Source organism: Phascolarctos cinereus, unplaced genomic scaffold, assembly GCF_003287225.1.
Source record: "Phascolarctos cinereus isolate Bilbo 61053 unplaced genomic scaffold, phaCin_HiC Scaffold_1;HRSCAF=81, whole genome shotgun sequence".
Lineage (NCBI taxonomy): Eukaryota > Metazoa > Chordata > Mammalia > Diprotodontia > Phascolarctidae > Phascolarctos > Phascolarctos cinereus.
In genome coordinates, this window is record NW_027555514.1 from 199,361,174 (window position 1) to 199,649,531 (window position 288,358).

Here is a 288,358-nt window from a genome sequence, read left to right on the forward strand (position 1 = left end):
TGGTTGGAATTGTCTAAATTGCATATCATCTTATTAATTCAACACATATTAAATATTAACTGCAGTGCACAAGGTACATTATATACTAAGTGTTGGGGATACAGAATGAAAAAGGAAGGGGGCCTAGCAGTATCAGATTTCAGATTATGTTGTAAAGCAGTAATTTAAACTATTTGGTACCGGCTTAAAGAAATAGAAAAGTAGATCACTGAAACATACTAGATGAGCAAACCAATTTTACATTATAACCGGGGTTTACATTATAACCCTGGGAGAAAAGCCATTTATTTATTCATCCACTTATTTGTTCATCCACTTATTCATTCATGCATTTATTTATTTATTTATTGAGGGGAGGGGGATTAGGGTTAAGTGACTTGCTCAGGGTCACACAGCTAGTAAATGTGTGAGGTCGGATTTAAACTCAGGTCACCCTGACTTCAAGGGTGGTGTTCTGTGCCATCTAGCTGCTCCAGAACTACTGTTTAAAATAAGAATTGTTGAGAAAACTAGAACAACTGGCAGAAATTAGGCTTAGCTTAAAATGTCGCTAGATGGCACAGTGAATAGAGTGGAGGGCCTGGAGTTAGGAAGACCTCAATTCAAATCCAGTGTTAGACATTAGCTGTGTGACCCTTGGGCAAGTCACTTATCCCTGTTTGCCTCAGTTTTCTCATCTGCAAGTGGGCTGGAGAAGGAAATGGCAAACCATTCTAGTATCTGTGCCAAGAAAACCCCAAATGTCATGAAGAATTGGACAGACCAGAACAATAAGGCACAAATACTTTATACACATAGACAGCTCTTGCTTTGTGTAAATTTGCATTATACAAATTTGAGTTCATGTAAAGTATCGTGAAAGAAATCTGCTTTCCAAAAAACACCTGTGTTAACTTTGCAGTACTATACTCTCTTCTCTCTGTTCCCCCCCCCAAAAAAAAACCCCTAAAAATAACCCTTCCAAGTGAAAGCAGAGGAAAGGAAGTGGGGAGAGACCACCACAGCTGCTGCCAAGAGAAGAGATCTTTGCCTTGCTACTCCCACATGTCTAGCCCCCAAACCTGTCTTCCCCCCTTGGAGTCATCCATCCTCTCCTTTGTCCAGCCCCCATTTCTTCTCCCCCTATCCTCCCACCCCGTGTTTTTCTGCATGGTTATTGCCAGGCCCCAACGTGGCTGGCTCTGGCCCCCACATGTTTCTTGCTTCTCTGTCCCAGGTCCTCAGGTATGCATGAACCATGTACTGGCCTCTTACCTCCATGGACCTCCTTCCCCACACACATTACGTAAAGACTGTTTATAGTCTACAGAATGGTCCATTCGTGTAAAGCAAGAACTGTCTGTATTGAAATAAGGTTGAAATGTATAAGTGACCTTTACATAAATGGCTATGGCATATAAAAACTAGAAGAGTATGAAAGGAAGGACTTTATAGATCTGTGATTTGAGGAAAGCTTCCTAACCATATGTGGGATAGAGGTCACAAAAGACAAAAATAGAACATTTTTACTGTATAAAGCTAAAAAAAACTTATTCAGGAACAAATTCAATGTAAGAGGAGAACTATGGGGAAAAATTTTTTTATCAGATATCTCTGATATATACTTGATATTCAAAGTATGTATAGGGAATTAATATGACATGTAAGATATTCAAGACAAGAACTTTCCCTAGTAGATAAGTGGTCAAAGAAGATGGGGGGGGGGACTCAAGCAATTCTCACATGACTTTCAAATGATCAATGATCATATGGAAAAATGCTGTAAAATAGTAACAGAAATACAAATGAAAACAGCTCAGGTTTTCCTTTACACAAATCAAGTTGGCAGAGATGATAAAAGATGTAAATAATCAACACTGGAGGGGTTGTGATATCCTGTTGAAACTGTGAATTGGTTGAAACATTCTGGAAAACATTTTAGAACTATGTTGGAAAAGTGACTAAACTATTTATACCTTTTTGATCCAGCAGTGCCACTTGATTGCTCTTTGTACCTAAGTGAGAAGGGTTAGGGGTAGAGTCAAAGAAGAAAAGATCCCATATCTATCTATCTCTGGAATAGCAAGAAACTAGAAACAAAGTGTATCCTCATCAGTTGGGAATGACTGAACAAATTCTGATATGAATATGATGGAACATTACTTTGTCCTAAGAAACTAAAAATAAAATAAAGAATTCAGAGAAACTTAGAATTATTAGTCCCTGAACTGTAATTGGAAGGGATCTCAGAATGCCCTTTAACCCTGTCATTTTACTGATAAAGAAACAGCTCCTGGGAGGCCCACTGAATTGCTGAAAGCTACCCATAATAATTGGGAGTGACTCATCTGGAGCAAAATGTGCAGAAAACCAGTAGAACAATATTATACAATTGCTATGTAGTATGAAGAAAAAAAACACTCTAAGACATCAAAACTCAGATTAGTGCATCAAACAGTCCAGAGTACTGATGACAAACCATATGAGGAAAGGTAAGGTGGTGAATTACAGGTCTGAAGTGAGGTATAGGTTGTCCGGCATCCTCATTCTATCAGTTTGTTTTGTTTAATTATTTGTTATAAAAGAGGATCCTATGAAGAGAGGAACTGGGAAAGAATCATGATATTTAAAATTTTTTGATATTTTTAAAGAGCAAGATATTTTTTAAAATATCAGTAAAATGTTAAAAATGGGGAAACAGGTAAAACATTCTACACTGTTTAAAAAGTATTATACCAATGAATTTTTAGCAGAATAATCTAGAACATATAGTTTATATTTGGCAGAAACATACTCTGCACATGCTGTGACCTTCATGGATACGCTTGCGCTTCTGTCAAAACTTAAGAGAATTTTAGAGCTGCATCAGACAGCATCTGTTACCACAACACATCAATTGCCAAACCCAATGGCCTTTTCTCAGTCTTTTTCTCCTTGATTTCTCTGTAGTCTTGATGCTGTTAGTCACTGTCTCCTTGATACTTTATTCTCTGTGGGTTTTTGGGACACCACTCCCTCCTGGTTCTCCTGCTTATCTGGCCATTCCTTCTCTGTCTCCTTTCCTGGATCCTCTTCTAGAATAGGGCTTAAACTTTTTCCACTTGCAACCCCTTCAGTGCTCCTTAAACTTCTTAACCCTAGAACATGCCCTCTAACTATAGGTTTTCCACGAGGTTCTATCTTAGGCTTCCTTCTCTTTTTCCTCTATACTACTTCACTTGGGGATTTCATCAGTTCCCTTGGATTTAATTATCTCTTTGCTACTCTTTATGTTTCTGATTTTCAGATCTACTTATCTTACTTCTTTCCTGACCTCCAATCTATCTCCAGCTGCATCTTGAACCGGATATTCAGTAAGCATCTTTAACTCAGCAGAATGGAAACAGAATTCAACTTTCTCCCAAATCTTCCCCTGCCCCCTTCCCTATTGCTATGGAGCAGAGGTGTTAGGAAATTGCTGCTACAACCAGATTAAAATGTAATTGGGAAATGTTTAGCAAAAGAAATAAAAATATAATATAAATAATGTTAATTTGTTCTTTTCTAAATCAGTATAAGTCCAGCAGGGATCCTTTTCTATGTGAATTTGACATCACTGCTGTGGAGGGCAACACCATCTTCCCAGTTCCTCAAGGTCACAAGTCTAGGTATCATCCTTTTCAGTAGCTCTTACCACCCCCCCCCACTCCCAGGCCCCACATCCAGTTTGTTGCCAAGACCTGTAGATTTCACCTTTGCCTCTCAAATTTTCCCTCTTCTCTCCTGACACTGCCATCGTTCTAGGGTAGGCCCTCATCACCTCATGCCTGAACTGTTGTTGTTAGTGGGTTTGCCTGCCTCAGTTATCTCTCTACTCCAATCCGCTAATGAAGATTCAGCCACCAAAATGATTTTGCTAGAATACAGGTCTGATCATGTCGTCTTCATACTCAGTAAATTCCAGTGGCTCTTTATAACCTCCAGGATCAAAGACAAAATTCTGTTTGTTGTTCAACACACACACAGGTTTCTTATTCCTTATACCTCCTCCATGTGTTATTCAGTCCCATGATACCTCCTTGCTGTTCATCAGATAAGACACTTGATTTCTTAGCTTCTAGCATTTTCTCTTACTGCCCCCTCCATGCCTGGAATGCTTTCCCTCCTCGTCTCTGCCTCCTGGCTTCCTTTAATTCCCAACTAAAATCTCATCTTTTATTTGATACCTTCTCCAACCCAGTGCTTTCCCTCTGTTAATTATTTTCTGTTTGTCCTGTATAAAGCTTACTTTGTTGCATGTTGTTTTCCCCATTAGATAGTAAACTTCTAGAGGTCGTGGAATGTCCTACCTCTTTTTATATCCCCAATGCTTAGCACAGTGCCTGGCACATGTTAAGTGCTTAATAAATGTTTATTGTTTGAGAGAGAAAGGACTAGCATGAACAGGGGATTAGGAAGTGCTTTTTCTAGAATGAGAGATTTTAGCTTGAACTTGAAGGAAGCCAGGATGTCGGAAATGAAGAGGAACAACATGGAGGACAGCCAGTGAAAATGCTCATACTTAGGACATGGAGTGTCTTGTTTGAGGCGCAGCAAAGAGTCCAATGTCATTAGATCAAAGAATATTCTAGGGTAGGGTGGAGGTGCAGGGATGAGTAAGAAGTAAGAAGACTGGAAAGTTACAAGGGAGCCAGAATTATGAAAGGCTTTGAATGCCAAACAGGATTTTATCCTTGACCTGGAGATAATAAGGAGACGTTGGAGTTTGTTGCATAAGTGATCAGACCTGTCCTTTAGAAAGATCCATTTAACAGCTAATTCATTAAAAGGACTATAGTTGGGAAAAACTTCAGCCGAGGAGACCAGATGACAATGGCAGGATGAGAGGTGCTGAGGGCCTATACCAGGGTGGTGGCAGTGTCTAGAGAGAAGGAGATATGTACAAAAGATTTTCTTTTTCCTTTTTTTTTTTTGGTCTTCATTTTTTACTCTTGAAAAATAGAATGTCATTTTTTATAGCGGAGAGGCAGTTTACTCAGGATAAAATTTCTAGCAAGGGCAGGAATAAAGGTAATTGTGAATCAAATAAGAGCTGTTCCTTAGGCACTCAGTCTCCTGGAAGATGGTTAAGTGAACTATATTCTCTTTTAAAAAATATATTTTTTAAAATTTTGAGCTTAAACAGCAAAAAAAGCACCTTTTAAATATGAAAAATCCTCAGTAGTAAAAGGAAAGTTCATAAGATGGGAGAGTGTTTGAGAGAAATACGGTGGGTTCAGTTTTGGACGTGCTAACTTGAAGATAATCTGACAACCAGTCAAAATGTCCCATAAGCAGTAGGAAATAGGAGGTTTGAGATTGGAGAAATAGATTTTAAAATCATCAGCATAGAGATAATTGAATCATTGGGAGCTGATGAGATCACCCTTTGAAATAATATAGAGGGAAAAGAAAATGGCCCAGGACAGAACTTTTGAGGATTGCTGAAGTTAGCAAGCATGACCTGGATAATGGTTCAGCAAAGGAAACAAGTCAGATAGGAGGAAAATTAGGATATGTCATGTCATGGAAACTGTTAGGTAAGAGAGTATCAGGGAGAAAACGGTGACAAACAATATGGAAGACTATAAGAGGGGTTAAGAAAGATTAGCATTAAGAAAAGGCCATTATATTTGGCAGTTGAGAGATTATGGTATCTTTGTAGAAAATGGTTTTGGTTGAGTGATGAGTTCTAAAGCCAAACTACAGAGGATTTGGAAGAGGGCGAGAGTTAAAAAGTGGAGGAATGGATTGTAGACAGCCTTTTAAAGGAATTTAGTCACAAAAGGGAGAAGAGATATGAGACAGTAGCTAGTGGGGATGGATGTGAGGGGTTTTTGAAGTTGGGGAGACATGGGCATGTTTCTCAGCAGTAGGGAAGTAGTAAACAGATTGCAGATAGGATAGTGGGGGCAATCTGCTTAGAAGATAGAATAGAATGGATCATTTATACAGGTAAAGCGCTTTCTTGAGCCATCTCTTCATGTGAGACAGGAGTGAAGGAAGTGATAGTAGCGGAAGGCATCTGGATTATATGGGAGGAGGGGAAAGGAGAGAGTTTTTTTTGAATGGCTTCAATTTTTTCAGTCAAATAAGAGATGAAGTTCTCAGCTAAGAGTATAAGTGAAGGGGGAGCTATGGGAGGTTTGAAGAGGGATAAAAAGATTTGGAAAAGCCACTGTAGTAAGTAGGATAGTTAATTAGGGAAATGTCAAAGCATTGCCGTATCTCATTGAGGTTCCATTTGAGATTATGGAACAAATTTGTAGTGAACCCAATCTGCACAATTTTGTTATTTTCTCTCAAGTGAGTAGAACTGAAGGCACCAAATAGTGGGAGTAATTCAGTGCTGAAGGTTGGTTATGTTAGAACCAAGATACGCTAAGGAAGAAAGGGCCTAGACAGAAGAGGAAAATGTATACTTGAAATGGTTGAGAAATATGTATGCTATTTTTTATTCCTACTTAATCATCAGAGGACCTTCATATCTAACTTTATAAAAATTTTGTTCTAGTTCTTAGTTTTTAGTTTTTAGGTTTTTTTGGGTTAGATTTTTCTAATTCTGAGAGAGGTATATTGATATTCCCCACTATTATAGCTTTACTGTCTATTAATCCCTTTAACTCTTTTATTTTTTCCTTTAAGTTTTTAGATGCTAAAACCTGTAGCCTTGTGGTCACATGTGGCCCTCTAGGTTCTCAAGTGTGGCACTTTGAGTTCAAATTTTACAGAACAAATCCTTTTATTAAGGGGATTTGCTCTGTGAAGTTTGGATTCATTCAAAGGGCCCCACTTGAGGACCTAGAGGACCACATGTGGCCTCAGAAGCTGTAGGTTCTCCACCGCTGTGCTAAGCCATTTGATGCATGTGTTTAATATTGAGATTAATTCATTGTCCATACCTTCCTGCAAAAAAAAAAATTCCCTGTTTATATCTCTTAAATTTTTTTGGGATGTTGTCTTGTCTGAAACCATAATTGCTACTTCTACTTTTGTGAGTTTAGCTAATACATAATAGATTTTGCTGCAACCCCTTATTTTAACTCAGTGTAACTTTATATTTCAAGTGTCTCTTTTAAATTGTTTCTCATCTGTTCAGCTTTCGTCTTCCATTTTATGAGTGAGTTTATTCCATCCACATTCACAGTTATGATACTAAATTTCTTATTTCCCTCCGTTCTATTTTTTAAATTTTAAAATGAGTTTTATTTATGTATTTTGTTTTTTATATCACCATAGTTCCCTTACATCCTCCCCTTTCCCCCTTCCACAGAGGCATACCATGTAACAAGTCTTTTTGTTCTTTGCTTTTTAGGCAGTTGGGGTTAAGTGACTCACCCAGGGTCACATGGCTAGTAAGTGTCTAGTGTTTGGTCTGAGGCTGGTGCTTTATCCACTGCACTATCTAGCTGGCCCCAACAAGTTGTATTTTTAAAGACAAAAAGAAAAAAGGAAAAAATAAGTATAACTGATCAGTATATCAAAAAAAATCTGAAAAGAGTTTCAGTGTACAACACTTTGTGGGCTTTCCATATCTGCAAAGGAGTGAGATGGAAGTGTTTTCTATTATTTCTTCTTTAAGGACATGCTTATTATTTCTAATTTTGCAACATTCACTTTTGACTTTTATGTTTCTTTCTGTTTATATTGTTGTAGTAATTGTTTTCTTGGCTTTGTTTACTCCTTTCTGCACCAGTTCATGTAGATCTTTCCATATTTCTCAGTATCCATCATATTCATTATTTCTTGTTTTGTTTTGTTTTGGTTTTTTGGCTAGGCAGTGGGGTTAAGTGACTTGCCCAGGGTCACACAGCTAGTAAGTGTTATGTGTCTGAGGCCAGATTTGAACTCAGGTCCTTCTGAATTCAAGGCCGGTGCTCTATTCACTGCGCCACCTAGCTGCCCCTCATTATTTCTTAACATATGAATATATTTCTTTATATTCACGTACCACAATTTGTTTAGTCATGTCCCATTTATCAGGCATTTTCTTTGTTTCCAATTTTTTGCCATCACAGAAAATGCTGCTATAAATATTTTAGTGTTTATGAGAACTTTCTTCGTATCAGTTGCATCCTTAGGCTATAATATAAGCCCAGTAATGGAATTTCTGGTTCTGGAGTATGGACATTTAGTCACTTTATTTGCATAAATCCAAATTACTTTTCAGAATGCTTTTCTGATTCACAATTCTGCAACAATGCACCAGTGTTGCCTATCATCCCACAACCCTTCCAGTGTGTGATTAAAGCCATCTATTTTATATTTTTAATTTCCTTTCTCATCTTTTGTTACAAATACATCTCTATCCAAAACCATGAGAAGTATATGATCTGATTTTTTTCTTTTAAATGGTATGATTTAAAAAAACTTTTTATTAATTTATTTTGATTTATCAATAATCACTTCCATGTGATTTTGAGTTGAAAAATTTTCTCCCCCTTCCTCCCCACCACCCTTCCCAAGATGGTGCACAATCCTGATATAGGCTATACATTTACATTCCTGTTAAACATATTTTCACATTAATGGTGTTGTAAGTAAAAATTAAAACCAATAGGAGGAACCTTCAGAAAGAGGAAACAAAACTCAACAGAAGAGGAAAAAAAATAGCTATTCAACTTTCACAGTTCTTTCTTTGGATGTGGATAGCATTTTCCATCACAAGGCCTCTGGAGATCTCTTAGATCCTTGTATTGCTGGGAAGGGTTAAGTTTATCAATATTAGTCATTGCACAGTGTGGCAGTTACTGTGTACAACGTTCTCTTGGTTCTGCTCACTTCACTCAGCATCAGACCATACAAGTCTTTCCAGGTTTTTCTGAAGTCAGCCTGTTCATCATTTCTTATAGCTATAACAAGTTGATCACCCATTCCCCAATTGATGAACATTCCCTCAATTTCCAATTTTTACCACCACAAAAAGAGCTGCTATGAATATTTTTGTCCATGTGGGTCCTTTTCCTATTTGTATGTTGTCTTTGGAATATAGCCCTAGAAGTGCTATTGCTGGGTCAAAGGGTATGCATGCACATTAAATGGTATGATCTTTAACATTAAAGTCATGTATCTATTTAGAATGTATTTTTCAATATAGTATTAAGGTGTTGATCTAAGGCTAATTTTTGCCAGATTACTTCTTTTTAACTGTTGGGAAAACTGGAAAGCAAACAGGGAGTTTTTTCCTAAGTAATTTGTTTTCTGGTTTATTGGGTTCCATTGTTTCTGAGTTTCTTGTGTCCTGTTGATCTACCTCTCCTTTTTAACCAATAGAAGATAGTTGTGATGACTTTTGCTTTATAATCTAGTTAGAGATCTGGAAGTGCTATTCTTTCTTCTTTCATACCTTTTTTCATCATTTTCCTTATTATTTTAGATCTTTTATTTTTACAAATGAATTTTATTATTTTATCACTTTCTATAAAGTGTCCCTTTGATAATTAGATCAGCATAGTATTAAAAATGTAAATTAATTTTAGTGATCTTACCATTTTTATTATTTTGGCTTGGCTCAACCATGAGCACTAAATATTCCTCCAGCTATTTAAACTCTATTTCTTTTTTTTTTCCCTGTAGGCAGTGGGGTTAAGTGACTTGCCCAAGGTTACACAGCTAGTAAGTGTCAAGTGTCTGAGGCCGAATTTGAACTCAGTTCCTCCTGATTCCAGGGCAGGTGCTCTATCCACTGCGGCCACCCAGCTGCCCCTCTATTTCTTTAAAGAGCACTTTGTAATTGAATCAATACAAGTGTTTTCTGTACTTTGGTACATCCTCAGATACTTTGTAGTTACTTGGAATGTGATTTCCATTTTAATTATTGATTGCCTCATGGAGTTTGTTATATAGAAATGCATTCAATTTTTGAGGGCTTATTTTGTGACATGCAACTTTGCTTAGGCTATTAATTGTCTCAGGATCTTTTAAGATTTTCCAGGTAAACCACACATAGGTATACTTTTTTTACCTGTTTTTACACCTTTATTTTCTTTCTCTTCTCCTGTTACTATTGCTAGCGTTTCCAGAACTACCTCAAATCTTAATATGGAGATTGTGTATCTTGTATTACTCTTATGTTTATTGGGAAAAGATTCTAGTGTATCCTTGTTCCACATGATGCTTCCTTTAAATTATAAATAGTTTTTTATGATTTTAAAAAAGTTTCCTCTATGCTTATACTTTGTAGGGGTTTTTTGCATAAATAAATATTGTCCTTCATTACAGGTTTTTCTGCAATCTGTTGAAAGAACCATATAGTTTTGGACCTTTTTGTTTTTAACATGTTTAATTATGTTAATTTTCTATTGTTAAAGCTCTTTGTATCCCTAGTGTAATCCAACGTGGTCATAATGAATGATTTCTTAGCTGAATTATTGTGGTCTGGCAGGATTTTATTGAAGAATTTTAGATCAGTATTCATTAATGATATTGGTTTATAGTTCTGTGCTTTATCCTTCCCTCTTTCAGGTATAAGAAATACTTTGTTGCATAAAACAAATGTGGTGATGCTTGAATTATTAATTTTTGAGAATAATTTGTGTAGTATGTATACTACTACCAATTCTGTGAATCCATCAGGATGAGTTTTTTTGTGTGGGGCGCTCCCCCACCCCACCTTCCTGGAAGACACTTTACAGCTAGTTCTGTTTCTTTTTCTAAAATTGGGTTATTTAAGATCTCTATTTGGTTTTCATTTAGTTTGGGTATTTTATATTTTTGAAGGTAATCCTCTGTTTCTTTTGTGTTTTCTGTTTTGTTAGCATACAACTGTGAATAACAGGTTCTGGTTATTATTTTTATTTGTTTCAGTTTTGTTGTGATTTCACCTTGTTCATTTACTATTTTGTTGAGTTGATTGTCTGCCTTTTTAATCAGATTGGTTAAAGATTTGTTAATTTTATTGATCTTTCAAAGAACCAACTTTTATTTTTGTTATTTCCATAGTCTTTGTTTTCCACTTTTATCTATTTCTCTAATTTTCAGTGTCTTTTTATGCATGTTTTAGGTTTATTTGTTGACTTTAATTTTTAAAATAGGTATTCAGTTTATTAATCTTCTCTTTTTCTGTTTTGTTGATATATGTTTGTAGGGATATGATTTACCCCTGAAGACTGCTTTAGCTGCATCCCAGAAATTTTGGTATGTTGTTTCATCATTATCATTTTCATTTACGTAATTGTTGTTTATATGATTGTTCTTTGATTCAGCCATTATTTAGGATTTTATTGTTAAAGTCTTCATTTGGGTCTTTGTTTTTTGTTTGTTAACTCTAAACTGATTACTATTTCTATTGCATTATAGCCTGTAAAGAATGTATCTATTATTTCTGCCCTTTTTTACATTTGTTTGCAATATATGCCCTAATACATGCTCAATTTTTGCAAAAGTTCTGTGTGTTGAAAAATATGTGTATTTTCTTCAGCAGGCTTATTTAGAAGAAACCATAAATCTCTTAGTTCTAGTTTTTCCAGCAGTTTGTTCAGTTCTGTGTTTTTGCTTTATCTGTTTTAAATTTAAAAAGGGCATTGAAATCTTCTGCCACTGTTGTGTTACTATGTTATGTCTTATAATTCAGTTAATGTTTCCTTTATGTATTTATGTTGCTGGAGCATTTGGGGCATATAAGTTTAATATTGATGTTGGTTTGTTGTCTACAGCTCCTTTCAGCATAATTTAGTTTCCTTGTTTATTCTTTTAATGTTTGTTTTTGTTCTGTTGCATGATTGTACCTCCTGCTTTTAAAAAAAATTTACCTAGTGTATAGTAAATATTTTTCTAGCCCTTTTGCTTTATTTCCTCTATCTCTTTGTATTTAAAATGTTTTTAAAATCTTATAAGCAGCTGCTTGTAGGGTTTTTCCTTAATCATTCTGTCAGTCTTTTTCCATTTTATTGGATTATTTAATTTAAAGTTATGACAGGTTTATATTTTCCTCCATTTGTCTTTAATGGGTTTCCCTCCCCAAATTAATATTCCCCTCTTCCCCTTCTGTAAAAATGATACTGTGTCTCTTCAGTCTTTTTTTTTAAAAGACAGTCTTAGTTTCACTGATTCTCTTCCCCTCATTTGCAACTGATCCTTTCCTGTTTTTTGCCCCTTTCCCTAGTTTTGAAATTTTGTTTAGAGGAAGGGAAAGGAATAAGCATTTGTTAAGCACTTACTGTGTGCCGAGCCATTATGCTATATCTTTTTACAAATATCTTATTTGATCCTCACAACAACCCTGTGAGGTATTGTCCTAATTTTACAGTTGAAGAACCTGGGGCAGAAGTTGGCCTAAGTGTCTGAGTAAGTAAGTGTCTAAGGCTGGATTTGAACTGAAATTTTCCTCACTCCAGGCCCAATGCCCTGTCCATGGAACCAGGTGGCTGCCTAATTAGGCCTGCTTATTAATTCCTTTTTCTTTCTTGCTTTTATTATCTCCACCCCCATCCCTTAAGTACTCAAGAAAAATCTCTTTTTCTCTTTTTCAACTTATTTTGTTCATTAGAGTTTACATTTTCACTTTCTGTACCTTTTTTCTAAATTAAAAAAAATCATTTGCCTCATACTTTTCATTATTTATCTTCCCTTTCTGACCCTTCTATTTATTTAGTTCTTTTTTATTCTCTATATTCCTCATGGAATTAAAGGTTCTTTTGGTTTCCTTCTTCTACACAATTACTCTTATTCTCTTGTTGATCTTGCTTCTAACTCCCTTTTTCTTTTGTGCCAAAATCTTAGAAATATCATTTCCTTCAGGTGATGAAAGAGAATATTATCCTTTAGCAGGAATCATCTTATGTCTGTGATGTAGTTCATTACTGACCTTTTCCCTCCCCTTGGATCATTTCCATCTGTCCTAAAATCTTTTCCCTGGTTCCATACCCTCCTATTCTTGTAAGGATCAGATGCCCTCAAGAGCTCTGATTCCTCTTCTCCTGAAGGGTGAATACTCTCTCCAAATAACAGATCTCTGAAGATCATTCCCATTTTAAGGTCCCTATTTTCCTTTATAGAATATCTCCTTTCTTCCATTGGAGCACTTATCAGTGGTACTTTATCACCCAATCTTCTGTAGGCTCTTTTTTTCCTGAGGAACAGCTGGAATTATTTCCCCTTCAATTGTTATCATCTGACTTTTTTTTTTAATAGAATAAATCACATTCCCTTTTATCTTCTTCCCTTCTCCACTTCTATGCACCCTCCTATTCTGTAATTTAGTCTCACAAAAATATTGATTCCCTCCTAGATAGAGTGTTGTGAGATTTATTCTATGATGTTTCAGGCCTTTTTTTCCACTATCACTTTTCTTTGACATCTGCTTTTACCCTTGGCACTTTGTGTGCACCTAGAAATAAATCTCTCAGTGATCTCTGTTATTTTGTTACAGTTGTCCTTGGTTGTATATTTTCTTACCTTTCTTTGTATTTCTGTAGTCTAGGGTCTTTGAGAAGCAAATAATTTCATCATGACTGGTTTGTTTTTTTTGTTTTGGGTTTTTTGTTTTTTGTTTTTTTTTTGCTAGGCAATAGGGTTAAGTGACTTGCCCAGGGTCACACAGCTAGTAAGTTTCAAGTGCCTGAGGCCAGATTTTAATTCAAGTCCTCCTGATTGCAGGGCAGGTACTCTATCCACTATCCCTCTGGTTTTCTTTCAAAGAATGTTTTGAAATACATTCTTTCTAAGAATGTTTATTGAAGTCCATCTTTTTTCATTTATGGTTAGGTTTGGATTTGAAGTGTGTCAAGTCCTGAAATAAATCAAAGCCATTAGTTGAGGAATAAAGCCTCTTTAATTGAGATAACAGGATAGCAAACTTGCCACCCTGGGGGATGTTCTACCAGCCATCTCACAGGGAAAGGTTTTTCTACTTTAAGGGTGGGGGCAGGGAAGGTAGTATGAGTTAGCAAGGCCTGGTCATGAGACCCCAGTGGCCCTTCATGATCCAGGAAAGGAAAAACACGTCATTCAGATGGTTTTGTCCTTCATGCCATGAATCCCAACTGAAGGGGACAAGGGCATTAGAAGCCAAGATCCAGCTTAATTTTAAGCTAGATTCCTTTTACAAAATAAAATCGCTGGGTCGGGGAACTTAGGTGTAGTTCAGCTCAACTTAATCAAAAATAATTATCTTAAGAGTAGAGATGTAAAGACTTTACTGAAATTCTGACATTGCTAGGATCATTAGGGCAATGGCAAGTAACATTTGGTATTAACAATTTTCTGTCATCATATTAATTTTCTGTCAAGGGTGTGTCATCTTGGGCTGTTCTTGAGTTCCTTTGCTCTTTAGAGTTTCTGGTGAGTGTAGAATCGTTTTCTATTCTTGAATTTCAATTTTCCTTTTTTCTTTTTTGACTTTTCCTTATTTGAATTTTCTTTCCTTTATATTTGAAAGTATTATTCTGGTCATTTGCAGAATTTGTCAGTGGAATTGTTAAATTAGCCAATCATTCAATCGATCAACTAATTAAGCACCTGCTATGTACCATTGTGCTAAGCACTGAGGACACAAAAAGAGGCAGTCTCTGCTCCCAAGGAGCTAATAGTCTAATGGGGGAGACAACATACAAACAAATATATACAAAGCAAGCTGTATACAGGATAAATAGGAAATAATTCAAAGAAGGAAAGACTTGGAATTCAAATGAGTTAAGAAGGCATCCTATAGATGTTAGAATTTCAGTTAAGACTTAAAGGAAGCCAGGAATGTCTTTTTTCAGAGCAAAGGTGGGAGACCATATTTCTGGAAGTGACCTATGAATTCTTTCGTATGGCACTTTGTTTTCTGTGTTCAGAAATTCTGGGCAATGGTATTATTTCTTGCATTGTGATATTCAGATGTTTTGATTTGTTGTGTTCCTCTGGGAGCACTGTAATCATTAAGTTATCTATGAATCCTGCTTTCCAGATCAATAAATTTTGCGTGGAAATCATGCTTTCTTTTAACATGGTTGCCTTTTGCTTCTCTTCTACATTATCCTCCATTTCTGTGTATTTACATTTTCAGTCAGTTATTCTCTTTTATTTCTTTGTTGAGGCTTGCCACTTTTAATGAAAGTTTTTCTATTCTGGTTACTTCTGCTGTGCAGGCCATAAGTTTTGCTTTCAAAAGTCTTATTTCTATTTTAAACTATGCAATATCTTCCTACTTTCTAAGAATGGTTTGAATACATCTTTTTTTATTGAAGTCCATGTTTTTTCACTAATGGTTAGGTTTGGATTTGAAGTGTGTCAAATCCTGAAATAAATCTAATCCATGTGTTGAGGAATAAAGCCTTTTTAATTGAGATAACAGGATAGCAAACTTGTCACCCATGACAACCCACCAGCCACCTCACAGGGAAAGGTTTCTATACTTTTAGGAGAAGAAGGAGGGGGGAAGGTAGTATGAAGTAGCAAGGTCTGGTCATGAGGTAATGCTCTCTTCTCATTCTACAAGGTCTTCATCCTTATCAAGTGTTAATTCTTTTTCTTCTGTCTTGCAATATTTATTCATAGATGCCTGAACTCTTTTACCAGTTATAGAGGTCATATTCTCTTTTGTTATTAATGTCTTCTCTGTTGGTTTATCTGCTTATGCTCAAAGTCTTTAATTGAATTTTGTTCCTCCTGAAATCTTTGGTAATTTCATTCTTTTTTTTTCTTCCACCCTTATAGTTCCCTATTGCCCACTTTCTGACTCTTCTCCCTTTCAGTGTGGTTTGCCTGGGAGTTGGACTTCAGTACAGTCTCAGCTTCTTTTCATGATAGGCAGTTCACGTTTACACTGACCTAATTTCTTCCCCAAGTAACTTTTTGGGGAATAGAAATGACCTGATTTGCCTGCAGATCTCCATACAGTCTAACATGTCCTGCCCTAGTTCCCTCTGTTCCTCACTACTGTGACTGAGTTCTGTTGTGGCCCAGGGTGCTTCTGTGCTGCTTTTGTAACCTGAGCAAATTTCTGCTGTTTGGATCTTCAGGGCACTGGGAAGAGGTGGTATTTGTGTGTTGAGTTCAGTTCTGTTGCATGCAAGTGGGAGAGGGGACTAAGTAAGCACATTAAATGTTAGGGAATATTGTTAGTTCATTGGTTTTGTAACTCTTTTGAGTTGTAGACCCTGGGGACACCTGAGATAACTTTATCTCTTGTATATAATTCCCATTTTGGAGAAGTTTGAAAGTTGTGAGGATCTAAGAAAGCATTTAGTCTTCATCTTGTTGGTCATGTTGGTCCCATCCTGTTGTCTTGTGCTTTTTTCTTCTCTTTGCTCTTCTCTTCTTCATTGTAGGTACTTATTCTTTTCTTCCTTTTAACCCCCTTCCTCACCTCTACTTCCCACGTTCCTTGTCTAGCTCATAGTTTGTTTTGCTTGTGTCTAATCCCACTAGAAATCTACTCTGTTATTTACCCCTTTTCCCTGCTATATACCTATTGGGTCGAATATATTTTTATACCAAACTCTGTGTATATTTATGTGCTTGTATTCTGCCCTTGTTTTGAGTAGTTCAGATGAAAGTAAATTTTAGGTGATAACCTGTTCTCCAATACCACTTTCCCATTTATATAGACTTCTGCTTGTGCACTCCATGAGATAATGAATTTCCCCATTCTTTCTTCCCTTTTTCCCTAGTATATCTCCCCTCTGTCCTTCTGTTAATATCATCCAAATGTAACAAAGCCACTCCTAATTCCTCTGTCTCATTTGACTCCTTCTATGTCTCATGGTGTCAGAGTTCTCAGAGGATTCTTGTATTATCTTCCCTTACTCCCTATTAGAATGTAAATAATTCAGCCTTTAAAAAAAGTTCCATCTGATTATTCACTTGTATTTACCTATATGTTTTTCTCTTGACTCCTGTATTTGTATTTCAGAGTTCCTATTCAACTCCACTATTTTCATCAGGAATACTTGGAAGTCCTGTCTTTCATTGATGGTCTATTTCTTCACTTGTAGGATTATACTCAGTTTTTTCTGGGTAAGTTATTCTTGATTGTAGATCTATATCTTTTGTCTTTTGGAATATCCCATTCCATGCTTTCTACTTCTTAATGCTAGTTGCAAAATCTTGTGTGATCCTGATTGTGATTCCTGGGTATTTGAACTATTTCTTTCTGGCTGCCTGTATTAGTTTTTCTTTCCTCTGAAAGCTCTGGATTTTGGCGTTGACTTTCCTGAGAGTTTTCATTTTGATGTTTTAGGACAAAATCATTGTTCTTAATACTTTTCATTTTGTCCTCTTCTAATGTTTCTGGGTAATTTTCTTTTATAGTTTCTTGAAATCTATCTAGACCCTTTTTTTCTTTTTTTTTTTGGTCACGAATTTCAGGTAGCTCAATAATTTTTTTTTGGCTAGGCAGTGGAGTTAAGTGACTTGCCCAGGGTCACACAGCTAGTAAGTGCTATGTGTCTGAGGCCGTATTTGAACTCAGGTCCTCCTGACTCCAGGCCCAGTGCTCTATCCACTGCACCACCTACCTGCCCCCTAGTTCAATAATTCTTAAGTTCTCTTTCCATTAGTTTTCTAGGTCGGCTGTTTTTGTTATGAGATACTTATATTTTCTTCCATTTTTTTGTCTTTTTAACTTTGTTTTTAATGTTTCTTGTTATCTCTGGACTCTAAGTTCTGTTTAGTCTGTTCTAATTTTTAGAGAGTCTGTTACTTGGGTAACAGACCTCTTGTATTTGTATTTTACCTCTTGTATTTGTTTTTATTTCTCTTTCCAAGCCTTTCCCCTTAGCTATCATTTCTTTTCTAATTCTTACCCCTACAGCCAGGTAAAGATAATGCAAGTTCTAATAATGTACAATTTGATTCAGTACAAATTATACAGTGATACTAGGTGTCATTTAATGTGAGCCAAAATTCAGTTAATATGATCATGCTAGTTAGTCCAGGGTTTTAACATGCCACCATATTGTCAGTCTGTATATGCCTATCATTTTGTGTCATCATGGTACTCTGCTCTATACCATGTTACCAAAAGTTGTATTAATTTTTTAAAGCATCCTTAACAAAATAGACAAAAGGAAGAAACTGATAGTGTAAAGGAGACACTGCTAGTATGAAAAAGAAGAGACTCAAAACAAAAATTTGGTTGAACAGAATGAACATGGCCATAGTAACTATAAAGTAGATATTGAAATGCCTAAATCTACAGTATAGAATGTTATAAAACAGGTGAAATAAAAGAGAAGGGCAAAGTTGCAGCCGCTTTTTGTGTTTTGCAAACCGTTACAATGGATAGAAGTTTGCAGTGATAGAAATACAGTATCTTTTAGCTATATTGATTGACGATGATAATAAAAAATGCATTCCTCTTAGTAGAACAGTCATTTAAAAAGTTTGGGTTTACTTAATAAGGTCGTGAAAGAAAATGGAAATGAAATAAATAGTGAAGAAACTTACTGCAAATGTTGGTTAGATTTCTTATAAAAATGAATTTAGTTACATAATATTAAAATTATTGGAAAGGCAGCTAGTGCCATGGCAAGACTCAGCAGCTAAATACTTGCCAGCTACACTGATAAACAGATTTTTAATGTGGAAGAAACAAGTTTTTTCTGGAAAAGGATGCCTTTCAAAACTTAGAGTTCTGCAAAAGAAAAAAACATCTTGGATTTAAAGTATCTAAGCATTACCTAACACTTGTATTGGGAGGTAATGCGGAAGAGGGTTTGAAGTTAAAACCAGTTGTTGCTTATTAGTCTCAAAATCCTCAAGCTTCTGAGAGCCTACAATCATTGTTCACAGTTCTTTGATGGTCAAATAAGAAAGCGTGAGTGACTAAAGCTGGTTTTTAAGATTGGTTCTGGGGATAAAGTGAAGATGGTGGAGGGAGAATTAGCAATTTTGCTTTAACTCCTTTTATCCTCTTCTGTAATGACCTGTAAAGTATACCCCACCGAACTCTGAGAGCAAAAGCCAAGAAAAAGTCACATCAAGTCGTATTTCCAGGAAGAGAGTGAAGTCTGTAGACACTGATGTGAGGGCGTGGCAGTGGGCAGAAGCAGCAGCAGGCAGTTGTGGTGGCAGCAGCAGTGGGAAACAGCCCAGTGCCCAGAAATGGTAAGGGGACTGAACACTTGGGCAGAAGGAGCTTTCAGGGGACTCCTGTACTAGCGCTTGGAGCAGGAATGGGTGTAATTTGACAGCTGTTGCCATTACCCAGTTGGAGGGCAGAGAAGAGTGGGACTCTGCCTATGTAAGGAGCACAGAATAAATTCCAGAAACAGCTGTGATCCAAGCCCAAGACCAGAATGGGGACTCATCTTTTAGCCCCACACATAAACCTTGTTGTTTGTTTTTTGTTTTGAAGAGGACCAGTGACACCACAGGTGACACTTCTTACTTGTGTGTAAATTAGATTTAAGTGAGGCAGAGTTGCATAAAGTTATCAGCCTCACTCTTACTGAATCCTCAAAGTCTAGTGTCAAGACAGAAGTCAAGATGACTGGTGATGGCCCAGAATGTAGTGGATGACCCTGGTGTCTTCAATGCCTGACCAAGCTCCACAGTGCCTGCTTTAGCTGCCTTCATGGCAGTTGGAACAAATTGTTCTCATTCACCCATTCTGCCAGGGAAATTCTGCATGTGCTTGGGGTAGACATCCCCCAGTTCACCAACAGGTTTGAGGCCTCTTGGTTATCCTTAACCTGGTTTAGCCCTTATACTTGGACAGTATTATGAGGTTGTGGCCACTGTGCATACTATAGCTTTTGGAGCCACAGGTGAGAATTGGGTGAAGGTGGGCACCAAAGGTTGATGAGCAGCCTTGAAAAGGGTTTGGGAAGCCCTCACACATATAGTCTTTTCTGAACACCCCCGTACACCTGCATAAACCTATAGTGAAATAAACCAAGCAGAAACCTGCTGTTCAGTGGCTTGGAACCTACAGAACCTCCCAGTGGGCCAACTGTGACTGAGTCCAGCAGCAGTCTACCGAAATTCAACCACACACAAGCAAACAGTTCAAACTGGGTCAGGAGTTGCAGAACACAGACCAGAAGGGCAGTGAACAGATCACTCCTTAGATCATAGCACTTTGGAAGCACTGAAAACTTACAGCCTCTGGACTGAGCTGTGAAAGCATCAGAATGACATAAAAGATGGAAGCTCAGGCTGGATATCCTACCCATAGGTTAGCAAGGTGCCCACTACTAATATAAAATCCAAAATTAATTAGTAGACTGAAAAAATGAGTGAACACACACTGGGGGGAAAAGCCTGGACAGCTTATGACACAAATACAAAAGACAGTCACTTTTAAAAATGTCAAAGAAAAATGCAGATTAGATACAAGACCATCAAGAATTCCTAGAAGAGTTAAAGTGATTCTTAAGAAGAGTAAAAAAAAAATTTTTTTTTAATCAAGAGCAGTAGAGAAGAATTGATGCTTTTGAAGTGTAGTACTGGAGTAGAGTTTTGAAAATCCCTTTGACAACAAGGAGATCAAATCAGTCAGTACTTAAAGAAATTATTTCATACTATTCATTGGGAGGATAAATACAGAAACTGAAGCTTAAATACTTTGGTCACATAATGAGAAAACAGGACTTACTGGAAAAGACTCTGATGTTGAGAAAAATTGAAGGCAAAAGGAGAAAGGGGACAACAGAGGAGATGAGATGGATAGGTAATGTCATGGAAGGATGAATGTGAGCTTGGACAGACTTTGGGAAATGATGGAAGGTAGAAGGGCCTACCATGTCCATGAGTCACAAAAGAGTAGGATGTGACTGAATGATTGAACAACAACAACAAAGAGGATAAAGAGATGAGAGCTATGCAAGAAAATTATGAAAAGAAAGTTTAGTTAAAATGGTACAAAAAATATCGAAGAAAATAACTCCCCAAATTAGAATCGCCAATATAGTAAAAAAAAAAATGGTGCAAAAAAACCTGAAGAAAATAACACCATAAATGTTAGAATTGGCTAAATAGCAAAAAGGATATAGAACCTCACTGAAAAGTAGAAATGGGCCTAATTAAAGAGATAATCAGAGAAACTATATTTTGCTAAAAGATGCCATTGGCAATAAATTAATATTAATACTGAACATTGCCTGTGTACCAAATGGCATCAGATCCAAATTCTTGAGGGAAAAATTAATTATGGTAAGTTGACAGCAAAACTCTAATAGTGGGGACCTCAATTAGCCTATCTCAGACCTAGATAAATCTAACTGTAAAATAAACAAGAAAGAAGTTAAGGAGGTAGCAAGAATTTTATAATAGATCTTTTGAGAATGTTGAATAGGAATAGAAAGAAGTATGTCTTTTTTCATTTATGCATGGCACTTTCACAAAAATTGACCATGTATTAGTGCATTAAAACCCACAAACATGCAGAACAACAAATATTAAACTCAAAAAAAATTACATGCAGGGGCTAGTGGATAGAGCACTGGCCCTGGAGTAAGGAGGACCTGAGGAAAAAAAAAATTAGATTCAGTAGAGGACCTACGAAGCATAGAATAAAAATTAATTGGAAACTAAATAACCTACACCTAGAGAATGAATGGATTAAAAAGTATAGAGAGAAGTAATAATTATCATGAAAGATAATGACAACAATGAGACAACGTACCAAAATTTATGGAATGCAGCCAAAGCAGTACTTACAGGTGAAAATTCATATAATTTATATGTATTAAGATGAATATATCAATAAAAGAGCAAAACAAAGAGCCTATCAGCAAATTCAACATGCAGCTAAGAAAATTAGAAAAAACTGCAAATTAACCCCTCCCAGTTAAACACTAAAATGGAAATCCTGAATATCAAAGGAGATTAATAAAGTTGAATAAATATTGAATATAATAAAATTGCAGCAAACCCATTGAACTAATAAATAAAATTAGGAGCTGAGTTTTGAAAAACAAGTAAAATCGGTAAGCATTGGTTAATTTGTTTTTAAAAAGAAAACCAAATTGCTAGTATCAAAAATGAATATGGTGAATTCTCAATCGATGAAGATAAAGTAAAAACAATTATTTTATGTACCATTTTGCCAAATTATATGTTGATAAAACGGACAATCTAAATGAAGTAGATCAACGTTTACAAAAATATGAATTGCTTAATAAAACTGATAATCTGAATTAAATATAAATATTTCTGAAAACATAAATTGCCTAGAATCATAGAATAGGAAATAGAATCCTTAAATAACCCTATCTTAAGAGAAAAAAAAATTGAATATGCTACAAATGAGCTACAGAAGGGGAAAAAAAAAGAACCCAAGACCACTTGGATTTAGAAGTGAATTCTCTCAAACATTTAAAGAACAGTTAATTCCAATGCTATGTAAACTATTTGAAAAAAAAATAGATAAAGAAAAGGGATTCTACCAGATTCTTACTATGGAACAAATACAGTCTTGATACCTAAACCAGGGAGAGACAAAATATAAATCTGTAGACCAGTTTCCCTAATGACTATTGATGCAAAATTTTTTAATCAAACAGTAGTACGAGATTATAACAATATATCACAAAAATCATACACTGTGACCAGGCTAGAGTTATATCAGGAATTCAGGGTTGGTTCAGTATTAGGAAAACTGACTACACTAAGAACAAAGAAAGAAAAAAAAAAGATGATTTCATATGCAAAAAAACTTTTGACAAAATACAACATCCATTTTTAAAAAATTTTTAAATTTAATATACTTTATCAACATTTTCTCCATCACTTGCTTAAGTCTATGTCATTGGAAAATAATAATAAATAATAAAATAGTCAACCAATAGCATAATAATAATAATAAATTCTGGTGTGCAGTATTTTGCCAGTGTTTCAAGAAGAAATGCTCACATTCTCACAAACAAGTGAAAGGTAGCTCCAGTATACCCCTGAATAAAGGCACCAATAGATGGAAAGATAAGGGAAGGGCTCCTAGTAGAAGGAGTGAATCTTGAAGGAAGCTAGGGATTCTGAACTGTGTAGATGAGGAAAAGGAACATCTGGGGCATGGGGGTCAACCAGCATCAGGCAGGTAGGCCAGGATGGCCCACAGAGAGTGTGGAGGGGAGAAATGAGCAAAGAAGATAGGCAGGGCCTAAAAAATTAAAATACCTATTTCATTGAATGTCCATCTTCTCACCTGAAAGATTATTGTCAGTTTTACTGGGTAGTTGATCCTTGGTTGTAATCCAAGCTCCTTTGCCTTATGGAATATCATATTCTAAGCCCTCTAATCTTTTAATGTAGAAGGGTAATCTTTTTTTTTAATGTATTTTAAAAAATTAATTTATTTTGATTTATCAGCAATCACTTGCATAAGCTTTTGAATTTTAAATTTTCTCCCCCTTCCTCCCCACCACCGTCCCCAAGACGGTGCACAATCTGATATAAGCTATACATGTACATTCCTATTAAACATATTTTCACATTAGTGATGTTGTAAGTAAGAATTAGAACCAATAGGAGGAACCACCGGAAAGAGGAAACAAAACTCAGCAGAAGAGGGAAAAAAATAGCAAATAGTATGCTTCGATCTGCATTCAAATTCCATTGTTCTTTCTTTGGTTGTGAATAGCATTTTCCATCATGAGGCCTTTGTCTTAGATCCTTGTATTGCTGAGAAGGGTTAAGTTTGTCAATATTAGTCATCGCACAACATATTGTATACAACGTTCTCTTGGTTCTGCTCACTTCATTATAGCATCAGACCATACAAGTCTTTTCCAGGTTTTTCTGAAGTCAACCTGTTCATCATTTTTTATAGCACAATAGTATTCCATTACATTCATATACCACAACTTGCTCACCCATTCCCCAATTGATGGGCATCCCCTCAATTTCCAATTCTTTGCCACCACAAAAAGAGCTGCTGTGAATATTTTTGTACATGTGGGTCCTTTTCCCTTTTGTATGATGTCTTTGGGATATAGCCCTAGAAGTGCTGTTGCTGGGTCAAAACATCCATTCTTTTTAAAAGCATTAGGAAACATAGGAATAAATACAACTTTTCTTTCTTTTTTTTTTTTGTACAATTTTTCTTAAAATGGTAAGTAGTATCTATCCAAAATAAGACCAAGTATTATCCGTAGTGAAGATAAACTAAAAGCCTTTCAAGAAAGATCAGGGGTAAAGCAAGAATATCCATTATTATCATTATTATTCGTTATCTTTCATGTGTAAGAAATATTAGCTGTAGTAATGACAGGAAAAAGAAATATAAGCAATATGCCTAGATAGTAGGGAAGCAAAATTGTCACTTTTTGAAGATGATATGATGGTTTACTTAACCCTAGACAGTCAACTAGCTAGTCAAAACAATTTCAGCAAAGTTTCAGGATGTAAAATAATAAATCATCAGCATTTTGTATTACCAAAAAACCAGTAGGAAGAAATAGAGAAATTCCATTTATAATCAGTGTAAACTGTACTGGAAATTTCCCTGCTGAGATCCACAAAGGAACTATATGAACACAATTACAAAACACTCTTTACACAAATAAGACAGATCTAAATAATTGAAGAAATATTAATTACTCATGGATAGGCTGAGCCATTATAATAAAAATCAGGATACTACTTAAATTAATTTACTTATTCAGTGCTATGCTAAACTAATCAAATCACCAAGAAATTACTTTATAGAGCTAGAAAAAATAATAGAATTTATCTGGAGGTACAAAAGGTCATGAATATGAAGAGAATCTGTGAAAAAAAAATGGAAAGGAAAAGTATCTGGTAGTACCAGATCTCAAACGATACTACAGAACTGTAATCAGCAAAACAGTTTGGTGTATTGAATAAGAAATAGAGAAGTTAATCAGTGGAACAAATTAGGTATACAATGTACAGAAGCAAATGAGTGCGGAAACATAGTGGTCAATAGGCCTGAAAATCCCAGCTATTGGGGCAAGAACTCATTAAACAAAAACTTCTTGGAAAACTGGAAAGAAGAGTGGCAGAAACTGGTCATGGACCAGTATCTCATTCCATATACCAAGATAAGCTCAAAGTGGGTTCATGATTTAGACATAAAAAATATGAGCGATTTGATGGAACATAGAAAGAATTACCTCTCAGATCTATGGATAGCAGAGTTTATGACCAAAGGAGAGACAGAGGTTTATGGGAGGTAAAAGTGGATGATTTTGATCACAATTTTTTTTTTTACACAAACAAAACCAGTGCAGCCAAAATTAGAAGAAAAGCAGGAAACTGGGAAAAATCTTTGCAGCAGGTTTCTCTGATAAACGTCTCATTTCTCAAGTACATAGGGAACTGAGCCAAATTTATAAGAATAAGTGCCATTCAGGGCAGCTTAGGTGGCACAGTGGATAGAGTGACAGGCCTATAATCACAAAGACTCATCTTTTTGAGTTCAAATCTGGCCTCAGACACTAGCTTTGTGACCCTGGGCAAGTCACTTACCTCTGCTTGCCTTTGTTTCCTTATCTGTAAAATGAGCTGGAGAAGGAAATTTATCTCTTGGGCATCTCTGATTCCCTCCCTCCCTCCTTTCTTTCCCTCTGTCTTTTCATCCGTCCCTCTCTCCTCTCATTTTTTTCCTTTCTTACTCTTATTTTTGGTTCTCCTGGGGACCAAGTTTTCTTTTCTTTTCTTTTTTAGTTAATTTTTAGTTTTCAACGTTGACTTTTATAAGATTTTGAGTTTTAAATTTTCTTCCCTTCCCCAGAATGTAATGCAGTCTGATACTGGGTATACATGTGCAATCATATTAAACATATTTCCACATCAGTCATGTTGTAAAGAAGAATTAGAACCAAAAGGGAAAACTGTGAGAGACAGAAAAAAGCTGACAAAAAGGAAAGAAAGAAAAGAAAATAGTATGCAGTGCTCTGCATTCAGACTCCATAGTACTTTTATGTGGATATAATTTTCCATTATGAGTCTTTTGGTATTATTTTAAATCATTGCAGCTGAGGAGAGCTAAGTCTGTCAGAGTCAGTCATCACACAATGTTGCTGTTACTGTGTTATGATGATTTCTGGTTCTGCTGATTTCACTCAACCTCAGTTCATGCAAGTCTTTCCAGGTTTTTCTGAAATACGCCTACTCATCATTTCTTATGGAACAATATCATTCCATTATGTTCACATACCACAATTTGTTCAACCATTCCCCAATTAATGGGTATCCCCTCAATTTCAAATTCTTGGCTACCACAAGAAGAACCGAAATAAATATTTTTGTACGTTTTGGGGATCAAGTTTTCAATCAACCTTTCTGAGGTCCTTTACTTCACCTCAGGGATTGAATCTTGAGTCCCTTATTGTATCTAGTTTTCCTGTGTGTGTGTTTCTTCTTAGTTTAGCTATCAAGACCATATTTGTATCATAGCAGGAATATGGTAAGACCCTTCTACTTTTGTAATTTTTGTAATTTATTTATTGCAATGAGTTGTTCTTTGAATGCCTGATAGCATTCACTGGTAAATCTCTCTGATTCTGGGGGTTTTTCTTTATAAGTTCAGTTATGGTTTGGCCAATTTCTTCTTATGAGATTGAGTCATTTAAATTTACTATTTTTCTGTTTTCCATTTTTGTAAATATTTGTCTGTTTTATTTTTCAATGTTATTGGCACATAGTTGTGCAAAATACCTTCTCATAAACCTTTATTTCTTCTAATTTGTTGTGAATTCCCCTTTTTTGATACCTATAATTTTATTTTTCTTTTTAAAAATCAGATTAGCTAGTGGTTTATTATTTTCCCCCAACAAATACCTGCTTCCTAATTTTACTTAATTCAGTAGTTCTATGCTTTTCAGTTTAATCTCTGATTTTTTTTTTAAATTTCTCTTTTGGTTTTTTTTTATTTTAATTGGTAGTGAGGGAATTGTGGGAATTTAGTGAACCACACTAACTCCGTTTTGTGGCACAATTCTGGATCTAGCTCAGATCCTTTTCTGTTCAATTGTGGGTTTAGTCCAATTTCTGTCATGTGAGAAAACTTTATTCAGCTGTGGAATGTGAGAAAACTTTATTGTTTGAACCTAGCTGTGCATGACTGTGCGTGGTACAGCTGCCCAGAAATAACACTCAGAGATTTTCTAGGTATAAAGTGAAAGATTTATTATGTTCTCGTGAGAAGTGGGCGTCTGCTTCGTCTGGCAGTCCGAGCGAAGTGAGGCAAGGCACAAAGGCCAGGACAAAGGTTTATATAGCCCTAATGCAGAGATACCCACTCACCACTGGCTTTGAATTCCCATTAGACAGGAATTTCAGCCTTACAATCTAAAACACGAAAATCTAACCCAGAAACAAGAAACCACATTATGATACTACCAGTCCTAGCTATTTATCCTTATTTAGTAATCAGCCATTACCTAATGCTGATGTAACAATACAAATCATATGAACCTGAAACTTAGGCCTCTTCAGGTTAGTGTAACCAACCTCGAGTTTGCAACAGTCTAAGACATTGCTACACTCAGTCCATCTGAGAGATCTCACATTGTTTACATGGTTTTACTCAGTTAAAAACCAGAGTCTTGACAAAAGTTTGCAAAAAGGAGAGATCTCTTTATTGACTTTCCCGAGAAAGTATACCCCCGTGCTGCCTCAGCTGCCCTGAGAGTGCAGGTGCTTTTTTTAAGGCAAGATTATATAGACCCTAATGCAGCAGCCCACCCTAACCCGTTTCCCATCGGCTCATTGACTGAGCCTCAGGTATACAATCTGTTCGTGTAAAAACTACCCCAGTAACAGAGAGAACAAAGAGGTAAAGAAATTATGTTATTATGTTCCCCTTTTCAGGGCCTCACGGTTTCAGCAGCCTTTTACCCAAGGTCATATAACTAGCTAGAGGATGAGATAGACAAGATGCTCTTATGGCTCAGGAATTTCTGCTAACCCTATCTAAGAGTAGGGGAGGGGGTCTTGTATTCTGAGGGGTCTTCACTTAGTGTTGGTACACATGTACCACTCAAAAGCAACAATACCAGAACAAGAACTAATGACCCTTTGAGGAGGCTTCACTTCTGAGAGATCATCTCTCACAACTGGGAAACTGGACCACCTCTAGCTGTCACTTAAGAGACTCTTAACTAAAAATCTGGCTTATGCTGATCAGTAACACAGTCAGATCTGAAGATTGTTGCAAGGAGTTTACTCACAGTTATACATCTCAGGCAACTCATATGTCTTATCTGAACAGTAGCCCCATACTTGCCAGTCAGTTATTGTTTTCATGTTCTTTTGATTGAATACAGACACTCGAGGGGAGTGGGGCACCTCTTTTTCTGATTTCAGGGAATCATATCTGTTTGCTCTTCCTTTCCCAGCTTGGAAAGCCTCTGCTCTTTCTTCAATTAGAAATCAGATTACCTAATTTTGTATCTTGTTTAATTGTTTTCTTTTCATTAATTTGTTTTGATTAATCATTTTTAGTGCATAAAAATCTGTTTCCTTCTGTATTTGGGGTCCAGTGCCAAAGCTCAGGAAGCTTGGTCCCAGTTTGTTATGCATTTGGCATGCATTGTTTAATAAATCTTCATCCTCAGAAGTTTGAACCTTTGTTTCCTCAGTCAGTTCATCTTTCATCTGCCACAGTGGTTTTCTCATTTTTTTTTAGTTCATGCTTATTCATTCATGTGTTCTTGGTAAAAGAATTTAGAGAATAAACTTTCCCCTAAGGACTCTTTAGCTGCATGTCCAAATTTTTTGTATATTTTTTTCATTATTCCTGTTTTCTATTTCTGTGATTTTTTTCTTTGACTTACCAGTTCTTTATGATTAAGTTATTTAATTTCCAGTTTGTCATCATTCCTTCAGTAGTTCTTAATTGAATGTACTATTACATTATGATCTGATAAAGATGTTTAAAATTAAAATTTCTGCTTTTTTGCATTTTTTTTGTGTAGTTTTTATGCTCTAAAGCCTGGTTAGTTTTTGTAAAGCTACTATGTTTGGCTGTGAAGTATGTATACTACATTATGTTTCTATTCAGTAATTGCAATTTATCTATCAAATTTAATCTATCTGAACTTCTACTGAGCCATTTATCTTCTTTCTTGTGTTTTGTTCTTGTCAGATTTGTCTAGACATGAAAAGGATACATTGAGTAACCTCACTTTTATAATTTTGCTCTTCTCTCCCCACCAATTCTCTTCCCTTTCTGTTAAATATTTAGGTGAATGCTATTTATTGAATACTTAAATACTGAAATACATTTTCCATCATACTTTTCAGCATAATTTAGTTTTCCTTTTTTATCAGTTTTAATCAAGTTTTTGCTGTTGCCTTGTCTGAGATCATGATTGCTACCTCCTGCTCTTTTGGCTTTAGCTAAATCATGATATATTTTGCTCTACCACTTATTTAACTTGGTGAGTCTTTAAGTTTCAAGTGTGTTTTTGCATTGTGCTTTTTTAATCCATTCTGTTACCTATGGAATGGTAAGCATTTTATGGATGAGATCACGTCATTCACGTTCACCATTATGATCAGTAATTGTGTTATTACCCTCCATCCTGTTCTTTTACATTTTTTCTTCTTTGCTTATCACATCTGTTTTACAACAAAGAAGTTGGTGAGAGAAATGTGCTCAGCCACAGAGCTCTGTGTTCCCTTACCCCTTTTCTCTTTTTCTTGCCTGGACCCAATCATAGATTATTACTCTTTATTTTTTTTCTTTTAAAAATGCTCTTGATACTTTACTCTCTAAGGTTAGCCTTTGTTTTTGGTTATTACTGTTATCTTCCTGAATATACTTTCCTTACATTCTCTTTCCCCATTGTTCTTTGTTTCCCCATTGACTTTACTGTATTTTTGCACCACATTCTTTGTGTGTCTATTTGTTTAACAGACAGGTTCAAATGGAAATGAGGTTCAAATGATACCTGTCACTCTTACCTTTTCTTCTTTGTATAGTTTTCCTGAGCACTTGGATTGTATAAGATAATAAATTCTCCCTCTCTTCCTGTGTCTTTTTTTCCTAGTGTATTCCTTTTTCCTTCCTTTTCTTTTCTTCTGCTAACATCATAAGGTAACAGGGCTGATCCTCTGTCTTATTTAACTCCCTTTGTGACCTCTAATGACATTTACGGTCCTAAAAAGATCTGTGTATCATGTACCTTTACTAGAATGTAAATACTTTAACCTTGTATTTACTTTTTTATGTCTTTCTTGACTCCTGTATTTCAGAAGAATTGTTCTCAGTTCTGTTCTTTTCATTAGGAATTCTTGGAAGTCTGTTGTTTCATTAAAGATTCATTTTTTCTGTTCTAGGATTATACTTAATTTTGCTGAGCATGTCATCTTGGATTGTAAACCAATCTCTTTTGTCTCTTCAGATAGATTTCATGTTCTCTCCTACGTTATGATAGCCGCCAAGTCTCGTGTCGTCCTGGCTGTAGCTTCTTACTCCTGGGCGTTTTCATTGTTGCGTTTCTTTCAGGAAGTAATGGGTGAATTTGTTTCCTATTTCCACATAGTTCTCTGGATCTTGCTAGGTTGTTTCCATGATTGTTTGAAAAATAGTATCTAAGCTTTAAACAAAATTTTTTTGGAGAACCTAGTCCTGAGGCCAAGTCTATTTCCTGCTCCATGATCTGGGAAAATGGCTCACTGTTTTCTTCTTGAACTCCTGATGCTCTTCCTAGTAGATCATTGTTGAAGTAGTTACAGGGGACAGCTGGGCTATATACTGCTTTCTCTGACTCAGCCATTTTGGCCGGCGTCCCATGTTGCTGTCCTTGTATAAATTGTTCTACTTTTGCTCACTTCACCGTGAGTTCGTACTACCCAGGATTCTCTGAAATCTGGTCTTTTGTCGTTTCTTAACAGTGCAATAATATATTCCATTACATGCTTTTACCACCATTTGTTTGGTCATTCCACAATTATCTAAAAGCCCTTAAAAGATACTGCTTTTGATTCTGGTTCTTTTAATCCTCATCATTGTCATCACGAAGTTCCCTTTCCAGCGTTACCCTCCTATCTGAACTGCACCCCCACATTCCACTTCTGTTTAGTTTGATTTTTTCCACGCAAGTGTTTTGTATGTGTGTGAGTATGCAACCCCTCTTTGCCCATTTTATGAGTGTATTTCATCTGATATCTCCGGTCCTTTTTCTTCATGCTTGTATGCTCTTCTTCCCATGTACTCCAGTTATGAAAAATAAGTTTCCACCCTTTCTCTTCCCTTTTCTGCCAGTATATTCCTTTTATTCTCCCTTCTCTTTATCCTCTTAAAAAGCTCATGGAACAAATCTAATCAACTCCCCACCCCCAGGTCTTCTGGTTTTCTTTTCCTTCCTTTTTTTTTTAAATAAGTTAATACATTTTTAATTTAATCTTTTTATCCAAATTAAAAGAAAAATGTACCTACTTCAACAATTGAAAATAAGGAGAGTTTACTTCGTAGGCATTTTGGTCTATAGTAATTCTCTTCTCTGGCTCCTTAGGATATTTAAGTTGAAGCAGATACACCAACTGCTTAATCACTCATTTAACCAAATGCAAGATGTCCATATGAAAACAGAAACACCACAGTCACGTAGGAAGAAACTTGTATCATGAAGTCTAGTGCTCAATGGACAACACAGTTTGTGTTTTCTTATCATATATTTTTTCATTGAAACATTCTTGTTCTTGTTCACAGTAAAAAAAAAAAGCCAAAAAACACCTTGGATAAATGGGGAACGTTTGGCTAAGAAAGATCTGGCAAAAAGATCTTGTAATTGGCACTTTGAATGCCTTTATAACATGTAACAGTAAGATTCTTTCCACAATAAAACTTATTTGAAAAAAAACCTAAATCAAAAAATATTCACTGGAATTCTTTTACATGTAAATCAGCTAGGGGATTAACCCTGCCTGGAGCGCGCACTCTCTCTCTCTCTCTCTCTCTCTCTCTCTCTCTTCTCTCTCTCTCTCTCTCTCTCTCTCTCTCTCTCTCTCTCGCGCGCGCGCACACACACACACACACACACACACAAACACACACCCCCTCCCCTACATCCTCAGACAATGTATTCCTTCAACCAAGCTGTTCTGACAGGCTGGATGAAGTACAATTGGGCAACAAAGTTTAATGACTCCTTTCCAAAAGACCCCCAAACTCTTTGAAATTGCATTTGATTAGATGAGTGTTTATGTTGCTTATATGACCAAATTTAAAATCTCCCAGTCCACTTTAAGATTCCCAGTGAGTAATGAGGAGCTGCTTTAAGATGTGAGACTAATACATTTAGTTTTGAGGAAAGCACCATTGATTTCTTTGTTCGTGAAATTCTTTTTTAAAACAAAACATTAAGTTAGAGTTTTCCCCAAATGAATCAACAATAGTCTCTGGGAATGTGCTTGGTAAGAATTCCATGTAAATTAATATACTTCAAAATGTTGCCTGGCAAAAACCTGATAGGAATAGTACAGTCTTTTAGCATTTCAACATTTCATCGGAGAGACAATTATAGAAGTTCAAATATGGCCGTGAGTTAACAATCACTAGATCTTGCAGATAGCAAATTGAATGAGTCTTAATCTCTTAATCATGCAAATGAAGTAGCATGGTACTTTTTTCTAGGTGATTATGGGTGAAGAGCATCATCTCATGAAGATTTTTATGGAACACACGCAATAGAAGTGTGGTGTGAAAATGCCTATGGTAATTTAAGTGTAAAATATGAATGCAGAGTGAAAATAGGCCATCATGCACACAATACTCTTCATCCCAAAATGGGAAACGATATGGATTGGGCTAGGTGAGAAAATGAGAAATCTCCCTGGCCTATTCCATTACTACTTTTTTTTTTGTATTATCTCAGTGCTGCAAAGATTAAAAAAAAAAACACCAAATTTAAAATGTTTCAACTTAACCAATAATTCTAAACAGAGCTGCAGTATTTTGTTACTAGAATTCTGACCCAGTATTTAATGAAGATGTTTTAAACAGAATGAATTAAACTCTAGTTCCAACCTAGACACTTGCAAAAGACAGCTTTCACATTTTAACCTATATTGTTCAGAATTTAAAAATCCAGTTAGAGTGCAAGCTCCCTCAAGCTTATATTTGTAAAGAAGTGCAAGCCCAAAGCATCTTATTAAATAAAGAATGTTTAAATATTCCATGTATCACGCATGAGGTTTCAAGAGAAAGTGTAATGAATATCAGCATATAGTTCTTTGTGAGGCAGGGTAAGTCTCTGTGATAGTTCATCCTGTTCTGTTGAAGCAAATTTGTACCAGCAGAACTAATCTGACCCTTGTAAGCTCCATGTTGAGATCAAGGCCTGCTTTACTTGCCATTTCTTTTTTTTGTTTGTTTGGTTTTTTTGGTGGTTGGTTTTGTTTTGTTTTTTTAGTGAGGCAATTGGGGTTAAGTGACTTGCCCAGGATCACACAGCTAGTAACTGTCAAGTGTCTGAGGCCACATTAGAACTCAGGTCCTCCTGACTCCAAGGCTGGAGCTCTATCCACTGTGCTACCTAGCTGCCCCACACTTGCCATTTCTTGAAAGAAATTGGTTAGTGTTGTAACGCTGCTCATAACATCTTCCCTTTCTTGCATTTGAATGTTTAATCATGTTTCAGACTGGTCTTCAGATTTGTCCATTAAGGCAGATATCTTCTTATGGTTCAAGCGTGCTCTTCAGTGTAGCATCCATAGACTTGGACACTTGCTTATTGTCATGGCCGTTTGATTTCTAGCTGCCACACCTAGAGCACTCATTCTAAAAAATTAATTGTTTGGTTTTTCTGGCAGATTGCATTTTCAGCATATATTCATGCAGCCTCTATATTGCCCTTCTTAATGGCCTTTTTGATCTTTGTCTTTTCAGCTTTTTCTTCTTTATTATATATTTTTGGGCACTCTTATCAACCAAACTTGCAGCAAACTTGAGGTTAAATAGGTGTTTTTCCATGTTTGATATGGTCCAAACACTTCTCTGGGAATAGGGTGGGGGTGGAGGTAGGTGAATATGGAGCACTGGAGCTGCATGGGCTGTGGGCTGCAAGTAAGCAGAGCTGCTGCACTCCCATTTTCCCAGAGCCAGCTGTTCTGCTTTTTTCTTATTTAACTCCCTCAATTCCCTTTGAAGACAATGAAGTTCTGAAGGGAAATTTATTTCATATACATTCCTAGTGTTTTTGACATATAGTGTTTTATTTTTCATTCATTCACAAAATAATATCTTTTTCAGTCACTTCCCCAATTGCTCTTTGCCTTTGAACATTTCCTTATTGGAATATAGTTGTGTCTTTGGCTGTGTGACCATTCAAAATGACCAGAATTTGAAAGTTCAAACATTTAATGAAAATACTAGGTAGCAGTTTCCTATCCAGTTTTTTTTCCTATATACTGTTATTACTAACAACGACGTGGCAACGTGCCCCGAGTACTGGGTGGGCCTTGAGTCAGAAAAAACCCGAGTTCAAATTCAGCCTCAAACGCTTCCTAGCTGTGTAACCCTGGGCAAGTAATCTCTGTCTACTTTAATTTCCTTAACTGTAAAATGGGGGGAAATATTTTTTTTTCTTTGACTGGTAGTGTTTTTCTGAGTACCTTGGTGGTAATAACATTTATAGAGCACTTTAAGGCTTTTTCAGACCCAGCATCAGAATAACTCTATATTTTAAGTACTAACAGATTAGTTGTACATTTTCAGCCTTATATTTATCAAAGTCTTTAAATATTAACAGTAGGTGCAGAGACTTATGAGACTAATAGTCTCAGAGACTGTTTAATACTTCAGAGTGTTCTTCAGAGACTTATTAATACTGTTTTTTTCTAATTCTTCCTTTTTTATGTCTAATGCACTGGTAGAGATTTTTTGTTTATGAACCCTTTTTTCAGTCTAGTGACATCTATGAAACCTTTCTCAGAGTGGTTTTATTTCTCTAAGGGACACTTTGTAATTGAATTTATGTAAGTCTTGTGTGTTTTAGGAGGTAAAAAGTTTTAGTGTATCTCTGTTGTATATGATGATTGCTTTTGGTTTTAAATAGATGCTTTTTATGATATTAGAAAAGGTCCTTCTATACCTATACTTTGTAGGGTTTTTATCGTAAAAGAGTGTTGTAGCTTGTCAAAGGCAATGAGATGCTCATGTAATTTTGGATGTTTTGGTTTTTAATATGATTAATTATGTTGATTGTTTTCCTAATGTTGAACCATCTTGCATCACTTATAAATCCTGCTTGATCATAATGAATAATTTCTTGGATAAAATTACTGTAGTCTATTTGATAGGATTTTGTTTAAAGTTTTTGAGTCAGTGTTAATGATGTTCTGTAGTTTTCAAGGTATTTTTAAGTTTGTCAAATAAAATGTATATTATAAAGTGAACCAATTATATGGAAATACAGTTATCAAAATTATTTTTAAAAGTGCATGAACCTCAGGTTATTCCTCTTTTATTAGTATTTTCATTAGAAAATGAGCAAGATGGAAAATATCAGACTGGCAACAGGAAAACATCTGAGTATGTTCAATAAGAGACGATGAGTCCAAGATTATGTGAAAGATAAGCCAAATAAATAGACTGTCTGCAGTACTGGAAAACGTGTTTGTGTGAGGGTTGAACAGGGAGCTACAATGTTCAGTTATTTTGCAAAGAATATAACTACACTTACATAGTTATTTTTTTATTTTGAGTTTTATTATTTTGAGTAAAGTAGTATGTAAGGCACAAATAGAAGATTTACTGAAATAAGTTTTTCAGGGAAGCCAACTGTACTTAAGTTTAGTCATCACAGTGGGAGAACTGAGATATGTAATAACTTCAGGATTTAGAACACAGGTCCATCTTACCATCTGTTATTAGACTAGAATAAAAAACATAAGAATAAAAATGCATTTATTTTTTCTTATTCCCTCTATTGAAAGTTGTTTAGGTCTGGTAGTATCCAAATCCCATCAAGTTTCTGTGATAAGATGAGAATGGAAGAGAAGAGTATTGCAAAGTACAATGACTAGGACCTGGACAATGGAAAACAGTTGTGGATTCACAAACTATTAACTATTCAGGTGTGGATTCACAAACATCTCAGAGGTTATTGTTCAGTGTCTCAAACTAAATAGGAAATTACGGTAATTATTTTCCAGTAATTATTTGCCTTATTCTGAATTTTCTCCATAGTTATTCTGCCAGTCCCTAGAAAGTATTCTTTGAAAGCTATTCAGAGAAATTTTGATTAGTTAACAAAGCCTCTGTTATTGAAGTGAGTGATAATTTTACCTATTTCCCCATCCCATGTTATATTTTATATTTGCTTAGATAAGTCAAGCTACAGTCTACTTGGGAAATCTGTCAACTGAATCTTCAAAAAAAAATTGCCTTTTACTTTGTAAACATAAAGCCAGATAAATGAGTGGCTATTTCTTTGTGGGGCATCTGGGTGGTCCTAGGCCTGGAGTCAGGAAGACGTCTTCCTGAGTTCAAATCTGGCTTCAGACACTTAATAGCTGTGTGACCCTGGGCAAGTCACTTAATCCTGTTTGTCTCAGTTCCTTTTCTGTAAAACAGCTAGAGAAGAAAATGGCAAACCACTCCAATATCTTTGCCAAGAAAACCCAAATGGGGTCACAAAGAGTCAGGCGTGACTGAAAAACAACTGATCATAATTTCTCTTTGCAGATGACATTTATTGATTCTCCACATGGTCTTAGATACCATACTGCTGTCAGTGGGCTAGGATTCTATTATAGAAAAACGTCATAAAATTTTAGAGCTTGAATAGATTTTAGAGATCAGTTACTCCCACTCCCCTCATTTTAAAGATGAACTAGTTGAGTGCTCACCCTGAGAGGTTAGAATCTAGAATTAGGGGTTCTCAACCCAAGCATACCTTCAGAATGCGTGAGGAACTTGTCAAGAGGGTAGTTTTTCTTTAAGAAGTTAGGGGAAAGGGAAGGAAGGCAATAAAGAAATCAAGAAGCATTTGTATAGTGCCTCCTGTGTGGCACAAGAACTATGCCAGGTGCCATACAAATACTGTCTCATTGGATTCTCGCTACAGCCCTTCAAGTTAGGTGCTGTTGTCTCAGCTTTACAGTTGAGGAAACTGAAGCAAACAGGTTAAGGAATGGTCACACCGTTAGTAAGTGTCTGAGACTGGGTTTGAACTTAGACCTTCTTGACTCTGGGCCCAGTGCTCTATCCATGCTGCCACCTAGTTGCCTGAAAAATTCATCTCTTTATTTTATTTATTATGTGCATGTGCGTAATATAATTTATTTTGTATTAAATTGGGAATATGGGAAGATTTGTTAAAAACTAAGGAGTGTGTCAGTCAATAAATATTTATTAGGTGCCTGGCACCATGCTACATCCTGAGGATACAAAGAAAGGCAAAGAACGGTTCTTGCTCTCAGGGAGTTCACAGTCAAATGGGAGAGACAACATATAAATAACTGTTTACAAACAAGCTATATACAGGATAAAATGGAAATAATCAGAAGAAAAAAGACACTAGAATTAAGGAGGGGTTGGAAAAGGCTTCATGTAGAAGTTTTGACTTTATGTAGAAGTTGAAGGAAACCAGGGAAGACAGGAGAAGATGAGGAGGAGAGAGAACACTCTGGGTATGGGGGACAGCCATTAAAAATTCATGGAGTCAAGGGACAGCTAGGTGGCATAGTGGATAGAGTACTGGCTCTAGAGTCAGGAAGATCTGAGTTCAAATCAGATTCAGACACTAAGTAGCTGTGTGATCCTGGGCAAGTCACTTAAACCTGATTTTCTACCCCCCCATACATATGTGTGTGTGTGTGTGTGTGTGTGTGTATACACACACACACACACACACACACACACACACACACACACATTATTATTCATATATATGTAATCCAGGAGATGGAATGTCTTGTTCAAGGAACAGCAAGGAGGTCAGTGTCACTGGATTGCAGAGTATGTGGGGCTGTGTAGGGTATGGAAAGATTGGTGGAGGGAAGAGGTTAAGAAGGGCTTTTAATATTAAACAGAATATTTTATATTTGATCCTGGAAGTGATAGGGAAGCACTGCAGTTGTTCAGTGGGGGAGTGGAGGAAGGTGAGGTAACATGGTCAGACCTTCATTTTAAGATCACTGGCAGCTGAGTGAAGGATGAACAGAAGTGAGCAGAGACTTGTAGCATTGGAGACCAACCAGCAGGCTGTTGTTATATTCCAGGTATGTGAGGTGGTGGCGGCAGTGTTAGACCAGAGGAACAGAGGGTGCTTATGAGAGATGTTACGAAAGTAAAAATTGACAGACTTTGGTAACAGATTGGATATGAAGGTGTGGGGCGAGAGAATATGTCAAGGGATGACCCCTGAGTTCTGAACCTGGGTGACTAGAAGGATGGTTGTAATTAGGAAGTTTGGAACCCAAAAAAGGGTTTAGAACTCAGCCTAGACTGGTGAAGTGAATGTTAATACTAAGATAATGACATTCCATATAATGAATTTTCAGGCTGTTTGTCATTTCACATAATTTTCCTAAGAAGCACAAAGATTATGGGTATATATGTGGTACTGTTATTTTCTTCCTTGCTCTAATAAGTTGTTCCTCTCCCTTTCAACCTACCCCTCCCTCTGCTCTGCTGTAGTTTTACTAACAATCACTCATGAACAACAGTTAGGAAAATTATTAATTTTGCTGCTACCTCTCGGGCACATTGTTTTTCATTCACTCTGTATCCCAACCAAACTGGTCTATGTGGTGTTCCCCAAACACAACATTCCATCTCCTTTTTCTGTCACTTTGTACAAGCTGTCCCCCATGTTTGAAATGTACTCCTTCCTCACCTCCACCTTTTGGACGTACTAGTATCCTTCATGGCTATCCTCATGGATTGTCTTCTGAGGAAACCTCTTTTAATCCTTTTAATTATTAATGCTCCCTCTCATCTATTATTACATATATTTATGTTTACATGGTGTACCCTATGCTCCAGTAGACATAAACTCTGAGAGCTGGGATTGTTTTTGTTTCAACTTTGTATCCTCAGCACCTAGTAAAAATATCTTGTATATAGTAGACGTTAAACAAATGATTATTGGATTGGTTTGAGTTAGTTGCTCCAGGTATATGATATTTTGTTAGGTGTGCTTTATTTTTGACATCTTGAGGCAAAGGTACAGAGCCTACACTGAATGTATGGGTTCGTTACAACCTAGGGACTTTAGATGCATAATGAGGCTCCCTAGATCTCTAATTCTAACCATTTGATAACTGAGCTTCCATGGTTTCCAAGAGTGGAGCATAAAGGCTCTGATCAATTGGTTCTTTTCCTCCGTTCTATGCCTAGCAAACTCCCATATCTTGTTCTCCTTAACTCTGTGATTCAGAGTTGTCATCTGCTCAAATGAAAATTCTTTCTCCTCATAGTTCTTTCTATATTTTTATCCATCCACTTCAGTGATGCCCCTCCAGTTTTCTTCTGATCTCTTTTTTCTTTTTTTTTTTTAATTTTTGTTTTGTTTTGTTTTGGCTAGGCAACGGGGTTAAGTGACTTGCCCAGGGTCACCCAACTAGTAAGTGTTATGTATCTGAGGTCGGATTTGAACTCAGTTCCTCCTGACTCCAGGGACGGTGCTCTATCCACTGTGCCACCTAGCTGCCCCCTGATCTCCTATTTCGTTGTGTTTCTTGAAGCCCTGCTCTCCTGTCAAACTCTTTTACGTTCTAGACCTCCGTTTTATACTCTTTCCATCTTCTTGTGTTAAAAAAATCTGATTGGTCACATAAGACACTTCTTTGCCTTGTTCTCTTACACTTTTCCCATGTTTCCTAACACATTGGGCCAGGAAGAGGAGTTGCTGACACTCCTTGTTGCCCACTCTGGATTCTGGACTTTCCCTTGGCTTTCCTTACTCTACAACTTCTTCCTCCTTTGCAGTTGTCTTTATCTGTCTAATGTCCAGATTATCTTGTTGTATTATACCTGCCTCCAGCATATTACTATCCTTCTTAAAGAGTTTAGAAATTAGTTCAGTTTTCCTTTCCACCTCTGCCTTAATTCATACTTTATTTATTTCCTATTTATTTTAGTATACATGTAGTGACCCCTCAAACACCCTAGCTTCCTAAGTCGTTAGTCTCAACTTTCATGACCTTAGATAACCCACAGGATCAGGGACATACTTTCTCTTTCTGTTATCCATATGTTGTCTTTGTGATTTCAAACTCTGAAATTCCCCTTTCCGATTATAATCTCCTAGCCTTCCAGTTTACATCTATCCCAGTCTTGCTATACTTTTTCTTCATCTTTGTTATAAGCTCTGTTCTCTTTATCTCTTTGTGTTCTTTCAATCCATTACATTATTCTCTGGACTTACTTTCTTCTTTTCATGGTCCAAAAATCTAAAGTTGATCTGTTCATCTAGGCGATGTCCTTGAACTATCACATCTTGTAATCCTCATCCCTGGACCTCCTTCAGTCACCACCTTTGCACTTAGTTCTGTGTTGCTCAGTGCTAATGGGAGAATTCAGGCACACGTGTTAACCCATTATAAATTAATATTTTCTAATCTTAAGTGAGTCTTCATTGCTGATTGCAATTCTTTTTTTTCCTGATCTACTCTGTTAAGAGCAAAATCTATTCTATATAATCTAGACTAGAGTAGTTTTTCCCTAAAGAAAGCAAAGCTATCCTTTTTTAAGACTTAATGGTGTCAGAGGACTAAGGCTCAACTCTTCATTTAGCTTCCTGCTCAAATAGTGAAGGATGAAGACTTAAAAAAAATATTATCAGATTTGGCAAGCAAGAGAGAATATTCATAATTTTGGTGCAGGTAGTTGTTGTTGCAGTCGGAAGCCAGATTGCAGTGGGTAAAGTGAATGAGAGGAGAGAAAGTAAAGGGTTTTTTTTCCCTAGGAATTTGGTTGAGAAGGAGTGGAGGAATCTGTAGGAATATTACTTGAGGAGATGGTAGGGTCATGTGAAGATTTTTTAAAGAAGGGGGAGAATTGGGTATATATTTCAGCGCCAGGGAAGATTAGAGAGGGGATGATTGTTGAAGGCAATCTTCTGGAGAAGAGAGGATTCTGGTATGAAGGGCATATGTAGAAGAGTTGAATTTGACAAGGAGAAGGGCCTCATTAGAGAATAGGGAAAAGGAGAAGAGACTAGGGTATAAATATAGGGGTCTTTTAATGAAGAGAAAGAGACAGTAAAGTAAGAAATGAGATTTGCAGCTGAGGAAGTGGGGGGCAGGGAGTGTTCGAGCTTGGAAGATGGAAGAGAAGGTTTGGAATACTTTGTGTGCGGAGTGAAATAAGGAATCAGTTGGAAGGAATAAAAAGATTGCCTTGCTGTAGTGAATACCAAATGAGGTTAGCTAACATAAATTTGAAATGAACCCACTCAGCATAGCCTTGTTACTTCCTCCAGCTCTGTGCAGCAATATGTAAGTAGGAGCAGAGAAGGCAGGTTATGGGATTTAATGGACTAATTTAGGTGCAGTTTGACTCGGGATGATGATAGGATAAGGGGATGATAGCAGAAGACTGTGTAGTTGAATTGGTAAACTGTAGTTGTTGAGTTTGGGAAGGGAAAGTCTGAGACAGTAAAGTCAGAGCCTGGGAAAGTACTGAGGAGAGGAATGAGAATGTTTCTTCTCCCCATATTGGATGTTAGCACTACATCGTCATCATACAGCTCCTTCTAAATTTTAAACTTATTTTCTCTCATTGTCTGGACTTTTGTGTTTGTATTTCAAAGTTCAAAATACTTGCCAGTTCTGGTGTTTTCTTCAGAAATGGTTGAAAGTCCTCCTGTTTCATTTAAGGTCTGGTGTTTTTTTTGTAAAAACTTAACTTAGTTTTGCCGGTTAAGTTATTCTTGGTTGTTAAGTCTATATCTTTTTACTTTTGGAATGGTGTATTACAAAATCTCCTTTTATTTATAGTTGAAGCTGCTAGAGCCTGTGTGATCCTGACTGGTTTCTTGTTCATTGAGCTTTCTTCTGTATGCTTGCAGTATTGATATAGAGCTAAATTTTATCTGTAACGTTCCTGGGACTTTAACTCTTAAGGTTCCTTTCAGGAAATGACCAGTGGATTCTTTCTATCTTCATTTTGCCTTAAACTGTTTCTAATATGTATGGACCATTTTCACTTATTGTTTCTTGAAATATGGTGTCAGGCCTTCTTACAAAACAGTGACAATAGCATGATTTCAGAGTTTAGACATTATTAAATTCTCTCTCTTTGACTAGTTTTCCAGGTCACTTGGTTTTGATATTACGTATCTGATGTTTTCTTTAGTTTTTTCAGTCTTTTGGGTTTTGTTTTAATATTTTTTGCTGTTTCATGGAATCACTGATGTATTTGGTCTCTTGGTTTTCAGAATCTGTTTCTTGGGTAAACTTTACCACTTTCTCATCTCAGCTACTTATTTTGCTTCTATCTTTTCCTCCAAAACTTTTATCTCATTTTTAAAAAAATCTCTTAAATCTCTACTTCATACAGTCCTTGTGGAAAATTCATTTTTTCCTTTTGAGTCTCTGCTTGCCATTAGTATAGAGTTGCTTGCTCTTTCTTATGAGGGACCTTTAGAGCTGCAATTATTTTCATACTGGTTAATGTTTTTAAAAAATTTACTCATCTCTGCAGCTTTAGTTTCTGAGTTGGAACTTTGTCCCAGGGCCCAGCTTTGCCCCTCCTGTGCTTTTGGGTGGGGTGGTTTGTCTTGCCTGGTCTCCCCTTGGGTTCCCATATAAATCTCATAGTTAGGATTTCCTGAATCCTGAGGTTCAGAGTGCTGGATCTTTAGTGTTCTTTCTGGCATCTCAGGACAGTAAAAAGTACCTCAGATCCCTTGAGCCTGGAATATCTGAGTCTAAAGTTTGAATATCTACTCTACCCTATACTGGTCGCTGCCATTAACTGGGGCTTTTGGGGTCCCTTTTCTAGGAGTACCCTTGGCTTTTGCTGCCTCTGGGCACAGGGCATTGCAGGCAAAAGTTTCTCTGGCCCATCTATAGTTCCACTATCTTGTGCTAGAGCTGGCCTTGCTTGCAACACTTTCTTTTTGCCCTTGTCCTTTAGGCTGATCTCCTGTGCAGTTCTGGGGTTGAAGAAGTTCCTTACTGTAGTGTCTCAATAGATTTCATTCTGGTGGAAATGGCAGCATTTTTCTGGTGTGGGTAGGTGGGAGATGACTGCATTTAGGTAGTCATCTTTGCTCAGCCTACCTGTCAAGACTCATCCTATTTTGCAGCCAAACTGGCCTCCTCCCTGTTGCATTTCAACTCTGACTTCTGCTCTGACAATTCTTTATCGTTGTAGTGCTCTCCCTTCTCATCTTGTTTCTTTCAAGACTGAGGTTAAGTGCTGCTTCCTACTCCTGCCCTGTCCTCATCTCCACCTATTGCTAGGGCCCTCCATTCTCATACCTATATATATACCATAGGTATATGTATTTCCAAAGGTATATATCAAAACATTAGTAAATGTTTTGTATATGCTTTTTACATCTTTAACTCTCCCCCTCCAATAGAATATATTTTCCTTAAGGGGAGGAGTTGTTTTTGTGTTTATATCCTCAGTGCTAGCCTATTACCTAGCACAATAAGTTGAGTCTTTAACAAGTGTTTGTTTAATGTATGAATAAGTCCTCTTGCCCTCTCTTCAAGTAGATGTCCCTCTGTGCCCTGGCCTGCACTCTAATATCTCTCCAACCTCTTCCTTGGTGAGCTTATATGTTCTTATTGGTTCAACTCTTGTGTCTATGCCAAAGACAAGGAAATATGTATATTTTGGCCTATTCTCCCTCTTTAGTTCAGTTCCTAAATTGTCTGCTGGAAACCTCAGAGATGTTCTCTAGGGGTCTCAAACTTTGTGTGTTCAAAACAGAGTCCGTTGTGTACCTCAGTTTTATTTTCTGTAAAATATTGATGGTAATATAATAACTATCTTGCAGGTTGTTATAGGCAGCTAGGTGTTGTAGTGGACTTGGAATCAGGAAGACTTGAATTCAAATATTATTTCAGATTAGCTCAGAGCAACTCAATCTCAGGTTCCTCATGGGAAGATAATAACAGCATCTACCTTATAGGATTGTTCTGAGGATTAACTGAGGTAGTATTTGTAAAACACTTTGCAAGCCTTAAAGTGGCTGTATCAGTGTTGCTATTATTATCATTTTTGTGAGGCTCAAAATGTGATAATGTATATAATTAGAACCTTTGTAAACTTTTAACTGCTGTATATGACTGTCAGTAGTTGTTGCTTCTGAACCTCACCTTGTTTCAAAGAATTATGCTTTTTTTATGACTTCACCATATTTCTAGTCATCTAGGTTCACAAACTTGGAGTCATCCTTGACTTCCTTCCTCTCCTTTGTGTTCAGTCCGTTGCCAGGTCTCATTGATTTTACCTCTTTAACCTTTCTCATGTTCATGCTCTTCTCTCTACTCACAGTCACCACTCTAGTTCAGGTTCTCATTAACTCCTATCTGTCCTACTGTAACATCCTTCCTTTTTCCAGGCTCTTTCTTCTCTAGTCCATCTTTCTGGTTGCCAAAATAATCTTCCTAATAAGGTATAAGCCTGGCAGTGTTTATTCCTTTGCTTGTAGGCCATCAGTTGCTCCCCATCACATCTAGGATAAAATATAGACTCCTTTGCCTAGCATTTAAGTCCTTTCACAGTCCTGCTTTTATAGTTTCTTCATACTGTACTTCTTCATGGATTCTGTATTCCAGGCCAGCGGGGCTTAAATCCTATCTGCTCAACCCTTGGCTTTATTTATTACCTTCAGACATTCACCCAAGCCCTTCCATATCCTTGGAATGCATTCTCTCCTTATGTCTACCTCTTAGAATCCTTGTCTTCCTTCAAGATTCAACTTAAGAACAGCATTTATTTTATGTAGGCTGGAGTGGTTTCTCTTTAAGGAGAAAAGACTTAGAGCTTCATTGGTCAAGAGTACTAGAGAGGTAAGAAATCTAACTTATATGGAGTAAGTGAATTGGATATTTAGTGGAATTTCCACTGCTCTATGGAGATGCCTTTCTAGTTTAATTGTTGTCTTTGGTGGTAAATGCAGATGTAAAATGACATTTTATTTTATCAACTAGGAATTTTATCCTTTTTAACTCCTAAGTTGTGTTTATTGCATTTTGTGTTCCAAGACTGTTACATGGCATTCCGATCCCAAGCCTGAATCATTGGGCTAGCCTGAGCTAGGAATGGTTGAGAATCCACTTCCTCTGTGAATTTTCTAGTTGTTACCTCATTGTACTCATATGGGTGCATGCCATTGCCTCATGGGAGTATGTAAGCCCCTTCAAAGCGAGGACTATTTTATTTTTTCTTTGTATCTTCCTGCACTTTACCTATATTAAGTTTGTTGAATTGAATCATTTAATTTAATAGTTGTATGTGGGAAACTGGCTAAATATTAATATTTAGTGATATTTAGAGTCTGTTATCTCAGTCATTATGTTATCTATAACAATTGACTTTTCCTTGTGTATTTTACAGTTTTTCAGAAATTGTCAGTGACTTCAGATTCTGATTTCCAGAGAGCAATTTCAGTACTGCATACTTCTTACTTGAACTCTTCATCTGAGAAAGGTTTTCATTACAGTGAAGTGACTTTGGTGAAAAATGACTGTTTCTTAAAGGAGGTGAGGAAATTGGTTGATATTATGTGTAGATGTTTGGTTTTTTTTTGAAGAAATATACTAGCTCCTTTTTGTCATTTGAGCTTTAGCTTTTCAGTTTGAATAAGTATAAACCTAATCATCCTCATGGGTGTAGTTTATTAAAGTGTGTGTGTGTGTGTGTGTGTGTGTGTGTGTGTGTGTGTGTGTGAGAATACATATATTTTACAAGACCTATGATTTCATTGGCATAGAAAAGCTTCCAGGAATTTCTTCTACCAATGCAGATCAGCAGCTTCTCTGCAGATTAAAGTATTAAAGGTCACACATCCAGTGTGTGTCAGTCTTAAACCCCAGTCTTCTTGACTTTGAGTCAAAAAAGGGGAAAAAAGAGCAAATTTTATTTGTCTTTCAAGTCCTGTCTCTTAGGAGAAGGGTGGCTGGCAAATACTCTATATTTTTTTACCAACAAAATAGTACATTGATAGCTTTTAATGCTCACTCTCTTTTATGTAGTATAAAACTTTTTATCAACAAAAGAAAGCAAGCAACTACACTACAGAGGAGCTTCATGAAACTTGTGGTTTTCTTCTGTTTGACAACGAAAATCAGGTAAGGTAATTTATTGAATTTTAAAAATTAAAATTCATGTACAAAATGCATATTAATGTGCAGTTCTGCACATCTTTTAGATTGGCCTTCAAAGCTTATAGAATTCTTGGTTCTTCATTCTGTATAATGGCAGGGCAAATAAATTATTCAAAAATTATCTTCAAGAAAAACAATCTGAATGTAACCTCAATTTCTGCCCTCAAATACATTTATAAACAAAGCTTTGGGAAGCAGTGGGGAATGTGAGGGTGGGGGAAGGGAAGTGATGATGCTCAGTATTAGTATTGCATTTCAGTGAGGAGAAATTGTTTCATTTTTCCATGTTTTAATTTTATAGGTGTCTCTTGACACCTTTGAGAGATTTTTAAAGTGACTTTTTTCAGGATAGCATGTGCTTTCTAGAATTTAAGGTCTAACTTTGGAAACCTAAACTGTCATATTGTCTTTTAGAATTAGTATTTTAAAATGTATGAAAGTGTACTGCTGTATTCAGGTTATGTGCCTAGAGAAGTTTATGACTTTATAAATACATAATTTTTAGCACTATTCCCTTATTGGCAGTGATTAAAGACAATAAAGACAATGCTTTGGTCAGTCAGTAAACATTCATTAAGCACTTATTACATGCTAGGCAATATGCTAAGTACTATAGTTAAAAAGAAAGGCAAAAAAACAGGATCCTTGTCTGAAGAGCTCATATTCCAATTGAGGAAACTGTGCAGACTACTGTGTACATATAAGATATAAGCAGCATAAATGGAAGTTAATCAAATTTATTGTCATTGTCAAAGGCTGAAGAAAAGACAGAATGGATGAGGATTAGAAAAAACCTATTACATTTGGCAGTTAAGAAGTTATGGTAGCTTTGGAGAAATTTTGAGTTGCAGAGAGTTTAGAGAGTGAGAAAAGAGGAAGGGGAGACTCCTAATGGCCTTCTCAAATAGTTTAGCTTGAAGGTGAGCATAGATATAGGCTGATAGTTATTAGAGATAACTGGATTGGGAGAGTTTATTTTTTCTTTTCATTAGGAATGGAAGAAGCATGAATTGGGTGTGTTTGTTGACCAAGGGAAAGCAGTTAGTAGATGAGGGTATTTGAAGATTACAGAGAGTAAATAGTGGGGACAGTCTGCCCGAGAAGTCTGTGTCTTGGTTCAAGGGGAAAGGGTGGGTTAACATTAAAGTCATAAGGTCGCAGAATTGGAAAAGAAGTTAAAGAAAATTTAATACCATCTTCCTCATTTTACAAATGGGGAAATTGAACCCCAGGGAAGTTTGGTAACTTGTTCAGGGTCACTTAGGGAGTATTACCAGTAGAACTGGAAACTTTTCCCCATTCTCCTTGTTCTCAGTTAATGAATAATTATTTACTAAAGTACTAGTTTTAATAATATTTTGTATATTAGTATACATAACTGCTAGAATGAAATGATTTTCTCTCACTTGGTGATCTGAACCCGACTGTAATTTGTTTTGGGCTTTAGCCATTGGAAATATAGACATTTCTATGGCACATGCTCAAACCCTAGCCAAAAAAAAAAAAGCAGTGAGTTGTTGGTTTAAAATTTTATCTTTTCATGATATTTCCCATAGTGTTTGAATTTTAAGAAAATTTCATCTTGCTCTTGTTAGTGACTCATTTAATAGAGAAGGCAAAATTTTTGTCACTTTTCTAAAAATTGATAGTGAAGAAAACCTGGGGCTTGGGAAATTAGGATACTTGCATTCTCTTCCCACCCTACTAATTCTCTGCATCGATGACCACAGTTTTGCTCATCTGTAAAATCATAAGTGGATTAGATTATTTTAAAGACCTTTAATATTTTAATTTTAATATTTTAAAGACCTTAATAGCCTTAAAATCATGAGCTATTGATTATAACTCTTTTGTTTTATTTAAAGGCTAAACTGGTATGTCAACTTGGACTGTGTAGGCAACAGTACTGTCACTACCTTGGGTGATCCAACAAAAGGTAAGATTTTCAGGTATGTTTAACTGATCCACTGTGCTTTGCTAAGATGGCAAGTTTACAAAATTTATAATTGTAAGGGGAATCTATAGAGAAGTTTTATCTCTGTAACAGATTTAATAAGTATCGTGACTTTAAATATAGGAATGACTTTCTTGACTTTTAAAATTAAGTTTGGGCCTTGCTTCTCTGCTTTGGAGGGCAAAACTTTATAGGACGTAAGGAGCATTGACCAGGAAACTTAGTCCACCATTAAATTAGAAAATAGCAGGCAATATGGTGACTGCCTGGGAAAATAAAGGTAACAAATTGAAAGGCTTATGGAGTTTTTAAGAGAGCTCTAGGTTCTGATTAGATCCTTTGAGTCGAAGCTAGGGCTAGTTTGGATTGGTTTTTATAGGAAAAAATTTAATACTTAAATTTAGATATGGGGGAAATGGTTATTTTTCCTTTGTAATACTGTCGTTTATACCTGCGTTGTACCCAATACTGCCTATATTCTGATGTCTTGCTTCTTTATGTTGGGGTAGGGATAAGAAAATAGAACCGAAGGGTTTAGGTTTGCATAAAGATACATGTAGCATTGCCAGTTAGTTTTTAGCTGCCTCAGTTTTGGAGCATAAAAGTATTAATTTAGTATATAGTAGTGTATTTCTTGTGAAATAACCTGGGAATCAGATTACCAAATGTTTTCTGGTTGAGTGATTTTTCGAAAAGAATTAAAACATTTGAGTATTCTTAGATGTGTGAGTTTATTTAACTTTCTCATCCCTTTTCCTTGGTAAACCTAGCCACAAAATTGGTGATAAAGCAACCATATAGAATCTCAGCTTTGTTCTGATATCTCCTTCCTATTGAAAATAGGAGGTACCATGCTTAAGCTGTTAACCTACCATATTTAATTCTGTAGTAGTATGCTTTGCAAATTGAGTTACTAACTGTATCTTGTATCAGAATTAATGTGTGAAGACTAGCATAAAGATTATTTTAAGTGTTACTTTTTCTCTCTCCTTTTAGAAAATTATATATAACCACATTTGTGTCATGTTTTACATAATATCTTTAGAAATTTTGTGAATGAAATTGGCCGTCCTTTATGTTTTAAATAAATTGGTCTGCAAAGACTGTTAGTCTAATCAGATTTATGTTTATTCCAGAAAATTTTCTAATGTTAAGTATTATATTGTTTTATATAGCTATTTCAGAAAAGGGTATGTGCAGATTGATTGAAATATAGTTAATAGCATTTTGAACTTTCCTAGCACATTATTTATAAATATTTGAAATAACTGTTGTTAATAGTCATAATGAAGAAACTGTTATGGCAAATATTGCTATCCATTTACAGATGGAGATACTAAAGTGCAGATAATTTATTAAATGTATTTTATATACTAAATATGAATGAGAGGTACTTAGTGTGATTTAACAGGTTTTTATCAATTACTAGATTGTAATTCTTTCTTAATTTTTAAGCATAGTGATCATTCTGTAAACCAAGCCTAAATATATTCAATCTGCATTTTTAAATATAGACTGTTAAAGTGTTCCTGTTTTAATCAGTAGCATCTCTACTCTTGTTGCTTTTGAAAAAAGAGTATCACTGTCTAAAACAGTGTCATGATTTTCTCACACAAGTAAAGATGCATATAAGGTAGTTTGTTTCTTTTCTGTTTCTAGAATTTAGTTTTAAACTCTGTTCTCAATTTCTACCTTCAATTCTAGTAGTCCTACTCAAGTTTTGAATGTCCTGTATTATATTTCTTAGGCTTATAGAAAATCTCTTTAAAATCAGTTAATAGATTCTTATATTCATGTATATTTTTGTACACTTATAGGTGTATATATTTCTAAATATTCAGACTGCCTTCGTCCAAGACCCTGGTATCATGGAAAATCTGGCTACATTGTCATTTTTAATCTAATTAAGGTAAAGCATATGTGTAGTTATATAATTTTATTGCAAAAATTTATTAACATTTATTTCCCTATGTTTTGTGTAGAAGTATAGACCATAGTTACACATCATCACTAGAAAAATGCCATCTAAGTTAAGAAAAAATGTGGTGGCTATTTTATAGACATTAAAATAATAAAGTAGATATTTTATTTATAATCTGTTATTGATTACAGTTAACTCAGTGATTGCATAGGATCATAGAGCTTTAACATGGATCACAGACACAGAGCTTTAACTGTGGGACCTTGGTGGTCACCTAGTGCAGCTCTTTCATTTTACAAGGAACTTGCACACTAGAGAGGCTAGTTGATTTGGTCATATAGGTGGCAGAGCCAAGATTCAAATCCATGTCCCCTGGCCTTATCCCACACTCTTTACATGGCACCATGCTGTTTCCCCAAGTAAGACAAATGAGGTTTCAAAAAAGCATTTTTAGAGAGAATGGAATTCACTATCATAAATTAGTCACTTCAGCTTTAGGATTGTTAGAAAGAAAGTATGAATCAAATTGTCCCCTTACTAAGAAGGCAAGAATTTGTATATCTCTGGAGAGACAGAATGCACAGTTAATCTCCTTAGGATGTCATTACCTTGTGGGAATTTCTTTTTGTAATGGCTGTGAAAATACTGATTAATTTAGGAAATGAGATTCATAGCTCATTCATTGCTTTTATTCATTCAACACATAGTTGTTGAGCACCTAAGATATCAAGGCAGACTTGGGGGTGGCATTATCATAGTGGATACAAAAATGATTAAAACACAGCCCTTGCCTTTATTGTTCTTGTCAACTTAAATAACATTTTCTAAATTTGTGTCGTAATTCATTATGGAATTTTACTGAAATGCTTGATCTTTGTCTCTTGCTACGCACAAATTATTGTTGGTTCAGGTTAGATGTAGCCACTCGAAAAATTAATTCTGTTGGCTTTTATCTAGTTGGTGCCGATATCCATTACACTATTGCTTTTAATTCAGCAACATGAACAGTAGGATAATCTGCAATCTCTTTTTTCTCTTGAAAAGTAGTACGGTACATCTCCAAGTTTTCTTAAACCTGGAATATGAGAGAATCAGAATTTTAAAAAAGCCCGTAGTACTGATTCTCTTTTGGAAATGGGCCCTTTTTGGTAGTAGCCTATTAATGTTCAATAAGAGCAGGCAATTTGTTAAGTGCTCTTCCTCATGTTTTTTGCTGACTTCATGGCAACTTGCCCTAGTCTTGTTATTCTTGTGTCTTGCTTTATTTGCAATGATGACTTAGACTAAACTTTCCATTTTATGTTTTGTTTTGTTTTGTTTTGTTTGTTTGTTTGTTTATTTTGGTTGGGTTTTTTTTGCTAGGCAGTGGGATTAAGTGACTTGCCCAGGGTCACACAGTCAGTAAATGTTACGTGTCTGACGCTGAATTTGAACTCAGGTCCTCCTGACTCCAGGGCCAGCGCTCTATGCACCATGCCACCTAGCTGCCCCAAAACTTTCCATTTTAATATTTAAATGTTTGGATTTGGAAACCCTTTAGAAATTTTACGTATTTCAGGCTACTTGGCATCTTTTGTCATAGGCATGATTTGTATCTAATCTTTTTTTTGGCATGTAGGATCTTAGGGCCTTTGTTTTTCCTCTCAGGGCTCCTTAAACATTTTTTAAAACATAGTTTAAAAGTTTACCTCCTATATTTTGCTGCTTTGCTTTCTGTACTAACTGATTTTTAGATAATGAGTTATAACTATATTGTGGAATTATAGTGAAAATCTTAGCTTGAAATACATATGCATTAATCTTGCCAGTTTCATTACTAAGTGTTTTAATCCTGATGTAGGATTGAGTTCTTAATAAAACTTTTAAACTGTATTGTTAGTTTCAGTTTATTGTTTGAAGGCCTCTGATTAGCATTGTTGTGTTTATTGTAGGGAAAAGTCAAGGCTGTACCTGAGAATTACACAACTAGCTATACCAGTCCATCTTTTGGCTATGATTGCCACGTAGCTGCAAATATCAACAAACTTTCTCTCAAGACAAGCTACTTTCGAGCCTTTGAGCTGAGTCAGGTATAATCACTTAAAATGGACAATGAATAAATGTAACTATAATAAATATTTTTGCATATAATGTGGTAGATTTATGAGTGGCTTAAAGTTCAAATAAAATGTGCACATAATTAATTCAGCATTATTACCTTATAACATTTTTGTTTTCCTTTTTAGTATTACCTCTATGAATTTTTAGACAACAGTATTGTTGAACGACCCAGGCAAATCCTTCCTCACATAATTGTGGCTTTTCAGTACAGTGAACCTAACAAGATGTCAACTTTTGCTCATAAAAATACGTAAGTAATAATAGTTATTTTTCCTGGTTTGAATCCTATGTCTTTATAAAAATATTTTCTGATTTCTTTTTTTCCCTTCTTTTCCTATAGGATTGAATATGACGATGAAGGTAAGGGAATATTTAATTGACCCTTCATTTAGATTCTTAGAAATTATTATGAGTGTATTTATCAATTTTTCTTCTCCCACTTTTTCCTCACTCCTGAAGTTCTCATCTCCCCATGGAGAGGGCAGTTAATTATTCAGGGACAACTGATATGTGATTTAACACTCTGGTCCCCTCATGGTGCAGTGATTCCAGCCCAGTTGTAAGTTTTTACTTTCATTTTCTCCTGATAGTTGTATAATACTTAGAAGAATATGCATTTTGAAACTTGAGATTATCTTCGTATTAGATATGCGCCTAACTTGTAGAGAATTAGTACAGTGGTGTCTGAATCAGGACATTTGAAATTTTCATCCAGGTTTTGGTATTGGCTCCTCCACTAACTAGTTCTGTGACATTAAGCAAATCATTTTGAACATCTACATATAAATTCCTTGATCTATTAGATAATGCTTGCCCTGCCAACCTTATGTAATTGTTACAGTTAAAAACAAATAACAAAAGTGACTTTGAAATGCTAAAATTGTAGTAGAAATGTAAATTGTCATTGTTAAAGTTTTTTTAGCCTTACAAATAAAGATAAAATCTTATCCAGATCCTTGTATTTGACTTCTTACTTCCTTACCTTCCACGTAGGAAGTTAGGGTCTTCATAATGCATAGAAGAATGAGGGTCATCAACAGGCATAACATGATAGGGGAAAGATGTCTGATGGAAAACAGTACGTGTGTAAAATATGTAAAAGAGTCTTCTTTCCATCATAAGCATTATTTTAAACCCCGGAATAACAATATTGGAATAGGTTGTTGGAATCCTCTAAATGTATTGTTTGATTTACAGTATGTGATATCTCTAGTAGCAGCATGTGGTAACTTTGCAATCATATCTATATCATATGGAGGGAAGTCATCTTCCAGTAGATTTGTGTGGTTTCCCATTGATCTCTTAGTTTATATCCCAACTGTTGAAAGTGTAGGTTTAAATGTCAAGGTAATGGAAGGGACGGAGAGAAGTGATTATTAATAACCAATTAATACAGTGGGGGGAGGGGAGGGGATTCAGATTTTTCCTTTCTATTTCCTCATTTAAAGTCTAGCCTCACCATCCTGCCCAAAAAAAAATTCACCCCACTCAGACCATCTTAGCTATGTGGAATTCTTACCCCACCATTGTTCATTGACTAGGTGGAGATGGATTCCTTTTGTATAGGTTGCCCAGGCAGGAGAGGTTTGGCTTGAAATAAGTCTCTTTGTCCCAGAGTGACATGTCACTCATGTCTCTCAGCCCCTCATTAGAGTAAGCCCACCTCTTATAATATTCGTTCTCTTATTGTTAACCAATCAGAGTTGATTTCCACCTATCCTGGACAACTCCTTCTCAAGGGTATTTAAGCATTCTGGGGCCTCCAGGGTTCCTCTGGTTTATGAGAGAAGGCCACTGACCTCAATCTATTAATTATTTGCTAGCCATAAGTAATAACTGATTATTACCCAGAAGCTGTGTCTCTCCAACTTTTCATTCATCACAGGACAGTTCTGGTTTTTTTCCCTTCTGTTAGTGAAAGGCAGCCTGGGGTAGTGGATAGAATATTGGACACGGAAATAGAAAGATCTGTGTTCAAATCCTGCCTCAGACGCCTACTAGCTATGTGACCCTGAACAGATTACAATGTTGCTGAGCCTCAGTTTTTTCATTCGTAAAGCAGAGATACTAATAGCGCCTACTTTGCACAAATGAAAGCACTGTATAAACGTGAGCTTGTAGTAGAAGTAGCAGTAGGTGGTGGTTATAGTATTAGAAAGCCGTAAAAAGTTTTAAAATTGGGTTATTTTAATCTAGATAATCACTTTATAAAAAACTACTCTTAATTTGTTCGTATAGTGATAGTATTGACCTTTATTCTGGATAGATTACAGGGAAATTAAGTATTAAAAAAACTTCATATCTTGTTTTATGGCTCATTTCTAGTGGTTATCAGTCACAACCAAAGTTTTTGAAGAGAGCTTAAAAATCAGCCACAACTTTTCAAGATAGAGTTGGAGCAGGAAGAAGGATTTGGGCAGTACTTAGATGTTCATCATATTTTTAGATAATGTCTTAGAACCTGCATTAAATATCCATAATATTCTTAAAAGAAATTGTATGTCAAATTCTTTAGTAGACATTTCTTAATCCTCAAGTTACTCAGTCTGTAGATTATTGAATTCTAAGGGTTGTAGTTAATGGTAGAATTTTGTTTTTATCTGAGTTCAGATTTGAGATTTGAAAAGTATTTTTCATTAATTTTTATTACACTGGTTTTCTTTTGATAGACCCCGGCAACTAGATGCTAAATATGTTATGGAAGTATCTACCTTGAAGAAGAAGCTACCAGAATCTGCTTTTAGAAAAAGCAATTATTTGGAAAAAAAAGGTACCATTCAAATAATATCGGTATTTTCTCTCCTCCCACTCAGTCCCCCAAACTCTACTTGTATATTTACGTAGAAACTTGTCTCAGGACCTTGTATTGTTAAGTCTTCTCTGCAGGCCTAGTGAAATATGACTATGTTCAAGGTAGGAAATTTGAATACTCTCACTCTTACCTATTGGAGAGATTTGAGTTAGAACACAGAACTTCTGAAGATAAATGGGAATAAATTAGAAGCCTTAAGGGTAACATAGCTTCAGAAATACTCCTGATTCTTTATGAGGAAAACAATCTTTTCTAAAAACCAAACAAAAAGTATATAGAAACAAAACAGGAAGTTCTATGGTCATTTGTGTTGTCACAGAGAGCATTGATTTTTAAGAATTCTTTTCATTCCAGATCTGTCTTATTTAGTCATGATGCCAGAGTAAATTAATACCATAGTTCTATTTTATTTTGTAAAAAAAAGCTTTATTGATTCCTTTATTTTTTATACCTCAAACATTTCCCTGATAAACTTATCCAAAACAACCTAGGAAAATCAACAGAACTGTTCAACATAGGAACTGTTAGTACCTATCTATGGTCTCTACTTTTTTACCAAGAGGGGAAGGTTCATCATCTGTCTTCCAGAAACCAATTCTGATTCATGTTTGTAATTTCAGCAAGAAGAGATTCTACAAAGAGCCATTAAATAAAAATAAATATTTTTTTTCATATTTTTAATTAATTTATTTTTAGTTTTCAACATTCACTTCCATAAAATTTTGAATTCTAAATTCCCCCTCCTCCCTCCCCAAGATATAGGCTCTACATATACATTCCTATTAAACTTATTTTCACATTAGTCATGTTGTAAAGAAGAATTAGAACCAGTAGGAGGAACCACAAGAAAGAAGAAACAAAACAAAACAAAACAGAAGAGAGAAAAAAAAAGCAAATAGTATGCTTTGATCTTCTCTCTAATTCCATAGTTCTTTCTCTGGATGTGGAAAGCATTTTCCATCATGAGACTTTTGGAGATGTTTTAGATCCTTGCATTGCTAAAAAGAGCTAAGTCTATCAAAGTTAGTCATCACACAGCGTGGCTGTTACTGTGTACAACGTTTTCCTGGTTCTGCTTGCTTCACTCAACATCAGTCCATAATAAGTCTTTCAAGGTTTTTCTGAAGTCAGCTTGCTTGTCATTTCTTATAGCACAATAGTATTGCATTACATTCATATACCACAACTTGTTCAGCCATTCCCGAGTTGATGGGGATCCCCTCAATTTCCAATTCTTTGCCACCGCAGAAAGAGCTGCTATAAATTAAAAATAAATATTTTAAAAAATATTGAAGATTTAGAATATATCATTCAGGCTAAACAAAATAATTTTTATTATAAAGACATGGCATTATATTTGAAATAATAACATTTCTTTGTGCTCTTAATATCCTACTCTAAGGTCTCATCGTGGAGTGACGTGGCTTCTATTATAAGGCTTTTTCTGATGAGTGGAGACTTTGACAAGTTCTACTGTTTTTGACAGGTTTTAAGTACATTTCTAGCAAGACTGTTATCTACGGACCATACTTTGGTTTAGAAATTTATCACCAATAGACTAGCCTTAGTTGATAAATTCTTTGGCATGACAATCCACAAAGCAAAAATAGGAAGTGACCTCCAGTCTTTTGTAGCCTTTTGCATTTCTGTAATGAAAGTGAAAGAGAAATGGAAAAGGAAGCAGAGGGTAATCACACAGTTTTTATGTCATCTTTAAACATTCATTTTTAAGTATTGTTGCAATAAAAGTGAGATCCTTGTCCAGCAACTTAGAAGTTGGAATACTGTTGGAGAAACTGAATCATAGCAATATTGACATTTAAATTATAAATAAAATCAGAAGATAGAAGGATGCTAAAGCTAAATGGTTGAATGACTTACTAGATTATTTTTAAAGTGACAAATAAGGAATTGGCAGTTGCTTTCACCCTAGCTCCAAAGACAATAGGACGCATCATTTCATGAGACAAGTTCATGAGCTCTTGTCTCACAATGTCCATGTAGAACATAAGCTAAATAACACTCTCAGGAAAATAATTGAAGCTTATGCCCCAACATCAGCTCCAGAGGATCAACAAGTAGAGAAATTTATGAAGAAATTGACAAAGCCCTCACAATTAAACATTTAGAATACTTGTAGAATCAATAATAACAATATCTCATATTTGTAAATATATACATTAACTCATTTGATCTGTGCATAGGTAGACAGGGAAGATTGATGATAAATATGTTGGGAAATTTGACTTGGTCAAGAAACAAATGAGACAAGAAGGTTTATAGATTACACAGAAACCATATGCCTATATGTCATGAATACTTCCTTCAAAAAAGGACAGGAAATAACTGGTTACTGATGTGGGAGTCATTTCCCAATCAGTGATCTTTATAGTGACTATCAACTTTTCGTAGCAAAGATCAAAATACATATGAAAGCAGCAGGAATCAAAATGGGAAGATAAGTTCAAATAGCTCTTGTCTTATTTAAATAAATTCTTGACATAAAAAAAAGTGGGAAGTAGGTAAAGGAACAGTCATCAACATGAACTGTCACTAAGGAAATCTAATTGATGAGAGAACAAAAGGAACATAGACAGCAAATACTTGATCTTACCAAATAGAAGACATGACAGCCAAGGGTAATATTGGTTTAGAACGGGTAGAGAACCTGTGACCTGGAGGCCACATGTGGCCCTCTAGGTCCTCAAGTGCAGCCCTTTGATTGAATCTAAACTGAACAGAACAAATCCCCTTAATAAAAGGATTTGTTTTGTAAAACTTGGGCCGAAAGGGTTGTGCCGAAGGACCTAGAAGGCCACATATGGCCTTGAGGCCACAGGTCCGTCCGTCCCCTCCCCCCCAGTAGAATCTAAACTTGTTTGGAAATTACCAACGAGGATAGTAGTAAATTATGGACAATATTGCCTATTAAAATATGAAGATGTAGTTAAGGGAAAAATAAGTTTACAGAAAGCTTTTCATGAGGTGATCATGAGATCAATTAAGGGTAAAATGGGAAAACAACAGATGTAAAATGGAAGAAAATCTATCAACTTCTATACCAACGTTTTCTCCACTAATGGCAGTAACACTACCACAATTGAACTCTTAACATCACAGTTTCCAGCGTGCTATATGACAAAGTAGAACTGTCACTAAAGAAAGCAATGATGGAAAAAGCCACTGTACCAGAGAAAAAGTCTGTGTTGGAGGCTACATAATTTTGAGAGCCTTATAGAATCTCAAGATATCCAGTAAGTTACCAAATCTTACTGATTGTACTTCCACACCATCTCCCGTCTCCATCTCATTCTCTCTACTTGTACTACAACCTTCCTCGTTCAGGCCCTCATTGTCTCTTCATTGCAGCATTATACCTCTTAACTGGTCTCCTGTCCCATCTCTAATCCAGTTTTTCACATTGCTGCCAAATTGATTTTCCTAAAGCACAAGTTTGATGGTCACTCAAGACATTTTCAAAGGCTCTCTATTACTTCTAAGATAAAATACGGACTCCTCTGTCATTTAAAGCCCTATCTACAGACTAGCTGCAACCTATATTTCTAGTTTAATTGTATATTACTTTCCTTTGCACATTTGCTTTTCAGCCAAGCAGACATATTTGTTATCTGTATGCAGCATTTAGCACAATGCCTGAAATATAGTAGGTGCTATTTAAATGCTTGTTCCCTTTCTCTGCACAACATGTTTTTTAAGTTTTGTACTTTTTGCACACTTTTTGTACAATTGCTTTTACCTGAAATATTCCTCCTCATCTTAGAACCTCTAGCTTCCTCCACAGCTCAGCTCAAACAAGAGAACTTTCCTAATTTCTCCTGTTATTGGTACTCCCTTCCCCTGTAATTACTTTATATTTATTTTATATTTAATTATTTGTGAACATGTCATTTCCCTTAAGTATGATGTAGACTCCTTGAAGGCAGGGACTGTGTCATTTTTTTCCTTTGTTATCACCTAGCACTGTACCTTGAATTGCCCATCAGAAAAGAGGAGATATGTCAGATGATTTGGAACAATCACAGATATTATGAAAAATAATGATTGAGACATTGATCATTATTTGTATTTTCTACTCTCTACAAGACTTCTAGGATAATCCACATACATATAAGGACATCCTTAATGAAACTGAGAATGGATGAGATAGTTTGCATGAATGATATTCTACAGCACATCACATCTTGTGGTCACAGAACTGATTAAAAGGGTGCAAATAACATAAGATCTCACAGCACTTATTTTTTGTTGTTTATTTCAAAAAAGCGTTTAATCTGCTAAAGTAAAAGGTAGCATTAAATACTTCCTTTCCTACAACTTGTTTGTATACATATGTTAAACAAAGATTCTTTGAAAGATACAATGAAAAATGATGTTCATTTATTCTTAATGTCAAAGGAATCATAGCTACTATCATGGAGGAAGTCCAGTGCATGGTACAAATCAATGATTCTTTGTAGATGACAAGTTCTCCATATGCTCTGGATTACAGATGGTTTGTGCTAACTACATCAAGCCCTGGAATATTGCATAGCCTCCTAAATGAAATCAGCAGTCACTTAAGAGTTTGACCTAACAGTCCACAGAAGAAAAACCAAGTGGATTTAAAATGCCCATTGTACAGATGGATATATAGTCGGATGGACAGTCTACAAACCTGGAAAAATCTTGGAAAAATGTTGCAGATGAACAGTGAACAAAGACCAGAATTGAATAGCAAGAAGAGAGTAGGATGGGATTGCGTTTGGAAAATTTTCAGATATCAGTGACACAAAGCTTCTCCCTGAAATAAAACCTCACTTTTTAAACATAAATGTTGTTCTAGTGATCAGTCAATCAGTAGGCCTTTAAGTGCTTACTGTGTGCCAGGCATGGGACCAAGCGCTGGAGACACAAAAGCAAAAACTCGAGTCCCAGCCTTCAAGGAACTTGTATTCTAATGGACAAGTTTTCATGGCTATGAATCATGGAATATCACTATTTCCAAAGAATCAAAATTGTGGGCCACTGAAAGAGCACAACTGGACCATAGCACATTGCCAATGGTGAATTTTATGTAAGAAGCAGTATAGATGATATTAGATAATTTGGTGAGAGCAGGGAGCCCACATTCTGTACAGGTACCTCTGAAATGCTATGACACCTCACAGGAGCCCCGTAGCAAATTGAATAGAAACATGGGAGATAAGTGAGGTGTGGATGAGTTGCAGTCTGCATCATTGGAGGAATTACCTATATTCATGATATCTAAGGTCCATTGAAGCAAATACTTGAGCCTCCACTGAGATTCTACTCTATTGCCTTATGGAGATGACCCTCTGTTATCTGTATCAGCAGAGTATAAACTGTGGTAGGTTCTGCCAAGCTGGAAAAGCTTCAAGCACAGGCATCATGGTGGACTAGATATCTGTTGTCTGAGGACTGACCTAGCTAAATTTGGAGAAGTTTATCACCAAGTGCCTGTAGGTTGATGAATTGATTTGTTTTATAAAATTTTTTTTCTCGTGAAATTCAGAGCAAGGAAAGGTCTTTAAGAGTGTTTCTGTTATATGTTACTGTTTTCACACATCTTGTTTGTCCTCTTTACAGTCTGTCACCAAGGTTTATGCTTCAGCATGTATGAAGTGGAAATATCAAACAAACAAGGGAAGAAATTAGATCAACTAACAGAATACATAAAAACTAAAGAATTGGTAAGGATGTAGACTTAAGTATTGTTATTCCTTAAATAATTGAAAATTTAGCATCTCATTTTTAGCTAGATCTGCTTAGTAGAATAAATCATTTCAATGATGATTAGAGAATTTTCTTTCTTCCTCATTCTTTATTCAGCACTCTTAAGACAAATGTTCTCACCTCCTTTTGGTCTCAAATCTTACCAGTTGTAGGAAGAGACTTGTACTATCTAAATTCCCTGGAAGGTGTTTTATAAGGAATATAAGAATATAAAGCCTTTCCCAAAATCCTGTCAGAGAGGTAGATTCCCTTCCTAGAACATTTACTCTGTAGAATTTCCTGTAACATGTGGATCCCCAAAGTATTTGATGCAAATTGACTTTAACTTACAGCATCCAGATTAAACTACAAGGAGTTGAAAGAAATCCCAACTACTTTGCTTAGTTACAAAGACCAGGTTGTTTCTACTTAATGTGTGCAATTTCGAATGGTGGTAATGCTTGCATGTTAGCTAGAGTTTATTTGGGAGTGGAAGCTAAAGGAGGAAGAGGAGGGAGTGGTTCTCTGGCCTAGAGTTTTTGAAATTCTTGTGTCACTGTTACTTAATTACAGAGCTTGCAAGGGAAACTAAAATGTTCTTTTTTAACATGTTTAATCTGAAGGTAATTTATTGTACAAATTATAAGGGATATTTTATAGGATTGGTAGGGTTCATGTGGTAATTGGATACAAAACAGGAATTAAATTTTCAGATTATTTTCAGGAAGCATACCAATGGATCCTGAACTGCTTTTAAGTTCTTAAGGAAATTAAAGTTAATAGAAAACTAATTGAAAGCCAAATGTGTTTCTTTTGGATTTAAGTCTGAATTGCACGTCATCATTTGATGCTTGAACCTTCATCATGAGTTTATGGGTGGTACTATATATTTTATATTCCTTGCTATGAATCTTGTTGAGTTGAAGCTATAATTATTGAAACATTTAATGAAATGAATTGAATTTGCCTTGAAAACCCCAAGGTGGATATATTTTATTAGACTTCATTTGTTATGCTGGAACACCCTATATTAACAGTGAATGGGTAGAATACTGTCTGGTCTATGCTATAACAATAAATTCCTCTTTTGTTAGAAATGGTTAAATTAGTCCTAATATTTAAAAGATCCTAATGATATTTCCCTTTAGAGTATAAGTTTATAGAAGGCATTTCCACTCTTTAGAAAGGGCATTGTATTTGGACCCGAGTTCATATTCTGGTTTTGTTATTAATGTGAGTCATTTACCCTCTCTGGACCTCAGTATCCTCACCTGTATAAATAGGGAATTGGAGTAGATGATTTTTAAGGTCCCTTCCAGCTCTACTACGATCTGTGACTTTCAGTTCACTGATAACATAGCAAACATTTCTGCTTGCTTTGCCTTTTTTTTTTTTTAGGAAGATTTTGTGGGGGTGTGTGGGGTGTTTAATTGGTAGTCTAAAGAATTTTACTTTCACTTTTGTATTCAGGGTTGAAAAGGTAAACAGTGAAAGGCCTAATCGTTTTTACTTTCATTTTCCTCTGACATATGAAATAAACAGTAAAAGTCATTTTTGGTTTAGAAACCAAAGTGTCACTGCTGCTGTAAATAACCTCTAACACCAAGTCAGCAAATAGAAAAAAGATCTTGCGGTTTCACATTTTCATTGTGATACTTTTATTACATTGTTATGTTTTGGTTCATTCCCTTCTTTTTAAAAAACCTTTTGGTCGTTTTGTTCTAGCTATAATGTGCAGTCTCAGATAGCAAAACACAGTTTAGCTATCCTTAAAATTTTTTTTTAGGGTAAGTTTTTATTCATAACTCCTGTTTCTTACATCATCACAGTTATTCCCTGTATGCCTTTCCCTCTGCCAGGTAGCCATCCCAAATAACAAATACTGGTTTTTTTTCAAGAGGGAAAAAAATCAGCACAACTGATTGATTAAAAAGTATAAAAACATGTGGAATGGCTAACACATTGGCTGCCTCTAACACAATGTCTATCTCCACAGAAAGGTGGGTTAGGGCTTTCCTGTCATGTCTCTTCATTCTAGCCATACTTGATCTTTATAATTTTGTTACATTCACTTGATTTTGGTGGGGGGTCTTTCCATTTACATCCTTATAGTTACCATACATATTGTTTTCTTGGCTCTGCTTTATTATCGATTTGTTTAGATCTTTCCATTCTTCTTTGTATTAATAATCACACATTATTTCTTACAGTACAGTAATAGTCCATTACATTCATCTGCCACAATTTGTTTATCCATTCCTCAATTTGTGGGCGTTTACTTTCTTTCCAATTTTTTACTGTCATGAAAGGTATTGCTATAAATATTTTGGCGGAAGCTTGGTTTCACAGTGGCTAGAGTGACGGGCTTGGTGTCTAGAAGACTGCTCTTCCTGAGTTCACATCTGGCTTCAGACACTTACTAGCTGTGTGACCCTGGGCAAGTCATTTAACTTTGCCTCAGTTTCCTCATCTGTACAATGAGTTGGAAAAGAAAATGGCAAACCACCCCAGTATTTTTCCCAAGAAAACCTCAAAAATGAGATCTTGAAGAGTCAGACACAACTGACAAATGACTAAACAAAATAAATATTTTGGAGTATATAAGAACTTTCTTCTTATCGATGACCTTTTTTGGGTTTAAGCCCAGTAGTGAAGTGTCTGATTCAGAGAGTATGGGTAGCTTAGTTACTTTTATTTGTATGATTCTAAACTGCGTTCCAAAATGGTTATACCGTTATTTACAGTTCCACCAACAATGTATTGGCATTTTCCCACAACCATGCCGACAGTGACTATTGCCATTTTTGTCATATTTGCCAAAAGTAGGGTGTGAGGTGAAATGTCAGGGTTGTTTTAACTTGCATTTCTTTCATTAGTGATTCGGAGCATTCTTTCATTTGGTTGTGAATACTTCGAAGTTCTTTTGAGAATTCTTTGTTTGTAACCTTTGAATGCTTATCTATTGGGAAATGACTGTTGGTCTTATATACATTTATTGTTTATGTGTCTTGAATACCAAACCTTTATCAAAACAGTTTTGATGCAGATTTTTTTCCCATTCAGCCATTTTCCTTCTTTTGTACTAGATGCTTTACTTTTGTCCATGCAGAAACGTTTCAGTTTCATGTAGTTAGTTATCTGTTTTATCTTTCGAAATTGTGTCTTATTCTTGTTTAGTTAGGAATAGAACTTCTCCCCATAGTTGTGAGAGGTTTATGATTTGCTTCTTTAATAACTTTTGTAGTACGATCTTTTAATTTATGGAATAAAACATTTCCATAACAGTATAGTTTTTTAAAAAGTTAATTGCACGTGAAACTGCAAATCTGTTATGTATAACTTGGTATTTCTTTAAATGTATAATAAAGTTGCCATGTAAATTTCTTTTTTCTCTCCTCCCCACCCCATGATTTTCATTAGAGCAAATATGTATACATATGTAAAATCATTCTATACACACTTCTACTTAACAGTTCTTTCTCTGGCTGCAGATAGCGTCTTTATCTGTCCTTTATAGTTAATTTCAGTATTTATGTAATAGTCAAAATACTTAGTTACTCAGAGTTGTTCTTAAAAAATTGATATTATTGTGTATAACATTCTTTTGGTTCTGCTCATTTTGTTCTTTGTTATTTCCTGCACATCTGTCCATGTTTTTGTAAGATCATCGAGCTCATCATTTCTTATAAGCACAGGAGTGTTCCATCACAATCATATACCACAGCTTGTTGAACCATTCCCCAGTTGACTGGCATCTCTGTAATTTCCGGTTCTTTGCTACTTCAAAGAGAGCTATTGCTATAAATATTTTAGAACATAGCATGATCTTTTAAGATTAAGGTTGCATATTTGTTTAGAATGTGTTGTGGAAGGGGGAGCTAGGTGGCGCAGTGAACATAGCTCTGGCCTTGGAGTCAGGAGGACCAGAGTTCAAATCTAGCCTCAGACACTTAACACTTACTGGCTGTATGACCCTGGGCAAATCACTTAACCCTGACTGCCTCACCAAAAAAAAAAAGAAAGAAAAGAAAAAAAGAATATATTGTGGAATATAAGTGTTGCTCTAATTCTGATTTTGGCCAAGTTGCTTTCTAGTCTTATCAGCAGTTTTTAACAAATAAGAAGGTTTTTTTCCTAGCTAATTTATCTTTTCTAATTTGTGAAACACTAGGCTATTGAGTTCCATTATTTCTGATTCTTCTTTATCTCCTCTATTTCATTGATCTATTTATTTTTAAATCAATAGCAGATGGTTTTGATGACTGCTGCTATATAATTAATATAATTTCAGATCTGGAAGTGCTATTCCACTGTGGTCCTTATTTTTATAATTAATTTCCCTTCATGTTTTAGATTTTTTGTTTTTTTAAATTAATTTTGTTAATTATTGCATCAAGTTCTATAAAATATACACTTGGCAATTTGATTGGTCTAGCCTTAAAAGTGTAAATTATACAGATAGTTTTATCACCACTTTACCTATCTTTATGCGTTTAATATCTTTCTCTTATTGATGTTGCCAGCATTTTCAGAACTATATTAAATAATAGTAGGGAGAATGGATGTGGACATCCTTGATTTACTCCCATATTTATTGGAAAAACATTCTAGTGCATCCCCATTGCATATGATGCTTACTTTTGGTTTTAAACAGATGCTTTTTATATTTAAAAAGATCCTACAGTGCCTATATTTTTAGGTTGTTAGCATAAAAAAGTGCTGCCCTTTGTAAAAGGCTTTTTCTTCATCAATTGAGATCATATGGTTTTAGATGTTTTAGTTTTTAATATAATTAATTTTGTTGATTTTTTTCGTAATGTTGAACCATCCTTGAACCCTTGATGTAAACCCCATAATAATAATAATAATATCATAATAATAATGCTTTCTTGGATAATTCAATGTTGTCTGTTAGACAAAATTTTGTTTAAAAATTTCCAGTAGTTTTCCTTTTGTGTTTAGCTGGTTTAGGTATTAGGACAATATTTGTCGCATAAGAAGTTTTTGGTAGGGTGCTTTTCTTTCTCAGTTTTTGAGAATAATCTGCAAAGTGTTGGTACTAATTATTGTTTAAAAGTTTGATAGAATTTTCCTGTCTGTTCAACAGGACCCATAGATTTTTTTTTTCCAGCTTTCCTTTACACCTAGATCTTTTTCCTTCTCTCATCTGGCCTTCTTATCATTTGGATATTTCATATTAGCTGTCCTTAAAATATGACAAATTGGTGTTTAAACATTTAATTGCATTCTTTGTTAGACAGTATTTATTTTGGCAAACAGTCCAGGTAGATGAGAGAGAGATCAAATAAATGCTTAATTTTATCATTGCATATGAGACCTATAGCATATGTGGAATGTTCCACTTAACTTTTTTAGGTATAGTGTTTTTATTTCACATGTGAAGTTATTAGCTTTTGTTAATGTGATTATGTGTGAATGTGTGATTAATGTGTTCCTTATTAAAATAGTTAGTGACTAGATCCCAAATTAAGTGAATATACTACTGTACTTAGTAGAAGTAGGACCAGTGGGTAGAATTTTAAGGAAAAATGCAGATGTGGGCTCAAAATAAGAGAACTTAATAAAAATGTAGAGCTATCTTGATAATAGACTAGGCTCTTGTATAGAAAGGGGGCATCCTATCCTTGGAGGTATTCAAGTGACTGCTATGTGTTCAGGTCAGTGATACTATTAATGGTATTGTTATACTGGATGGAAAATTAGATTAGGTGACCACTAAGGTTCTTTCCTACATTAACATTCCATAATTTGACTAATGTAAAGCATGACTTTAAATACAAGGTCGTTGTTCTAATTATCCTTAAATTTTGTAATATTTAAAAAGGGAGAAGTAAATAATTGCTCTGCTCTAATCTAGAGATCTCCATTTAGTTTCTTCTTGGCAGGTAACCAGTTATCCTTAGCACTGCTGTGCAACTTTTTTTTTTTTGGTTGCAGTGGGGTTAAGTGACTTGCCCAGGGTCACACAGCTAGTAAGTGTTATGTGTCTGAGGCCATATTTGAACTCAGGTCCTCTTGACTTCAGGGCTGGTGCTCTATCTACTGTGCCACCTAGCTGCCAAGACAGAATACTTTCCAAAAGACCCCAGCAAGTCCCCCTAGAAAATACCTCCCTGAAGACAGTTAAGCAAAACTAATAGTAACTGTAACTAATGGTACACTTTTACTTTGGTAGTTTTATAATTAGCAATAAAGAAGGATATTTACGCAGTTTTACCAGGGCCACAAGGAAAGAAATGTTGGAACTTTTTTACTTCATGGGAAGGAGGAAAATTCCTATTGATTGCATATATATACTTAGTTCTTTCTAGAACTATCATTTTCCTGAGTAGAAATGTCAATTTAAAGTGTGGCGTGTGAGGAGAGAGAGAGATTTTCTTACTTTTTTTTTTTTTTGGTATATGTTTTAGGCAATTATCAAATGTTTAGAAGATCAAGGGTTTCTTATTTTGCTTACGTCATCTGCCTTACTGTGGGACACAGGTAAGGAGGAACTGTTTTGAAAGAAATATTTTTAATTTGTTTTCGTAGTATGCCGCAGCATTTAATATTTTCTGTCTTTCATTTTTTACAGATTTTGGTGATGAACATATGAACCTATATGCCATGTTTTTATTCCCTTCATCATTGTCAACAGGTATAGAAAATTAAGGGATATGCCTAGGATTCACTGCAGAGATGAAGTTGAATATTCCGTTGTTTTTATTTAGCCTAAAAGAAATAAACTTTTCTCTTAAACAGTATTAGAACACCTCCATATCTAGTTATATATGATATAATTCTTAATATATAATATAATAATGTATTATTTATGCATAATTTTTATGTGTAATTTGAACATGGCATTATCCTATGCAGCTATACATAATGAGACTTTTTCCATGTTCTTGATGATAGACCATCCTAATATTCCTATTTTTGGCATAAATAGGAAAATTAAGGTATTTTTTTTCTTGAATATCCCCAGCTTAGTTCAATTTCTAGAGATTCATTAGTCAGCCAATCAAGTATTTGTTAAGTGCCTACTGGGTGTCAGTCACAGTGTTAGACATTGGGGATATAAAATCAAAATGAAACAGTTAAGTCCTTGCCTTTAACGTTCTGTTGTAGAAGGAGGAAACTTATGCTTCTGTAAATTTGCACAAAACTCATACACATATATTCAGAGTATAGTATATACAAAGTAAATACCAGCTTTGGGGAGAGGGCATTAGCAAGCAGAGGGCACCAGTAATAGCTTTGTGTAGAAGGTAGCAGTTGAATTGAGTTTTGAAGGAAACAAAGAATTCCAAGAAGTAAGATGAGAAGTGAGTGTGCTCCAGGCATGAAGGACAACCAGTGCAAAGGTGGAAACCATTTTTCTCAGTTCTCTCATTTAGTTCTATATTAGAAAAACACCAATAACTTAGAAAATACATTAGGCCACAAACTGATTTTCATGAATATATCATGTCTATTTCAGGCACATATTAACTGTTTACAAAATGCCGTTTAAGTATCATTATTAGCTACTGTCAGTGTAGCATTGTTCTTTCTCCTAGTTCTGTACAGTTAATTTTCAAAAGAGATTGAAGAGGGAGTTGGAAGGTGAAAGAAACTACAAAGGAAATAATTTTTAAATAACTTACATTTTTCTTTTTATGCATCTGGTTTCTCCTATTTTATACTGTGTACTTAATGTCACTTAAGAAAACAACAATGTTCTATATTAAGGAATTTTTTATCTTTACTTAGTCTTTTCTCAGTGGACATGTAAATTTCATTTCTGTTAATAGCTTTGTGTGTTATTGAATTTGATAAGCCTGAACCTCCTTGGGGTTTTATTGATTGATGGAAATTCAGTATTATTGGCAGTTCTAAACATGGTATTCCTAGAAGCTCATTATCTAGTTCACAAATTGCCTGTCTTATGATTATAGGCTGTAGAGCTTGAAGGGACTATCAGTACTTCTCATCTTTCTTGAATGTTCTTGTTTACCTTCAGGCTGTTTCCCTTTAAATTAATACTTCTATCAAAGAGAGCAGGATGAGGTGGACAACAAAATGGTCTTTTTGAGTCCTTTTTGCTTCTGTTTTGTTAAGTGATTATTGTCTAGGGCTGACTTATTTGGCCTACCACCCCCTTTTTTAAAAGAAATTAATCAGCACCTCCACGGAAATCTACTCTTTAATCCTTTAACAGTGTCTTTAAAATTTGCATCATATTTTTAAAAATGATGTAGCTTTAATTTAATAATTTATTGTAAATTTGTATTTTTTTTCCCCTGCATTGAAATTTTGGTGACAGAGTATTGCGTCATGTAGCCATATAGTATTGTGTTGTAAACAAATCATTACTCTCACATATTCCTGCTGATGCATGCTGGACTTCCCAACAATGCGCAACATGCTCACCTGCCAACACTTGCTTGTTAAGATCGATTGGCAGACTTGACTACTGATCAGTTATAACTTGGCATTTAACTCTGTTACACAGCAGATGAAACATGTACAAATGATTTTTTAAAATGTTCTTATCTTCTCTTGCTGTCCCCTTCTCAGTTGTACCTGAGGCTACTACTGCCTCCCACCCCCCATTGGTGTAGTGTCCCCTGGGGGCATTATTGCCTACTTTGGGAATATCTGGCTAGAGATTTTAGTTATCCCTTAGAGAGGCAGTGTGACACAGAGTGCTGATGAAGAATAGAGAGTTGGACTTAGAGCCTGCAAGATCTTAAACTAAGTTCCATCCCTGACAAATACTAGCTTTGTGATTGAGCAAATTACCTTGCCACTTGGTGTATCAACTTGAATTAATGAGAAAGTAGCCAGTATAGAAAAAATTATGATTTTTAGTTGGGTCAAGGAGTTGAAACTGGGGTTCTACGAAGCAGCAAATGAGCAGAGGGAGAGGGGCTGCAGGTGCAAGAAGGTTGGGACAGTCTGTGGTTTTGCAACGTAAGTTGTTTTGCATGACTACTGAAAGTCCATAGAGAAAGATTAGGAAGAATTTAGGACATTTACAAAATAGAGGCTATATGTGATAATATCTGGCTAGTCTCAGGCAATTCATGGCTCTGGGAATGGGGACAAGGTCAGCTTTAGTTAGCTGCATTTGACAGTGTTATTGGCACCTATTCGTTGCAGATAAGATGTTGACCTTTATTAGTAGAGAGACTTTGCTTAACTGGGATTTCCATATACAAATGAAGTCACTGCCCCAGTCTCTATCTCTATGCCAGTCCCTCCCTCTTAACCTATTTAATGGGGAGTTCACTGAAAGTTTGTTTTTACTTACTCATTTTCCTTCCTTTCTACCATTATTTAGACACCACTAGTAGGTATAAATGTACGTAATACTATCACTGTTTAGATTATCATTTTGAATTTGCTATAGTCATTTTTTTCACTATTTCAAGAATATGTAAAATCTAAAGCATTTTTTTAATTGTAGATTTAATGTAACTATACATTGTGTGTGTGTGTGTGTGTGTGTGTGTGTATATATATATATATATATTATATATGTTTTTAGGTAGGAAAGAATCAAAATGTGAAGAAGACATTTCTGTGAGAGTTGTACCCATTTTGCCTACCCTTCATTACGCTCTACTGGAAGCAAAGAAATTTTTGTCTGAGGAAGAAATCCATCCAAATGTGTTAGTGAAGCATCATTTCCAAGAATTTGCCAAGCTGAACAAAAATTCTTCATTGTCTTCCCAAAATTCATTTGGAGAACCAGATTTTTTCCCATTTGACACACTGTCCAGTGAATTCAAGTCTGGTCACCATTCTGAAAAGTGTACTCAGAAGACTTTAACTCGTCTGAAGTCTTACTTTTCGGATCCTAGTGGTTATGCTTTGGAAATAACCACAGCCTTGGATTTACTAGCAGGGCATTCTCCATCACCTTTTTCTGTTTCTGATGGAATCTGTGATGTTGACTTCTCTCTCTTTATGCCTCCGGATCCTGAACTTGTTGACTCAGAGGCTCAGATGAAAAATGAAACTGAAAAAAATAAATACTCTGAGGGGACAGGTAAGGCTAATGAGAATACTCCACAGTTGTGTCCAGCATCAAATCTTAGAATCCAACCAAAAAGAAAAGCAAGTATGTCAGTTGTGATGCAGAATAAAAAGGTGAACTTATGCCGCCCTTTCTCCAAAAAAACAGGACCTGTAACTACCATTGAAACCACGGTTAAGCTAGCGAAAGGCCAATTTCCTCAGAAAAGGAAAAGAGGTAAGTTCCATTTTCATGTAATTTAAAAATATCAGTGAATATCAATAGATACCTTATTTAACCCACTTGAGCAATTTTACGTATGTATAGTACAGTTAAGAATCATTTAAGTCAAGAAGCATTTATTAAGTATCTACGACATGCCTGGTACTTGCTGAGCTCTGGGGATACAAAAAAACAGCCCAAAAAACCAATCCTTACTTTAAAGAAACTCAGAGTCTAATGGAGGAGAAACATGCAAACAACTATGTATGTATACTGAGATATATGCGGGATAAACTGGGATAAAAATTTCAGAATTTGGAAGGCACTAAGGTTGAGTTGGGAAAGGCTTCTTGTAAAAGGTTGAACTTTAGTTAAGATGTGAACAAAGTGAAGGCAGCCAGGAGATAGAAATGAGGAGGGGGAAGTTTGAGGCATGAGAGACAGCCTGTGAATATGCCTGGAAGTTGGGAGATATTGTGTTCAAGGAACAAAGGGAACAGAAAGGAATCACTAGATTCCAGATTATGTGGAAGGGAATAAGGATGTAAGCCAAAGGGATGTTAAATCATTAATATACCCCAATTATAACCATGCTTTTAAAGGGATATAAGAGGTATAAAGATGAGGGCACAGGATTTTTGTTTCAAAAATGTTTCTCAAAAAGTCTATTGATCTTGAAGATTCATTAATTTGAGCATATTTATGCATATAGGCAGAGATTGTTTCACACCCAGATTCTCACTTAGTGAGAATGTATATATACACAGAATTGTAGGAACAGATTCTAGTAACCTCTTAGAGAAGTATAGGACTGGCAGCATACCCAAGCACTTCTTGTATGTATATTATAGAGTTCTCAAGAACTTCATTTTGGTGAATTCTTTTGTAGTTAAAAGGTTTTTGTCACACTGATGTCACTTCTCATTGATTCTGTGAGTTGTTCTCAAATATTCGTCCATGGTTCTTAGCCTGAGTGATTATCAGATTGTAGGTTGTTTTTCTTGCTGCCTTTTAAGTTGAGCTTGGCACATAGTAGGTGCTTATAAATGTCTTGTTTCTTCCTTCCTTAATTTCTAGGTGAATTTCAACATTTTGTTGTTGTTGTTCAGTTGTTTCAGTAGTGTCCAACTCTTTATAACCTCATTTTTTGGGTTTTCTTGGCAAGGATACAGGAGTAGTTTGCCATTTCCTTCTCCAGCTCATTTTACAGATGAGGAAACTGAGACAAACAGGATTAAATAACTTGCCTGGGCTGGATTTAAACTCAGGAAGATGAGTATTCCCTCCTTTAGGCCTGGCTCTCTATCTGCTGTGCCACCTAGCTGCCCCACAAATTAAATTTTTCTTCTCTTTACTTCAGTGTTCTGTGCCAGACTAATGTTTCTCAGACTGGTGTTTATTTAGAAGGCTGCAGTGAATTGTTGTGCCTTGCCATTTTTATAGTTGTACCTTTATGTTTCTCTTCATTTGGCTTACAGAATGAAGTTTAACACATTTTAAAATATCTAATTTCATTAAGAACTTTAAGTTAAGTTTTTAAGTTGCTTTGATAATCTCAAAATTTTAAATTTTGCTCATCATTATTGAGCTTATTTTTAAAAAGAAAACCAAAGAGAATTAAATTAGCATTTCCTTTGAAGCACTAATATAGTTATGTAAATAAATTTTTTGTCATTTAAAAAATGGTAAAACCATGCTGATGGTGATTTCAATCTGAATCTTCCTTTAAGAGAAAAAAAATGTCATTTCTTTTGAGGTGCTGAAGTGCTGACAGCACAGTTTATCCAGACAACAAAATTGGATCAGAAAAGCCAAGAGACTTCTGTTTCTGCAAGTGTGCCAGTGGTAACTAATGCTAAAAAGATAAAGAAACCAGAGACATCTCCAATCAAAACTGTGCCAAGAATTAACCAAGCCATGAAAAAACCTCCACAAAAACAGAGAGTAAATATAGTAAAAAGCAACCAAAATCCAAGAATGAGAAAGCAACTACAACCTGGTAAGACAAGATTCATATCCACATGAATTACAATTCCATAGTACAGACTAAATAAAAATTGCAAGGTAGCAAGTGGAATTAATGAATTTTAGAGATACTTGATGGTAATATCATCATCTAATATTTATTTATATAGCCCTTTAAAGTTCATAGTGTTCTTTACATATATTATGTAATTTGATTTTCACAAGAATTCTATGAGCTTGGTACTCTTATTGTCCCCATTTGACAGATGAGGAAACTGAGATTGATAGAAGTTAAGTGACTGTCTACTCCTACGTCTACTGATGCTCCTCCCTTGCTCAAAAAACATGTGTGTTTCTCAAAGCTCTGACTTAAGCTGTCTTTTCTCTCTATCTTTTGGAGATTTCATCTGTTCCTATCACTGGTGATCTTATCACCTCTATACAGCTGATGCCTAAATTCACATGTATGACCCAGATCTCTTCCTGAACTCTGAGATAGGCATAGGGAACAGTGAAAGCAGAGTCGAGGGAGTGGGAAAGCGTAAGATATCAAGCAAGTAGTCCAAGTATGGCTAGAGTACAATATATTGAAAGGAAAAGTAAGACTTGGAAAAATCGATAACACTATGTTATGGAGTGATTCAGTGACAGAGAAAGAATTCTGGGCTTAAGTCATTAGATGGTGGGGTTTTGAGCAAGCGGATCCATAAAACAGATCAGCACATAAGATTAGGACCTGTGATTTCACTAGTGTCAGGAATTTCCTCGTGGAGCACTTCCTCCACTGGGGCAGGCCAGCACATTCATTGCAAGTCATAGTATAGGAAGTTTCCTAGGGCACTGAAAGCTTCAGTGACTTGCCTATGGCCGTATAGCCAAGTTTGATTCTGAGGCCAGCTTTCTAATCCATCATGCCATAATGCTGCCATGTAGAAGGAAGACATCATTATTACTATTAGTTATCTCATTCTTCTCTTCTTTTTCTATGGTGTTCTGATAGTAACAGTCTTGGGACAAATAGCTCTCTTGATATTATTTTTTTATACTTAATATTATGCAGACTATTGCACAATTAGATGAAATAATTGCTTTTTTATAACTGAATAAAGGTACTGGGATATAAGCTTATCTTTTGTATGTTCATTAAAAGCATCTTTGGGACAATTCCAGTTATTATTATAGCAATAGCAACAATAGTTGATGCACACATTAGAGTTTGCAAAGCATACTATTTTATATAAGCCTCATAGCATCTCACAGCAATGCTATGAGGTAAATAACATATGTTGTCCCCATTTTTTAGATGGAAACTAAGGAAGAGAGATTAAGTTATTTGCTCATATTCACACAGCTAACGTCAGAGGCGAAATTCAAACTCAAGCCTTCTTTACTTCAAATCTAGCATTCTATACACTACATAATTATGTCATTAGTTTACAGCAAAAGAGAACGAGAGTTAGAAGACCTGATAGGAGGTTCTTGCAAACTCCAGGTGGTAGTCTTGAAGGACTATTCAAGGATGACATAGTGGGAATGGAGAGGAAGAAATGGATTTAAGAGATATGGGGAGTGTAGGATAGGTAGGACTTGGAGACATATTGGCTATGATAAGTGAGAATCGTGGTGCCACTGATAGCAACAAAGGAGGCAGAAGAAAGAACAGATTCTAAAGCAAAAATAAAAAGTATCATTTGGATATGTTGAGATTTAAGTTTTAGAATGACGCCTGAATAGAGACATGAATCAGGGCTAGAGCTCTGGATATGAAAATTTTCAGTTTAAAGGGAATAGTTGAAATCATAGGAATGAATGAAATTGTCAAACGAGAGAATAATAAAATGCGTCCTAATTTTTAATACTGTTGAACTGAGGTCAAAGAAGCTGATTATATAAGCAAGCTGATTAGATCTACTGCAGAGTTATGTTACCTAACCTCAACTGGACCCTCAACGGTAGCAAGGCAATTCTTTTACTGCTGTCCTAATTGATTTTCTATCCTGTTCCCCACAGAGGCAATTCTAAATGTTCTCTAATTTTAAACTTCTCATACCTTCTCTTCCTCTACCTTCTTAGCTTAGGAGCTCATTTCATACTTTACTAAGAAAATATAGGCCATTCTCCATGAGCTTCCTTTTCTCTACATCTCTTCATTTTAAAACCCCTTTACGTCATCAATTACCCTCTCATCTTTTAGTCTAATAAGAGCTGGATCTTTTCCTTGTCAAGGCCAACTCCTGTACTTGTACCCTAAATCCCATCCTCCTCCTATCAGCTCCAGCATATTGCCCTCACAATACATCTCTTCTCTTTCTAATCTTTAATCTCTCCCCATCTACTAGTTCTTTCCATTCAGTCTGTAAACACACTCCAGTCCCTCCCAACCTTAAAAAAACCTTCCCTAAATCCTGTTTCCCTCAAGTTGTTGTCCCATATCTTTCTCCTCTCTTTTTTACTCAAATTGTATAAAAAACTCTCTACCCTTATTGCTTCTGCTCTTTCTCACTTTTAAGCCCTTCACAACTTAGCCTACAACTTCATCATTTAATAAAAACTGTTTTCTCCAAAGTTATCAGAGATCTCTTAATTACCAAATTTTTTTCTCATCTTTCTTGGCCTCTCTTTAGCATTTGACATTGTTGTTGACTCTTCTCGTTTCATGATACTATTCTTTACTGATTCTTTCTTACTGTTCCTTCTCAGTCAGATTATCATCACACCCCTAATCGTGGGTGTACCCCAAGGCTCTGTACTGGGTCCTGTTCTCTTTTTTTCCTATTCTGTCTTTTGATGACCTCATCAACTCCCATGGGTTTTAATAATATTTCTATGGAGATGACTCCCAGATCTACATATCTAATCCCAGTTTCTCTCTAGAGCTATACTAGCTCCTTTTTGGATGTTTCAAATTGTCTGTCCCATAGACATCTCAAAATCTACACATATTGAATGCAGCTTACCTTCTTTCTCTGCCCTACCCCCAAATCCGTCCTTCTTCTGAACTTCCCTACTTCTTTTAAGGATACCCTTATCCTTCCAGTTTCCCGGGTCCATAACCTCTTATTGTGGAATCCTTATTTCCTCGAACACCACATACCTAGCCAGTTGCCAAATCTTTTCCATTTCTACTTCTGCAACGTCTTTGTCCTCACTACTCACACAATTACCACCTCTCTTTTAGACAGTACACTTGTCTCCAAATTGTACTCCCTTCCCACTCTAATCTTAATCTTCTTAGCTGCCAAAGTTTTGGTTTCCTTAAACGGAAGTCTGACCATGTTATTTTCCTATTTGGTAAACTCCAGTGTTCCCCTGTTACTTCTAGGATAAAATATAAACTTCGTTTTTTAAAGCCCTTCACAACCCAGCACCAATTCTGGTGCTTCATTATACGCTATTTCTCTTGTTGAACTCTGTAGTTTAGTGAAACATGCCTTCTTGTCACTCCTCACATGTGCCACTCCATCTCTCATCTCCAAGGCTTTGCACTGGCCATTCCACAAGTCTTTTTAATGCACTGTCTCTTCAGCTTTGTCTCAGAATCCCTCACTTCCTTCAGTACTCAGTTCAGGCATCTCCTTCTGCATGACAACTTTCCTGAGTCCTCCAACTAGTCCCTTCCTTCCAAACTCTCTTTTATTTATTCGGCATATACACATACTTACGCACATATTTTTGTGTGTATGCATATATGGATATACCCACATACTCGCACCATACACAGTGTGTCCTCATTAGAATGTAAGCTCCTTAAGATCAATGACTGGCTCGCTTTTGTCTTTTCATCCTCAGTGCCTACCATATAATAAAATTAATCAGTCAGTTAATATTTGATCCATTAATGTAAATTAATTTGAATTCAGATTTGAATGAATGGAGATACTTTAAGAAAATTAATTTCACATGTCTAGAAATTTGTTTAACAAATGAAATATTTAAAAATTTCATACAAATGGGTAATATTGCTAATAGAGATTTTTCTTGATAGATATTTAACTACTAATTTTTCATTAATTCCACTGAAATTCTCTGAAGTCCTACAGAAGTGTGGAAGTATAGTACAAGCTCTGGAAGGTTCTACCCCACTAGAAAGGTTTAGATTGGGGGACTGGTGATGGACAATATGTAATAAAACATAAGTAATTTATCATAGGCAATTTAATGACAACCCACTTAATTTCATGAAAATCAAATACTGTCTCTAATTTTTTTTTTTATGCTTTAGCCAAAAGAGAGATTCCTTCCCAGCCACCAGTTAAAGTTCTGTCAAATGACCAAGGAAATGATCATAGTGAGAATCCAGTTCAACCTGGAAGCACTGCTGTTGTTCAGTCAGATCTTCAAGAAAGCTGCATTGGTCACTTTGACTCCCAAGCCCTAAATATGTTGGCTGATCTAGCTCTAAGCTCTGCTACCTCTACCACCTCATCATCTATTCACAGAGACCTGTCTTCCTCCTCTGACGTGACACAAAACAATATTTTGTTCTGTAAAGAAAATCCTTTGCAAGGTACTTATGATCATGAATATCACAGGCTGGCTAAAAACCAAAGATGTGCATTGTATTCTCTTGAACTATCCAAGCCATCTTATGAACAAACTGATTCAAGGACAAATTTACCTGACAGCCAGAGTGAAAAGAGCTTGACTCAGTATAATCAAATATCTGTGACCCAGGAAGCACTTCCTAAAGAGACAGTAGAATCTTCAGATGAAAGCAATAGCAAAAGCTCTTTTATTGCCATAGAACATTCTTATGCCTTACTTACCGCTGAACATTCAAAGAAACATCTTCAGCAGCGTGGAACGCAAGGTCCTACCTTTGCGAAGAATGGTATAAAAGGCCCTGAGGCGGGGACTCCCGTGGGCAAAGTGATGCCATTTCGGCATCAGCATCATACTCCACCTGTTCAAAAGCTTTTGCTGGATCCAATCATAAAACATAAGAGTCGATTGGTGCCTTCCAACTTAAAGGAAGATTTTTGTCATTCTCACACAGTATTTAGCTGTGATGGCTCCTTTAAGGTTACTTGTAAGTGTGAAACAGAATATGTCTTCAGCTTAGATAGTAAATATACTAATAACCCACTGGAGAAAACTGTAATACGAGCTTTACATGGGTAAGTATGAATGAAACTTCATTTTGGTATAATGTTTCCATTAGAGTAAACTTATACAGAGGAGTTGTTTATATTCCTTGGATTCCCATTGAGGAAGGGGAAAACCATAGTTATAAGTACTGGTGTGGTACTGTCAGATTTACAAGGCAAATTTTAGATGTGGGAATGGTAATCCTGGTTCTACTACTGGTTTCCACTGACTCTGAAGAAATCATTTAACAGATGAAGAGTTTAGGCATAATGAGGACTTTTAACTCTCTCCATTAGATTTTGAGGGTACCAGTGTTTTTCAACTAAAATTGAAAAGATCTTATGAAGAATAAGGATTTTTAATTGCTTTTTTAAACTAGAATATTGGAAGGAGAGCACCCTCAATGTGAAATTTTAGAATAATTTTGATTTCTTTTTAAAACTATGAAGCTAGATCTGATAAAAAAAAGATTTTATATGCAAAGGTAATCTGCACATCTTTTCTGTTCAAGAAGGACATATGTAAACTCCATCTTTAGTTCTTCGTATGACTATTAAAAAGGCCTTCATATTTGAGTTTGTGCTCCAGTTTTGTTAATCTCTTAGTATCAGAAGTACAGCGCCCCATGCTTAAGGAGAGTTTGGAAGTGAAGGGTTTGTCAAGGGTGATTTCTTCTTCCATTCCTTTTTTTCCTTTTTCTTATGGGACGAGACACGCAAAAATGGATGTGGCATATTTGAATTGATGAAGCAATAACTAGAATGGAGTAGAGGAGTTAGAGCTGGAAACATCTGTAACAAATATCTAATTCCACCCTGTCCTTTTACAGGGATTAAATGTATTTCAGTTAAAGATGAGGAGTTAAAAGCTCATAAAAGTTAAACCCATGGTTTTAAGTAGAAGTAGTAGAACTGGAATTTCAACTCAGTTCTTGACTCCAAATTCAGCATGCCTCCTATAGTGCGGGCAGCTCTCCACATATGAAAGAGACCTTCTGCAGGAATCAGTGTTTGTGTATAGTAGTAGGTTGAGTCCTTTAATATTAATGATTTGTTAAGCCAACATCTCAGTTTTTAATTTCTTTAATACTTTGTATGTTTTTGGGGCAGCTAGATGGTGCAGTGGATAGAACACTTGCCCTGCAGTCGAGAGGACCTGAGTTCAAATCTGGCCTCAGGTACTTGGCACTAGCTGTGTGACCTTGGGCAAGTCACTTAACCCCAATTACTTCACCCTGCAAAAAATTAATTTGTATATTTTTAAATGGGTGTGTCTGTGATAATGAAGACTTTCTGCTCATTATAACATTCACCAAAAGTTATTTTTAGTGGTTCAGCTTTTTTTTTCTCTTTGATCTCTTCAGACCCTGGAATGCTGATGTGCCAGATAATGTAGAAGAAGTGAAGCTTATTCTTCATATGTGGGTAGCTTTGTTTTACAGCAGTCAAAATAAAGTCATACCCTCAGCTCGAAAAGTAGTAGAGCATAGCAATCCAGCAAAATACGTTTCTATAAATAGTACTTTGGATCCCTTGGATTTCAATGAAGTCAGTGAAGAATGTCTAGGTGTGAAACGACATTCTATAGATTCTCCATTGGAGTCCAGTTGGACCTCAAGTAGTTCTACTACCACTGGAATATTATTAGCCTGCACCAACATCAAGCCATCCACAAGTGGCTTGGAAGAGAGAGCTACTTTAGCAAGAGAGGACCGTCAAGATGCCCCAGAATTCCAGAGTACTATCTGTTCTTCTAATAATGAGGTAGGATTGGATAAAACAAATGATGTTCTTTTGGGGGTAGTTTTTGTTAGAGCTGATATTCCCATTTATATAACAAAGTATAAGAGGAAACCATACAGTTTTTGTAAAGCTTTGGGTGTGAAAAATTGTTCCCTGCAAAATTTATGAGGTACTTTTGATGGATAGCAGAAAGAGCTAAGTCTTGACCTAACTATGTACTTGAGAAAATTGCTCATTTGAGATAGGAAAGAAATAGTTGCGAAGGAAAGAAAGATTCTTGGATTTATAAGATCTAGTCAGTAGGTCCATGTGGAATGATTCTTCTGACCTGGAAAATAATTTCTCTACCTGCCTGTTCTTAAGTGCCGGGGATCCAGGGCCCTGAGTGCCATAAATATGAAAGTTACAACAATATTCTGAAAGTGACAAAGGTAGTTGCCATTTTAAAATCCATAACTCTAGCACCTTTTAGGATGTTGAATGATGTGTATTAGAGCTCTTCTGTTATAATTCTCCTAAGATGTTTATCTTAGAGGAACTAAGAATATAGATAAGTAAACCATAAGTAAATCTGCAGTTGGATTTCAAAGTGAAGTTTATAGTGGCCTTTGATTCAAAACTGCTCTTCATTAAGGGGAATGTAGCATATATCATTCATTAACTGTTGTCAGAAGAAATTTTTAACATGATCTTTGGCAGTCATAAACAAGAAGAATTGGAGAATAGAAAAGATAACATGCTTCTGAAGGAGTTTTTATTTTGTTTTGGGTAATACTATAGGGCAGTTAGGTGGTGCAGTGGGTAGATACAGTGCCAGACCTGAAATTAGGAAGACTCATCTTCCTAAGTTCAAATCTGGCCTCAAGACACTATGTCTGTGTGATCCTGGGAAAGTCACTTAATTTGTTTGCCTCAATGCCCTCATCTGTAAAATGGGCTGGAGGAGGAAATGGCAAACTACTCCATTATCTTTGCTGAGAAAACCCCAAATGGTATCATGAAGAGTTGGACGTAACCTAAACAACTGGACAGCATAATGCTATCAGTATCCTTGAGGAATGTATTCTTCTATGATATGTCACTTAACACCTTATTCTACAGATGTTCAGAATGGGATATGGAGAGACTGGACAGAGCAGAAACCAGATCTGATGAGCATTTGGATGTCTAGTCATGTACTTAATTTACTGAAGTGCTTTTAAAATACTAAGGCATTTTGGAAGGTTTATGGTTTATCTGTTTAAAAAGTGAGATGGTACAGGATCGTTGTCATAAAACATGGAAGATGAGAGAGCATAGTAGTAACAAGTGAGAAAATAGAAGGAGAAGAGGAGGTTAAGCTGCCACAGGTACTTGTCTGGGAGTTGATCAAGCCACATCAAACTCTGAAACAGGGGTGCCTCTTCAGGTAATATAAGGTCCTGGTGGTGTCTTTGAGTTTCTTAGCTGTAGTAAAATTAGTGTATGTGATGGGAAGGCTCAGAAGATCTCAGATTTTAATGTAGCATGGTCAGACAAACACACTTCCCAACAGTAATGAGTTCTGTGTTTTGGATATGTTGAGTTTCAGATGTCTGCAGAACACTCATTTTTTTTTTTAATTTTAATTTTTTAAATTTTTTTTCCATATGCTTTTGAGTTGAAAATTTTTCTCCCTTTTTCTCCCCCCCACCCCTCCCCAAGACGGCACACATGCTGACATAGGCTTTACATTTACATACCCATTAAACATATTTTCACATTAATGAAGTTGTAAGTAAAAATTAAAACCAACAGGAGGAACCAGAACACTCATTTTTAAAATTAAACTTTTAATATTCAGTAAGCATATGGTGATTCGGGACTAAACTTCAGGCAGGGGGATGAGTAGGGCTGATAATATAGCTCTGTGAGTCATCTTCACGGAGATGTTCAACTCAAGAGAGCTGATGACATCAGAAAGGACGAGAATGTAGAGAAAAAAGACAGTGCCATGTCAGTCAGTAAATAGCTTAACAAGTTGTGATGTATGATTGTGAAGGAATATTATTGTGCTATAAAATGATGCAGGGGATAGGTACAGAAAAACCTGGGAAGTCTTACATGAACTGATGAAAAGGGAAGTGAGCAGAACCAGCAGATCATTGTACACAGTAACAGCAATATTGTAATGATGATCAACTTTGAAATACTTGGCTACCCTTATTAATACAATGATCAACAGTAGTTCTGAAGGACTCATCATAAAAAATGCTATCCACCTCCAGAGAGAGAACTGATGAACTCTTAAGTACAAACTGAAGCATTTTTTTTCCACTTTATTTTTCTTGCTTTTTTTGGAGGGGGGAGTCAATATGGAAATATCTTTTGTATAACTTCACATGTATAATGATATATTTCTTCCTTCTCAGTGGGTGAGAAAGGGACTAGAAAGAGGAGAGAATTTGGAATTCAAATTTTAAAAAATGAGTGTTTTAAAAAAGAGAAAGAGAGAAGAGGGCCCCAAACATAATTTTGGGTTTGTGATATGTGTGATGAACCATCAAAGGAGACTGAGAAGGAATAGCCAGAAAGATAAGAGGAGAACCAGGAGAGAGTTACAAAAATCCAGAGAAAGTGATCAGTAGTGTCCAGTGTAGCATAGAGGTTGAGAAGGATAAAAACTGAGAAAAAAGAAAGCTCTTCAGATTTGGCAATTAAAAGATCTTTGGTAGTTTTGGAGGGAGCAATTTCACTTGAGTAATGAGGTTAAAAGCCAGATTCTTTTAAGGGGTTGAGTAAGTGATAGGATGAAGTTAAAGTCCTGAGTAGACAGCTCTTTTCTAGGAGTTTAGCTGAGAATGGAGAGGAATAGATGGGGCGGGGGGTAAATGTGAATGAATGATATAGCTTAAGGGGATCTTAGGGTCTAGTGCAGATTTTTTTAAGGGTGACAGAGAATTTACTATGTTTGAAGGTAGAAGGGAAGAAACCAGTAGATTGGGAGAAGTTGAGGATTAGAAAAAGGGCAGTTGAGCAGGCTGTTGGTGAAGAACATGAAAGGAGTTAGGATGGAGAGAACATGTAGAGGGTTGACCTTTACAAAGAGAAGGGCCATATTATTATCAGAGGAGGAGGAGAAGATGGGGAGTGGGGCTGATATCAAGGCAGAAGGGGATAATAAGAAAGAACTCAGGGTGAAAGACCTTAATTTTTTCACTAAAAGAAGAGTTTATTGGCTGAGAAGGTGGGGGAAGAGAAGACGCTTAGAATAACTTCTGTGGAGAATGAAATAGGGAATTAATTAAATTAGGGAGGAGTAAAAGAATTGCTTCACTGCAATGAGCATCAGTTGAAATTGGGTAACATGAATTTATAATATGCCTAGGCACCCAGTCATATAACTTTCTCCATCTCTGTTCAGTAGTACATGAGTAGAAGCAGAGCAGGCAGATGGTGACAAACATTTTTAAATAAAAATTTTCTAGATACCTTTTGTCTTTACATGAAAGTCATTTCTGGACTCCTCCTTCCCAACCACCAACAGGATTACCAGACTCTATCATGGCAAAGAAAGCAATTAAACAAAACTTTCCAATACAATGACTGCATCTGACAGTGAATGCAGCATTTCACCCTAGTGGTCCTCCACCTCTCTGTCATGAAAAGGGAGGTATGATTCTTTATCTGTCAGTTACTCACAATTTGGCTTCCTTTTTAGGGATCTGCATAGTTTACAGTATGGTGTAGTCATTGTTTATATTGTTCTTTTAGTTCTGCTTATTTCACCCTGGTTCACTATTAAGACATCTCCCATGTGTCTCTGAATTCCTCATGTTTGTTTCCTCATATTAATATGTATATATTACTACATAATGATATTCCATTACATTCATATATCATAAGTTATTTCAGACACTTCCCAATTAATGGTCATCTACTTTTCAGCAAACATTTATAAAACAATTTATGCTGTTGTGTTAAGTGCTAGGAAAAAGACAAAAATTAAGCTGTCTCTGACTGCACGCAGCTTACGTTTTATGTTTAACGTACACACAGATAAAAACTTTTTGTGTTTGGCCTATCATACTAAACGCTAAACTTTTGTCATTTCAGGTGATTAGAAAAAGAGTGGAACAGGAATTACCAAGTAATAAAGAGACGCCTAATATTGTGCTTTCCAGTAATGCAAGTACCCAAACTAGAGAACCTTCTATTGCTGATGAAAATGAAGACACACAGAAAGTTGTTAACTCAAGGGCAGTATCTCAAAATGGAATCAATGATCAGACAATGATCTGTGGAACTTCTGTGAACAGAGCTTTAGAAGACAGAGGTGACTCTCTCTATGAAGCACTAGGCTCAAAAGCCAGTACTTTACAGAACATTACAGAGCATAGCAGCTCCAGAAACAAAGTGACAGAGAGTCAGGAATCATTAGAGAACAAAGATGGTGATTTGGAATATGTAATGATCAATTTGGAACCAATTACTTTCACTTTTGAGAAAAATGCCTGTCTGCCTGTGGAAACAGGATTTGCAAATGGAGCTGATAAAATAACAGAGTCTGATAGAGAATTGATTAAGAAAGTATCACCTGTTGAAAGTCTTAGACAACAAATCCCTTTCCGTGAAATAGGCCAAGCACAAGGTGCTTCATCTGCAAATCAGGATCTCAAAGACATTCCATCTGTGGCAGCATCTGTATCAACAGGAACTAAATACCTCTGTACCTCTTCTGTCGCTAGAGAGACTCTTGGTAAGGAAACTGGCTCACTTCAGAAAGAAGTTCCCATTCCACTGTCAACATCACCATCAAGTACAGTGTTAATAGAGGCAGTCTCCTCAGTTGTAAGTTCTGGTGATCAGGCGACCTCTGAAGAAATAAAACTACCTCAAGACACATTTCTGCAAACTCCAGGACTCTATAGCATATCTTCTGAAGAGGTTATAGAATCATCCCAGGTTGAAGAAATAGTTTTAACACCTACTTTTGCCCCCTTGGAAAGCAAGCAGACTGCTTCAGCTGGTTATATTCCATCAAGAGCTTCTAAATTAAACTATTCTTTAGAAAAGGAGACAAATGAGAGTGGCTTGAACAGTGAAAGAATGAATTTTGAATCCGTTAACTTAGCATTTACCAAAGAAACTTGCATATCTTTGGGCAGAGAGGCAGTCAGCATAGAATTATCAGATGATTCCGATATTGAACTATCACTAACATTATCGCCACCTACAAGTCCTCGAGACCAAGCACAATCTGATGAAGTTATGCAGATTCAGGCTGTTCCATTAGAGAATGTAGAACTTCAAGTTGTAGCTGAAGAAATAATTGAGCCAGTAAATGCAACTTTCCCCAAAAAGAGAGAAACTAATTCTTCTGACTATTCCTCACTTCATACTGCAGTGTTGCAGAAACCATTAGAAAATAAAGAATGTAAAAGAGATGCTGTGGACCCAGTTACTTTGGTACTTGCTAAGGAATCATGTGCACTTGAGATTGGACAGGAAGTTAATATTATCTCTAACTCACCCTTTGATGGTGCCTTAATTGAGCCAGTGTCACCAGCTTCAATTCCTGATGATCAAGTACCATCCAAAGAAACACCACTATCTCAGGATATGCCCCTTCAAATGTTAGAACTCCACAGTACAATATCTAAGGAAGTTAGTAAAGCCACCCAGATTCAGTCAATTGATTTATCTTCAGGAGAAGAAGATAGTGCATCTGTTAGTCATATTTTAACAGGAGGAAAATCTACTACAACACAGGAGAAACCAACAAAGCTTTCTGCTGAAATGGCTTTGCCCTTAGTTGATTATACAACAGAACAAAAAGAAAGTCACTTACTCCTTCATAGGAGAGCAGCTGAAGACCCTGTGGTCCAAAATAAGTATGATGATGCTAGATTTTTCCCAGGAAATTTTCAGTGTTGTGATACAGCATTAAACCAGACCACTTCAGTTGCCACGTGTGAGGATTACAAGACTTCTTTTCAAGAATTGAAAAGATCAGAGAATCCTTTGCAACAAACTAGTGAGGAAAACAAGAGTTTGGACTTAACACATACTGTTTTGGACATCCATAAAGCTCCACTTTGTCTTAGAAAGTTGATAGAAAATGGATCTGTAGCTGAGAAAATCCATTCTTCAGCTGAATCAGATCTGACAAGCAATTCACTGGACCACAAGAGTAGCCCTTTGAACAGTAGGAAGGATTTACATGGGCAAAGTAATAAATCTCTGAATTCGACTTCAGTTGATCAGTCTGATTTTATACAGATGTATACACCCTCAAAGAACCCAAATATTTGTATTTCCATGGATGATGCTTCACATAAAAGTAGTTCAGGACAACTAAATGAAGAGAGGTTTCAAGAGCATGGAATTTCAGTGGTCAGTATTCTCAATAATGATGAAATTATTTCCCCTTTGCACGAAGAGTCCATTAATTCAAAAGGAACTAGCCTTGGGTCAAGCCTCCCAAAAGGGGAGGGAAAAACACAGGTTCGTCAAGAAGTTTCAGTATGTGAAACAAAAGATCAGTCAAGTGGCATTTTTGCCACCAAAGAATCTAACCTGGTGTGCAGTGGTACATGCCAGAATGTGGCAAACATAGCCAAAAACACAGGGGAAGACCATTCTGCCTTAGCCATTCAAAAACCTTCTTGGGAAGCCTCCAGAGAGCTTGTAGAACATGAGAGTGCCATACAGGGGATTGAAACTGAGAAAGATATGAAATCCCCTGATAGAAATATGGATATGAATTTGAACACTGAAATTTATTATGAATCACTTTCTGGAGAATCTGACCAAGAATGTTTTGGGGATGTTAAACACTCCCAATTGCAGTTAGAAGATTCTTGTCCCTTGAGAACCAGTCATCCCAACAACGTAGAAGAAGCTGCCATAACTAATTATGATACTCTGGTGACTAGTAGGACTATCACAACAAGTAGTGATATTGAGAGCTGGAATTATTCTCATAAAAGTCCAGTGGCAGATGAAGATACCCAGCAAAGAAGCTGTTCAGCTGGATTAAAGAAAGGGGATAAGTATGTACCCTTTTACATTAAAATCCGAGATCTTAACGGCACCCCCAGGACTTATACTAATTTTACTGTAACTAAGAAGCTCAAGGACACCACTAGGACTTTACATAACCTGAAGCAGCAACCCTGTGTTACAGCTCGGTGCGGCTTGATCAGCTCCTGGACAAGTACCTGGCAGGTGGCAGATGATCCTACCCAGAATACTTTGGATCTAGAGTATCTGCGGTTTGCACATAAGCTAAAACAAATGGTCAAGAATGGGAAATCTCAACTTTCTACTACTTCATCCAGTCCTTTGCCAAAGGAATCGCATATTCAGACAACTGTTGGAGTCTTTCCTTTGACAAAAGTAACTGAGACTCCAGTTACACATCCAACCTCCAGGAGCAGAAGCCCTCTGCTGGTAACAATTGTGCACTCAGAACCAAGAGAGTGTACCTCAGACTGGCCCAAAAAAGGTCAAAAACATAGTGACATTAATAGTCTTTCCTCTTCCAGGCAAGACAAGGGTAGCCAGAGTAGAACTATTCCAAATGCTGAGAGAGATCGAACCACTTCCTTCCACCTCAATAAGTTGAAATATGATAGTAAGCTGAAAGAATCTCGGAACGACATTTCACTCATTCTTAGTGAATATGCTGAATTCAATAAAGTGATGCTTAATAATAGCCAAAGGAGCTACCAAGCTGAGGATCCAGGTGTTACCTCTGGAAAGGCTACATTGCCAAAAATACCATCTTTCCCAAGGAGGATGGCTTCCTATGAAAACATGATTACAGACTTGTGTTCCAATTTACATGTCAAACTAAAAAGCGTTATAAAAGAAGCATGTAAAAGCACCTTCCTGTTCTACCTGGTTGAAACAGAAGATAGTTCATTCTTTATCAGAACAAGGGTAAGGCATCAATTTTTTCTTATGTTTTCCTTTACTTTGGTTATTTTAATTTAATTTTCAGCATTCTTGGTTTGAATCATACTGTTAGGTAGTGTATAAACTTCACATATTTGAAATTATGTAACTCAGTTTAGGTAGTACAGTTGGCTTTTTCTTCTAAAACCTGTGGTTTGTGGTGATATTGCTATTTGTGTTAACAGTTAGAAGATTCTTGATATGTCCAAACCAGGGATGAAAATAAACAGAATCAGGCATCATCAGTTTGACTAATTTATCCAAATATAACTTTAAAATTCCAGAGCCAAATAGAGGTGACTTTTGGATTATTTAGTCTACGTGGATGTGTTGCTCTATTGCATTTACTACGTTCCATGTGCTATGATTGTGAATTCCTTGAAGGCAGGGAATGTCTTTTGCCTTTTTTTTGGCATAAGACATTCCCTGCCTTCAAGGAACTCACCATCTGATGTTAATAAAGTTAATTGAGAATTGCTCATTTTTGGTATTACTTTCAAATTGAATTTTATTTTTTCTTGTATTCTGGAAACAGTGTTTTCTTTGACCTGTAACAAATGCATTTCTTCTTTGAGAGTTTGTAGCCAAATAATGTATCCGTCTTGTGCAGATTTGACTTCAGGAACTAGAAAGCATTCCAGATTTTTATCATTTAATTTACCAATCTTAGCCTTGTTAAGAATTTTTTTATTCTGTACTGCTTTATTAGGAATACAAAATATACCTCTTTGATTAGAAAGCATTAGTCTAAAGCAGAGCAGATTTATCTGTATAGGATTTGGAAAGGAGTAAGAGTTGGTAAATGTTTTTATTTTAAGAGACTCATTTCTGAATGTTGTATTAGATTCATCTAAAAAACTTAAATAGAACAATACTTAAAATTGATTATGCCGCATTTGACATAGCTAAATATTGAGCTAGTTAATATGGAAAGAAAGAATAATTAGCTAAATCAGGGTCTTGTTTACAGTTATGTTTAAAGGCAGAATCTGCCTTTGTTAAATCTATTAATAGCTATTAGTAAATTGAAACTTTTCATAATCCCTGATTTCATCTGTATGGATTATCCTTTCAATAATCCATTTGCCACTCTCTTGATTGTTTTCTTATTCTGTGTGACTTACGTTAATGTTTTGCCATACATGTGCCATAGAGGATCTACCCAGGTCAGTGAAGGACTACTTCCTTTCTTTTCCCCCTTGGTTTTAATTTTTGTATCTTAAGATTACCATTGTGCCGCTTGAGTGGAATTGGGCAAGAATAGGAACTGATAAGCAAACAAAAGACTATCAGTGAAATAGAAGCATTAACAGAACCTTGATTCATTCGTTAGCTATTTTCATGTGGGTATTTGTTTTCCATCTTTAGTTCTAACATGTCTGCTTGTGTTTAGAATTTTATTTTCATTTTTTTAAGTCATAGGAAAAATACTACAGTTTTGATTTAACTTCTTAGTTTCTCTTTTATTGAGGACTCTCTAATAAACTAGTCATCCATGTCCACCTTAGTGTATCTTTTATGACCTTACTCTGGTATTTACATGAATTCTGTAGGCTTTTCAGAGAAAGGTCTGTGCAGACTTCACAGAGATCATTCTTCACAAGAATAAGGTAGACTGGATATGACGTAAGAGAAGAAACACAACTTCTTTTTCTTTAAATTTCAGGAATTTGGAAGGCACCTATAGGGACCAAATATCTTAAAATAGATTAGGAGCATCAGGGTTTTTTAAAACAAATTAAACATTTATATGGTCTTTTTTTTTTGGTAGCCATTTTGTCTCTAATCTCAGTTTTCCCATTCATAAAAACTGTTAGTCCCATATCAGATTTTCAGAAATTTAATCCCTTTGTCCAGTGGAATAACACTGGAGATGTTTATTATGCTTAAGTAATGGTTTCATGATTAAACAGTTTGTAGAAGAAATTTTTTTTTTAGTTTAGAATAAACCTGAATTATATGTGAAAAGAAGAAATAATAGTCATTAATGGAAAACTGTAGATTTAAATAACTATAAATTTGGTTTATCTTTATTGCTGTTAAGACTGGCCAATCAGTTAACAAGATGTTTTTGTCCTCAGAAACATATTTTTCTATGTAACATCTAATATGCTATTGATAACCAAATTTTTATCCCAAGGAGTTCTCTTCTTTCTTTCTTCCCCTTGCGTAGACAGAGCTGCCTCTCTATTTTTTCCCTAGACCTCTCTATCTTTCTGACATTTCTAAATAATATAATTTATAGAGTTTCTATACCATGCCCTCACATTATGTGATAATCCTAAAAAATGCCATGTAATGATTTTCTTCTATTAAGTAAATTAGAACTAGATCATAGATCATTAAAGCTCTGAGTGCGTAAGAATTAATTTTGTGTTGTTATATTTTTTGAAAAGTTAATGATTTTTTTGTGATCATTAGAAATACCTAAATTGTTATGTAAGATGACTAGTTTTTTGAACCCTATCCTAAAAGATAGAGGACTCTTTCAACTTTTTCCACTGTCTGCCTTTTATCAGTAAGCAAGATGCTTGATCTCAATGTTTTTAAGTCTGTCAGGAATGGTAATAATGATTATTTTCTACCTGCTTCACCAAGGGCAGTTTATAAGAAGGTATGACTGCGAAATAGTGAGGCTGATTATCATGTGTGGTTTGTAGAAGTGAGGAAAAATGATCAAATGGACATGTTGCAACATTTTCACCTTATTAAGGAGATACTTTAAAGGTCAGCCAATTAGTCTTATGTTAACAGCTGTGATGAATTAAAGTGGTTAGTTACATTGACTAAGTGAGGTACTTTACCATATTAAAGAAAACTTATTGGGGAATAAATTAAATCAAGAATGAGAGATTTTTTTGATGGTACAGAATGTTGAAAAAAGTAGGGAAGATTTAAAGGTGCCGTAAAGTTAGGACATTGGCCTGGATGCCCAGAGGTTCTGATCTCTCGTCTATTCTGCTAACTAAACCTGTCACTTTAGACAACTCATTCTAAAACTGAATTTCCATGTTTGATTTAAAAAAAAAAAAGGAAGGAATAACAGCAATAAGGGAAAGTTTTCTGAACTCCCTTTGTGTACTCATGATTCTGTTCATGATGCATTTGTCCAGTCCATGGTATAAATGAAAGTTCAATGTTTTGGTACATTGAAAAATTAACTATGAGACTGGGCAAAACACTAAATTTAAATAAAGAAAGCTTATTCTGGAAAGGGAAAATACTTTTAACATGAAAGTTTCTCTTAAACATAGTACTATATTTTGGGTGATAAATAGAAACAACAAAGATTCAACATTTATTCTACTCTTCCAAGGGAAGTTAGGCAAAATAGGATTTTATTTACTTATTTATTTGCAAAATAGTTGCCAGTGGTGAAACATGACATTCCAGTGTGGCCTGAAAACAAAGCATCAAAGTCTTTGTGGAAAGCTTACAACATCCCCAAATTAAGAAAATGTTTATCTAAAAAGCACAAATGAAGATAATTTAGATTGATCTCTATGATGTGAATACAGGATGAATTTATCTCTCAATGTCCTACAATCCTACAGTAGAAAAATCTTGCAGAATTTGAGAAATTCTCTGAGATGCAAAGTGAATTGTGGCTCATTGATCGGCTTCTCTGCCACTGGTGCTTCAGCTCATAGTGTACTTTCTGTGAAACTCTTTTTTGACCAAAAATATTACTCAGCTTAATCACCTGTTCTCTTCACTACATTTTAGCTATAATTAACTTCTAGATATTTTCATTAATCATTTTGTATCATTATAACTAAAGATTGGCTAGTTATTTAACCAAATGTATTATGAAGGCAGTAACGAAAAAAAGCTAAAATGGTTTGAACAGTGATAGTCTTCCAGAGTTTCTCCTTTGAAGGGGGACAGCATGCATTTGGTTATAAATTTTTTTAATTTTTCTTTTTAAAAAACTTACTATTTTATTGTCATGCCTTTGTCAGAAGGGCATCGAATCAAAGATTATTGTTTTATTAATAGCGTCATTCATCATTGTTCTGAATGAAATACTTGAAATACTTTATAGTAAAAATTAAAAGCTATGTTTCTTTGCTAGAATATAATTTGACAAATTGTGTAAACCATTGTATTTGTATTATTTTTAATAAAATGTATTGTTTTTGCTGACATGGCTATTTTCCTGTATTTCAGAGTTTACTGAGGAAAGAAGGCCATAAAGAAATTGAACCCCAGCATTTCTGTCAGGCATTGCACAGGGAGACTGACACACTAATAGTCATCATTAAAAATGAGGACATATCAACACATGTGCATCAAGTAAGTTAGAAAATATTTCTTACAGAATACTGCTTTCACATAATTTTGATTGATTTCACAGTAACCAGGATGTTGGCCAACTTTTAGTATGATTATAAACTTAATTTTAAAAACAAAACCAGATACAGAATTGCAGCATTGGAAGGGAGTTCAAGGGCCAGCCTATCTGAACACAAATTCCCTTGTTATCATTCTCAACATGTGATCATCTAGCCATCGGACAAACCTACTGTTCCTGAAACAGCCCCTTCTACTTTTAGATAGCTCTTATTATTTGGAAGTTTGTCTTTAAAACAAGTCTAAATTTATCTTTTTCATCTTCTGCCCATTATTCTGGTTACACCCTCTGGAGCTAGCTAAAATATGTCTTAAGCTCTTCTATGTGATAGACCTTAAACTATTTAAAGATAACTGTCATGGTTCTACTAAGTTTTACTTCCTCCAACACCAAAAGTAGCGGTTCTCTCAATTATCATATGATATAAATTGAAGGCCGTTAGGTATCATTTCACTCTTATGTGGATACTTTTCATCTTGTCAGTGTACTTCCTAAAATGTGGCACCCAGACCAACTTAGTATTTCCGATATGATCTGTCTAAGGCAAAGTATAATGGGATTGTTGTCTCCTTATTCCTTAATAATATAGCCTTCTCTCTCAGTCTTAAATTTCCTGTGTATAAAATTCTCTACATAATACTTAAAATACAGTCCTGCTGGTTCATCATTATTTCTGTTTTTAAAAAGCTGATCTAAAATTATAGTGAATTTTTATGACTCATTAAAGTCTTGAACTAATCTTCATAACTGCGAGGTCGTTACATTGAACTGAATGTAAAATTCTTGTAATTGCCCATTCCACTTTTTAGTAGGTTCCAGTTAGGTTTTTCAAAGCATGGCCTGGTAATCCAGGTCAAAGTCCCAATAGCTCTCATGAATAAAGTGTCACACCTATCTGCCATATCACATGCTTGATTCATATTGACTTTGCAATCAAAACCCCCCCAGATATTTTTTAGTCAGCGTACACTCAGGTGATAACTTCTTCCAATTTGTAAACTTGATTTTTTGAAACCAAGTTTAAGTCTTTACATTTCTATTTATCCTTGTTTAACTAAATTTGATAGAGCCTGCTATTGTAATTTGTCAAGATCTTCTTGGATTCTGATTCTGTCATCCAGTATTATTTATATGTTCTAGCTTTGAGTAATAGAAATTTTTAAAGTATGCCACCTGTGCCTTTATCTAAATCACTGATAAAAATGCTAAACAGCACAGAACCAAACAGATACCCTAGGACATTCAACTGGAAACCACCTTCCAAATTGATATCAAATTGTGAGAAATAACTCATTTAGACTCAGGAGAGATGACGTTAAAAGCGCAGTTTATTACACAGTTGCACCTGCAGATGTCCTATTGAATAGGGCACACTGTACCAAAGTAAGAATTCGCTATTTATCTGTAACCCCAGCAGCAAAGGCCCTCCTCTGTTTCCTCATTGGCTGACTATTCCAGAATGTACAGCTTTCTGGTTCACCTATTACAAATTTACCCCTTGATATGTCCTCCCTACATCACATATTCAGAAAATGGCTTCTTAGCCCCGCCTGGAGGTGGAGAAATTACTATAAGCATGTGTACTCTAAGCAAAGCTTATTAACCTTTGTCTTAGTTACCTTTCTAGCAGTTGTTTCAATTTTATGGAAATATACATTTTTTGTTACAGCTCTCAAAATGATTAGTGACTGTTCTTTAGTTACAGTCCTTCAACCAATTTCAAAACTGCCTATTTATCATTTAGTCACTTTAAATGTTTTGTTAAAGTCTAGTGAAGTTATGTATATTATACTGATTTTGTAGGTCCTAATAAGTTTTTTTTTTTAAGTAAATAAAGTTGGTCTGGAATGACATGTTCTTAATTAAGACATGCTGACTCTTCATGATTAACCCCTTCACTAGATAAAAGATTGTCATTTAAGATTTTTTTGTTGTTATTAATGTGATCAATTAATGCTCACTATTTCCCTAATATGGGGTCCTGCATTCCTGGTATAAAATCTGATCATAGTTTATAGTCTTTGTAATATATTGCTATATTCTTTCCTGGTATAAAATCACTCTGATCATTGTTTATAGTCTTTGTAATATAGTGCTGTATTCTCCTTGCTAAAATTTTATTTATATTTGATTGATATTCATTAGAGATAGAGGTCTATAGTTTATTTCTCTCTTTTGAAACTTCCTGGTTGCAATATGAAGTATTAAGAACATATTTGTATCAAAGCAGGAATTTGGAATATCTTTTCCTATTTTTTTTTCTTCAGATATCGTCTGTGGTATTGGAATGGTTTTAAATGATCGATAGAATTCACCTGAAAATACATTTACTTGTGTTTTTTTCTTTGGGGGTTCATTTATGGATTTTAATTTCTTTTTCTGATATTAGAATTAAGTCCTTTTTCTTGTTCTTTTAAAATAGACATTTATATTATTGTAAATATTCATCCATTTCATTTAGAGTGTCAGTTTTATGGGTATATATAATTAGATGAAATAGGTGCCAGTAATTTTTTTTTATTGGTTGTGAACCTTTTTCCATTTTTGACCTTGATTATTTGATTTTCTTTCTTTTTTATAAATCAAATGTTTGTCTATTTTCCTTTTTTTAAAAATAGAAAATAGCTCATAGTTTTACCAACAGAATGTTTGCTTTTTTTTCTTTCAATTATTTTAAATCTCTTCTTTAATTTTTAGGATTTTTGTGTTGAGATTTAATTGGAGGTTTTTAATTTGTTGGGTTTTGAGGTTTTTTTTTTTTGTTTTTTTCATTTGTTGATCTATTTCTTCTCTCTTTTATTAATGAAAATGTTTAGAGATTAAAATTTTTCTTCTAACAACTACTTTGGCTAGTTCCCCAAATTACTTAGTTATTCTTCTATTGTTGTCATTGCTAATAAAATTATTGATTGATTCTTTAATTTGTTTTTTGACACAGATATTCTTTAGAAACGTTAGTTTCCAATTTTTAATCATTTCTTCATATTCTTTGAATATAATTTTGTTGTGTTGTGGTCCACAGACGATCTGCATATTATTTCTGCTTTTCTGTATTTGTGATGTTTTTGTGCCCTAATAATCAGCTTTATAAAGGTGCTGTGTATAGCTGGGGGTGGGGTGGGTGTGGGTATGTGTGGGTGTATGTATACATTCTCATTCAGTAATCTCTAGTGCTATAATATAAACTAATAACTTTTCTAAAATTCTGTTTAGATGCTCTCCTTTTTTGTTGTTTATTTTTCATTTAGATTTATGTATATCTAAAGTTGAAGTTGAAGTTCTCTCACTATTATAGTATGACTGTCTATTTCTCTATGTAACTCATTTAACTTTTCCTTTTAAGGATTTAGAGGTTGTGCCATTGGGTACATAATTAATATGGATATTGTTTCCCATTTATCTTTTTTAATTAAGCCTATTTTTGCTGTTACCTTGTCTGAGATCATGATTGCTACTCCTGCCTTTTTTACTTTTTTTAGCTGAATCATAAATAGATTTTCCTCAGCCTTTTAATTTGTTTCTCATAAACACCATATTGTTGCATCTGCCTTCTAATCAGTTCTTTTTCTATATTATGAATGAGTTCATTGAAACTAACAGCAATTATTATAATCTTATGTTTTCTCCATCTTCTTCTCTTATACTTTTCCATCTGTTTCCTGTCCTCTCTTTACAAATAATGATGATGATGATGATGATAGCTAATATTTATATTATATAGCTAACGTTTATAACACAAGCATTGTCTTAAGTGCTTTACAATTATCATTTTATTTGATCCTCACAGTAACTTTTGCAGATAAGGAAATTGAGGCAAACAACAGTTAAGTGACTTGCTGAGGGTTACAGTTAAGGAGTGTCTGAGTTTAGATTTGAACTCAGGTCTTCTGACTCCAAGCCCTGTGCTGTATCCATTGTGCCACCTAGATGGTGGTAGTGAAAGAGAAGGAAACTCAGATTTGGTGCAATCTACTTCTGGTCCCTTGCCCACCCTTTTCTCTTTGACTCACTTAGCATGCAATGACAGGTTCTTATCCTTTCTTTCAAACCGCTGTTGAAGATTTTGCCCTTCTTAGAATTTGTTATGCTTAGACCTAATCTCTTCCTTAATCTGCTCCTCCTCTTATTCCCTCTGCCTCTCACTTTTTCCTTCCTGTTGAATGAAATGTATTTCTGTGCCCACGTGTGTATGTGTATTCTTTTTTTTTTTGCGAAGCAGTTGGGGTTAAGTGATTTGCCCAGGGTCACACAGCTAGTAAGTGTCGAGTATCTGGATTTGAATTCAGGACCTCTTGACCCCAAAGCCAGAGTTCTGTCCACTGCACCACCTAGCTACCACATGTGTATTCTTCACTCTTTTTACCAGTTCAGGTGAGAGTGGGGTTGAAATGTTGCCTGTTTACCCCACCACTTCTTTGTTTATAGTCTTCTCCTTGCCTACCACAATTGTGTGAGATGATATTCACCATCTTTCCTCTCCCTTTTCCTCACTAGTGTATTTCTTCCCCCCTCTTCCCTTTTCGTTCTTTTTTTAAGGTCATGGGGAAAAAAAACAAAACCCAGAACCGCCCCCAGGCCCTCTAATTAGACTACCTTTAAGGGTGGTGGTGGTGGCGGTGGCAGTGGTGATGATGATGATTATAGAGTTCTGAGAGGATAAGTGAATCATCTTGTAAACAGTTCTTTCATGTTTAATACCTTATTATTGCTTGCTGTTTACCTCTTTACATTTTTCTTGACTCCTGGGTTATAATTGAAAGTTTTTACTCAACTCTAGTGTTTTCATCCAGAATACTTGGAAGACCTCTATTTCATTAAATGTCCATTTATACTCAGCTTTGTGAATTATTCTTGGCTGAAAGTTTGTGCCTTTTGCCTACTGAAACATATTCCAATCTTTCTACTCCTTCATGGTGGTGGCTACTAAATTGTATTTGAGCCTGACTGTGGCTTCTTGGTATTTGAATTTTTTCTTTCTGGTAGCTTGCATTGTTTTTTCTTTGACCTGGAAGCTGTGGATTTTAGTTATAATGTACCCAGGCAGTTTCATTTTGAGCTTTCTTTCAAGAGGTAACAAATGCATTCAGTGGTTCTAAAAGATATGGGCAGTTTTCTTTTAAGATTTATTGAAATTTGGTGTTGAGGCTCTTTCTCTGGACTTGGTTTTCAGGTAGTTTGTTGATTCTTGAATTATCTCGTTGGTTGTTTCCAAGTCTCTTGTTTTTCCTGTGAAATATCTTATACCCTTTATATTTTCAGTCTCTTGACTTTAATAATTCTTATTGTCACAAGGAATAATTAACTCCTCTTTGATATATTCTAATTTTCAGGGAGCTTGTTTCTTGGGTAAGATTTTTATACCTCTTGTTTCAGATAAACTCTTTTTCCACTTCTTTCTTCGTTAGCTCTCTTTTCCTAATTTTCTTCCTGTGTTTTCATTTGGTTTTTAAGTGTTTAAGAAGTCCTTCATCTTTCCTGGGATTTTTTTTTGTTTGTTTGTTTTGTTTTGTTTTTGGCTAGGCAGTGGGGTTAAGTGACTTGCCCAGGGTCACACAGCTAGTAAGTGTTATGTGTCTGAGGCCAGATTTGAACTCAGGTCCTCCTGACTTCAGGGCCAGTGCTGTATCTACTGTACCACCTAGCTGCCCACCTGGGATTTTTTGTTACTGTGCCTATGGTCCTTTTTTTTTTTTCCTTTTGATGTTTTAAAATCACTGTCTTCTGGGATTGACCCTCTAGCCTACTTCTTCACCTTGGACTTTCTCTTAGAGCCAGTCTCTTCACAGTTCTGGAGGGGAATCCATGGGTTGAGATCATGTCATCTTGGTTCCTTTCACTGCTTTCTTTGGGTAGAGTGTTATGTTATTCCAGGGTCACAAGGACAGGTCAGGCTGGGGACCTGCAAGCTTTCGAGGTTTTCAAAGTTTTATGAGCCAGAGCAAAGTCTGATCATTTCATTGCCTTCTTCGTCTGAGCTCTGCAAATTTCTGACCTGAATTTGGATCTGAGCATCATGCCCATAGTTGGATTTCCAGTAGACTGCTGTTTGGACTCAACTCTCAGCATTCTGGAAAGCTCTGCAGGTTCAGAATGACAGAAGTTCCGCTTTAGTTTGGATTTCTGCCCTGGTTATTTCTCTTCAGGCTTCGTACTGGAATGGAGGTTGGAACTGAGATTTGCCCTACACCTGGGGACACATCTTCTCAGTTGCTGCTTGCTTTTGTACATGCTTCTTATGTAGTATTTAGCTTAAGGTCCTTGACTGCTCTCACCCTGGACTGCCACCACCAAGTGTAGATTCCCTCTTCAGTCCACCATGGTTTTGTGACACAGCTTCCAGGTGATACTTATTCCTTCATTCTGTACACGGTTAGGTCCTCTGTATGGGTCTGGGACCCCTTCTTGCCTTTGTAAATATTAACCTCAGTCCTCTTTCAGTTCCTGGAATACTCCATAGGGTGTTCTGGGTAGACCCAGTGTTCACAGACTAGCGGTACATGAATGAGCATACTTATTTTTCTGAACCTCACCAATTCGAGTTATCAAACTTGAAACACCTTCTGTATGCATAATTAATTTGTTACTTTTGCTTATTTTTGTCAGTTTGGTGGGTATGAAATACCTTGAAAATAGTTTAATATGCATTTCTTTATTAAGCAGATTGTAAAGTGATTAGATTTATGTATCCTCTTGTAAATTGTTTTTATTTTTTGGCCTTTTTTAAAGACTTAAGTATTTCAAGATGTCATATGCTATTGAAAAGAAAGGACATTGTTATCAATTATATATGATACAGAAATCTATTGCAGCAGAGAGAGAATACATTTTCAAAACATGTTGCAAGGCCTTATAGAATTACTTCTTGCTGTGGATCTGTTTGTTGAGAAATTCTCAGGGACATAGCTCACTTTAGAATACATTGGTTTCTTTTTCACTTGTTAGCAAGATCTTCACGTTTTTTTCATAATTCTTCCACATGAGCATTTTCATTTTTCATCAGAAAAGCCAAAACTTAACTTAATTCTTAATTATCTAAACTATATCGATGAATGCCGTTGCAACCTTTTAAAGTAGGAATTTTCTGTTAATATTCTGTATTTCAATGAGACATGGCTTACTACCAAGTACATTCTACGTCAGCCTACTATAACATGAAATCTGTAGGTGGCACTGGCACCAGTGTGTCACATTATGATAGAGAAGTAGAAGTGGAGCAGCTGGAAGACACAGCCGATTACTTTTCATACCTTTTATCAGGATGGTTTGTCATGATGAACTTATGTCAGCCTCAGTATTTCCTGTTTTCCTGCTTTTGATGGACTTATGTTTTAGTTTGAAGCCTTTCATTTTTCACAAAGTACCTCCAGATTGTGGCACACTTCCCTTAAAAAACCCACTTAAATGAAGAGGATTCTCAGCTCAGCAAAATCCTTAGGATTATACACTTTTAAAAAATAAGAAATTGTTGTTCTTCTCCAAGAGTCTGTCTTCTGCAAGGGCACATGGTGTACATATATGGATAAGCAACAAATAGAGAAGGTGATTTGAAGAAGGAGAGAACACTGAACACTAAGATATCACAGAGGAGGGTTTTCTAGACCCACATGAAAGCCTACAAGATAACGGGGGAAAAAGGCCAAGGGAAAAATGTGTTTGAGTAAACAGAATACCATGGATTTTCCTTTACTAGATGATCATTTTGTTTTGGACAGATTCCTTCTTTGCTGAGACTGAAGCTGTTCTCCAGTGTCATGTTTGCTGGAGTTGACAGCCCAGGAGATGTTCTGGATGGTACCTATCAGGAGCTGTTTCGTACAGGAGGCTTTGTGGTGTCTGATGACAGAGTATTAGAAGCTGTAACACTAGGTTTGTCTTTATTTTCCTCTTTCTTTGCAACTCAGGCAGATAGTTTATTTGAAAGTTGGCACTCAGGTAGGATGCCAGATGTAGAACAATCCAAAGGAATCAGTTTTTAGGATCACTGCAACTTTCATTGCTATATTGGAATCTTATTATGGGTTACTAAAATTCTGTTAGAACAAAGAGAATTTGTTTGGATCCTCACACATTTAATGTATTTTTCTTATGGTATAGAATGCTCATGGAAGAACATGTTAACCAGGATAAAATCTTCTCTGTTATGATTATATCCTGCCCTGGCTACTAAGTCCCAGTCTCTTGCTAATTGTTTGTGTTTCTATGAAGTTGTTGACTTACCTAGGACTGCATTTTAAAAGTATACTACATGAAGGATAAAAGCATCCACAAAGATAGACTGGGTCCCACGTAGTTGTCTGTCTCATAAGTATATAGTGTATATTCATAGATGCCATGAATTATCTGGCATTCAGGCATTTTCCTTTTTGTATGCTTTATAACACCCCAACATTTCAGGTGCTAATGAATAAAATATTCCTGTTATTGCACTGTTGTGCCTTCCCTTCCCCATACATAATCATAGTGTCATATGGGGTAGGCTTATATAGTTCAAGGACAGTAGGTTAAAATGTGTATTTGAAATACAACATGCATTTGCATAGGATGCATGCATAGCATTAGCAGCTACTGCTCAAAGTCCAAAGGTGGTGTTAATGATGTTCAGACAAACCTAGAAATGTGCCCTTGTAAGCCGGAATAAGTGGATTTGGGGCCCAGCAGTTGTTTTTTATTGAAATTGATAAAATTCTTTTCTACAGGTCAGCTAAAGGAAATTGTCAAAATCTTGGAAAAACTAAATGCAAATGGAAAGTGGAAATGGTTGCTTCATTATAGAGAAAGTAAAAAGCTAAAAGAGGATGTAAGGTAAGGCTCTTTGTTTTCATTGTATCACAAACTAAAAATCCATTCTAGAGGAGTCATCACTCAGTGGGTTCTTTTACCTTTCTTTGAATATCCCAAATGGAGATGCCAAGGTATATGAATGTTACCACAACCTCAGCAATAGGAATAATGCTGGAAAGTGTCTGCCTCTTTCTGAAGAACAAAACCTGTACTTTAAAGGTCATTGAAATCAGAATATATTTCATAAGAGAGATGGGTTGCATGTGGACCTGCTTAAAGGACAGAAACGTATTCCTTTCTAGCTCTAGTATTAAACAATTCTGCAAGCACTTGGTACTGTGTTCTTAACAATTAGAATTAAATTATTTAACATTATAAAATAATTGAAACATGTCACTGGTTGGGAGATAAATTTTTCCCATTCTTCAAGTAATCCTTTGCTGTAACCAAGTATTTCTGCTAAGCCATCATCACCACTACCCTCACATTCCCCACCCCCCACCCCAGTTTTTTTTTGTCACCCAGAAGCAAATTGTGCTTGGCTCTTGGAACAGTTTTGGAGAGAAGCCTGAAGCTTTGGCCAGACATACATGAATAAACAAATGCATTTAGTAAGTGCAAAATGCCAGGGATATAAATAGAAAAGTAAGAGTCCATGTTCTCATGGAACTCAAACTCCAGTGGGGGAGACAACACATGGGAAGTTCAACTTCAGGTCAGATGGAAAGAGCCCATGGTCCTTAGGATACAGCAGCAAAGCAGATTTCAGTGCCTCCTCCTTAATGTCATTTCCTTTAATAAAATCATTAAATTCCTGATAGTGAACCTTTTGGGATACCAAGGACATTGATGGCAAAACTTTCCTTTCTGGTTCTTCAGTAACTATAACTTTGACACCAGCAAGCGCAGTTGCCAGACTGTATTAACACAGTTATTATCACTTTCCAGGACGATGGCCAAGGGCACCGGGCTAGAAGCATTGCTCTTCTTAAAGCTCTTGACTTTTAGAGGCCTCACATGGTCAGTGGATAGAGTGCCATCCTGGAGTCCAGGAGACCTGAGTTCAAATTTGGCCTCAGAACACTTACTAGCTGTGTGACCCTGGGCAAGTCACTTAACCCTGTTTGCCTTAGTCCCCTCATCTCTAAAAATGAGCTGGAGAAGGAAATGGCAAACCCACTGCAGTATTTTTGCAAAGAAAGTCCCATATGAGGTCACAGGGGGTCTGACACAACTAAAACAACTTAACAACAACAAATACTAACTGAACAACTTTCCTCACAGGGTCATTTTGAGGAAATCATTTTGTAAACTTTAAAGCAAAGAGTAGTTATTGTGATTTGGGAATTTAAATGTCTGAGGCAGTTTAGTAATGTTGTTAGAATATATATATAAGAAAAATACTTAAGAAATGTAATATGTAAAATGAATGTATAGTTATATACTATATATATATATATATATATATGTTACATATTCTGTCTTGGCTAAATTGAATAATTAACATTTCTGCTGTCTTATCCAGAGTAGATTCAATTGCTCATAGCAAAAATTTAGTATTGAAATCATACCAGAGTGCAAATATCATTGAAGTGCTTCATTATCACCAGTGTGATTCCAAGTCATCGACAAAATCTGAATATTTGAAATGTCTACTGAACTTACAAGTTCTGCACATCAATGCTAGGTTTGCTGTGTATCTAACAGGTAAATAGCTGGTTAAAATCTGCCTTTCACCATCCCATTATAGTTATTAGAATGCCAGAATACTTAGCAAGTGTTTGTAAGTTTATGTGGGCCATGTATATTTGTAGTATTTACACTAATTACTAATTGGCATAAATAAATGCTTATCAACTGTTACGTTCAGTAACATCCTGTGACATAAAAAATAAGGTTATTGCCCATTTTTAGTTTGTATAAAGCTAATGGCTCTTCAGTAGCTGTATTTAAGTTTGGTAGTTTTTATTTCACTACATTTAATGAACTACTTCTGCTATATTGCCAAGTTTGCCATTTTATTTTTAGAGCAGTTCAATGTGGTATTTCTCATGAGTCTGAATCAAACATTCTCAAGAATGTCTATCAGAAAATAGACATCTAGGCCAACATATACAGGCAAAAGAATCCATTGTACAGTATACCTGGCAAGTGATCATCTATCCTTTGCTTGAACACTTACTGTGAAGGGGGAGAACCCTCTGCACTATTCCACATTTGGATTACTTAAACTGTTAAGAGTTTTCATTGTATCAAGCTTAAATCTGATTCTTTGCAGCTTCTATCCCATTACTCTTTATACTCAGGGGCCAAAAAAAGCTATTCATATCTCTTCCGTTTCACCAGCTTTATTCATATAATTGAAGCTTTGTTGCTTCTCCTAGGTCTTTTCTTCTGTAGAAGAGAATAAATCCAAATTATTAACAAAAATGGTACAGTTATTGACCATGAGGCATTTTCTTCCAAGTTGACATCATTGATCTCCACTCCATCTGCCGTTTTGTTGTTGTTGTCCTGTCTGTTCTGGTCTGAAGATAATTTTCTTCAGCAGTTCAGAGGAAGGAATTGACCTTTCTTCCCGGTATCCTTTAAGCCCATCCTCACCAGGAAGTGGTCCTGTCCCTTGAATGTTTTTCTTCCCAGTAAAGCTTTTAAAAAATTGTTTTTTCTTAGTTTTTTCATTGCCCAACTTACATGTTGAGGTATAGCGCTCCAGAGACCTGCTATTTTTGTATTCATACTTTTAAAAATGTAAATTGGTTGCCGAGTATTGGTCTTGAACTACACTTTTTTCTCATCTGAATTCTCTTGGTGTCTTCAGAATTTAATTCTTAAGAATTTCCCATTTCTCTGGGCTAACTTCCCCAGGAGAATTTTAAACCATGGAATCCTACTTAACCTTTCTCTGAACCCTTTGTTCTTCTAAGTACAGTGTGCTTGTCAGATTCTGCCCACTTCCCTCTCCTCCATCATAAACTCTTCTGAGGGTGGTCACATCTCCCTTCCCTCAATATCCTAGTAACCTAACCTGCCTCTTCAGTTACATACCTTACAAATCACAGTTCCTTAAATTGTTTTTAAGACAAGTTAGGGGGGCAGCTAGGTGGTGCAGTAGGTAGAGCCCTGGAGTCAGGAGAACCTGAGTTCAAATGCAGTCTCAGACCATATCCTTGACACTTACTAGCTATGTGACCCTAGGCAAGTCACTTAACCCTAATTGCCTTCTTTAAAAAAAAAAAAGACAGGTTAGGAAATAGCTGTTCTGCATGTGACAGAATTCCAGCATATGGCCTGATAATTGAAGTCCTGTGTTATCAATGCCTTTGTGCCAGGTTTGTGGTTTCCCAAATTTCTCATCTGTATATACACTGACAGCCTTCATTGATCTATATCTCAGGGCTTTCTCTCCTTTGCTTCCTGGATTTTTTTCATCTTAACATACAATGCAACTGTCCTCTTTTAACCTGTTGTTTTGTTTGAATAAGGTTTAACCTTTAAGAGTCCATACTCTTGTCATGAGTTTCATTCCAAGCCTCGGTCTTCATTTAGCTTGTTTACCCACAACGTGCATTTGTAGATAGAGCCATTTTACTGCAGCTGCTTTCTTGGATTTTGTATCCGGTGAATTCCTGTGTTTACTGCCATTTAGCCATAAGGCTGCTTCCAATCACTAACTGGGGAAAGGGAAAGGGACGGGCAGGGGACAGAGAGGGGGTGCAGGGGGCTGGAAGTAGCACCTGAATTTGTATTAGTGATCTTTTTGACAACCAAGTAATTAGTTGATTTTTTTTTAACTAGATAAACTCAATACCTCCAGAGAAATATTTGAAAATAGTGGAATCCTTGTTACTGATATAAATAACTTTGCTGGAATTATACAAAAAGCAGCTCCATTTAAAGCAACCTATTGGTGAGTATAATTTTGTCATAGCCTTTTCTACCTTGTATGATTAAACATCATTATAAACATACAACATAAAAATCAGTTATCACATATATACATACATACATACATACATACATACATACATACATACATACATACATACATACGCATCTTAAGAAAACCAGAACAATTTTAGAAATCTGGTTAAAATTGCCATGTAATCTTGAGCAACTTGCTTATAATTTCATTCCTCATCTGCAGGAGAAAAATGCTTCTGCTGTCTCACAGGGATTGTGAAAACAAGCATATAAGCCATATTTCAGTTCTTGAATAACCTGTGATCTAATTAGTATAGATACTTTTTCCACAAATGCATATTGCAACTCTTTTGTGAGTTAGGTCTTAAGAAAATGTAGCCTACATCATTTTCCTGTAACTGATTTGGTGGTGACTTGACTAGCTAATGTTCTTGGAAAATGGACAGACCCTGAAAGTGGATTAGCTATGTCACTAAGCCTATATTTGAAACCTTGTAAGTTTGGTAGGAACTACTAGAATGAACTTACGTTCTGCTGGCATGTATTTAATATAGATGTAAATTTTTATGAACTCCCAATTACATTTTCTCAGTTATTAAAAGGAGTTAGAGGAACCAATAACAGTTGCTTTCACCATGAACAGGAAAGCCAAAAGTATATCCAGAACCCCATAACCAGTCCAAGATTGCTTGTTTTTATCTCAATGATAGTTGTCTTCATTGACCTGAATTTCTAGGATGATCTGCTTTGGTACAGAAGGGCATCTGTCTGCCTAGTTCTCGGTCACTTTGTTTTAGTTATATTAATCATTGTGAATTTTCTCTGTCTAGGTGATGAAAGCGCCAGCTCTGATGACTTCCAAACCTAACTACAACGATGAAATAATTCCCTCTCTTCACATTCTGCCCTCCCCAACCCCAGACACCTTCAGGAAGAAATCAGTCCACACTTCCTTACACTATAAATTTTTCATTGTAATACAGATATCCTTAGAGGATCATTTTCCTTTCAATATAGTCTGCTGAAATGTGATTTATTTGAGAATGGCACAGTAGACTTAAATTGTTAAGCTTTGGATTATAGGGTTTTAAATTGTTTTTAAACAGGATGCATTTTAACAGTTGGTAGCATACATTATTAAAATGAAAAAAATAGGAAAATGTTACTGAAAGACTACAAGTTGGAGAACCAACGTAAAAGTCCATTTTAATGAGTGTATTTTTTATGGTTGTTTATGTAAATAAGGCATAAGTAGTACATGTTATGGTCTGAAATTTCTTTTATACACTTTACCCATCTTCTAGAAAATTAACCTAAATGTATTAGTCAACTGCTACACTACGTGAATTTTTTTTTCCTAAATGGTACCTATTTGCAACTGTTCAGTTTTTGTAAATAGCTCACTACAACATCAATATTCTGAGGAATAATCATATGTTTATGGTATTTCAAAAATTTCTATAGTAGTCTTTGAACACTTCGAAGCTAAACAGAAACTTTGTATAAGATATGTGGTATCTATTTGGAGGATAGGTTTTATACCTAATTTTTAAAAAATAAAAACAAATAAAATATTTTTCCCTGAATGATTTTATAACTAATAATACATTTAAAAACAAATAACAGTCCCCACTAGGAATTTCTTTTAAATGTTGGTGTTAATTGCTCCTTATAAGTATTTTTTCGTATTTCCCATAAAAAACTTTGTGTAATTTAAGACACTAAACTAGAATACTAGCTTTTCAAGGGATCCAGATTTGGGTGTTTTGTGCCACAGGTCTGGTGTATCTAGTTAGGATATAGCTACCCACTGGCCAATAAAACCCAGACTAACTCTTTGGCCACACTATTCCATACTGGCTACTGCCAGGTTTCATGTTGTTTTACTTCCAAGGATTGTGAGAGGTGACTTGCCCATGGTTACACAGAACATGTGAAACCAACACATTGCCTCCATAATTAAAAGGAAATCTTGTAGCACTGAAACATTGATCTTTGGCCCATTATTTGGCCACCTGAGTGCCATTAACCCTAAGAAGGAAATTTTTGTTCATGTTCCACAACTGTAGTTGCATGAATTTACTAGGTACTTTTTAACTTGGGGTAGCTGTTACGTGACATGACTCAAATGATTTATTATAAAACAGTGGCTTTGGACCACTGTATTACATCTTTTAGGCTTACAGGGAGTGAAGAGCAGACTAATCCCTCGATAGAAAATTCGAAGTTGGTGACTTTGACAGAAAAAACTAACAGAGTTAGCTCTAGTCCTTGAGGTAGGAGGAAGAATACTGGAAAAGGGAAGAGTCAATATCAGCTTCCATGTCATGCTCTTCCTACCACCCATCATCAACACATTGAGTCTGCATTCCTTTGACCACAACTATGCCCAAATAAAATAAATGAGCCTTTACTACCCAGATTTCTCACAGTACTTGGCAATCGAATTCTCCCCTCCAGCATTCGTAACTATGCATTCCCATTCCATACCAATCCTCTTTAAGCAGGCTTTCCCTACCTAAGGTGGTATTTAGCTAATAGCATGAAATTTGGAGGTTCATAGGTCAGTCTTCCCTCCCTTAACTATTCATTCCAACAGAGCTCATGGAAGCAAACCAAAACAACTAACTTCCACATAAAAGACTGTTGACTCTTTCCCCGTAAACTAACCTAGTTTATCATTTAAGACAAATGATGCCCGCTTAGGAATTTTGTGATCAAATTATGCTGAGTCACATGAAAGAATACTATATAGATGGTACAATTTAATAGTTCTATTGCCTCCGAATTTAAACATTTCTAGTGTGTATGTTCATGAGAAGGCTATTTGCAAAAGTCTAATATGGTAAACAGCAGGTCAAATGACAACCTTTTAGTTACAGTGGGAAGCAAATAGACCAATAAACAGGTACCAGTTTCCAGAATTTCGCTTTACTTTGCAGTACAGAAATCATTTAGAGCCATCACGGACTTGGAGGCTCTGTCAAATTAATACTGCATTGTGGTTTGGTCCATCCAAAAAGCCAGGGGGGACAGAAGGTACTTTCAGTCTCACCTGCTACTATTTTTTTTTTATCAGTTTCATTAGATTAAAACACCAAAAGAGCTTTTAGGTACACAGGCCTCTCCTAAATTATATAAATGGCTTCAAAAGCTATAAAGCTGAGTTAGAAATCTATGCCCATAACTAATGACTATGGGAATTGGGCACTGTCATAATACTTGACATGAGACAAAAACCAAAGATTATGAGACTTGGAGGGATGCTGCCCAACACTGGAGTGTCCAATTTAAAGTTTTCTTAATGTTTAAGAGAACAGAGAGCACGTGAACTTACAAAATCAACACGAGCCCAACAGGCACACAATTGAAAAGGCTATAGTATTAAAAGATACAAATACTGTATCAAGTTCTATTTATCTGCCTCAGTGAGTGTATGTTTAAACTGTGCTTTCCCTTAAAAACACACATACACGCACACACGCACACTCAGGAAAACTGAACATAATGTTAGCAAGCTGTCATTTGTGGACAGTCATCCCAGGAGAAAGACGGTAATACATGATATTAAAAAGGGAGAGAGAGGGGAACATTTAGGGACATAGTATTCTTCAATCTCAAAGAAGTGATTACAAAAGCAGGCCATACAATATTGATTTCATAGAATGTTCATTAGGTTCTTGATATAACTCTGTATTAGCTCAAATTTAAATTTCTGCTAATTAGATATTAGCATATTACTGCTATTAGTCTTCCCCATAAATGTCATTTTTCTTTCGTTTCATTTCTTCAAAGTCAAACTCAGACCCCGTCATCCTCTTGTAGATGTCTTTAATATCGTCACAAGTTGTCTCAAAGTGAGTTGTAGCATCATAAGTGCGGGAAATGAAGATCTGGAGAAATAAAGTTGAGACACTTAAATGATTTTGAAATGTCTCCTGGGAAAACCCAAATTTACATAACCCCTATCCCAATACTAACCTGACTTTCTGTTCCCAAATCAGTTGGAATATACAGATCACTGATGCTAACAAATCTGAAAGAGAATGGGTCAGAATGTAAATTGCATGAGGTAAGGAACACATTTTCTTTATCTTTGTATCTATCCCAGGCACTTAAATGTTTGTTGAATGTACAGTACAGTGCTCCCAAGATTACTTCCCAAGAAACATTCAACATACTTGAAGAGGAAACATGGTGACAAGCCTTCAATGAAGGTTTTGCTTTGGAAAAATCAGTACCTTTCTAATGAAGGTAAAAACTCAAGGCAAGAAAATTAGATATCCTCTATTTCTATTTAGCAACCTCATCTGGAACCAAGATGAAAGGCAGAATTAATAACCAGGACCTACTTTTCAATCAATAGGAACGATCTATAAATAAGACACTTACTTCTGTTCAATTGGCTCCAAAAGCTCTAATGCTGGTCTGATTTCCTTCTCAGGTTCTCTGGTTTCCACAGTAGTACTAACAATGGCAATATACTTTCCTTGTGCAGCCACGTTGTGTGCAGAAGAAATCATGCAAACGTAGATATCTACAACAAACAAAGCTCATTTTCTACATTTTTAAGTGTTGGGTGTTTATACATTTTAAGTCATATATTTTTTCATCATTTACATCTTAAACTTCTTGGCTAGGATTATATCTACTGAGCCAAAATTTTAGGCACAGGAAACAGAAGTCAAGGCTCACATTCTCATCCCACCTATACATCTAGCTGTGTGATCTTGGGCAAAATCACTATTTCTGTGAGTCTTTTCTTAACAGAAGCAATAGAGTGTCTGTCTAGCTCTAAAATCATGTGACTTCTCACAAGGGAAAAAAGTACATACTGGTACCCTAAGTTAAATTTCTTTTAAAAACCTAGTGCAAGTCACCTGCTCACTCCTTCAACTGCCTCAAGCAATTGTCTAGGATAATAAATTGCTTGCAACTTTGGTAAGAAAGTAACCAAAATGTCTTGGGTAGAAGTGAGATTAGAACTTGAGTCTAGGGCTAAACATATACACCCCAACAGTCAAAGATCAGTTATGGTACTTTTTGTACTAGCAAAGAACTGGAAAAAAGCAGGTGCCTGTCAAATGGGTACTAACTAAATAAATGGCACGTGAATATAATGGAATAATACTGTGTTTTAAAAAGTGATTATGAAGACTACAAACAACATATGAATGGATGCAGAGTGAAATATAGGCAGTAAAACAACATCTATAAAAAAATCAACATCTATAATGACTGGTACAATAATGTAATGGAAAGGGCAACAAAAATCAAATCTGAATGCTGAATTGTGACCAAGCTGGACCCCAAATCAGAGATCCCTCCCCAATTTGAAGAGGTGGGGACTTGATTAACTTACTGGTTAACTGCTTTTTTCTCTTTTTTTTTCCCCACTCATATACATCAATGTTACACATTATACATCAATACATTTCCCACTTAACATACATCAATGGTAAGCCAGATGTAATGCCATCCACTTTTTGTCTCAAGTTCTGATTTTATCATGTAAGAAGGAAAACTGCTAGTAAATGACAAATATAATTTTCATACAAATAAATAAAATCAAGTAATGAGACAAAAACTGGCATAGAAGGTTCTGTCCCATTAGTTTGGAAATGATATAAATACACTAAGCTCCCTACAAAATTAACTTGTAGAGTTCAATTCTAAAACTTTTTAAAGCTTCCAAATGTTAAAAACTATATTTCTTTTCATTATAACATGTTTAAAATATACCATAACAAAACAAAAATCCCCCACAATAACACCTTTTAATCATTCTCCAATCTTTACAACTCACCTGATTTCCGGTTGACCTGGTTCTGTGGAATGATGATCTGACACGAATTGGCATCATTGGTGTTCTTAATTGGATGGCTTAGGATACAGATAACTCTGATCACCTGGCCTACTTTTTTTACTCTATCTTTTACATAACTAGGGTCACAGATGAGCTGCTTGCAACGGGCAATCTGAAACAAAAGACTGATTTAGTATATTGTTCAGCATAGTAAAGCACTAGTTTATACTTTAAAAAAGTGTTCCCAATGACAACTTCTCTTGGAAAAAATAGTACTTCTAAGTTAAAGTTAATTGTGCATAAAGTTGGATAAATAAACTGGGAATTAGCTGGAACTGGAATTGGCAGGGGTGAAAAGTTGTCATCTAGTCTAATCCCTCTATTTTACAAATGAGGAAATGAATCCAGAAGGAAATCAGTGAACAAGGATTTATTAGAATACATAGTAATGCCAAGTAAACATATATTTATTAAATATTTGCTATGTGACGGACACTGTGCTAAGTGCTAGAGATAGAAATAAAGGCAAAAAACAGTTCATTTGTCAGGTAGGCCCAGGGCTTGTGCTAAGTTCTGGGGATACAAAAAAAAAAAAAGCAAAAACATAGTCTTTGTTCTCAATCATGCAAATAACTGTATACAGACAAGATATATACAGTATAAATGGAAGGTAATCTCAGATGGCTGGAACTAGAAGAGTACTGAGAAAAGCTTCCTAAAGAAAATATAATTTGATCTGAGTCCTGAAGCCAGGGAAGATGGGAAGCAGAGATGAAGAAGGATAGCCTTTTAGACAGGGGAGAACAGCCAACTGTGCTGAAAAATAGTGTCCTGGGCATGAAACAAGAAGTAAACCACTGTAGCTATATCTTAAGAGTGGAGGAAAGTAATGTGTAAGAAAACTGGAAATGTAGGAAGGAGCCAGATTGTGACAGGATTTAAATGCAAAAGGATTTTCTATTTGAGCTTGGAGTTAACAAGTTGCTACTAAGAGTTTACCGAGTAGGAGTAGTGTGACATGGTCAGATCTGAACTTTGGGAAAATCACTGACAGCTGAGTGGAGGGATGGAGGACTGAGATAAGGAAAGCTTTTGGGACAAGAAAACCAATGTGAAGCTATTGCAATAGTGCAATGGTGACTGTGAACATAGAAAGTGAAGGTAAAAATGACAACATTTGACAACAGACTGTATATTCACCGTGGGGCGAATGCAAGTTAAGAGTCAAGTATGACAGAAACCCGCATGACAGGGATGAGGGCGATTCCCTTGACAGTAACAGGAATGGTAGGAAAGTCAGATGGGGGATGAAGGAGATGGAAGGTTAGGGAGACACTAGACTCCACCTCTTCAGATTTCAGACTTACAGTCTAGGGCTCTTTCCAATACAACTGCACTATTCTGGCAACAATTTAACAATTTTCCCTAGTATGTAGTATGTATGTGGATTCTGTATCATACTTACTATATAAACAAAAATTTTGACCCCTGAAGTCACTATCTCTACTCACAAACTGGAAACTTTTAAGTATATAACTCAAATGGCATTTCAGCAGTTGCTAATAAACAAATATACAGATTCTTGCTTCCTATAGCATCACTTATAAACTTTAAATTCTAAAAAGAGTTAGCTACATTATACAAAGAACGAAAGGCAAAAAGAGAAAAATCTTAAACCTTCATATTATTCCTAGTCTGGCTGCAAGCTGGCAGGCTAGCCTCCATAATATATTTAATCAGACTTCAGTTAAGCCAAGAAATAACAGAAATTATCTGGATATGATCCTTGAGAGCAAATGCTTAAATAATAAGAGAAAATAACATTCCAGAGATGATTTACAAGTGTCAAAATATACAGAAAATCTCTATGCTTTCCATTACACCAGTACACATCTAAAATAAAAGTAGAACTAAACCCGACAAAAACTAATTTGGTGCCAAGAATATACTTTGTGTAAAGAAGTACTTTGAACCTTTACCAATATTAAAGTTCATACAAAATTTATGACTCTAGAGACATAAAGCAGCAATTAACACTGAAGATAACTATTAAACTAATTATCATTTGACTATTTAAGTGCCATAGCTTGTGCCTAACTAATTCAAAATAGTTATAATTTTCTACACAGAATGTTCAAGTGCTATATATATTTGAGCTATTATGATTATTAGTGGTGTTAAATAGATTTCTTGCACAATCTGGAAGCTATTACATGTGGCCTACAATAATAAGTACTCACAAATAATAAAATTTTGTTACATATTAGGTATCTTCCCAAATCCAAAGCTACTATACCTCTCCTTCAGATTTTACACCAATCACTTGTCCATCTTTTACAATGATTTCTTCAATTGGCTTGTTCAACATATAGGTACCTCCATAAATGGCACTTAGCCTATAAATGAAAAGAAAAAAATACACCTCAGTAAAATTTTGAATTGTTCTAGCTGATAAAAACTTTCCATAGCTTTTATGAAGGAAACTTCCATCAACTCACTTCCTTCTGAAACGTTTTGACTTAAAAGTTTATAGAGACTTTTAACTAAAATGGCTGCGTAAACAAGCAGATTGCATAGCAGGCACATATCAACTCCAGCAAAAAGCTGAAATTCACACTAGACCAAACAATTACCAAGAAACCCAATGAAAACCTACAGTAAGTGATATCTTCTACCCCAGAACTACACAAAAAGTCAGTCAGCAGCCATGGGGTAATAGGAAAAGGGGCTGCTAGCAAAGCCAGCACAGGCACTTGGTTCACGCAAACAAGCTAATAACCTCCCAGTTGTCAGCAAAATAGCTTGCAATTCCCTACCCCACTCCAGAGGAACACCCAGGAAAGGGACCTCAAGAGTTCAAGAAGCAGTGGTAGGTGGTGACCAGTGAGGCCTGGCAACACTTAAGACCAGAAAAGCCCAGGCACCCAGGGGCTCTGAGGTACCTAGCACTTGAACTTGAGACATCAGAGAGGGCCCTGAAGATCCAGTGCTCTAAATCTAAAAGATCAGGGTGGGGAGAGAAGCACAGAAATTGGGAGGAATCACACAAGATCATGCAAAGCTGACCACCCTAACCAAAATCGCAGCAAGGAACCAAGCCTGGCCCTAGTACAAAGCCTTAAAAAATTAAAGCTGGAGATGAGCAAACCAAAGAAGACACCAACTAGTATAAAAAAAATATTTCAGGTCTAGAGAGCTCCCCAAAGGAGAAAAACTGTAAAGAGAGAGATGCAAAAGGAAAAGTGAAGTTTTTCCACAAGGACTACCTGAATATCTAGAATATATGAAGCTAGAAATAAAAAAATTAAAAGCTCTAGAGAAAAAAAAATGGAAGAAGAGTTTAGAAAAGTGATAAACCTTACCAAAGAAGTGGACTTCCTGAAAACTAGAAGAGAACAGAAATCAATAGGATCTACGAGTCAGCAAGAAATATTAGAACAAAATCCAAAAAAAAGGTAAGATGTCTGGTATCAAAAACTGCCCTAGAAAACAAGTAAAGGAGAAATAATTTAAGGATCACGGCACTCCTTGCAAATTATGATTTAAAAAAAACTCCCAGGTACTGTATTTCAAGAAACCATTAAATGAAAATTGACCAGATCAATTAGAACCAGAGGGTAAAGACAGAAAGAATCCACTGATTGACTAGGAATGACATAACCAAAATTCAGAGCTTCTGTGTCAAAGAAAAAATATTCCTGTGGCCAGAAATAAGCAGCTGAAGTGCCAAGGAGCCCCAGACAGGACCTGGAAGCTTCTACTGTAAATAGGAGATTTTGGAATATGATATTCCAAAAGGCAAAAGAATAACTTACCCTGAAAACCTTAGTATAACCCTACAGGAACCACTAGTGGAATAGAGAACTTTTGGATATTTTTGATGAAAAGACCAGAACTGAGTAGGAATTATGAAACACAAACAAAAAAATCCAGAGAAATCTAGAAAGGTAAATTTATTAGTTCCATGTAATGATTTAGTGCTAACAGAGACAGAAGAAACAACTATTCCTTCAGAACCATAACATTTTCAAAGGATAATAAAGGGAATTAAGTAAGAAAAAGAGAGGTCCTGGGGGTATACTGCTTCTGTTCTCAAGAGTTTGAAAAGGATTGAAAGAGAAGGGAAAATAAAAGAAATACACTGTCACTTCTCATAACTGAATTGTGGGGAAGAAAAGAGTACACAAACATGAGAAAAGGACAGAGTGGAGTGGGCATCAGGTGAACCCCATCTTATCTGAAACAGATAAAAGAAAGATGAATAAAAATAGTTTGGTGTAGAAATTCATCAAACTCAAGAGGAGATGGGGGCTTAAAAGGGGATAATGCTGGGGAGGGAACAGTTACCCAAAAACCCACTTCCTAATCCTGATGAGAGAATTATAAGTAAAACAAAAAAAGCAAAAAGCTAGAATCTAAAACTGTGCCTATCAAATGGGGAACAGTTAAACAAACTGTGATATATGAATGTAAACAGACTATTACTGAACCATAAGAAATGATCAAAGAAATAATTTCAAAGAATCCTGGATAGTATGAACTAATGCAGTGTGAAGTAAGAAAACAATTTATACAAAGACCACATTATAAAAACAAAACAAAACAAAGTCTTAAGAACTCTAGACAACGCCATGACCGAGCATGATTCCAGAAGACTGATAATATATGCTACTCATACCTTCTTACAATGAATAAGTGAAAAATGAGACATATTTTTGCTCATGGGTGAAGTATAGAAATTGCTTGACAATTCTTATTTGTTATGAGGAGGTTTTTTCCCCCCACTCATTTTTTAATATGGGGGAAGAGGGAAAGAAAGTAAGAAACAGTGACGTCAAAAAAGAATGGCAATTAGGGAACAGAAGGAAACCCGGATAAGCAGGATAGTTTTGAAAGTAATTTGTGGAATTAATGCTGTTGTTTTTTTAAAGCAAGCACTAGGAAATTGGAAGTTCCGTTTCTTTTACAATCCTTTTTCATGTTCTACGTATATGGAAATTCTCTTTTTTGGTGTCTAAGTTCAGAATAAAAAATGAAAATTTAAAAAATCAAGAGCACCAATTGCAGAACTCAAGTTAAAGCTGTGTAATCTCAAAAGCTAAGAACTTTTTAATTAATAATTCAAAGATTGCTGCCCCTGTACTTTAAGATAGGCTAGAAAAAGTAGTGTAAGTTGCTTTTTTTTTTTTAAACACAACTTCCTAAGGTGTTTTCTAAAAACAAGTTTCTTCGGTTATGCTACAGTTTCTTAATGGAAGTGATGCTTCCTACGAGAGTGGCAGTACCCTCAAACAGTAATAGGGAAATTAGAAAAAGAGAGTTTGAGGGGGAAAGGTAATGAGTTATCACTAAGTCCAGGCCAAAAACAATTAGCTCTCATCTCAACTTAAATTCAGGGAAGTCTGGTAATCAAGATTTACGTGTATAGCAAGCACATTAAGCTGATTCCAAGTGACCCTGTAAGAAAGCACTTAACTACTATTTAAAAGATGGATAATTGCTAAGAAGCATTAAAAATTACAACTGCTAGGATATTTCAATAAAATTTGGCTTTTGACATCTTCATTTCATACATCTGAGTTTTTTAATTAGAAAAAAAAATCCCAGGCAACTAAGAACCACCAAATTGCTGATATTCATTGGTGGAGGAATTTTCCATACTGGGAACTTCCTGCACCAATGAAATCATTCAACAGTCAATAAACATTTATTAAACATCTACTATGTTCCAGGGATACAAGTGCTAAGCCCTGGGAGTACAAAGAAAGGCAAAATATAGTCCCTGCTCTCAAGGAGTTCAGTCTAATGAGAGAAATAAGAAAAAAACTAAGTGCAAACAAGCTATATTCAGGATAAACTGGAAAATAATCAACACTGGGAAAGCACTGGAATAAATGGGGATCTGGAAAGGCTTCCTGTAGAAGTGGGATTTTAGGTGGGACTTGAAGACAGCCAAGGAAATTAGGAAGCAAAGATAAGGAGGGAGAAAATTATAAGTGTGGAGGGCAGCTAGTAAAAATAAGGTATAAGAAGACTGGAAAGGTAGGAAGGAGTAGTGTTATGAAGGGCTTTAAAAGCCAAACAGATGATTTAATATTTGGTTCTAAAGATAACAGGGAGTTGACTGAATAAGGGAGTGATATAGTCACACTTATCAGATTACTGTGACAGCTGAATGGAAGATGCACTGGAGTAAGGAGAGATGTATGGCAGAAAGACCTATCAGCAGGCCACTGCTGTGCGAGGTGATGTGTGCCTACACCAGGGTGGTGGCAGTGGCAGTGGAGAGAAAGGGGTACTTGTGCAACGTAACAAAGGTAAAAATGATAAGAGTTGGCAAGAGATTGGATATGGGCAGTAAGAGAGAAAAAGAAGTCAAGCTTGCAGAGCTGAGTGATTATAAGGATAGTGACACCTTTGACAGCAACAGGGTAAAAACTAGACAGAGAGGAAGGTTTCAGGGGAAAAGATAATGTGTTATCATAGGTCCAGGCCAAAAACAACAGCCCCCATCTCAGCAACTTAGGTCCAGGGAAATCTGATAATCACAGTTTACATGCACACCACATAAAGTTAATTCCAAGTGGCCCTGTAAGAAAGCATTTATGACAAGTAAAGGGAAATACTCATTCTAAATATCTATCATCTTTGGCACATTACTACCAAGGACTAAAGTGGTCTAAAAGCTGGAAATGAGAAATATTGTGTCTGATTCAGTCACCAAAGTTCAACTTAAGGTTCTGGGGGTTGCTTTTTTTTTTCTTTGAGGTTACAATGATATTGAGACCTATTTTTTTAGACATGACCAATGAGAAATTTTGTTTTGCTTGACTATACACATTTGCGTAGTTTTGTTTTTCTTGAGTTCTAAATGGGGAGTAGGGAGAGGAAAGTAAGGAGGTGAAAGGCTGATCATTGTGTGAAAATAAAATAGTATTTAATTTTTTTAAAAGAAAGATAATCTTATTTCCACCTTGCTTAATCTTCTGTCTCCCCAACTAGATGTGAAGCTCCTAAAAGGTAGAATATACATTTTCTCTTATTTTTCACTTAACCTGTGTCTTCTACACAGTGGATACTCAAATAAACATTACTGACTGAATTTTTGCAAGATAACACTCAGTTCAAAGCCAAAAGGAAGTGACCATTAATATTGCTCCTGTAAACATGAGACCTGTTAGTAATATGCATTCTGCTTTACCAAAAATCTTTAGTGCTTCTGACCTTTAGAATTCAACTTAAAGCGAGAGATCTAGCTCCCACATTTTACGTAGAAGAAAACTAAGGTCCTAAGAGGTTAAATAACCTGTTGAAAATGACAACACAAGGAGTAAATGGCAGAGAAGGCTGGAACCAAAGCTCTCAACTCCCAGTTCTGTTTGCCTCTAATGTCCTTTAATCCTTCTTTACTGTTGTTTTTTGCTGTTTTATACCGCAAATTCAGAAAATATTTAATTTATCTGATATTTCAAGATTTTTTTTTCATGAAAAGACACCTTCTTCTAGGAGAAAAAAACATTATTGAATACCATAATTCAAAATTAGACGTGACAATTCTATGTCATCATAAACATGTGGCAATGGGACCTTCTAAAAAATGTTTTGGAACTTAAAATATCCAAATGAATATTAAACTTCTGCAGAAGTCACTTTGGGCAGCCACATATTTAATTCAATGATGCCACAGTAATTTTAGAACTGATTTCAGGACCAAGCCATTTAAGAAAATTCAATTCTGTGCTATAGTCATACTTTCTGAACCAAAATATTATTACTCGCCCTGTTAACACCAAACTTGGCAATGTTTTTCCCAAGGATCAAATTCACTCATAAAGAACAGAAATTTTCTATTGTGAAGGATATTCAAAAGAAAGGAACATATGGAATTATGGTAAATCCAAAAATATCTCAAGTGATATCAAATAAGCATATACCCTCTTCCTGAGATGGCTACGTTCATGTGACAGCCCAATGAAGTTTTCCATGGTGTACATTAATATCAGCTAATTTAACTTAATTAGAAGATCACATTTATACTCAGGCATCAGAAATATGGGTTTTTACCTTGCAAATCCTTGGGGCAGCTCTCCAAGGCCATAGAGTGGATAAAGATATGGGCTCTTGCCATATCTTGCCAAAGAGTCGCTATAAAGTTTAATCCTGTTGATGGTTTCATAACATGGCTGATCTAAATAGCTGAAAAAAAATGTAATGACAATTAGTAAAGGGTTTTACTTATAGCTATTTACTTCTAATACTAATCTTCATTTTTCAACTGTACTGTTCCTAAGTGTCTGATTTACGTCACCTTCAAGGTATAACAATGCATTTGCTTCAATAAAATGCCTATATCAGAGAACAGAATGCACTTAGAGAAGGCTCCAAAAAGAAAGTCTATATTTAAACAATAGTATAAAACATAAAATGAAGACAGTTGCAGGGGTAGCATTGACTTATATTTAAATTATACTTTGTATTTGGACTAGGTTTCCAAACATTGGGAGGAAAAAGAAGACAAATCTGTGATTTCAATGGTATAAGAACTCTGGATTGAATAAATTCCCTTCAGTGACAGACTGGCAACTCAAGCCTTGTCAAGGAAGTCACCTTGGGCACTGATTTGCACAGGGACACACAGCCTGTATGTATTAAGAGATGGGACTGAAACCCAAGTTTTTCCTAACTCTCTCATGACACCATGCTGCCTCTCAAATGAAAAACTAGGGAGTAAACAAAAATATGCTAAAAGATATGCCCTGCATAGACCTCTTCATATGTCTTCATTATTCGAAGAGAATAAGGCCAGCCTTAAATGAGTATTAGGGTTCTACAATTTCATCTCAACTGTTATGGAAGAAGTTTTATTGAAAGAGCTAATCTATAGGACTTCTAGAATTAAGGGACCTTTTGGGAAAATCTTGAGATTTTTCAAAATTAAGACCAAACACTCACTCATCAGTTCTGTAAAGGGCAAGGGCGTGGCCAGTGAAATCTATGACATCTTGGCCCAAATCAAACTTCTTGTACACATCTCGCATTGTAGTCTTCCTAGGATCAACACCCTCAAAAGTTCTGGAGTCTTTTTCATCAAAGTTGGCAACATATACTAAGAATTTCCTGAACCGACGTTTCTCAAACAGCCCCATCAGGCCTAAACATATTCACACACGGAAGAAAAACACACAAAAAACATAAGAGTTGAGTAGCAAGGAACATTTAAGAACCAAGTCAATAATTGGGAATAAGAAGTCCAGTACAATGTTCAAGGTATACCATAGGAAGAACTTTGGAAAGAGTGGTGATACATCCTCAATTTCATAAACCTTCCCAAAGCTGAAGTGGTGCAATTATAGTATAATTATAAATTTTCATTTAAAATATAATTATAGGGGCAGCTAGGTGGCACAGTGGATAGAGCACCGGCCCTGGAGTCAGGAGGACCCAAATTCAAATCCAGCCTCAGATCAAACACTTGACACTTACTAGTTGTGTGACCCTGGGCAAATCACTTAACCCCAATTGCCTAAAAAAATAAAATAAAATAGAATTATAAAAGCTTTGTAAGCTTTAATCACCATCAATTAGTGAAGTATGAAGTGTACATCTTTAAATATCACTGTCAAGTAAAAGAGTAACAAAAGATATTTCTTGAAAAAAATACTCTAAAGTATCCTATTGCTGCTGTGTTCTGTTAGCAATGGACACTGGGCAGTTGAACCACCTGACTGAGATCAGAAAACTAGCATGGGGTCAACATTCTGAAATTCTGGTATACTTCTTTCCCCCTTATATGCCCTCAATTATCATTAGAAAAGAAGCTTAAGGTTACTCTCCCCACACTCACCCCCCCCCAAGCCAAACTATATTCACTTGAAGTGCTACTAGTCATTTACTTTAAAAAACTGTGAAGTGAAAAAAGCCTTTCTACATAGTCTTTAGGTTGAACCTTTTAAATATACGGTAGTTTTAGTCCAAACACTAATTCAAATAAAGATATTTCAAAGGTTAAAAAATCAAGACATCATTCATTGTTAACTATTACTCTCTACTTGAAACATTTTCAGACCTTCCCATCTATATAAGCATTCTAATAATCCATCAAGTTATTTTAAGCTACTGAAGCTTTAAAAAACAACCAAATTAGTCTAATGGTTGGACTACATTTAAGACTTGAGTTATGCCTAAGTAGTAAAAGGTAGATTTGTATTTTATAACAAAGTAGGGGAGCTGTTGCTGAGCCTCTGATTGCTATTTTTTTCTACCTCTGTAGGGGACTAGCTGGGAAAGGCACAAAGTTGTGGCAGAATTCAAGCAAAATATCTTTAAATGCCTACTATGACAGCACTGTGCTATAATGCCTACGGGTGATTAAAAATGAGTTAAGACAGTGTTCAAGTTAGTCTGCAATATGTTAAGGAGGTAAATTGAGGATGCAAATAACTACAAGACAAATCAGACTGCATCAACTGAAAAAGTGTTTTATCAAAGAGTCACAAATATAGCTGTTGCCTAACGAATACTTTTAGCAAAACCAGTGCTTTCTTGAAAATCTGAAAAATCCCTAATTACGAAAGTTAAGGTAAGTGTATTGAATATGATCCTTACTTTATCATTTCCATAATAGTTGATTTTATATGCTGAGCTGTCTATTACAACAAAGGGGGCTTCATTTTAGGTACTACATGTACATTCATATTGCAATCTGGCTTCTGACCTCATTACTCAAATGAAAATGCTCTCTCCAGTTACCAGCATTGTCTTAACTGCTAAATACAACAGCCTTTTCTTAATCTTCATTCTTTTTGCCATATCTGCAACATTTGACATTGGAGACTACCTCATTCTATATACTCTCTCTTCTCTGAATTTCCATGCCACTTCTCTGACATATCTGGTCACTTTTTCTCAGTCTTCTATCCTCCACAAAGCCACCAAATGATACTTCAAAAGAACAAGTCTGACCACGTCCTTTGTTCAAAAGCCTTTCTATTATCAATCAAATGCAAACTCTTCTGTTTAGCATTTAAAGTCTTTCACAATGAGGCGGCAACCCACCTTTCCAGACTTGTTACTGCCCTACACATATTTCCAACCAAATTTGTCTTCTTCATTTTTTTCCCCCCACATAATAATTCATCCCTATCTTGTCTTCACACAACCTATCCTCTATGCTTAGAATTCACTCTTTCTGCAACTTTGTCTCTAAGAATCTCTCAAATCCTTAAGTTCAGACTAAATAGTCCCTTCCGAGTCCCTTTTCTAATTTCCTTAGTTGTCAGTGATTCCCTGCAAAATTAACTTGTATTCTCTATATTTTGAAACTTACTTATATGCGTGCATATTGTCTACCTGATACAAAATTGTGCTGTATTTCAAGTCGTATTTTACTTTCTGGATTTGCCTACCCAATTTTTAAGCTCAAACCAAATATTCCCGCCCTTTCCATGCAGCCCTCACTGCTCTTCTCTCCCCCCCGCCCAGGCCATCTCCAGTCGTCCTGATCCATATCTGGCCTCTGGACCAGAAAGGCTCCAGAGGAAAAAGTGAGGCTGGTGACTTTGTAGAGTCTTCTCTCACTTAAATCCAATTCACTTGCATGCCATGGCATCATCTTCCTGATGTCATGGTCCTCTTTGAGAATGAAGGACAAACCACAAACCACACTGATCCCCTCAAACAATCAACCATAATTTATTAAGTACCAGTACCTATGTGCCAGGTAATCCTAGGCACTCAGGAAACAAATACAAAGAAACAATAAAGGAGCTTACATTCTAATGAGAAAGTAATATTTATAACCTATATTTCTATATATGTATGTATATACCTACCCACATATACATATATACACAGAATAAAGATAAAGAGAATAAGTCCATGGTAGTTAAGGAGAAAGGAACTAGCAGTTTCAAGGATCACAAGATCATTCATACAGAGATGGAAGAGACCTTAGAATGAATCTAATCCAAACCCTCATTTTATGGCTGAGGAACTGAGGCTAAGAGAGTTTAAGTGATTCACCCAAGGTTACCTGGATAGAATAGCAGTACCAGAATTTGAACTCAGGTCCTCTGACTCCAAATCTAGTACTCTTTCCATTGTACTAAAGGCTCCATCTAGAAGGTGGTGCTTAAGCTGAATCTTCAAAGAAAGAGATTCTATGAAGCAGAGGGAAGGAGGGACTGCATTCCATGCACAGGGGAATGGACACTTCAAAGGCTCAGAAACCAGAAATGAATATAAAGACATGGAGAAAAGAACAATTTGACTTGACCATACAGTGTGGGAGGTATAATGTATAATGAGTCTGGAAAGACAGGTTCAGGTCAGATTGTAAATGGCTTTAAAAGCTTATCAGAGGAGTTAATATTTTATCCTAGAGGCACTAGGGAACCACTCCAGTTGACTGAGTAGGAGTCAGATCTGCACTTAAAGAAAGTCACTTTGGCAACTGTATGATGGACAGTAGGGAGAAATTTGAAGCAGGGAGAACAATCATGAAGCGGTTGCAGTAATTTAGGCAGAAGGAGATGAGAAAATAGAGACTTTAAGTAGAATAAGGACTACACGCGGGAGATGTGAAGGTAGAAATAACAAGATATGTAATATAAGGGAGAATAATGTTTGTTAAGGATACAAACCTGGGAGACTGAAAGAACACTGGTGCATTTAACAAAATTAGGGAAGTCTGAAAGGAGGGTAGGTTTGGGGGGAACAAAGGCAACTTTTGTTTTGGACATGTTGAATTTCAGACAGACAGAAAGCTGGATAAAGGGCCAAGACAATCTGGATTCTAATCTAGACTGTGATACATACTGACTCTGTCATTAACCCTGGGCAAAGAACTTAAACTCTAGGCAACTCTTTATGCTAAAAGTTGCAAAAGGGGTAGCTAGGTGGCACAATGGATAGAGCACCAGCCCTGGAATCATTAGGACCTGAGTTCAAATATGACCTCAGACATTTGACACTTACTAGCTGTGTGACCCGGGGCAAGTCACTTAACCCCACTGCCTATTCCCCCCGCAAAAATAAAGTTGCAGAGAAGGTGCTGATCTTCTCTAGGAAACTGTGATTCCCTTCTAAAGGGAATTTCCTCATTTGGGAACAGCAACAAAATCAGTCATCTCTCCACATTCCTATAACCTCCACAGAGGTTAGGGGCGCAGGACCCCAGTGAATGTGAAAAACCACAAATAACCTAGGCCCTCACCCCAAAACTTAATTTTTAATAATTCTGATATTTAATATGCAAAACAACACACCACCCATAAAAAAACAGCAATTCCTACACAATCTCTCATATATTATATTATGTAGAGTCTTCGCAGTCCGTGTAGCTGCAGCAACCACTTCAAGGATTTCCTTCTCCTAAGAAAAGCACAAGGTACAAAGTTCACTACAGGAGAAAATTACTGAGTCTGGATGGTAGGGATAAAACAAAGACGTTTCCAAAGAGGGTGTATAGTCCATAGTGCTTTAATGCACTGAAACTTTTTGACAAAATTCAACCGTTTATAATAAATTATGTATAAGATATGGGTAAATGATAAGACAGATTAACACACAGTATTTATGCATTTATGACTTACTAAATTTTTTTCTTTATACATGTGTATCATCTGTGATTTTCCACAGTATGCTGCAAATCTCCAAAAATTCCCATTTAATTATCCATGGTCTAATAACCAAATGAATAATCAAATAACTGAGAATGTCAAGGGATGACTGTGTATGTCTAGTTCCTTTCCTTATCCTTATCCAGGACATAAAGTTTGAAACACCCAAGAGACAGTTGGTGACACTGGACTAGAGCTCCAATGAGCTCAACACATTGTTCTCCCCTTTAGAACTTATCCAACATTTTTTCCTGGTGCCTCTTAATTCATTTAAACATGTGCTCCTACTTAGTATAGTTAACAATGTATTAACACATTCCCCCAATAGGCTGTAGGTTCAATATCTTATCTAAACTTTGCATATATCTCAATATTGTAGTCACCTCACTACCCTTGTAAACAATAGAAGCATGTTTACTGAATTAGATGTGCACAAATCCTATGGAAGAGGCTGGACTTGAACTGGGTAGTATAAGGATGAATGAAAAATAAGAGAGTAAAAACATCTCCAAAAGGGGAGGATAGCATTAACTTTTTTTCATTAAAATTTTATTTAAATTTTTAAAAAACAGCCCAGAAGCATCTCAATAGGAAAATCAGAAGAACCTCAAAATGAGTTAACAGTCTAATCTGATTTAAATGATAAGCAAATGATCTACTTGAAAGGAACAAATGACAATGAGTTCATATGAAACCAATTTATGGGGTCTACAGCTATGGATAATCTTAAAAGGACTAAGATGACAAAATGTCAGATTGTTAGTAACTATTTATTAGGCAGGAGTTACATAGCCATAAATATCAATAACCGTGAAATTCTGATGTTTCTTTTTTTTGTCACAAAACTTATAAGGCTGAAAAGTAAAAGGCTCAGTGGACATGCTAATGGAGATCTAAATCATAAATACTGACATTCTCTGTAAATGAAACTATAAAATAGAAAGGAAGCTGCAGCTAAATGGAAAGAATATTCATGTATTCTCTTTGGAGTAGAAATCAAAGGACTAGCAGTGCTGATTTCATCATACACTGAAGGGGGAAAAATCATTCAGTGTCATATTTGATCATTTCATCTGGCAGCACCTATGATAAACATTTGCAAAAAGATCACCATGAAAATAAATGCAGCTCATGTGCCAAAAATATTGGAGAAGATAAGGAGAAAGAGAAATTCTATGAAAAACCTGGTAAGGCCTTGCAAATTAAATCACAAATAATTTAACGTTCAAGTGACTTCACTGCAAAAGCATTACAGAAGGACTGCAAAAATTGTTGAAAAACATGGGTCAGGAGTAAGAAATGAAAGTCAAAGGTGTGTAGACTATACAGATGCCTCATGCCAAAATATCAATACTTTCTTCAAAATTGTCAGAAAATATTGGACATGGCAAACACCAAATACCATCATAAAAAATGTTGAACAGACAAGGAAAAAATATGTTACTGATATAGGAATCATTCCCAAATCATATCTCAATGCCTTAGGCAGCTATGTGGCATAATTAGCTATAGTTCCCAGAGTGCTAGACTTGGAGTCAGAATGATCATAGCTCAAGTCCTAACTCAGCAGCCAAAGGCAAGGACATCATTTCTTCACTCATAAAATTGTAATAGTTACCCTTCCCTTATCAAATAGCATAATGTACGTAAAATGCTTTACAAAGCTTAAAGCATTATATATATGTTTTTACTTATTTTGCTTATTAGTATTAGATAAAGATCATTATCAGTATTAAACTGGAAGAATGGCATGCAATTAAGTCAACCTGACCTATTTAAACAAATTGCTGACCCTGAAAAATGGCAAACAGGTAAAAGGGTTAGGGGTTTTGATTCAAAATGGTGACAAAGATTGTATTCCTTCAAACGGCTATTACTTTTCAGCAAACAAGGCACAATATTTTGTCTCTCATGTAGGTAAACAAGGATCTATTTGTCCACTCCAGATTAAACACTCTGTGTTCTGATTTGCTCTTTCGTTTCTTTTTATCATAAAATTTTACAAAGTCACCCTAAAAACGTTCATGTAGAATCAAAGATCTCCACAGCAACTACCCACATACAAAGAAACAATGAACTGAATGTCTGATGTTGGAGAGGGCACCAGACACCCATATAACTTGGAAGGCTGCTGTGCATCAAGGCGGGGGGGAAGAAGCCCTCATATTGTTGCTGCTCACTGCACAGTGGGCATCAGCTGCAGTGGCGCATGGTGTGACTGAACTCACTTTGTCCCTGTTCAATGCAGTAACGACTGAAAACACAGCAAAAAGATACGACTCTCGCTCCTCTCAGACTAGAGACAGACTGACGATGGTTGGCTGCTATGGGTCATGTGACAAACAGGAGAAAGCGTCCAGTGGCAACCCACCCGCCAAGTTATATGATGGGCACAACAGGTACTAACGGAAGGCGAGTTGAGCAGGGCATGGCCAAAGCACTCGTTACATCTTTATTTTCTTTTACATCCTCGACATGTTTTGTAGGTCACCTGAAATAGTTTGGTTGGCCACAAGCAGTCCACAGGTCTTATGCTGTGCAGGCCTGTATTAAGGTAAACCATTAAGTCCCATCAAATCCCACCAAATTAAGACTTCTTTTCGGGGGGAGGAGGTAGAGAAAGGGGAGTGGAGAAACTCACTGAATGGAAAGAACACTGGAATCAGAAGCTGAGTTATAGTCTGAGCTTCGCCACTTACTAGATATCTTCCATCTACTCTGCTGTACCTAATTATTTACATGTTGCTTACTCATAAGGACATAAGCTCACAGGGGAAGGGGACTGTTTTTACCTTTCTTTGTATTTCCATGATTTAGCACAGTGACTGGTCCATAATAAATAAATAATAATAAATAATATAACAATAACAAAATAAAATTTTTTTTAAAAGGCAACTGGGGTTAAGTGACTTGCGCAGAGTCACACAGCTAGTAAGTGTTTGGTCTGAGGCTGGATTTGAACTCAGGTCCTCCTGACTTCAGGGCCAATGCTCTATCCACTGCACCACCTAGCAGCCCCAAAATAAAATTCTTACTAGACAATGATAGCTCCTTTAAATTCTCTGCATGACAGTTTTATCATCTATAAGATGAGGGAGCTGGACTTATCTCTAAGGTCCCTTCCAACTCTAGGAATTTGAGAAAACAAGATTTAAAATAAAACTACTTACTAGATGCCAAGGCTTCTGCCTCAGTGGAAGGAACTTTGTAGATTTTCCCTCCCTTGTAGACAAAGCTTCCTTCGGTTACTTTGAAGTCCAGATATCGGGTGACTTCTGTATAAAGCAGCATCTTAACCAACTGACCTATAAAAAGATTAGTATGAAAGGTTTTAACACTTATTTGTACATGATTAATAAAGATATTTGACCAAAAGTTAAAGATTATAAACATTATTTCCTCCTTCCTACTAAAATGATTAATACTATAAAGTTGCTACTACAGAAGCAACAGCACAAAATCTTGCCCACTTCATGTCTTTCTATAGTTGAGCACTTGTAGAAAGTCCATTTTTACCTTACAAATCTTTCAGGGAGTCAGTCAACAAACATTTATTAAATGACTATCATGTGCTAGATGATGTACTCTCTGAAAAAGTTACTATGGTATTTGTTAAACTTTTTTGATCAAAACCACTTTACAAGCAGAACGAGGCATAATTATTATTAAACTTTAAGCTTTCTGTGTTTAATTAGCAATTTGTTAAGTTAAAAAATCCCAACCTTAGATCATTACTTCCATCCTACCTATAACACTGTATTTACTTTTTTTGCATTTAACAACTCTAGGCACCTCTATGACTAAGGAAAACTTTCTTCCCAGTTATTTTTATCTTTTTATTTTCTGGCTATTTCTTCCTCTGTTACCTTTCTTTACAAGTCACACATGATTTAATGATTTTTGCCAGGGCATTTTTCCTTCTTCACCTCCATTCTTAGTTTAAAGTCACTTCACAAGATCAACAAGTCTCCAGGGAAACAGTCCCCCTGGTCTTCCCTGAACTCTCCTGGGTCCACTTTGTCCCAACCCAAAAACCTTCAACATTATTACAGTATCTTTGACCAGTCCACAAAAACAAATCCCTTTTTTTCAACAAGAAGTAGAACTGGTAGCACAGATGAAACACCACCACTGCCTGAAAGTCCACAAAGTCCTTCAATTTCCTATTTAAGAGTTTCGGACTCCCTAGAGAGTCTTTCAGGTTTCCAGAGCAGTATCATGTATCCTGACACAAAATCATCAGTTAGACAAGTCCAAGGTTAATGATCACATCTCAGATTCTTCCTTCAAGAAAGAAGCTTCATCTACCTCAACAGGATGACACCAATAATTATAAAATCTTCTATGTGGACTCAAGATCTAGCATTCTGAATTCTCTGGCACTCTTAATTTTTTTTCTTTCCTCTAATTAATGTATGATTGCTGTTACTCAGCAAATCCAGATCTATTTTCTAAGTTTCTCATACCTGTATTACTCAGAAATTTAGGAAAGTCATCTCTTCTACCAAAGTGACTATGTGTAGAACTTGTAGATCAGTCCTTTCAGTCTACATTTTAAATAACCATTTAAATAATTAACATTTAATGTAATTCAGTCTACATTTAAATAACCATTATTTCTAAGTGCATTAACTACTCACCTATAATTTTTTTAACCACTTTACTCTCACACTAAGCACACATAGGAGTAAATAAATTAATATTTATTGCATTTCACATTTGTACAGTGGGAAAAATGTATCCCAAATAAATGACTTGAGTTAACTTAGTGAAAATTTATGCAAGTGATTGTTTTTAAAGTTAGCATTTAAGTTTCTGAATTCTATTTCATAACTTCACATAAATTCACAAGCTTATTCTGCTTGGTGAAAACTCAAATTGATAATTATGCCATATTAAAAATAATAACTATAGGTCCTCAAGTAATACATTACTATATATGGCAGGGATACACTTTTTTCCCTCCTGAAATACATGTGGGATAGAAACTTTAACAATCATTAATTTACCTTTATGATAATTCAAAAGTACCACTATCATGTCTGTTACGAATGCTTGCCATTATACCATAAGGCTTTAATGTTATTATGTGAAAATATTATTATTTTCTAGTCCTCCCAAAGCTCTCAATTTAATACTCAGTCTTGATGATCTGTATACAATATGCTACTTAACATACTGTTGCAAAAGGAATACTATGATTTTGGACTACATCACCCCTATATAAATGTAAAAGCTATATAAGTATCAACGTTATCCTAAATACGTATTGCTAATAGAAGCAGAATGAACATTGTATTGCTACTTACGTTTTCCATTGCTAGTCATCATCAGAACCTTTTTTCCTTCTTTTTTTTATAAATATATATATATATAAACTTTATCTAATAATTACCACCACCTATATGGCAGCAAAGCATTACCACATGAATTTTCATGAAACTTAGCAAGACTGAAATTAGTCAACCAATAAATTAATATTTACAGTTTCCACAGGTACACAGAAGACTTTGCCATTGCCCTTTTTTTTATGGAAAATGTGATTGGCTTACTCTTCTACAGAGACAAGTATCATTGCTAAGATCAGCAGTGATTTTACAGGCAAAAGAGTTCAGTGAATTCTTTTACTAAAAAGAAAAAAAATGCTATTTTCTCAAAGATCTCACCATTTACTTTGTGACTATCCTAATTTATAACCAACTTCCAAGATTTTTTTAAAAACCCAGCAATTCACCAATGTAATGTTTATAGCTTAATCCTTAGACTTTTATTTCTATGTCAGCAGTTCTTTCTAGCTTTTATTTTCTTTTTCGTGTTAAATATTAAAGATTTCCACTATTTTCTCCAATTTGTTTATTCTTTAGCTTATTCTTATTTATAAATGAGAATGGTGAATATTCCTAAACTTAAAAAGTCCTTAATATCTTATTCATTGTATTTGGGGGTTTTCAGTTTTCTCATGGAGAAAAAAAATTAATTTAGTCATAACTCAACCTTATATAATGTTCACCTGCTACTTCCACAACACAAGCCTGGATAGTAAAATTTGGTGTATGTTGTCTTAATTTCTACTGCACGGGGAAGGAGCAATCATCAAGAAAACCTTTAGACATCATGTGGAAAACCTTCAAAGTCCAATGCTTTGCCTTCAAGGTTCAACTATTATCTTTTATCCACTGCTCCATCCATTTCCTTATCTGATCTAAATTATTCTCTAGTTCTTCTGGTACATTGCTGGGCAGCTGGTATACTATTTCATGGCTGTAGAAGGCCACAGCTTCTTCATAAAGAATTTGGAAAATTTCACACTGAATATTGTCCTGTAGTTTCTTTACACTGTATCCCCTCTTCTCAAGTCTTGTATATAATACAGAATTATCTGTTTGAAGCACAAAAACTATATGAAACCATCATTCAGGGAAGAAGTCACAGCCATGGTAATCAACAATAACTCCACCTTCTTTCATTTTATTTTCTAACTCATCAACTACTTTGTCTTCACCCAAAATGGGACATTCATATTCTTCATCAAAGCCATCATATAACTGTCCTTCATCACTCCTGTTCTTGATGCAAGTTCTTTACTTGTGTGGTCTTTCCAAACCCTGGTGTAACCATGAGCAGGAAGTTGGGCAGCCTCATAGTCGCTCCACCTGGCTCTCCACGAGGGAGCAGTAGGCAGAGGCTCCTTTTTTTCCTACTTCTAAATTGGATGTAAGATACACAGAGAAAATCAAAATCACTGGTATTCCCTTACCATTTGCCATAAGGAATTTGGGGATTAGGTCCACATTCCAGTCTCTTCCCCTTCCCATTGAGGATGGTGGTGATCCTGGTATATTAAACCTCTTGTATAACTAAAAAGAAAGTAATACATATTTAAGTGCATATTTTTCTTTGAATTTCAATACATACTTCAATGTGAAGTTAGATTTGAAGAAAGATAAATGTATCAGAGTTTCTGCACTGTTTATACCACTACTCTAAATATAGTAACTGAAGTCTCACAAAAACACAGTTCTCAAAGTCTATGTCATATGTGACATGGGTTAGACTATCTAATAAGAATGCCCAAGAGCAATCCATTACAGTATCTCCTTTATTATAAAAAAATAGTTCCAGTGTCTATTTAAATCGATTTCACTGGACAGTCACTTCAGTAGCAAAAACACAGGACTACTTACAAAGAAGTAAAGAAAAAATATTGCCAGCAGCCTGCATTTACAGTATTGCCTTCAGGAACATCCCTTCTTTCTGTAAAAATAACCTAAAACTCATTTTCTCCCTGAGCAAGTTATAAGAGCAAGCTTTAGCTTCAGCAGCTACAGGTTAGAAAAACTGAAAGCAAGATTTAATTTGTTCAGCTGTCAAAACAGTTTAAGGTTTCCAAGAATATATTCAATATCATACACAAGAATATAAGTTCAATTGTTATGATAATACAGAAGAGTACATTATTTCTTATTCTAGAAAAGGAAACTTAATTTGTTTTTAGTACTGTTCAGCTTTATCAAACTCATAGACACGAAACTAAACATTTAGTTTTCTAAAGCATGACCACATACAAAAAATTTCCACTAACAGGAAAATTTAATGTTGAATTAGGCATGTTGTTTCCAAATTTTTATGTGAAAGGTGTCCCAAAATAGCAGACCAATGGTTCTTGTCCACAATCTATTAAGTGTCATAAAAAATCAGCTACAAATGGTGGCAAAGATCCCAAAATTCTACTATTCCAATACAAATAAGAAGTTTGTTAAAAATACAAAAATGACAAGACAGAGCATGGTTTAGTAGACAGACAACTTTGGGATCAGGTTGAACATATGTTCAAGACACACCTCTGAATCAAGTCATTTAACCCTGCTCAGTACCTGAAGAGTATTTGAGGAACACTTGCCATTTTGCAGTGGTAAAGGAAATTTCCATATCAGGACTTCCTTACAACAATGAAATCATAGGCCAAATAATAACAAAAAAGTGCATGATACAGCAGCCTATTAGAGTGTAAGCATTTCAGTACTAAACTTTTGTTCAGAAGAACAAAGATGTTCAGGAAGGATATAAATGTACATAACCTCCATGTAAATATCAATATTATATAACAAGAGGTCATCTTAAACACCTAAGTAATGACATTTGATAACAGAAAAATGAATGACTGAGACCTTTGTCACTATTAGGGTAGCTGGAGGAAAAAAATTATACGTATGTATATGTAGATAGATAGATACAGGGCACAGGGTGAGTTGAAGATTAAAGGGTCATATCTGGGGAATAAAATTAAGGGATGAGAGAGGATTATACTCAGAGAAGAAGAAAGGGAGAGGTAGAATGGGGTAAACTATCTCATAAAAAAAACAGAAAAGAAAAGTCTCTTACAGTGGAGGGGAAACAGGGGAAGGTGAGAGAGAATGAGTGAATCTTATTCTCACAGGATTTGGCTTAAGGAGGGAATAACAAACACATTCAATTGGGTACGGAAATCTGTCTTACCCTACAGGAAAATAAGGGGAGAAGGGGACAAGAGAGCAGGGGGATGATAGAGAGGAGGGCAGACTGGGAAAGGGAGTAATCAGAAGTAAATACTTCTGAGGAGGGACAAGGTCAAAAGAAAGAATAGAATAAATGGGAGGGCAGGATAGGATTAAGGGAAATAGAGTTAGTTTTTCACAACATGTCTACTATGGATGTGTTTTGCATAACTGCACATATACAACCTACATTGAGTTGCTTGCCTTTTTCAATGAGGGTGGATGGGGACGGAGGAAGAGAGAAAATCTGAAACCTAGTTTTAAAAACATATGTTTAAAAAAAAATGTTTTCACATGCTACTGGGAAATAATGCAGGAAATGGGGTACAGAAGTCTATCCTGCCCTACAGGAAAATAGAAGGGAAAGGGGATAAGAGAAGGGAGAGAGATAGAAGAGAGGACAGACTAGGGGAAGGGATATTCAGAATACATGCCATCTTGGGGTGGGAGGAGGGGGGAGATGGGGTATAAATTTGGAATTCAAAAACTTGTGGGAGTGAATGTTGAAAGCTAAAAATAAATAAATTTATATTAAAAAAAAAAGAATGATTAACTAAAACTTACATCTTCCAGTGGTGTAATGGATGCACTTTCACCTCCATAATAGGAGTTTCTATCCATGTGAAGGACCTTCTTTCCATTTACTGACATGATCCCAGAAAGTATGCATTCCTGTATGGAGAAAATAAGTATTTTAACAGGTAGAAAGCTGTGCAGCAAGTGCTAATAGCAAAAATCCCTAGCTCTGTAACACTCCTTCAATTACAAATGCTTCATAATTAGGATGATACTTTTTACATAAAAAAACTTATCGAAGGCAGTTTAGAGGCAAAGAACCATTTTGATTGAATCAAGGTTTTAAATGGAATTTGTGAAATGAAGCTATAGGATGGCAAGGAAAGAAGAACTGTATTCTTAGGAAAATATAGGCAAGTCATTCAAACATTCCTATGCATATATGACACGAATTTGCTAACTGCAGTACTGTGGCTCTGAATAGAAGGATTTTTTTTTTACCCACAATGAAAGGTTATTTAAAATTTTTTTCAGTAAACAAAAATCTTCCTCACCCTCAGACCATCACTTCCCCCAAATGAAGTTGCAAATATACATAGTGAAGTGAAATAAATTCCTGCTTTGGCTGTGTCCAAAAATAAATCTCAATCTGCATTCTGAATCCATTATCTCTTTATCAGGAGTATGTTTTATCATTATGGGTCCTCTGGAACATGTCCATTCCAGTGATCCAAATTTCTAAGTCTTTCAAAGTTGCTTGTCTCTACAGTATTGTTGTCACTATTTTAAACCATTTTCCAGTTTTGCTCACCTCACTCTACATCAATCCATATAAGTCTTCCCAGGTTTCTCTAAAACCACTACCTTCATCTTATTTACAGCAAAATAGTATTATATCACATTTATATAATTTGTTCAGCCATTCCTCCCTCAGTTTAAAACTTTGTCAACAACAAAAACGCTGCTATATTCTTGTACATCCTTAAGAGTTTGTTTGGCTTAAGATTACTACTCCCTCCCTTTATTTCCTATCCTCCTTTTATTTCCCCTTCTCCCTTTTTTCCTTGTTAAGTAAAAAATTTTTACACATAACTGTTTTTTCTTCCTTTGACCAGTTTAGATGAGTGAGCTTCAAGTAATAACTGCTCCCCTGACTTTGTTTGTAGACTTCTACTTATGTACCCCAATTGTGTAAGATAATTTCCCCTATTCTTCCTCTCCCCTTATCCCCATAGTATATTCCTTTTGCCCTACCTTTACATTCTTCTTTTATTAAGATCAACAAAATGTAACAGAACCACTCTCAGGTCCTCTGTATGACTCCCTCTACAGCCCCTGATGAGAATTTGAGGGGACATGTATATCACCTCCCAGTATTAAAAAACATAAACTTCTTTTTTTCCTTTTGGCTAGGAAATGGGTTAAGTGACTTGCCCAAGGTCACACAGCTAGTAAGTATTGAACTCAGGTCCTCCTGACTCCAGGGCTGGTGCTCTATCTACTGCACCACCTAGCTGCCCCCAAAAATAAACATTTTAACCTTGTTTATTAGTCCGTTATAATTTACTTGCTTATGGGTTTTTTTGTTTGTTTCTTAACTCCTGTGTTTATAAATCCTCTATTTCATTAATGTCCATTTTGCCCCTATAGAACTAACCTCAAGTGTTTTTAGGTAAGTTATTCTTGCTCTCATGCCTATTATCTTTTAATTTCTATAATACCATATTCCAAGTTCTCCACTCCTTTATGGCGGCTAAATCAAGCATGGTCCTGGCTCCTTGGTACTTGAATTCTTTATGGCTGATTGCAGTATTTTTATTTTGACTGAAATGAAACAATGCTTCTGGATGTTATGGAATCACTCTCCTCTGAGACTGTCTTGAATATCCTTGTCACCATAATGAGTTTTAGTGGTGGGATTCTTTTTATATTTGGCCCATTCTTCCATCCTGTTTGCTGAATTCTGAATTTTAGGGCCAGGCTCTTCAATTATCTGAAAGGAATGTCTAGGCTTGGTCCTACTGCTTGTTTCTTGAGATACTGAAGGTTGAATTATTCTAGGATTTTAGGGACAGCTCAGGCTTGGGTCCTACAAGCTTTCAGTACTCTAAAAGCAGTTTTTGATAAAAAGCAAAGGCTGATTTCTACCCTCCTGAACTGATCTTTGTAAATTTCTGACCTAGGTTTGGGTCTGAGCAACATAAGTGTGGGCTAACCTCCAGCTGAAGTTCCAGTAGACTGCTGCTGGACTCAGCCACTATCAACCAGCCTGAAAGCTCTACTGGTTGAGAGTGATACAACTGTAGGATCCCCTTTGCCCTGGGATTCCTGCCCAAGTTATTTATTCCGTTGTAGCCTTGAGACTGGGATTCCACTCTATCCCTATAATCAGAACCACAGACTGCTACTTGCTTCTGAACTTTATTTCTTATTCAATATACAGCTAAGGGCTGTTACCACTCTTCACACTGGAACACTCTCTAGGCATAGGTCCCCTTATCAGTCAGTCTTCAAGCTGTGACTCAGAACTGAATACTGAGCAATGGAGCTGCCAGTTAGTATCTATTCCTGCACGCTGCATAACACTGGCCTCCTCTTGGCTGGAGTTGGTACTGCCAGTCTTCCTTCCTCCCTTTCCATTTTTTTTATTAATTCCCTTAATATTCTTGATTTTTTTTGTTCCTCCAAATAAATTGTTATTATTTTTCTAGCTCTATAAAGGAATATTTTGATAGTTTGATTGTTATGACACTAATCAAGTAAATTAATTTAGATAGCACTGTCATTTTTATCATATTGTTTTGTCCTACCAATAGACAACCAATTTTTCCAATTATTTAGACCTGCCATTATTTGAAGAACATTAACTTTGAAGCCCAATTAAGCAAAATGTTATTTCCCCCAACAGAAGTCCACTGTTGCTATTAATAGACCAGTATTACAAAATACGCTATTCAATCAGTATTATTATATTTGGAATCTTAGGGCCTTGCCCTTCAAACATCCAGAAAAAATGCCTGGACTTGTCATGCTACTGCTTTCTTGAGTATTGAATAGTGAGTTATTCTAGGATCTCAGAGATAGCTCAGGCCTGAGTCCTACTAGCTTTCAGTGCTCTGAAAGAAGTCTGATGAGGGGCAAAGGCTGCGTCAGAAATTTGTGGAAATTTGACCCACAAGCCTAAAATATTTACTATCTGGCCCTTTATAGTTTCCCAAACCTTGCATTAAGGAATGGCTGTCATTCTTAAATGTTTTAAATAGTTCCTCATGTATCTTGGCTGTCAAACCTTTATTAGGATAACTTCCTGATAAAGTAAAGCTTCCCCTTCCTTCCCTACTTTAAATTTTTGTTGTCTTTCCAATTTTAACTATATTAGTTTTGTTTGTACAAAAACTTCATTTTATATAATCAAAATTGTTCATTTTATGTTCTGCAATCTTCTCTATTCTTTGTCTCATCATAAACTCTTCTCCTACCCATAGCTGAGAGAGGCATTTTTACGACATGACATTTCATTATGAGATAATGTAGCCATTTGGAGCTTATAAAATGTTGATCTATACCCAATTTCTGCCAGACTACTTTCCAGTTTTCCCAGTAGTTTTTGTCAAATATTAAGTTTTAACCCCAGTAGTTAAGATCCTTGAGTTTATTAAACTGTGTTAATATATTCCTTTGTTTGTATATGAGTACCCAATCTGTTCAAACTGACCTTTCTCTTTTTTAACCAGTACCAAATAGTAAAGGGCAGCTAGGTGGCACAGGCCTGCAGTTATGAATACCTGAGCCCACATCCAGCCTCAGACACTTACTTGCTGTGTGACCGTGGGCAAGTCGCTTAACCCTACTATTTGCTTCACTTACCTCATCTGTAAAATGAACTAGAGAAGAAAATGGTAAACCATTCCAGTATCTTTGCCAAGAAAACCCTAAATGGGGTCATGAAATGTCAGACAACTGAAATGACTGAACAACTATCACCAAATAGCTTTGATGATTACTGCTTTAGTTTGCAATGTTATTGCTGGGCCCCATTCCTTCCTTCTTTTTTTTCCTTTCCATTATTTCCCTTGAGAATCTTGCCAGAATCCTACATTTCTAATACTGCTTGACTAGCTATCACAGAATCATGTAATACTGAGAACTAGAATGATCTAGAATGAACCTTAGAAACTTTGACCAACCTAACCCCCTTTAAAGATAAAGAATAATGAGTCCCAGAGAGGAACACTGACTTGTCTAAGGTCACACAGCTAGTTGTAACAGAGCTGTGACTGAATAAGTCAGGTCTTCCAAATCCAAATTTTGTTCCACTGGGTTCATTTGAGTAGATATTGCTTTCACCACAGAGGCAATGGCATTTATAATACTCATGTCAGAACGTGGCAAATTAAAGGGAAGAAATCTAGATATTCTTAGATATAAAGTAAAACTTATCCACAGCTGAAATCATATATGCAAGCAGAAATTCTAGTTAACTGTAGTGTCAATGATTTAAAGCTAGGAGCACAAATTAAGTACTATCATATTTTGTAAATGTAACATAACAATTACTAATTCAAAATGAATTTTAAAATACTTACTATATCTACATTGAGTGAATCATTATTTGCAAAGCACTATGGTATACAAAGATGAACAACTTAAGGGCCCAAAAAGCCATCTTCCCAGATGACACAAGTATATGTCAGGGCTCCATTTTTGGAGGAAAAATCCACATTTATATTTTAAGTGCTCAAGTGTCACACAGCCTCTACTAAAATACACAGTATTTCACAGTCCATTCAAATTAGTATGGGTCCACAGACTCAAAGACCTTTAAAAAAAAAAAAGTCACAGCAGATTGACACTTCAAATAATCAGAACAGTAAGGACCGAGTTGTTTTTTTTTTTTTAGGGGCAGCTAGGTGGTGCAGTGGATAGAGCTCCAGCCTTGGAGTCAGAAGGACCTAAGTTCAAATGTGACCTCAGATACTTGACACTTACTAGCTGTGTGACCCTGGGCAAGTCACTTAACCCCAACTGCCTCACCAAAAAAAAAAAGAGAGAGAGAAAGAGAGAGAGGGAGAAAAGAGATTTTTTTTAAAGGCAATGCTTACCAATAGCAGAAAAAGTGCAAGATTTAGAATCAAAGATTCTGGATTCAAAACCTAGTTTTGCTGCTTACTGCTACTGTGACCTTTGGGACTCTTTCTTTATCTATATAAGGACTAAATGACCTCTAATATCCCTTCTACTTGTAAATCTTTCTGCAAACCTTAAAGTGCTATATTAATGGTAGCTATTATTACTATTATTTATGCATTAAATTACTGAATAAATTACTACTCTGATGTTTACAATAAATGTGAAAGGAGCTAGTAGAAATTCTAGAAGGTGAAGAATTTTCTGAACCCCTTCTAGTTCTAAATCCTATACAACTAGCTTTGTGTTAAGCCATGGAATAAAGGAAATCATTGATTCAACATTAAAGACATGTAAATAATGCCTAAGTACATAGAATTTATCTACATTAAAAAGTCCACTGACCTCAGACACTTGATACCAGCTGTGTAACCCTGGACAAGTCACTTAACCCCAACTGCCTCACCAAAAAAAAGAAAGTCCTAAAATTGTATTATCTTTTATAATAGCATAAAATTAAAATCTGCTATTATCCAATGAGATTACATTTGATCATGGCTCTCAAATAGTCAATTTTGTCATTTGTAAGCTTAGGGGGTTGGACTAAGTAGTGTCTAAAGTCTATTCTCTTCTATCTGAGATCCTATGACCATTTTATCTCAGAAACTATATGATGTGGTGAGCTCTAGAGACAGAAATGTATCCGAAAATATTCATGTTGAGAGCCATAAAAAAAAAGAAAGAAACCAAGTTTTTACCAAGGGTGACCACAGTTTACCAAGACATAGACACAATTACATTCCATTAGCAGTACACAAAGAACTGTACTTGGGTCAAAAGAGCACTAATACCAAAATGTTACTCCAAATGAGTTTTTCCTGCATTTAATCTTCAATCCCATTATCAGTTACATTTGCTTTTTAATGGCATAGCTTCAGCATTTTATTAATGACTCCTACCTGATAAGTGAAATGTAAATTAACATGCCAAAAACGTTAGCTTAGATCAAACCTGCCCAACCTGCCGCCCACCAAAGGATTTCAGGCGACTGGCCAAAAACGTAGAGGAAAATATCCTCAACATTTCTTGTGGATGGCCTGAAATCCTTTGGTAGGCTGCAGGGTGTACAGGCCTGGTTTAGATGTTACCAAATACTATCCACTGTTAATTTCCATAACTGGAGCACATTCACTGACCAGAATGACAACATGTACCAAAAAAAATCAGACCAAAATTATAGCATTATTTTCAGTATCCAGGTTATGACTTCAATCATTTAGCACTTCATGTTTTCTTGCATGAGTGGGAGTGACCTACCCAAATTGCTTAAAATGTAAATTGTTTAAATGTAGGAGGAAACATAAAAATTAATATATGTTTTAATAGCCCACAGAATAATTTTAACACATTTTAATAAAATTTAGAACCCTAAATATACTTGGCCATATGCTAATCAAGAGGAGGTAGGTTGGTATAACGGTTTATTGCAAAAACACTTCATTGAGAATCAGGAGAATTAGGTTCTAGCCCTGTTTCTGACACTTGCTCAGTATGTGTGATTCTGGGCCATTCACTAACTTCTGTGGGCCTCTATTCCACATATTTAGAAGAATGTGGTTGGATTACATCATTTCTAAGTCTCCTTATTTTCTAGCTCTGAAATTCTAAAAACAAAAGGTCTTCTCAACTTTCTACTGCTATCAAAACCCACATTTACAACATAACAAAGATACAACTCATTTGAACCACTGCTAAAGAATCAGAATTTTTCTTTTTTTTTTTTTAAAGGTGATTGGGTTACTTTTAGTGATCAATAATCCAATGGAATAGTCTAACGTACCTTTTAATGTCTAAATTGTTGTAAAGCCCCAGTGAAACAAAAGGGAACTACAGTGATATAACAGCAATATTGTAAATTTCTTTCTAACCTATTGTGAAATAAAATTAAGACCATTCTGTGGTACTTAATTTGCCAACTATCAAAGATTGACTCTAATAAAGCAACAGAAACTGCATCTGGCTTATTACTATGTTAATGTTAAAAATGACCAAACAAGGGACCTCATAAGTCACCTAGTCTAACATCTATCCAAATCATAAATCCGGCTTTATAACATTCCAACATCTCCAGTGGGAACATAAGAGACAGAGATGGAAAGTGGACCTGTGATTTCACTGGTAAAGATAACTTCTAGGTGAGGAAATTTCCTCTACCAATGCAGGCTGCCACCTTCTCTGAAATTATAGTCTAAAAGAGCTGCCTAGAGCCCTGAGAGGCTGAGTGACTTGCCAGGCGTCACACATTCAGTGTCAAAGGCAGAAACCCAGATCTTCTCGACTTCAAAGAGCATTGTTCTTTGTCCATTTCACCACACTGCCTCTCACTATAGCAAAATATTCATTCTAATTTTGGATAACTTTCACCATTAGGATTTTTATGTTTAGGACTAAGCAGAATAAGCCTAATGCCTTTTAACTATATGGCTATCTCTAAATATTTAAAGATTTCTAACACATATAACACCTAAGCTTTTTCTTCAGACTAAATACTCACAACCTGGAGTCCTTCACAGCCTGGCTCCAACCTACCTTTCTAGTCTTATTATACATTACTCTCCTTCAAACACACTTTGGTTAAACCTAACTGATTATCTTGATATTCTTCAAACAAGACACTCCATTTTGGTGCCACTGACAAGCTTTCTCCCATGCCTGGAGTGCACTCTCTTCATCTCCAGTTCTTAGAATTCCTAGGTTTTTTTCAGAGCTCAGCTCAAATATCACCTTCAATATGAAGTCTTTCCCCAATTCCTCCAGCTCCTAATATCCAGCACAAGAGTAGGGAACCTACGGTCATGTGGCCGTCTAAGTCCTCAAATGACCACCAGGCCACAGGTTCCCCACTCCTGTGCTACCATTTTTCTAAATCACTTCTATTTATTTTGCACATACGTATACGTGCTGCACCTATTATTTCCCCCTATAATATGTAAGGGGCAGCTAGGTGAGGACCAGTTGACAGTCATCTCATTTGAGGATCATCATAACCCTGTGAGATTAAAATTATAGGTATAATTTCTCCAGTTTACAGAGGAGAACACTGAAACTCAGTGAACTGCTTGATGGTGACACAACTTGTAAGTGTCAGTCAGGATTCAAAATCAATTCTCCCCTGACTCCAAGTCCAAAGCACTCTCCTGATCTAGTCACCCTGACAATAAAAAGAAATGAGTTTAATCTGGCATGGTTTTTGATGAACCCATGCTGGCTCTTGCCTACCCTTCTAAGTGAAAAACACTGAAAATTCACAACCATACTGCAAAAATGAAGGTTCACGCAAGGAACTAAGTCTAAGATGATGGACTTAGTACTATGCTCTTGCTACCTGATCTAACCCACCACAAACTATGTACACAGTCGCTTTCTTTCAGCTTTCCAATATATCACACAGAGACTCAACTCAATCTCTAAAATTCAAAATTCAATTCAAAATCATTAAAAAGATTTTCAGGTAGGTAAATAATTTCATAACAGGTACCCATTTTTTCAATCCCCATGCTATAGCTATATTTCTTTGATAACAGTTTATAGCTTTAGTTTATCTAATCTAATGTAATAGATGAATATAAATAACACCAAAAAACACTATAAATATTGAAGTGATAGATAAAAAAGGTCATATTAATTTTTAGTAACTATTTTATAAAAGTTTAACCAACCAAATGAAAGCTTAAAATTGTCATTTTAATATCAATCAAAAGTGATTAATACTAGTATAAGCATGTCTTTTAGACTTGGATTACAGAAGACAGATACATTTAAATATTGCTTACTGAATATAAAAAAAAAAGCTTAACACAGACTCAGAAATTTTAAGATGAGTCAGATGACACAAAACAACGCCTAGGACAAGATACAGCTCAAAGACATTTTAAGATTTTTTATGGGTGGAGTTTAAATCAATTTGACCCCATCCTCCAACACTGTTTTTCCTTATGAATACTAATTTGTTCATTCAGCCAACAAATATTTATTCAGCTTAAAATAAACCATATAATGATATGCAATACAGAGAACTTACTTTTTCTGTATTTTTTTTTTTTGCTGAGTAAGTTACCCAAAAGTATACAGGTCATTAGAATTCAATAAAATATGCCAAGGTCATAAAAAAGTCTTTTACTGGTATTTTTATACCGTAGCATTAATAGGATCACAATTATCCAAACTTAAAATGTGTTTAAAAAGACAGCCATAATCTTTTGAGAAAAAATACAATAATGGGAATGCTAAAATATTAAGTATGTTTAACTCTGATATGAAAAAAAACCTAACATATGAGTTAAGGACAGGACCTAAAAGCACTTTTTTGTTCCCTTCCTCCACACAAACCATTCAAATTAGGCAAAGCCATTTATGGAGTAAAGAAAGCACTCACATAGCTATATATTGATTTCTCTTCCAAGTCTCTGAAGAAGCTCTCATGGAGTTATTTGTGCCTTTTACTATCCATTAACCCACATCTTAGTAGGAAAGAGAAAAGACCCAATAGAAGAAAACACGAAAAACCCAAAATTTAACAGCAAGTCTTTGTCATTTCTAGCCTGTAAACATGTAGTTAAGTTTGGGAAGTAAAAGGCATTGTCCATAAGGGAGAAGCTAGGTTTTGCTAAAACTAAAAAACTCAAAATAACATTTGGCATCCATTAGACCTATGTCTCTTACTTTAAGGGGGGAAAAAAAGGAAACGTGTTTAGATGCTGCACTCAAAGCTTTTCAGAATTAGCTAACGTTTAACAGTTATCACACAATACCTTCTCACATCATACAATCCCTCTGCCGGCTTACTACTGCAAGAGATTGAATTTTAGTAACTGAACGAACCAAACCCTCCCTACTTCCCTCGGCCAAGCGCTCTTCTTCCCTCCCATCTGGAGAGGTCATCAACCAAGAGGGGAAAGAGACACAAGTCAAGTCCCGGCTACAGAGCTGGATTTTGTTTAGTTAAAAATTATCCAAGTCTCATCCGCTTTGAAGGAAGTAGAAAATTTAATTCTAGACCTCTTCCCTCCCTTCAGTGATTTAAACCGTTTCCTGGGCCCTCTTACAAAAGGAAGGGACAGGGAAAGCTGCCACGAGGAGATGGAGGGATGGTTACTTAAGCTCCTCCAAAAGTCCTTATCCCCAACTGGTGAAAATTGTTATCTGTCCGAGGCACACCCCCTCCCAACACATTATTTTAAGGGAAAGATGTGTGTATCAAACCTAGATCAAGGAGCTACAAAATCACAAACCAAACGGCCCCCTTCTAAAGCCCTGTCTCCCACAAACGCCCATCACACTGTAGCTATAGGTTAAGGATGCAACGTATCAGATCCAACCGCGCCGATACGGATAAATCTGTCAGGGGAAGGGAGGACAGCTGGAGAAGAGAATAAAAGCAGGAAGCTGGAGGAAGGAGGCGTTAGAGGGCGGGGCGGCGGCCGCTGTCACCGGACCCAAACTGCACAACGCGCGCTCCCAAGAGGGTAGCCCCTCTCCCCCCACTCCCCCTCGCTGTTCACGCCCTCCAAGAGCAAGCCTCCTCCCCTCCCCCCACCAGCGGGCGGTCACGGCCTGCCCCCACCCCACCCCCACCCCCCAGCGGCCCAACCTCCTCCCCTCCCTTCCCCCTCCCAGCCCTCACCGTGAGGCCGGTGCCCAGCACGATCACGTCGTACTCCTCATTCATGGCGGGGGGCAGAGGATGAAAGAGGAAGAGAGAAAAAAAAAGAAGGGGGGGCGGGCCAAGAGCTAGAAAGGGAGAAAAACAACCCAAAGGGAGCGAGTAGCGAAGCCCCACGCGCCGTTTGGCGAGCACACAGAGAAGATAAAATGGAGCACAGAACAGGAAAAACCGCCCACTGCCACAGATTAGAAGAGAGGAGCGAAGGGCTGCGGGAAGAGTAAGCAGGAGGAGCCGAGAAAGAAAGGGGGCGGGGCCGGGCTCTGCAGCCTTAGAGGGCGGACTTTGGAGGAGAGTGCAGGGCCTGAGGGCTGCCAATCACGGGCCTTCCGCTTTGCTTGCCGCGCTTCCATTGGCTGAGCCGGGCTCGTTCGTTACCCTACTTCCCTTTTCCACGCCACGCGAGAGGAGGGCGGTACAGGGCGAGGCTTTGTCCCCTCCCCCCGCCGAATCTCTTCGTCCGTCTCTGCTCCCTCCCGCCCCTTTTTCAGCTTTGCTTGCTGGAGTGACTAGTGTGGTGGGTGTGGGAAAAGGCGAAGGTGGCAGGCCGGTGGACCGGGGCCTAACGCTTGGTTAGCGCCTGGGACCTCAGGGACAGGGCGGGGCAGCGCTGTGCTGGCATCTGGCAGCGGCCCCGATGGTCTCGCTTCGGGCGCTAGAGAGGCTGCTCGCCCTAGGACTCTGAGCCCCCCTTTTTGTTTCTAAGTCCGCACTTGGACTGGAGGGAGGAAAAGATGGACAAGGTCGTGGGTACAGACCTGGAAACTGTGACCTTGAGCGAATGGCTTCGTTTGCCTGAGCTTCCTTCTTTGTAAAATGAAGGGTTTGAATTAGATGATAGAAAGCTTGCCAGTGCAGTGTGATGGAAGGAAATGAGGCACTGGATGAGCTGATGAAATGTCCATTTTGGGCGGGTTGGTGAATCGACAGACTGCAGCACCCGGATTCTCTGCCCAGGATCCTAAGTTTTTATTGGGCTCCCTCCCTGCTTAAAAAAGTACATAGTCCGTTACTCGCCCTGCCTATCCCAAGAAGAGTAAGAGAAACAGCGAATCTTTTTCAGGTGCATTTAAAAAGGAAAATTTTTAAATCTTGATGAAAAGACCACAGGTCTCATTTAGAAATAGGCTCTTAGGTTTAAACTGATGTAATCTAGAATGGTTTTCCATAAAAATAAGCAGCAGCTTAGAATAGGCAATTTCTCAGCTTGAAGGAAATTTCATATCCTCCGCTTGCCTTTGGGGTTTTTTTTTGTTTGTTTTGGGGGGTTTTGTTTTTTTCTTTGTTTTCATAACAGTCTTTTCCTCTTGCAAGATGAACCTTAAGAATATCTACATAGGCAAAGGAATTCTCAACTTGCACATCTAGGAAGCAATAAAGTGGTAGTGGAAGAAGCTGATGGAACTAATGGAGAAGAGTGGTCACGCTTTCTAAAAACTTGCCGTGGATAATTTGGTTGCTGACTGGGTCCATGATAAATTTGTGTTTAATAATCTCAGTTGGGCCCTCACTATAACAATGCAATCAAATATTTTTACACCTTCCTAATTGACTCACTGTCCACTCGCCATAAAGGCTTTTCCAAACCTCTTCTTCCCTCCTCAAATTTCCCGTAATACTCCCTTGTCCTATACTCTCATCTGAGAACCTTGCTTCATATTTTAAAGAAAAAATTGAGGCTATTTAACTGTAAGCTTCCCTCTTTTCTCTTCCTCATCTCCTGTCACTCATCAGATGCTTTCTGCCACGATCTCCTTCACCTTGTCCCACAGGAAGATTTACCGAGGCAAATGCTTTTACAAAAACTACATAAGCAGTCTGATTCTGTCTCCAACAGACTGCCAGTTAATCATCCATACTCTTTCAGTTAGCTTCAGTGTTCCTATGTACTGGCAGCTTCCCTACTGCTTACATGCCCATCATTAGAAAATTCTCATTTGATATAACCATACCAGTTAGCTATCATCCTATATTTCTTCCTTTTGTGACTAGATGCCTTGAAAAGGCCATCTATAATCAGTCCTTCAGTTCTTTTCCTTTCAATTTCTTCTTACTTCTGCAATATGGCTTTTGACTTAATCATTCAGCTGAAATTGCCCTCTCCATGATTATCAATGATCTCTTAATTTCCAGATTTAATGGTCTTTTCTCACTCATTCTTCTTGACCTCTGCATCTTCTGATGCTATCGATTACCCATTTCATCTTGATACTCTCTTCTTTCTAGGTTTTCCTGAATCTCTTCTTTCCTATCTGATGTCTCCTGCTCAGTCTCCTTTGCTGCATCTTCATTCAGGTCATGCCTACTAACTATGAGTGCCTCTTTCAAAACCTCTGTTTTGGGCTCAAGAGGGCCAAGAAGACTTCCTGTAAACTATTTCTGTTGGTGATCTCATCAGCTCCCATATCATCTCTCTGCAGATGATTCTCAGATATATTTATCCATCCTTAATGTCTCTCCTGACCTCCAGTCTTACATCTCCAACTGCCCATTGGACATCTTAGATGTTCTGTAAGTACCTTAGACATTTTAAATTCAACATGTCCAAAAATGAGCTTGATCTTTACCACAGAATTCTCTTAACTTCCCCATTACAGTCAAAGATACCACTATCCTATCAGTTACTCAGGCTTGAGTCCTTGACTCTTTACTCTCTAGCTGATGTTACTTCTGACTGGGTCTTTTGGAGTAGTTGCCTCACCTAAGTGGGCTTCAACCTGTCTCCACTTGGAATCATATCCCTCTTAACCCATCTTAGGGCAAAAAGTTTGATCTTGCCAAACAATATCTCCATCATCATGCACCTGACTGCCCAGGTCAGATGTCTGACTACCCAGAAATCATGCTTGTGATGAATTAATGCCACTCTAGGAAAGGAAAGGGCTCTCCATTCCAGTGGTTTCCTGCATCTAGTCTCCAGAGAAGATTTACCTGATAAGAATGAACTGCTTGCGGACATAGTTCCAGTTGTCCCTCTTGTTTCTTGCACAGCACAAAGTTGCATGAGTCTTGAGGTCCTTGCCCTGTAGAAATAGCTTAGGTCAAAAAAAAAAAAAAAGAAATACCTTAAGTCCCTCTCAACAGGACAGCTAGGTGGCACAGTAGATAGAGTGCCAGGCCCGGAGTCAGAAGACATCTCCCTGAGTCCAAATCTGGCCTCAGACACTTAGTAGCTATGTGATCCTGGGCAAGTCACTTAATCATGTTTGCCTCAGTTTTGTTATTTATAAAATGAGCTAGAGAAGAAAATGGCAAACCAGTATCTTTGCTAAGAAAATCCAAATGGGGTCACAAAGAGTCAGACACAACTGAAACAACTGAATGAATTCCCTCTCAACTGGTAGATTTTCTTTGCTCTGGAACGGTTTTGACAATACCTGGGAGGAAAAGTAGGTGGTATTGCTGAAAGGTACCTTGCTATATATCTGATAGGACAAAGCTGCCCCTTAGAACAGTTTTGCCTCAGTTTCTCTGACGTGGCTTCTAGATCATTTGGGGCGTAAAAAGTTCCAGCCATGTAAAGTCAGAGTCTCTTAGACTTGGTAAATGTCTAAGACCTTGCAAGTCACTAAACCCTGATGATATACTGAACAGACTCATTTCCAGATGAAGACAAAAGAAAAGTTCAAGAAGCTAAGTATCATTTTATCCTTGTTGTATGTTCTTGCTATGTTAGGGCACCGTAAACATTCTTTGTTAAATGTTCAATGACTTATGAGCGCTTCCTTTCATCCTAACACTGAACCTGAACTAAGATGATGCTGGTGATAGAGCTTCACCTACAATAGTGAATGTGCATTTACTTTGAAGAAAGGAATTCTGTATTATTTACAAAAAGGGTATTCGTATCCCCAGCACTTAGCACAGTGCCTGGCACTGGTAAGTAGGTACTTAATAAATGTTTATTGACTATCTTCTTCCTCATGTTTTCCCACCTGATCTCCAGCCTCAGGTGAGAAGAGGAATGACCTCCCTCTGACTACATCTTCCATCTGACGCTACACAGGCTTGCTATCCAGTCTTGCTATCCAGTCTCAGATTCCTAGGTGCTATCCATCTGCACCAGCACAAGGTAACTTCTACCTCCTGCTCCACCAGTTATCCTGTTCACCCACCTCCCTTGATATGAAGAGCCTCCCATGTGAAGAGGAGAGCCCTTTCCCCTGAACTCAGGTCTTACATCTGCAGGCACTTAATAAATGTTTATTGACTGATGGATCCTAATGTGGCTCCCAGGAAGGGGGGAGGTTTTGGCATGTGTGCCCCGGAATACTGAATAGGTGGAGGCAGGGAAGGGGTAATGGAGAAAAGTCTCGTTATCAAGCTAGATTCTGGACAGGTTTTGTGGAAGAAGCTTATGATCTCTTAATCACTTTCTACTTATGACTGTCATGTGATGAAGAATTATTGATTATGCCAAAGGTGCTATGTTCCTGATGTTCTTATCATTGTCACCCATCGTTACAGTGGGAGAAGAATCTGTGTGTGACTGTATTGGAAGTTTCTTCATCTGTGCTGTGTCCCTGATGGTATTGCTTCTAGTCATCTGCAACATGTGACTCACAGTGAACTGCAGATATTTGGAATTACCCCAGATCTTTGAGATCTGAGACTTGGTCCCTCTGAAGGGAGTAGGAAAAGTTTGAGATTTCTTGCATTTGTTCTCCAACCTTTTTCTTTTTCTCTATGGTAACTTTTTTTTTGGGGGGGTAGGGGGGATAGGGATAGGTATTAATTTGTTTTGTTATTGTTCTGTATATTTTGTTTTTACTTTTTAAAATTTTCTTTTTCTTTTTTCTTCATCTTACTCCCCTTCGTACTACTCCTATGCCAGCAGGATTTTTGAATAAAAACACAAAAAGCATTCAAATGGTGGAAGGACCTCTAGAACAGAGGTACCAAACATGCCATCCACAGGCTTCATGCAGTCCAGAACACTCCTGAGTGATTAAAATGCAATTGAGAAATATTTAACAAAATATATATAAATACAATACAGCATATATAATACCACAGTTTAAAACAGAGTCGATTTGCAGCCCCACAGGGATCCTTATGTATGGTTTAGTGACCCCTGTTTCTATTTGAGTTTAACACCATTGCTCTAGGGCTTCTTAAACTTTTTTCCATTTATGACCCCTTTTTGCCTGAGAAATTTTTACATGATATATAAGTATTTAAAATAAAATACACTTGTGGATCAAATCAAACATTTCTAATGAACATTTACTGATAATAAATCAAAAAGAAATTTATTTTAAAACAATTCTTTGGTATACATATAATTTTACCATTTAATAAAGATGAAAGCAAGTTTGCATATTAATGAGATAGATGTGCTTGTTTATTTTTACATAAAGAATTAAATCTTGGCATAATATTTGATACTACAGAACGTAAAGCATTATCAAAGTTTTTTAGAGGTGATTGATATTTTGATTTTATAATCATCAGTGCTAAGAATGCCACTTTGTATAAATACATAGTACAAAATGACAGAGGTATGTTTAAGGCCATTTCAGAAATTGTTGGAAATTCTATCCTAATCCCAAGCTAAAATTAGTTTAATGATTTTTTTAGGGAACTCAAGTTTTCAACCTGTGCTACTTGATAATTTGGCAAATTCTTCTTGAACTTTTAATGGCAAATGATTGACGTTTTTTATTTCAGTTGAGTATGGTTTATGAACCCAACTTAGTTTTTTAGAATCAAAATTTGAAGGTCAGTATTTTTGAAACTCTGTCTCCAGGAACTTCAGATGATCAATTATAACTCTTACAATTAAATCTGTGGAAAGGTTATTTCCAATTATAAAATCATCTGTAGTTGTAAACATTTCTAAAGAATGATTTTCCATCCTATTCTTCCATATATTAACTTTTTAGTAAAACTTTCAATTTTATCTTTTAGCATAAATGTTACAATTTTTTCCTTGAATCAACAAGTTTAAATCATTGAGTTTTTCAAAAATATCTGACAAATAACAGTTTTGAAAGCCATAAGTTATTATAAAAAAATTAACAAAATTGGATTTCTGCTCAGTCAAAAATATAACAACTTCATCTTTCAGTTTCAATAATCTGCTTAAATTTCACCCTCTTGAGAGCCACTTCACCTCTGCATGTAGTAATAAGCTTTTGTAACTAGAGTCCATGTCTTTCCAAAAGTTTGAAAACAAACAATGTTAAGGGCACAGCTTTTAATGAAGTTAATGATTTTGATAGTATCACGAAGCACAACATCTAACTCTGGTGATGTTTGTTTGGCTATGAGTGCCTCCCAATGGATCACACAGTGAATAAAAGTGATATGTTCATTACACCAGCTCTCACTTTTGCTACAAATCCAACATTCTTGTCCATCATTGCCCCAACACCGTCTGTACAGACTCCAACGCTATTTTTACACCATAAACCTTCATTGTGAAAAATTCATCGACTTTAGAATGAATCATCCCCTCTTGTATGCCCTTCCAAACGGCCACAAAACAATAATTCTTCATGTATGCTTCCTTCATAAACACATCTTACATAAAGTAACAACTATGCCATGTTAGAAATATCAGTTATTTCATCTAACTGAATTGCAAACTTTGGGCTGCCCTTAAGCTTGGTAATGAGCTGGTGGAATTGGTTATTACTAATTTCAGAAATTTTGGAAACAGTATCATTGAGTAAAGGAATTTTACAAATTTCATCCTCATACTTTTTCCCATGAATTATTTCTGACATTTTAATAGCAGTAAGTAACATGAGATCTTCTCCTATTGTGTAGGGCTTTTTTAGTTTTTGCAATTAAATAAGTTTTGTAAGATGTAAGTAAATACTTTTTGTTGACAGTAACAAATTTCTTTTCTTTCTTTATTTGGAGATTTTAAAAGTTGTCCAAAATATTCCTTTGATTTATTGCAGTGTGCTGCATGCTTGGTATTAAGATGTCATTTTAGTTTGGCTCATTTCATGCTCTCCTCAGCCAAAACTTCATTACAAATTAAGCAAATGGGTTTGGGGGCAGCTAGGTGACGCAGTGGGCAGAGCACCAGCCCTGGAGTCAGTAGTACCTGAGTTCAAATCCGGCCTCAGACACATAACACTTCCTAGTTGTGTGACCCTGGGCAAGTCACTCAACCCCATTGCCTAGCCCAAAAAAAGGAAAAAAAAGTGTAAAAAAAAAAAGAAAAAGGGTTTTTCCATATCATCATCATTATTAGAAATAAATCCATATTGCAAAAATGACTCAACGTATTTTCTTTTCCTTATCAATTTAGGTGTACTACAGCCTGGTAGCAAAGATTCTGCTGCATTGTCGTCAGTATTTTTACCTTTTCTGTCCAAATTTAGCCACTTATCTCTAACTGAAAAATAATTTTGTCCTAAAATATAAATAAATAGTGTTAATAATTTATCAAATAAATACTAGCTTTAGTTTATGAAACTACATTTGTTTGTGCTTAATTCTAAAAATTCATATTCACACTTACATATACATACAGCTGTGATGGTGGAGAAATACTATTAAAGAGCTTTTGTCTTTACTTGCTGCAATTAAATACTTAACGTTTCTGTAAAAGGAGATAACAATTTTAAAAACCAAACATTCTAACACAATACAACCAAAAGATGTACTAATTTGATACTGACGTTCTGAGGAATGACTGTAGGGAAATATTAAAACTCTTTATTTTCCATAATTAAACTGTTATATGTTTCTATAAGAGCAGAACACTATGTATGTACGGTGAAAACACTGCAATTTGTAGCATACAATAGTCCCGAATCTGAGCCCAGGTATTTCTAGCAGTGTTTCTTGGTGTTGTGTGGCACTACTACTTGCACAGTGCAAAATGTGCATGTTGTGTGTTCAGAACCAAGGCTGCAATAAAGCTGTGTGATGCAACACGGGCAAGCACTGCCAGAAACACCTCGGATTCATTACATGTTTGATTTTGAATTAATTTTTGGTCATCACGCATTCTGAAATCTTTTACTCTTGCCAATTTTTTTTTTGCAACCTCCACATTCAGTTACATAACCCCATATGGGGTCACACCCACAATTTAAGAAGCCCTGCAGAAGATTCTTAGGACCTTGCCACCGTGGGGCAGTATGTGATAGGAACACTACCTATAATGCTTCCTCTCTTTCCCAGCAACATGGATTAGATTAGTTTTTCCCTGATAGGTAACAAAGCTGTCCCCAAGACTTGATTGGACCAAGCGGTCAAGGCTTTAGCTACTGTTCCCTTGACACCGCTTCCTGGTAGCTTCTGACCTTATTGATGTGGCTTCCTCATCACCCAAGGGCACACAAAGAATCACACATGTGGAGTCAAGCCCTCTAGACCTGGAGTATGTCCCCAGACCGCATGAGTTACCGCATTTGGCACTGCTGAACAGATGCATTTCCATATGGAGATAAGTGGGAGCACACGTGCCTCTTTTTGTTAACCTTAATGACTTCTGAGTGCCTCATTTGGTTCCAACATCAAATTTGGACTAATAGGATACTGGCCTGAGTCTGGTCTACCCTAACTGACCTGAACAGAACTTTAGAAAATATAAATATTTTATCTCTCTGACAGTTAGTGAAAGGAAAGAAAAAGGAGTTTACATAGTGGGCATGTCACCTTTACAAAAACTGAACTGTATTAGGGCATAAAAACATCGAAAATAAATGCAGAAAAGTAAAAATATTAAAAATCCTTTATTGACCTTTATTTTAATAAATTAATATTTAATAAAAGGCCTTTGAAATACTGACTAAAATTAATTTTTAAACTGGTTTAATTGTTGTATCAAAGAAAAAAATCATAGAAAATAGAAAATTTTACTAAAGAAAATGACAACAATGAGACAACTTATGGAATGCATTTGAAACAGCCCTTAGTGGAGAAATTCTATCTCTAAACACTTTTGTCAACAAAAGAGAGAAGAAAGCAGATCAATGAATTGTGTATGCAATCAAAAAAATAGAAAAGTAACAAATAAAAAAAAACTCCAACTGAATACCACAGTAGATATTCTGGAAAATCAAAGAAGAGATTAATAAAATTGAAAGTGAAAATCCCCAATTGAATTAATAAATAAAACTAGAGCTGGTTTGGGGGGAGGGGAAACTAATAAAATAGATTGTTCTCTCCTCTGTATACAAATTCAATGTTCTGAGCTATCTTAAACAGGAAGTACAATGTTATGGTAAAAACACTGGACTAAAGACTTCAGTTTGAATGCCAGGTCTTATGACCCTGGGCAAACCATTTTACTTCTTTAGAATTTCAATTTCCTGATAAATTTCTACAAAATAGCCAGAAGAAAATAATTATTTTATATATGTAACTCACAGTGCTGTGGCTAGGATGGAATGAGTTTGTGTAGATGATATGTAAAGTATGAAATGTAAAATGTTAGATAAATGTGAATTATTAAAATATTTTTAAGACTATAAAATGTATAAAATACTTGGGAGTCTACCTAACAAGATATAGGCAGAAAGTATTTGAATGTTACTATAAAACACTCCTTAAAGAAATGTAGAAATAAATAACTTGAAAAAAATTAATTGCTTATGGATAGGCTGATCCAATATAATAAAATGATAATACAATATAAATTTACTTTTTCAGTGTCATACTAATCAAACTACCAAAGGATTACTTTATATAATTAGAAAAAATAATAGCATTTATCTAGAGACACAAACGGTCAAAAATCTCAAGCGAAATAATGAAAACAAAATCAGAAGGAAAGGGTCCTAGCAGTCCCAGATTTCAAGTTGTACTATGAAGCAGTAATTCTCAAAATGATTTGGTTAAAAAATAGAGAGGTCAATCAATGGGACTGATTAGAAATACAACATATGAATATATGTAGCTTAGAGTTTTTATAAACACAAAGCCCCCAGCTGCTGGGTTAAAGACTTACTATTTGACAAAAATTGCTGTGAAAATTGTAAAATTAGATATAGACCAAAATCTCACACCAAATACTAAGATATCATGGATACTATGATCCAAAAGGATCATGGCAGATGTAAAAGTACCACATCACAACAAATTAGAAGAAAAATGAGAAAATAACTTTCCCATTTGTGGATGGGAGAATAACCTATGATCTAACAAGGGATAAAGAGGATCACAGAAGATAAAATATGTAGTTCTGATTATGTAAAATTTTAAAAGTTGTTGCACAAACAAAACAAATGCAATTAAATCAAAAGGGAAAAAAGGTGGAAGGGGAAAATAGGTAGCAGTTTTCTCTGATAAAGGTCTCACATACAAGATATGTAAGGAATTGCCTAAAATAAATAAGAATGATAGTCATTTACTGATAGATAATTGGTCAAACTGCACAAAGAGTTTTAAAAAGAAGAAATCCAAGCTATTGATAACTATATGAAGAAATGGTACAAAACACCAATAATTATAGAAATTCAAATTAAAGCAATTCTATGGTTCACCCTCACACTCATCAGATGGGAAAAGATGGAAAAAAAAATGAAAATTGCAATGGCTAGATGGGCTATGGGAAGACAGGAATGCTAACCCAGGAACCTTACCATTCTGCAAAACCCCATCACCCCCCTGGTATTCACACCTCATCAGTACCTTCTGTCCCTATTACTGAAAGGTGGAAAATTGAGAATCTCCACTTAAGAAGGGACCCCAGACCAGCCAATTCTTTATTTCCTAGCAGATACACTCCTTTAGACCTCCTCATCATGCCCCCAAGATTCTCCTCATCCTGCAAGATCATACATACCTCATCTACTCTGGGGCCCTTCTCTTCCTCTGATTGGAGGGTAGAGAAGGGAGTGCTCCTCCCAGAAAATCCATGTAAAGAGAGTGCCCAGGCCAGCCATCTCCTCATTTCCTATTTGGCTGCTTTCTTTTGGACTTCATCATACATTCTCTTTCCCCAACTCCCCTTTTTCTATTTCCTTGTGTGTTGTCTTTCCTCATTTTATTATAAGCACCTTGAAGGCAAGACCTGTACTTTTCCTCACACGTATTCCCAGTGCTAAACACAATGCTTAGCACATACAAAGCACTTAATAAATGTCTATCAAGTGACTTATTCAATGTTGTTGAAGCTGTAGGTGAGTCCAACCAGTCTGGGAAGCAGTTTTGAATTATGGCCCAAAAGTACCCCTCTGACCCAACAATACCACCACTAGATCTGTACCCCAAAGATATAAAAAACGAGAGAAGAAAATGGTCCATAGCACAAAAATATTTATAGCAGCTCTTTTTGTTCTGAAAAATAACTAGAAACAAAGAAGCTGCCCATCAGTTGGAGGATAGCTAAACAAATCATGATATAGGAATGTAAGGGAATATTATAAAATGACTAAAGGGATAGTTTCAGAGCAAAGTGGGAACATTTGAATGGACTAATGCTGAGTGAAGAGAGCAGAACCAAGAAAGCAATTTATATCATAATAACAACCTCATAAAAATATCCTTGAAAGACTTAAGAACTATGATCAACTTCAAAGGAGTGATGATAAAGCACACTACTCACTTCCTGACATAGAAGTGATGGAACCAAGGTGCAAGGTAAGACATACATTTTCAGACTTGGCCAATGGGGGATTTTTTTTTTGATTGAATATGCATATTTCTTATAAGGATGTTTTTCCCCTACAGCGTGAGGTTTGAGTATGGGGAGGGGGGGAAGGGGAGGGAGGGGAAGGGGAGGGAGTATTAGAGTAGCAAAAAAAAAACTAAAAGAAAAATAAAAGAAATAAAGGAGGGTTATTGAACCATTTTTAAATGAGCAGAAAAAGACTGAAGTAGTCAGAAAGAATCACAGAAAAGTAGCTTCAAAAGTTTCTTGTTAAGTTATAAGTAAAAAGTAAATCAACTTGTATATAATAAAGACTCACAGTTTCATGTACAATCCTCTTTTTGTGTTCTACTGTGTATATGGAAAAGGAAATGTCCATTCTATTTGTCGTGTTAAATTCGGAATAAAAATAAATAAAATTTCCTTCTCCAAAGGGCCACTAGGCGGTGCAGTGGATAGAGCACCAGCCCTAAAGTCAGGAGGACCTGAGTTCAAATTTGGCCTCAGACCAAACACTTGACACTTACTAGCTGTGTGACCCTGGGCAAGTCACTTAACCCCAAGTGCCTAAAAAAAAAAAATCCTTCTCCCAAAAAGAAAATTGAGCTAGACTAGCTAGGCCTCCCTGGGTCTTAATTGTTACTGATATGACTTGAGGACAGGAATTCTCTATGTGTAACAAACACCACCTATACTTAATGGGTATTCAAAGAAACATTCATTGGTGATGATGGTAATATATTATTTTCCTTTTGTACTTCAGAAGAATGTTGTGAAGCTAGTTAAGAATTACATAAAGCGCTGAGAACCCCGTAGAAAGACAAAGAAGAGATTTTTCAAGGCAACTTGGTGTAGTACAAAGAACACAGAAATGAATCAGAAGTCTTGAGTACAAACCCTAGCTCTGAAACTATATGACCTTAGTAAATTGCTGAATTTCTATAAGACAGTGTTTTCCTCTGTACTTAGAATACCTCCCTCAGAAGAAGTAACATGATGAGATAGGTAGAAGACAAAGCTAATTCAAGTCCTGCCTCTGGCACATATTATGACCATGGACAAGTCACTGAGAATCAACAGGAATGATATATGTAAAGAGAGGTGAAGCCAAGATGGCAATGTAGCAGGAAGAAATACAGCTGAACTCTTTCCTACTCCCCAAACTCTACAAACAGATTAGAAAACATACCGGATTGAATCCTAATCAGACCAAACAAAAGAAGACTAAATACCTCTAGCACATAACAATCCTTTCAATACTTGAGGACAATTATGCTCCTTTTCTTCCTGACCTTGTCCCTGGTATTTCCAGAATAAACACCCCAGTTCCTTGAACAGATCTTCATATGACATGGACTCCTGGACATTCTCCAGCTGATCAATATTCTGCTTAATCTGTGGTGCTAATAACTGAACACAATATTTCAGATGAGGTCTAATAAAAGCAAAATGCAATAGGACTATCACCTCCTTATTCCTGGAATCTGTACTAAACAAATAATTTCTCTCTTTTTAAAAATATTTATTTAGTATTTTATTTTCCCCCAATTACATGTAAAAACAATTTTCAACAATGTTTTTAAAATCTTGAGTTCCAAATTCTCTCCCTCCCTCCCTCCCCACTCCCTTCATTGAGAAGGCAAGCAATTTGATATAGGTTATACACATGTAGTCATACAAAACATTTCTTTATTAGTCATGTTGTAAAAGAAAACATAGACCAAAAAATAAAGTAAAAAAGCATGCTTTCATCTATATTCAGACCCCATCAGTTCTTTCTCTGAGGATGAATAACATTTTACATCATAACTCCTTCAGAGTTGTCTTGGATCATTGTATTGTTGAGAATAGGTATGTCATTCACAGTTGATCATTATATAATATTCCTGTTACTGTATACAATGTTCTCCTGGTTCTACTCATTTTACTTTACATCAGTTCATGTAAGTCTTTCCTAGTTTTTCTGAGACCTTGTTCATTTTTTCTTATAGTACAACAGTGTTATATCAGCCATTCCCAAATTGACGGGCATCCCTTCAATTTCCAATTCTTTGCCACCAGAAAAGAGCTGCTATAAATATTTTTGTGCATAAAGGTCCTTTTCCTTTTTGTTTTTTATCTCTTTTGGGATACAGACCTAGTAGTGGTATTGCTAGGTCAAAACGTGTATATGTTTTCATAGGTTTTGGGGCATAGTTCCAAATTGTTCTATATAATGGTTCAATCAGTTCACAACTCCACCAACAGTATGTTAGTATCTAAGTTTTTTTCCCACATTCCCTCCAACATTTGTCATTTTCCTTTTCTGGCTTGTTAACCAATCTAATAGGTGTGAGGTAGTACTTCAGAATTGTTTAATTTGCATTTCTCCAATCAATAGTGATTTACAGCATTTTTTTTTTGCCTAGGCAATAGAGTTAAGTGACTTGCCCAGGGTCACACAGCTAGTAAATATTATGTATCTGAGGCCGGATTTGAACTCAGGTCCTCCATAAATCCAGGGCCAGTACTTGACCCACTGTGCCACCTAGCTGCCCCATTAGAGCATTTTTTCCATATGGCTACAGATAGCTTTGATTACTTCATCTGAAAACTGACCGTTCATATCTTTTGATCATTTATCAATTGAGGAATGGCTCTTATTTTCATAAATTTGATTCACTTCTCTATAAATTTAAGAAATGAGGCTTTTATCAGAGAAACTTACTTCAAATTTTTTTTTCACAGCTATGATTACTAAATCTATTTCCCTCCACCTTATTTCCCCCCTGTTTATTCTATTCTCTCTCTCTCTTTTCACCCTGTCCCTCCTCAAAAGTGTTTTGCTTCTGACTACCACCTCCTCCAACGTGCCCCCCCCATCAGCACTCCCTCCCCTTCTCTTATCCCCGTCCCCTCCTACTTTCCTGCAGGGTAAGATAGATTTCTATAGCCAATTGAGTGTGTATATTATTCCCTCTGAGCCAATTCTGATGAGAGTAATGTTCAAGCATTTCACCACCTTCCGGTTCTTCCCCTCCCTTGTAAAAGCTCTTTTCTTGCCTCTTTCATGTGAGATAATTTACCCCATTCTACCTCTCCCTTTCTCTCAATACATTCCCCTTTTTCACCCCTTATTTTTTTAGATATGATCCCATCATATTCAACTCAAATAAGTTTTCTCTTAATGAGGCCCAGGATGGCATTAGATTTTTTTTTTTTGGCTGCCACATCACACTGATGCCTCATATTGAGTTTTCAATCCACTAAAACCCACAAATCTTTTTTAAAACAACTGTTATATAAGATTAATAGCTATTCCCCAACAGATAAATGGTAAAAAGGATATGAGTAAACAGTTCTTAAAACATAACTGCAAAATATTCACAACCACATGAAAGAATGCTCCAAGTAATTACTAAGAAGTGAAATACAAATCAAAACAACTCTGGGGTTTCACCTCATACCCTGCATATTTGGCAAAAGAGATCCTAAAAAAAATGGCGACGGTCAAGACTGGAGGGGTTGTGAAAGGATTAGGCATACTAATACATTGCTGGGGGAGCTATGAAATGGTACAACCATTTTGGAAATCAATTTGGAATTATGCAAATAAGGTCTAAAATATCCATACTCTTTAAGCCAGTGAATTCATTGAGAGAAATTATTATTTCTCTCTCATATTAATAGCCAATTATTAAAATTGGGGAGACCCCAGCTTTTCCCCCCCTATCCTATTTCCTTGTCCAATCTCTCAAAGACAGGGCGGATGGAACATAGGATTAACATCTCTTCATCCTGGGTCTTGCTACTCCACCTAACTAGATCAGATTTCTAATCTAAGGTAAAACTCCCTACAATTTAGGATTGGGTTAGGGATAAATTCTTTGAATAGATTGCCTAAGGCTGTTGGTAACTTAGAAGTAAATGATATACCTGGGATAAGAACTCATTATTCAACCAAAAACTGCCAGGAAAACTGGAAAATAGTGTGACAGAAACTAGGCATGGACAAACATCTCTTACCCTACACCAAGATAAAGTCAAAATGGGTACATGATTTAGACATAGAGGCTGATACCATAAGCAAGCTAGAAGAGCAAGGAATAGTTTACCTGTCAGATTTATGGAGAACAGAAAAATTTATGATAAAATAAGAGATAAAGAACATTATAAAATGCAAAATGGATAACTTTGATTCATTAAATTGAAAAGTTTTTGTACAAACAAAGCCAATGCAACCAAAATTAGAAGGGAAGCAGAAAGCTGGGAAACAACTTTTACAGCCAGTATCTCTGATAAAGGCCTCATTTCTAAAATATATAGAGAAGTGAGTCAAATGTATAAGGATACAAATCGTTCCCCAATTGATAAATAGTCAAAGGACATGAACAGGCAGTTTTCAGATGAAGATATTAAAGCTATCTATAGTCATATGAAAAAATGCTCTAAATCACTATTGATTGGAGAAGAGAAAAATCAAAACAGTTCTGAAGTACCACATCACACCTATCAGATTGGCTAACATGACAAAACAGGAAAATGATAAATGTTGGAGAAGATGTGGGAAAATTGGAACACTAATACATTGTTGGTGGAGTTGTGAACTGATCCAACTATTTTGGAGGGCAATTTGGAACTATGTCCAAAGGGCTATTAAACTGTGCATACCCTTTGATTTGGAAATACCACTTCTAGGTCTGTATCCCAAAAGAGGTAAAAAACAAAAAGGAAAAGGACCTTTATGCACAAAAATATTTATAGCAGCTCTTTTCTGGTGGCAAAGAATGGGAAATTGATGCCCATCAATTTGGGAATGGCTGAACAAGTTATGATATGTGATGGAATACTATTGTACTATAAGAAAAGCAATATACTCTCAGAAAAACTGAGGCAAAGTGAAATGAGTAGAACCACGAAAACACTGTATACAGCAGCAGCAATATTATGTGATGACTAACTTTGATAGATTTAGTTCTCAGCAATGCAAGGATCTAAGACAACTCCAAAAGACTCATGATGGAAAATGCTATCTACGGCCAGAGAAATAACCATGGAGTTTGAATGTAGATCAAAGCATACTTACTATGTGCTCTCTTTTTTGTTTTGTTTCTTCTTTCTTGTGGTTCCTCCTACTGGTTCTAATTCTTCTTTACAACATGACTAATGTGAAAATATGTTTAATATGAATGTATATGTAGAGCCTATATCAAGATTGCACACCATATTGGGGAGGGGGAGAAAATTTGGAACTCAAAATCTTATGGAAGTAAATGTTGAAAGCTAAAATTAATTAATTAACTAATTAATTAAAAAAAAAGAAATGATAAGCAGGATACTCTCAGAAAAACCTGGGAAGACTTGCATGGGCTAATGCAAAGTGAAATGTACTGTGTACAAAGTAACAGCAATATTACAAGATGATCAGCCATGAATGACTTACTATTCTCAGCAATACAATGATCCAAGATAACTCTGAAGGACTTTATGATGAAAAGAGAAAGAACTGATGGTGTCTGAATATAGATTGAATCATACTTTTTTTTAACTTTCTTTGTTTTTCTTGAGGTTTTTTTTCCTTGTCTATGTTTTCTTTTACAACATGACTATTATGCATTTGTTTTGCATGACTACACATGTATAACCTAAAAAAAAAAGTAAATGACATAATCACAGTTCAGGTCTATCCCCTCAATGTAATATTTATTCTCTCATTAATTGCTAACCAATCAGAGTTGATTGCCACCCTCCCAAACACCCCTCTTTCAATGGGGATATAAGCCATGAGCCCTCTGCCATGACTGCCTTTGGTCTAAGAGAGAGACAGCCAAAGGACCATACTTTCATTAAAATGCTGGCGTTACTAATAAAATTATTAAATTACCCAGAAAATTATTTTTTAAACCTCTTAAATGCCGTACCATGACTGGGCTTATATTCCAAGGCAGCTTATACCCCAAGTAATAAGAAGTCTGTATACATCCCAAAATATTTATAGTAGCATTTTACGTGATAGCTAAGAAATGGAACCAAAGTAAATGCTTTTCAACTGGGGAATGGCCAAACAAATTGTAGCACATGACTGTAATAGAATATTACTGTAGTGTAAAAAATGATGTGTGTAATGAATACAGAGAAGCATGGAAAGATCTATATGAACTGATGCAGACTGAAATAAACAAAGCCAAGAAAACAATATACATAATGACTACAACAATGTAAATGATAAGAAAAACTACACAGCAAAAAAAAAAATCGGAAGTGAAATGTAACAAAGTTAAATGCTCAAGCAGGACTCAAATGAAGAGATACAAAAAGATGTTCCCAATCTACCTCTTGGTGGAGGTGAGAGGTCCATAGGTTATTACACATTGCCTCTGTTTTTAGGCTTTTTCTAATGTATTGATCAGTTTGTTGATTTTTTTTTTAACTCTCTAAAGAAATACTATTTGTGATATGGGATGACTCTCTGGGAGGGAGAAGAGGAGGGATATTTGGGCTAACTACAGTGATATAAGAAGCAGAAAATATATTAATTTTAAAAAAGAAACTTTTAAAAATCTGCTCTTTTTATGTTTTTTTAAAAATTAATTTGTTTATTTTTACTTTCAACATTCACTTCTATAAGCTTTTGAGTTTTAAATTTTCTCCCCCTCCCTCCTGTCCTCCCTTCTCAATATGGCATGCAATCTGATATAGGCTCTACATATACATTCATATTAAACATATTTTCACATTAGTCATGTTGTAAAGAAAAATAGAACCAATAGGAGGAACCACGAGAAAGAAGAAACAAAACAAAACTGAAGAAAAAAAGAGCAAATAGTATGCTTCAATCTGCATTCAGGAGCCATAGTTCTTTCTCTGGATGAAGATAGCATTTTCCGTCATGAGTCTTTGTGTCTTAGATCCACAGCATTGCTGAGAAGAGCTAAGTCTATCAAAGTCTACCAAACAATATTGCTGTTACTGTGTACAATGTTGCCTTCTAGGTATTTTTTTTTTCCAGCTAGGCAATGGGGTTAAGTGCCTTGCCCAGGGTCATACAGCTGGTAAGTGTTATGCGTCTGAAGCCACATTTGAACTCAGGTCCTCCTGACTCCAGGGCTGGTATTCTATCCGCTGTGCCACCTAGTTGCCCCTACAATGTTCTCTTCTGCTCACTTCACTCAGCATCAGTCCATATAAGTCTTTCCAGGAAAAACCTGTTCTCTTTAACACATGCTTCGGGACTACTAAGCTTGCATTGGCAAGTTGGGTCCCTAAAATGAGTCTACTGACTCAGGATTCTAGACACAAACCTGAGAAGTCAGGGTTGTCTTTCTAGTACTATAGCCGGTGAACTATATAAACACCAGTATTTCTCCCCATGATTATTCATCCACATTAGTCAACCAGACTTACTTAGCTTTTAGAAAGGTATATTTATTAAGGTAAGATAGCAAGAACAGTTCATATAAAACATATCCCTAAAAGTCTGTGACATACTCTCCCACCAGTATATCAAAAGTAACAGAGGGGTAACTCAGTTTCTGATTTCTAGAAGGCCTTTCCTTCCCTTTGTGGGATATTCATGAAGTTCCCCCTAGGCATTCTGTAGCTTTGCTGCTTGTAGAGTTTTCTTTCAGAGTCTTGAGGCCACATTTCTTTGGTATATTTGGTTTGTTCTTAGCTCCAGATATAGTTATTGTCCTAGTCACTGCTGATCTGGAGACATTGCTAGGATGCTGATGAAAAAATTCAAATTTTCTGAGCCTCCAAAATTCACATGGTTCTCTTCTGAGGCACTCTCTTGTCCCCCAAATGAGTCCTCTTCATGGGCTTGGCTACTGGTAGGACTTCTACCACTAAGCTGCCTTATTCTCAAATGCTCAATTCTAAACTAGCTTGTTGGTTTTATATAAGCCCCTATAACAAGAGAATTTCTGACTCAGCCTTTTTGCTGCCATTGTGATAAGAGAAAGACTGTGACAGGAAAGAAAGATTGGCTCAGATTTTCTGCCACCACTATGATAAGAAGAGGATCCCGCCCTAAGTTTCTATTTTGAGCTTCCCCAGACATTGTTCCTAAGAGGTTGAAGGTCACAACACCTAAAGAATCAAAGCTGGGAAACAAGCCATAGGTCTTATTTTGACCAGTTGACAGGTGTCCTTATCTTCCCTCTTCTGTTACTTGTTTCCAGACATATTATACTTTTCTTCTTCTCCTGCCTTCCATAAAATTCCTTTTTTTTGTGCTACTTATGTATTTACATTCTATATAAGGTTGCTGAAGCTGATGTTCTGGGCTTCCTGACTCTATACAAATGAGACTGCACTCTGAAGATAAGGAAATATTGCAAATATCTATAGGTCAGAAAAACTGACTGACTAGCAAAGTTGCAATCCTATTTAGAAAAATTGTGGAGACAAGTTAGTGTTTTGTGTATTTGACTTTTCCTATCAGTCATTTGTAGATGTAACAGTCTTGGTGATCCTCCCTGTCTTAATTTTTGGGTAGTCCTGATTTGTTCTCATCTGACATACAGTTTGAGTGATTTGAGTGGTCAGGAAGGATCCCTGCCACTAATGACATAAATCTAACAAATTTTAATTCCTCTTTGAGTAATCAGAAATCATTATGAGATTTCTTAGTTTCTAGTAATTCTGATTTGTGGCAATTGACTACACATTAGGAAGCTAAACTATTCCTGCTAGAATCTACTTTTGATTTGGGAACTCTAGTCTGGTTAAACTCTGTAAAAAAAGGAAATCTGTTACCATAAATTTTGAAAATTATGATGAAAATGTGATAGGAATGTTTTTATAAATGCTGAAAAACCCTAGTGGTTTTGGTGGTTTGCAACAGCCTGTTGGGACTTTGGCACATAAACACCACACAGTTCTATCATTCTCCCTTTCCTGGTGAGTGACAGATTTATTGAGTAAAGGAAGAAGGTGATTTTCCTGACTAGAGAACAAATAAAACTGAAGCTAATTTCAAAGTTTTATCAGTAAAGTACAAAAGCAGAGGAAGAAAAAAAAAACTGGTTTGCAGCTTTTAAGCCTTATCTGGTGCTTAAGAACCACCTATTATTAACTTTTCTCTCCATCTTGGAAAGAGACTTGTTTAAATGAGAAAGCAAATGATTTAAAAATAACAAAATTTAATTTTAGGAGAATGTCTTACCTTACCATTGATGTTTCTTCTGTGAAATATTTGACAAAATTTGATTGCGTAGGTAATTCAAAAGCAATCACCTAAAAAGAATTAAAATAGACTGTGCACTTGCAAGCACTCAAGAAACCAAATTAGAAAAAGTTTACCTGACAAGATGAGAAACTATCTGTGAACCTCGAAGTTTCCATTTTGATAAGGGAAAAGTAAAAGTTTTGCAATTAATTGGCACTGTATAAGAAAACTTGTGCTAATTTGCAAAGGAAAGATTCTGTGGAATGAAGGAAACCAATTTTCAAGACTAGGAAATGTAAAGATGGAAGTAGTGAAAAAGGCAAGTAAAGTGTTAAATCAGAGTATGAAAAGAGAAGTTTGAGGAGGTTTTGGGTCTCAATGAGATAAAAAGCATATAGAATATTTTTATGCCTGCAAATTTGTGAACACTATTTGGAGAAATGCCTGTTTGAATTAGTTTCGAGATTTCTTATGATTTCTGAGTTTTATTTCATCAATTTGGATAGTCTTGTTGCTGTGGAAAAATAGTTGGAATAATGGAGCATGATTTTAAATTGCCGTTACTCAAAGTTACAACGTTTACCAAGTGAAGAATGTAGAAATGAACTTGCAGCATGAAATCGTTTGAGTATAGCGTATTCTGTCCTAAAAGGACCAATAGAAGAGTATATGCTAATCTTTTTTTTTGTGAGGCAATCAGGGTATTCTAATCTTTATGTGGAGAATATAAAATCATAATTTCATTTCTACGTCACAGAGGTTGTGTCTGCAATTTCCATGTTTTAGGAGCACCTCACTGACTCCAAAAGTGGGAGAAGAAAATGCAAGATGCCATATAAATCTTTGGCATTAGACTTAAAACCTTTCTATTTTGAAGTGCTAGCAGTAAATGTCCCCCGGGAAAAGTGAGATTACAGGTGGTACCATTTGTAACTGCAGATCAAGATTTGATTTGGCTGAGTTTGTTCTAAACAGAATTGTAATGCAGCCTCATTTGAAGTGAGATGTGTTTTTCCAGTTAGGATAATTGTGCTGTTTGACTCTATAAGTAAATCATACTTTGATGGAAAATGCACTTAAAATTTGGCATTATTAAGGCAATAATATGTTTAGAGAATGTAAGAATAAGAATTATAAGTGTAATTGGACCAAAATTACTCAAAACTGGTCTCTGAATGTATCTAGTATATTGCTAAACAATAAATTATTTTCTTAAAGATAATTCTAAACACATTCAACTAAATTAATGTTAATTAACTGGCAACAAATGTTGTGTGTTTAAAAATCCAAGATACTGTTTTATGTTAGTTATTATGTTTATAATTTCTTGCATTGTTATATTGGAAAATTAGGGTATGAGAAATGTTCTTAATAGAACATGCAATTGTATCATTAAAAGATTAACTCCTCTTTTAATTCTAATTATCTGAAGTTATTAATTCGAGCTATCATTTTTAGATTTATGGTTTAAAAAACTATCTGAAATGTTTACTTGGGTATACTTTGCCTTAAGATGAATAATAACAACTATTATTTAATTTTAGGAAAAGTACAAAAGACCTTGTAAATTCTCATTTGTAAAGTTCTTTGGGCACTTCTCAGGTCCACTGTCAGGGTCATAAAATTTTATTGGCTCTGTGAAAAAAGAACCTGCAAGAATGTATGTAACTAAAGGGAGCTTTGTGAATTCAAAAATAATGAATCAGTTTACTAAGAAACTGAGATCCATTCACCCCCCCCAACATAAATAGTCATAGCTGAAGTGTGGAATGACTAAAAATTTGCTTATAGTATAGAAGTGATTTATATGATGAATTACCTGACTACTGATTATAAAAATTTGAAAATGCACCAGGAGTAGTATGCATTAAAATTTTATCTTCAAACCAACTTAGTATCAATGGGCTCCATTTTTTTCACTTAAAAATTATTTTAAAGTAGTATTTTATTTTTTTCTAATTACATTAAAGATAGTTTTCAACATTCTTTTTTTTATAAGATTTTGAGTACCAAATTTTTCTCCCTCCCGCCCTTCTCTCCCCGCTCCCCAAGACAACAATCTGATATAGGTTATACATATGCGATCATGTTAAACATATTTCCACATTAGCCATGTTGTGAAAGAAGAAACAGAACAAAAGGAGAAACTCAAGAAAGAAAAAAGTGGAAAAAAAAAGAGAAAAAATAGTATGCTTCAATCTGCATTCAGACTCCATGGTTCTTTCTCTGGATGTGGATAGCATTTTCCATCATGAGTCTTTTGGAATTGTCTTGGATGACTATATTTCTGAGAAAAGTTAAGTCAATCACAGTGTTGCTGTTACTGTGTACAATGTTCTCCTGGCTCTGCTCACTTCACTCAGTATTAGTTCATATAAGTCTTTACAGGTTTTTCTGAACTCTGCCTGCTCATCATTTCTTATAGCACAATAGTATTCCATTACATTGTATGCCACAGCTTGTTCAGCCATTCCCCAATTGATAGGCATCCCCTTAGTTTCCAATTCTTGGCCACCACAAAAAGAGGAATAAGAAGCTCTCAAGTCTAAGAACTGATTTGCCCTAGTCACCTGGATAAGGAAGTTGAAACAAGTAATAGTCACAAATTCAGAATAGCAAAATCCAAGCAATAGGGTAATTTATACTTATACAGCCCAGGTAGTTCAAAGATGCTTGATGATTGTAACAATAAGATGCATTATAAAATATTTGCAGTTCATCTGCCACAGTCAAAGAAATTTGCTATGAAAGGAGGAAGACCATGGCTGTAACAAAATCAGAACTATTCCCTCAGGTACAAGCCTAAAGCCACAGACTGACATATCATATAGATAGATAGATAGATAGATAGATAGATAGATAGATAGATAGATAGATAGATAGGTAGATAGATAGATAGATAGATAGATAGATAGATAGATAGATAGATAGATAGATAGATCTGTATGTATATGGGTGTGTACACACACACACACACCCCAGGACTTATTTCAGGTAAAAGAAAAAATACCTCTTTGGAATAACCAATCACGCAACAGAGTTTTACATTATTCAAAAGATATCATAGCCAGGTTCAGAATCAACCAGGTTAGAAACATTCTTCTTCAGAAAAGAAATTGCATAGTAGGAAAACTGAATCAAGAGGCTCCTGCTAATACCTTGATAAGGCTTTCTTCTCAACCTTGGCAGGTAATTACATCTATTTGTAGCGTTTTTCAGATCATACTACCTCTGAGGAACTCCTGGTATTTCCCCTGAATGGCAGATTACTGGCTTAACAATAATTCAAAGAGTTGTGCCTGAATCCAAAACGCAGAGAAAATCTAATTACAGTTCCATCTCACATAGCAAGTTCCACTGTTTACAATTCACAGCAGAGTACAATTTTTCATGTTACAATAGCAGTTAACCAAAAAAAATGACAATATATGAAAATATTTATCTTCAGTACTTAGTACATACAATTCTTTTCTAAAAGCATTCAGTCATTATTTTACTTCTCTAGTTTAAACATATCCTGGTGTAAAAATTAATCATCAGAAATTAAGAAAATAACCACATTCTGGAAGTGAACATATGAAAAATTATTCATAACCCCCAAAGAAACTGGCTTTTATTAGTCTGGATATTTTAAGGCATTTCATTTCCCCAAGGTAAAAACAATCTTTTAAAATGGAGTCTATTGGATCTATGGAAAAGGGAAGAATTTAATCACCAAACAATAGATAAAGAACATAACAAAATACAAAACAGATAATTTTGATTACATTAAATTAAAAAGGTTTTGCACAAAAAAACCCCCCAATGAAACTAAGATTAGAAGGAAAGCAGAGAACTTGGAAACACTTTTTATAGCAAGTATTTCTGATAAAGGCCTCATTTCTCAAATATATAGAGAACTGAGACAAATTTATAAGAATGCAAATCATTCCCCAATTGATAAATGGTTGAAGGACATGAACGGGGAGTTTTCAGATGAAGAAATTAAAGTTATCTATAATTATATGAAAAACATGCTCTAAATCACTATTGATTAGAGAAATGCAAATTAAAATTACTCTAAGGTACCATATCACTCCTATGAGATTGGCTAACATGACAAAATAGGAAAATGATAAATGTTGGAGAAGATGTGGAAAAATTGGAACACTAATGCATTGTTGGTGGAGTTGTGAGCTGATCCAACCATTCTGTAGAGCAATTTGGAACTATGCTCAAAGTCCTATAAAACTGTGCATACCCTTTGATTTGGCAATACCGCTACTAGGTCTGTATCCCAAAGAGATCATAAAAAAGGGAAAAGGACCTATATGTACAAAAATATTCATAGAAGCTTTTTTTGTGGTAGCAAAGAATTGGAAATTGAGGGGAAACCTATCAACTTGGGAATGGCTGACCAAGTTGTGGTATATGAATATAATAAGAGAAGTGATGAGCATGCAGATTTCAGAAAAACCTAGAAAGACTTACACAAACTGACGCTAAGTGAAGTGAGCAGAACCAGGAGAACACTGTACACAGCAACAGCAACATTGTGTGATGATTAACTATGATAGACTTAGCTCTTCTCAGCAATGCAATGATCCAAGACAATTCCAAAAGACCCATGGTGGAAAATGCTATCCATATCCAGAGAAAGAACTGTGGAGTCTAAACACAGATTGAAGTATACTATTTTTTCCCTCTCTCTTTTTTCTTTCTTGTGGTTTCCCCTTTTTGTTTTGTTTTTTTCTTTCACAACATGACTAATATGAAATGCACTTAATATGATTGTACATGTATAGCCTATATCAGATTGTTTGCTGTCTTGGTGGGGGAGGGAGAAAAAAATTTAGAATTCAAAATACTATAAAAGTGATTGTTGAAAACTATCTTTTATATGTAATTGGAAAAAATAAAATACTATTAAGCAGAAGAAAATTTTTAAAAATTAAAATCTTGTTGAACCCTTCCTGACCTATTATATTGTTTGAGAAAGGACTTTTGGGATTTTGGGTCATTCTGGGGACCACCATTCTCTTTTCCCAGTCTATATATGTATGTATGTATGTATGTGTGTGTGTGTGTGTGTGTGTGTGTGTGTGTGTGTGTATAAAATGTATGTACCTCCAGGCACAGTAGTTTAAGTTATTTTGTGATAATGGGTAGCACTTATTTCCTTTTTATTTTCATTTTCAAAGAAAAATTATGGTTTAAAAGTTTCTTGACTTTAATTATTTTAATTTAATTTATTTTAATATAAATTTGTTTGTATAAATAATCCCCTCAATTTATGTAAATTTATATTTAATTAATTATATAATTTAAACAACTCTATATGTAAAAACCTCAACCTAATTTGAGACCTTATAAACAATTACTAAAATATATCCAAAGACAGTTACTAAAACATGACCAAAGTTTGTGTGTTTAGACATGTTTGGGTGGGCATCTGTGGATATTCAAATGAACCTAGAAGTTTAGTAGTTCCTTCCAGCATAAGAGGAATTCTGCGTGGGGTTGAGGAGAGGGAGCTGATACTAATTCACATTTTTCTTTGAGGCTTTTGCATATAGCTGTTTTGACATTGTTGTCTTCTGAGTTTATGCTTTAGTCTTCCTTGTCATCATAGTAACTTTGTATGGCCAGGTTCTTTTTGTTATTGTTCTTGCTGTTTGCTAATTTTTTTATTTTTTATTTTTGCTTTTTAGTGAGGCAGTCGGGGTTAAGTGACTTGCCCAGGGTCACACAGCTAGTAAGTGTCATGTGTCTGAGGCCAGATTTGAACGCAGGTCCTCCTGACTCCAAGGCCAGAGCTCTCTCTACTGTTCCACCTAGCTGCCCCAATATTAACCTTTTTACTACATGCAGCAACTGCAGAATGGCTGGAAAAGTTTAAAAAATTCTAGCCATGAATGAGTCTAATGGCAAATTTGTTCTTTGTTTTGTCATGAGACTCAATATAAACTCATGATGATCTTTTTTGAGGGATGAACCCATGGTCACTTGGAATGTTTCTCAGACTCTATCCAAGGCAATGAGACCAAAGTAGAGGTGTAAAATTGAGTTACTTGCAGATCAATATTCAACAGTGGAAGAGTATTAAGTAATTAATATATAAATATCCATCATATAAAGCCTCTTCTTCTGTTAGAGGTTATTACCTGAGTGGTTTCATGAATACTCATTTCTTCCTTATATATTGGTTCTCAAGAAACTGACAGTAGTAATACTAATATGGTTTACTTAGATTCCAGCAATTAATTTAGTATAGCCTCTCATGCTATTCTTATGAAAAAGGTAGAGAAATGTGAACTAGATCATAACAAAATTAGTTGGATTTGAAACTCAATGAATGCCTGTATCCAGAGCAGTCCTTAATAGTTTGGACGTTGGAAGGAGATCTCCAGTGGAGTGTCTCAGGGATTTGTGCATGGCCCTGAAATGAATAGCACTTTTTAAAAATACTTAGGTAAAGGGACAGCTAGAATGCTTATCAAATTTTGGGATGCCACAAATCCAGGAGAGAGAGGTATCATGCTAGATAACAGAGTCTGTTATGGGCTATCCTGTTAGATAATACTGACAGAGTATAGGCCCTAAACCTCCCCACCCACCCCCAACTTCCCTTGAACTCTCCCACAAGGCCCTGGAGTTTGACTGAGGCTCATTTAAGTATAATCCTTTCAACCTTCCTGGCATCATGGCTTTGACCCTGCCCCAATCTTCAATTCTCTATTACCTCTAACCCAGTCAATCCCTCATTGTCTTCACTTGGCCTCACCCTAGACTGCCATTTCTTGATTCCATCTAGACCCCTTCCATGTGGCCCAGGTCTCTGGCATTCACCTGGGGTGCCCTTCCCTTCCAGGTCCTTCTCTGTCACCTCTCAGTCACCCCAGACTACTTGGCCACTCCTAGATCACATCCAGATCTTCCCATAGTCTTTCTGTAAATAAGTGTACATCTGCCCCCATTAAATGGCTTAAATTGCTTAAGAATCTGGCCTGGTTGTACTGGCATCACAAACACTCAGATTCTTAAAATCTGGCCAATAGTGTGGATTCTTAAAATCTTGACCACCTCAACTTGGTGTTTTAATTAACCTTGTCTCTGACTGAAAGAAAGCTTAAGTCTAAAATTCATTCAAGGCAGGACCTACATCATTTGCCCTTGAATTTTGGGTTCTCAACACCCCTAGACTTCAACATTTTGGTTCCCTGACCAGGAAACTGCCTAATCTAAAGCTCTTCTCCAGGCAAGACAGGAAGGTATGTAAGCCTTCCCCTTCCTCCCTATCCCTTCTCACCCTGGAGTTTGGGTCACTCTCCAAGCACCTAGAAAGGCTTGGAGGTGCTTTTGGGGCCTGACACTCAGGTCCCATTTAGGTTAGACAATTACAAGGCTGTCTCATGCTCAGCCTGACTCACTCAAGCTCTCGGTCCATTGATTCAATTCAAGGCCATGGACAAGGATGGATGTACTATCAGGAAGTGTATGCCCAATTCTGCCAATTCTCTCAATTCTCTCAGATGCTAGGGAATTGGGAAAACTTCATATACTGTTTTTTTTATTTGTTCCCCTAGGCTTAATCTGGGATCTTCCTTTAAGGGGTGACTCCCAGACTCCATGCATGTGATAGGTTAATCCTTTCCAATTCCCAAAAATTCACTTTTGGGTTGCCTTCTACAAAATTGGAAAAAAATTAGTTTCTCTAAAGAACTTAAAAAGAAAAGACTTGTGTTCTTTTGTAACACAGCTTGACCTCAGTATCACCTGGAGGACCAAGAAATATGGCCCAATTTTGTGTCTTTACAATACTCTCTTATAGTTAGATTTATACTGTCACTGAGAAGGGAAATACCCTACGTAATGGCCTTTATTAAGTTCTCTTGGGACCCCATTCTCAGAAAAGATTGGAAGATACACCTAGCTACAGCCACCCCACAAAGTGGGAATGGGGGTCAGCTGGATGACCTTCTTCTTATGGTCCCCAGGGCTTTGCCCCCTCCCCTTTTCACTGCCTCCATTCCCACTACCTCTCATGTTCCTATCCCCACTGCATTCTCCCCTGACCCCTCCTGCTGCTCCCCATTCTCCCCTGGCCCCTCCTGCTTTCCCACCTTGTCCACCCCTCCTTTTCCTTGGTTTTCCTCTCCTTCTCTGCTAGCTCCCCCCCCCCATTTCCTGCCTTCCATGTCTCCTACCCTGCATCTCCTCCTCTGACCCCTTCCCCTCTTCTGGTGCCAGCTGATTTTTCCCCTTGCCAGCAAGATCCCCCAGCATTCTAATCCAGTTCAGCCAGCACTCCTCAGTCCTACACTCCCAAGAAGTGGGACTTCCTATCTCCCTTCCTCCCAAGCCCCCATTTCCACAATGCCTTCAGGGCTTTTTTCTCTAAGGGAAGTAGCTGCCTCAACCAGTGGGACAAATAGAGTGCATGTCCCATTCTCCATTTCAGACCTCTCTCGGGTTAAAGAGAAACTGTATCAATAGCATGAAGATCCCACTAAGTTTACTGAGGGCTTTAGGGACATGTCTCTACAATTTGAGCTTTCTTGGTGTGATTTGTATGTCCTCTTCTCTACCTGTTGTACCACTGAGTAGAGGAGGAGAATCTGGGAACAAGCCCCAAAATGTGGGGATTGTTTGGCTAGCCATGACCCCACCAAATACCCCCCAGGAATGGCTGCTGTTCCCATTAGTGACCTGGGATGGGATTATCAGACTAGTGAGGAGACGGGAAAGAAAGACCATGTGGTAATTTGCCTATTGGAAGGCCTAAGAACGAGATTTTGAAAGCAAACACATTTTCAAAAAAATTGAGGAAATGACTCAGGTAGAAAAGGAAAACCCTGCCCTTTTTCAGGACTGGCTGGTAGAAGCTATTAAGAAGTACACAAATTTAGATCCTGACTCTATAGAAGGGGTAGCAATCCTTGGAATATGTTTCATTAATCAGTCTTCCCCAGATATTAGGAGAAAACTGCAGAAATTGGCAATGGGACCCCAAACACCTGAGGTCCAATTACTGGAGAGGGCCTTTGGAGTCTTTAACAACAGAGACCTAGTTGCAGCAGTGGTGGAGCTGCCTCCCAGTGCCCTGTCCTCCAGTCTTCTCAAGACTTGGAATGATGGGAGAGCCTGGGGCTTGGCAGTGCTTCCATTTTCTCCATGTCTCCTGCTGAGCCCTGGGCCAAAACCGAGGTTGAAGGTAAGGTTACCCACTTTATCATGGCTACATTCTCTCTTTTAACCAACCACTCTGGCCCTACTCATCCTTCAACCCATCAGGTCACGGTCATCGAAGGGAAAGTTAAGGGATGTCTCAAGACATAACCTCTCCCCTGCCTAATTGAGGATCTGTTGTTTGAACACTCCTTCCTTATCCTCTCCTCTTCCCCAACCCCTTGTTGAGAAGGGACCTGATGGCAAAATTGGGCAGCCAATTTTCTCTAGGTAAGCCTCCCATCTCCCTTTTTCCTCTGTTCACCAGACCTCCCTATGTTCCCCCAAAGTGTGGGAGACATTTAAGTCAATTGTTTGGGATCAGGAAATTCCTGGGCAAACTACTCATGCCACCCCAGCTGTTGCTCACCCTGAGACCCTAATGTGTTCCTCCATCACCATCAATATCCAATTAAGCCCGAGGCCTAGCAGGGACTGCCACCACTATAAGTATAAAATCCTTGTCCCTTGCCAGTCTCCATGTAACACCCTATCCTTCCCATAAAAAAGCCTAATGGAGAACACTGGATGGTTCAAGATATCAGGGCTGTTAATGAAGCTGTTATTCTGATACATCCCATAGTCCCCAACCCATATACTATACTTACTCACATCCCTTGAGGTGACCTAGTGGTTTTTCACCCTGGATCTCAAAGATGCCTTTTCCTGTACACCTCTTCACACAGACTCACAATTTATTTTTGCCTTTGAATGGACACCCCCTGGGAAATCAAGTCCATGTCAGCTAACATGGACAGTCTTGCCCCAAGAGTTTCAGGATAGCCCCCATTTATTTGGCCAGGCTTTGGGAAGGGATTTAAGGGACCTGGAACTAGTTGATAGTAGCTTATTTCAGTATGTGGACAACATTCTTATTTGCAGCCCCACCCAGGAGGCTTCTTTGGCTACTGCTACAGGAGCTCCTAATTTCTTGAGTACTTAAGGCTGTCGGGTCCCTTTGGACAAAGTCCAGATAGCATGCCAGTCTGTAAAGCCCATAGTCTTTCTATATATAAGTGTACGTCTTGCCTCCATTAAATGGCTCAACTTGCTTAAGAGTCTGGCCTGTATTCTCATTACAAATGCTTAGGTTCTTAAAATCTGGCCAATAGCTCGGACTCTTAAAATCTTGACCACCTCCACTGGTGTTTTAATAAACCTTGTCTCCGACTGAAAGAAGGCTTGAGTGGAATTCATCTGAGGCAGGACCCGCATTGTTTCTCTTGAATTTTGAGTTGCCAGCACCCGTAGACCTCAATAACACAATATGACTCAATTCTACAGTACTGGCTATGCCACACCACAGACACTTCATCCTTGAAACTCACACCATCTCCTGTACACCTTCCCTTTTTGGAAATACTGGGCAACCCTGTGGCTTCTCCTTCTGATTGGTTGGTTCCTCCAAGAAAAGAGAAAAAGAGAGAACACAAAAGACAAGCAAGTTTCATTTCTCTCTGGGCTGCACTTTGGATTTTTTTTTTTTACTGTGTCCTCTCTCTGAGTACCTTTGTTTCCCTTTGGCCCCTTTTAGCTTCCTTTCCTTGAAGGCAGGGTTTGTCTTTCTGCTTGTACTTGTATTCCCAGCATTTAAACACTTGGCCCAGTAACTGGAATGTAATGCTTGTTGACTGACTGACAGGGTCAAGATTTTGAAAGGCTAGAACAATGGGCTGAATCTAATAGAAAGAAATTTAATAGAGACAAATGTTAAATCTCATATTGTGGCTCAAAAACTCAACTTCAGACGTACAAAATTAGTGAGATTTGGGGGCAGGTAGGTGGCGCAGTAGATAGAGCAGCGGCCCTGGAGTCAGGAGGACCTGAGTTGAAATCTGGCCTCAGACACATAACACTTACTAACTGTGTGACCCTGGGCAAGTCACTTAGCCCCCATTGCCCAAACACACACAAAAAGATTCTCAAAATTAGTGAGATTTTCCAATAGATCATTTCATCTGAAAATAGATATGAGAGATATTGGACCAAAACAGTTGTCACATACTTTCCACATACTTTCTCTAGAAAATAAACTGAAATTCACACCAGATGGAATAATAATCATTGAGAAAATGCCATAACTTCTACCATCCCCCAACCCCAGAACTAAATAAAACATTATTCAGAAGTCAAAGGCAGTAGGAAAGGAGGTGCCTTGCAAAGCCAGTGCCAGGCTCCCAATATGACTGCTCATCTGCCAGAGACACGAGTCACCTGCAAGGATCTGGGTCTAGGGGCAGTGAGAATGGGGAGTATCCAGAGAAAGACCCAGGCAGGTCAGAAAACCCAGAGTGAGGACTTTGGAAGCCTCAGGGACCTGCAGTGATTAGCAAACAACCTAGCACTGCAGTGCTCAGACTGGAACAGCTCAGGGCTCCAGGGCTCCATGGTCCCTCACATTTCCTGAAGATTCGGCACTGTGAACCTCAAACATCCAGAAGGAATTAAATCAAGGAGGTAGAAGTCAGTCCTGAAACCCAACAGAGCTGGGAGACATCAGGTAGGTTCAACCACACCACTCAAAAGCAAAGCAGGGACATAGCACAAAGCCCCAGTACAGGAGCTAAAGCTGGAGAGATAAGTAAATCAAGAAAAACACCAACTAATATAAACTATGATAGTTACCAAAATAAGAGTAATTGTAACAACTTCAAGCAGTGGCTGAAAAGGGGAAAAAAGATTTTCCACAAGGACTATATGAATACCTAGAAGAAACTGATTAGGAGATTAAAAAATGAAATACTGGTAGTGCTGACTGGAAAAAGAATAAAAAGCCTAGAAGAGAAATTGGTAAAGCTTACTCAAGTAATGAGCTCATTGAAAACCAGAACAGAAAAAACTCATAAATAATACTTTAATGTCCCTCCCTAAGTCTCCTCTTCTCTAGGGTAAACAACCATCCCAGATTTCTTCAACTAATCATGCCCTCTGTATGCTGGTTGTCCTCTGGACATGTTCTTAACATGATAATTCCCCTTCTAAAATGTGGCAGCTAGGTGGTGCAGTGGATAGAACTCTGTGCTTGGAGTAAGGAACAACTGAATTAAAATCTAGCCTCACAAACTTCCCAGTTGCACGACCTTGGGCAAGTCACTTAACCTACTGGAGAAGGAAATGGCAATTCACAGGGTCACAAAGAGTTGGACATGACTTTGGACTTATTTAGTTGAAAAAACTAAGCAACACAACAAAATGTGGTACCTGGAGATGAACACAGAAATGATCTGACTAGGCCCCTGTGTACATGCTGAGAGCATCGCTTCCCTCATTCTGGACATTATACATGTATTAATACAACCCAAGATCACATTAACTTTTTTGGATTCCACAGGGACTATTTAATTTTCATGTTGTTGTATCCCTAGCACTTAGCACAGTGTCTGGCATATATCGGATGCTTAATAAATGCTTGTTGATTAATTGACAAAGAACTTTCAAAATAATATGTTACAATGATGATTGATACATGATAAAATTCAAATTGGAGCCTTGGATTTAATGAGTGTAGGGCAGTGAGTGGTGAAGGTGGTGAATATAATGGAAAATTATTATGAAAAAGAGGAAACAGAAAAATTAGGCCACAAAATGAAGAAAAATAAGGAACATTCAGTTACACAAGATGTCTTTTTAATGAAGCAAACTCAGATAAAAGGCATTACTACTATTTTCTCAATTTTACAAACAACAACCACCATATTTTCTCAAGGAAAAATGAGCCCTGACTTTTCCTTATTTTTTTTTAATTAGGTGAGTGGATGGAGGTGTTTTCTTCCTTTTAATTTTTTCCATCCTTTTCTTCTGAGTCTTTATGTCTCTAGTTCTGTTCCTAAAATTCCAAGGCAAGAGCCTTCCAAGAACTTCCATGAGACTACAAAATTCATGCTTTCTATAGAGAAGCATTCTTAATAATTTTATTATTAATTTGTTAGTCATCAACAAACATGAACACTTCCACATACAAAAGACAAAAAAGAAGACTATGTTGCATATAAAAAGTTCAAGAGACATAATTTCTGGGTAACTAATTACTTTATTAATTATGACTAGTGAGTAATTAATAAAAGGATGGTCAGTTGATCATCTCTCATGGAGGCCTCTTAATGCTTATGTGCACTTGGAAGAATGAGTGTCCTTGATAGGTGGCAATCAACTCTTACTGATTAACAATTAATGAAAGAATGAATGTTATAATGAGAAGTAGGCTTATTCTAATGAGGGGCTGGGGATGAGACTGGGATCACTCAGTCTATACCAGACTACTCCCTGTCTAGGGCAATCTAGACAAAAGAGGGAATCCACTTCCACTCAGATCTGTCTGACTAAAACACAATGGGCCAGAATTCACCACTTCCCCTAGACTAAAATTTCTTTACCTTTGATCAGATCTAAGTTTTCCTAGTTGGATGAATCTCACCCAATATTTCATCCATTATCAGCCCTGCATATTCAGGCTGCCTGAATAACTTAAAGGGGCTGATTTCTGAATTAGGAAATAGAAAAGAGGAAAAACCTTAGTCCTAATTTAATAATTGGTTATTAATATAAGACAGAAATAATCCTTTCTCTCAACTACAAATAAACACATAAATATATCATAAAAGGTAGCTAGGTGGTCCATTGGACAGAACAGTGGGCCTAGAGTTAGGAAAACCTAATTTCAAATCTAGCTTCTTATTAGACACTTATTAGCTTACTGGGCACGTCACAATCTCTGTCTGCCTCAGTTTTCTCAACTGTAAAAAAATGGGTATACCAACTACATCACAGGGTTTTTGTGAGGATCAAAAGAGATTATATTTGTGAAACATTTAGCACAATGCCTGGCATATAGTAGGCATTTAATAATTTTATTCCATTTCATTTCATGTACAGCTTGTTTTTAAAAATATATATACATTAACATTAACATGGAAGAGTACCAACACTGATCTTGTTTGTGTCCCATTTTGAGCTTCCTTATGCTCTCTTCTGGGTGACTTATTACATCACAGTATCTCTACTACCCTTCCAAAAATTCTCTCCCTACCCAAAAAAATCCTTCTTGTGGAAAATAAGTATAGCCAAGTGAAAATTTGTGTTGTATTGGTCATGTTTGAAAATGTATGTTTCATTCTGTACCTACCATTCATTACTCTCCACCAAAAAGTGGCATCAAAAAGATGCATGCTGACATCTATCTCCTCATTTAATAGATTCAGCATCTCTTACTTGCCTATTGTCACAAAGGGGCCTACAATCAAGGGATCACTCAAGGTCTAACACACCAGATTAAAATGTCAAGCCTTTACAGCAGTTTATCCAAGAAATTATTCATTATTATGAAGTTAGGTTTATGCCAGAGATGCAAGAATGTTTTAACATTAGGAAGAGAATCAATATGATCCTATTAAATAAAAATCCTATTAAATTATAAGATAACATGATACATTGTAATATAATGTATACTATAATATTATAATACAATATTAAACATAATCCTATTAAATTAAATATAATATTAAATATAATCCTATTAAAACAAATTAAGTTAAGTTATTATCTCCACTGATACAGAAAAGGCTTTTGACAAAGTACAATGTACATATGCTAAAAACCCTACGAAGTATAGATATGGAAGCATTTTTTTTAATATAATAAAGAGCATTTATCTAAAACCAAAGTCAAACATTATATGCAATAGGGACAAGCTAGAAACCTTCCCAATAAATACGTGAGTAAAGCAAGGATTCCTTATGTTATTTGACATGGTTCTAGAAGTGATAGCAGTAGCAATAGAAAAAAACAAAGAGAAATAGCAAGAGAAAGAAACACAGGCACAAAGATATGCAAAGAGGAAACAAATCTATCTCTGTTTGATGATGCCACATTGGTTTACTTGGAAAATCTTAGAGACTAATCAGAGAAAATACAAGCAAATAACAGCTTCAGCAAAATTTCAGGCTACAAAATAAACTGCAATTCTGTGTAATAACAATAAAACCCAAGAAGTAATAATAAAAGGGAAATCTCATTTGAAATAACTACAAAATGCACAAAATATTTTGGAGTCAATCTGCAAAAGCACATTTAATACTTTATAGATTAAATTGTGAAATGTTTCATAAAGAAATAAAGAACTTAAATAGTTGGAAAAATATTCAGAGTTCATGTTCAGGAGGTGCATATATATTAAAAATAACAATAGTACCAAACTTAATTTATTGCTTTAATGCTATGCCAACCAAACAACAAAGGGATACTTTAAAGAACACAATAAAATAATAACAAAATTAATTTCAACAAAAAATCAAGAATCCAATGACTCCTCATCAAGAATCAAGGGAAATCAAGAATATCAAAGGAAATAATGAAAAAAGGTAACAATGAAGAGCAAATAGCACTTTCAGGTCTCAAGTTATATTACAAAGTAGCAATAACAAACCAGTAGTGTTAATTTAAAAATAGATAATTAGGTCAATGGAAGACAATAGACAAGGGAGAATGAGAAATAACTGAAATCAATAACATAATGTTCTATAAACTCCAAACCATAAATTAGGAAAGACTTCTCTATTTGATAAGAACAAGTGGGAAAACAATCTGCCAGAAAGCAAGCTTAGACTAACAGCTTAGGCTATATTCCACAATAAAATCAAAATGGATACTGATATTAATATTTAAGATTGAAATCATATCATGGTCTCCAAGGGAAGGGGATTATGGGAAGATGGCAGAATAATGAAAGAAATTAACTGGCTCTCCCAAATTCCCCCCAAGTAACTTCAAATAATGCCTCAAAGAGAATGTTAGAGTGGCAGAAATAATTTATTATGCTTTAGCTGAGATTAAAAAAAGGGTAGCAATCATGATCTCAGACAAAGTTAAAGCTAAAATAGATTTAATGAAAAGAGATAATCAGGGAAACTACATTATGGTAAAAGATACCATAGACAACAAATTAATATCAATACTAAACATAAATGCACCAAATGATTTGGCATCTAAATTTATGAAGGAAAAGATAAATGAATTATAGGTAGACATAGACAGCAAAACTATAATAGTGAAGGACTTCAACCCTCCCCTCTCAGAACTAGAGAAATTTAACAAAAGAAAAAAAAACCCAAAGAAGTCAAGGTGATGAACAGAATCTTAGATAAGCTAGATATGACAGACATCTAGAGAGAACTGAATGGGAAGAGAAAGGAATGTACCTTTTTCTCAGTGGTACATTGACCTTATATTAAGGCACAAAAATCTTATGGTCAAATACAGAAAAGCAGACATTTTAAGTGCATCCATTTCCAATCATAATGCAATAAAAATTACACCTAACAAAGGAAACACAGATTAAAATTAATTTTTTTTGGCTTTTTTAGGCAGTTGGGGTTAAGTGACTTGCCCAGGGTCACACAGCTAGTAAGTGTCAAGTGTTTGGTCTGAGGCCAGATTTGAACTCATGTCCTCCTGACTTCAGGGCCGGTGCTCTATCCACTGTGCCCCCTAGCTGCCCCTAGATTAAAATTAATTAAGACTAAATAACCTAATCTTAAAGAAAGAGTGGGTCAAAGAAGAAATTATAGAAATCATAAATAATTTTACTAAAGAGAATGATAACAGTGAGACAGCATACCAAAACTTATGGGATGCAGCAAAAGCTGTAATTAGAGGAAAATTTGTATCTCTAAATGTTTACATCAAAAAAATAGAGAAAGAGAAAATGAGTAAATTAGATATGCAATTAAAAAAACAACTAGGAAAAGAATAAATTAAAAATCCCCAGTTAAACACCAAATTGGAAATCTTGAACATTAAGGGTAAGATTAAAATTAAATGTAAGAAAACCATTGAATTAATAAATAAAACTAGGAGTTAGTTTTATGAAAAAAAATAAACTATTGATTACCATGATTTTAAAAAAAGAGAAAGGAAAACAAAATCACTAGAATCAAAAATGAAAAGGCTGAATATACCACTAATGAGGATGAAGTTAAAGCAATTATTAGGAATTATTTTGCCCAATTATATGGCAATAAATTTGACAATTTCAGTGAAATGGAAGAATATTTGCAAAAATATGAACTGCCTTGATTAACAGAAGAGGAAATAGAATACCTAATAAACCTATTTTAGAAAAAAGAAATTGAACAGGTCATAAATGAGCTTCCTAAGAAAAAAGTATCTGGATCAGATGGATTGACAAGTGAATTCTACCAAACATTTAAAGATCAACTAATTCCAATATTAATAAGTTATTTGAAATAATAGGCAAAGGAGACCTATCAAACCTTTTATGAAAAAAACTATGGTACTATATCTAAACCAGAAAAAGCAAAAATAAAGATAATTATAGACCAATTCCACTAATGAACATTGATGCGAAAATCCTAAATAAAATACTAGCTAGGAGACTGCAACCACATATCACAAGGACTTGTGACCAAGTGGGATTTATACCAGGAATACAGGGCTGATTCAATAAAGGGAAAACTATTAACATAATTGATTATATCAATAATAAAAGTAACAAAAATAATATGATTATATCAATAGATGCAGAAAAAGCTTTTGACAAAATACAACACTCATTCCTATTAAAAAACACTTGAAGGCATAGGTATAAATCAATTTTTCTTTAAAATGATAAGAAGCATTTACCTAAAACCATTAGCAAGCCTTATCTGTAATGAGGATAAGCTAGAAGCCTTCCCCAAAAAATCAGGAATAATACAAGAATGCCCATTCTCATCAATAATATTCAATATTGTATTAGAAATGCTAGCAATAGCAATAAGAGAAAAAAAATTGAAGGAATTAGAATGGGCAATGAGGAAATAAAAGGATCTCTTTTTGCAGACAATATGATGAATATTTGGAAAATCTGAGAGATTCAACTAAAAATTAGTTGAAATAATAATATTAGCAAAGTAGCAGGACATAAAATAAATCCACATAAATCATCAGCATTTCTATAAATCACTAACAAAGCCTTGCAAGAACAGATAATAAGAAATATTTCATTTAAAATGACTGTAAATAATATAAAATACTTGGTAGTATACCTGCCAAGACAAACTCAGGGACTATATGAATATAATTATACAACACTTTTTATATAAAGTCAGATTTAAATAATTGGAGAAATATCAATTGTTTATGGATGGGCCAAGCCAATATAATAAAAATGAAAATTCTACCTAAACTAATCTATTTATTCAGTGCCATCCTAATTTAACTACCAAAAATGTATTTTACTGAGCTAGGAAAAATAATAACTAAATTGATTCAGAAGAACAAAAGGTCAGGAATAGCAAAGGAATTAATGAAAAAAAATGTAAAGAAAGGAGGTGTAGCAGTGCCAGATCTCAAACTGTATTATAAAGCAGTAATTATCAAAATTATCTGGTTCTGGCTAATTATCTGGTAGATCACTGGAATAGTATAGGTATGCAATACTCAGTAGAAACTGATTATAGTACCTTGTGTTTGATAAACATAAAGAGCTAAGCTTTTGGGATAAGAACTCACTATTTGGCAAAAATTGCTTGGAAAATTGGAAAGCGGTCTGGCAGAAACGAGATATAGACCAGCACCTTACACCATTTACAAGGATAAGGTCAAAATGGATACAGACAGACATAAGCATGGTGCATATTACCTATCAGATTTATGGGTAGTAGAAGAATTTATGAATGAATAAAGGATAGAGAGCATTGTGGAATATAAAAGGGATAATTTTGGTTACATTAAGTTAAAAAATCTGTGTACAAAAAAACCCAAAGCAGCCAAGATTAGAAGGAAAGCAGAAAACGAGGGTGGGGGGATTTTCTAGAGAGTTTCTTGGATAAAGGTCTCATATCTCAAACATATAGAGAAGAACTGAGTCAAATTTATAAGAATATAAACCATTCCCCAATTGATATTTGGTCAAAGATTATGAACACACAGTTTTTGGAAGAAGAAATCGAAGCTATATATATGTGTATATATATATATATATACATATATATATGTATATATATATATATACACACACACACACACGTATGTGTGTATGCGTGTGTATGTACGTGTGTGTGTATAGTTATATGAAAAAATGCTCTAAAACATTATTGATAAGAAAAATACAAATTAAAACAACTTTGAGATATTATCTCACACCTATCAGATTGGCTAAAGTGATAGAAGGAAAAAATAACAAATGCTGTAGGATATATGGAAAAATTGGGACACTAATACACTGTTGGTGGAACAGTGAACTGATCCAACCATTTTTGGAGAGCAATCTGGAAACATGCCTAAAGAATTATAAAACTATATTTCCTCTGACCCAGCAATACCACTCTTAGGTCTATTTCGCAAGGCGATCAGGGAAAAAGGAAAAAAACCTATATGTTCTAAAATATTTATAGCAGCTCTCTTTTTGTGGTGACAAAGAAATGGAAATTGAGGGGATACGCATCAATTGGGGAGTGGCTGAATAAGTTGCAGTTTATGATTAGAATGGAATATTACTGTGCTGTTCTGAATGAAATGAGCAGTTACTATTACACAGTAACATCAATATGGTTTGAAGAATAACTGAATGAGCAAGCTATTCTGAGTAATGTAAATATTCAAATCAACTACGAAGGACTTATGAAGGAAAATGCTCTCCACCTACAGAGAAAGAACTGATATATGGAAGTATGTATTGTGTGCTTATATACACACACAGACACACATAGCTGCACATAAATATTGGCCTTCTCTAAAGTAGGTTTGGGAGGGAGGGAGGAAAACAACTTGAAACTCATGAACAGAATTTGTTTTTACTTTTTTCTTGATAATTTATTTATTTTTAGTTTCAACATTCACTTCCATAAGATTTTGAGTTTTAAATTTTCTTTCCCTCCCACTCTACTCCCCCACCCAAGATGGCATGCAATCTGATATAGGCTCTACTTATACATTCATATTAACCATATTTCCCCATTAATCATGACATAAAGAGCAATTAGGACTAATGGGAGTCATAAATATAATTTTAAAAAGAAAAGATAAAAAGAAAAATGAAAAAGTCATGTAATAAAAATTTTTTAAAAGAGATCATATACCTTTCAGAGATATGAATGGAAGATGAATTCTTAATCAAAGGACAGAGGCAGTTACCAAATATAAAATATGTAATTTTGATGACATGAAATTGAAAGACTTTTACATAAATGAATTAAATGTATCTAGGGAAGTAATGGAATGGAAAGAAATCTTCATATCAAATTTCTCAGATAAGATTTGGTATCAAGATATATAGACAACTAACAGAAATACATAGGACCAAAAGGCATTGTCCAATAGAGAAGTGGTCAAAGGATTTGAAATGACAGTTCTCTAAAGAGTTACAAACTTTTTTAATCCTGGAAATAGTTAAATCATTTATTATATTTATTTTTTTCAATTAACAAGCATATCAAAAATTAATCTGTCCTTTTTACTATCTGCCCCTCTCCCCAAAACAAAAACAAATTCAAGAAATTAGGCTTTCAATATATAGCCATATTGTCTGGCAAAACAAATCCCCACATTAACCATGTCTGAAAATGTATACTTTTCTGCATTTTAAGCTCATCATCTCTCTGGGAAGGAGGTAAATTGAATATGTCATCTTTATTCTTTTGAAGCCTTGGTTTTTCATTGCATTGATCAGAGGTCTAAAGTCTTTCAAAGTTTCTTTCCTCTATAATGTTATCATTATATAAATTGTTCTAGTTCCTACCTCAGTTCAATTTCCTCTGACATTGTCCATTTCATCATTTCTTATTGAACAACAATATTTCATTACATTCATCTGCCATAATTTGTTTAAATATTCCCCAATAGCTTGACATTACCTTAGTTTCCAATTTGGGGTTAACAAAGATAACAGCTACAAATATTTTTGTACATCTGAATCTTTTCCCTCTTTCTTTTATTTCTTTGGGGGTATTGCTGTGTCAAAAGTTATGTATAGTTTGCTAATTTTCTGGGCATAGTTCCAAATTGCTTTCCAGAATGTGTGGACTAATTCATAGCTTCACCAAAGTGCATTAACTTTTCTAAGATTTGTCATTTTCCTGTTCACATTTAATAGATAAGAGGGGGAACATCAAAGTTCCTTTAATTTTCAAATTTTCTAATCATTAATGATTAAGAATATTTTTCATATGATTTGTATGATCCATAACTTGGATTTCTTATTTAAAAAATGCCTATCCATATCCATTGATCTATTGGTCTTATAAATTTGAACCAGTTCCTAATATATTTTATATATGAGGCCATTATTAGAGAAAATTATTGAAAAAATTTTTCTCAGTCACTTGTTTCCTTTCTAATTTTTACTACATTAGATTTATTTATGGAAACATTTTAAGATCTCATTTAATCAAAAGTGCTCACTTAATCTTGTGTGATCCTCTTTATCACTTGTTTAGTCATGAAATCTTCCCCTATCCATAGATCTGAAAGGTAATTTATTCCTTGTTCCCCTAACTTTTTTTTTTATGTGATGTCTCATGTCTAGATTGAGTATCCTTTCAGAGCCTCCCTTAGTATACGATGTGTGATCTCAATGTAATTTCTGCCGGACTACCATTCAGTTTTTGTCAATTGGTGAATCCTTCCCCCAGTGACTGAGATCTTCTGGTTTTATCAAACACTATGTTACTGCTTGTTTACTTTTGTGTGCTGTGTAGGTAATCTGTTCCTCTGATCAACTTCTCTTTTTTCTTTTGACCAGTACTAAATTGTTTTAATGATTAATGTTTTGTAGTATGGTTTGAGATTTGACACTGGCACATGTTCTTCCTTCCCACTTTTTTCATTATTACACTTGAAATTCTTGACATCTTGTTCCTTTATATAAATTTAGTTATTTTTCTAAGCCTATAAAATATTCTTTGGGGAGTTTTATTGGTATAACAAAGAATAAATAAATTAATTTAAGTGGTATTATTTTATTATATTATATTATTACTCACAAGTAATTAATGTTTCTCCAATTATTTGGGTCTGTATTTCTGCAAAGTGTTTTATAGTAAGATTTATATATTCCCCCTGGGTGAATCTTGGTAGATATACTCCTAAATATTTTAAAGCTTCTGTAGTTATTTTTAAGGTGTAGTTCAATTTTTAATATGAAAATATTGATAATTTCTAAAAATTCAATTTTAATTTTATTTTCAATTCTGAATTATCTCCTTTCTTACCCTTTGAGAAAGCAAGAAAAACAAAACTCATCACAAATATGTATAATCATGCAAAATAAACTTCCACATTGGCCAATTCCCCTCTTAGTAAAAGAAAGAGAAAGAAAGAAGGCAACAAAGGAGGAAATAAGAAAATATACTTCAATTTACACTGAGTCCATCAGCTCTCTATCTGGAGGTAGATAGCATATTTCGTCATTAGTCGTTTGGAATTGTGTTGATCATTATGTTGATAAGAGTTACTAAGTCTTGCAGTATTGATTATCTTTTCAATATTGTTGTTATTGTATAAACTGTTCTGGTTCTGTTCACTTCACTTTGCATCCTTTCTTACAAGTCTCCCCAGGTTTTTCTGAAAGTATTCCCTTCATCATTTCTTAAAAAAAAATAGTATTCCCTCATGTTCATGTATCATAACTTGTTCAGCCATTCCCCTATCGATAGATATCCCTTCAGTTTCCAATTCTTTGACATCACAAAAGCTGCCATAAATACTTTTGAATGTGTGGGTCCTTTTCCACTTTTTTTTGATCTCTCTAGGGTATAGACCTTATTGGGTCAAAAAAGTATGCAACGTTTAATAGTTTTTTGGACATAGTCCCAAATTGCTTTCCAGAATGATTGGATTAATTCACAATACCCACCAATAACGCATTAAAATACTTGTTTTCCCATAGCCCCTTCAACATTTTGTCATTTTTGTTTTTCGTCTTCTTAGCCCATCTGATGGGTATAAGGTGGTACCTTGGAGTTGTTTTAATTTGCATTTCTCTAATTATTAATGATTTTGAGCATTTTAATGACTATTCCTCTGAAAAGTAACCAATAACATCCCTTGAATGGCCCTTTTGATCATAAATTTGATTCCATTTCCTATATATTTTAGAGATGAAACCTCTACTAGAGAAATACGCTGCAAAAAAATTTCCCCAATTTCCTGTTCTATTAATTTTAGCCATATTGATTTTGTTTATGCAAGAACTTTCAAATTTTATGTAATAAATATTGTCCATTTAACTTCCTGTGAACCTCTATCTCTTATTTGTTCATGAATTTTTCCTCTATCTATAGAACATGCAAGTAATTTCTTCCATGTTCTACCAATTTGCTTGTGATGCCACCTTTAAAATCTAAATGATGTATCCACTTTAAGCTTATCTTGTACAGTGTAAGATGTTGATCTCTGCCTAGTTTCTGTCAGACTACTTTCTAGTTTTCCCAGCTGTTTTTGTAAGATATGAGTTCTTGCTGCAATAGCTGACATCTTTGGGTTTATAAACACTAGGGTTCTTTATATTGTGTGCCCAATCTGTTCCCCTGATTAACCTCTTTATTTCTTATGCTTCTTCTTGAATTGTAGTACCAAATTGTTTTGATCATTACAACTTTGAAGTAGAATTTGAGATCTGGTAGTGCTAGGCTCCCTTACTTTCCTTTTTATTTTTCATTGATTCACTTTTCTTGATCTTTTGTTTCTCCAAATGAATTTTATTATTTTTTTCTGGGTCTATAAAGTAGTTTTTTGGTAGTTTGATTGGTATGGTACCAAATAAGTAAATTTAGGTTGTAATGTCATTTTTATTATACTGGCACAACTTACTGATGAACAATTAATTTATCTCCAATTATTTAGATCTGTATTTGTGTGAAGTTAATTGTGTTCATATGCTTCTTCTGTGTATCTTGGCAGGTAGATTCTCAAGTATTTTATACTGGCCATAGTTAAATAGGAGCCCTGTTCCTAGTTCCTGGACTTCAAAACCATCCACCATGCTCCAACCTTTATCCCTCCCCCACTACCTCCTTGCCCACTTCCCCTTTCAGCTAACTCCCTTTCATGTGTTGTCTTTCTTCTCTAGAAGGTATGCTTCCTGGTGGCAGGGTTTGTCTGTCTCCCTTCCTTTCTTTCATCCTTTCATGTACTATACCAATGGAGTCAGTTGTCTAGTGGCTATGCCACATTCAGAAATGAAATTGGTGGTCCAAATACTTTGTAGTAACTGCTCTGAGTTTGAGCTTACTCTATCTAGGAACCAGTAGAAAAATGAGTATGTCTCTGGTTTAGGAGGCTTTTTTGTACTTCTGTTTTTGTCATGTATTCTCAGTAAATATCTTGGTGTAAAAGATAGTTGATTGTATTGCAAAGCAGCTTTATTTACTGCAGCTTAGGTTAGTTTCAGTTTGGACTGGTTTAGAAATGACACAGAGAGGGGCAGCTAGGTGGTGCAGTGGATAGCTCTGGAGTCTGGAGGACCTGAGTTCAAATCTGGCCTCAGATACTTGGTACTTACTAGCTGTGTGACCCTGGGCAAGTCACTTAACCCCAACTGCTTCACCCAAAACCAAAATAAAACAAAAAAAGAAATGACACAGAGTCTCAAGTTTGATTCATATATAAATATATAGTAAAAGTATTTATTATTAAGATAATAAAACAGGATTAAAATTAGTAAGTAGAAAGGCAGCTAGGTGGCACAGTGGATAGAGTTGTGGCCTTGGAGTCAGGAGGACCTGAGTTCAAATCCAGCCTCAGACACTTGACACTCACTAGCTGTGTGGCCCTGGGCAAGTCACTTAACCCCAACTGCCTCACCAAGAAGCAAAACACAGAAAAAAAGATTAGTAAGTAGAATAGAGTTGGAATTAGTACATCCCAATAGGTAATAATAACATACTTAAGCCTCAATCAGTATCAAATCTTGTCACAATCAATCATCCCCATCAGGGGAATCATCTACTTCTGGATCACACAGGCTGGGAAGTCCGGGTTTTCAGCCTCTGGGGTCCCAATGGGAAAATCCTGGGCTATATGTCCACACCACGGGGGAGACTCCAAAGACGAAGTCGAGGCTACTTGCCTTTAATAGTTCCTTCTAACAAAGAAGCCAGTTTGCCAAAATAAACGTGTGATTGGTGGGGAAGGAGCTGTTCTCAAAACTTCCTTAAGAGCAATTCTCTTTATGAATATTCAGTTCCTGGAGGGGTGGCCAGCCCTTCCTGGGAGTAAATACCATAAACAATCCTTCAGTGTCTATATAGGAATAAGATTAATGTGAAAAAAGAGTCAGGGTCAAATTGCAGGCATACTGAGCAAGGTCAGAATATCTGTTTTTGAATTCATTCATCACATTGATATTAATTTGTCAGATGATATTTGCATAGTAATCATGGAGTCAATGATATAGGGAATATACTTACTAGCAGTAGTAATTGCTATTGGGGGGACCCACCAGAATGGGAATTCTAGCTGATAACATTAGAACCTCATCCAGGGGTAGGGAATCTGAGGCCTCAAGGCCACATGTGGCTCTCTAGATCCTCAAGTGTGGCCCTTTGACTGAGTCCAAACCTCAGAGGACAAATCCCCTTAATAAAAGGATTTGTTCCATAAAACTTGGATTCATTGAAAAGGCCGTACTCTCTTCCCAGCCAAACTAAATGGAAGAATTATGTGTCAGTTGAAGTCATTCTACTTTATGATAATATGAATAGTTAAAACACATTATAGTAGTATGTATAGAAGGTTAGCTTTAAAGTTAGGAAGACCTGGATTACATCTTGCTTCTAACTGTGACCTAGCTGTGACGATGAGCAAATCACCCAACTCTCAAAACCCTCAGATCATTCCATGACTTGCTGGAAGAATTTTCTATAGTTTCCTTATACAGATGTAAGTATAGGTGTCTATTCTCTTTCTAATTTACTACCACAACTTGTACTTACTTGTGGTCCCCAGAAAGGCATCTTAGGTTCAAGGGGTAATGCTATAGTCTGTTCTACTGTGCTCATGAATCCCCATCAGTGTGTTTCCTATGGACTCAATTAGCTCTTAGCTAAGACATTTACTAAAATAATATAGCAAGAACAATAGTTACAAAACATCCCCCCAAAAAATACACACAGTATCCACAGGCATACCTGCAACATACATGTGTCAAAGGCAACTTAACTTCTAGTAATGTATAGCCAGAAGGTCCATTCTTTCTATGTAGTGTCCCTCTCAGGGTTCACTCCTCTTCACTTACTAGCTGTATGAGCTTGGGCAAATCACTTAACCTTTCTCAGCTTCAATTTTTTCATCTATAAAATAGAGGAAATGTATAGCACCTACCTCACTTGATTATGGAGAGCAAATTAGATAATCTATGTATAGCTCTTTGCTTAGTGCATAGTAAATGTTTAATTACGCTTCATTCATTCATTGCAGAGAAGGTGTTACCTGGCATTTCTTAACCTAGGAATTCCCTTCCTATCCATATCTCTTAGTCCATCACATGTTTTAATTTCACTTTGCTCTCTTTGTAGTTTTGATTCAATAGTTAAACCAGTTCAACAAGTAAAGCACTGTTCACCCTTAGTTCCTTGCCCCTTTGTTCTTTCATTGTTCACACCCTCAAATCAGATCAAAACAGATGTAGAAAGATGTGATTTGGCTATCACAAGACAGCATGTTCATGTTTTTTACAGATGGTCTTTTTGTTGTTTAGTAGAAAAGACATAGAATTCTACCACTAAACAAGCCTATAATTTTGTTGCTGTTCAGTTGTGTTTGACTCTACGTAACCCCATGGACTTAGTCCACAAAGTTTCTTGGCAAAGATTCTGGAGCGGTTTACCATTTCCTTCTCCAGTGTGTCCCCATTTTACAGATGAGGAACTGAGGCAAACAGGGGTTAAGTGACTTGCCCAGGGTCACACAGTATCTGAAGCCAGATTTGTACTCAGATTTTCCTGTCTCTAGGCCTGGTACTCTATCTACTGTACTACCTAGCTGCCCTAGGGCTTAATGAAAACCAAGGAGTTTGTAAATACTTACTGAATATTGCTTGTGGTTAGAGCCTAAAATTCCTAAAATGGCTGAATGAGGCCAATTTTTTAAAAGGGCCAAATAGAGGTACCATTCAGACAGAGTTGACCTAAATTCCAGAAAAATTTGTCCATTCAAATGTTGAGATTTTATTTTTTTAAATTGGAAAACTTAGAATTTCATTTATAGAATTCATAGATAACACTTATAGCCTGGGAGTAAGGATATATACAATTTAGCCTGTAATCAGCCACTCCCAAGAACAGAAACCTTTTTTTTTTCCTGCTTAGCCACGGGACGCATCATATAATCACAGATCTATAGCTGGAAGAGACCTAGTCCATCTAGTTCAACCATCTCATTTTATAGAGAAGGCAACCAGGGTTCAGGGAGATTAGGTGATATACAGGATGTAATCATCACAGTCTTGATAGTATTTTACCAAAAACAATCAACAAGTATTTAATTAGTTCTTACTATGTGCCAGGCACTGGGAATACAGACAAAAATGAATGAAACAATCCCTACATGAAGAAGCCTACATGCTTTTTTTTTTTAAGGATCTTTTATCAAGGTAATTAAACTTTTCTAAGTGTAGTAATCCTTGAGGATTTGGTGCATGGGGGTAAAGGTAATTAAAAAGCAATTCTTTCTAGTCTAATGAGGAGCAGAAGCTGATACTCAGGTAGCTGAGAAATGTTTTGCATACTGAGACTTAGTGAAGACTTATTTATAACCAGAGGAGTACAAACACTTGGGTAGCTAATTTTGGTAGAGGGCTCACTGAAGGGTAATTTTAAATGCTAATAAGAATTACAGATTATTGCCTGGACGGGAAGAGGACACCTTCTTTATGCCAGCAGAGAACCAGGAAAAACAGTACTGTGTCTTGAAATGATAAATCTTGGCTTTTATTTAAAAAAGACCATTTCTCTCTTTTCACTTACCTCTCTTCCCCCCACAAATTCTCCCTTAGGGGTTCCCCTCCTCCTTTAACCAAGTCCTCAGGGGGTACGGTAATTAACTGAATCAACAGGAATTCATTTAACTCTGCTATTCACTTCTTGTCCCAGAAGCAGAATAATGGCATGTAACAGGGAAAGCTTAGGTGTGCAGTGGATAGAATACTGGGCCTGGAGTTGGAAAGATCTGAGTTCAAATCTGGCCTCAGACAGTTACTAGTCGGCTTATCCTGGACAAATCACTTAACCTCTGTTTGCCTCAGTTTACTCATCAATAAAATGGAGATAATAATAGCACTTATCTCCCGGCGTTTTTGTGAGGGTAAAATGAGACATTTGTAAAGTACAGTGCCTGGCACGTGACAGCCACTCTATAAATGTTAGCTGTTATTATTATTATTATTAATTCAACATGACATAAATTATTAGCTAATAGTCTCTACTTCCTCATCAAGGGGAACTGAGGAGGAATACACCTGAAAGATGAGGCTACTGAAAGGGTAAAGAAAACAACATTCACTCATTCCCATCAGGCAATTAAGGATCGGAAATAGTGATCTTAAACTACTCATTCTCAGCCTCAGGTTTAGAGTACTTTGGCATCCTGGTAATAAATATGAGTAGTAAAGGAAAACAAATTCCCGTATTGGTAGTATTTGAAAATGTACATATTATTCTGCTTCTTGAGTCCATCACTTGTCTATCAGGGTAGGATAATTCATTCATCATCAGAATGAATGGAGAAGAAGGAGCTTTCTTATTTTAAATTATTTATTTTTTAACATTAATTTTTTAAAAATTTGAATTCCAAATTCTCTTCCTCCCTCCCATCCCTCCCCACCCATTGAGAAGGCAAACAATATGTCAATTGTACATGTGAAGTCATACAAAACATTTCCATATTAGCCATGTTGCAAAAAAAAAGAAAGCAAGAAAAATAAAGTGAAAAAAGTATGCTTCAATCTGCATTCAGAGTTCATAAGTTCTCCTTCTAGAGGTAAATAGCATTTTTCATCATATGTCTTTTGGAATTGTCTTAAGTCTTTGTATTGTTAAGAGTAGCAAAGTCATTCACAGTTGATTATCGTATAATATTGTTGTTACTATGCACAATGTTCTCCTGGTTCTGCTCACTTCACTTTGCAATGGCTTTTATAAATCTTTCCAGGTTTTTCTGAAAGCATCATGCTCAACATTTCTTATAGCACAATAGTATTCTATTACATTCATATAACACAACTTGTTCAGCCATTCCCCAACTGATGGGCATCCCTGCAATTTCCAATTCTTTGTCACCACTAAAAGAGCTGCTATAAATATTTTTGTATATGTAGGTCCTTTTTCTTCTTTTTTTTTTAAATCTCTTTGAGATATAGACCTAGTATTACTGGTTCAAAGATATGCAAAGTTTTATAACCCTTTAGGTATAGTTCTAAATTGCTCTCCAGAATGGCTGGATCAGTTCACAACTCCACCAACAGTGCATTAGAATCCCAATTTTCCCACATCCCCCCCAACATTTGTCATTTTCCTTTTCTATTACATTACTCAGTATGATAGGTATGAGATGATAGTTCATTTCTCTAATGAATAGTGATTTAGAACATTATTTCATGTGATGGTTGACAACTTTGATTTCTTCTTCTGAAAACTGCCTGTTCATATCGTTTGACCATTTATCAACTGGGGAATGGCCTTTACTTTTATAAATTTGGCTCAGTTTCCTACAGATTTGAGAAATGAGGCCTTTTTCAGAGAAACTTGCTGTAAAATTTTTTTCCCACTTTCTTGCTTTCCTTCTAAAGGACCTTACATTCTAATGGTGAAGACAAAAAGAACATGTATAAATGTATATAAATATAAAGAAAATAAATAAAAGTAATTTAGTACAAGATCCTTTGGGAAGAAGCCTATTAGGAGTTGACGGGTGTGTGGGGGTGGAGATTAGCAAAGTTTTCATGGAGAAGGCAATGCTTGAGTTGCATTTTGAAGGAAGACTGATTCTATGAAGCAGAGGTGAGGAGGGGATAGTAATGGGGCGTGGTCAGTACAAAGGCAAGAGAGATAGTGTTTTGGCTGTGGAAAAGATAAAAGTCCAATTTGGCACAATTGCCAAGTACAAGAAGGGGGAGTGATGTATGATCTGTCTGTAAAGATAAGATAGGACTGAGGCCAGGTTGGGACAGGATTTAAAAGACAAACAGAGAAGTTTATATATTTTATTCTGGAGGCAATAGGTAGCTACTGGAGTTGGTCAAGTAGGGGAGTAACATGGTACTTAAGGAAAATAATTTTGGAAGCAGTGTGTAGGACAGACTGGGGTGGTGAATGGTGACAATTCTGACAAGAATACAGAAGTTTAGAGAAGAAGTGGGTTTAAGGGGAGTATGAGTTATCTATTACATAGATAATGAGTTCTGTTTTGGACTTGTTGAGTTTGAGATGTTTCCAAGACATTCACTTTGACATAGCCAACAGGCAATTGAAGTGAGATAGAAACTCAGGCATGACACTGAGACTGGATATATAGATCTCTGAGTCATCCGCATTAAATTGTTAATTACACTCTTTGGAGCTAGTAAGGTCACTTAGAGTATAGATAAAGGAGAGAAAAGGGCCCAGGACAGATCCTCTAGACCGGAGATTCCCAAACTTATTTGGCCTACTGCCCCCTTCTATTTTATTTATTTATTTATTTATTTATTTTGTTGCTGTTTTTGCTAGGCAATGGGGTTAAGTGACTCGCCCAGCGTCACACTGCTAGTGTTATGTGTCTGAGGCTGGATGTGAACTCAGGTCCTCCTGACTCCATTGCCGGTGTTCTATCCACTGAGCCACCTAGCTGCCCCTTACCACCCCCTTTAAAAAAAAAAAACAAATTACCCAGTGCCCATATAGAAATCTACTTTCTTTAACCCTTTAGTGTTTTTTTAAAAATACGCCTCTTTTAAAAAAAATATATATATATATACATATATAAAATGCCTCATTTAAAAATATATATACACATATGTATTTTTAAATGACACATCTTAAATTAATAATTTATTATAAATTGTGGTTTTTTTTCCAGCATTGAAATTTTGATGACACAGTATTGTCATGTAACCATATGGTATTGTATTGTAAACAACACAATCCTGCCAGTGCACATGCATGCTGGACTTCTGACAATGCCCAACACACTGGCCTACCAATACTTGCTTGTTAAGACCTATCAGTGGACTTGACTACTGATCAGTTATAACTTGCTTTTTGTGTGTTTATTTGGAAAATAATGTAATCACTACGAATTTAACTCTATTACACAACAGAATAAACACGTACCAATGAGTTTTCAAAATGGTCTTACCTTTTCTTCTTTCCTTATGCTTCCACCACTCCGTTCTTTTTACTGAAGACCCCCCAGTGGCACTCAAGACTGTCACCACTCCCCTGGATCATTCCATTCCCCCCAGGGGGTGGTACTGTCCACTTTGGGAACCTCTGTTCTAGACCAGGCCTGTACAACCTGTGGTCCATGGGCTGCTTATGTGGTCCTGTGGGCATGCCAAAGGATTCCGGGTGGCCTGCGAAAAATGCCTGAAACCCTTTGGCATGCTGCAAGAGGTTTGTGGGCCACAGATTGTGCAGGTCTGTTCTAGAACCTCAGTTAGGGGATGTTCTGCTAGAAATCTCCATTCTGAATGGCATTACAGAAGTGTCTTGATTATTTTAATCAATTTCAAGACATTTTCTGTGTGGATATCATTCTATTTCATCCCATGATCAAAGTATTCAACTCCTCCCAAATTGACCGAGGAAATGTTCACATTTAGTTTACACTTTCTATTAATTCTAGGCCTTCTGCAATTATATTAATTGGGATAGGGGTTGTGAAATACCCCCGTTAAGTGTATAAGCAGCTTATAGATGTATCCTTGCTAAAAACAAAACCAGAAATTATGCTAGTGCAATAACGAAAAGGTCTATGAAATAATAAATCACACTGAACAGCTGAATATCACTACTCAAACCTAAAGTAAATTTCATGTGTAACTTAAATTTTAATAATGCTTAATCCCATCCATAATATAATACTTTTATATCTTTCTCTGAGCAGTCAAGAGGTTCTTTTAAGATCAAACTCTAACTCCTCTCATAGAAACTGTTCAAGAAGTAAGATAAGTTACTGTGTCAACTTCAAAAGCAGAGAAACTGAAGTACAAAGCAAGAGGTGTATGCTGGATCAGGATCTAACAACATGTCCATAACAGAGCTTGGAATACAACAGAAGTTTTGTGGTTCCCAGAGGTTGATCCAGTACTTGGACGTTGTCTCCTGATGATCAAGACATTCTTACTTCAGGTATAGAGGAGCTGAAAGCACCCACTGATGTCCAGATTCAATAGTCATATGTTTATTAACCAAAAAATTGGCAAGAAAGCTAGAAACACTGCTGCTTAAATATTTCTTCTTTAAGGAAGATTCGTGGGTCATGCCATTTCTTAGTCAAAGTAATAAAGAATGTCTTGGTTTTTTATGAGCTCTCGAGCCAGGGTCCCTGTGATGTCTGGAGAGTCCTTTAGTCCACATTGGAGGAGAAACTCAACGCAGGCCAAATGTTGACCTGCACATGCCAGATGTAGGGCTGAGGGAAGATATGATCAAAATGAACATAGTACATCATATCTAAGGCAATCTTGAACTTGTGAATAGATTAATGCCACTTAAAGCAATATCTACAAGCTATTTGGTTGCCTACAATGTATACTTTCAAAAGTTCATCACACCCTCCCCAATACACTACTAAGGTATGCTTTAAATGGAAAGAAAGGCTTTTCAAAGTCTAGTGAATTCTATATGTGAAAAAAAATCAGCCCTACATATGAATTTGTTGAAATGAAACAAAATAAATTCTGAGCTGTCCCATTTCAGTGAATTAGCCCTGAAATGACTTCCAGGGGCCCACATTTAAAGATTTAGAGTGAAATATGCAACTTCTAGACACACTGTAGATATCTACCCAAATAAATGCTTAACCTCCTTGTTCCTCAACTTACTCATTTCCCATGACCTACTACTTCCCTCCATCACAGCCACACCTGGAAATAATAATACCCATGATTTTGTCACCACACAAATGCACCACTTTCATATCATGAATGAAATTCCTTCATCTGATTACAATCTCATGTCATTCCACCTTACCCACTGACTTGCAACCCCAAAGCTTATTCTCTATCCTCACTGTAACCTCTAATTCCTTGACCCCTCAGTTCTTTTCCAGGCCATCACCACTGCACTAGCTACATTTTCCTTCCTTCAGATCTTAACCACTCGATGAACCAGTTTAACTCTACATTGTCTTCTTCTCCTGAGGCCTTTGTGTCCTTAGCCTATTGAAACTCTTGACTTGTCAAGCCTCCCACCATCCACTGCCTTCTAATCATGCTGCTGAATGAGGATGGAGAAAATCATGGAACTGTGCTGCTAACTGTGCCACTACAAATTTATGTAACATAATCTCAACTGGGCCCTAACAGTGGCAAGGCAATTATTTTACACCTCCCTAACTGATGCACCATTGCACTTTCCACAGCAGCTCTTATAGCCCTTTTCATCTCTTCTCAAACCTACCACGACTCCCTCTCTTCCCACCTTCTCACCTGGTCTCACATTTCACTGAAAAAAACTGAAGCCCCTCTCCGAAGAGCTCCCTTTTCTCCCCTCCTCTGTATCATAGATCACTTAAGTGCCTTCCATCTCTTTCTCTCCCTTAACCTGTGTCTTATGATAAGAGGTGGCCCTTCTTGACAAGGCAAAACAATTGGCCTCTCCAGCAGACTGCCCCCTCCATAATTCTTCTTATCTTCAGTCACTGTCTTCTGGCTCCTCTACTGCTGACAAATATGCCTAGGACTGCCCCCCACCCCCGCCTCCATAAACTCTCACTTGCTCCATACCTCCCTGCTAACTTACTGTTCTACATCTCTTTTCCCATTTGTGGTTAAACTCCTTGAAAAGGCCATTTACAGTTGATGCCTCCACTTCCTCTCCTCTCACTCTCTTCTTAATTCTCTGCAGTATGGCTTCAAACCTCAAAACTGCTCTCTCCAAAGTTACCCATGATCTCTTACTCACAATATCTAATGGTCTTTTATCAATCCTCAATTTTCTTGACCTCTCTGTAGTCTTTGCTATTGTTGATCACCCACTTCTTGATAATCTCTTCTCTCTAGGTTTTCGTGATGCAGCTTTCCCCTGGTTCTCCTCCTACCTGTCTGATCATTCCTTCTCAGTCTCCTTTACTAAATCTTCACCCAGGTCATGCCCATTAACCATAAGGGTCCCCTGAGGCTCTGTCCTGGGCCTTCTTTTCCTCTCCTTCTCTAATATTTCACTTGATGATCTCATCATTTCCCATGGATTAAATTATGCAGATGGTGATCAGATTTATTTGAATAGCCCTAACCTCTCTCCAGAACTGCATTCTCACATCTCCAACTGTCTATTAGATATCTTGAATTGGATGTCTTGTAGACATTTTAACTCAATATGTCTAAAACTGAACTCATTATCTTTCTCCTCCAAAGCTCCCCAAAATAAAAATATATGTAAATATACATATACATATATGTATACATACATATATAACATACATATATGTATATAATACATACATTTAGTCTACCCTGGTTATAGCTATAATAGAGAATAAATTATATACATGTGTGCATATATATTTATATGCGCACGCACACACACACACATACACATGTAGACATACCCCCCTTTAGGTAGAAATGACAGGACTTGACCTAATTGATTTGGGTGTGTGTGTATGAAAGAATAAGTAACTGAAGATGATACCTAGGTTGCAAGCCTGAATATTGTGGTCTCCTAGACAGTAATATGGATGTTAAGAAGAGGAGAGGGTTTGCAAGGGTGGGGAACCTGCAGTGCTGAGGCCACATGTGGTCCTCTAGGTCCTCAAGTGTGGCCCTTTGACTGAATCCAAACTTTCCAGAACAAATCCCCTTAACAAATGGATTTGTTCTGTAAAACTTGGACTCAACCAAGGACCTAGAAGGCTACATGTGGCCTTGAGGCTGCAGGTTCCCCACCCCTGGTTTAGGAAGAAAGATAATTAATTCAGTTTTGGACATGTTGAGTTGAAGATGTCTATAGGACATTCAAGTCAAGCTATCTAATAGACAATTGGAGATGTGAGAGTATAAGATGGAGAGAGGTTAGGGCTGTTCAAATAAAACCAAGAATCATCTGCATAGAAATGATCATTGAATCCATGGGGATTCACACACACGTACAATCCTTTCTCTCCCCTGATATATTGCCACCACCCTGCTGTAGGCCCTCATCACCTCATGCCTGGATTATTGCAATAACCTGATGTTAATGGTACGATCTGCCCAGCATAAGTCTCTCCCTACTCAATCTATCCTACTCTAATCCATCCTTCACCCAGCTGTTACACTGATCCTCCTAAAGAACAAGTCTGACCATGTCACCCCCATGTTTAATAAACTCCAGCGGCTCCTTTGTAGGATCAAATATGAGATCCTCTTTTGGCTTTTAATGCACTTCATAACTTGACCTCTATCTACCTTTCCTCTCCATTTACTCTTCAATCTGGTGATACTGGCTTCCTCGCTGTTTCTCTCATCTCCATCTCTAGGCATTTTCACTGGCTGTGTCCCACACCTGGAACTCTTTCCCACCTCATCTCTGCCTCTTTGCTTCCCTGATTTCCTTCTAGTCTCAGTTAAAGTCCCACCTTCTACAAGAAGCATTCCCAGTCTTCCTTAGGTGGCACAGTAGATAGAATTCTGGGCCTGAAATCAGGATGACCTGAGTTCAAATCTTTCCTCAGACACTTCTCACCTGTATGTCCTTTGTTAAGTCACTTAACCTTTCTCAGTCTGTTTCCTTATCTGTGAAATAGGGAATAGTAATAACACCTACCTCTCAGGGCTGTCGTGAAGATAAAATGACATAATACTTGTAAAGTTCTTTGCAAACTTTGAGTTCTTTATCAATATTTGTCATTCTTATCTTTTTATTCTTATTCTCTCTGAGATTATTTACAACTTACCCTGTATATATCCTATTTATACATAGCTTTTTGCAAGTTGTCTTCTCCCTTAGACTGTGAACTCCTTGAGAGCAAGGACTTTTTTTTTTGCCTTCTTTGTATCTCCAGGGCCTGATACACAGAAGGTGCTTAATAAATGTTTTTTGACTAACTGAATGATTAACCTATTAATCTAAAGACAAGGTATACATACATAGATTGGCTGGTATGACTAAGAATTGGCTGGGGTCCAAAGAAGTCATTATTTAGTTTTGTAAATAGAATAAATGATCTCATTTTTTAGAAGACACTAATTCAGCAAGGAATGGTAGAAAGAGGTCTGGGCAGACCTAGTTTCACTTCCCACATCTCACATCTGTTGGCTGGGCGATACATTGATGCTCTAGACTAGAGGTTCCCAAACTTATTTGGCCTACTGCCCCCTTTTCAAAGAAAATTACTCATTGACCTCCTGGAAATCTACATTCTTTATAATCCTTTAATGGTTTTTAAAAATCTGTGTCATTTCAAAAAAAATATAAAATACTTTTTAAAAAGGACACATCTTAAATTTAATAATTTGTTGTAAATTTATGGTTTTTTCCTGCATTGAAATTTTGATGACACAATATTGTCATGTAACCTTATAGTATTGTATTGTAAACAAGTCATCACACGCGCATCTCCCTGCCGATGCACATGCATGCTGGACTTCACAACAATGCCCGACATACTGGCCTGCCAACACTTGCTTGTTAAGACCTGTCAGTGGACTCCACCACTGATCACTTATAACTTGCATTTTGTGTACTTATTTGGAAAATAATGTAATCACTATGACTTTAACTTTCTTACACAACAGATAAAACATGAACAAATGGTTTTTCAAAATGTTCTTAGCTTTTCTTCTTTCCTTATGCTTCCATTGCCCCTTTCTTTTTATTCAGTGCCCCCCCCAGTTGCACTTGAGGCTACTACTGCCCCCTTGGATTGTTCCAGGCCCCCACCCCCAGCAGAGGGTGATATCGCCCACTTTGGGAACTTCTGAGAGACCAATGGTGTCAAACTCAAAGAGGAATGGACGTCTGCCTGCTGCATATTGATTTAGAAAACCACAAATTATCATTATCTATATTGTATTATGTTTTTATTTTGTTAAAGATTTCCCAATTACATTTTAGTCTGACTTTGCCACAAATGAGAGGTTTGAGGCTGCAATGTTTGACACCTCTGCTCTAGGTAACTAAGACAATAAATTGCAAAGAAGATGCAGATCTTCTTTATAGAGGGTGTTTCCTTGCCCAGAAGTTCCCTCAGCCAATGAGATTACAGACGCAGGCCTTATGCCTAATTAATGAAATGTAATCTTCCTAAAACGTTACTCTGCTACTTTGTCACTGTGCCCAAGTTTTCTCAAAGTGTGTGTCAGTTAAGGTAGGAACTGACAAGTTCTAACAGGTCCTGTCAAGCTGTAAATGCTTTGGGTATGAGCCTGATGATAGCCACCATGTTTTAGTCTATCTAAATTTCAAAAGGTCATCACTATTCTCAGTCACTAGGTGATGAATTTCTTTGGCCACAGCAACTCATGAAACTATCTACTAAGGCTCAGAGTGTTGCAATTTGCATCACTGGAGGAATATTCACACTAATGAAATTACAGATTATTTGGAGCAAGTATTTCATATGAAACTCAAATAAGACCCATATTCAATTTACAAATAATTTGTTTATATTTTGTTTGTTTATATTGAGCATCAGTGACATAAATTCTTACCTGATCGATTTCTTCCATCTTTAGACTCTAGGTCAGCTCCCAAAGACAAGAGAGTCTTTACTGTATTTGTATGTCCCTCCTGATTTATTAAATACATTAATTACATTAATGAGTTGAAATCAGGTTTTTAAAATATATTCTAATATGCCAACTCTTTCTTTCTTTTGCCATCTTTTTACTAATACTATTTGTTTTTATATCATTTTCATTTGTGAATATGTCCCTCCCTCTTTCCCCTCTCTCTTTCCCATCACTTATAAAAAAGACTAAAGAAGAAAGAGGAGGAAAATAGGAAGGAACCCCTGGCCACTATAGATATAAGCTTCCTAGAACCTAAGATAGCTATTCATTTCTGTACTCTTGTGTGAATCTCACAAAATAGAGGCCAATTTAACAACTGTACAACAGCAGGGACATGGTGCAAACCTAGCTTTAAGTACCTCCTCTTCTGCGATCCAGGTGTTAATGGAACTCCCAGAGTTTACCTGTACAGGCCAGTTAAATTGCTCTTGCATGCTTATGGCTATCTTAAATATAGTTTTCATGGAAATATGGGGCAGTGATGAATTAAAAGAGACTATGAAAATGTAACACAGCATCAAAAAGTCTAACACTAACTGACTGTATATAGTAGGACTTACACTCCTTTGTTTACAAGTATAGGAGATCACTTAAGTAACTCATAAACTTTTATATCTGTGGCTGGTTAGTTCAGTTATTTAGCGTGCTATGATACTGAGGCTACGGTCATGAGTTCAGTTCAGAACACAGCCCTTAAAGCCTGATTGGAGGCTCATAAAATTATAGATTTTGAGTTGGACAGGTCTTTAGCAGTCCAGTTCAACTCTGTCATTTTACAGATGACGAAACTGAAGCGAAGAGTCACAATGTGTCCAAAGTCACACAGAGGCAGGACTGGAATTTGAATGAAGGTCCTCAAACTCTAAATATGGCACTCTTTACAATACGCTACACGGCTCCTAGAGGTAAAACTCTTTTTGATTGGTGGAAATTAATTTGTCTAAGTAGTTTATGAATCACAATATATAAATTCATATTCTTTTAATACTCTACCCCCCAATTTCATGAACAATAAATAAGCAGAGTCTATTGAGTACAACTTACATGAGTCTTTATAGATTCAAATTAAACTTTTTAAAAACATAGAAACCAAGTATCTCATTAATATAATGGCTTTTTTAAGATTAAAATTTTTTTAAAAAATATTACCTATTGTGCATGAGATTGGGAGTGGGGTATTAAAAGAATGTGAAGTTCTATATTATGATGCATAAACCATTTAGACCAATTCATTTCCACCAATCAATAAGCATCTTAACTTCTTTACCCCTAGGAGCAGTATAATATAGTAGAAAAAGTGCTGAATTTAGAGTTTGAGGACCTTCATTCAAACTCCAGTCCTGCCTCTGTGTGACTTTGAACACACTTCCAGACTCTTGTTTTTTAAACAAGTAACTCTTGCTTGATTCTGACTGATTTATTCAAAAGATGTTCTCACTGAACAAAAATAATTACTTTTAAATGTGGGGAAATCAATGGAGCCCCCCCTTATAGGGCAGGTTTCCATTTTGTGGCCTATTTAATTTCAGAAGGATTATTATTCAGAATTCACCTACTTTAGGAGTTGTGCCACAGGTAATTTTGCCAAACCAATTCACACAAAAGAGTTATTAAAAATTATCCAGTGAGGCAACTGGCTAACAAGTTAGAATAGGGATAGGAATACCATTACAAAATAAAACCAACCTTAGCTGCATAGTGGAGGGCTGTGTATTGCGTTAATGTTACTCTCTCATCAACTCCAACACCAAGATCAGTGACTAGGAACTGAATAGCTTTATCTTGACCAGTGACTGCTGCCTTGTGCAAAGCTTGGGCACCTAGGATATCCTGGGCTGTGAAACAAGCCTATTAGGTAGAAAAAAAGACAAGAGAGAATAACAACAATTTCATAAGAAAATTAGAGTAAAGGAGTGGATGGCTTGGTTAATAACAGTACTGTAATAGCTAGATATAATGCTTTAAGGTGTATAAAATACTTTACATAATATTATTTCATTCTCATACTAACCCTTTAAAATAGGTGCTATTATTATTATCAATTCCATTTTACAGATGAGGAAACTGAGGGTGAGAAAAGTTAAGTGATTTGTCAGGGTTATATAGCTAGAAACTATCTAAGGCAGATTAGATTGAACCCACACCTTCTTGGCTCCAAGCTACCTTATTCACAATGGGAGTTAATTTTACAGATAGTATGACAGATTTTACAGATTGTGGGTTGAAAAACTCTTCACTTCTTTTATATCCTTTTTGGTCACTACCTTTAGATAAACTAAAGCAGGTATTATTATCTCCACTTCATTAATCAATAAGTATTTATTAAGAGCCTGCTAGGTGCCAGGCACTGCACTGGGCTTTGGGGATACAAATAAAAAGAATGAAAATTCTTAATTTAAATGAGTAAATGTAAGTTCTAATGGGGTAGAGTTGGGGAAGAGAGATAAGTACATATAAAAATATATATAGCTGAGAGAGTTAAGTGCTTTCTTCAGGACTGTGCAGCTAACAATCATTTGAAGGAGAATTTGAACCCAGATTTTCCTGCCTCCAAATTCAGTACTTGATCCACTGTGGTATTACTGCCTCTATAAAGACATGCAGACAAAATAAAATCCATTGAATTCACACATAAATGCATAGGAAAGCATTTGGTTTAATGGATAAATAAGTGGTCAAAGGATATCAACAACCGATTCTCAAAAGAATTCTGAAGCATTCACAACCATCTGAAGGAATACTCCAAATCTCTAATAAGAGAAATGAAAATAAAAATAACCCTGAGGTTTCACCTTACATGCTGCAAATTGGCAAAGATGGCAAAAAATAGTGATAGTCAATGTTGATGAGGCTGTGGGATGATAGGTACCCAGGTGCATTTGCTGGTGGAACTATGAGTTGGTATACCATTTTAAAAAGCAATTTGGAATTGTGCAAATAAAGTGATTATAATGTCCAGAGATTCCATTACTTTGCCAAAGAAGCCACAGTTAGTAAAAAAGTTCCTAGATGCAGCAAAATATTTATTGCTGAACTTTTTGTAATAGCAAAGAATTGGAAACAAAGTAGATGCCTATGGATTGGGGAAATGGATAAACAAACTGCGATACATGAATGTAATGGAATACTACCATACTGTAAGAAACTATCAATGTGATGAATACAGAAGCATAAAAAGATCTACATAAACTGAAGAAGACTGAAGCAGAGCCAAGAAAATAATATACACAATGACTGTAACAATGTAAATAGCAACCATACACTCAAAAATAAAAAATGAATGTAACAAAATTATAAAGATCAAATAAAACATATAAAAGGACACTCCCACTCTACCCCTTTGTGGAAGAAGGAGGTCCACAGGTGATGTACACGTTTTCAGACTTTTTTAATGTATTGATCAGTTGTGCTGATTTTTCCTTTCTTTTTTTTTTTTTTTGGTCTTAAAAAAATAGTATTTGTTATATGGGATGGCTCTCTGGGAGGGAGAGGCATACTGCATAAAACTGTGATGATATTAAAAAACCCAAAAGATATCAATAAAGACTATTTTAAAATATACGTACATGTGCAGAATAAACATGAAGTTAATAAATGCATATATATGTATACACACACATTAGTTAAATACAAGGTAATTTGGGAGGATATTGTAACTGGTGGGGAATCAGGAAAGGCTTCATGCAGAAAATGGTATCTGAACTGCATGCCAAAGGAAAAGAGAGATTCTCTGAGGCAGAAGCACAGAGAGAGTGTATTCCAGGCATGTGGGACGGCCATTGCAAAAGTAGAGCAAAGGCGGATGGCATGTCATGAGCAAGTACCATTCCAAACTGAAAAGGCCAATGAGGCTGGATCTCAGAGTACAAAAGAGAGAGTAATACTATAAAGATAGCTTGGAGCCATATCATATAGGCTTTCAAAGCTAAAAAAGAGGAATTTCTATTTTGTAGATGCAACAGGAAACTAATGGAGCCAGTTAAGTAGGAAAGACATATGGTCAAATCTGCACTTAAGGTGAATTACTTTGGCAGTGATGGGTAGGATGGTTAAGAGACTTGAGGAAGGGAGATCAATTAGAAGGGCATTGCAATAATCTAGATGAAAAGTGATGAGGGCCTGAAGTGATATAGTATCTGTGTGTGGAGAGAAAGGGTCGGAAGCAAGACATACTATGAAGCAAAAAGCAGCAGAGTAAGGGAAAGTGAAGAGTCTAGGACAATGTGGAGTTTACGAGCTCAAGACACTAGAAGGATGAAGGTGCCTTCAACAGAAACACAGAAATTTGGAAGATGGGGAAAGATGAGTTTAGTTTTAGACATGTGAGTTTAAGAAGTTTCTGAGATATCCAGTCTGAAATGTCCAGTGGGCATTTGGTCATCTGGGATTGAAACTTGAAGGAGAGACTTTCTATGGATAAAACAAAATGAGGTCCAGAGATGTTTTGGCCATGGTAAGAAGGCTAGTGAGCAGAACCTAGGGCTTCTGAATTCAAATCCAAATTCTTTCTGTGCCTTTCTATACCATTATATGTGAATTCAATATTTTTCATTTTGTCTGCATGTCTTTATAGAGGCAGTGTACTACAGTGGAAGGGCAGTTAGGTAGCACAGTGGATACAGGGCAGGGCCTGGAGTCAGGAAAACTGGTCTTCCTGAATTTAAATATGGCCTCAGATACTTATTTGCTGTGTGACCCTGCACAAGTCACTTAACCTTGTTTGCCTCAGTTTTCTCATCTATAAAATGAGCTGGAGAAATGAATGGTAAACCACTCCATTATCTTTGCCAAGAAAACCCTAAATGGGATCACAAAAAGTTGGACACAACCGAAATGACTCAACAACATCCACAGTGATTAGAGTGCTAACTCTGGAGGCAGGAAGGTATGTGTTCAAATACTGCTTCAGACAATTGTTAGCCACATAACCTGGGACAAAGTACTTAGCCTCTCTCAAGCTCATTTTTCTCATTTACTAAATAGGGATCATAATAGCACCTGCCTTACAAGGTCATTATGAGGATCAAAAAAATAATAGAAGTAAAGCATTTTGCAAACCTTAAATTGCACCAAAAACTTTTATTAACTACTTGTTTTGTGTCAGGCATTAGCTGGGAATATAAAGAAAATGCAAAACCAATTCCTGCCTTCAAGCATTCTACAAGTGGAGGTAGCACCTATATAAATAAGTACCAATAAGATACATAAAGAATAGATAGGAAATAATCTTAGAGAAGGAAATACTAGCAGCTGGGGAATCTGGAAAGATTTTCTGTAAAAAGCTATGTTTGAGCTTAGTCTTGAAAGGACTTTAGATGTAATCTAGTCCTCCTTGTTTTACAGATGATGAAACTGAGACAGAGAAAGATTATTTGTCCAAGGTCTCACAGCTAATCTGTGACTGAACCAGTGAATCTTACATTCAGTCCAGTGCTCTTTCCACCCCACTAGGTAATGTGTCCATGTTAGTGTTATTTCTTCTGAAACATAAATTTGAGGGCAGGTGTCGTGTCTCTTTGTACAGGTTCCTCTACAATTAAGCAAATTTTCATGAAGATGACTGAGCAGTTCAGCCCTGACCTCTTTCAGGATCACTAGTCTCACATCTCCAACTGCCTAATAGACATCTCAAACTGTATGTCCCATGTTTCAGTCATTTTTTCAGTCACGTCCAACTCTTTGTGACCCAATTCAGGGTTTTCTTGGCAAAGATTCTGAAGTGCTTGGCCATTTCCTTCTCCGAAATCATGTCCCACAGATATTTAAACTCAATATATCTAAAACTGAAGCCATTTTTTCCCCAAACCTTCCCTTCTTCCTAACTTCCCTATTATTGTTAAGGGTACCACAATCCTTCCAGTTGCCCAGGTGTCATCCTCAAATACTTTACTCTTTCTTATTCTTCCATACCCAACCTACTGCCAACTTCTGCTGCTTCTATCTTGGTTACTTGTCTCCTATATACCCTCTTCTCTCCTCTGACATGGCCACCACCTTGGTGCAGGTCCTCATCACCTCATACCTGGACTACTACAATAGCTTGCTGCTGGGTCTGCCCACTGCAAGTCTTTCCCTACTCCAATCCATCCTCCATTTATTTGTCAAACTGATCTTCCTAAAAAACAAGTCTGAGCATATTCCTCCCCTATTCAATCTACCCTAGGGGCTCCCTATTGCCTACAGGATCCTTATTATGAGCTTCATAACTGGGCCCCTTCTACCTTTGCAGTCTTCTCATACTTTAATCCCCTCCACTTACTCTGCTATCCACTGACACTGACCTCCTGTCTATTCCTCACACATGACACTCCATCTCCATCTTCTCTGGTAATCTCTCATGCCTGGAAAGTTCTCCCTTTTCATCTATGCCCTCTAGCTTCCCTGGGTTCCTTCACACCTACCTTCTACAAGAAGCCTTTCCTAGGCCTCTTTAATCTTAGCACTTTCCCTTTGCAATGACCTTCAATTTATCCTATATACATTTTTTTTTTTGCTTTTTGCTATGCAATTGGGGTTAAGTGACTTGCCCAGGGTCACACAGCTAGTACATGTTGTGTGTTGTGTTTTGAACTCAGGTCTTCCTGACTTCAAGGCTGGAGCTCTATCCACTGTGCCACTTAGCTGCCCCTATCCTATATTTCCTGTACATAGTTGTTTTCATGTTGTCTCTTCCATTAGACAGTGAGCTCCTTAACAGCAGAGACTCTTTTTTTTTGCCTTTTTTGTATCCTTCATGCTTAGCACTTAATAAATGCTGGCTGGTTGACTGACTACCAAAGACAATGGAAATGCAACTCAATTTAATTTGATTACATCTTTTAAAAATAATGAAATATTAGCTGGGTATTGAAACGATGGTATATAAGATGGGCTGGGAATTTCATGTAGATTTTATTTATTCATATGACATGTCCTCAATTATGAAAAACTGAGAACCAACTGTATATATTTAGCAGTATTATCTTCATGGCACAGAAAATTAAAGTGTTTTAACCAGTATCCTAGAGAAATTTGACAGTGGAAGACTATTAAACTAGAACACAAATCTTTCTGACTGCCATAATAGTGTCAAAAGTTAAGTCAGCCATCATGGACTTTCCCACCTAGCAGTTTTTTCCCTTGAATCTGTAGACTCAAATTAATGGAATAGAATAGCGTCCATACCTTATGTTTTAAAAGGAGGAGTTGAGCTATGTTGATGTGGCCACACTGTACTGCATCCATAAAGGGAGTAATGCCACATTGGTCTCTGCTGTCTGGCTCAAAATGGCACCTACAATCAAAGTAGGAAAGAGAGGAGTTGAGAAAATGGTAGCTTCAAACTCAATATCCAGTCAACTTTTTATCATCTATAAGAGGATTATCTGATAGGCAAACTATCTACAGAGACCTGAGGCTCTCCTATCCTCCGAATTTTTATCCAAATACCCCAGTGGAGAAGAATTTGAAAGGGATAGGAGGAGACTTAATGTTTGAAGGTCTACTTCAGGGTGTTACCTGTGTATGCATTTCTGAGTATGTATGTGTGCTCTTCTGATTGCATTTTAAAAGGTAAATATATATATGGATTTTAAGTAGTATATTCCTTTGTTTCATCCTTACATTTGTCCTCTTTCATTTCATTTACCTCTCATTTGGGACTTTCAACAGTTTCCATAGATTTAATAATTATCTCTCTATAGCTAACTCTCCCATCTACATATCCAGACCTAGTCCTGAGTTCCAGGCCTGTATTACTGACAATTGGATATTTCTTTTTTTTTTTTTTGGTGAGGCGACTGTGGTTAAGTGATTTGCCCAGGGTCACACAGCTAGTGAGTATCATGTGTCTGAGGCTGGATTTGAACTCAGGTCCTCCTGCTCCAGGGTCAGTACTCTATCCACTGTGCCAATTTCAAACTCAATGTTTCACAGATATCTCAATCTCCCCTGAAAACTACCTTTCTTCTAAACTTTCCTATTTTTTTTTGGTTTTTGTTAGGCAATGGGGTTAAGTGACTTGCCCAAGGTCACACAGCTAGTAAGTGTTCTGTGTCTGAGGCCGCATTTGAACTCAGATCCCCCTGACTCCAAGGCCAGAGCTCTATCCACTGCATCACCTAGCTACCCCTTAAACTTTCCTATTTTTGTGGAAGGCATGAATTATCCTTGGTATCTTCCTCAATTCTTTCTTCTCCCTCATCCTATATATACAATCAGTTGCTAAATCTTATAGTTTCTACCTACAAAATGTTTTTCACATCCATCCCTTGCTCTCTAATTTACATAGCCTAGACTCTAGTTTAGTTCCTATCAATTCTTGCCTAAATTACTGCAAAGACCTCCTAATCAGTCTCCCTGCTAAAGTACATGATCACTCCAATCCATCCATGGTTGACAAAGTGATTTTCCTAAAGCGCTAGTCTAACCATATGACTCCCCTATTTAATAAACTCTTTTGTTGTTGTTTGGCAGCTAGGTGGCCAAATAGATACAGTGCAGGGCCTGGGGTCAGGAGCAGCAGTATTATCAAATATTATCAAATCTGTCCTCAGACACTTACTAGCTATGTGACTCTGGGCAAGTCACTTAACCCCGTCTGCCTCAATTCCTCATCTGTAAACTGAGCTGGAGAAGGAAATAGCACACCACTCCAGCATCTTTGCTAAGAAAACCCCAAATGGGGTCACAAAGAGTCAGATATGACTGAAACGGCTGAACAACAACAAAAACCCTCTGACTGGCATTTAAAGACCTTTATCACTTGGCTCCAACCTGCCTCTCCAGACTTTTTTGTAATATTCATCTTTGTACACTGTACAAACTGGCCAAACTGGCCTTTTCACTACTGTACCCTTGATGACTCATTTCCATACTTTGATGCTGGCTCTCACTCATGCCTGGAATGCTCTACTTCCTTACTTGCACCTATTAAAACCCCTGATTTCTTTAAAAATTCAGCTCAAATGATACCTTATGTATGTTAGTACAGGACTGAAACCACTCAATCAACCCTATGTTAGCCTGAAACATTAACTAGGTGAGAACTGGGTCTCAATCAATTGCCATCAAAATTCCTTAGACTAAGTACAAGAAAATCTTTGAAAATCATTTGAGGAAATGAAATTGAGCCAGACAAAAGGTCTGTTCCAGCTAGCCAGAGGAATTGTTATGCCTTTTGGGTTCTGTATAAAAGTTCCAATGGGAACCTTTCCCAGAAATTGGAAGATGTGGCTGAACATCACATCCTTGAGAAGGAACTGCCTGTGGGGATGGGAGGTAGGGTGGGGAGGTGAAGAGAGAGGAGGAGAAGCCTTAGCCAGGTCTCCTTTCCTCTGTACCAGGGAAAGGATATGTACTAGGGCTTCCCCTCTCCCACCCCTACAATATAGATTAGGCCCTAAAAAGCAACAATGTCAGGACTTGATTAGCCTAGGGGGTGGCATCAAGGCTCAAGGTGGGTATACTTTTCTAACAGCCTTAGAAAATGCAGTTAAACTGGCTTTCCTTACTCCTTTTATTTATAAACACAGGCAAAGAACTATGTGGAGATGGCTTCCTGGTCACCTAGGAGCATGAAAGGTCATAGCCACTTGGGTTCAGGCCCTTAAGACTTAGTAGATGCCTGAAGAATCACCATACCCACACCTGCTGAACAGATATGCTTCCATATGGAGATAAGGGGCTCCAGCCATTCCATAAGTTAAGCATACTTGCTGCCTATCCTTGCTGTGTTAGAGCTAAGTAAACTTCCTTTGAACTAGTCAGTGACTTTTATGCACCTTATTTCCTCCCAATATCAAACTTAAACTGATAGGGTACCAGCATCAGAACTAGTCCTCCCATCCTCCCCTCTACTCTGTGACTAGAGGAGGAGCTTCTGGCTTTGAAGGATCTGGAGAATGTTGGACTTCCTATACTTCCTTGGGTATTCTAAACGGTATCCTGGATCAGCTGGCAGCAGTGTCTACACTGGGAATCAATGGTTGACTAAATATATATTCACCACGCTTAAGGGGAACTTCTTGAGCAGTCCACAAATGGAGAAAAGGACTGCAACAGCCAAGAGTTGTTACGTGTAACCTCTTTGCTGCCTGTGGTCTCTAAGCTGGAGCCCACTTTCTCGCAGATGTTACACTTAATTGTTGGAGAGTATATTACCTGTTTTTGGAGGGATGATTTGTACCAACTGTGTATCAACTTAGTACATACTCCTTTCCAAAAAGCTACTTATGGCTGGCTGATTAAGTGATTTTTCAACTGATAATCTAAAAGAAGAAGCATATCAGTGAGGTTTGAAGCCAATTCAATGAGACTACTCATACTCCTCAGGGGTTTTCCTAGGACCTTGAAGGGGAAAATATAACCAGTCTAGCAACAAGAATCTGATTTGTCTATTAAGAGTGGCAGCTGGGATAAAGATCATAAGAACATACATAGGCTACATACATAAAGCCTTTTCTGATTCTCCCAACTGCTAGTGTCTCCCCCTCCTCAATTACCTTGTGTCTATTTATATATGTAAATCTCTCCCCCAATATAATATAAATCACTTGAAGATAAGGATTGTTGTACCTGGGGGTAGACTGGGAAAGGGGGGTAATCAGAAGCAAATACTTCTGAGGAGGGACAGGGTCAAAAGAAAGAATAGAATAAATGGGAGGGCAGGATAGGATTAAGGGAAATAGAGTTAGTTTTTCACAACATGTCTACTATGGAAGTGTTTTGCATAACTGCACATGTATAACCTACATTGAGTTGCTTGCCTTTTCAATGAGGGTGGGTGGGGAGGGAGGAAGGGAGAAAATTTGAAACTTAAAGTTTTAAAAACATATGTTTTAAGAAAAGTGTTTTCACGTGCTACTGGGAAATAAGAAATACAGGAAATGGGGTACAGAAGTCTATCCTGCCCTACAGGAAAATAGAAGGGGAAGGGGATAAGAGAAGAGGGGGAGAGATAGAAGAGAGGACAGACTAGAGGAAGGGATATTCAGAATGCATGCCATCTTGGGGTGGGGGAGGGATGAGATGGGGTGAAAATTTGGAACTCAAAATCTTGTGGAAGTAATATATTGAAAACTAATTCTGACAGGTAACTGTTTTGTATCTTCAAGTAATTGGAGTTGCTTGGGGCATTGAGAGTTTAAGTGATTTGCTCAGTGTTACAGTGACTAAGTGTCTGAAGCAAGATTTAGACCCAGGTCCTTTTATTCCAAATGTTGAATTTACTCTGTAATACCCTGGCTACCTAGCCCAGACTACATGTGCTTCACTGCTGGGAGCACACAAACAGAGTCAGCTTACCTCTCAAGAAGCAGCTCCACGGCCTCTAAGCAGCCATGCATTGCTGGTATTTCGATGGAGAGAGAATGAAAAAAAATTAGAGTTTTTCAGCATTCAGACAACCAACTTTCTTCCCCAAACTCTAGTGCTCTAATTCTTTGCAGATTATCATTTATATGAGAAAAAAATCAGTTTTAGAAATGTAGACAAATTCTACCTATTAATTAGAGAGACTCATTGAAACCATTAGGATGAGGACCTCAGTGGTTTAAGGAATTTAAAAATAAGGAAGAGATGATCAGATTTGCTTAGAGATTTCAAGTCCTTCATTGGAAGCACTTACCTTTCTAAAGGAGTGATTTTGTGGAAGGAGGAGAAAAGGAAACATTCACAAGATTTAAGTGTCCAAAAGACATTTATTAGAAAGACATTCCTTACACCCAGATGGAGACGGTGGTGGAATCCTGAATCAAAACTGAGATAATGCTTCAGGAGTTCCCCAGACAGCGGTGATGTGGCAGATCTAAAGATAACTTTCAAGCTTTCTCTTTTTGTATAGGAAAAGTATCATCTCTGATATGTGCTGGAGAAGGTTCCTCCTTCTTGGAGGCTCCAGCATGGTGACTGGTGGGGAGTAAGGTGTTATCTACTATTTCTGTGTTTTGGGATCTTTGATCCTGGGAACTGGGAGAGGTGGATGAGAGTAAGGTAGTGAAATGTCCCCAAGGTTAGCCAACAACAGCGACAAGGAAGGCTTTTTTTTCCTATGATGCCTGATGCTATGGTGATTTTAAGCCCATATAGATAATTTATCTATGGGGTTATTATTGGGAAAAGAGAGGAAAACCTTGGTTAGTTTTGAGAATAAAAGCAAAAAGCAAAGAATAATGAGTACTTACAGGATACATGACAGAAGTTCCCAGGGAGTTCAGAGGGACTACCAGAACAATGCCTTGGGTTACTCTCACAAGTAAGGAATCAAAGAGTTTATAGAGGTGCTTAAATAATTTAAAAAAAATTCTTAGGAGCAGCTAGGTGGTCCAGTGGATAAGGTGCAAGTGGAGTCAGGAGGACATGAGTTCAAATTTGGTCTCAGACCAGACACTTGACACTTACTAGCTGTGTGACCCCAGGCAAGTCACTTAACCTCAACTGCCTCGACCAAAAAAAAAAAATCTTGTGATTCTAAATATGAAAGCTAACTCAGAATCCACAAAGAAAGGAAAATGAATTTTCTTTTAAAAAATGTTTGTATTGTTATTTTCTGTTTACTATATCACTATGGTTATCCCAAGTTTCCATTTCTCTCCTGCTCCCAGAGAGCCATGCTATATAACATAATATTTTTCTAGAGAGAAAAAATATCAGCATAACTGATTGATACATTGAAAAACTACAAGAATATGTGCAATGTGTAATACTTGTAGACCTCCCACCTCTATGAAGGGGTAGATTGAAGGTGTCTTCTAATTTTTCTTCATTTGAATCTTTATACTTTTCTTATATTTACTTTTGAATTTTTGGTTGTAGTCATTGTTCACACTGTTTTCTTGTCTCTGTTTACTCTGCATCAGTTAACCTAGATCTTTCCATGCTTCTTGGTATCAATCACACACACAATTTCTTACACTACAGTACTGTACAATACAGTAATATTATATTACATTCATGTAGTACACTTTGTTTAGCCATCCTCCAATCAATGGACATCACTTTGTTTCCAATTCTTAAATATCACAATAAATGTTGCCATAATTAATTTGGAGCACATATTAATTTGGAGAGGCTTTCTTAGAGATATGTCCAATATCTGGTTCAAAGAGTATGTACAATTTAGTCACTTTATTTACATAATTCCAAATTGCTTTCCAATGACTGGAAAGCTCCACCAACAAAGTATTATGTGTCTATCCTTTGACAGCCCTTCCAACATTCACTGCTAGCATTTTGGGGTCATTTTTGTCAATTTTTCAGGGTGCGAAGAAAAACGTCAGGGTTGTTTTGATTTGCATTTCTCTTAATATTAGTGATCTGGAGCACTTTAAAATGTGGTTGTGAATACTTTGTAGTTCTTCTTTTGCAAACTGTTGGTTCATATTCTTTAACCATTAATCGACTGGAGAATGGGTATTAGTCTTATAAATGTTAATTATTTATATATCTTGCATACCAAAACCTTTGGAAAAATTTGATACAATATTTTTCCCCTTTGATCACTTCTCTTCTTACCTAGATGCATTAATGTTGTCTGTGCAAAAGCTTTTCAATTTCAGGCAATCAAAGTTATCTATTTTATGTTTCATAATTACTTCTATCTCATGTTTACTTAAGAAGACATCTCCTATATAGCTTTAAGAATATATGATCTGCTTTTCTTCAAATTTTTTAAAAGTATGGTCTTTAATATTAAGGGAATATATCCATTTAGACAAGAGCAGGTAGGTGGTACAGCGGATAGAGTGTCAGACCTGGAGTCAGAAAGACCTGAGTTCAAATCTGGCCTCAGATACTTACTAGCTGTATGACCCTGGACAAGTAACTTCACCCTGTTTACCTCAGTTTCATCACCTGTAAAATGAGCTGGAGAAGGAAATGATAAACCACTCCAGTATCTTTGCCAAGAAAATCCCAAATGGGGTCATAAAGAGTTGGGCACAACTGAAATGAATGAACAACAATAATATCCATTTAGATTATCCATTGTCGAGTGTGGTATATAAGGTGTTGGTCTAAGCTTAATTTTTGCCAGACTATTTTCCAGTCTTCTGAGTAGTTTTTATCAAATAGGGAATTTTTCCCTAAGTAACTTATGTATTCTACTTTATCAAACACTAGGTTATTGATTTCTATTGTTTCTGAATCTTTCTTGTCTAGGCTGTTCCATTTATCTATCTCTCTATTCTTTAGCCAATACCAGATGGTTTTGATGACTGCTGCTTTATAATATATTTTGAGGTTTAGAAGTACTAGTGCTCCTTCATCCCTACTTCTTTTAATCATTTCCCTTCATATTCTAGATATTTTGTTTTTCCAAATGAATTTTATTAATATTTTATCAAGGTCTACAAAATATCCCCTTGGTAATTTGATTGGTTTAGCTTTAAAAGGGTAAACTAATTTTGGTAGGATTATCATTTTCATTATGGCATGCATGGCCAAGCCATGAGCACTGAATATTCCTCCAGCTATTTAATTCTTTAAAGAACACTTTGAAGGAAAAAAAAAAGGAACTTTTGTAATTGAATTTATACAAGTGTTTTGTATGCTTTGCGACATTGATCCTCTGATATTTTATGCATTTTTAGTCATCTGGAATGGGATTTCCTTTTCTATTACTGCTTTTTGGATTTTGTTATTGTTATATTAGAAATGCTGTTGATTTTTGAGGAGTTATTTTATAGCCTGCAGCTCTGCTGAAGCTATTATCCCAATTAGTATCTTTACTGATTCCCTAGGATTTTCCAAGTAAATCATTATGTCATCAGCAGAGATAGTTTTATCTTCCCTTTGGTGCCTTAATTTCTTTACTGCTAGCATTTCCATAACTATATCAAATAATATGAGAGAGAGTGGGCGTCCTTGCATCCTTGCTTCAATCCAGCATTTTTCAGAAAAGGTTCTAGTGGATCTCCATTACATACGATGCTTCCTTTTGGTTTTAATTGCTTTTTATTATACTTTTTAAAAGGTTGCCCTATACCTATACTTTATAGGGTTTTTTAAGCATAAAAGAGTGTACTTTGTCAAAGGTTTTTTTGCATCTATTGAGATGATAATGTGGCTTTGGATGGTTAGGTTTTTAATAAGATATTGTGTTGATTGTTTTCTTAGTGTTTAAACATCTTTGCATCCCCGGCATTAGGCCCACTTGGGCATAATGAATGATTTATTGGATAAATTTCTATAGTCTGTTTGACAGGATTTTGTTTAAAATTTTGAATGAATATTTATTAATGATACTCATCTATAGTTTTCTTTCTGTTTCATTTTTCTCTGATTTAGGTATTAAGATTATATTTGTTATACTAATTCATTGTTGGTGGAATTGTGAACTGATCCAACCATTTTGGAGAGCAATCTGGAATTATGCCCAAAGAGTTATTTAACTACCTATACCCTTTGACCCAGCAGTACCACTATTTGGTCTATTTCCAAAGATGATTGGAGAAAAAGGAAAAGAACCTATATGTTCTAGAATGCTTACAGCAGCTCTCTTTGTGGTGGCAAAGAACTGGAAATTACAGGGATGCCCATCAATTGGGGAATGGCTGAACAAGTTGTGGTGTATGATTGTAATGGAATATTACTGTGCTATAAAAAATGATAAGCTCAATGATTTTAGAAAAACATGGAAAAACTTGTACGAAATAATGAAGAGTGAAATGAGCAGAACCAAGAGAACATCGTATATAGTAACAGCAATACTGTTTTAAGAACGACTTTGAGTGAATGTTATTTTGTCTATTATAAATACCCAAATTAACTATATAAAGAACATATGAAGAAAGATGCTATCTGCATCCAGAAAAAGAACTGATAAATAGAAGTATAGAATAATTTTACATATATATATATATATATGTATTTATATCCGTATCTAATGGTAGCCATGTCTAGGGTGGGAGGCAGAAGAAAGAAGAAAAGACAAAAAATAAATTTATATGATAATTTTTTTGTATATTTGAAAGGAATAGCAAGGTTTGCACAATAATTTGCAGTTTCATACAATCATCTTTTTTTATTGTACTGTTATGGAAATGCTTGTTTTATTCCATAAAATTAAAAAATATATTTGTCCCATATATGGATTCAGATAGAGGGCTTTCTTTCCCAATTTTTGATAATAATTTCAAACTATGGGTACTAACTGTTCTTTAAACGTTTAATAATATAATCCTGTGAATCCATTAGGACCAGGAGTTTTTAAATTTGGTCACTCCTTTATTGCTAAATCTATTTCATTTTCTGATATCTCTCTGTAGTCTTCTGATAATTTGGGCATTTTATGTTTTTGAAGATATTCCTCCATTTCTTTTATTTTTGCTAGGCACTGGGGTTAAGTGACTTGCCCAGGGTCACATAGCTAGTAAGTGTCAAGTATCTGAGGCCAGATTTGAACTCAGGTCCTCCTGACTTCAGGGCTGGTGCTCTATCCACTGCTCTGTTTCTTTTATGTTCTCAATTTTGTTAGCATGTGACTGTGCATGATATATACTGATTATTCTTTTCATTTTTTCTGGTTTTGTTGTGATTTCACCTTGGTCAGTTACTATTTTATTGATTTGGATTTTCTGCTCTTTTTTTAAAAAATCGGAATAGATTTCTCAGAATAATGTTTTTAAATGCATAAAATAACATACATCGTATTGTAAAAGGAACCAACAACATTAAAATCCAGTTATTAAAATGTCAAAAATAAATCAAAAAGTTCATGGACAACAGGTCAAGAACCTCTTGACTACAAGATCTCTGCCTTTTACATCTCTGAAATTTTATGGTTCCAAGTTTGCAGATATGAAATATGGGGAGATTTTTTTTAAAATTCATGTTTAGATTTCATCTTTAAGTTTTAAGTTTTTTCTGTTATGGAAGATAAGATTTAGATCTAGAAGAAACACAGATTAATTAGCATTATCTTACAGGCCCACCCAGGGGAAGTGACTTATTTAAGGTCAAACCAGTAGTAAACAGTAGAATCAAGACTTTGTTCCCAGGTCGTCACTTCAGGGGCAGCTTGGTGGTGCAGTGGATAGATAGAGCACCTGGAATCCTCCTGACCTGAGTTCAAATCCAGCCTCGGACACTTGAGACTAATTAGCTGTGTGAGCCTGGGCAAGTCACTTAACCCCATTGGTTAGCCTAAAAAAAAATAGATTGCCCATGTCGTCACTTCAAATCCAGTAGGCTTGCCACCACTTCAGATGCACAATAAAAGGGCTTGTATTTTAAAAAAAAATTAGAATAGATAAGGGGCTATTAATTTTATTGGTCTTTTTAAAGAACCAGTTTTCAGTTTCATTTATCATTTCTATGTTTTTTTCCCTAATTTATCTATTCCCACTCTAATTTTTAATATCTCCCCTTTTCTCTTGTTGATTTTTTTTCACTTTCTAATTTTTATAATTGCATATTCAGTTCATTAATCCTTTCCTTTTCTGTTTTGTTAATATAAGTTTATAAGGATATGATTTTCCCCTGAGGACTACTTTATCTGCATCTCAGAAATTCTGGCATGTTGTTTCATCATCATTTTCTTTCACATAGTTATTGTTTCTACGATTCATTATTTGACTCACTCGTTATTTAATATTTCATTGTTAAGTCTCCATTTGGGTTTCTATCCTTTGTTTGTGGTCCCTGAACAAATTTCTATTTTTATTGTATTATGGTCAATAAAGAATGTATTAACTATTTCTGTCTTTTTACATTTAGATCTTGAGGCTATTATTTTCTTCTTTTGTGACTGATTTTCCTATTGATTTATCTATGTTCAAGGTCTTTGAGCTTTCTTCCTTGAATTTTTTGTAATTTTAGGGTTATTTTCCTCTTTTTTTCCCTATCAGTCACTTTCTGACTATCCCCTCTGATGGTAATTTCCCTAGGAGCTGCATCTCAAAGTGTCTCAGCCTCCTCCCATGATGAGTCATTCATAGTTCACCAGCCTAGGGTTCTGTCCCAGTGGTCAGAACTGCCCCCAAATAGATGCTGTGCTCTTTGCCTCAGGACTGGAGTGCTGCACAGCCCCTGCACACACACACACAGCCTTGCTTTGGAGTCCTGTCTTGCTCCCTCTATTCCTTAGTTCTTTGACCGGGACTGGCAGTTCAGAGCTTTGCAGCACTGTTGCTACAGAGTTGTCCACCCTGGCTCTGGCTCTCTGTAGCTACTGATAATACAGGGTTGTGGACCCTGGCTAGCTTTTGCACCTGAGGGACTGTGGTCAATGGGGCAGATTTCTGTAGCCCAGCGATGGGGTCTGTGCCCGTGAGTTCTGCTAATGTAGCCTTGCTGTCCATAAGCATGGGAGGTGGAGAGGGGTGCTGGGTGAGCTCAGGGTCAATGAGTGTCAATTCACGCTTTAAAAAAATTTCTTTTTGATTCTAGATATTCTAGACCATGGATATAGTTGAAGTTGCTTTATCTTTTGTGCATAATTCTATTTTGGAGAGGTTTGAGAGGTCATGGGAATCAGAAAAAATGTCTAGTTCTCCATCTTTAGAAACAAATTTTCAAAACACAAAGATCCCTTCAAAGCCCTACTTGTTAATATAGCTATTTATAAGTGTTTATATGCATGTATATATTCAACAGTAAACAATATTGATTAATTTATATTTCTCAGTGTAACTGTAAGTGGCATTTGTAATTACAAAATTCTAAGAGGTAAAAAAAATATATTCTTATACACATAATAAGAGGTTATAAGGAACCAGCAGCCACAGTTCAACAGGCCCTACAACACTCTAACATCATCATTTAATTCAATGAAAATTAAACATTAGATAAGACAATATTATAGTGACAGTTAATTCCTTAGACTTAACACTAAACTGGGTCTTGCAGGATAGATAAGTTTTAGATAGCTACAGAAGAAATATGAGTTAATTCAGTTAACTTCAGAGAGGGGAAAAGAGCAAAGGAATAAAAGCAATAATGAGCAAGGTGTAGGAGGAGACACCTGTATGGCTAGAACAAAGTAGTTATTATTTGAAAACAGAGGGAAATAACATTGGGGAGATAAGCTGGGACCAGATTAAGAAAGTCTTTGAGTGTCAAGCTAAGAAATTTGGAATTTATGCTGTAGACAATGGAGAAGCATGGAAAAAATTTTTGAATGAGCACATGATATATATAACACATTTGCATGTCTATGCTATATCCTTTTCTATATATACAATTACACTTAATGATCTTATCAGTTCTTATGATTTAAATTATCATCTCCATATAGATGATTCTCAGATATGTCTGACCAGTCCTATCCTCTCCTGACCTCCAATCTTGTATCTCTGTCTGCCTATTGGATATCTTTAACTGAATATCTCATAGACATTTTAAACTTGGCACATTCAAATCTCTTCCTAACTTCCTTGTTACTGTAGAGAGTTACCACCATTCTCCCATTCACCTAGGCTTGCAAGCTAGGTGTTATCCTTGACTACTCAGTCTCAATCCCTATAGTTAATTTGTTGCCAACTCCTGTCATTTTTGCTTTGGTTATATCTCTCCTATACATCCCCTTCTCTCTTTTGACATTGCAACCACTCTGGTATAGGTCCTCATCATCTATTTCCTGGACTCAATAGCCTGCTGGTTGGTCTCCCTACCTCAAGTCTTTCCCTGATGTAATCCATCCTCCACTCAGTTGTCAAACTGATCTTCCTAAAGATCACAATATCACACCCGCCTTTTCAGACAATGCCAGGATTCTCCTTACCTCTAGGACCAAATATAAAATCCACTAGCTTTGAAAGTCCTTCATAACATGACCTCTCCCTTTCTTTTCTCTCACTCCCCTCCACTTACTCTGTTGTCTAGTGACCCTGGTCTCCTGGCTGTTCATTGAAGAAAACACTCCATCTCCCAGTTCTGGGCATGCCTGCTGTCTGTCTCCCATGTCTGGACCTCTCTTCCTCCTCATGTTTGTTTCTTGGTTTCCCTGGCTTCCTCAAGTACCAGCTTCAGTAAGTAACTTTTCCTAGTGCCTTCCCTCTGGGGTTACCCCAAGTTTATCCTGTCTACGTCTTGTTTGTACCTACTTTAAATCCTTTTTCCCTCGCTGGCATGTGAGCTCACTGAGGACAGGGACTGGTTTTGTGTTGTGGCCCCAGCACTCAGCACAATGCCTGGAACTTAATAAATGCTTGGTGTCTTGGCTTGACTTGACTAGGCTTGTATGTTATTTGGAAGAAATTAGCTTAATGTCAAAATACCATGAAATCCTTCATTTCTTTTCTTTCCCTTGAAAAAACTTAAGCTTCTTTCTGTTTTTCTTCCTTTAACTTCAGTTTTTTATGTGTACAGAGAATATTTTAGATTAAATGACTACTAAGATTTCTTCAGACTCAAAATCCAGGATTTTATTCCATACCCCTTCTCCCTATTTTGTCATCTAATCTTATATTTTGCCTTTTTGATGATGGTGGTGATAGGATAAAAAAATAAAAATCTCATTTACTATAATAACTTCAAGAAATACTGTTATTACTAATCAATAACACTTGATTCAGTAAGCATTCATTGAGTGCCTATCATTTTTCAAGCTTCATGCTAAGCATTTGGGATAGAGACAAAAATGAAAAGTCCCTTTCCTATATAATCTATATTTTTCCAGATGCTGCCAGATTCATCTTCCTTTTTTTAAATGTAAACTTTTTAAATTAAAAAAAATTCATTTTGAATATAAATACAAAATGAGAAAAGAATTTCCATGTATACAGCAGAAAATAAGAAAGGATTCAATATAAAATAATAAAATTCCATTTCTCAAAAACCTATTAATAAATCCTACACATTGTTTTCAAAGTAACCCAGCTTTTCTGTGCTTCTTTCTAGGTTTTCTTTTGTTCTCTCTTGTATACTTTTAATTTTTTCTCTTCCTCCTCCCCCACCCTAGAGAAGGCTACAATTGGATATGTATATATACATCTATATCTATAAACATACACATATATACATATATACTTACATATACATATATGTAAGAGTATACTATGCATATTTCTATTTATCAGTTCTCTCTCCGGAGGTGGACAGCATCTTCCTTTATAGGTCCAAGTCTTTCCATGTTTTTCTACATCAACCAGCTCATCATTTCTTGTATTATAACAATATTCCTTCACAATCATGTTCTATTTGAGAAATTGTCTATGAAAATTCTTTCCCAATTTTTTGCTTTCCTTCTAATCTTGGCTACAGTGGTTTTATTTATACAAGAATTTTAAAATTTAAAATAATCAAAATTATTCATTTTATACAATGCTCTCACCTTATAATATAGTTTAAGGTCTGGTACTGCTGAATCTCCTTCCTTTACTTTTTTCCCCCCTTAGTTTCTTTGAAATTCTTGACCTTTTGTTCTTCCAAATGAGTTTTTTGTTATTATTTTTCTGACTCGGTAAAATAATTTTTAGTAATTTAATTGGGATGGCGTTTGAGTAAATAGATTAGTTAGTTACACTGTCATTTTTTAAAAATATATTGGCTTTACCTACCCATGAACAATGAATATTTTTCTCCAATTATTTAAATGTAAACTCATCTTCCTTACTCATGGATCTGGTTATGTTATTTCAGTTCTCAAAACCCTGTAATGAATTTCCACTAGTTACTAAATAAAGTTCAAAATTCTTTGCCTGTCATTCAAGGCCCCTCAATCTGTCACCATCCAACTTTTTGATGATTTCTCATACTCTATGCTACAGCCAAATTTGACTGTCTACCACAAAGTGCCCTACTCCACTTCTATGCTTCTGCTCATATTGTACCTTGAATGCTCTAATTCATAGCTATCCTTTATAATCCTACTCAAATACCACCATCTCTGTTATGCCTTTTAATATTTTCCCCAGTGAGAACTGACCTCTCATCCTCTACCTTGGACCTCATATTAATAATTGGCTTGTACCTTTCTTATGTATTGCTTATGTGTCAGTCAGTTAGTTACTGTGTTAAGCTCTGGGGATACAAAGAAAGGAAGAAAAAAAAAACAGTTCCTGCTTTTAGGGATCCTACAGTCTAATGGGGAAGACAACAGAGAAACAACTACGCACAACAAGATATATATCAGATAAATTAGGAGTAGCCTTAGAGGGAAGGCACTAAGATTAAGGAGGACTGGGAAAGACTTCTTGCAGAAAGCAGGACTTTAGCTGAGATATGAATAAAACTAGAAGATCCAAGAGGCAGAGATAAAAATGGAGAGAGGTCCAGGCATGGGAGACAACCAGTGAACATTTTCAGCATTAGGAGACAGAATAGCTCGTGTGAAGAATGTTGTATACTAGAGACCTAACCAAGCAAAAATAACAGGACCTGGCAACAGATTGAATAGGAGAGGTGAGAGAGAATGAGGAGTTAAGGATGACTGGGATTTTGAGCCTTGGTGACTGGATGGTATCCTTGACAGTAACAGTGAAGTTAGGAAGAGGAGTTTTTGGGAGAAAGACAATGGGATCAGTTTTGGATACGTTGAATTTAAGATGTCTACAGGACATCCAGTTTGAGATATCTAATGTTGAGGTGAGGGGTAGAGGGGAAAGGGAATAAGCATTTATATAGTATCTACTATGTGCCAGGCATCATACTAAGTGTTTTGCAAAGGACTCATTTCATAGTTAGAGATAAGAGACTGGAGGTTGGAAAAGATGTTAGGGCTATCTGAGAATCATCTTCATAGAGATGATAACTGAACCCACCAGAGCTGATGATATCATCAAGTGAAATAGTATAGAGGGAAAACAGAAGAGGTCCCCAGGACAGAGCTTTAGGGGACCCATATAATTAGTGGATTTGATATGGATGAAAATGTCTTTTTTTACCATATAGTTATTTATGTGTGTGTGTGTGATATCCTCTCCCCAACATTAGGTTCTATGCTCCATGAAAGCAGGGACTACATCTCATCTCAATATCTTATCTAGCACTGGGCATATGGCGCTACAATAATGTTATGTAATCCAGACTACAAAAAAAGTGGCCAAATCCAACATGTGTGCAGCTCCAGAATTAAAGATCTCTAAAGACTTAGATATGGAAAAGACCTTAGGGATAATATGGTCTGATCTTCCCTTTACATAGGAGCAATTAAAAGGATAAGCAATTTGGCCAAGGTCATATGGGAGTAAGTAGCAGCACTAGGATGTGAACTCATATCTTTTGAGTCCAAATCCAGTACTCTGAACAGCCCAGAGTCCATACCTGCAGTATGCAGAGGTGTTCTTCTGATTTTGCTCTCTGTCTGCCAGACAGTTGGGGAAACAGTAAGCAAGTACTGGAGGATCACAGGGTCACCCTCTCGGCTGGCAATATGAAAGCTGTTCCAGCCATCTTTGTTCTTCAGGACTGGATTGGCCCCATGCTCCACAAGATCCTGGATCACTTCCAAGTTTTTCCTCGTGCAAGCCATCATCAGAGGAGTCCTAAGGCCAGTAAGGAGAAACTTATCAGGCTAAAGAATAGCTAAACACTAGTACTGTGTGACAATTGCTTAATACTTATAGTTTGTACTGATATAGGAAACTAGAAAGATCAAAGAGCTAGGAAATACTATAGTAAAAGTCTATGGTCACTATTAGCAGCTTCTCTGCCTATTTTGCAGACTTTGAGAAAATAACAAGGGGAGAAAGGACTGTGATATATAGGAGGGGCAAGAGTGTGATGCAGAACTCAGGCAATGCTTTTGTACTCCTCAAGAGCACTAAACTAGGGACAGAGATAACAGAGGGTAGTTGATAGCAAAAGTAATACTATATTGGGGTTCTCCCATTATATGCCTAGATAAGGTGAAAGATACACCAGAAACATAAAACAAGATGGCTCTCACCCTCAAACAAGTTGCAATATAATTGGAGAGACATAAGAAGCGATTGTTGAGTACAAGAATATGGGAAAGGAATAAAGATGAAGGAGTAAAACAAAACTTTCTCCTCAACTTTCCTCTCAACTTCCTCCCACACCTACTCCAAGAAAGAATGAGGAAAAGTACCCAACCAAGTGATGATTGGAAAATTCAAAGAGAAACTACAGTAAGCCCCCTTCAGAATAGGAAAACAGGCAAAAGACTCCATGCACCGGGGAGGGGACCTAGCTAGGAAGGTCCAGTACAGGCCCTTCCAGATCAACAGATTTGTTTGGAGCCTGAAGCTGTGTAATAAAGCATAGAGCAGGAGTAGGGGGAAACCTAAGCTAATTCTCTCTGACCCCAGAGCAGAGTACCAAAATCTTTTAGTACAGATGGGGCTGTGTCTGCACCCTAAAGCGTGTACTATTGCTGAACACATTCTTTTCTCACCACCCTCTGCTTTGGGTGCATGGAACAAAGAGAAGAAAAAGTATAAGAAAATAGAATGAAGGGAAATACACAATAAAGCATCATAAATATGAATGTGAATGAACTCAACCATAAAATTAGAAGAGAATAGCAGAATGGATTAGAAAGCAGACTCCATTAATATGTTATTTACAAGAAACATATTTGAAATATAAAGATTCACAAAGAGTTAAAATAAGGAATTGGAGTGACTATTGAATGGGAATGGAAGGGAACACATACATCTCTCAGAAGTATGAGGCACCTTTACAAAAACTTACCATCTCTTAGGGCATAAAAACCTCATGACCTAATGCAGAAAAGTAGAAATATAAACTCATCCTGACCACAGTGCAATGAAAATTATATTAAAGAAAAGGTTATTGAAAAAGAATTACAAATAAAAAACATTAAATTATCCTAAAAAATTGGTGGGTCAATGAACAAATCACAACATACTAAAATTTGTGAGATGCATCTAAAGCAGTCCAAAAGGAAAATTTATATCTATAAATACTTTGATCAAAGTGAAAAAGATCAAATTAATGAACTGGGAATAGAAAATAGAAAATAAAAAAATTTTTAAAACCTCAATTAAATGCTCTTGAAAACTCTTGAAAAATTAAATAAAATATCAACAGAACTGAAAGCAAAAATCCCCATTGAATTAATAAATAAAAATAAGAACTAAAGAATCAAAATAAAAACCAAACAATAAAATAAACAATTTGCCAATTTGATCAAGAAAAAAGAAAGAAAAACTAAATTACCAATAATAAAAATGGGAAAAGAAAATTAAATAGAAAGTAAGAAATGAAGCAAAGTATTAGAAACTATTTTTGCCCAATTATATGCTAACAATGCTCACAAATTACTTACAAAAGTATGAAATGCCCACAGAATAAGAAATAGAGAACTAAACATAAACTCAGAAAAAGATATTGAACATGTCATGAATGAACTCCCAAGGAAAAAAATTTGAGGACCAAATGGATTTACAAGCAAGTTCTATCTAATATTAAAAAAACAATTAATTGTAATATTACATAAACTATTAGCAGAAGCAGAAAAGGGGACCCTTCCAAATTCCTTCTTTGATGGGAAAATTTTAAGTGAAATATGAGCAAACAAGCTATAACAACATATCACAAAGACATATGCTGACCAAACTGGATTTATACCAAGAATGCTGGATTGCTTTAATATTAGGGAAAAGCATAAATATAACAGACCATATTCGTAATATGAGTACAGAACAAAACATTTAATTATGTGGCACAGGCAATTAGATATGAAGACAATACATAACATGGAAGCAGTGTTTTGTAGAATGAACATCTAACTACAAGCAAATAGACTTATGTTGTTAGGTTCTGTGAACTTGGGTATGAATGGCACTTCACCTTTTTGGCTTCAGTTGCCTTACATGTAAAATGAAGGGGACAGACTAGATGATCTCTAAATTTCTTTCCAGAGTTAAATTCTGATTCATTGATTCTTATAAAGGTACTAATTGTGCAACACAGATAAATAAAGGCAAAGGAAATTAGAAGAAATCAATGTGGACTGGAATCCTTAGTGAAAGCTTCAAAGAGGAGACAGGACCTAAACATTAACTAGATAGTTACAGAGAAGGGGGAAGGTGTCTTAGAAGGAAAGAATAGTGTGATCAAAACTACAGAGGAAAGAATGAGTATAGTGCGTGTAGTGGAAAATTAAGCCATTCCTACTTCTAATGTTTGCCTATGTTTATTTTAATGCAGGGACTCTACTGGTTGAATAAATTGCCTTTGAGTATGATGATGAGAAGATTTGGGGATCACACTTAGCTTGATGAGATCCTCACACTGTATGAGACACAAGAACTGAGATAAGGGAACAGGAGATTCATATCTCATTAAGTGCAATGATGGGCAAAATTACCCCTATTACTTGAATTGCTTCTCTTTGTCCTCGCTACTTCCTGTCCCCCACCTTGCTGGAAGTTACTTGATTTTACTGACTGACTCACTACAAATTTGTCATCCAATCTCTGAATTGGGTCCTCTCTGAAGCAAGGTAATACTTCAACTCCATCTAATCGATTCCTTACCCTATTCCTCATAGAAACTGTTCCAAACCTTCCCTTCTCAAGCCTCCCTCACCTTTTCCTCTGCCCATTCTACTAGCTGTGGACCTCACCACTTGCTTTACTGAGATCAAAACCATATTCAGTGAACTTTCACTTCTCTCCTCTTTATCACAGAACACCATTAACACTATCCTCCATTCTTTCCTCCTTCTCTCCAGTCTCTGATGATGAGAACAAGTGCCCTTAAATCCAACTCCTCCCTCCCTCAATTATATTCCCTCTCTTTCTAATCTTCAGTCTCTCCCAATCTACTGATTCTGTGGTGGAAACAATATCCTAAGGTCCACTCATTCCTGCAAATTAGACTAGGTTTTCTTTAAAGATATTGAAACTGTCCTCAAGATTTAGTTGGCTCAGAGAACTAAAGTACATACAATTGACATATGTTCCTGGTCATTTAGATATAAAACAGCCAAGGCTAGACTTCTTCCCTTTATGCTTCTGACCACCAACTAGAAGAATCTCCAACACAGTCACTGGAGAATTATATTCTGCTGAATCAAAGCTATATTCCAGATATTCTAACATTCCTCCCCTACTCTAAATGTCCTTCTCCTATGGGTAAGTAAACCACTTTGTGATTGGTTTTCTCAGAACAAGTTTAACAGAGCCATAAAAAGGCCAGGTGGGCTTGAGAACCAGTGTTTTACTTTGGTAAAATACTGTTGACATAGTACTTGGTCATTAGAGAAGGAGACAGAAAGAAAGACACACAACAACTTTAACCCATCCATCAGACTGCTAACCTGAGGAAGGAATGATCTCCATAAGGAAAGGACTTCAAAAGCCACATAACAATATGGCTTAGTCTACTAAAGCCTTGGAGTTTAAAGTATAATAAAGCTAACAAGAATTTAAGTCAAGATGGCAAACTAGATACGCATCCCTTGAATGTCTAGCAGAGAGTAGCTCACTTCTACTTGAATAAATAGTTCTTACTCCTTTGGATTTCAGGCTTTATTATATCACTCCCAGTATTCAAGCTAGCTTGTCACACTTTACACTTCTTTGAACTGGAAAACCTGGACTAAATGAAGCATCTCATTCATAGAGCAGCCAACAGGAAGTGATCATTCATGGTGATCTGGCAAAGTATTCCCTTTTTGTCAATGATGAAGAGCTGCTAGAATAACATTTTCTTATCCACCTTTAAGCCATCATAGTTCTGAGCGATAGTATGTTTTGGGTTAGACACCAACGTTTTCCAGGTTCCTAGTCTATCTTGCTTCTTGGGTCAGTTGACTCATGCACAGTGACAGAAGCAGAAGTCCACTGCAGTACCAATCACTGGATGATTCAGTTTCTTAAATTCTCCTGCATGATCACTGAAAGCAATAATTTCTTTGGAAAAAGTCAGAAAATACATATCTTTAGCAGAAAGGCTGTCTTTGAGCTGACCATCTGGTATAACAGCTATAGCTTTGAAGACAGATACTAAGTACCAAACTCTAGAGTTTCCTGCTAAATGCTAATATCAACTACTCTTCAGATACCACTCTGGGGACACATGAAGCAAGTAATGAATCATTCTCCTTTTGTTAACTCTTAGAAGAACTACAAGTGCCTCATTTTCTTCCAGTTTTAGATATAAACTACCAGTCCATCAGCCTGAGTCAGGCCCAGCCCAGGAAGTTTCCTCCATCCATAAAAACCTTTCACTTGATCCTCTCATCTCCTCAAGCTATCAGCCTTTATCCCTCCTCCTTTTTATAACCAAACTCCTAGGAAAAGTTAGCTATATGCATTGTCTCCACTTTGTTTCCTCCTACTTCTCAACCTTTGGAAGTCTGCATTTTTACTCATTCACCTGAAAATGTTCTCTTGAAAGTTACCAATGATTTCTGAGTTGTCAGACTTGGTGGTCTTTTCTCAGTCCTCATTCTTCTTGGCTTCTTTGCTGTTTACAACCAAAAAAACCAAAAAACCCCCCCAAAAAACCCTTTCAATTTTTATAGTGTGCTGGAAATTTCTTTCCCCTATAGAATTTAAAACATTGTTTTCATATCTTACTATGCTTTTTTAAAAAAGTGAATAGGTTGGTCACCATTCCTCCCAGGCATTCAATCCTTTCTTGGTTTTTGTGATACTACCCTCTCCTGGTTCACTTTTAATCTGCCTGACCACTCTTTCCTAATTTTTTTTTACTTGCTCATCATCAATATTATTCCTCATAACTGTGGCTATACCCTAATACTCTGTCCTGGTTCCTCTTTTCTTTTTTCTCTATACTCTCTTTGACTTCATTAGCTTCCATGGGTTGGTTCATTTATCATCTTTATGATGATTCTCAGATTTATATATTTTTCCTGAACTCGTCTTAAAACCCCAACTGCCTATTGAACATATCATTTTGGATGTCCTGTAAGCATCTCGAACTCAACAAGTCCAAAAAAGAACTCATTTCCCTCCAAAATTCTTACCTCCACTGAACCTATTTCTGTTAAGAGCATCACCATTCTTCCAGTATCCCAGATTTGTAACCTGAATGTAACACTTGACTCCTCACTCTCACCCCACATTCAGTCTATTACTAAATTTTGACATTTCTGTCTCCACATCCTATCTCCCTATCCAATTCCTTCTTTATATTCACAGTCACCATCTTAGTTTAGGATCTCATTAACTTTCATCTAGGCTAATATAATGGCTTCTTACTTAGTATCCTTGCCTCAAGTCTATCCCCACTCCAATCCATTTATATATAACTGCCAAAATGATTTTCCTTAAGTGTAGATCGGATTATGTCATTCTCCTACTCAGTAAACTCCAGGAACTTCCTATTACTCTTAGTATCAAATGTAAACTCCTCTGCTGGGATTTAAAGCTATTTACAACTTGGCCTTTACTGAACTCTGCAGCATCATTATGTACTCCTTCGCTTCCTGAATTCCATGGTCCAAGCAAATTGGCCTTCTCTCTCACAAATGGTGCCTTTCTCACCTATACCTCATAGAATCCCTCGCTTCCTTCCAGGGAAGCTCAAATATCACTCTCTATGCTGTCATAGCCCTCCCTAGATACTGTTGCAGCATTTCCTTTGTATCCATTCTGTACTTAGATATTTACATGTTGTCTACCTCAACAGAATGTAAACTCATTGAGAAAAGGTATCATTTCACGTATGTGTGTGTGTGTGTGTGTGTGTGTGTGTGTGTATCTCCAAAGAGTGCCTGGTATATATTAATTTTTTTAACAAATGCTTGTTGCTTTGTTTGACCGACCCGAAATGTTATGCATTATAGTGATCTGTAATTTCATTGATTTAAGGAACTTCCTAATCAGGAAGCCACTTTGTGGTGGGCTTCACCTGACTCAAGCTTGTCCTTTGACAGTTTAGATCCAATACTTGAACAAAATGAGACATGTGTAAGTCATTCAACAGTTACAAAAGTCAGTTTACTTAGTCATGGAAGGAGAAAGTATATCCAACAAGGATATGCCCTGAGGATACGGTGGTTGATTTGCCCAGTAACAGATATATCAGCCTAGCATCAGAGTGGGGCTGGAGCTCTTTGTAGTTTTTTTTTCTACTCAGGTGACCAGGGAGTGATATATGTAGCCTGGACCTTTACTCCCTCAAGCCATTTAAGTCTTCCTGACAATTTAAACACCTTTTTAAGGAAAAGAACTAGCTCAGCCCACATGGTGGTGATGGTAGTGATAGGGGCCTTCTGGTAGCTTTTCCTCTTAGCACACTCTTCTAATGCAGGTCAGCAGATTCTTTGTCAGTTATATTCCTAAGAGTTGCCTGGAGCACAGAAAGATTTAGGGACTTGCTCAGTCATACAGTTAAGTATGTACGATGGGCAGACCTTGGCTCCAAGGCCAGCTTTTTATTTTCTATGCCACACTGTTTCAGAGTCATAGAATCTATAGATTTAGAGATGGAAAGGATAAATCATGTCTACCAAAATTTAATTAGCGCAATTTCTCAACACTTCTGTTACAGTAATACTTCCATTTTATAGGATCTCAGCTGGTATTTAGTTTATCACTGCAGCTGTCTATTGTTTGTGCCTCTGATTTATAACATTAAAAAATAGTCTTGGAAGGCAAAGATTTCTCAACAGAGGCTCACAGACATAGCATAGTGGGTGCTTGAGTAACCAGTCTCACAAAACTTGTAAAATGTAAATTGGAAAAATGAATGCAATTAATGAGGCTGTTAGGAATTTACATGCATATAGTGCTTTAAGGTTTTTGATATGCTTTTCTCACAATAACTTGAAGATTATTATCTACCTTTTACATACAAGGACACTGGGGGAAATCTGAAAGGTTAAGTGACTTACCCTTGATCAGCGAATAAGGTGGAATTTGAACTGAGGTCTCATTTGTAAAACCAGAATAACACACGCAGTAGTTACCAAAGTATCTGAAGTACCTTGTTGTAAGAGGCAAATGAGATAACTTATTTAAAAGGACACAAAAATGTCAGTTACCCTCACTATTAGAGTTATGTTCCTTGAATGCCAGATTTTAAACTCTTTTAAGGATAAGTGAAATGCTTTATATTTTTCTTTTACTTCTCCCATTAACTTTGCCTGCATAAGACACAAAGTAGGCACTTCATAAGCAGTCGTTTATTTGCCCTGTCTACTAGCCAGCTTACTGCAATTTAGGAGAAGGTTGTGTGAGCGGGTGAAGCTCAACTGAATGAATGATGAGCCAGCAGTTCAAGGTGACAGAAATAACGAGGGTCGCCGAAGCCACAGCCTGTCTTCAGGCAGGGTTTAATCTACGGACGCGTCCTGACCCTTCCCACCTACCAGTCCCCCTTCTTCAGACAGTCCACAGCCGCCCCTCTTTTCAGCAGATACAGCACGCAGTCCCGGTGCCCCCGGGACGCTGCCTCATGCAGGGGACGCTTGTAGTCCCGGTTAGGGGCCTCGATGTCCAGCTCCCAAGCTTCAACCAGGTAGGCTAGGATGTCCCGATGCCCATGCCGGGCCGCAGAATGTAGGAGGGTGTCACCTCCTCTGCCTGGGCACCGGGTCTTCACCTGCCAGCTACGGCTGTGCTCCGCTCTCCCAAGCTCCTCTTGCAAGGGTCTTAGCTGCCCCTCCTGGACCAGCCTGAAGAGCCGCTCCAGCGGCTGCGCTTCCTCCACGCGCCGATTGTGAGCCATGACCGAACCTGGCTCGGACTCTGGGGCGGCTCGGCAGCCGCACGCGGCGCTAGGACAGGTGGGAGGTGCTAGAGTCCCCGGCGCCCAGCCTGGTCTGAGGCCGCCGCGTTTGCGCGCCTGCGGCTCCCTTAAGGGAGGACCCGCCTCCCGGCCTGCCTGCCTCCTCTGCACGTCCTCTGGCTGAGTCCGGAGAGGATGCAGGCAACGAGCCCAGGCTGGACCTGAGACCCTGCCTTCCCCCCGATATTGCACGACTTTGGCCTAGATCATCGCTCCCTGAAGGTTGCGGGGTTTCATCCCAGGAGAGCTCTGACTCTTCCTACTCATCCCAGGCGCCTCAGTTTCCCGGGATGTGCAAGGTGTCCTTAAAGTCTTAGTGCTGTCAAAGCATAAAATGGCATTAAGGTTTTGAGGACACCTCGCAGGACATGTGTGCGTGTACATCAGTATGAACGGTGTGAATGTTATTGGGAGTGAGCAAGGATGGGACAGAATTCATAGGATCCCAGATCTGGAGCGAGAAGAGGCCTCAAAGGCCTTTTTGGCCGACTTCCTCATTTTATAGGCTAGGCAAATGATGCTGGGGGAGGAGCTAAGAGTGCACACTAGTTAGAATTCTATACATTAACAGTGTATGTGTGTAATGGGTACCATATTTCTTGCCTTCTCAGTGGGTGTGGAAGAGAGCAAAGAGGGTGAAGGGACAGAGAGAATGTGGAACTAGAAATTAAAAAAAAATTCTGTGCGTTTACGCCCAGTAGCTCTTGGATTTTTCTAAGGTCTCCAGAGGAGCTACTACTGATAAAGATGGTAAATACTAAGTACCTCAGTGCATCAAAAGATGCAAGGTTTAAACTTAGGCCTTCCTCATTTCAAGTCTATCATTCTCAATACTAAACTATAATTTAATAAATTCTTTTTGAATGGACCCTGATATCCATCCGTCTGGTACCAATTTTAAACCCTACTTTCCTCCTCTGTGAAATGCAGGTTTTGGATGATGTCTAACCAACCCTCCCACGCTAAAAGTAAGATCTACTCCCTTAGTCCCCAGTGGAGTCAGAAATACCTGGGTTCAAATCCTGCCTCATACATATACTAGCTGAGTGACCCTCCACCCCCACCCACCATTACATTAACCTGTGAGCCCCTAGACACCTAGGGCTTTTTTTTTTGTCTTTGTATTTCCAGAGTTTGGCATGATGCCTGGCTTATAGTAGGTGCTTAATGCCATTTGACTGACCCTGGGCAAGTGACTTCTCTGTACTTCAGTTTCCTCATCTGTAAAAGAAGAGGCTTACACTTCCAGGTCTACACTTAAGATACTACGATTCAGCCTGGCCTAAGACCTTCAAGCAGTTTTCCTCCCTCCACAAAAAAACAAAAACAAAAACAAAACAAAACAAAAAAAAACCCGAGGAAATTCTTTTCTGCCTCTAAGATCAGAGGGAAGAAATAAGAGAAAGACCCAGGACTTATCATTGGGAGGGCAGTGTGCATCGGCCTTTCTATTGGTCGAGACGGCAATCAATTAACTCCATGGCGGGGTGGTTTTTCTGTTTGTTTGGTGTGTATTTTAAGTGTGTTTTGTTTTGTTCTGTACGAGCTGGAGATGAGGGGGTGAGATTTTAGGGAGGAAGTCACAGGAATTCCGAGTCCTACTTTGTAGCGTTTGGGAAGATTGGAAAGAGGCCGGAAGGAGCGGAAGGATCGAAGGGGCGGAAGGGGAGAAGGGGCGGAAGGGGAGAAAGGGCGGAAGGGGAGAAGGGGCGGAAGGGGAGAAGGGCGGAAGGGGAGAAGGAGAGGAGGGGCGGAAGGGGAGAAGGAGAGGAGGGGCGGGGCTGCTGGAGGAGGAGGAGGAGGAGGAGGAGCAGGAGCTGGAGGCTTCTTTGCGGCTGTAGCTGCCACACTCCGAAATGCCCAAGCCCGTGAGAGTGGGTGCTTTGCGGGTGCGGGTGGGATTGGGGCTGGGGTAGGAGGTGGAGGGGGCGGCCAAGCCCACTCCTGTTTGGCAGATTTAGAGCCTCAACGACGACCGCCGGTTTCTGATCCCATGGATGCGTTTGTTTACTATTTACATGGGCTGTGTGACCTTAGGAGAGTCACATTCCCTCCATGGGCCTGTTTCCTTATCTGTAAAATGAGAAGCTTAGATTAGATCTCAGAGAAAAGAAAGCCCCTTTCAGCTCTAACATTCTGTGATTCTATGGAAGACTGGATTTGAGGGAAGAAAAATACAGCTATTTTAGAGAGGGGGAGGGGCGGAGAGGGAAAGGGGGAGGACTGGAGAGTAGAAAAAGGGAAGGGAGAGAGGTGGAGAGGGACATCCCAGGAGGTAATGCCACAAGCATTTCTTAAGCTTTTACAATGTTCTGGACGACGTGCAGAGCTCTGGGAATATGTGATCGAGCTGATGGAAAAATCCCTGCCCTCAGGGAGCTTATGTTCTAACGGAGGAAGACAGCTACCCCCAAGGGAGCTAAAAAGTGGGTGGGAAAGGAGGAGGAGACTCTTGTGGGACTCGACCCGGTGGAAACTGAAGATTGGCAGGCCTAGGCCCTTCCCCAAAATGGAGGCAGCGAGGGGTGGCGTACCAGGCGAGGACTGTGGGGTGAGGAGGCCGCCGGGACTGAGGGAAGCGTAGGATGAGACTAGCTGAGGTGGGCTGGAGGATGCGAAAGAGCAGAAGCACAGCCAGGAGGAGCAGAGTGGGTGAGAAGGCAGAACCCCGCATCTGTTGGAAGGAAACACGGCTGATGTGCCCGAGTAGCTCTGCTTCCCTTTTCTTTGTGGTGGTATCTGATGCCTGTGCTTCTGCTCGCCCTCTTCCAAGGGGTTTCTCAAAGCTGCCCTTTCTCCAGCTCCATTTCTTATTACCTGAGACAGAAGAAAAGACAGATGGGCAGAGAGAGGGAATTCAGGGGGAAGAGGAGGGAAGGAAGGTAGGCTACAGAGGTGGTCAAGGAGGCACCCCACCAATAGTAATTTATTAAAATTAGATATAGAGTGGGTGAAATAAGATTCAGAGAGGCTTGAGTTCAGTTATCCAGTTTCCACATTGTGATTCTGGTTGGATACTTCTTCCATCATCTTAGTTTAAAAAAAAAACCTCCTTTATCTCCTTCCTTTCAAAAACCTTGATTAATTAATTAATTGCCTACTGAATAGAATACAAATGCTTCAGCATGACGTTCAAGCTGATTTGCGGTCTGATTCTAACTTAACCTTTCTAGGGTTTTATTTTCAAGATACTCCCTTTCTGTAGACTGGACTTTTCTTACCACCTCCTGCTGTATCTTTACCCATACTGAACCCCTACTTCCAGGAAAGACCTTTCCTCCTACTCTGCCTGTTAACATCCATTCTTTCCTTCAAGCCCTAGTTCAACTGCCATCTCTTCTGTCACCTCTTACCTTCTCCTCTCTCCTGCCCTCCACGTCATGCCTGGCAACTTGTGGCTCCTGTTGAGCATTTAACTGCATACCAGGCACTGTAATAAGTACTGGGGATACAAAAAAACAGTAAAAACAAATCTCTGTCCTCTAGGAGCTTATATTCTATTTCTCTTGTATTCTTACATTCTAATTATATATATTCTCATATATATAAGATATATATCCTAAATATGTGTTAAAAATTCTATTATATTCGAATTCTCCTATATTCTAATGGGAGAGACGAGTGTGTGACAGCTCTTATTGGTGAGTTCTTCCTCAAACTTCCATTTTGGGGGGGTCAGCCATCCTACTTTCTCCATATTTAGCATCCATGCTCCTTTGGGTACTTCCCTTCCCTCTTTTTAGCATTCCCTTTTATGTATTTCCTCATTAGAATGTAAGTTCCTCAAGGGTTCCCCCAGCATTTGTTAGAGTGCCTGGCATGTGATAGGTGCTTAATAAATGCTTGTTGCCTGTCTGGAAGGAAGGTAATCTTAGAAGGGAAAGAACTAGCAGCCAGGGTGAGAGAAGAGGAAAGGCCTTTTGCAGAAGGTGGCATTTGAACTGAATCTTGAAGGAAGGTATACTAAAAGTTCAAAATGAGGAGGGAGAGCATTCTAGTCATGGGAGACAATGCGAAGGCACAGAGAAAGGAAAAGTTGTGTGTTTCTGGAGCAAAAAAAAAAGTATAGCTAGAATGTAGAATGTATGTAGGGAAGTGATGTGTGAGAAGGCAGGAAGGATAGGAAGGGGCCAGATTGAGAAGATGTTTAAATGCTAAAAGGAGTTTATTATTTAATCTAAAAGTTTTATTGAGGGGTAGGGTGATATAGGCAGCCCTGCACTTTAGGAAAAATCACTTTGGTAGCTGTGTGAAAGGTGGATTAGAATGGGGAGAGAATTGAGGCAGGGAGACAGGTGGTTTTTGCAGTTGTTCAGGGTAGAGGTGGGGAGAACTTGAACTAGGATGGTGGCTGTATAAGTAGGAAATTGGGGACTAAGCCAGGAGGTATTGTGGAGACAGAAGATTTGGCATCTGATTACCTAGATGGCGTGAGGGAGTGAGGGAACCTGGGTGCTGGGAAATTGACAGTATACTCCACAGGAATTGGAAGTTTGTAAGGATGAATTTAGGGGGAGGAGTAAGATAATGAGTTCTTTTTTAGATATGTCGAGTTCAACGTATGCCTATGAAACATCTAGTTCGAAATGTCGAATAGGTGGTTGATAATGCTCAGGAGAGAAGCTGTGACTGGATGAAGTAGACCCAGGAATCATTGCTAGGTGGTAAAGTGGTTATGAGTCCTGGTTTTGGAGTCGGGAAGATCTGAGTTGGAATTGTACACCAGATAGCATAAGTTTTGTGACCCTGAGCAAGTCACTTAGTCTGAGCCTTGGTTTTCTCATCTGTAAAATGAGGATAATAATTACACCAACTTTATAGGGTGGTTGTGAGGATCACATGAAATAGCATGTACAAATCTTAAAGTGCTATATAAATGCTAGCTATTATCTGTATAGAGGTAAAAATTGAAGAATTGATGTGGGTGTAATGAAAGAGTACTGAGCTAAGAGACCTAGGCTTTACCAGCAGCCAACTGTGTCATTGTGGTAGTATTATTTCTCTGTTAGACTTTATGTGTAGAAAAGGGGAAAATTATAACCTGCTCAGGTTTATGAGGAACAAATAAGACAGTACATGTGGAAATAAATAGGTTATTACTGTTATTGCCATTTTAAAGAGCCACTGTAAAGTAAGTAATCATAGGGGCTTTGTGGATGGGACTTTTGAGATCATCTAATCTAGATAGCTGATAGACTGAAGTCAGGAAGACTTCAAATCTGATCTCAGACATTAGCTGTGTGACCCTGGGTAAGTCACTGAACCCTGTTAGCTTCAGTTCCTCATCTGTAAAATGAGCTGGAGAAGGAAATGACAAACCATTCCAGTATCTTTGCCAAGAAAACCCCAAATAGGGCCATGGAGATCCAGAAACTACTGAACAACAGCAATCTAATCTTCTCATTTTGTAGACAGAGAAACTCAGAGGGGAAATGATTTGGCTAAAATGGTAGTTAGTGGCCGAGTTGGGACTACATATTCCCAGTCAATCTTCCATTATGCCACAGAGCTTCCATAAATATAGTTTTTTAACAGTCTCCATCCCCACGTGACTTGTGTTGTTTCTCTATAATGTTTAGAAGCCCCATCCTTTGATGTCTGGTCTGGGCCTGGCTCTCCTTGAGCAGTAGTTCCTTGTGCTTCAGAGTCAAGCCTCCTGAAGCCCCCATCCCTTCCTCCTCCATCCAAGTTTGTTGACTTGTGTATACATCTTCCACAATAAACTTTTCTGCTTTCTAGGACAACTGGATAATCTGTTAAATTAATTTATGCAAATGTGTTAATTCATGTCAATTTAATAAATATTTATTGAGCATCAGCTATGAATAAGTCACTCTTCTCAGCACTAGGAGAGATGCAAAGATGAATAAAACTTCAGAATGTGAATTTGTATTATTGCTAGCGGTAACATTGGGATAAGGAATTAAGTACTGGATTTGTGATTTCATTAATATAAGGAATTCCCAGATGAGGAAACATCACCTACCAATACATTCGCTGCAGCTTAGAGTCTTAGAGAATTGCCCAGAGTACCAAAAGGGTAAATGACTTACCTAAAGTTATGTGGCCAGTGTGTGTCGGAGGTGGGACTTGAGTGGCGGCCTTCTTGGTTTTGAGACTAGCTTCTGATCCACTATTTCGTGTTCACCACTACACATAAAACAACATGGTGAAACTCTGAATGAAGAGGCATGAAAATCTGAGTTCTAGACCTAGATCTGATACTTACTGGCCAGGTGACATCGTTATGTCACTTAATTGCTTTGGGACACATTTTTCTTATATAAATAAAAGGATTTAAAAGGGTTTTAAACTGATACCTTAAAGTCCGTTCCAATTTTGACATTTTATAATTTTGTAATTCTGTAACAGGTCATGCCTTCAAGCTGTTTATAATCTGTTTCAAAAAAAGAAGAAGTATACAAATAACTAATGGAAGGTAGAATTTGAAAGTTCAGTGAAAAGTACAGAGTGATTTGGAAATTTATAAGAGGGAGAGATTGCTTTTTGCTTACGGGTTCAGGGAAGGGTTCATGTTAGAAGTCACATTTGAGTTGGGTCTTAAAAGTTAGGCTAGGAATTTGAAAGCCGAAATCGAAGTGGTTTTTTTGGTTGTTTTTTGTTTTACATTTTTTGAGGGGCATGAGTGGGGAGGAAGACATACCATTCTAGGGAACAGGATGATCAAAGGCAGGAAAGCATAGGGTATGGTCAAGGATCAGTAAATTGTGTACAGGATTCATGAAGGAATTTTAAACCTTCTCTCAAAGGTATATTTTTTTCTTAAAAATTTTTTTTTCTCAATTACGTGTTAGAATAATTTTTTACATTTGATTTTTAAAATTTTGACTCCCAAATTCTCTCACCCTCCCACCTTTTTTTTGGGGGGGGCAAGGCATTGGGCTTAAGTGACTTGCCCAGAGTCACACAGCTAGTAAATGTTACATGACTGAGGCCAGATTTGAACTCAAGTCCTCCTGACTTCAGGGCAGGTGCTCTGTTCACTGTGCCACCTAGCTGCCCCTCCCGCCTTCTTGAGAAAGCAAGATTGTACATATGTAGTAGCAGCTAGGTGGCCCAGTGGATAGAGTGCCAGTCAGGAGGACCTGAGTTCAAATATGTCCTCAGACACTATATGTCTTTGTGACCCTGGGCAAGTCACTTAACCCTGTTAAGTAAAATGAACTGCAGAAGGAGGTGGTAAACCACTGAAATATCTTTGCCAAGAAAACCCCAAATAAGGTCACAAAGAGTTGTACACCACTGAAACGACTAAATAATACATGTGGCAGTCGTGCAAAACGTTTCCATGTTACCCGTGTTGCAAAAGAAAATAGACCAAAAAACCCAAGAAAAATAAGGTTGAAAAAAGTATGCTGCAGTCTGCATTCTGGCTCCATCAGTTCTTTCCCTGGAGGTGGATAGCATTTTTCATCATAAATCCTTTGGAATTGCCTTGGATCATATTGCTAAGAAGAGTTCAGTCATTCACAGTTCATCCTACGATATTGCTGGTACTGTGTACAGTGTTTTCCTGGTTCTAGTCATGTTCCTTTGCATCGTTCATATAAGCTTTCCCAGGTTTTTCTGAAACCATCTTGCTCGTCATTTGTTATACCATAATAATATTCCATCAGAATCATATACCACAACTTGTTCAGCCATTCCCCAGTTGAGGGACGTCAGTTTCCAATTCTTTGCTACCACAAAAAGAGCTGCTTATGAATATGTTTGTCCATATAGGTCCTTTTCATTTTCCTTTGATCTCTGGGATATTGACCTAGTAGTGATATTGCTGGGGCATGCAGTTTTATAGCACTTTATGCATGGTTCCAAATTGCTCTCCAAAATGGTTGGATCAGTTCAGAATTCTACCAACAGTGCGTTACTGTCCCAATTTTTCCACATCCCCTCCAACATTTTGTCATTTTCCTTTTCTGTCATCTTAGCCAATCTGATAGGTATTAGGTGGTACATAAGAGTTGTTTTAATTTACATTTCTCTGATCAGTAGTGATTTAGAGCACTTTTTCATATCACTATACATAGCTTTGATTTCTTCAGAAAACTGCCTGTTCTACATCCTTTGACCATTTACCAGTTGGGGAATAACTCACATTCTTATAAATTTGACTCAGTTCTCTATATGTTTGAGAAATGAGTCCTCTATCAGAAAAACTCAGCTGTAAAATTTTTTCCTCAGTTTCCTGCTTTCTTTCTAATGTTGGTTGCATTGGTTTTGTTTGTGCAAAACTTTGAAAATTTAATATAATCAAAATTATCCATTTTACGTATTGTAATGCTCTTTAGCTTTTGTTTGGTCATAATTCTCCCTTATGCATAGATATGACAGGTAAAATATTCTGTGCTTTTTTGCTTTATGTTAAAATCATGTACCTATTTTGACCTTATCTTGGTATATACTGTAAGACATTTGTCTGTACCTTGTTTCCACCAAACTGCTTTCCAGTTTTCCCAGCAGTCTCTGTCAAATAGTGAATTCTTGTCCCAAAAGCTTGGATCTTTGGGTTTATCAAGCATTATATTACTATGGTTGTTTATTGTATACCTAATCTATTCCACTGATCCACTGCTCTATTTCTTAGCCAGTACCAGATTATTTTGAAGATTACCACTTTGTGTTACAGTTTGAGATCTGATATGGCTAGACCACCTTCTTTCACATTGTTTTTCATTGATTCCCTTGATATTCTAGACCTTTTGTTCTTATAGATGAATTTTATTACTTTTTTTGTAGCTGTATCAATTTTTTTTTTTTGGTAATTTAATTGGTATGGCACTGAATAAGTCAATTAATTTAGGTAGAATTGTCATTTTTATTATATTTTCTTCACCTACCCATGAGCAATTAATATTTCTCCAGTTATTTAGATCTAACTTTATTTGTATAAAAATTGTTTTGTAATTGTATTTATATAGTGTCTGGGTTTTCTTGGCAGGTAGATCCCCTACAGTTATTGTAAATGGAATTTCCCTTTTTATCTCTTGCTGCTCTGGTTGGTTGGTAATATGTAGAAATGCTGATGATTTCCCTTTTTATGTACTCCTGCCAGGAGTTGGCCTTGTGCACTGGTATCACCTGACAGGGCCCAACTGGTTATTGGATGCCAAGATTCAGTTCCTGGTGACTTCAGGACCTGAAGCATACTGGGAAACTCTGGTGGGCAGGCATCTTTGGGAACTGACTTTGTTCCTTGATGTAGCCTAGATGGGTATCAGAGCTTACACTAGGTCATTGCATGTCGGTCAGTAAACACTTATTAAGTACCTACTACATGCTAGGCACTGTGCGTGATTCTGAGTACCTCTGCCATTCTCTTAACAGTCACCTGCTAGGAGTTGACATTATCCCTTACTGTAACTCCAGCAGGCCTGGATTGAGATCCCATTGACTTTAGGCCTTGTTTACCAGATATCACAGTATCTTCATGCTACCCTGGTACACACCCAATCAGAACATTCATAGAATCTTCTTTTGTAGTTCAGGACTGAATGGACAAGTTTGCTGATTTTATTGAGTATTTCTTTTATCTTGAGTCTTTTTCATCTTTACTTGAATGTTTCTTGTGGTAACTGGGCTTTGTTTGGCACTTTTTAATGTCACTATTTTTGCAAGAAGTCCTATAGAAAAAGAAATTTAATCCTTATAGTGTTTAAAAATAAAAATAAACCACACACATCAAGGCATTAAAGAAGTTTACTTTCAATGTGGAAAGACAAACATGAATTTAGATTGTGCATGTGAGCATAATAAATAGAACCGTGTTTCACTTTGAGAAAACCTGATAGATTAGATCCCCAAATTTATCAAACAAAGGTTATTATATTCACTTCAGCAGTCTTCTTAACTTGATGTCACTTGGTAATTTCATTTCTTTGAAGATAACTCCCAGTTCTACATACCTAGCCCCAGTCTCACTCCCTGAAATCTAATCCCACGTTCCCAACTGCATGTTGGATATTTCAAACCAGATGTCCTATAGACTTCTCAAACTGAACATGTACAAGATAACTTATTATCTTCCTGACTTGCCCTCCCCATACCTCCCAATCTTACCTTCTTCCAAATTTCCTCATTTCTGCTGTGAGTACCACCATTGCATCTCTCAGGTTTTCAACCTTAGTATTATCCTTGACTTCTTTACCCTTACATATTCAGTCAGTTGACAAATCTTGTTATTTCTATGTCTTTAACATCTCCCAAGTTTATTCTCTATTCCTATCACCACCACCCTAGTTTAGGCCTTCATCCCTTCTCTTTACTAGCTGTCATTCACACAGCTGCAAAAGAAATTTTCCTAAAGTTAGGTCATGTCACTCTGCCACTTGGTAAACTCCAGTTGCTCTATGTTGTATCTAAGATTATAACATATAAACTTCTCTATTTGGCATTTAAAGCCCTTTGCAATGTGGTCCTAACCCACCTTCCTAGCCACATTGTATATTATTCCCTTTCCTGCATTCTGCAGTCCAACCAAACTGGCCTTCTCACTGTTCTTCCCACCTGGTGCTCTACCTCCCAGTCCCATGCCTTTGCATAGATTCTCTCATCCCTGAAATGTACTCGTGTCACCTCTGCTTCATAAAATCCCTCACTTCAGGGTGCATTTTAAGCACCATCTTCTACACAACTGCTACTGCACTCCCTCCCTAACTTCCCTTTCAATTAAACTTGTGTTCAGTTGTTTTAGTTGTGTTGAAGTCTTTTGTGACCCCATTTGGGGTTTTCTGGGCAAAGCTACTGGAGTGGTTTGCCATTTCCTTCTCTAGTTCATTTTACAGATGAAGAAACTGAGGCAAACAGGGATAAATGACTTGCCCAGAGTCACACAACTGGTAAGCAACTCAGGCCAGATTTGAGCTCAGGAGGTCTTTCTGACTCCAGGCCTGGCACTCTCTTCACTGTGCCACTTCTCTTTTATTTAACTAGTATATGTTCTTTTTGTTTATCCTCTGTATCATTTATAGCCCCCATGGCTTCCTTATCTCAACTTCTCCTCACATCGGCACATCTAAGGTTATCAGAGAAAAGTCAGAACTACAGGGCTACAATTTGAACTCATTCCAAGTCCTGATGTACCCTTTTGTGGGAAAGATACCTCATTCACTGGGGACCATCTTCAGTCATCCTGATCTAGATCTTGCTGCTGGAGCCAGATGACTCTGGAGGAGAAAGTGAGACTGGTGACTTTGCACAGCCCTCTCTCACTTAAATCCATTTCACTTGCAAGTTATGGCATCATCTTCCTGATGTCCTGGTCCATTTTCAAGAACAAAGGACAGGGGCAGCCAGGCGGCGCAGTAGATAGAGCACCGGCCCTGAAGTCAGGAGGACCTGAGTTCAGATCCAGCCTCAGAACAAACATGTGACACTTACTAGCTGTATGACCCTGGGCAAGTCACTTAATCCCAGTTGCCTAAAAATAAAGAACGAAGGACAAACAACAAAAACATTATTAACCACTTTAGCATATTTGTTCCTCTTTTGCTTTTGAGTTATTGAAGGAGTGGCAAATTCTTTTAACTTAGTTGTCCTTAATCAGGTGCTGACAAAATGTTAAAATATTGTAATGATATGTAGTTTAGAGAATTTAAGCTTAAGCTAGAGAATTGCCAATTTACGTAGTCACTATGACACCATGAATAAAAATAAAACATTTAAGGATAAGGAAAAGCAAGAATAATAACATTATAGTTAATTAACATAAGGCAAGTGCAGAAACATTAAATACACCCATAAACTTGGTCACACTGCCCAATCCACACAGTATTTCTCTCACCCTTGGATGTTGAATGGGTGTGCATTTTTAGAAACCTAGCAGGGAGGCACATGAGTAGGAAAGTTCATGTATTTGGGTTAACAAAACTCTATTACTGTAGGCCTTGATATCCTTGGTTGCTGTAGGAACAATTTGCTCTACAGAAAGTCTCTTCTCTGTTAGCTGCTCTCCTTCTGGTTTTCTTTTCTTCTGTTAGGCATAAGGCATATTTGTTTCTCTTCTGCTCTTGAGTTAATGAAGCAGTGATGGATTTTTAATGCACGGTCACAGGGTCCTGAGAAAGACATGGTGTTGTTTCCTTAAGCTAGAGAATTGCAGAGTTCTTCAGGTTGACTGACCAATGGAGACAAGCCTGGCCGGCCTGTCACTCAATATGATTCTGTTTTTTTAATCATATCTTTTTTTTTTTTTTGGCTAGGCAGTGGGGTTATGTGACTTGCCCAGGGTCATGCAGATCGGATTTGAACTCAGGTCCTTCTGACTCCAGGTACAGTGCTCTATCCACTGTACCATCTAGCTGTCCTGTTTAATTTCTTCTTTTTCTTCTTTTGTTTTTGGTTTAATCCTGTCTCAGCTTTTTTTTTTTAAACGAAAAAGGAAGGCTCATAGCAAAACTTCTTAGGTTGGTTGGCTCGATGGACAATATAGACATGCTCAGCCAATTCTTTCTTTACTCAGTTTCACAGCCTGCCATTCCTCCTTTGTTTCTCCCTCAAGCCACTCTGAGAGGTTTCACCTCTCAAACTGTAGATGGAGGGTAATAGCTCAAAATGCAGCTGACTTTAGCTGTTGTTCAGTGAACTTCCCAGCACCTGCTTCAGCCTTTGCTTCAGTCAGCCTGTAAAGTGGTGGCTTTCAACCATTCAGCAGGCTCCCAGAAAAACAGGTAGTTTTTCTGACATCTGACTTTGTTGGTGCCTTCTTACTTAATTCAGCCTTTTCACGGCTGACTTTTTCATTTCCATTGCCTCAAATCAGTCTTTTTCTTATGAGGTAAAACTCACAAAATCTGTCTTTTTGTCAGACAAACCCAACAGTAATCTTCCCATAGACAACAGTTATTTGATTTACCTCTTTATCAGTAATCAGTATCTCGAGGCACTTGGAGTTAAGTGACTTGCCCAGGGTCGTACAGCTAGTGTCTAACATAGAATTTGAACTCAGGTCCTCCTGACCGCAGGGCTGGTGCTCTATCCACTATGCCACCTAGCTGCCCCAACTTCTAACACTTAAAACTCCCATCACTGTATGCAAATGAGTAGGACCACAATATTCCACAGACTCAGTTATTTCTTTATCCTCAAACAGGTCCTCTCAGCACATTCATCTGAGGGGCAGTTCTCTATCTCATCCTTTAGGTAATCTGTGTCACTCTTCACATCTTATTGGAGAAACTTTACTCACAAGTAGATTTGATTAGTTTTTCTTACACAGAAATTCTTTTTCTGCCCCTTTCCACAACCAAGCTGTTTGGGCTATGGTTTATGTTCCTTAACTTTTTTTGTGCTATGAACCCCTTTGGCACTCTAGTGAAACCTATGGCCTTATCAATATAATGTTTTTAAATGCACATAATAAAATACATAGGATTACAAAAGAACCCGTTATATTGAAATAATGGTTATCAAATTTTTCTTAGATTGAGTCCAAGAACCCCTGTTTTGCAAGTTGGTTTCATTTTTTTTTTAACAAAGAAATTCCTTTTGTGACACTTTTTATATATGAAAGGGGGTAGTACCTTACTCATATATTTACTAGTTTTCTTTCCCATTGAGACCTTAGGGGTTGTCTTATTATTTGTATTTCAATCCCCACCTACTAGCACAACCCCTGGCACACCCAAAGTTTAGACTTATTTTGAGATCATGGGTGTTTCATAATTTCCAGTTATTTTATTTTTAAAAGGTTTTTTTTGTGTGTGTGTGTGTGTTAGGGAAGAGCTTGGAATCATTTAAAGTCCTGCGTGGTTTCCCCAGTCCAATCCAGCCTGATTTTCTCCTTTTTATTTCTGGGCTTTAGCTGATATATGTATTACTTAATTGGCTGCTGCTCTGAGTGAATGAATTAACCACTATTCCATAGTATTAGTTATTTTTGGCAACTGTAGTTATCTGTTTTATCCATTAGTTGGAAGTTGTGCTTTTTTTCTTTGGACTTTTAGAATTAGATAATCAAAATTTTAGAGCTTAAAGGAACCTTGGACAGGTTATTCATTTCATAAATCTTGTTATAATATTTGTACTGTAGTAAATTTACATTTGTTTTAATTGAACTTGTAGCTAACTGAGGCAGTGTGAAATAGTAGAAAGAACACTAGATTTAGGGTCAGAGAACCTGGGTTCAAAACACTTATATTAGTGCCTCTGTTACCTTGGACAAGTCACTTAACCTCTTGGCTTCAGTTTCCTTTTCTCTAAAATGAGAGGGTTCGACTAGATGTCTTTTAAGGTTACTGTCAGCTCTAAGTCTATGATCCTGTGATTCTATAGGTAATTTGGTTATTACCACGTTATCCATATTTCCACCTGTTAGTTGTATGATTTACAGCTAATTTGTATCCCATAGGTAAAATTAATTCATTGCTGTAGAAAGAAGTTTCTTTAAACCCATGGACTTAAAAAACCCCAACTTGTAGCGTTTAAAGATTTTAGTTTGATTTTAGAACTATGGTTCACAGGGGACTGAAGGCAAATGGCTATTGAAATTGCCCTAGTCGTAGAGAACATCACTTCACAGTTTAAATTTGTATGTAACCAGTCAAATTTTTGTTTGTTTAGAGAATATGTTGAGTGATTTTCTAGTGTTTGCTAGATGGATAATTGTTTAGAATCTTCATGAACACAAAATGCCTAGAGCAAGATTATATAGTATAATGCTTCCTTTTCTTTTTTTTTTTTTTCATGGTCTTATACTCTCCTAGCCAGGCCCTGTTGGGAAAGAGTAGAATATCATGATGTATATTCCCAAAGCTCACCATTCAATAAACAAGTATTTATTAGGTACTTTGTACAAGGTACTATGTTAGTGTCTGAGGAAATATAAAGAAACAGAAGATATAGCTCTACCTTTCATTCGATTTAGAGTCTACAGAATCTTGTTCATTACTTCTGCTTTTGCTAATATAGAAGGATCTGAGTAGGTTATGTAAAGATGATTGTGAGTTGGTTCATTTTTAATACTTATCAATAAACTCTTGATTTTATGGTAATGAAAATAAAGTAGATAATGAAAATCCATGAACAGTTTTTGAAAGTTCATTTTAGCTAATAGCTAACCCCAATTTAATTCAATTCAACAAACATTTAGTAAATTATGCTTTGTACATAGTATTATGTTAAATGTTGGGGGAGAAGCAGAGTTTCAATAAAGATGGTTCCACCTCTTATGGAGCTTACAGCCTAGTAGAATAATATGGCATATACACACATAACATGACTACAAAATAATACATAATAAGTACGTTACAGAGTTGTGAAGCAAAGCATTTTGTGGAGTCCTGATGGAAAGTGTTATAGTTGGGAAAGGTGACATTTGGGTTGGATTTTAAAAGATGGGTAGGAAACCATAAGTCCAGAATTCTTAAGATATTTGTGTGTCATGGGACTTCTTTGGCAGTCTAGTAAAAGCTATGGATCCCTTCTTAGAATGTTTTTTAAATATATAAAATGAAATACATAGGATTACAAAGGAAATCAATTATTAAAAAGCAGTTATCAAAATAAAATTAAATGTGACCCTGGGCAAATCACTTAATCCCGATTGCCTCCAAAATAAAAAAAAAAAACCCTCAGAGCCCAGGTTAAGAATCACTGGTATAAATGGAAAGAACAAAAAAAGAAAATGAATGCTATGTGTGATTGTAATGACCAGATTTGGCCAAAGAAATGAGAACTACATCCACATGTCTTTACAAAGGTAGGGAATAATGGACACGAAACATTGCCTATCCTGGCAGATGTGATTAGCGTTTATAGAATTATTTGTTTGGAGGATCAGAGATCTAGAGCTGTGAGAGATGTCAGAGGTCATCTGTTTTAACTCCCTTATTTTTTAAGAAGACAAGAATTTAACAAGGGGAAAATAGGAGAATACATTTTGGCCTTAGGAACAACATTATTTACCAGTAGTATAACAATAAATGACAAAGTCAGCTATCTTCATCTTGCCATCTTTCAGCTCTTTCTTGAAGGGAAGTAATGCTTAGAAACCAAAGGGCCAAAAGAGGGAGGAAAAGGGCTGAGACAAATTGCAAACTGGATAATTAGCTACTGGATAACTGAGATTTGATTGCTTTCTCTTGGCTAGCTTGCTGAGTAAGTGATAACTAATAAATGTACCATTCTTTTATTCTTTTTGCTCTTAGTGAAACAGTTTAAGCGGATACAACTCACAACTATTGACTGCCAACACTTGGCACAAAGCAGGGAAGGCTCATTTTCTCTGACCCAGCCCTTAAGTCGAAGGTGGACAAGTAGAGATCTGAACTGGAGACCCTATCCTAAACCAAAAAAAGGTAACACAGGTGCATTTGTACTTTAAAAACTAAAAGAGGATGTAAGAAATCTAATTTAACTTTAATGAGACAGGAGAACACACATCAGTTTGACCATTCTTCCAGGCTGAAACTCTAGAATGCTTTTTGCTTTATTTGGCCTATAGCAAAAATAAATAAATAAATAAATTTGAATTACAACAAAGACCTAGGTTCAGGAATTTACAGGAAATTGGTATTCAGGAAGCTGATACAAACAAGGACTTCATGATTATGCAGTGCGGCCAGCAGACAAAGCATATGCACATACTCTACATCAATATAAATAGAGGTTTGTCATGATGGATGTAAGAAACTCACTTGGCATGAGGAGGGAGAGGGTTACGTATTAGGGAGGAGACAAGGTCCGTGTTGGGGTTCAGGTGGTAAAATTAAGAATAGGCTTGGTTGGAAACAGGTAATTTGTGTCAGATGTGAGAGGGGCATTCCTAATCAGACCCAGATGTGATAGAGAAGTTCTCAAGGTCACTTCCTTTATTGGCTTCAGAACTACTTAGCCTAAGTGATTTCATGCTAGAATTCTATCATTATAACTATAATATCAAATTATATAAAGTTTACAATTATCACACTCTTTCATCTCCTTTATCTGTCAGGCTGTTAAGAATGATCCATTCTTCCAAAATGTTTTTCTTCATTCACACAGCAACTAATTTAATTTAGTGTAGGCATGTATCACCTCATGGTTAGCCTATTGTGATAACCTCCCAACTGTTCTCAGCAACCTTTTCTATTTCATTTTCAGTCTGTTCTTTGTGTTGGAGCCAGATTAATCTTCTTAAAATAATAATTTCATCATGTTACTTCATTGCTCAAGAATCATTCCTCATCTTGGCCTTACTCAGTTATCCAGCTTTGATTTTCTTCTAGTCTCAAACGTACGGCATAGTGGAAAGTCAGCTGGGTTTGAATCTTGTGTCTTCTGTACTGTGTGACCTTGGGCAAACCCTTCTTTGATTCTATAGTAACAAGTGTAATGTATAATGTTGAGACAGCTAGGGGAGCAGTGGAGAAAGCACTGGAGTTAAGAAAATCTGAGTTCAAATCCTGCCTCAGATAGGTACTGCTGTTTGATTCTGGGCAAGTCATTTAACTTCTGTTTGCCTCAGTTTCCTCTTCTGTAAAATGGGGATAATAATTACACCTATCTCAGGGTTGTGAAGATCAAATAAGATAATATAAGCTCTTTGCAAACTTTAAAGCACCATTAGATATGGTAGCTATTATAATTAGTCGATTATTAAGCATTTATTAAATGCCTGCTATGTGCCAGGCACTGTACTAAGCCCTTGGGATACAAAGGAAGGCAGAAGAGGGTCCCTGCCTTTAAAAAGCTCCCAGTCTCATGGGGCAAACAACGTGAATACAACTGTATACAAATGAGATTGTGTAGTCTCAGAGGAAAAGTAATGGCATTTAGAGGGATAAAAAGGCTTCTGTAGAGGTGGGAGATGTAGAGATGTTAGGTGGATCTGGAAGGAAGCTAGAAGCAGAGATGAGGAGGGAGAGGAATAGATTACATTATTTTTCAGGTCCTTTCCAGGTCTATATCCTCAAAGTGTTAAGAGAAGACCCTTTGTTCCATCCAAGTTGCTATCCATTGTCTTTTGAATATGCCTAAATCATTTCTACTTTTGTTTATGTTGTTATCCTGTAATGCTTTCATTCCTGTTCTCCATCAGCCTGATCCTACCTAACTTTTAAGAACTAGTCCAACACCCATCTCCTTAGTGAAATTGTCTATCAGTAGGGCTTGGTTATGTTGATCTTTCCCCAAACTGAAATAATTACCATCTGTGCTTTTTAAGAAAAAACTTACATTTATAAAATATGTTAGTTTCAGGCATTTTTTTTACATATATTATCTTAGAGGCATCTCCACTTGTCCTGATCTGTATCTTGTTACTGGACCTAGATGGCTCTGGATGAGAAAGTAAGGCTGATGGCTTTGCACAGCCCTCCCTCAATTAAATCCAGTTCACTTGCAAGTCATGACATCATCTTCCTGATATTGTGGTCCTCTTGGAGAACATGGTTGTCTTTGAGAAGGACAGACAACAACCTGTGATATAAGCTCCTCAACTGGAGACCCAAATGGTCAGTTCCAGTTGGACAAAACCACTCCTTTCTTCTTCTCTTCTCTTTTTTTCTTTTCCCCTTCCTTTTCCCTTCCCTTTCCTTCCTTTCTTCCTCGACATCTGTCCAAATAGGGTATCATACCCTTACCTGCAGGCACTCTGTCCAAAGGAATGTACATTTTGATTACTGAAACCTCACAAGATATCTTGGGGTTTACTGACTAGATTTCTTAAGGATCATGCTTTAAACCCAAATCACTCTGACTCTCATTGATTGGCCAACAATAGGTCCCAGCCAAAGCCCCACTTAGTAGTCATTGTTTGGGCCTTGATGGCTCAAAGTGAATGTAAATAGCAGTTGTTTCTGTTTTGGCCAGAAATCCTGAAGGTCTTCCTATTCCAGGTAGATTTTTTTTTTTGACTAGGTGAAAGAGTCCATTCTTTGCCTCACTTCTTACCTAGCCATACTCCCTGCCCAAGACAGCATGCAATCTGATATAGGCTCTACATATACATTCCTATTAAACATATTTTCACATTAGTCATGTTTTAAAGAAGAAATAGAAGCAATCAGAGAAACCGTAAGAAAGAAGAAACAAAACAGAAGAAAAAAAGCAAATAGTATACTTTGATTTGATGCATTTTCAATCGTGAAACTTTTGAAGATGTCTTAGATCCTTGTATTACTGAGAAGAGCTAAGTCTATCAAAGTTAGTCATTGCACAGTGTGGCAGTTACTGTGTACAGCATTCTTCTGGTTCTGCTCACTTCACTCAGCATCAGTCCATACAAGTCTTTCCAGGTTTTTCTGAAGTCTGCTTGTTCATCATTTCTTATAGCACAGTAGTATTCCATTACATTCATATGCTATAACTTGTTCAGCCATTCCCTAGTTATTGGGCATCCTCTCAATTTCCAATTCTTTGCCACCACAGAAAGAGGTGCTATAAATATTTTTGTACATGTGGGTCCTTCCCATTTTTATGATCTCTTTGGGATACAACCCTAGAAATGGTATTGCTGAGTCAAAGGGTATGCACATTTTTATTGCCCTTTGAGCATAGTTCCAAACTGCTCTCCAAAATGGTTGGATGACATATGGATTTTTTGTTTTCCATAGTCAGTCTTAATCTATCCTCTAATCTCTTCCATTAACATGGATAATTAGCAGTTAAATTTGTGTTAAGCACTAAATGTCTGTAGATGTTCCAGAAATAGAATGATAGTCATCATTCATTTAATTTGTTTCCTTCTTGGTTTCTCCATGCAGCACGGAGATTTCAGAGGCAAGTGACTGATTTCTTCCCAGTTAGTCAACGATCATGCACCAGTGACATGGCCCAAAGTGGCTCTACTGATGAACATACTACTGCTGCTGACAAAATGGCCTTTGCTTGTGCTTTGCCTCAAGAACATGAAAGGGAATCTAAAGTATCCTCTTTGGGATCTGTTGTGACTTCTAGGAAGCGATGTCTTTCTCTTGAACAGGAAGGAAACCAAGTCACAGGAAGAAGCCAGTGTGGTGGTGTTGCTAAGAAAAACCTCAAGGACCAATCCACAGATCTTGAGGAAATGAAATGGGAAATGAATTGTTTATTCCAGCTTCCAATGGACTCCGGACAAATTAAGCAAGAAGATGAGGAAAGTGGCCCTGAATGTGACCCTTATTATGGGCTTCTTGGAAACTTGCCGAGTCAGGAGCCCCAGAGCCACATTTGTAGTCTTCCCAGTGAAGTCCTAAGACACATCTTTGGTTTCATCCCTGTGGAAGATCTTTATAAGAGCCTAAGCCTGGTGTGCCACCTTTGGAGGGAGATTATCAATGATCCTTTGGTAAGCAGGGTGCCTGTAGATTTGAAATGAAAGAAACTGTGTTTTTCTTAAAAAGCATATAATGGAGTCTCACCAGAAAATTCTTTTTCCATTGGTTGCTTTTCAGGCAGGACCCTTGCTACTGAGATTTGTGCTTTTCTTTTTCGTTATTGGAATGGCTTAGTCTCTATTTGGGGGCTGTTTTTTGAGATTGATGCCAGAGAGGCAACCTGTACACTCCATAAAAGATTTATAGATCCTACTCTGTGATTCAGCAAACCGATCTTAATAAACAATTAATCTAGATTAGTATGGAATTTCTTACATTAGTATTAGATTTCTTGTAACTTTGTATTCTGTTCTAATAACTTGATTAGCTTTGCCTGGCCTCTGACAAAGGCTTGTAGGATATTTTGCCAAATTTGTATTTCACATATACTAGCCTTTGGGACTGGATCCAAAACAAAGCTTATTAGCTTCATGTATGTAGAAATTTGAAAGTCAAGGAATAGGTTTCAAGATGGATAAAAGTGAACTTGATGAATTGTTGCAAAGCACAAAAGATTTGAGGGAAAATAACTTGGCTTAGGGTAGTTGAAGGAAAAAAATTATATGTGTATATAGATAGATAGAGGGCACAGGGTGAGTTGAAGATTAAGGGGTCATATCTGGAGAATAAAATTAAGGGAGGAGAGAGGATGATACTCGGAGAAGAAGAAAGGGAGAGGTAGAATGGGATAAATTATCTCACAAAAAAAAACAGAAAAGAAAAGTCTCTCATAGTGGAGGGGAAACAGGGGGAAGGTGAGAGGGAATGAGTGAATCTTATTCTCATAGGATTTGGCTTAAGGAGGATATTCAGAATGTGTGCCGTCGTGGGGTGGGGGGAGGGGTGAGATGGGGCGAAAATTTGGAACTCAAAAACTTGTGGAAGTGAATGTTGAAAACTAAAAATAAATAAATTTATATTTAAAAAAAAAAGAAAATAACTTGGCTTTAAGATTCTTGAGGAATAGGACTTTTGCCATCTTGCGATTTTGGCTTCTAGGAGCTCTTTCTGGTTCAAAATATTAGTTTTATTTTGTGTTTTCCTTGACCCCCTAAATCTGGTATACTTTGAATTGTGTGAATCATGTAATTCATCAGGAAAGAAGTGGCCTTTTGAGATAATTCTTCATTCAGCTCTGATTGCTTTTTTGAGAAGATGTCCGTGCTTTGCACTTATCTATTAAAATGTAGTCTAGAACTAACACTTTTCATCTTCTGTTAGGCGTTTTCATGGATGAAAATAACAATGCATATGGCTGATGTGGGAATGTGTTTTGCATGACTTTATATGTATGATGGGTATCACATTTCTTACCTTCTGAATGGGTGGGAAAGGGAGTGGAGGAAGGGAGAAAATTTGTAACTGAAAATAAAAATACAATTAAAAAAAAAGAAAAGAAAAATAACAATGCCTTGTTTCCACACAGTGTTTTTGCTTTCAGAAACTTTCATGTCTCTCATTTTGTCTTTGTTGGTAGTCCCAGGAGCCTCAGGTCGATTTCCCCGTTTTACAGATGGGAAAACTGAGGTAATGAGGACACAGTGAGGACTTATCCAAGATTATACAGGAAGTTTGAGGGGATACTAGATTTAAAATCAGGTCTCCTGACTGTTTACTAATGGGGAAGTCATTCTTTACTTGTGGCTTAATCTGTAGGTTATCTTATTGATGTCCTGAGCTCTCTTGTTACCTTTAACTTCCCTGTCACACAGTTTATTCCTTGGAAAAAGCTGTACCATCGTTACCTGATGAATGAGGCACAAGCTGTCAGTGAAGTGGAGAATATCCTTTTGAACTATGCCATGTCAAAAGAGGAGAACCTGTGTATGCTAAACCTGATACGGTGCGTTACTGAGATATGTCAGGGGAAAATGGGATCTTGGACTAGTCTGTTCTACAGTCAAACCAACAAAATGTAGAAAGTCCTATAAACCAAAGAAGCATACTCTCCTCTTCTACCTCCTTCCATTTTAGACTATATATTACAAAGTATATTGGGAGAGTACTTCAATCTGAAGTCTTTTTCAGAACTACCTGACTGAAAAAAAACCTTGCCATTACTTAATCATAACCTAGTCAGAAGAACTTTTTAATATTCTCTTTAAAAGTTACATTTCTTCTTTTTTTAATAAAATTTTATTGATTTATTTTGTTTGTACATTACAAAAATTTTCTCCCTCCAGCTCCCTAAGAGCCGTTCTCTAGAACGAATAATTTTTTTTCTTTAAAGAAAGCAGAAGAGAAAAAGAATCAGTAAAACCAATTGGTGAAATCTGAAAATACATTCAGTGTTCCACACCCATGAATCTTCCACCTCTGCAAAGGAGTGAGGTGGAGTGTCATCTCCTATCTCTTGAGGTTCATACTTAATCTTTCTAACCCATTTCTAAAACTAAGTCAAAGTTCAGGAAGGATCTCTGTTCACTCTGAAGATAGAATTAGGGTAGTGACTTCCAAGATAGAGGGACTCTTGATTAATTCACAGAAGAATAGTACTCCTTTTCCCTATAACTGGATTAAGGTAATGATCAGACTAAGGAAATGAAGAAGTCTTTGTTTCATTCAAATTAACCAAAGTATTTCTTTAGTTGACCTCTGTTCAGGATGAAAGAATACTTTTGAGAAATTGATTGCAGAGAGTTTTAGGAAAATGATTGTTCAGCATGTGTCAGAAGTTGTGGTAATTGTTCCGTTTATGGAAGCAAAATGTTGAGAGAACTTTCACCTAAGCTCTGTAACTATGCTTTATGTTGTAGAATTTTCTCTCTGAGAGTATTGTAAGTTGTAACTTCAAAATGCCTTGTATGAGAGAGGTTTGTAAAGGCAGATTCAATTTCTGTCCTGATTTTTTCTAAGTAAAAGTGCTTAGAATTAGAATAATTTAATTACTAAAAATTTTTCTGGCAGTCTTGTGTTTGTTCCACAGATATTCATGACATCTTTTTTATTAACCCTGTTTTTTGGCTGTCCTGCAGGTACACAGTGGGTACCAAATATGTTCAACATGTCAATCCTGAGGAGGCAAGGTATTGCCTGAAGGATCATCCTCTCTTTCCTCAGGCAGAGGCATGCCTTCGTCACAAGATGCTTGATTTGTACAGTGCTCCTGGGGTATGTAAAGGGACTCTAGGGAGTTATAGGGAAAGATGGCGTTGCTTTCTCTGAAAGAGAAGAGTATATATTGGGGAATGAATTCTGCTTAAAACTACCTTGTACTATTACAGAACCTTTCTTTCCTGAATTTGATAATATACTATAATTTAGAAGTTGGTTTTCTCTTTGTCCCAGTGAAGCAATGAGAGACCATAGAATGATAGTACTTTAGAGTTGAAGTCTGATAGACTCTCTAATAGTGTCTTAATCTAATGCCAGAATCCCTTCTGTAGCACCTCTGACAAATATTCATATAACCTCTGCTTGAATCCTTGGTTCTGTAGTGATAGAGAACTCATTACATCACTACGTCTGTTTAGTTGTTGGAGAGCTCCAGTTATTTGGAAGGTGGGAGTTTCAATTTTGCTACTTGTCCCTGAAGACTTTCAGGGCAACATTTGTAATTTGAGAGGGGATGTGAAAGAAGTTCCAGAAATGAAGCCCATCAGTACAGAATATTTTGTCTTTGGGTTGAGTTGGGAGAAGACTATTCAGTCTCTAGAGTTTTTTTGTTCAGTCATTTCAGCCATGTCCAACTCTTTGTGACCCTTCTTGGGCTTTTCTCTTGGCAAAAATACCTGGGGTGGTTTGCCATTTCCTTTTCCAGATGATTTTACAGATGAGGAATTTGTCAGTCTCTAGTAGACCCAAAGTTAATGGACTTGGTTGACAGTTTACAGATAATCTATCTTCTTGTGATGTTGGGTAAGTCATTTAACCTTTCTTGGCCTGTGCTTTTTCATCTGTAAAGTGAGAAGGTTGGACTAGACAGACTCTAGAAGAACTAGAAGAAGGCTCGTTCTAGTTCTAAAACACTCACTGATTCTGGGATGTGAGTGTTCTATAAATTAAGTTACTTGTCCTAGACCATACAATGAATGACAGTAGATTTTAGCGTGCGTAGTTGTGGGCCTATGGTTCTCTGATTTCAATTAGAAATGTATTCTCAAGTGTAATTGTGAAATTAACACACAACTAGCCTTAGAGTGGAAAAATCTACCACATTGTTAGCTCTATGTTATTTTTATGAAAGAAATTGTTGATGGTACCAGTAGTTAGTTCAGGGAGTATATTCTTTAGCAGGGAGACTTTTTAGCAGTGTTAGCATAAAATAATGCTTTCCAATGAGTTGGTTGCTCTATCTGCAAGTATCTTTCTGTCCTTTGTTTAAGAAAAATCTTAATTGGGGCAGCTAGGTGGCGCAGTGGATAGAGCATCAGCCCTGGAGTCAGGAGGATGTGAGTTCAAATGCGGTCGCAGACCAGACGCTTGACATTTACTAGCCAATTGCCTTGCAAAAAAAAAAAAAGCAAAAAGAATCTTAATGAAAAAAGGTGCTAATGGTTATTTTTCCGTGTGTGTGGTACTCTCTTACTGAATAATGAGAGGGAACATGCTTCATGTAAAACTTCTGTTTTCTCCAGGGTACCTCAGTTCTTGGCATATGATAGTATGTTAATAAATTTTTATTTTAATTTGTTGAATGTTGTCTCCATAATGAAGAGCTTACAATTTAATGTGGCAGAATAATTGATTTTAACTTTCTTATAAGGCACTTGCATTATGCTTCTTTCATATGAGGTAGCTAGGTGGTGCAGTGGATAAAGTGCTAAGCCTGGAGTTAGGAAGACCTGAGTTGAAATTTGGTCTCAGACACTTCATAGTTGTGTGGCCATGGGTGAACCACTTAAAACTCTATTTGCTTTAGTTTTCTCAAACTAAAAATAGCAGCAGCACTTACCTTATTGTTGTGAGGATCAAATGAGATAATATTTGTAAAGCACTTAGCACAGTCCCTGGCTTATAACAGGTACTGTATAATGCTTATTCCTTTCCTATGTTGCCTGAATCTATAAGTTACTTGAAGGCAAAGATTTTTATCCCTGATGCCTGGCTTATAGTAAACCCATAAATGCTTGTTGAAATTAATTGGGCACAAAATATTATTGTTGTTCAGTCTTTTTAGCCATGTCTGACTCTTTGTGACCACATTTGGGTTTTTTTTTGTAGAAATACTGGAGTGGTTTGCTATTTCCTTCTTCAGATCATTTTATAGATGAGAAAACTGAGGCAAACAGGGTTAAGTGACTTGCCCAGGGTTACCCACTTGGTCAGTGTCTGAGGCCAGATGTGAACTCAGGAAGGTGAATCTTCTGACTCCAAGCCTGGCACTCAGCCCACTGTACCACCTAACTGCCTCTATTGTGTGGGCACACAATAGGCACTCAGTAATTGTTTACTTGATTCTACTAGACAGGAGCTCTTATCTGAAGGTCCCAAAGATCTTGTGCTGAAATAAAGTAACCAATGAAATAATGTCCTGTAGACATATAAAAACATGAAAGCAGCAATCCATTGTACCACTAAAGTCAGGCTCTGAAAAGAAGAGGAAATGCAGTTTCAGAATTGAAAACTGTCATTGGACAAAACACCTACTTCTTTCATGGCTAGGTTGAGATAGGACCATTTTGTCTTTAGCACAGAGAGTTTGTAAAATTGGTTGGTGGCTAATGGGTAGCACACCAACCTAACACTGCTTTTAAGGTATAGGTTGACTCACTTGGCTTTTGTTAAATGCAGCATGTGGCCTTTTTTCCCTCTCTTGTTCTCTATTCCGCAGGGTATCAGTGTGTGGGCCTTAATAGCAACAATCATACTTCTCTCCAGCACCATGAGTGACATTCAGAGGCTGTTGTCCTGTTTCAAGAGACCCACTTCGCCAGTGACCATATTAGACATCACTGAGACCCTGTACTGTATGGCGGTACTGCTGCATGCTATGAGAGAGAAGGGGATTAAGATTAGCAACAGGTAAAACAAAGGAAGAAAAGGGTGTAGGGGAACTAATTTTTTAAGCTGAGAAAACCAAGTTTGTACATTTGAAATTTTTCAACCTTATCTTTCATTTAGTGGAAGCCTTCTTCTTTTTCTTTTTTCTTTTCTTTTCTTTTTTTTTTTTTTGGTGAAGCAATTGGGGTTAAGTGACTTGCCCAGGCTCACACAGCTAGTGTTATGTGTCTGAAGCTGGATTTGAACTCAGGTCCTCCTGACTCCAGGGCCAGTGCCCTCTCTATCTACTGCACAACCTAGCTGCCCTGGAAACCTTCTTTAAACATGGAGATGGAACTGGAACATCACATTCCTAAGGAGATTTTAAAATATTTTTCTTTTCACTGTAGAATAGTGCACAGGACATCAGTCCAAAGATTGAAGCACAAGTCCTAGTTCTAACTCTTGTTATATGATTTGGCCAAATCTCTCTCAGGTTATATAGCTATCTGTAAATGGAAAAATAATATTTTTCACTGCTACAAGATCATTATATGTCTTTTTCCATTTTCATTCTTTCTCTATTGTCTCGTATCTTGTGCCTTCAGATATGCTTAGGTCTACCCAATCCTTAAAAATTCTTCACTTGATTATGCTGTCTCCTTAAGCTGTGTTTTAACCTATATCATCCCTTCACTGCCAGACTTCTGGGGGAAAAAATTACTTTATACTCACTGCCTGTCTTTCCTTAGTATTCACTCATTTCTTTCTTAAAATTTACATTTTTGGGGGCAGCTAGGTGGTGCAGTGGATAGAGCACTGGCCCTGAAGTCAGGAGTACCTGAGTTCAAATCTGGCCTCAGACCAAACACTTGACACTTACTAGCTGTGTGGCCCTGGGCAAGTCACTTAACCCCAACTGCCCTAAAAAAAAAAATTTACACTTTTAAAAATTATGAGCTTATCATACATTAAATGTGGACATTTTAGTACTGTCAATTTTGAGATTTAACAAAAGGGAGGCAGATCTCTGCACAAGATAACATTTATTAGCATGATCATGCTACCTATCAGTAAATGTGTCAATGGATTACCTTCATTTATGTCAAACACTAGCGCAAAAGGACAGTTCCTCCTCTATAGGTTTTGGGAAGTATAGAACATGGCAGGTGACATCATGGAATTAAGGGCAGTATGATTGCTTATAGAGCTGAAGTACAGGGAATAATATGATTAATTGGATGTTTGGTAAAGGGAGCTAGCAATGACCCCCCTTCTCTCATGAAACTAAAAAGTGCTCTCTGAGTCTAGGTGCAAGATAGTGGCTCAGACTTTTGGACAGCAGACTAGACATCCTTGAAGGATAGCTTGGTAGAGTAAAGATATCTGACCTTTTCACTTCCCTTTACATTCTTCGTTTAAGATCAAAATACAACACAACTGCTCCCAGGCCCTGTGTCCAATTGGGCTATCTAATTAGACTTTCTCTAATGTGACTTCCTAACTTATAAATCTAATGGCCTTTTCTTAGGCCAAATATTCCTTGACCTCTTTGCAGCTTTTGACCCTTGACAATTCCCTTCTCTTGGACATAGTCTCTTGTCTTGGCTTCTATGGTGTTCTTCTGTCCTGCTTTTACCTGACTGCTTACCCTTAATCTCTTGCTGGATCAGTCAATAAGCATTTAATAGGTGCTTATGTTAGAGTATAACAATAAAAGTAATCTGCCCTCAAAAAATTTAAATTCTATTATGGGAAAGAACACACACATTTAATAAGTTAGGGAAAGAGAATGTATCTGTGATTTCATTGTTATAGGGAACTCCTAGGTGAGGAAACCTCCTTTGCCATCTCCTCTGTAATGTACTGTTTTAGGGAGTTTCCTAGAGCATTGAGAATTTAAGTGACTTGCTCATGTTCACAGAGCCAGTATGTGTCAGAAGCATATTTGAACTCGGGTCTTTTTGCCCCTGGGGTCAGTTTATACCAACGACCTTTTCACACATATAACTATATACAAAGTAAATAAGAAATGATATATGAGTGTTTGTGTTTGTAATACTAGCACCTGGAGGTTATCAGGTAAAGCTTCTTGGAAGGTGAAGCATTTGATCTGAGTTTTGAAATGAGAGTAAGGAGTCTGTCAGGAATCAGTAAGTCAACAAATGTTAATTAGTCACCTCCTATATGCTAGGCCCTAGGGATATACTAGGTGCTAGTTGCTAGTGATACAGTGATAAAAATGAAATGGTCCGTGCCCCTACGAGCTTACTGAGGAAGGCATACATTCCTGCCATTTTGGGACAGCGTGTACAAAGACTCAGTGCTTGTCATGTGTAAAGACTAGGAAGGCCAGTTTGGCTGAAACAGAGACTACATGAAGAGGATAATCGTGTAAGACGACAAAGAAGTTGGCATTTATTCTTAGAGGTAATAGGCACTAGAATTTTTTGGTTGGGAGAGTGACATGTCAGACCTATTCTTTAGATCACTTGCAATTTTATGGAGGTTGGATTGGAAACAGAAAAACTTGAGGCAAGGAGATCAGTTAGGAAGTTATTTCAGTAATCCTGGTGAGAGGTGATGGAGGCTGGAATTAGAGAGGTGGCCATGGGAATGGAGAGAAGGGAAAATTTGAATGATGCTATAGAGTTGGAATTTACAAGACTTGGGAACTAATTGAATATGTAAAGTGAGGCAGCATAAGGAGTCAAGGGCAGCATCGAAGTTTGGGTAGCTAGAAGGATGGTGGTATTTCAACAGAAATAGTGATGTTTAGAAGCGGGTGAATTTTTTGGGAAAAATTTGGACAAGATTGAGTTTGTAAGATAACTATAAGGCATCCAATTGGAAAATCACATAGACACTTCGTGATATGAAACGACAGCTTAGGAGAGAGACTAGAGTTGGCATAAATTTGGGACTCATTTGTGTAAAGCTGGGAGCTAATAAGGTAATTGAGAGTGTAGAGGGAAAATAAAAAAGGGACAGGATAGGACTTTGGGGGTACACTGTCAGTTACAGGCTCAATATGGGTGATGATGCAGCAGAGGAGACAGAAAAGGAGGGCTTTGATATGCTGGAGGAGAACCAAGAGCATGGATTCAATTATCATTTCTATGCAGATGAGTCTCACTTTTATTTGAACAGCCCTAACCTCTTCATTCTACACTCTCACATCTCCAACTCTCTGTTAGATAGCTTGAATTGGATGTCCTGTAGACATTTTCAACTCAACATGTCCAAAACCGAAATGATTATCTTTCTTCCTAAACCAGAGTACTTTGCCCACAGGTAAGCACTTAGTAAATCGTTGTAAGTTGAATTGAGGAAAGTGGTTTGTAAACTTTAAACTTCATAAATGTGAGTGGTTATAATTTTTGTAAATGAATTCTTAAAAGTTTGGAGTAGTGACATTCTAAAAGTTATCCCTTTTTTAATTCACTTAGTATTTACTGAGTAACTACAAGCTGTGAAAACACTCCTGGATTTCAAGGACTTGAAAGACAGAACAATTCAACTAAACCTTTATTAAGTGTCTACTGTATGCAAGGCCCAAAGCTAGGTGCTGTTATTAAAAGGATGGAAAAATCACAATCCCTGACCTGAAAGATTTTTTGGGGTGTGGAAGGGTATGGGAGGCAGGACTACAATGTGTACACAAATAAGTATGGTCTGTTGTATAGTCTGCTGGGTCAAGGACACTATTATAGGAAAATCTGAGGAATGGGTGAGTACTTTGGAGGAAGAGACAGTTTAATGGTGGAGGATACACATAACTGAACCTAGATGGAAGAGAATGATTTCCACTGGCAGAAAAGAGAAGGAAAGTACACTACCATATGTTTGGATGTGGCAGATGATGGCCTCAGAATGCACAGAACTGGAAGATGGGAGGTTGAGATTGGGAGACAGTTTATAACTCATTTTGGGCTGGTTGAATGTATGTAAAGAGGAGTAAGATGGAAAGGAAGATTATGGAAGATCTTAAATTAAGGAGTTTATAGAACAAGGTGGTGTGTAATGTGTGTGTTTCAGTGAATCTGTAACTTCCTACTTTGTCTAGGAAATATTTCTTCTGTTAAAACATGTGTAAAAAAACCTTGCTTAGATGCTTAAGAGACTGCCATTTTAGTTCCATGGGTTCCCAGTTATAATGACTCCTTAATGGTTTTTTTTTCTTTTAAGTCATAAGGTTACAGCACTTTATTATTGATACAGTACCTTTCCTTCTGAAAAAACACAGAATACTTTAAAGATAGGATTTCATTTCTAAATACTTACTGCATGAGATGTAGGAGTAAGAATTTTTATGTGCATTTTAAGACAGGTTGAGATAGTAGAGAATTGGAAGAGGGTCATCTAGGATGAGACTCAGTTTCCATCCAGTCTCTTCTCTAACACAGCCTTGTAATTTTTTGCCTACTTAGACTATAGTAATACTGCCAGTAGTCTCTTAAATGGCATATCTGCCTTTAGTCATTCCACTCCACTCCGTCCTCCTCACATTTGTCAAAACACTCTTTCTGATGTAAAGATCTGACCATGTCACTCCCCTGCTCAAAAGCTGTTAATGACTCCCTGTTGCCTATAGAAGAAAACCTAAATATCTTCTCTGATTTTTGAAATCCTTCCTATCAGTTGTCTGCAGAGGTATGTCTTTCTCTAAGAAGTCTTCTCTGATCACCTCAAGTCAAAAAAGACCTCTTCTTCCTAAAGCTTTCTTAGAATATTTACTTGGATAATTGCATTTTTCCTTTCACTTTCTGCTTTGTATATGGATTAGTGTATATGTCTTATTCCAAAATGTCCTTCCCTTTACCTTCCATTAGCTTTTAAGTGCCTTGAAAGTAAGGCCTGGCATCTTTTCATTTTTGTATCCCTGTTGCCTAATACAGAAGCTAATAATTTAGTTCAACTAAACAAGCTAAGTAAGCACACAATATTAGTTTAATAAATATTTGATAAAATTGTTGAATTTGCTGCATTTCTAAGTATAGAATCACAATTTCAGGTCTAACTTTTATTATTCAGTTGTCTTGTAGTGTCACAAAGGCAGAGATGCCATTGAAGTACTATAGTCTAAACAGGCAAAAAGTGTGCTCCTGTTGCAATTCCTAGAGGGCTTCATTTGTTTAGTTTTCCCTTTTATGGTCTTAGATGATGAATTAATTCTTCTAGGATTGTGCTTTTGGCCAGATTTTTTTTTTTGCTGTTTAAATTTTTCAAATATTTCTTTTTGATAGGTTTTTGTTTTTTTCTGCTGTGTGTTTATTTAAGGTTTTGGGAGTCATTTTGCAAATAATATGTTTTTGAATTATAACTAGAAAAAGAGTTAATATTAAGAAATATTTTATAGAACTTTGGAAATCCCATCTAGACTGACCTGTTTTTTATTCATTCAGTGAGAAAATTTAAGTTCAGAGAGGGGCAGTGACTTGCACAGTGAAGTCACACACAGTAAATTAGTGGCAGAGCTGGGATTAGGACCCAGGTCTCCTGACTCCCAGACCTTAATAAATCAATTAATTGACCATGTATTTTTTTTTTAAAAATCAGGATTCATTACAACATCTCCTGTTGCCTATACCTTCAGGAGAACTCAAGATTTCAGGCCACAGGTGTCAAAGAGGAAGCCTCCACTTTTCAAGGGTAAATATTTTTTTCCTTTTTTCATACTAAAAGGTTGCAAAAAAGGATTCTATGTCAGTATATGTTCACAAGTCCCCCATCCCCCTGCTTTTTTTGTGTGTGTGTAGGGGGAGAGGATAGTCTGTGTATATTATTATTTTCAATCCCTTCCTTTTCTTTTTAGTTTTTCTCTGTTGATTTCAGGAAAAAAGTGACTATTCAGCTAACACATGAACAGCAAAAGATCCTGAGCCATGAGATCAAACCTCTCCAGGTGGTGAAAATTATGGCTTTTGCAGGTTAGAGAATTTACTTTCTAATCTTCTCTCCCCTCCCCACCCCAAACCTTTCAAGTTGAGGTATGCAGTATGTATTCTGTGCTTCTTTCTTTTGTGTGGAAGGCAGAGATCTGTGTGAATGGATTTGTAATCCTCAGTACAGTTGGATTCTGAGTGACCTAGACCGTGGAGATTGCTGAAGTTGTTTTATCTTTGGCACATAATTCCTGTTTTGGACAAGTTTGAGAGGTCATGGGAATCTGAGAAAATGTCCTCCATCTTCTTGCTCACTGGAGAAGTTAGTTTATAATAATCTGTTAATAATGCAGATTAAATTTAAAAACAGGTTGGCATTTTTAGAGAGTTGGTTATTAAACATTTACCAGCATACTCTTGGCTCCTTGAGAGCAAGGACTTTTTCATGTTTTGTCTTTGTATTCCTAGTGCCTCATAGATAGTAGGCACTTAATAAATTCTTGTTGATTGATTTACTTATAGTTAATAGCTGCCTAATAAGTATTTATTGAATTGAATATATAACAGCATCCTTATTTTACAAATGAGATAACTGAGCCCTGTAGTAGAATTAACTTGCCAGGGCCATTTAGGTAGAAAGTCAGAGAACAGAGGTCCTCCGACTCCAAATCCAGTGATCTTTCTACTCTGCCAAGGTGTTATGTTGAGAAGGTTTAAAATGACTAACTTCCAGTCAGCTGCCTGGTCTTAATTTCATTTTCTGTGAAGTGGGGGTAGTTAGCTAAAGCACCTCTAAGTACCTAAGGGCTAACATTTTCTGAGTCTATAAAGAGTTCTTTTTGATACAGAACTTTCAGATTAATTTAAAGTGTTATATACAAGAAAGATATTTCTGACCATATCTAGCATAGCACCTTGTATATCATGGACATTCAAATAAATATTGATTTCAATTGATAACTAAGTGTAATTAATGGTGCAATGAACTATTTTTTGTGGTGAGCCTGCCTTTCCTCTCATAGTCAGAAATATACAAACTTTTCTCTTGGTTTCTAGGCACTGGAAAGACCTCAACCCTTGTCAAATATGCCGAGAAGTGGTCTGACAGAAAATTTCTCTATGTTGCATTCAACAAGAGTGTTGCAAAGCAAGCTGAGCACATGTTCCCAAGCAATGTTACCTGCAAAACTTTTCACTCCATGGCCTTCAGAGACAAAGGAAGGCTGTACGTATTGTCACTACCATCATTATTGTTGCAGATTATTACTATCTTGCGTGTGTGTGGTGTGTGTATATTCTTTGTACATCTAACATATACAGACAATATATAAAACGTATAATTTATGTGATATGTATATGACATTTGTGATGATTTGTAACTATGGTAATAAGTGGAAGATTTGACATCATTATCCTTATTTATAAATAGAGAATAGAAGATGAGAGATTCAGTAACTCACCACCTCAGTCCTCTTACATTTTGAAGAGCAACAACAAAATTTACTCAGATTTTCTCACTGTGCAGTGACATAAGCCATACCATTTTGCTTCCTACTTGTAAATTGCCTGGACTTACCCATCAGTGAAATATAGTGACACCACAATGTTGCAAGGTCTATGAAAGACACATATCTTCAGTACTTTACGTTACTGTGGACCTGACATGGACTTCATGATTCTTACCTGAGGATCAATTTCTCTAAGTTCAGGGAGATTCATCAACAGATTCTTTTTTTTTCCGGTCATAGTTGATCTGGAAGAATGAAGTGTTGTGGTCTATATAAGGAGAAAGGAAATTGACTTTGATTTAATCACAGATATTTGAAGAATTGATTAATATAATTCTTTATTAATAAGTATATCTCATTTGACCATGACAACACTATGATGAAGACAGATTAGTAATTATTATGGTCTTTTGATTCCTAGCCCAATATCCTATTATACACATAGATACATACATGTGCGCACACACACCCACACACACATTGCAGTTTACTGTTTATTAAATAACTTTGGATATTTATTACAGGTACCAGATAGAGAAGAAACTGAATCCTTTCAAGCTCACACCCTTCATGGTCAACTCTGTCCTTTCAGAAGGGAAAGCAGGGTTCACAAGGGCCAAATTAGTATGCAAGACCTTAGAAAATTACTTTGCTTCTGCTGATGAAGATTTGAACATTGAACATGTGCCCATATGGTGGAAGAACAGTCAGGGACAGAAGGTCATGGTAGATCACAGTGAAAAGCAGGTAAGTGTTTAAACTGAAAAGGATAGTCTTAGAGATTTAGATTTGAAGAGAGCAAATGTCGATGTGGTGCAATCTGTGTTTCTCTCTTACATTTCTCCTTATCACCCTCTTTTTTGATTTATTTATTTTTTTCTGAGGATTCTTAAGTTTACTGGAAAAATAGCAACAGCAGATATTGAACAGCACCTCTTGGTGTTTTAAAGTTCATCTCAGCTGTCTGCTAGGTAACTTGTGGATTAAACAAACTGGCAAAGTCTAGGATTTCCAGCATTTCTTTGATATCAGAATCCATTTCAGTGATCTCCTGATTTTGAGCAAAGATACCTCAAGGTATCTTTCTTTCCCTTCCTGAAGATAGCTCTTAAAGGACAGAGCCTCTCTGGATCCATTTCATCAGACGAATAACATATCCCTTGATCCTTTTGAGAAACTTTTTGCCATGGATGGGAAAATCTCCTAACATGTAGACTTGTTCATATTATACCTCATGCGGGTATAATACTTTAAAAAAATAAACTGTATTGATGTATTTGTTTTCTTACCTCGTTCTTTACCTCCAAAAGAACCATCCTTTACAATAGTGTTTTTTTAAAAATAAGAAAAAAAGGAGGAAAAAATCAGCACAACCAATCAATACAAGTATGTGTTATGTGCAACACTTGTGGGTTTCTTTTCTACAAAAGGCTAAAGTGGGAGTGTCTTCTTAGATATCTCTTTCTCTGTCTCTCTCTGTCTGTCTCTCTGTCTCTCTCTCTCTTTTTGGAGGCAATTGGAGTTAAGTGATTTGACCAGAATCACACAGCTAAGAGTCTGAGGCCAGATTTGAACTCAGTTCCTCATGACTTCAGGGCTGGTGCCACCTATCTATCCTTTCAGAGCTCTTCTTTCAAATGTGCTTGGTTTTTACAATTTTGTGACATTGACTTTTGATGTGTGTGTGTGTTTCTTTTTACATTGTTGTAGTTACTGTGGGTATATTTTTTTTGGCTCTGCTTACTTCACTCTGCATCAGTTCATGTAAATCTTTCCATGTTTGTCTGTATTCATCACATTTCATCATTTTTTGTAAGACAATAATATTCCATTACGTTTATGTACCACAGATTGTTTAGGCATTCTCTAATCTATGGGTATCTACTTTGTTTCCTATTCTTTGCTATTACAAAATGTGCTGCTATTTCTTGGGCCAGTAAAATGAAATCTCAGATTCAAAGGTTATGGACATTTAGTCAATTTACTTGTATAATTCCAAATTGCTTTCCAAAATGGTTGCACCAGTTCATAGCTCTACCAGCGGTGGCCCAGTGTAACTGTCCTCTCATAATCCCTCCAACATTGACTATTGCCATCTGACACCATCATCCTTGTCATTTTGTAGGATATGAGGTGAAACCCCAGGGTTATTTTGATTTACATTTCTGTTATTAGTGATTTAGAGCATTCTTTTGTGTGTTTATTAGTAGTTTGTAAATTGTTCTTTTGAGAACTGTTTGTTCATATCCTGTGACTATTTAGCTATTGGGGAATGGCTGTTTTTTTTTAATATTTATACCTATTATTTGTTTATTTATCTTGGATACCAACTCTTACCAGAGAGATTTGATAACAAAGATTTTTTTTTCCATTTGACTACTACCCTTCTTATTTCAGGTGCATTAAATTTTTCAGTTTCGTGGAATCATGTCATTTGTTTTATATTTTGTAATTGTCTCTATCTCTTCTTTGATTAAGAATTCATTGTCCATTAAGAAGTATATGACCTGCTTCTCTTCTAATTTTTTTATAATATGGTCTTTAATATTAGAACATGTATCCATTTAGAATATATTGTGGAATGTAGTATAAGGTGTTGGTCTTAGACTGTCAGACTGCTTTACAGTTTTCTCAGCAGTTTTTAATCAAATAAAGATGTCTTTCCTAAATAATTGTATGTTTTCCAGTTTATTGAACACTAGTTTATTAAGTTTCGTTGTTTCTGATTCTTGCTTACGTTGCCTCTTCCATTGGTGTATCTATTCTTTAACCAACACCAGATAATTTTGATGACTGCTGCTTTATAATAATAGTTTGAAATGTGAAAGTGCTAGTCTCCCTTCATCCCTGTTTCTTTTCATAATTTCCTTTGATAGTTTAGATCTTTTATTTTTCTGAATATGTTTTGTTATTATTTCATCAGATTCTGTAAATGATTCTTTTGTTAATTTGATTAGTATAGCATTAAAGTATAAGTTGACTTTGGTGGTATTGTAATTTTTATTATATTGTCATGACCCAGACGTGAACACTGAATATTGCTCCAGCCTTTTTTTTCTTTCTTTTTTGAAAAGGACTGTAATTAAATCTATAAAATGATTTATGTACTTTGATAGACTGACTCCTAGATATTTCATGTACTTTGTAGTTATTTGGAATGAGATTTCTCTGGGGCAGGTAGGTGGCAGTGGATAGTGCACTGGCCCTGAAGTCAGGAGGACCTGAGTTCATATCTGGCCTCAGGCCAAGCACTTGACACTTACTAGCTGTGTGACCCTGGGCAAGTCACTTAACCCCAATTGCCTAAAAATAAAAATAAATAAATAAATAGAATAGAATGAGATTTCCCTTTTCTATTATTGTTTCTTGGGTTTTATCATTATTATATAGACATGCTGTTGATATTTGAGGTTCTATTTTATAGCCTAAACTTTGCTGAAGCTATTAATTGTCTCAATGGTATCTTTGCTGATTTCCTAGAATTTTCTATGTAAATCGTCATCCATACATAGGGATAATTTTTAATCTCCTTTTTAAAAATCTGTCTTTATGCCTTTAATATCTTTCTGTTGTATTGCTATTGCTAGTACTTCTGTAACTATATCAAATTATATTTGAGAGTTATCTTTGTTTTACTGAAATATTTAATGGGAAAGGTCCTAGTACAGGAGTTGGCAGACTATGGCCTGTGGCTCATATCTGGCCACATCTTGTTTTTGTTTTGTATGGCCTGGTAGCTAAGAATGGTTTTTACGTTTTAAAATACAATAAAGCTTAATGTAAAAACTATTCTTACTAAAAAGCAGAGTGTCCGCTGTAATTTGCCGACCCTTGTTCTAGTTTATCCTGATTGCATATGATGCTTGCTTTTAGTTATATACTTTTTTGTAATGACATTTTTTAAAAAGGTCTCTCTGTGCCTATACTTTGTAGAATTTTTAGCATAAAGGTGAGAAGTATGCTTTAGGATGTAATACTTTCTGATAATAATCCAGTTCACATTCTTCATGGTCTTGGTCAGGATGTCACCCATCTAATCCCTGAGGGTTCAAGGGACTCTAGTTTATACTTTTCAAAGCACTTTCCCAGATAGCATTTTACTTTTATCTTCATAATGAGATAGGCAGAGCTTATTATCTTTATTTTACAAATTAGAAAACTGAGGCGTAGAGAAGTTAAGTGACTTGCCCAAAGTTTGCTGAGGAGTCTCTTTTTGGTGACCCAAGCTGTGGAGGCCTCGTTTACCTCAGGATTCTTGGTTCACTTCTCTCCTGCTGTATTCAGCTGAGGAATTCCCCCCTCCTCCCAGATGCCACTAGAAGGGGTCTTCTTCACACTGACATTCTAATTGGGAACTTTAGCACTTATTTATATTTAGTCTTTAAGATTCTCCCTACTTGGTACTCTTTCTGCCTAGGAAATTCCTACTTCTTGCTCTTAAATCCCTGTGATTCAGAATTCCCATCTACCTATGTGAAAACACTTTTCCCTTCTTTCTTCCCATATTCTTATCTATATGCAGCTTAACCTTACCCACCCTTAGTACTTTCCCTCTCTACCTTCTTATGTCACATCCTTGCTTAAGAAGCTTCTGCAGCTTTCTGTTACTTCTTGAACAAAACACAAACTCCTCTGTGATTTAAGTCCCCTCACAAAATGGCTTCAACCTCTTTCTTCAGATGAATTTCATGTTACTTGTCTTTCCATCCCCCCATGTTCTGTGTTCTACCCAGACTGACCTTCTTGTTTGTCATATAAAATGTTACACGTGCAGCCTCTATATCTTTATTTATGTTGGCTCCTCCCTATATCAGGAGGGCTCGCTCTCCCACTTTATTTCTCTCTCTTAGAGCCCTGACTGATGTTCCACCTCTTATATACACAAATCACAAGTGGGGAAAGTGGGGGAACAGTAGATAACAAACAATCATTTCCAGGGCCTGAGTAGTTTCCCATGACAAGCCCAATGGGTATAGGACAAGACAGGTGTTTCCTGTCCCCTCCATTGTCAGTATTCCTCCATCCTCAAAAAATGTTTGTGCTTAATTTTTAATGTATCGCTACTTCTCAGGGTTTACCAACCTCAGCAAAATGTCAGCTTCTGAGAGATAAAAGAGGAAAAATCCCACACTTTTAAGGAGCTTATGGTATACTGTTTGGATGCATTATTTACTCAAATAACTAAATAAAAAATAATTTAAGAAGAGAACACCAACAAACTAGGGGAACCAGGAAGGGCTTCCTGTACAAGTTGTACCTGATGTGATCTTTGAATAAACTAAGTTTTCTGAAAGATGAGGAGGGAGTTTATTTCAGTTATGGGGATATCCTATGGAAAGGCCCAGAAGTGTGAGATGGCATTTTGAATTCCGGAAGCATTAAGTAATCCATTTTGACTGAAGGATAGACTGCCTAAAGAAAAGTAAAGTGAGATCTATATCTGGAAATTTAGGCTGGGAGCATTCTGTGAAAGGCAGCTGAAGGGTAGAAGATGCATTAAGGAGTGGAAAGACTTAAGGCAGGGAGATTAATTGTGAAGTTGGGTTTGTTTTTTTGTTTTTTTCAGGTGAGAAATGATGAGGTCCTGAAATAAGCTGATAGCTGTATGAATAGTGAGAAGGATACAAAGATAGAAACTGGAATGCTGATTTAGGAACATTAAATAGGGCAGTTTGGCTGGAATTTAGAATGTGTGAAGGGAAGTAATGTGCAATAAGTGTGTAAAGGTAGATGAACTAGGTTGTAAATGTTATGCTAAGAAGTTTATGTTTTATATTAATGGAAATAGGGAGCCATTTAACAGCCATATGACACAGTCTTACCCTTTGTTTAAAGTTAACACTGTTTTGGTCTTTTTATTTTTTTGCTTACTGCTTTTCTTTTTATAGTACACCTGCTCCCTCAAAGTACCAGTCATTGAATTATACAAAATTAAGATGGAAAAAAAGCAGTTCAGGGAAACAAACCAATACGTTAACCAAATTTTACGTTATTTGCATTTTGTAATGGATTGGCCTGACTGGGGTTCAGTGTTGAAACAAATGAAACAATTGTGATAGAACAAAATGAAATAGTCATAGATAACTCAACAGGTAACAAAATGTGGTTTTTATACCTATAGCATAGAAAATCTATTTAAAAATGATATTGTAGCACTTAGCTTGGGAGGTTTGAGCCTCTCCTTGCCTCAGGGCCCCAACTCCACTTGAATCCTTTATTTATACGGCTAAGCTTCCATAGCTATTGAACCTAGAGGTTTTTGACCAGTCTCCTGAGCTAGTCAGGTACTGAGGACAGCTTTATTGCCTTTTGGGAAAAAACCATAGCTTAACGCACATGGAAGTTGGGAAAGGGAAAACCTTGGTAGTGTAGGTGGGAACTTTCTTTCTGTCTTTGACCTCCTTCGGGGGTATATGCCTCAAATTGAAATTTCAGGTTCAAAAAGAGTAAGGATGTTTTTTTCACTTTGTTGTTGACTTGCTTTTAGTCATGTCCAACTCTTTGTGACCATTTGGGGTTTTCTTGGTAAAGGTACTAGAGTGGTTTGCCATTTCCTTCTCCAGCTCATTTTACAGATAAGGAACCTGAAGCAAACAGGGTGAAGTGACTTGCCAGGGTCACATAACTAGTAAATAAGCATCAGAGGTAATATTTGAACTTGGGAAAATGAGTCACTTCCCTTCTCTAGGCATCAGTTTCTTCATTTGTAAAATTAAACAGAATGAATGGGAGTTTTAGGACCCTTCTAGGTCTAAAGCTTTGATCCTATAATTGGATATGGTCGGTGACAGAAAATAAAGAGTAGAAAAGATAACCATTGAGATTGTAAACCAGGAAGGAGGGAGGGAGAGAAGAAAGGAACTATGGGACTGGGTGCTGTTATTGTCCACATTTTATAGTTGAGGAAACTGAGGCAGTCAGAAGTTAAGGGGCTTTTCCAGTATCCCAGAGCCAGTATGTATCTGAGGCCAAATTTGAACTCAGGTCTTCCTGACTCCAGGCCTAGCACTCTATCCATTGTACCATTTAACAGACTGGAAGAATAGCAGAGTGTATAGTGAGGAGATAATGAGTTCGGAATGTCTATAGGATGTCCTGTAGATACATGGCTAGGAAGGACTACAAGTCTGGTAAATATTAGAAATCTATCTATAGAGTTGGGAGTCATCTACAAAGAGATTATATAATTATTATGTTATAATATATCATAATTATAATTCAGTTATATAATTGAACCCACAAGAACTGACAGGGCTACTAGAGCAGCGTTTAGGTTTCCAGTGCTGGGTTGATTTTCGTATCAAAAGCTCCTCTCCATTCTGGATTTCTCATCAGAAAGAAGCAAGTTTTCTGACCTTTTTTGAAAAACCATCTATTATCAGGGTGGCATATGTAAGTTTTGCAGAATAGGTAATTTTGAGGGGCAGGATAATTTCTCTTGCCTTTCAGCATATTGCATTTCAACTATTGTCGTTGGCTTTTAGTTCTTGTTGAGTAGGCTTATAAAATCCTAATGAATGATTCTTGGTAATATAAGTTGCTTTCTCCTTGCTACTTCTTAAAGGGTTTTTTTGATATGAAACTCTACAAACTGGTGACTATATTTAGTTAAACTTAGTGTTCTCCTCTTTCAGCCTCCTATGGATGGTATTATGGGAGAAATATCTCCTCTTTGAGTTATGGTGGTAGGTTACTGCTGCTGAAATAAGTCTACCACGATGCAGAAATTATAGGTTTTATTATGCTTAAGCACAGGCTCAGGACTAAAGAGAAATAACCCTAAGCAAAGATTAGGATTTTAAAGAGGCTTTTTATGGACAAAATACATCAGAGTGGCAAGAATTCTTTTACATATTGGAATTTCATACATTCTTTTAGGTTAAAAAAGTTAAAAAAGATTCATAAATCTTATGCTTCCTTCAATTTCATTAAAGTTGAACAAACACAGTTAAAATCATAATGTCATACATTCCCTAAAGAAACAAACTTAATTAAACAGACTCTAGGTAAAAGTAAGTCTTGTTAGAGAGTAAACTATATTTAGAGTGTTCACAATGGGCAGATTGAGAGGGGAGGTTTATGCCTTTATGTCCCTTCCTCAAATAAGGTAAATCAATTACTTGGTGGGGTCTTGATTCTCTTTTTTCTTATATGAGGAATGTTTGAGGCCTTAAGTAAATTTCTACATCCTATGGAACATGTTTCAGCCAGCTCAATAACCTCCTAACTAGGAGAAACATCTTGACCCTCCCCAAATAATGAAAATTAATAACAGAGAATAAAAGATGAAAAATTATCACAATTGTATTATTGATTTGCAATCTGCTTTCTATTTCTAGTACTTAGAGATGGTTTCTGGAATGTGATGTCAGGCTCTTGTTTCTTCACATATTGAGAAGCCAATAATTCCCAGATTGTTTCACCAAGTTCTGCAGTCTACCTCTGTTGCTTTGCTTTATAATTATCTAAGGGTTTTCAATTTCAGCTTTTTTATTTTTGTTGTTTGCTGTGTCATTTGTTCTTTCATCCCAGCCTTTTTTATTTTGTTCTGCCTGTTCCATTTTGTTAGTCAGAGTCCTACCTTCTTTGAGGTTTTTCCACATTCCTTCTGTAAGTTCTGGTGTTTATCGTTTTTAATTCCCCTTTTAGCATTCTTATTTCTTTATTTTTATGGATGTCATAAGAGAATCTTTCAGTGTTTATACCACCATTTCCTTAAGGCATCAAGTCACACAACTAGCTAGAGCTTGCAGAATTTATTTGACATCAAACTTTAGCTCAAATAATCAAGTAGTTAGTGATAAGAGAATTTCTGGTTCAGCTTTATTACCTTAATTTATTTAATATGAGCATGTCAAATAAGTAGCTCCAGGGTTAATGGTTCAGGTTATACTGAAAATTCCAGCTTTTTCTCTGGTGTTTTTATTTTACTTAATGCAGATCTTCCCCCTCTTCTATCTGTTCTTTGATGTGTAAGTCTTTACCTTCCCTTCTGACCTCCAAAATGCCATTGTATCTGTCCTACCTATGTAACTATGATCTATATAAAGTTGCTAAAACTGGTGCTGAGGCCCACTGATTTTTGTATACCATGAGTTTATGTTTTGAGCATATAATAAACTGGTTTCTACATGTTAATAGTTTTGATTGGCAGTAGTACCTATCAGTGAATCCTTGGATAATTTTTATATTATGGTGGTTTTATTTTCCTTTATATGCTGTGTAAATATTCTAGTCTCTCTGGAGATTGCTGTGGTAGATTGGTAGGAAGGAGACGTATTAAATGTGCTAAGCTCTGAGGATATAAATCCTGCCCTCGAGGAGCCTACATGCTTTTTTTTCCTTTTTCATGAAAAACATTTGATATGAATGTATTATTAAATATTTAACCTGAGGCCTTTGTCATGTGGGGCCTCTTAGTAAGAATGTACACAAGTGAGGCCTTCTTTAAATCAGTTTCTCTCGTCTCAGTACTTGTTACTGCTTTTTGCTAGGGCCTGGGAAACTAGCTTTCTACCAAACTTAGCATGGAACGAAATCATAACAGTGTGCCACCACCCTATCTCCTATAGGTGGATTTTTCCAACGTGGTGCTTGTTTGAATAAAAAAGGACTTAAATTATGCGGTTATCAGATTTTCCCTTTTGGAGATGGCATGGATTGGCCAGAAGTAGTGAGTCACACTTTAGTTTTGGCTACTGTAATAATAGGCACTATACTAAAAACTTTTGAGAGTATAGAGCTTTGTAATTAACAAGGCCTTTCACGATTTACAGAACACTTGAACAGAAGTATAGCTGGAAAAACACTGGCCTGAAATATGCAACATGTATTCTGGCCCTGAATCTGCCAATAACACACTAGGTTGCCTTGGCCAGCTGTTTTTTCTTCTTTCTGGGCTTGCTTCCCACATCTGTCAAATGAAAGGATTGACGACAGAATATGTTAGCTTATGTCACAAGGACCTGACATAAGGGGTCTGGCATATGGTAGGTTCTTTCAGTGGACATGCCATGGCTCTGGGGGTCTACATTCCCTTCTAGCTCTAATTCTCAGCTCAGGTACTCTAGTGACTCTAAGGTTCCTTATAGCCTGAACTTTCTGGTCCCCTCCAACTCTTTCATTTTATGATTCTCTGTCTTATCACTCTGGATTCTTAGGTAGGCAGGGAAGATTGTCATTTTTGCTGTAGTTTGATGCCTGCAATTGCTTCTTATCACAAAAGTGAGAGGGAAATAAATACCTATTATAATACATATGCTTCTGAAAATTTTTACTTAAGGATCCCCCACCTCCCACCCACTCATGAAGCAGTCCCAGCCACAGTCCCCATTTCTGTCCTCTAGGAGCCTATATTCTGATGGGGAAGACCACATGTGAAAGGGAACAGACAGAGAGCAGGGTGGGGCAGGAAGTGAAGGGACCCAGTGGGGAACTTGGAATGAAGTCAGAGGCCACAAATAGAGGTTCCAGGAGGAACTTAACCATTGGGAGAAGAGGGTTGGGTTTTGCAGAAGGATATTCCAAATTAAAACAAGTAGAAGGAAAGGTTGAGGAGATCCCACTGTTGAGGGAAGTTCCAGAATGAGCCAGCAGGAACAGGGGGTGGTTTTGAAGTCTAGAAAGTCATGAACAGAACTGGGATGAGAGTGAAGGTATGACCATTCTGCCCTTTAGAGGTACCTTTGTTGTAACCTTATTTTTTCCATCACTATATTGGGGCCTCTTATGCTTATTTATTTCTTTGAGATTTCTGTTATGAGGTTTTTCCTGTTAGGGTTTTGTTGGGGGAAGAATATTTATCCCCCATTGAATTCATGTGATAGATTGTTATGGAATAAATCTATCACAGTGCAAAAAATTAGAGGTAGAAACCTAGGTTTTATTATGCTTAAGCACAGATTCAGGAGGTAGAAAAATAACCCTGAACAAAGATTGGAGTTTCTGACAAAGCTATGAGAGAAAAATTTCATCAGAGAGATCATTTTTCAACTTATAGCAACTTTAAAAGATCACACAAACCGAGTCAAACAGATTTGTTATTTCATGCTTCCTTCAATTATGGTTGAGCAGACTAACTTAGAGCATATTAGTAAACAGACTAAGTTACAGATTTAAATACTGAATTTCAAATTCCTACTTAGGAAACTACAAGGCTACATTTTAAAGAAGTCATAATGGGCAAATTGAAAGTAGGAAGTTTACAAAGTTAGCTAAATCCCCCTGAAGGGTTTAAAATTTTTGTAGATGCTTTATTTGCTTTTTCCTTCTTTTTTGGCTTCTTATCTCAGAAATGTCAAAAGTCTTCCCTCAATACTATCATTCTTTTAGCCAGATGAAGTTAATATTAACAGGAGACAGCCAGATATTCAGGACAAATGACATAATAAAATTGAATAAAAGGGAATACAAAATTTTCATAAGGTTCTTTCCCCTTCATTTTTTTGGTCTCTCTTTTATTTGATGCATTTGTTGTTGTTTTGAAATGGTCCAGGAGAACCAGACTTAGTTGTGACCAGCTTCACAGCCATTTTTTTTTTAGTATAAAAACAATTTATTGAGATGATGTAATTATAGGCTTTTCTTTAATAATTATTTGCAACTCACTGGCCCTGAGAATAGGCTTTTTAAAAATTTGGTTACATTCATTTGATTCAGTCCCTTTTAAACCCCACACCTCATAAACGACAGATTAGAAACTAGAAAGAAAGAAAGAAAGAAAGAAAGAAAGAAAGAAAGAAAGAAAGAAAGAAAGAAAGAAAGAAAGAAAGAAAGAAAGAAAGAAAAATAAGACTAGATTTTTTTTGGATTTACAGGTGGTTGTCACAAAGAAAAACCTTTAAGAATAGTCACTGGGCATGTGAGAGATTGAGAGAGTTGGTAGTCAATTAGTGTTGATGCAAATGTGACTGAGAGCATACTACTTGGCCTCTGTAGTTTTCAGCTAGTCAGAGACTTTTATGTCCAGCTCTGGATTAGAACATTTAAAAAAAAATTTATTAATTTATTTTGATTTATCAATAATCACTTCTGGATTGGAACATAACCCCCTTCAGTCCGGGTCTCTGTTCAGAAAAGTAGTAGATTAAATGCTTCTGACTAGCACCAAATATTTTGGCAAAGAGACACTACCTTTTTTTTGTTTTCTTATTTTTTAGTATTTTTTTTTCCGTGATTTTCTTCATCTTCCTTTGAGGGGATGGGTCAAATGGACTATGGCTAATATAAATAAAGTTTGTTCATGGCTATTTTGTCCAGACATCTTTGCAACATCTACCTCTTTACTGTTCTCTCTATTCACACCCTTTCCACCCTCATTCAGAATCTCAGCACTTCTCACCGAGACTGTCTCTTAATTTACCTCCCTCCTTATGGGTTCTTCTAATCTGTCCTTTACAGAATTGCCAAAATAATCTTCCTGAGGCACTGAACTATGCCATTCACCTCTTCATAAGACTTTCAATCCTTTCCAATTACCTATAAGATAAAATATCCCTAATGACCTGAATTCAGTCTACTGCCTTTTCAGCCTTATTTCACATAGGGTGTTTCCTGAACTTGATATGCTGTCTCCAGCTTTTGTGTTCTTATATGCCATCCCTCATGGCATTTTCACTGGCTTTCAGAATGATTTTCTTCCTTTAGGCATTAACTCAGGTACAACTCTTTATTTGAAGACTATCCTAATTCTTTAAGCAGAAAATATCTTTCCTTCCTTAGATTTTTCTAAAGCAATTTGAAGCTCTTCTCACTACCTTCTAAATAAAATATAAGCTCCTTTAGGATATGAACTGTTTGTTTTTTTAAACCTTTCTATCCGCATTTTCAAGCATAGTGTCTTATACCTAGAATCAAATTAGTGTGTATAAAATGCTTGGCAAACCTTAAAGTTCTATCCAGGTTGTCCCAAAAGTCTTAGTTTAGTCTTGAGCTGCACTAGCTAATTGCTAGCTATTTCTTTTATCATTGTTATTACCACTTAAGATGTACTTTAAAATGTTTGAATATTAAATAAATGAGTGGCGAGACTAATTCTTTAAATTTTTCATGTGTATCATTCCGTCTTCCAAGAGCTACATTTGCAGGTGATTTGATGACTTGGAACTGTCTTGAATTTTCTTCCTTGGCTCTTGAAAGTTTAGGATCATAGGATCATAGATTAAAAGCAGGGATTCTTAATCTTTTTTGTTATCATGGACCTCCTGGGCAAACTAGTGAAGCCTATGGAACCCTTCTCAGAACATTTTTTAATATATAAAATAAGATATATAAGGTTACAGAGGAAACCAATTATGCTGAAGTTCGGTAATCAGAATATTTTAAAATAACAGATTCCTGGATCCCAGCTTAAGAAGCTCTGATTTAGAATATGAAGGGACTTTAGACCTCATTTTATAATTGAATAAACAGGGGCCCAGAGCTTAAGTGCCTTGCCAGAGTAACGTAAGTAGTAAGTGGTGGTCAGGATTTGAACCTAGGACCTCTGACTTTCTAAATCCAGGACTCTACAGCACACTGCCTGCTTAGACTATTATTATTTAGTTTTTCATAGAGGCTTTGCTTATGTTAGAGCCTTTCTTCCATTTTTATGAATTTTTCACATCTGCCTTCATGTTAATGTCAGTATATGGAAATACTGTGTACGTTGTTTATTATGTACAGTGTCAGAGTTAGGGACAGAATCTGCAACTGCTCATCAAGTACAACCATCCACAAGAAGGGCTTTGACGCTCTCTGTACCCATCATGTCCTTTTGATGAATCAGTCAGTTACTGGTCTGCAAAACTTTGTCCTTTAATAGCCTATAAACTTTAAAAAACAAACTTTCATTTTCTTCTTTTTCTGTGTGTTCTACTTTTCCTCTTCCTTGTTTTCTTCTTCTTGTATTCTAGTCTTACTACCCTTGACTCCTAGACTCTGAGGTTATAGAAGATAGACAAGTCCACACAGAATTCGGATATTTTCCCAATCAGAATTATAGTTTGGGTTGGAAGAAACTGGTCTAGGCTGTGCCCATTGCCTTAATTTTGAAACCTGATTTACATAGTTACAGGGTCTTCTCTCTTTTATTGCCTTCAGTCTTTGATACTATATACTTTGCTTTCTAGAATGGTGCATATGAAGCAGCCAGACTTTGGGAGAACATGAAAAAGTTAGAAGAATGCAGAGAAGAGGCTTATCATATGACTCATGATGGTATGGGAAGTCTTAACATAAGTCTGACATATGGAATATGACTTGTTTACTCTGGAGATTTGAGTCATAACCTCTTGTCTCTTTTAGGCTATTTGAAGCTTTGGCAACTTAGCAAGCCTTCTTTTGGTGCTTATGATGCTGTCTTCGTGGATGAGGCCCAGGACTGTACTCCAGGTGATAAATAAAGGAAATAAATCTAAAATAAGTAGAAATTGTGTGCTTGCTCTCTCTCCCTCTCCATGTATACATATAGACATACATGTGTGTGTTTATATGTACATATATGTGTGTATGTATAATTGCTACATATACACATATGTGTATGTGAATATAGGTGTGTGAAATTACAGTTAACAGTCATTATTCTCTGACACTGACACTGAATGTACAGCCCTGAACAATTCTCTTAAACATTTTAGGCCTTGGTTTCTTCATCTGTAAAATAGGCATAATAATACTTTATAAACCCTAAAGACCTTCCCACCCCCATTTTTATGAGACAGTTGATACTTGGCTTTGAATCCTGCCTCTCACCCTTTTTAACCATGTGTAAGTTTCACTGTATCTGAGCCTCAATTTACTTTTCTGTAAAATGGTACTTGCTTCATAGGATTGTTCTGAGGAAAGTTTTTCATAGACCTAAAAGAGCCATATAAATATGAATTATTATTCATGCTTGAAAAGGGAGCAGTGATATAAGTCATCCCAAAACCATTTGTGTCCTACTTTGAAGTATATCATGTAAAGATAAATATGCTTATCTTCTTGCTTGTGTTTTGCTTCAGTTAACATTATTAAAATATATCTGGGTTCCCCAAGAACCAGTCAACTGATGGCAAAGGGTCAGTAATCTTAGGATGAAAATTTTGTTACAGATAATATAATGCCCATGTGGATAATACATGTGAATGTACAATGTGCATGCATATGTGAATGTAATTCTCTGAGGGATCTTGTTGGTTTCCAATTGGGATAAAACAAGCAGAATGCATTAACTTGTTTTCTAGGAATACCTATGCTTAGTAAATGTTTGCATCGTTGCAAATTGTCACATGTTACTGATAAACTACATGAATGTTTATAGTATTTTTGATTTTGATTCATATACTTAGTTCTTAAGAGAAGAGAAGAACAAGGGATACATCATGTGCTGGCTGGAGCTTACAAGATTCCTTTTCTTCTGTTCCTTATGAAGTATTATTTATTCTTGTTTTATTGGCTGTAGTCCCTTGAGATCGTACTCTCTTCTCCTTTTTGGTTGTAGCCATCATAGACATAATTCTATCCCAGCCATGTGGAAAAATCTTTGTAGGGGACCCACACCAACAGATCTACACCTTTCGGTATGCTATTAATGCCCTTTTTGCAGTGCCACACACACATCTCTTCTATCTCACACAGGTAAGAACTTTCCCTACTCTCAAAGCATCAATTTTATGTTTGTTTTTTTAATTGTGCTTTCCTCCATTTACCCTTTTGTTTGTCCATCTGTGAATAGGTAAAGGCTATAAGGAGGGCAATGAAATTCTGTTAAGTTATGGGCCTGAAATGTGTGCCCAAATCTCTTCGATTCTAGCCTACTCTTTTTGTGGTTCTCTTCCTTAAGGGCTGGCAAAAATCCATTTGATTACCTTCTTTGCATAGTTTGGGCCTTCTGGGGAGGATTGTTAGGTACAACTTGTATGCATTGTAGCTTTCCTCTCTGTATAAACACTAGCCTTCCTGTACCTGGAAGTCCAGCGGTGTTTAGAAAGGAACTGGGGCTCTGGCAGTACCTGTAGCCACATCATAATCCACTGTTATAACTTTCCTTTTGATACAATGTATCCAGCCCTACTGAGTCTCCTATAAGCCATACCTATTGCTTTGGCTTGGCTGTCCTTGCAGTCACTTTAGGCATCTCACATATGTTCTTGTATGACCCATTACAAGATAAGATTGTTTGTCTTCATAGCACAATCAATCAAACATTGTATTTGGAACGAAACCTATTTGAAGTAAGAATTTTTCATTCAATTGCATCGAAGCTTGCAGGATTGTAGCTAAGAATTAAAAAGAACCAGTCAGTCAAGCAGATCCTGAAGCCTCCACAATTTTTGTATCAACAGACATTTATTAAGAATGCTGTGTGCTCTACATTGAAGATACAAAAATAACACAAGAAGCTCTGTATGTGTGTGTGTGTGTGTTTTGGGATGACACACCAATAACTGTAATAAAAGTTAGAATGACATAAGTGAACAGAATAGAACCAACAGAGAGGCATAAGAGGATTCTTTTGGGAGGTTAGAGGAAAGCATTAGGGAAGGCTTCATGGCGGTAGCATCTTTACAGTAGTTGGGACATAGGGGAATGGTGAGCATAAAGGGAAGAAGCCATGAGGGCAAGGTGAAATTGGAAAACAGCGATAGCCTAGGTTGACCAGAACACGGATGCATGGCAGTTGGTAGTTATGGAAATGAATTGTCCTGATTTGGGGGTAAGAGGAGTCCTCAGATGACTTAAAGTTTACTTGGCCCAGTATCAGAGCCAGATAGCAAACTGACATAGACATGAATTCTTGAAAACGGCGGAGAACAGAGGTGTGTCAGGTATCTGGTATGGTATGCAGAGGTAGTTTTGAAAGTTATTAGCTTTTTTTTATTTGTCATAGATTTCTTTGGCTGTCAGAAAATTGTTTTCAGATGCATAAGATAAATAGGATTACCAAGGAAATCAATTATATTAAAAGAAAGATGTAATTTTTTTCCCCCATCCAAGTTCATGGGTTTCTCCTGAAATTAATCTACTTGGATTACTTGGGAATCCTTGGACCCTAGGTTAAGAACTCTTGGTCTAGAGGATGGTAGATAGAACACAAAAAGGGGAATGTGTATGTAGTGCTTGTATGAGAATAGGTCCTTAACCAAAATTAGAGAAGCAATGTGGCCTAATGGAAATAACACAGCCAGGGGAACAGAAGTTCTGGATTCAGATTCTACTTCCAGTGTCTACTACATATATGACTTGGGGCAAGTAATTTAATATCTGGGTTTCATTTTACTTATCTGTAAAATGTGGGAGTTAAGCTAGATAGCCTCTAAAATCTGTGATTTTGTGAAGATCCAACTCTAGATCTATGATGCTATGATGTCAACGTGAAGGAATGTAGGTGAGAAACATAATGAAGGATAAAATTGAAAAAATTTGGATCATAAGGGAGGGAGGTGGGAGATGTCAAAGAATCATAACATCAAAGTATCTTGGAGGTGAATTAGATTTTATGCCACTCCTTTTGCGCTCCCCTACCTTACCATGCCTCCCCATCCCCACTCCCAGTCCAATGAATCCCTTCTGTAACATCCTGTAACATCTCCAACTTTCTTAAGGTTTTGAACTCAGAGTTTCTGACATTGTTTTCACTGTACCATACTGTCTACATCCAGATTCTACTTGAATGCCTTCAATGACTAGGAACTTACTACCTCATGAAACATTTTTAAATGGATCTGAGGTTTCAATCTTAGATGATTGAGAGAGTGGTATTTGAAAGATTTAAAAATAAAGTTAATAGTTTCTTGGGAGACTACGTAATAACCAGACTCTACTTAGAGCACATCATCAGATTCATATTTGAAGACTTTCTAACATGCTAGAGCAGTCTACTGGCATACAGGCAGCTAGGTGGTACAGTGGGTAGAATGTTGAATCTGGAGTCAGGAAGACCTGAGTTCAAATCCTACCTCAGACACTTATTAGCTCTGTGAAGCTTGGCAAGTCTCTTAATCTCTTCTTGCCTCAGTTTCCTCATTGGTAAAATGGGGATAATAATAGCAACTGCCTCCCAGGGTTGCTGTAAGGATCAAATTTATAAAGCAGTTGACAGACCTTAGAGCACTATGCAAATGCGGGCTATCATTATTATTATTGGTATAGCCTTTGAAAACCTAGAGTTACTTTCATGTCATGTTTAGGTATGTAAAGGTAGGACTTTAGTGGAAAGTGGGCCTAGTAGTGGATTGCCTATCTATTATACAAAGACCAGTCTCTCTAAGGTTGAAAAAGTTCCTCTCCAGGTTGGTTTTATAGAGTAGTGAATTTGTCAGCCATGGCAACCTTCCAAAACTTACCTACTGAGTGATAAAAGGCTTACTATGACCACTGAAGAAATTATAGATCCTTGAAATACCAAAAGTAAATGATACAGGTAGTTTTATTTTTTAAAAATTTTCCAAATATCTGTTCCACGTAGGGTGAATCAGAAATTATGTTTAGCAAAGCAAAAGAGTTTGGCTAACTAACATACTAGAAATTATACTCCTTTAAATGCTGAGAATTCTAGTGCATGTCTTTATTAATTTGCTGTTGATGTCACTGACTGGTAGGAATGTGTTGTATGCTGGGATGCAGCTACTAATTCATTTGCCCTCTTGACTCTTCTTAACAGAGTTTTAGGTTTGGTGCTGAAATTGCTTATGTGGGAGCCACTATCTTGGATGTTTGCAAGAAAGTCAGGAAGAAGACTTTGATTGGGGGAAACCAAAAGAGTAAGATTCTAGTTCCTCTGGTTTATGGGTTCTAAAAATTAATTTTTTTCATTACCATAGAATATATGTTTCTTTCTCAAAAGGTAGCATTAGAGGCAGTTCAGAAGGACAAGTTGCCTTGTTGTGCCGAACCAATGCGAGTGTATTTGATGAAGCAGTACGGGTGACAGAAGGGAAAGCTCCCTCAAGAATATATTTGATTGGGGTAAGAGTGAATTTCTTTTGGCTGCTTTATGCACTGAAACTTTTCAGAGAAGCATGCTTTCTCCTGTGAGAGAAAAATAAATACCTGGTACAAGAGATCTAAATTGATTAACTAAATTATGGAAGATGAAGTATTTATTTGACTGTTGGAAATTTCTGTTGTTGATCTCTTCCATTTATCAGTTAGGTAGTAATGTGATGGAAATTTCTTCTACTAGCAGACCAGCTTATATTGACTAAATATTGAATTTCAATGACTGAAGGGCCCTTCTGTACCTGCTGTTATAAAAATATAGGCCTTCATCTCACACATACACTTCTTTTTTGAATCTCCAGCTGTTTGTTATCATTATTCATTGCTACAGAATTGATCGGGATGACTTCATATAACCCAAAAGCAATACTGTAATCAGGTGGATAGAGTTTTGAATTGAGAGTTTGGAAGCTAGAAACTATAGTTCTGCTTTTGACTCTACTTCCCATGGGACAAATCACTTCGTAGCTATTAAGAATATTACCAGTATCTTTTTTTCATAGAAAATTTGGAAAGATTGGGTGAGATTAGGTTTCTGAAGGGAAGTTGCTGTATTATATAAATCCAAAACACTAATATTTTCCAAATCTTTTGTTCATTGTAATAAAAATAATGCTTTTTAAACATTGTACAAAATCCAGTTGATTTCTTCCCTTCTTGACTGTTCATAACACAACTGACTGTACTATGTTATAGAACTTGATTACATAATGTGTTGTATAGTTTCTGATATTTTCTGATTATTTTATGTGTATATGTGCTTTGTTTCCCTGAGAAGATTGTGAGTTCCTTCAGGACATAGACCATTTAATAAACTTCTTTTGCAAATGCTGTAGCTGCCTGTAGCTCATGTTTTGGGTCAGGTCAGAAGAAGCTTTATTCAGGAACCACCTGAAACTGAGCTTAAAACAGACTTTTATACCCTTCAGAAAGCAACTTGTTTTTTGTCTCATTAGCCTTGCAAATGGTGCTGGCTAACTTGTTTACATTCTGTGGTTAGCTATTCAAGTAGAACCGGACAAAATGTTTTTGTTTAGTTGTGGATAGGCTGAACCCAGATACTGAGAAGCGTATGTGGCTGTTTAGCCTAAAGTCATTCATGTTTGGAGAGAAGGAGAACACAATGCCCTTCTTTCTGGGTCGCCACAGCATCTAGCATTATGGAGCACATAGTAGGTACTCAGCAAGAGTTGAATTAAATTTAATTAAATGGACCCAGGCCTTGCTTGTTTGAGTTTATCTTTTTAAATGAAGTATGACACAAGATTTCTCTAACAGTACCCTCCTCCCAAAGATATGATGACAGATGCGTGTACTTAATTATTTGCCTTACCATTCATATTTACATTGTGCCAGCACGTGTTCCTAGAAAGT

The 288,358-nt window shown here is 36.6% G+C and overlaps 4 protein-coding genes, 1 long non-coding RNA gene and 1 pseudogene across 10 annotated transcripts in view; 3 read left to right on the forward strand and 3 right to left on the reverse strand.

Annotated features, from left to right (window-relative positions):
* Positions 1-11,080: 11,080 nt before the first annotated feature.
* Positions 11,081-106,232, forward strand: TASOR2 (transcription activation suppressor family member 2). 4 transcript variants are annotated; one of them, XM_020973703.2, is made up of 26 exons: positions 11,081-11,133; positions 16,835-16,938; positions 45,365-45,510; positions 46,003-46,098; positions 48,000-48,070; positions 49,906-49,997; positions 51,941-52,078; positions 52,235-52,359; positions 52,450-52,469; positions 52,569-52,668; positions 54,779-54,879; positions 60,529-60,632; positions 67,086-67,158; positions 67,250-67,312; positions 70,190-70,693; positions 70,829-70,897; positions 72,639-72,881; positions 77,070-77,964; positions 79,299-79,698; positions 83,752-87,582; positions 91,768-91,893; positions 99,664-99,817; positions 100,648-100,753; positions 102,258-102,439; positions 104,531-104,642; positions 105,487-106,232. In XM_020973703.2, exons 4-26 carry the CDS (start codon positions 46,058-46,060, stop codon positions 105,488-105,490), a joined length of 7,554 nt encoding a protein of 2,517 aa, XP_020829362.1. In that variant the 5' UTR covers positions 11,081-11,133; positions 16,835-16,938; positions 45,365-45,510; positions 46,003-46,057; the 3' UTR covers positions 105,491-106,232. The 4 variants fall into 4 exon arrangements, with proteins under 4 accessions (XP_020829362.1, XP_078012461.1, XP_020829361.1 ...); XM_078156335.1 differs by having other exon boundaries at positions 70,190-70,897; XM_020973702.2 differs by lacking the exon at positions 105,487-106,232 and having other exon boundaries at positions 70,190-70,897; positions 104,531-104,646.
* A 2,076-nt stretch (positions 106,233-108,308) lies between these two features.
* Positions 108,309-144,235, reverse strand: GDI2 (GDP dissociation inhibitor 2). Its single transcript, XM_020973704.2, has 11 exons — positions 143,942-144,235; positions 133,180-133,287; positions 130,839-130,938; positions 127,252-127,386; positions 119,415-119,613; positions 118,527-118,658; positions 112,759-112,858; positions 110,463-110,634; positions 109,049-109,193; positions 108,638-108,692; positions 108,309-108,549 (listed from the first exon to the last, which is right to left on the reverse strand). The coding sequence occupies exons 1-11, from the start codon at positions 143,984-143,986 to the stop codon at positions 108,403-108,405; spliced, it is 1,338 nt and encodes a 445-aa protein (XP_020829363.1). The 5' UTR covers positions 143,987-144,235; the 3' UTR covers positions 108,309-108,402.
* Positions 130,029-130,809, reverse strand: LOC110199023 (adenylate kinase isoenzyme 6 pseudogene; annotated as a pseudogene).
* Positions 144,236-144,481: 246 nt separating the features above from the next.
* Positions 144,482-149,198, forward strand: LOC110199001 (uncharacterized). Its single transcript, XR_002321898.2, has 3 exons — positions 144,482-145,043; positions 147,927-148,052; positions 148,448-149,198. It is a non-coding gene; the product is annotated as an uncharacterized LOC110199001 (long non-coding RNA).
* A 47,703-nt stretch (positions 149,199-196,901) lies between these two features.
* Positions 196,902-234,509, reverse strand: ANKRD16 (ankyrin repeat domain 16). Of its 2 annotated transcripts, XM_020973731.2 has the most exons (7): positions 234,000-234,505; positions 225,989-226,209; positions 214,091-214,133; positions 209,972-210,080; positions 204,494-204,655; positions 202,727-202,805; positions 196,902-197,505 (listed from the first exon to the last, which is right to left on the reverse strand). In XM_020973731.2, the coding sequence occupies exons 1-7, from the start codon at positions 234,356-234,358 to the stop codon at positions 197,363-197,365; spliced, it is 1,116 nt and encodes a 371-aa protein (XP_020829390.1). In that variant the 5' UTR covers positions 234,359-234,505; the 3' UTR covers positions 196,902-197,362. The 2 variants fall into 2 exon arrangements, with proteins under 2 accessions (XP_020829390.1, XP_020829391.1); XM_020973732.2 differs by lacking the exon at positions 202,727-202,805 and having other exon boundaries at positions 234,000-234,509.
* A 1,672-nt stretch (positions 234,510-236,181) lies between these two features.
* The window catches only part of FBH1 (F-box DNA helicase 1), a 74,514-nt gene continuing 22,337 nt past the window's right edge, over positions 236,182-288,358 (forward strand). The window contains exons 1-15 of one of the 2 annotated variants that reach the window (XM_020973662.2): positions 236,182-236,292; positions 250,582-250,731; positions 254,119-254,681; positions 256,422-256,552; positions 257,685-257,820; positions 260,483-260,673; positions 266,191-266,283; positions 266,467-266,561; positions 267,573-267,741; positions 268,549-268,771; positions 282,133-282,220; positions 282,308-282,394; positions 283,485-283,621; positions 286,647-286,746; positions 286,830-286,951. In XM_020973662.2, the coding sequence (XP_020829321.1) occupies position 236,292; positions 250,582-250,731; positions 254,119-254,681; positions 256,422-256,552; positions 257,685-257,820; positions 260,483-260,673; positions 266,191-266,283; positions 266,467-266,561; positions 267,573-267,741; positions 268,549-268,771; positions 282,133-282,220; positions 282,308-282,394; positions 283,485-283,621; positions 286,647-286,746; positions 286,830-286,951 (2,286 nt within the window). In that variant the 5' untranslated portion in view covers positions 236,182-236,291. The remainder of the gene's footprint in view (positions 236,293-250,581; positions 250,732-254,118; positions 254,682-256,421; positions 256,553-257,684; positions 257,821-260,482; positions 260,674-266,190; positions 266,284-266,466; positions 266,562-267,572; positions 267,742-268,548; positions 268,772-282,132; positions 282,221-282,307; positions 282,395-283,484; positions 283,622-286,646; positions 286,747-286,829; positions 286,952-288,358) is intronic. The other variant, XM_020973661.2, reaches the window with a different exon arrangement.

Coding starts and splice junctions, on each gene's coding strand:
- TASOR2 (XM_078156335.1), top strand. CDS start 46,058: ATGAAACTTGTGGTTTTCTTCTGTTTGACAACGAAAATCAG. Junction 46,099..47,999: donor TGTTTGACAACGAAAATCAG/GTAAGGTAATTT, acceptor TTTTATTTAAAG/GCTAAACTGGTATGTCAACT. Junction 72,882..77,069: donor GAGAAAGCAACTACAACCTG/GTAAGACAAGAT, acceptor TTTATGCTTTAG/CCAAAAGAGAGATTCCTTCC.
- GDI2 (XM_020973704.2), bottom strand. CDS start 143,986: ATGAATGAGGAGTACGACGTGATCGTGCTGGGCACCGGCCTCACG. Junction 127,387..130,838: donor CAAATTCCTTATGGCAAATG/GTAAGGGAATAC, acceptor ATCTTTTTATAG/GTCAGTTGGTTAAGATGCTG. Junction 110,635..112,758: donor GTGTAAAATCTGAAGGAGAG/GTATAGTAGCTT, acceptor CTTTTGTTTCAG/ATTGCCCGTTGCAAGCAGCT.
- ANKRD16 (XM_020973731.2), bottom strand. CDS start 234,358: ATGGCTCACAATCGGCGCGTGGAGGAAGCGCAGCCGCTGGAGCGGCTC. Junction 204,656..209,971: donor TCCTCCTTTTAAAACATAAG/GTATGGACGCTA, acceptor TCTACCTAATAG/GCTTGTTTCACAGCCCAGGA. Junction 197,506..202,726: donor AGATGGAAGAAATCGATCAG/GTAAGAATTTAT, acceptor ATCTTCCCTCAG/CCCTACATCTGGCATGTGCA.